The 278,096-nt window shown below is 38.9% G+C and overlaps 3 protein-coding genes across 4 annotated transcripts; 2 read left to right on the forward strand and 1 right to left on the reverse strand.

Annotated features, from left to right (window-relative positions):
* Window positions 1-23,289: 23,289 nt before the first annotated feature.
* Window positions 23,290-240,232, forward strand: LOC103025118 (cell migration inducing hyaluronidase 1). Of its 2 annotated transcripts, none has more exons than XM_022669508.2 (29): window positions 23,290-23,470; window positions 123,878-123,982; window positions 136,459-136,596; window positions 137,755-137,893; window positions 138,054-138,290; window positions 138,735-138,914; window positions 146,953-147,023; window positions 148,582-148,677; window positions 151,094-151,215; window positions 153,895-154,042; window positions 165,490-165,681; window positions 189,246-189,415; window positions 196,293-196,502; window positions 203,804-204,009; window positions 210,651-210,720; window positions 212,258-212,386; window positions 214,080-214,165; window positions 215,705-215,836; window positions 216,997-217,032; window positions 218,338-218,493; window positions 219,260-219,440; window positions 220,416-220,631; window positions 221,889-222,100; window positions 226,473-226,658; window positions 230,333-230,537; window positions 230,874-230,963; window positions 232,081-232,238; window positions 232,989-233,089; window positions 237,128-240,232. In XM_022669508.2, the coding sequence occupies exons 2-29, from the start codon at window positions 123,925-123,927 to the stop codon at window positions 237,253-237,255; spliced, it is 4,053 nt and encodes a 1,350-aa protein (XP_022525229.1). In that variant the 5' UTR covers window positions 23,290-23,470; window positions 123,878-123,924; the 3' UTR covers window positions 237,256-240,232. The 2 variants fall into 2 exon arrangements, with proteins under 2 accessions (XP_022525229.1, XP_022525230.1); XM_022669509.2 differs by having other exon boundaries at window positions 123,881-123,982.
* A 6,777-nt stretch (window positions 240,233-247,009) lies between these two features.
* Window positions 247,010-249,517, reverse strand: mesd (mesoderm development LRP chaperone). Its single transcript, XM_007258149.3, has 3 exons — window positions 249,271-249,517; window positions 248,076-248,308; window positions 247,010-247,753 (listed from the first exon to the last, which is right to left on the reverse strand). The coding sequence occupies exons 1-3, from the start codon at window positions 249,442-249,444 to the stop codon at window positions 247,519-247,521; spliced, it is 642 nt and encodes a 213-aa protein (XP_007258211.2). The 5' UTR covers window positions 249,445-249,517; the 3' UTR covers window positions 247,010-247,518.
* Window positions 249,518-252,812: 3,295 nt separating this feature from the next.
* On the forward strand, window positions 252,813-256,247 carry tlnrd1 (talin rod domain containing 1). Its single transcript, XM_007258148.4, has 2 exons — window positions 252,813-253,119; window positions 253,276-256,247. Exon 2 carries the CDS (start codon window positions 254,587-254,589, stop codon window positions 255,649-255,651), a length of 1,065 nt encoding a protein of 354 aa, XP_007258210.2. The 5' UTR covers window positions 252,813-253,119; window positions 253,276-254,586; the 3' UTR covers window positions 255,652-256,247.
* The last annotated feature ends 21,849 nt before the right edge of the window (window positions 256,248-278,096 follow it).

Here is a 278,096-nt window from a genome sequence, read left to right on the forward strand (position 1 = left end):
TCCGGCATCCAGCCAAAATCCTGCTTTATATGTGTGAGGCCTCCACGGCCGACAGCAGGCCTCCTACTTTCACTGGATTAACCCTGCTGCACCCAAACACCCCCAAAAACCACCATTCTTTACATATCTCACTTATACAGCGTATATAACCATTTTTAGTTAGGTAAACTTTTTCTGAACGTTTTCTGAGTTAATATTCTTAGAACATTCTGTATGTTACGTTTTCTGGAAGTTTCAGAATGTTCTTATTTATTTTTAGACATTCTGGTAGCGTTGCCATAGGGTAAGCTCTGTCTTCTGTGTTTCATTTTTACGTAGTATTGAAAATTAAAATTAAGAAAACCTCTGGAATATAATCCAGAGGAAGATAGATGATCACAAACCATCAAATCAAGCTGAACTGCTTGATTTTTTTTGCACCAGGAGTGACATAAAGTTATCCAAAAGCAGTGTGTAAGACTGGTGGAGGAGAACATGCCAAGATGCATGAAAACTGTGATTGAAAACCACAATCAGTTATTCCACCAAATATTAGAATTTTATGAATATGAACTTGTTTTATTTGCATTATTTGAGGTCTGAAAGCTCTGCATCTTTTTTTTTTTGTTTGTTTGTTTTTGTTATTTTAGCCATTTCTCATTTTCTGCAAATAAATGCTCTAAATGACAATATTTTTATTTGGAATTTGGGAGAAATGTTGTCTGTAGTTTATAGAATAAAACAACAATGCTCATTTTACTCAAACATAAACCTATAAATAGCAAAATCAGCATTTTCAAAGCTGTATAACATGTTTATTTATGTTTTGATTAGGTTTTCAGATTATCAAACAAACTTTAATTTCAGACAAATATAATCAGAGTAAATATAAAAAGCACTTTATAAACGATGACTTCATTTATTACGTTTTTGCATAGATTTCAATTTCACTACTAACCACAACCAGGCCTGATACAAACCTGTCTGACAACATGAAGCAGATAAAAGATCTCCAAAAGCAACACATTATGCTGCGATCTAAAGAAATTTAAAAACAGACGAGAAAACAGATGAGAAAGTCATTGATCATCTATCAGTCTGGAAAAGGATAGAAAAGTCATTTCTAAAGCTTTAGGACTCCAGTGAACCACAGTAAGAGCTACAGTGTTATTCACAAATGTAAAAAACAACAACACTGGAACACTGATGAACCTTCCCAGGAGTGACAGGCCGAATAAAAAAAAGGGCATGGAGAACTCATCCAGGAGGTCACAAAAGAACTCAGATCAACATTTAAAAATTGCAGGTCTCACTTAAGGCCTCAGTTAAGGTCAGTGTTAATGATTCAATAATAAAAAAGAAACTGGGTGAAAAAACAATGCTGAACAAAACCAACACAACAGCCCATCTCACATTTACCAACAAACATATTGATGATCCTCAGAACTTTGGGTAAATATTCTTTGGACTGACATGACAAAAGTGGAACTTTTTGGAAGGTATGTGTCCTGTTACATCTGGCGTAAAACTATAGATTCACATAATTTCAGAAAACGATCATCATACTGAATGTAAAACATGGTGGTGGTAGTGTGATGATCTGGAGCTGCTTTGCTGCTTCAGGGTCTGGAAAACTTGCTGTAATAGATCAACCAGATGAACCAGGAATTCTGCTGTTTACCAGACAATCCTGAAGGAGAATATCCGGCCATCTGTTTGTGACCTCAAGCTCAGGTGTACTTGAGTTCTGCAGCAGGACAATGACCCAAAGGTCTGGACAATTTGCTGTAATAGATGGAACCATAAAATATGTGGAAACCATAAGAAATATTATACAGAGCAACATTATTACAAGAACACAGTTCCACTGCTCCACAGCTTAATGTCGAGATGATTTATATGCTTTTTAACATGTTTTGCTGTAATTATAACAAAAAAAAAAAGCAATTGCCAGAGTAGTTTCTAGGGTGTTGCTGAGTGGCTGATAGGGTGTAAGAGAGCAATTATTATCAGCCACTTTGCAACACCCTAGTAGAAACTAGGAACAAGGAATTGCATTTTTCTAGTTATGATTACAGTAAAGCATTTGCACTTTTTTGTTAACACAGTTCCATAGAAATGCATTGTTATTCATGTAAAGTAACTGTATGGCGAAAAGACATTAAACTAGACGTTTTGATTGCAGCCACAAAACACAGGCGTGAGCAGCAGTTTCATCTATCACTGCTAAAGAAAAGCCTCATTTATAAAATGGTCATGCATAAATCTCGCATACGGTGAAGTCCTCACAGAGGCACTGATGTGTAAATTCTGAACGTGATGTGAAACTGTGCTTTGCTGTGTGTGTGTGCGAAAAGGAGGCTGTCAGTTTTACTAGAATTTCTATTTTAAATTGCCCAATGATAACCGACATGTAAAGTGGCGTAAAAACGGTATTTTACCCCCTACAGATTTCTTTTGTTTTTGCTTTTCTGTTTTGTCATACTGATATTTTTCACGCTATCAAACAAACTTTATTATACCACAGTTAGTTCCGACCCTGCAGTGTGATTGGCTAAGAGGCGTTTTATGAGTGACATTATCAGCTGGTAATGCACTGTAACCGAAGCTCTCTGTGTATAACCCACACTCCCCCACATACAGGTAACCTAGCAAGGATGCAGCGCTAACAAACCAAATACAAACCAAATGCGATTATACTGTCATTATACTGTACATCCAAAAAAATGAATAGAAAAGCTTCTACAGTCCAACTCATCCCAAATGTGTTCAGTAAAGCCTGATCTCTCCGATTTATTCAAAAGATGTTTATCTTAATCTGTCCAACTCATCCCAAATGTGTACATAAAAGCTTCATCACTCCAACTCATCATCAAAATGATGTTCAGTTGAACCTTATCACTTCAACTCATCCCAAAAGATGTTCAGTGAAGCTTGATCACTCAACCTTATCCCAAAGATAATAAGAAAAGCTTCTACAGTCCAACTTATCCCAAATGTGTTCAGTAAAGCCTAATCTCTCTGATTTATTCAAAAGATGTTCATCTTAATCTCTCCAACTCATCCCAAATCTAAACATAAAAGCTTCATCACTCAAAAACATCCAGAAAATGTTCAGTGGAGCCTGATCTCTTTAACTTATCCCAACAAATCCAGCGATTCCATATTCATCACTCTGATCCCAGTGATGTTCAGTAGACCTTTATCACTTTTACTCATCCCGAAGATGTTCAGTAGAACCTCATCACACCAACTCACCTTAATGATGATTAGGAGAGCTTCATCGCTCCGACTCATCACAAAGATGTTCAGTAGAACCTCATCACACCAACTCATCCCAAAGATGTTCAGTGGAGCAACATTACTCCATCTCTTTAGAAAAATGTTTAGTTAAGTTACATAAATCCATTTGATTCCAAAAATGTTCAGTGGAGCTTTGTCACTCCAACTCATCCCAAATGTGTCTATAAAAGCTTCATCACTCAAAATCATCCTTAAGATGTTTAGTGGAGCCTGATATCTTTAACTTATCCCAACAAATCCATCGATTCCATATTCATCACTCTGATCCCAGAGATGATCAGTAGAGCTTCATCGCTCCAGCTCATCACAAAGATGTTCAGTAGAACCTCATCACACTAACTTATCAAAATTATGTTCAGTTAAACATCATCTCACTAACTCATCACACCAATGCATCACAGAGATGTTTAGTGGCGTGTCATCACTCCAACTCATCCCAAAAAATATTTAGTTAAGTTACATAGCTCCAGTTGATTCCAAAAATGCTCAATAGAGCTTCATCTCTCCAACTCATCCCAAAAGTGTCCATAAAAGCTTCATCACTCAAAACCATCCCTAAGATGTTCAGTGGAGCCTGATCTCTTCAACTTATCCCAACAAATCCAGTGATTCCATATTTATCACTCTGATCCCAAAGACATTCAGTAGATCCTCATCACACCAACTCACCTTAATGATGTTCAGTTGAACCTCATCTCACCAACTTATCACACCAACTCATCACACCAATGCATCACAGAGATGTTTAGTGGAGTGTCATCACTCCAACTCATCCCAAAAAATATTCAGTTAAGTTACATAGCTCCAGTTGATTCCAAAAATGTTCAGTAGAGCTTCTTCTTCCCGATAAAAGCTTCATCACTCAAAAACATCCCTAAGATGTTCAGTGGAGCCTGATCTCTTCAACTTATCCCAACGAATCCTGCAATTCCATATTCATCACTCTGATCCCAGAGATGTTCAGTGGACCTTCATCATTTTAACTCATCCCAAAGATATTCAGTAGAACCTTATCACACCAACTCATCTTAATGATGTTCAGTAGAACCTTATCACACCAACTCATCTTAATGATGTTCAGTTGAACCTCATCACACCAACTCATCACACCAATGCATCACAGAGATGTTTAGTGGAGTGTCATCAACATAAAAGCTTCATCACTCAAAAACATTTCTTAGATGTTCAGTGGAGCCTGATCTCTTCAACTATCTATCCTAACTACTCCAACTCAAATTCATCCAAGACGTTGAGATACTGAGCTCTTCCAGGTTCTTCCACTTTTCCACTCTGTTCTCAACAAACAATTACTGTATGGATCTCAACTTTTGCAAGCATCTTCCTTGAACTTTTACCACAAAGATTATGTCACATTGGTTTTGACTTTCCTGGAAATCTAACCTTAATAAAAAACACAGACCATTATTCTTTGTCCAGGGTTCCTCTGGTATTCCCAAACATGTCTGGTTGGCACACAGTGTGAGGTAATTAATTACCCCAAAGAACACATTTACACTGTCCACACAAAGGTCCAGTGGCACTGAGTGGCTTTACCACCGTAGTTGATGCTCTGGATTGTGTTTGGTGACCTGAGGCCTGTCTGTGTGTGGCTGCCCAGCCCTGGAAACCAATGTTTAAAGCTTCAGACAAACACTTTTGTTGCAGATTTTACTTCTAAAATGTTTCTTTTGTCCTTTTTCACTCTGCGGTTCTTGTCCTGAGAGCTCACGGATGAGTTGCTGCTACTCACAGACATTTTCCCTTCACACTCACATCCCTTTTTAAGTTGACCAGAGCAGATTGTGACAGGCTGGCTGGAAAGGTGGCATCCCATAATGGTGTCGCATTGTGGTTCACGGCCATTGCACAGCCACTGCTTCTGCACTGAATTTGTCACAAATAGAAGGGATGTACTTTTTGACTGAATGAAAAAATAAAAAATAACACCGCAGTGTCACCGAATTTCCAGTAAAAAAAAAAAAAAGTTAGATTCAAATCAGTTCAAGTGTTTTTATTTGTCGCTTTTCATAATAATGAAAATAAGGTTCTCTCAGAGGATATTTACAAAGATCTGGGTTTATATCTTGAAAGAAACCAAGATTTAAAGGGGGAACCCATCCTCCTTTGGTTGACACTGGGTAGCAAAACAACGAAACAGTCGTAGAATAACTGGTCAGTTAGTCCCTGTATACAACTGGTCCCTTCAAGCATCTTAAGTATTCAGGTTATATCTGGATCAGGCCAAGCTACTTAAAAATGCATGTGTAAACACTCTCAAAATGCATTTGAAGTGGATACAAATTCAATAGTTCAAACCACTTCCACACGGTTTACATCTGATCACATCATGTCGCTTGAGTAATAGGATTATATCTGGACCAGGCAAGCCACGTAAAAATGTAAGTGTAAACACTCTCAAAATGCATTTGAAGTGGATACAAATTCACTTCACTTAGCTCAAACCACTTCCACACCGTTTACACCTGGTCAACTTTATGACTTCAGAGGATCAGGATCTGGATGAGGTCAAGCCTTATAAAAATACAAGTGTAAACTCAACCAAGGTGCATTTAAAAACTGATACAATCCGACTAATTAAACTTAAGATCCTCATCAACAGATCTAGATAAGGCAAGACCACATAAAAATGCAAGTGTACGCAAATCACATCGAAAACGGGTACAAATCTGATCCCTCAAATCACTTCAACCTCGTTTACACCCGTTGCCGATTATATAAGGATTATATCTGTATCAGATCAAGTCACTGAAAATTACAAATACAATACACATTTAAAACAGATATAATTCTAATCTTTCAAACCACTTCTACTAAGTTTACACCTAGTCACTTCATGAGAGTTTTTTAAGGGATTATGCGAAGGGGAAATAACAGGGGCACCCCACCAAACCTGAGTACTGGACCAACAACTTTGTCGTAAATGGCCCAGCGCTCTATACACTGATTTGGGTTGTGGTGAGCGTAGATGAATTTACACACTGGGAGAAACTGGTCCAGAGGGCAGGCAAGCAGCAGCAGCCAATTACAACCGCTTACAACAGAACAAGAAAGTTCAGTACATGGGAAAGAGTAAAGATTAGTGAAAAAGGTAAAAATAGTATTTTTAGCCTTCAAATGAAAGCTGGTGTGAAGAGGTGTGAAGTTTTCAATATGGATTTCTGTATTTCTGTATCAGAGTTCTGAACAGTCGTGAAAAAATACAGAAAAGCACTGAAATGCATTGTTTTGTTTTTTGTTGCTTTCTTGTTAATTAGCTTGCAGTAGCGACAGTACCTCTCAAAAAGAATTTAATGAGGACCAGGAACCTTGGCTGTCTCTGCCTGCCTGGAAGGCATGTTTGGGGGACTAGTAAAGTGTGATGAATTTGGATCAGAATGACTGAAGCATGGACACAGACCTTGGAGAAGTGGAGCCTGCCTCTTTATCCGCTGTCCCAATTCTCAGTGGGACTAAATGCAGTTCACACACTCCACTGCACACCCTGCCACCCTACACACACACACACATATAAAAAAACACACCACCAGCCAAAATTCCCAATAAACTCAATACCGCAGCAAGACAGTTCTTTTGCCGTTTCCATTTCCGTACGTTCTTGTACATCTACTGCTAAGAGCTTAGATTCTTTGCCCGGACCCGACCTGATCCGAAGCTCGATCCGAACTCGGGTTTGCTGATGGGGGTGCCAAAATAACTAAAACTTTCATTCTTAAAAAAACAAAAAAACATTTTCTTTTACAGTCAAATAATCCTAGCAACAATGCAGCGCTTACAGTGCAGCTACAAACAGAGCAGCAATGGAACTATTTTAACTCGAGGAATGTTTATTGTTTATACCCAAACAGATTGTATTTTCTCATCCTCTTTAAATCAAAATCTTTTAATAAACAGCAGTAATATAACTGTGGTATAATTAAGCAATAATACATTTGAGGTTCGTGCTATAAGGTGTAATATTGGCACTGCCGTGCTGATCTACAGCCTACGACAGCATCACAGCAGTGCCAATATTACACCTTATAGCACTCCCTCTCGTGTATAATTGCACAATAATTGGACAATATGAGACCATGCATTTTAATTTGTATACTTCACATATACACTTCCAATATTTTCTGATTCAGGCTTATAAAAGACAACAACAGCATCATGTGTCATTTGGCCAAGGGCACCCAAACTTTCTCAGCTGTTTACAGTTATCTCACTTCAGTTTCCGAGCTGTAATTTTTTTCTGGAGCTTTTCGCTAAGTTCCGCGTTAGCTTCCTCGGGGTTGCTGCTATGATAACCTGCGCCTGTCTCCTGTCGTACAGACATATTTTTCACCACTGCTCCCGGAGCCGCTGAATTTGGTAATAAGCTCCAGGCTACTGATCCGTGCTGTGTTTCTATTTTTCAGTCTGATAGCCCACTTTCTCTTCTTTTTCATCTCATCCCTTTTGATTGGAAGCTCCTACTACAGTTCAGCAATACTAACAGTCATTTCTTTTTTTCAGGCCTTTTTCACTTTTCTACTGTTTTCTTTCATCCGTGTGAGAAAACTTCAAAACTTTAGATGTCTGTAATGTTAGCGTTTTGACTATGAAAGGTAAATCAAGGTTAATATTACAACTTTGATATTATTAACATCTTACTTTTTAACATTCAATAAACTACAGATTATATATATTTTTTTCACAGTGCAGCTGGAGCTTTTAAAAACACTGTGTCCATTCACTGTCCGCTCTATAAAACACAAATTTAATTATACAGGTGCATCTCAAAAAAGTTGATTATCATTGAAAATGTGAAACTTATATACTATATACAGTAGATGTATCACACACAGAGTGATCTATTTTAAGTGTTTATTTCTTTTATTGTTGATGAATATGTCTTACAGCCAATAAAACATTTGGGTCTCAGAAAATTAGAACATTTATATTAGACCAATTGGTATTTTTAGCAGTGTGGGAAGTGCGCCAAGTCCTGCTGGAAAATGAAATCCGCATCTCTATAAAAGTTGTCAGTAGCAGAGGGAAGCATGAAGTGCTGTAAGATTTTCTGGGAAATCACTGCACTGACTTTAGACTTTGGACTTGATAGAACACAGTGGATCAACACTAGCAGATGTCATGTCTCTCCAAACCATCACTGATTGGTGGAAACTTCACACTAGAACTCAAGCAGTTTGGACTGTGTGTCTCTCCACTCTTCCTCCAGACTCTGATTCCTTGATTTACAAATGAAATGTAAAATTTACTGATTATCAGTGATGGTTTGTAGAGACATGTCATCTGCTGGTGTTGATCCACTTTGTTATATCAAGTCCAAAGTCAGTGCAGTATCTTAAAGAGGTGGGCAGTCAATAATTCAGAGGAGGGAATTAGTTTTGAGTAGATTTATGTAGAACAGAAACTATGCAACATTATCAGAGTGTGGCTTATGAAAACAAAACGTTTTGGGCAGATTATTTCAGAGTGGGGTTTTATTCTGCAGAATTCCTCTGGTTTGATTCCCTGTCATGCAGCTTGCAGTCATCAGCAGCTGGAGTCAGAGCGAGCACAATTGACAATGGCAATGGGTACAGTGCACTCTCTCACCTTATCACTCCCAACAGCACAGGCATGTTTTAGCTGATGTATCAAAGCTGGCAGCTCGGTATTGACTTCACATCTATCGGAGGAGGCTCGCACTAGTCTTCACCCTCCTGATGTTGGGGCATCACTAGTGATAGGGGTTGAGTTCCTGATTTCTGTGCTTCTTGTGGTAAAGCCTTGCTCATTTCTGCTCTTTTTCATCCCTCGTTTTTCTTTTCCTCTGTCCGATAGTCCCCAGTGTTTTCTCCGGTCCACTCCTGAAGTTTTCGAGCACACAGTTGCCAACTCATTGTAGTCCCAATTTTTCAAAGCCATTGTGTTGGTGACCTACAGTAAGTGATTCAGTGATTCAGTAAAGGAGGACACTTCCTCCACTCTATCATTTGCGGTACGCTTCTGTGCGGCTCTCCTGTTCCGTGATCTTTCTGCAGGATGAATAAGCAGAAGAGAAGGACAATAGAGCAGTGAAAGTCCATTCATTTGGTCTGAGCAGTTGGGGAGACTGGATTTTTTTTTTTTTTTTTTAGAAATGACTGAATTCCACTAGTTTTTTTTTTTCTCCTTTTTAATAGGCTCTTGTCTCTTTTATCCTTGTGCAGAAGTCCGCAGAGGTGGGCCGAGAAGCCTCAACCTATCCTCAAGTTAAAGGATTCTTACTTCATTGACATTCAAAGACTTAAGTAGAAGTAAAAGTCTGACAATAGGATGTGTGCAATGCTGAGGACTGGAAGTGTGTTAGATTTTGACCAGTTGGTGCAAAAAAATCTCAACCCTAAACCCTAACCCTAACTCTAACTTACATCTAAAACTTCTAAAACATCTTACCCTAAACCTGAATTAAAAACTTACGATTAGCTGTAGAATTACATTAAATAGAGAATGCTTTAGATGTAAGTTAGAATTCAGTTGCATTTAATAAACATTTAGTTGAATAAACATTTAGCTAGTTGAGCATCCATGGGGAATCCACAATGGACCATTCCAAAACAAATGTTTTCCATATTTTATTTGCGATAGAGGATAGAACACATATCGGATGTTTTGTCACAAACATGAACTCAACTGAGACTTTAGATATCCCCCATCTACACTTCCTAATATCATCAAAAGATTCTGAGAATCTGGAGAAATCTTTGTGCTCAAGGAACAAGACTAAGACTTATGGTAAGTTTTGGATGCTGGTGATCTTCTGGCCCTCAGGCAGCACTGCATTAATAACAGGCTGTACTGATTCTGTACTAGAAATCACTGCATGGGTTCAGAAAAAAAAATTCCACTCATAATAATATGAGTGTAAAAGGAAGATAATGAAACCATACGTGTTCATAGTTCCATATACAGGAATTTCACCTGGGATACTCTTTAAAAATAGTTGGCAAAGTTCCCTTTAGAGTGACAACGATAATAATAATAATAATAATAATAATAATAATAATAATAATAATAATAAATCAATTTTATATAGCGCTTTTCTTGGTACTCAAAGACGCTTTACAGAAAAATTCACATACACACGTACAATATGCACATGTGTCAATGTTCATATGCAAACTTGAAAAGGTGGGTTTTGAGATGACGTTTGAAGGAGTGCAGGGACTCAGAGTTTCGAATGGTAAGGGGGAGGGAGTTCCATAGGGTGGGGGCAGCGACGGCAAAAGCCCTGTCCCCACGGGTCCGGTATTTGGTGGAGGTAGTTTGGGTGAGGAGGTTAGCATCAGCAGAGCGAAGTTGACGGGCGGGGGAGTGGCGGTGAAGGAGGTCAGACAGGTATGGGGGGGCGAGGTTGTTAAGGGCTTTGTAGGTGATAAGGAGGATCTTGAAATGTATGCGTTGTTTTATGGGAAGCCAATGGAGTTGACGGAGGACAGGGGTAATGTGCTGTCTGATGGGGGTGCGGGTGAGCAATCGAGCAGCAGAGTTCTGGACATATTGGAGTTTTTGAAGAGCAGTAGAGGGGAGACCATACAGGATGCTATTGCAGTAGTCGAGTCTGGAGGTGATAAAGGCATGAATTAATGTCTCTGCAGCAGGAGTGGGAAGAGTGGGTCGCAGGCGTGCAATATTACGTAAGTGAAAGAAGGATGTTTTAACTATGTGGTTGATGTGTGATTTGAAGGAAAGTGTAGGGTCCAAATAGATTCCAAGGTTTCTGACAAGTGGGGAAGGAGTGACAGAGTGACCGTCAATACAGAGAGTGAAATTTTGACAGGTGGAGAGGCTGGATTTTGGACCAAAGATAATAATCTCCGTTTTATTACTGTTTAGTTTGAGAAAATTATGGTTCATCCAGTCTTTGATATCCATGAGGCAGCAAGTGAGGGTGGAGAGGATGGCAGGGGAGATGGTTTTAGTGGTGATGTAAAGCTGGATATCATCAGCGTAACAGTGGAATTTTAGCCCATGGCGGCGGATGATATGTCCAAGAGGAAGCATGTACAGAATGAAGAGAATGGGGCCCAGAACTGAACCTTGAGGAACACCGTGTAGAACAGGGGTAGTGTGGGATTTGTGTTGATTGATGGTGATGTAATGGAATCTGTCAGACAGATAGGATTTGAACCAGGAGAGGGCGATGTTGGTGATGCCAATGGATTCTAGACGGTTTAGAAGAATGGAGTGATTTACCGTATCGAAGGCAGCACTGAGGTCAAGGAGGAGGAGGATGGTGAAAGAACCAGAATCAGAGGAAAGCAGGAGATCATTCGTAACTTTGAGTAGGGCCGTTTCAGTGCTGTGGTGGGTGTGAAAACCAGATTGGAAAGTTTCATACAGGTTATTTGAGAGAAGGTGGATCTTAAGTTGATTTGCAACGGCTCTTTCCAGTAGTTTTGACAGAAAAGTGAGGTTTGAGATAGGTCGGTAGTTGTTCGGATCCTCGGGGTCAAGACCAGGTTTTTTGAGGAGAGGAGTGATGGCTGCAAGTTTGAGAGGTAACGGGACTATCCCAGAGGTGAGGGAGGAGTTTATAATGTCAATAATGAGTGGAGCAAGGGGGGTGAGGCAGTCTTTGATAAGCTGAGATGGCATGGGGTCCAGGGGAGAAGTAGAGGATTTCATAGTGGAAAGTATTTTGGAAAGGTCGACAGAGGTTATGGGTGAAAAAGTTGATAGCCGAGTGTCAGATGGAGAAGAAAAAAGCGTGGGCTCATGGTGTGGGGTAGTGGAGGTGGAGGATGCAAGCAGATGGTGGATGGTTTCTACTTTTGAATTGAAAAATGTCAAAAGCGTATCACATTTCTCTGGGGTGATTGATGATGAAGTGTTGTCATGGGGTTTAAAGAGCTTGTTTATGGTAGAGAACAGGGAGCGTGGATTTGAGGAACCAGAGTGAATAATGTTAGAGTAGTGAGTTGAGCGGGCTTTGTTTAGGACTAATTTGTAACGATAGATGAAATGCCCCAGAAACGGGCTGATTAAAACCAGGACAACAGTCAACAGTCAACCGTGCACCTATGTCTGTATTACCGTGCGCACTGCCACATACCATCATTTCTTTACCACAGCAAAAAACACCAGCAGGAGTCCCAAAAGGTGGGCACCTTTTGCAATGCGAGGGTATAGGGTTCTCTTACAGGTGTAAGTGCTCGTCTAATAAGGAAGCATCCGTTCTGTTGATTAAATTAGAGGTAATAATAACCCAATAGGTGTTTTTTTTTTCATAGCAATAAACTGTATGAGTTGATGATAAAAGGCTCAGTAAATTGTAAATTGTATTAAATGTGCATTTTATTCAGTCCAAACCGCCACTTATCACTGAAATAACTTCAGGGCCAGAGCACTCAGATTTCTATATCTGACCGACTCCACCCCAACCATTTAGCTCAGACTCTAGGTTCGGTCAAAGCTGCGGGTTCTGGATGGAGTGTACTCAGGTGTTCTGCTGCGTGGAGAGAAGCAAAGTGGGGAAAGCACCTACTTACCTTAGCAAAGCAGAGCGAGGTCCAGCCAGCGTCTCTGCTGGAGTAATCTCCTTCCAGGAAAAACAATGTGCATTCCAAATTTCAACACTTTCTTTAATGAGCCCCGGGGTTACATTTCTGTCTGGGATCAGAGGCTGCAGGCTGCAGGCCGTCGCATACTTCTAATTATGCAGTTTCAGACACGACTCTGTGGTGAAAAAATGCTAAACGATATTTAAAAAATTACAGCTTTAATAATTGAAATGAAAAATAGCTTACTTTTAAAATGATAATTTTAGCACAAATGCACTCAAAACCTCACAGAACAGAAGACTGACTGTTCACTCTACAGTACCAATCAAAAGTTGGAACAGACCTTCTCATCCAATTACAATGTTAATTGTAAATGAATACTGAAGTCATCAAGAATGTAAAGGAACACATAAGGAATCTGTAGTAAACTCCAGGTATTGCTTTCTTGAGGTGGCCCTGATGAGTGCCAGTTTCATCATAACGTTTTTGATGCTCTTTGTGACTGCATGTCAGGAGCAGGCAGGAAGACGAGGAGGCGGACGTAAATGCAGGTAATGAAAAATAATTTATCAAATAAATAACAAACAAATAAACAAAGAACAAAGAAACAAACAAAAAAACGAAACGAGGGAACATATATTGTGGTGTTAGTTTGGGGTGAAATAGATGTTTTAGGGTTGTTGTTTTGCATTTTTTTGTGTTTTTTGGTCATTTTGAGCAGTCACCATGAGGAAGTAAAATGCGGTGGGACCGTGCCTTAAAAGACCCCCGTCTCCCAGCCTCTAATGGGACACTGGGACAGTTGTGGTTGTATAAAATATATAACGTCAAAAATACAAGGAAAATCTAATGCGAAAAACTGGTAATTTATGGGAAAAAAGATTAATTTTCAATATATTTTACAAAACTTTACTTATGTAACAATATCCACCCTATTTTCCATCACATCTTTGTCATGAGCTCTTAATGAGTTAATTTAGTTGTTTTGTGGCACTGGCTTTGTTCCTATTTTATATATATATATATATATATATATATATATATAAAGGTACACAGTAAATAAACCCACACAAACAAGGACCAAATGAGAAATAATAAAGATAAACAAAGAGGGAGGCTAACAAACGAATAAATAAAAAAAGACAATAAACTAACAGGGCTAGAAAATAAACAAACAAGATGGCAACCGAAAGGAAATAAACTAATAATAAAAACTAGATAAACAAAACAAAACAGAACAGAACAAGAATTAAACAAGAAGATATAAACTAGAAAAAAAACAAGAAATAAACAAGAAGATAAACACTGAACTAGGATAAGGGCTATGAAAAACGATGGAAACGCGGACAGACAAAGCAACAGCGGTTAGTGCATAGACCGAGGAGGACAAAGTGACACAGGAGTACTATATATACAAACAGGAAACACAAACTAAACACAAACACCTGGGATAAGGGCGGAGCTACAAATGGGAGACACGTGATGGAAAATTACTGGGGAAGAAACACAGAGGAGCACGGGTCACGTGGGGAAATTACACAGAGACATGAGAACAGACAAGAAACAGGACCAGGACGTGACACTGCACTTGAGGATACTTCCAAACTTCTTGAATTTTAGTAGCTCTTGCCATAATATGTATTACAACATTATTCAAATATAGCTATTCACTTTACAACTGATGCTCTCAAACACATTAAGTCATTAACTCTGGACAAGTTCAGCGCAGCTGTTAACTGAAAGCCTGAATTCCTGTAAGGTGACACTACCTGTTTATTTGAACACTTTTTTGTTTACTAAATGATTCCATAGCGTTGCTGTCCAATAAAAAAACAAATATCTCCAAAATAGCAACTTTACAGGAGAGAGAGACAGAGATAAAAAACGTGTAAGCTTTTAATGTAGGTCAATGTAAAAAGAGTTCATTTCAGGTCAGGTCATTTTTGAAGTATTTCTATTGGTCCATTCATCAAGACATTTTGCCAAAGTGTAAGGGACAGGTATGTAGTAAACTACAAATAGACAAAATTGAAACCAACAGAGATGGTTCATGCTTTATATCTGTATTTGCTTATGTTATATTTTCTCTTTTTTGTGTTAAATTGTAAATTCTATACTTTATTTAAAAATATAGATTTTTTTTATTGGACAGTGATGAAACATTGGTAACACATTATGATGAATGAACTTTCATTAATATATTTTTTACCTAATGATCAGTAGATGTGAACAAAGCAGTAGTTGGTCAGATTTTGATTATTAACAATTTATCAGCATGGATATTCATATAAATTTTTTTTAGCAAATCATTAGCTCATCAGAATTTGAACATAATTTGAATAAATCACTAGTAAACACGGATTTTAAACCGGGGAAATGTTTATCAATTGCAGTTCATGTTGCCAATGCCTTTATTAGTATTTACAAATGTGAAAAATAACAGTTATTAATCATTAGTTAATGGTATATTAATGAAAGTTAATGAAATTAATATAAGTGTTACCGAAACATTTTTCTTCATAGTAAAATAATGAATATTTTTTTTGTTTTATTTTTATCCAAATTTTTTACTCCTACTGTAAATAAACTAAATAAAAATAAAATGTTTCAAGTGATTGACTCCAAATAATGGTGACAACGGTGAACCAGGGTTAACACATGTTTTTTTTTTTTTATCTTTATGCGAAGCGACGTTTTGGCACGCATGGCATTTCTCATCGTTAATCAACTTATCGCATGCCATTGTTCCCCCCCGTCCTCGTTTATTAAGTAAACGCGGGCCAGCTGCTTAACTCCCGTGATAATTTCTGAGGCGCAGACTTCAGCTGGGTGATAAAGTGCTAATGCTGGAGTCAGCGCCGCTCCTCTGGTGGGCTCGTCTGAGCGAGGGGCCAGTTTTTCCCATTTCCAGGCTCGGAGGGGGGGTCTGCTGCGCTGCGGAGCATTTGTATCAGTTTCTGTATCAGCTGGACTGTGATAAGCGTAGTGTCTGATCCTGTGTGGAAGGAAAGCGGTGGCTCGATACTGTTTTAATTGTTTTAACTGTCCTCTGATGCATTTTTATAATGGTAGGGATGGTAGGGTGGACGTGTCCCAATAACGTACATATACCCTACACCCTGTCAATGTTCTACTTTCACGCCTTGTGCCCTCACCATTAAAATAGCGTCAGAGTTTATGAAGTCAAAGTGGTTTTTATTGTCATTTCAGCTATATACAGAGTACACAGTGAAACGAAACAACGTTCCTCCAGGGACCATGGTGCACATAAACACAGTGTAGACAGAACAATAGTGCAACAGTACAAAAGTGAAGTCAAAGTGGTTTTTATTGTCATTTCAGCTATATACAGAGTACACAGTGAAACGAAACAACGTTCCTCCAGGGACCATGGTGCACATAAACACAGTGTAGACAGAACAATAGTGCAACAGTACAAAAGTGCAGACAGACAATACAACACAATACAGACAAAGAATAATAAATAACAAGACAGTGTGCAAATTTTGCAGTGTGCAAAAAAGACCAGTGAGGTAGTAATTACCTCTATTACACAGTGTACAATAGAGTCCAGTGAGGTAGTAGGGTTTTTAGTGCTTCCATTTTCTGGGGTAAGTGGGGTAAGAGTGTGTGTGCATGTACAGAAAATGCCCATCAATTTGTCCACACTGATGGGCATGGTGGTCTGGAAGTGAGGAGAGTTCAGGTAAATATAATATCTGGCGTGTTTCTATCTTGGCGACAGGATATACTGGTGCGCCACTGACTGATTAAAACCCTTACAACAGTCAACAGCTTGTTACACACACATATGGACACAAATCCAGCTTTTACCTCAACAACAAATAAACAGAATAAGGAATAAACAAGCATTTCTGTTCTCTTGAATTACCTGCCGGAGTACCTTCACAGTGTGAAAGTGCAGGTCAGTATCGTCTGCTGAGACACACAAAGTGCTGCACTGTTAAGATATCAATGTGCCAAAGTCAGAGCGCACCTGGCTTCTTAAAGATAATGACAAGTGACGTACTGATTGGTTTATTTACCCATTACACCCAAAACACACCCATGATTAATTAAGAGAAGTAGTTTGTGGATGTTGCACATATTGGCTATGTTCAAATTACAATCCACATTGCTAAAATCTAATTTTTTGTTTAGATTTCAGGATTTGCATATCTTGGCTAGTTTGGATTTTGCTATTTGGCTATCTTGCAGTGTCATGGCTTAATTGAACATCTAAATTGATGTTTAATGAACTCAGAAGTCTACAGAAACATTTTGTCTGTCAATCTGAAGAAAGATGAAACCAAACTGATTGGGAGATCATTCTTCATGATGCAGCTACATAATGACCCAAAATTCACTGCAGCCTGGAAAAGCATCACAGAAGAAGAAGAATGCAGAAGTTTAGTGATGTCAGTGGGTCACAGACATGATGCAGTTACTGCAAGCGAAGGATTTGCAACTAAATATTAAGTCTAATTCATTTTAATCTATTTTAGATGTATCTGTTCCAATACTTTTGCTCTTAAGAAAAACGGATGGGTTCGGGTAGAAGGTGCCTTATCTGAATCTGAACTGTGTATCAGATCCAGATGTAAATATCTGGAAATATAAGCTGAAATGTTGATATTTTGTCTCATATTCATCTTTTAATTTATTAAACCCAAATGTTTTCAGTCTACAGTAGAAGTAAAGTGTTTGGCCTCAAGGTTTCAATACTTTTGGAGGGAACTGTATCATAGAAGGCATTACCACCCCAGTAGACAGTGCAGTGGGTGGTAATGATTATGACTGGCGGCTTCTGGTTAGAATTGTCCAAGCAAAGAGACATGCGACTCAGTTGTCAGAAGTCCTGGGATGCATTACTACTTTTCTCCCCAACAACTTTGACATTTCAATCTAGTATGCAATTTAAAAAGCTCTTAATTTTTCTTTCTTTTGTAATTGAATAATTGCCATTTTTTACATTCCAAATGTTCTAATGGACCGATGGAAATGCCACAAAATGACTTGCTGCACTGACTTCCATTGAAAGTTTTGGAGAAATGCCATAACCATTAACCATAATCATACATTGATCAACACTTTGAAGCATCTTTTTTTTTTATTTTCAGTCGGAGAGCCAACAACAGTGACTCAGACTGAACTACAAGGCAATGTGATGCAGTGTGATGGAATGTGTTGGAGTAGACAAAGGAGAAGATCAGGTGGTGTCATGGCAACAGAGTCACCAGCACCACCACTAAAACAACACCACACAAGAATAAAAAAACCCAACCTCTTTTAGAAGGTGTTGATAACCTTACCATGCAGTTAATGTGTGTAAACTGATTCCAGGTGTGGTCTGATTAGAAACTGGGTCTTGGGATCACAAGAGGACATACAATTGGTTTTCCCGCTGCCATAGAAAAAGGAAGCTCTGAGAGGCGACTTTTGGGTGGTGTACCTCTTGGAGAGAGATGCTAGACATGTCTCTAACAAAGCAATTAAAGACATTTTGCCCATTCAAAAGACTTTGAGAGAAACAGGATAGATATTTCAACAAAAATCAACATCAGCCAGGCAATCATTCATCAATCCAGTGCAATTATTTGCTTTGGAAATCATTTAATCAGTTAATAGAGTTCAGCTCTGTGTAATGAGAGCACTGGTCAGAGAAGCAGCCAAACAGAGGCCCATGGTCACTCTGGAGGAGCTGCAGAAATCCAAAGAAATCCAGGACAACTATAAGTCATGCACTCTACAAATCTGGCCTTTATGGAAGAGTGTCAAAAAAAGAAAACCATTGTGTGGCATGAATAAGTAACACTGCTCATCATCCTGAACCAAACACACCACCCCCAACTGTGAAACATGGTGGTGGCAGCATCATGCTGTTGAGATGCTTGTCGTCAGCTGGGACAGAGAGGCATGAGTTTATAGAAAGTTTATAGAAAGATAGATTGAGCTAAATACAGAGCAATCCTGAAAGAAAACTTGTTGGAGGCTTCAAAAGACTTGGAAGATTCTTCTAGACCTTCCAGCAAGACAATGACCCTAAACATACAGTCAGAACTACAGTGGAATGATTTAGATCAAAGAATATTTATGTGTTTCAATAGCCCAGTCAAAGTTCTGACCTAAATCACATTGAGCATCTGTGGGAAGACATGAAAATTGCTGTTCACAGAAGCTCTCCATTCAATCTGGCTGAGCTGGAGCTTTTTTAAAAATAAAAAAATCTCAATTTCTAGATGTACAAAGCTTGGAGAGATAGGTGACTCTACGTATTCTATATATACGTCCTCTAAGTAATAACATATACATTAAAACCAGAGGTGGAAAGTAACAAATTACATTTACTCACATTACTGTAATTGATTAGATTTTATTAATATTTTGTAATTTTTGTAAAGTTTTTAAAATAGGTAATTTTACTTTTACTCAGGTACATTTTGACACAAGTAATTTACCTTGCTACATTGGAAAACTCCCCATTACTGAGTAAAAAATTAAATGCTGGGGGAAAAAAACTAATTGTCTGAATAAAAAAAAATAGAGTTTTGTTCTCCATGGCAGCGCAGCTGAACTTTTCCCAGCAGTGTTTATTACGGTTAGCGGGAGAGACGCTGTGTGAATCAGCTGGGGTCTGTGTGCGCGGCTTGGAGGAACCGGTGTTCTGTCGACTTATACTACCCATCGATATGTGCTTCTTTACAGCAATGCGCATGCGCCGACCAACAGTTTTTTGTATTTTTTCATGTTTTTCATGATAAGTTCTTAAGTTTTTATTGGGAACATTAAACAATCTGCTTGGATGTTAAAAAACATGTAAATAGCAGTTAACACATAGCAATAGCAAGTTATATACCAATGAATTGTAAAACTATAAAAATACGATTTATAGTCACCTATATGACCATACATTTTTAACTTTTTAACAGTAAAATGTTTTATGGGGTGATCTGAACAAATACTGCCTGAAAGGTCCAAATTATTAATAATAATGAGAATAATTCATTTATGATTTGTAATTTTTTTTTACATCAAATAATTAAAAGTAACTGTGTAACTTTTACTCAAAGTAAATTTTAAATTGAGTACTTTTTTACTTTTACTCGAGTAGATTTTTAGATTGGTACTTTTACTTTTACTTGAGTAGCATTTTAGCAAAGTAAAGGTACTTTTACCTAATTACAATTTTTCAGTACTTTTTCCCACCTCTGATTAAAACACTTATTTTACTTATAAGTGTTATTAAGGAGGTATAATTGACAAGTTCTTCTCAGGTTCAGGTGTGATAGAACAGTGAGAACACTGCAATGTCCAGAGCAGGGGTACAGGAATGGATACAAATTAGCCAATCCTGTAACATTTTGTACTTTGTGTTACTAATGGAGCTTCCAGTTCATCACATCATACTCAGGCTTCCTGTTTGTCTTCTCTGACACAGCATGAAAGCTTCCTGAGAACCGGGTACCAAGATCAGTTACAGTAGCGATAACAGCGACCTCTGCAGGCGGCCAGAGGACAAAGGATGGGATGTTATTGTGTGAAAGTGCTCCTCAAGTGCAGCCAATATGATTGAGGCGCATTGCTCTGGACAGTCTGTCACACTGCAACTGTCAATCCATAATAGAGTGAGTGAAAGGTTGAGAGAGAGAGAGAGAGAGAGAGAGAGAGAGAGAGAGCGAACAGGTGGCATTCTTCTAAAACAGAAGGGCTGAGTGCTCTCCAGGGTGCAGGAGCAGAGTGGAAGGAAAGGAGAAGAAATAGAAGAAATAGAGAAAATAAGGCCTTCATAAAACAAGGAAATGCTTTAGTCATTTCCTCGAGACCCCCATTGGTTAGCGTTTTACTGAGTGAACCCTTCAGAACACTTCTAGACCTTTCAGAAAATGTTGCAGAGCAAGAAAGCACTAAAAAAATCTAATGGCAGAGCTATTATTACTGGACACTTTATTAGAAACACCTACATGGTCAGTTTCAGAATAGAGCTGCTGTATATATATATATATACAGGGATTGGACAGGTGAAAATGAAACACCTGTCATTTTAGTGGGGAGGTTTCATCATGGCTAAATTGGAGCAGCCTGGTGGCCAATCTTCATTAATTGCACATTATTGCACCAGTAAGAGCAGTAGGAGGGTGAAGGTTCAATTAACAGGGTAAGAGCACAGTTTTGCTCAAAATATTGCAATGCACACAGCATTATGGGTGACATACCAGAGTTCAAAAAAGGACAAATTGTCAGTGCACGTCTTGCTGGCGCATCTGTGACCAAGACAGCAAGTCTTCGTGATGTATCAAGAGCCACGGTATCCAGGGTAATGTCAGCATACCACCAAGAAGGACCAACCACATCCAACAGGATTAACTGTGGACGCTGTAAGAGGAAGCTGTCTGAAAGGGATGTTCGGGTGCTAACCCGGATTGTATAAAAAAAAACATAAAACCACGGCTGCCCAAATCACGGCAAAATTATTATGGTCTAAAACCCAGTGTTTCAGTTTCATTGTCCAACCCCTGTGTATATATATATATATATATATATATATATATATATATATATATATATATATATATATGTATATATACAACTGTATTGCAATCTTGGAAAAAAAAGACTCTCAGAGCCAACTGGGTAGTGTACCTCCTGGTGAGAAACCATTGACTACTAGACTTGCCTCTACAATGCAATCAAAGATGTTTTGTCAAATCAACAAAGTTTAATATTGGGGTCATCATTCAATAGATAGCAACAGAATGTTCATTTTGATGAATTGGCTGCCTGCCATCTAGGACATCTCTCAACCAGTCACTGTGATCTTTTATTTAAGTGGCATCATAAATGAGAAACCTGGACTGATACGAACTGGAACTGTTTAGTCTTTAGTCATTTTGTTTGGGATCTGGATGGTGGAGATCCACTTAACCACACTTAAGCCACATTAGCATTAGCAACACTGCCATGCTGAGGATGGTCCACCACCCAAATATATATATAAATATATCTGTGGGCTGTGTATAGATGTTGTATGGGTGATGCAGGTGCGGTTGTTGCTAAGAAGGTTGTTGAACATGCTCTGTAGCTATGAATTCAAACCAAATCCAAACAGAAAAACTGGACAGTAAAAAAAATAAGGGGGAAAAAAAGAAGGGTTTCTAATAAAGTGGCCACCCAATACATTATCACAGAATATTCTCATCCACATGATTTACATTATTCCCATTCAATAAAGAATAAGGACTGACTAAGGGATGGGACCCACTCAGCTTGTGCTTCCACTGATTGGCCACTTTATTAGAAACACCTACAGTAGTGCTTGCTCCCACTCACTGGCCTCTTTTTTGTGAAATAATTTACAGTATCATTAGCTTCCACTTATTGGTCATTAAAATAAGCACAGCATAGGTGTTTCCAGTTACTGGCCACTTTATCAGAAACACCAGCTTTGTGCTTCAACCCAACTGATCAACAGCTGAGTGTTCAATGAAAGTGTTTCTAATAAAGTGGCCAGTGCGTGAAAAAAAGCACAAGGTAATGCAGTAATAGGTGTTTCTAATGTGGCCAGTAAGTAAAAGAAGCACATGGTACTGTAGATATAGATGTTTCTAATAAAGTGGCCAGTGAGTGAAAGAAGCACAAGATAGTACTGTAGAAGTAGGTGTTTCTCATAAAGTGGCCAGTGAGCGAAAGAAGCACAAAGTTCTGTAGTAGTAGGTGTTTCTAATAAAGTGGCCAGTGAGTAAAATAAGCCTAAGAAAGTACTGTAGTTGTAAGTGTTTCCAATAAAGTGTCCAGTGAGTGAAGGAACCACAAGAAAGTACTGTAGTAGTTGTAGTAGTAGGTGTTTCTAATAAAGTGGCCAGTGAGTGAAGGAACCACAAGAAAGTACTGTAGTAGTAGTAGGTGTTTCTAATAAAGTGGCCAGTGAGTAAAATAAGCCTAAGAAAGTACTGTAGTTGTAAGTATTTCTAATAAAGTGGCCAGTGAGTGAAACAAGCACAAGAAAGTACTGTAGTAGTAGTTGGTGTTTCAAATAAATTGACCAGTGAGTAAAAGAAGCACAAGGTACTGCTGATATAGATGTTTCTAATAAAGTGACCAGTGAGTGGAAAAGCACGAGGATGGTGCATTGGCCATTTCTCTAGAACCAGCGTCATTCATCATTCCGTTGCACAACTTTGTACTTCACCATCTATTAGTATTCGCGAGAGTAATTTTAGTCTCTTTACTGTAAATTAAATCCAAATGAAACGCAAAAATATGCATGAATGCAACCTATTAGCTCGCGATGGGCGTGGTCAAAGGATTTTCCCATCCCACTCCAACCCAGACGCAGCTTTGGTAGTTCAGAGAGCCAGTCAGCGTCTAATGGGCGTGGCCAAGGCAGTCGAGCCTCCGCCCCTCACCCCTCCACCCCTCCCACCTTTCCAGCACGCTGTAAACAGCGCTCGAGCGCTCACTATAAATACCGGCTCGTGCAGAAGCTGTGTTTGGATTTCTCTTGCTTTTTTTTTCTTGGTGCTACAGGTTGGCGCGTGCCTCTGGACTTTGTATGCCTTACTGGTGGAGGTGGGAAAACATCACGCAGACGTCCGTCCATCCGTCCATCAGTCCATCCATCCATCCACCCGTACACGACTAGACGCGTGCACCAGACGCAGGTGAGTGTTTCTTATTGGAGAGAAGCAGAACGAGCCTTTTTTTGGGGCACGCTTAGGTTATATCTACTGGGCTCGTGCAGATGGTGAATGCATGTGTGCACTGGTTGCACTGAGGGTAACTGTAACTGAGTTGCATGGCTTCAAAGGCAAAGGCGTCTCTGCGCGCGCACTACAGTGTGTGCCTCTCGAGCGCGTGAGAGGAGCTTGCATAGTATCCAGTGTGCATCCAGGATGCGCTCAGCTGCAATGCCTACGTTGAGTCCGCGAGAGGGGCTTGGTTGCACCGGTAATAACGTTATTACGCGCAAAGGCGAGCCGTCACGCGCATTTTACGCACGGACGCGCGAGCTTCAGGTTTGAAGTGGGGAAGCAGATATCCCCCTCTGACCCCCAACCTGCACCAGCAGGGGGCAAGAACAGGTAACCCATCACCTGCACCGTGCGCCGGGTTGCTGGGTAATGCTGTCACCTCCACTCGCACACCTCGCGTTTCTAAATCCTCCTGAAATGAAAGATACTGAGGAACATCTTTATCTGTTGCTGCGTCTTTCATCATGAAGCCCACTGGTAAGATTATTCATTTCTCGCTTTGCTGACACGATAAAGCATTAATTGTGACTTTTGAATCTACTCTCAGTGGCCACTTTATTGAAAACACCTACAGTAATTTGTGGTTTGACTTATTGACCAATTTAATGGAAACACCTTTATATCTTCGGAACAGGTGTTTATAATAAAGTGGCCAGTGAGAAGAACTATCCTACAAATGTGTGTTTCTAATAAAGTGGCCAGTGAGTGTAATTAGACTGTAATGCAGGTGTTTCTAATGAAATGGCAAATGAGAAGTAGCCTATATCATAAGTGTTTCTAATAAAGCGGCCAGTGAGTTGTAGTATCCTATAAATCAGGTGTTTCTAATTAAGTGACCAGTGATCACAATTGCAAGTTATGTGTTTCTAATAAAGTGACTAGTGAATATAATTAGCCTGGAATGTAGTTGTTTCTAATAAAGTGTCCAGTGAGTTGCAGCAGCCTTCATAGCAGCTGTTCCTTATAAAGTGAACAATGAGAGGTATCCCATAATGTAACTATTTCTAATAAAGTGGACAGTGAGAAGAGCCTATAATGTAAGTGTTTCTTATAAAGTGGCCAGTGAGTTGTAGTGGTCTATGAAACAAGTGTTTCTATTAAAGTGGCCACAATAGGAAGTAGCCTATAATGTAGGTGTTTCTAATAAAGTAACCAGTGAGTGTAATTAGCCTGGAATGCAGGTGTTTCTAATAAAGTGGTCAGTAAAGTGCAGTAGCCTAAAAAGCAGGTGTTTCTTATAAAGTGTCCTAAAACTCAATAGCCAATTTATTACAAACACATACATTAAAAAGTAGCCTATAATGTATGTGTTTGTAATAAATTGGCTATTGAGATTTAGTTGTCTATAAAGCAGGTGTTTCTAATAAAGTGGCCACAATGAGAAGTAGCCTATAATGTACATGTTTCTAATAAAGTGGCCAGTAATTTAAATTGCATGTCAGGTGTGACCAATGAGTGTAATTACCCTGTAATGTAGGTGTTTTTAATAAAGTGGCCACAATGAGAAGTAGCCTATAAAGCAGGTGTTTCTAATAAAGTTGCCAATGAGAAGTAGACCACAAAATAAGTGTTTCTAATAAAGTGGCCACAATGAGAAGTAGCCTATAATGTAGGCGTTTCTAATAAATTGGCCACAATGAGACGTAGCCTACAAAGCTGCTGTCCCTAATATAGTTTTCAGTGAGACATAGCCTATAATGTATGTGTTTCTAATAAAGTGGCCAGAAAAATGCAGTAGCTTATAAAGCCGGTGTTTCTAATAAAGTGGCCACAATGGGAAGTAGCCTACAAAATAAGTGTTTCTAATAAAGTGGACACAATGAGAAGTAGCCTACAAAGCTGTTGTTCCTAATAAAGTGCCAGTGGAAAGTAGCCTATAATGTAGGTGTTTCTAATAAAGTGGCCAGTAAAATGCAGTAGCTTATAAAGCAGGTGCTTCTAATAAAGTTGCCTATGAGAAGTAGCCTACGAAATAAGTGTTTCTAATAAAGTGGCCACAATGAGAAGAAGCCTACAAAGCAGGTGTTTCTAATAAAGTGTCCACAATGAGAAGTAGCCTATAATGTAGGAGTTTCTAATAAAGTGGCTAGTAAATTGCAGTAGCAAATAAAGCCGGTGTTTCTAATAAATTGGCCAGTGAGTTTTAGGAGCCTACAAAGCAGTTGCTCATAAGGTGGCCAATGAGTAGAAGCTTACAAATCAGGTGTCTCTAATAAAGTGGGCATTGAGTTTTAGTAGGCTATAAAGCAGGTGTTTCTAATAAAGTGTCCACTTTATTAACACCAGTTTTGTAGCACATGCTTATTGGCTGGCGCTGGATGCTCTTAGATAAGCTTATGGTGCTCTGTTGAGCTTCTCGTGAGTGTGGTGGCATCGCCGGCCCTGGTTGGCAGCTGCCACTCCCCACAGTGTGATCTTATGATATGCTGTGCGTTCACTGGTTACAGCTCTAATCCTGCAGCTGGTCCGTAACACTGACCTCCAGCTACTGACAGTCTTGGCAGCAGGCGCTGCATATGTGAGTGTGTCTATGTGTGTGTGTGTGTGTGTGTGTGTGTGAGTGTGTGAGCTGCGGGCTGATTTGGCGCACGCAAGTTTCACATAGAAAAGAATGCACTTGAACTAGCCTGTTGCGTTTGGATCTGCAAGCTTTTCCGTAATCATCACACGGCTGGCGGCATGCCAGCAGCCCTCAGCTGTTTAGATCCCTCTGTACCAGCCTGTTTCTCCTCTTACTTAAGTATGGGAATGTGCCAGCAGTGCCAGTGGCACACTGGTGTCATCGTGCCAGTGCAGTTAATCAATCAGATGCGTTTCGGGAGTTGCTCGCAAGTATGCTGCTTTAGTTTTGCACTGCTGATGTAGATCACAAGAAAATTAGAGGTGTTTCAGCTGCTTCTTGAGCTTGAGCTCAGAGAAGAACCACTTTTGATTTTATAAAGAGCCATTTGTAGTTGTTTCTGCTTGAGATATCTAATATTCTGTATTATAAACACGATTCTTTATGGTCATTCTATATGGTTATGGCCCATATCTTCAAATCTGGACCTTCAATCAATTTTCCAATATTTAGAGTTAAGGGAACAGTTAATCTAACTGGCCACGTAGCGTCACACCTACCAAAGATTACAAAGTCCAGGACTCAAAACTGACAGGATTCAAGGTCCACATTTGCTCAAGAACTATTGAATTTTCTCTGTTTTAAACAGTTTGAGCTTATTGTGCAAACTGCATGTTTATGAAATATCAAATTACCATAATTCATCATGACCTCAGACACAGTTGATCAGTCAAGACATGTTTGGTATCTGAAGAAGTGTGCTTTTTTTGTGTATAACAGAACATGCTAGGCTAATATCGCTAACAAACATTCAATTCAGACTGATATTAATTTATTTTCTATTCATTTATGATCGAAATCTTAATTAATTTGCTTAAAAATGTATAAAAAAAACTGTGTGGAAGTTTATTTTTGTGTCCATTTACTGAAGTAACACAGTTACACAGTGTTCTATATCTATTCTATACCCTAGTGAAAATAAATATATACTTAATTGTATTCAGAAATGTTTAAGTATGCTGTAAATATACTAACCGATTTATTTTATGTATAATTTAAAATAACTTTTATCATACTTTTTAAAAAAGTACTATATAGTGTATTTTAAATAAATAGACTACTATGAAGTACACTTTTAGTTTAATGTAATTCAATATACTTCTAAAATACTTATTTCCAAATATACTTTTTTTAGCAAAGTGTGTTAAAAACAACAGTGTTACAGTAATTCAATGTGCAATGTATCATGTAACATTTAAAATAAATTAAATAAACTACTTATTAAGTTATTAAGTAACTAAGTAAAAATTAAGTAACTAAGTAAATTAAATTACACTCAGGGTTCCTCAGTGTAGCGCTGTTGGGTGGCAGTTACTAGCGCTAGCGGCTAGCTGCTAATGTGATGTGGATATCTAAGCTTACTTTAAATAATCGGAAGCACTTCACTCACCCAAATAAACAGTTTTCAGGACAGAAATCTGTGTAGATTTACATCCAGCATGTGTTTGACTTTGAAAGAAAAAGTTTTGTTTGCTTAGCTTAGTTTTTTATTTTAGAATAAAATAAAAAAAATTAGAATATTATATTACTAGCCCAATTGGTATTTTTGGCAGTGTGGGCAGTGTGCCAAATCCTGCTGGAAAATGAAATCCGCTTCTCTATATAAAAGTTGTCAGTAGCAGAGGGAAACATGAAGTGCTGTAAGATTTTGTGGGAAAACATTTCACTGCACTGACTTTAGACTTGATAATAAAACACAGTGGATCAACACCAGCAGATGACATGTCTCTTTATCCAAACCATCACTGATTGTAGAAACTTCACACTAGACCTCAATCAGCATGGACTGTGTGTGGCTTTCATTTTCCAGCAGGAATTCTAATTTTTTGAGACACTGATTTTTGGATTTTCATTGTCTGTAAACCATAATAATCAATAATAAAATCAACAATATAAGAAATAAAGGCTTTAAATTGACCACATTTTGAAATGAATTACTGAAATAAAGTAACTTTTCAATGATAGACAATTTTTTTTTAGATGCACCTGTACTTCCTGTATCACACTTTCTGTACTGTATACGAGTTTTGCTGAGCTTTTCCTTTAAGTATGATAGAAAGACTCGGCTCAGACTTGCTGGAGTGTTTTCAGACGCTATAAATACAGACACTGCATGGCTAAAAACAGCAGCAGCCACCCTGAAACTATTATACAGAACTTCCACACACCGCATACTGTACATAACAGCAGTGGCGGCGGCGGTGGTGGTGGTGGTAGTAAAGCATATGGCAGCTACATTGGCACTGAGTTGCTGTTGTTGTTGTTGTTCTTCTTCTTTTCGTTGCCTTTTTTTTAAGTTTCGTCACTCTGTTTTCGTATATAATAGTCCCACGAACAAGTTGCTCTTTATTCCTCTCCGTCAGACACCAAATGGCGTGTGAAATCACAGCGAGCAGCCGCTCTCGCGCTCTCCTCTTTCTCGATGCTGGCGCCTGGAGACTCCCCCTGACCCACCGCTCTTAAAGCTGTTAATTAACGGCGGAGAATCTGCGAGGCGTCTTTGTTTTTTTAGAACAAGGGAATTAATGAAGTAATGACAGTGTGCGCTCTCTGTCTGACTTTGGTTAACTTGTGTGTTTTAATAAGTGGCATAAACCTTAACTGTCTTCTAATGCGGCGTTAAATGGCTAAAAGATCCAGAAGGAAACTTGCAGGCCTTCAAAAAGCCTTTAGAGAAGGTCTCATCAGTTCATTGTAGTTACATAGTTATATAATTTAAAGTGGTGAAATCTCACGATATAGATATTTGTCCCTTTATTTAATACATTTTAAGTCTATTTTTGACACTTGTGTGGGTTTATGTAGCAGCGATAATTAGGGCTGTAAGATAAGTGGTACTTTTATCGTTAACGTGAAAGTTTTCATGGTAAACTCGTACAGCTCTGGAAAAAATTAAGAGACTACTTCAGTTTCTGAATCAGTTTCTCTGATTTTGCTATTTATAGGTATATGTTCGAGTAAAATGAACATTGTTTTTTATTCTACAAACTACAGACAACATTTCTCCCAAATTCCTATTAATAATTATTGTCATTTAGAGCATTTTTTGCAGGAAAATATGCAGAGCTTTCAGACTTTACATAATGCAAAGAAAACAAAAAGTTCATATTCATAAAGTTTTAAGAGTTCAGAAATCAAAATTTAGTGGAACAACCCTGGTTTTCAATCATAGTTTTCATGCACCTTGGAGAACCATGTGCTCCTCCACCAGTCTTACACACTGATTTTGAACTGCTTTTTTGCTTTTTAAACTTTAGGCCATTACTTGTTCAAAAATTCAAGCAGTTCTGCTTGGTTGATGGCTTGTGATCATCCTTCTTCCTTTTGATTATATTCTAGAGGTTTTCAATTTGGTAAAATCAAAGAAACCCATCACTTTTAAGTGGTTTCATATTTTTTTCCAGAGCTGTGTGATAATATCATGAATAAATATATTAAATCATTAACACTGACCCTAACTGAGGCACCTAACTAAGACCTGCAGTTCTTTAAATGTTGTTCTGGGTTCTTTTGTGACCTCCTGGATGAGTTGTCCATGCCCTTTTGGAGTAATTTCGGTAGGCCAGCCACTCCTGGGAAGGTTCACCAGTGTTTCGTGTTTTTTTTCTTTTCCATTTGTGAATAATAGCTCTTATTGTGGTTCACTGGAGTCCCAAAGCTTTAGAAATGAATTTGTAATTTTTTTTAAAGACGTCTGTTTGATAATCTGAAAAATGTAAGTACTATAAAGCGGTGGAACAGTAGATTTTGGGATGATACAGGTTCTTTTTTTCTGAAAAAAACTTTACTATTGTAAGTCTGGAGATGCCACCGTGGCTGAGACTGAGTCAGATGGAGGTGGAGCTCGAGGCCGGTTGTAATTGGTTTATTGTAGGGTGGAGGGAACGTGAGCGCTGGGGTATAATCCTGCTCCTCCTGACTGCAGGTTATTTTGGGCTGTACATTAAACACCTCTGAGCCTAAATGGCGGAATTCTGCCTGACCTACTTACAGACAGGTGGAGGCTGACAGATGTCCTGTTACAGCACCCACCACCACCATCCAACACCCCCCCCAAAACACCGCTCTGCTCATAATGTCCCTCCCTCACATCCTCGCTCTCTCTCTCTCTTTTACTTTATCTCAGTCTGTTTCTATGCTATTTTCTCTCTCTCTTTCTCTCTGTTGCTCTGAGAGGAAGAAGCTGAAATGTTGATGTCTGATGTCTCAGGAGACGTATTTGTGATTCTCACTCAGAGGTTTTATTTAGAGGTCGACTTCCTCACAGAAACAACGTGTGAAATGTTCGTACAATTTCACCTACTAAATCTTTAATGTGCTTCAAACCTCCACTGAATCACATGCCTGATAAATACTAATCTAATCTAACTGTAGCAAATATTTTAGAATGCAATATCCAATATTTAAACAACAGTCAGTTCTGACCTCACAATCTGATTGGTTGAGAAGTGTTCTAGCCGTGATGATATTTGTGATGACAGCACGGCCTTCTCACACTAAACCTGTATCACTCCGCCGAAGCGTTGCCGAGTAACGGCTTATATACACAGGACAGCTTAGAATCATCAATGGCATCAGCGGCAGCGTTAGCTTAGCACAGGCTAGCGCTAAACAATGACACGCTCGCCCGTAGCGCTGGCTGTTTTTTGTGGAAAAAAGGTAAAGAAAATTGCTCGGCTAATGCTGTCTGACAGCCAGAACGCTAACCAGCCAGGCTAGGCTAAGTTAATGCTGAGCTAAAGCAAGCTACGCTAACCTAACCACAGTCCAACCGCCTAGCTAAAACCAACATGACCCAGCAAAACAGGCAGAAATGCTCTAAAAATGTGCAGCGTTCACCTGAAGACGACTCCACGGAGCAGGAGAGGAGAGTATCAGCGCCATTTCAGGGCCCTAGCGTTAACATCTTCGCTTATTCCCAATTTTAATTTCAAGCTAACTTTCATGGTGTTAGTCTGTATAAACCATACACCGTTTTGTAGTTAAGTTTCAGTTCTGTTACAATTGTGGTGGAACTACTTTTTTGGAGGAAGGCACAGTCCATATTAAAGCATATTCATTCTTAATTTCTTAAAGTTCTTCGATTTTTTTCTTCATTCATTTTGTAAAAAAGAAACTGTTGTATAAAAGAAATAGAGCACTCGAGGTCGTATGTTATCACGAAAAACATCACGGCTGTGATCTACGACCAAATCACAGCCGTGATGTTATTGGTGATAACACACTCCCTCTCGTGTTCTATTGCTTAATTAGCATCTAAGCTAAATCTAAAAGCCTCTCAGCTTCTAGATGCAGAAACAGTTGAGTTCATAGTGAGACTCCTGTGTTATTTAGGCTATTATTGTGGCAAATGCAAATGAGCACAATGTGAGACATCAGACTCCATATGAGATCTATACTAAACCTCAAAAAAGACACATCCATGTGAGATTACTGAGCTCTTTTCTCAGAAGGTACCGTTCATATTGAGACTCCTGTCTTCTTTCTTTTTCTGTCACTTTCTCATTGTTTTTTTTTTCTTTTTTACCACTCTTGTTCTCTCTCTGTATTTCTCTGTTTCTTCCTGCATTCTCGCTTTCTCTTCCACATCATCCTCTTCTCTTCCTCTCCTTTTTCATTTCCTCTCGCTCTAACTTTCTTTTGCTCTTTGTCTTACTCTCACTCTTTCTGCCTTTTATGTTCCTCTTTTTCTTTCTCTGTCTTTTTTCTTTCATTATTTTACTCTATTTATTTTGTCCTTGTCTCTTGTTTTCTCTCTCTCTCTCTCTCCCTCTCTCTTCTTGCTTTCTCTTCCATGTCTTTATCTTCTTCTCTTCCTCTCTTTTTTTATTTCCTCTCGCTCTAACTTTCTGTCTTTACCTCTCTCTCTCTCTCTCTCTCTCTCTTTCTCTCTCACACTCCTTTTTCCCTTTATTCTGTCCATTTCTCTCTATTTCTTTGTATGTGTATTTTCACTTTCTTATTCTCCCTCTATCTCATTGATTTGATCTCTTCTGCTCTCCATCTCTCTCTCTCTCTCTCTCTCTCTCTCTCTCTCTCTCTCTTTTCCTCACTCTCTTATTGCATGCTTTGTCTTTCTTGTCTGTCTCCAAATTTTCTTCTTCTTTCTCTAGATTTAATATGTTTTTCTCTATTGTTGTTTATTCTTTGTCTCTCTTTCCTCTTTGTTTCACTCTCTGGTGGAACTGAGGGGTTCTGAGTGTATGTGTGAGAGCGTGTGAGTGTGTGAGAGAGAGAGAGAAAGAGAGAGAGATAGGAAGGTAATAAATGTGAGTACTGTTAGTTTTACAGTATGAACTCCACCTGTTGGTCAGGTGAGCTGGGTGACTCAGGAGGTTAGCATGCTCTTCTTTCCAGATCACCTCAGATAACGAGTGACTCATCCCTGATCAAACAGGTTCTCATGGTTCCTAAACAAACCACAGAAACACCACCACATTACAACCAGCCTGTACTTGTGGGAGAAGACCTCAGTACAAGCAAAACAGTGATTAGGACCAATCACAGTCAAGGGGAAGTCTCAAAACAAAAGAGGCATTGGTTAGGACCAATCACTGACAGGGGGAAGGTATTAGGACAAGGTGAGACCTCAAAACATTAAGGTAGTGATTAGTAGCGGGGGGAGGGGGGAGGTCTCAAAACAAAAAGAGGCATTACCAGAGACCAATCATAATCTAATAGAGGTCTCAAAACAAAAGTCTTAAAAACAAGAGTCTCAGAGCAAACATGGCACTGATAAGAACCAATCACGATCAAGGGGGGGGTCTTAAAACAAAAGGGGCATTGGTCATGACAGAAAAGGGAATATCTTAGGACATGGGGTTTGTCATTAGGGCCAATAACAATCAAGGGGACGTCTCAAAAAAGACAGTGATTAAGAGCAGTAATACTCTTAATACAAGGGTAATGGACCAATCACAGGTCAGTGCAGGTCTTAGAACAAACTTCATACTGATTAGGACCAATCACAGTTCAGTGCAGGTATTGAAACTAACTTTGTATTGATTAGGACCAATCACAGATCAGTGCAGGTTTTGGGACAAACTTCATACTGATTAGGACCAATCTAGTCAGGGGAGGTCTCAAAACTAAAGGCAGTCATTTGGGCCGATCACAATCAAGAGGGAAGGTATCAAAACAAGGCAGTGTTTAGGAACAATTATAGTCAGGCAGAATTGGTCCAAGGAGGTCCCAAAACTACAAGGCAATCAAAGTAAGTAAAAGGTTTCAAAACAAAGAAGATGGTGATTAGAACCAATTACAGTCAAGGGGAGGTCTTAAAACAAAAGAATCAGGGATTAGAGCCAATTAAAGTTAGGGAGAGGTCTCAATGCAAAAAGACAGTGATTAAAACCAATCACAGTCAGGTATGAGGTATCGGAACAAGCAAAGCACTTTAGGACCAGTTACAATTATGGGACGTTATCAAAACAAATAAAACAATTATTAAAACCAATCACAGTCAGAGAAAAGCAGTTATTAGAACCAATCAGAGTCAGAAAGAAGTTTCAGATCATACACACCTGTTATTAGGACTGAATACTCAAATTTGTAATTAGAACCAATCACAGTCTGGAGTAGATTTAAGACCAATCAAATGTGTAAGTAGGACCAATCACAGTCAGGGGGAGGTCTCAATATAAAAAAGACAGTGATTAGAACCAATCCCAGTCGGACAGGAGGTATCAGAACAAGCACGTATTAAAACCAATCACAGTCAAGGGAAGGTCTCAAATCAAAAGAACAATTCATCAGGACACAGTTGGGGAAAGGGGGTCTCAGAATAAGTGAAGCAATGAAAAAGTTTCAGAACAAACAAATCTGTTATTAGGACCAATCACAAACAAGGGAAGGTCTTAAAACCACCAAGGCACAGATTTCAACCAATTACAGCCAGAAAAGTGGTCTTGGACTAAACAAAGTAGTGACTAAGGCCAATCACAGTCAAGGGGAGGTCTTGTAACAAAAGAACCAGTTATTAGGACCAATCAAAATTGTGGGGAGGTCTCTGAATACTCAAATTTGTAATTAGAACCAATCACAGTCTGGAGTAGATTTAAGACCAATCAAATGTGTAAGTAGGACAAATCACAGTCAGGGGGAGGTCTCAATATAAAAAAGACAGTGATTAGAACCAATCCCAGTCAGACAGGAGGTATCAGAACAAGCACGTATTAAAACCAATCACAGTCAAGGGAAGATCTCACAACAAAGTGAAGCAGTGATTAGGACCAATCACAATTAGGGGAAAGTATCAGAACAAACAAATCAGTTATTAGGGCCAATCAAAATCAAGGAAAGATCTTTAACAATTGAGGCAGTGATTTCAACCAATTACAGCCAGAGAGGAGGTCTTGGACAGAAAATAAAGTATTGATTAGGACCAATCACAGTCAAAAGGTGTTTTTTTTTTTGTTTTTTTACATCAAGGCAATGTTTTCAAAGAATCTTAGACAGTGGGAGGTTCCTGAATGCATCTGAGGATAGATCTCAGTGTGGACACTCTTCACCCTGAAATCAGATTTTAACATTTCTTTAGAAATCTGATTTAAACTTCCAGAGCATCTAGACTGACATTTATCTACATAAATTTGGATTTGCAAAAAACGAAAAGTGAGGCAGTTATTTATATATTTTATAATTTTTTAATTTTAATTTCCACCCAATTTAGCTAGACCAATTGTTGTATATCCTGTATATACAAGCTGTATATCCCAATCAATAGTGATACCACAACACAAGGAGGGTGAAGACTAGCACATGCCTCCTCTGATACATGTGAAATCAGACTCCGTCTCTTTTTTCGAACTGCTGCTGATGCAGCATTGCTGAGTAGCATCACAGCGCACTCGGAGGAAAGTGCACCGACTCGGTTCCAATACATCAGCTCACAGATGTCTTGTGCTGATCAACATCACCCTAGGAATGATGAGGGGAAAGAGCATCATCTACCCACCCAGAGAGAGCAAGACCAATTGTGCTCTCTCGTGGCTCCTGATGGCAAGCTGCATGATCGGGATTCGAATCAACAATCTCCCAGTCATAGTGGCAGTGCTTTAGAATGCTTGAGTCTCAGTCCAAGCTGTGGTCTCAGTATGGAGGAGGTTTTTCTATTCCAGTCCACGCTCCGCAGAGTGACTTGCCTTCATCCACAAAGTGTCACGACACTCACCGTTCCCCACCTCGGCTCATTTCCATGCAAATGAATACGTATGTGGGTCCAGGAATATTGGCATGAATATTGAAAACAGGGCAGAAAATCATGAGTGAATGTGGTGATTAATATCCGCGGGGGACCGCCTTCGTTTGTCGACTGGTTAGGCTTCATTTGAGGACTTAAATGATTTTTTTTCCTCGTTTTTTTGCAGTGTGTAAAAATGTTATTAATGTAATTCTCAGCTGGAAATAAAATATTAAAGGAGCGAAAAAAGCGAGCTGATAATGATCCTCTTTAGAAGATTCCAGAAGCTTTGTAGGGTCATCAGCAGTAGAGTGATTTGCTACGTTTTCCTGCCAGATTCTCAGTTTAATTAATGCTTTGCATCAGTAAAACAGTGAGATGTCAAGTTCCTGAAATGTGGTTTAATCACAAATCAAATGAACAAATGAACACCTTTTCCCCCTTTCCACAAATGTAATTGTTCATGGCACCCTAGGGTGCGTCTTTAACACACTTTAATACATCGGACCAATCAAAGTCAGGGAAGGTCTCAGAACAAACAATGTTGTAAAATGAACACGGAAGTGTGAAGATCCAATCATAGTCAAGTGGAAGGTCTCAGAACCAATAAGACATTGAGAAGAACCAATCAAAGTCAAGGAAGACGTCTCAAAACAAACCAGGACATAATTACAACCAATCACAGTCAAAGAGGATGTTCAGACCGAACTAAAACACTGACTAGAAGCTGTCAAAGTTCAAGGTGGTGCTTAAGACCAAATTAAACAGTAATTAGGGTCAATCAAAGTCAGGGGGTGGTCCCAAAACAATCCAATTTAGGGAATGGAAGAGGTGGTAGAAGATCAATCGACAAGAGGATTAGCACCAACCACAGTCAAGGGAGAGGCTTGTTGTGTGGTCAAAGTTCAAAAGTTGGCGGTGGACGCATCGCTTTGCACACTGCTCTGCGGCAGCGGCACACCGCTCTACCGCTGGAGAAACAATTGAATCCAATGCTGGTCAATGTACCATGGTGCCCATCGCGTACAGATAGCATAAGCTATCTTGTCTTGTCATGTTTTACATAACAGTGAGTCAGTAAAGTAAAAGTCTTTGGCACAGGTCCTGGTTGGTCCTCATTGGTCCTGGTATTGTAACATCTGGACCCTCGCAGATCCTACAAAGCAGGGAATGGAACTAAATGCCTTGGCAAGTGAATGGACTGGCAACTGGATAGAAGGAAAAGATGAAATATCAGCATCTGAAAGCAGCAAAGCAGTTCTTTTAAAGAGATCTTTTAAAAACAGGTAGTTTTACAGATTGATGATTGGTTGAGGTCAGTGGACTATAGCATTAGAGTTTCCTGGTAGACCTTTCCCTGGAGCTATCATTAATAGTCAGGGGGGAAATGTAAGTCAGGGCTTACGTATGGGGAGCAGAAGTTGTGTCGGGAGCTGTGCAGTCGCCGCTGTTTTCCGAGAGCGTTGAGACATTTGACAGAGCTATCTGCACACGTCTGGCCGTGTTATTAAATGCAGCGGCAGACCAAACACGCCCCGGAGAAGACATGTAGAGACTTTGCACTTCCAGATTGGCAATACGGAGAGATATTTATTAGGGAATTGGAAATGACTGCGTTTTGGCGGCAGGCAACATACATAATAAATGGCTCCATTTCTCGTGGTTGTTCTCCCTGCAGCAACAGAGGCATTCCTTCAGAGTGTAAGACAAATCACTGGCCCTTCAGGAACATATGACCTGGCATCTCTCTCCAGCGTCTGACCCTGGCATTCTCTTCAGACGCTGGCCACCACTAGAAACAGGCCTGCTCCCTCCAATTACAGCGACCACATGATAGGCCTGCCTTGACCCCCTTTTCCTAATTGTGAGGTATTCCAGAAGGACCTTGAGTTCAGGGAGAAGTCCCCGCTGTTTGTTTAGACTTTGCTCCAACGTGCCAAGATATGTGTTATGACAGGCGTGGCTCATTATCTGTGTATGAAAGGCGTGGATGCCGTTAAAGGGATGATACAGACTGGCAGCAAGGCTTAGGGCCGGTGGAGAAAAGGGGAAAGGGAGCATTGCTAGCTTTGCTTGAAGCCGCTATCAGGCTTCAGGCGTCCTGAATGCCGCCGTCTAGATAGGTCATCTAGGTCCAAAAGCGTGTATTTAAAGTTTAAATTGTGTATTTCTTTTAGACTATTTTCATTTCTTATAAAAGCAGTTTAAAAGTTTAAAAGAAATGTTCACAAATTATTCATATGCGACATTTAGATACAATGACAAATGAAGAATGCCAATGCCGAAAATCATGTAAAGAACAGGGAATATCTGGGAAAAAAATTAGAGACCACCAAAAAATGATGTGTTTCTTTGATTTTACCAATTTGAAAAGCTCTGGAATATAATCAAGAGGAATATAGATAATCCCAAGCCATCAAACCAAGCTGAACTGCTTAAATTTTTGCACCAGGAGTAAAGGCGTTATAAAGTTATTCAAAAGCAGTGTGTAAGACTGGTGGAGGAGAACATGCAAAGATCCAAGAAAACTGTGATTAAAAACCAGGGTTATTACACCAAATATTGAGTATTTCTGAACTCTTAATACTTCATGAATATGAACTTGTTTTCTTTGCATTATTTGAGGTCTGAAAGCTCTTTTTTGCATCTTTTTTGTTATTTCAGCCATTTCTCATTTTCTGCAAAGAAATTCTCTAAATGGGAATATTTTAATAAATAGCAAAATCAGAGAAACTGATTCAGAAACTGAAGTGGTCTCTTATTTTTTTTCCAGAGCTGCATTAACGTGTCCCATTATTTTGCCATATTACATGGAAGTTAAACAACACTGCGCTGTCTACTGTGGGTTGTAATGCCTTCTACGTATATAATGTATTCCTGGTACACATGTGACACTGTGGATCAATACAATTGCTAAAGAATGCTCAAACAATTTTAGAAGAGGAATGGAATCAGGCTTCGCTCATACTCACACCCCGTCACACAAATCAAAACTATCTTTCTTTCTTTCTATACTTTGCATTAATCAGCATTTAACACATCCCCATTTTCCTTGGTGGAGCTTCATGAGGATCCACCTGGGATGCTTTTCCCACCACTTCAGAGGAACATAAATATGTGCAGAGAAGTAACTGTCCAAAGCCATTAGCAATGGGCCGAGTAATTGCAGTACTCAAGGATTCATTATTCAGGCATTCATTACGTTGGTTCGATCTTCAGGTTAGACCTTTAGATAGAACATCTCTCCATTTATCTCTCCGAACATCCATCTTCTTATCTTCTTCTTCCTGGCCGCAATTTTTGCAGTGTATTTTTAGCATTATCCAACCATCATTACAGAGAACACAATCTCCAATCATTACATCTCCAATTTACTAAAAAAAATGTACATTTGAACATAACCTCAATTTTTTTTTTTGCTTACCTCAGTTTTACCCACTGTTTGCTTAGTAAGGAAATCCTATTAAAATCAATTAGCTGCAAGTTCAAGTTTTAAAACAGTGGTTTATATTATTTCTGCTTTTTAAATGTAGGGAAGGTTAATAGTGCTTGTTTGGACAGTGGATTCAGTGTTTTTTTTGGCACCGAGTGGTCCAGTGGTCTACAAGGTTACGAGATCGCAGGTTTGAATCCTGGTCATGCAGCTTGCCCTCAGCTGCCAGAGCACTGATAACACTTTTCCACCAAAAGAACTCTGGTTCTAGAACCATTTCCGATAGGGCTCATAAGAACCATGGTGCTATTCAGTGAACCAGCCCACGTTTCCACCAGTGTTTTTTGTGGAGCCATCAAAACGTTACATCATAAGTCATCAACAGAGGGCATTGCACATCGGCAGCCCTAAGTTGTCTACACGGTTCACACTGAAGAACCTAGTATTCTTCAGTTCCTGCTACAAACAAACGTTCCTGGTTCTGAAACCTACTTTTATTGGTGGAAATTGGCAAACTGGTTTAAAATTAGGGTTGCAAACCAGAACGGTGCCGATTCCACGTCAGTGGAAAAGCTCTATGAGCTCTACGCTGAAACTGGCTCTCATCAGGCCCAGAGATACAGCTTTAGTTGTAAAGATATAACACTGACCTTAAGCTTAACGTCAGACTCTCAGTAAGGCAAGAAATGTTATCAATGACACCTAACATCTCTCTGATTAACTTGTATTTCTGAGGATTTTCTTTTATTACCTACTGCAGACAAGGGAGGCTGAGGAAGAGTTTCATATGCAGCATAAATATACAACTCAGATATATACAGACATATAGTTTTTTACAAAGGACAAGAAAAAGTGTATTTTAGGGGAAGGAGACTTTTAAAGGGCCATGTAGCCCTAAAAATCCCCCCCTACCCCACCAGTCTAGATAGAATCGAGGCACCCTACCTCAAGGTTAGTGGTTGTCCATGTGGTTCCCTCTGTTACCTCAAAAAACGCAAGTATTGTTTATCTTAATTGTTTCTGTGGCAATATATCGTTCAGTAAAAAAAAATGGTTTTCAGGACATGCCTATGGGTCAGTTTTTAGAGCAATATTCTTTAAAATAAAAGAAAACCTATCCTCAGTCATGTTCTCAGCTCGAACTGATAGTCCTGTCACATATATGTGTGAATATGTTTGTGCGTCTGCATACATGCATGCGTTTAGTGTTACATGACTGTTGCAAACCGCCCCTATGGAATTCCTCCGGTAATAAAACGAGCCCTGCGGCTCGGCTAGCGCACGTGTCTGTCCATCACTTACAAGCAAAGCGCGAGAAACACGGCTCCACAGGCCCCGAGGTTATGAATTTGCAGGTGGATGCTGACAGAGCCATCTCTCTCCGTCTGCGTAATCCCTCAGCCTGCAAACAGCAGCTCCGTCAGGCCCCGCATCCGTCACAGCCCGGGTAATTCATCCACTGTCAGGCTGCAGCCAAAGACTAGCGCTCTATCAGATGTTCCTGATGAAAACCTGAAGGTTGCAGTGGCTCATGGTGGATCGCTCAGTTGAGGTGCTAAAGAGATATTCTGGCTAAAAGAATAACCCCTCAGTGTAGCCGATGAGCCAAGACTCGCAAAAAAGACACCTTGCGTAGTTCGTAACGTGCAAAAGGCATGTATTAATTCTCTTAATTAATTATGGCTGTGTTTTGGGCGTAACAGGAAATATACCAATCAGTGTGCCAGATGCCATTCCCTTTAAGAGGCAGGTGAGCTCTGACTTTGGCACGTTTGCATCTTAACAGTGCAGTGCTTTTGTTCATCTCAGCAGAGGATACTGACCAGCACACACAGTTCACGCTGTAAAGAAACACCAGCAGCTCATTTAAGGCAACAGTAATGTTATTTTATTCTTTATTCTGTTTATTGTTGAGTTAAAAGTCGTGTTTGGACTCTTAAGTCTTTTGCAGACTCCAGCAGGTTTTCCTCCAAGATTGTCCTGTATTTAGCTCCATCCATCTTCCATTCATCAAGTCTAACCTACTTCCCTGTCCCTGCTGAAGAGAAGCAGCCCCAGAGCATGATGCTACCACCACCATGTTTCACAGTGGGCATGGTGTAGTCAGAGTGATGTGCAGTGTTAATTTTCCTCCACCTAATAGCGTTTTGCATTTGCATCAAAACTGCCTGCAGTCTGAACACAGCCTATGTCCTGGCTGATCAGCTACATACAGCTCTGGAAAAAAATAAGAGACCACTGTAGTTTCTGAATCAGTTTCTCTGATTTTGCTGTTTATAGGTATATGTTTGAGTAAAATGAACATTGCTGTTTTATTCTATAAACTACAGACAACATTTCTCCCAAATTCCAAATTAAAATTTTGCATTTATTAGAGAATTTATTTGTAAAAAATGAGAAATGGCTGAAAAAACAAAAAAGTTGCAAAGCTTTCAGACCTCAAATAGTGCAAAGAAAACAAGTTCAGAAATCAATATTTGGTGGAATAACCCTGGTTTTTAATCACAGTTTTCATGCATCTTGGCATGTTCTCCTCCACCAGTCTTACACACTGCTTTTGGTAAACTTTATGCCTTTACTCCTGGTGCAAAAATTGGTTTGATGGCTTGTGATCATCCATCTTCCTATTGATTATATTCCAGAGGTTTTTTTAATATGTTAAAATGAAAGAAACTGTATAGTGTAGGACAATGAATGTAAATGTGGCTTTTTGACATACTATTGATTTACTAGCCTATTTACTTGTAGAAAACATGCATGGAGAAAGTTGTAAAAAAAAAAAACCCAAAAACATTCATTTGTATGAGTGTACAGACAAGACGTGTACAGAGCTGGAGTGATTGATGATCTGAAGTTCCAGTACACACCTGTTTTGGGCCTGAGGAGAGCCTGGTTACAGTGGAAGCCTGTAATAATTGAAGTATGCTGTAGCTCCTCAGGGTGCTTAATAACAGTCCTGTGCTGAATACTTGACGATCATTGAAAGACAGGTATCATCCCTTAGTAACTACATGTCACTGTACTATTTAAATATAACTACTGGCCATCTGTCCAATCTAAGTTGGTTTACATTGGAAGACTTTACTCAGTTTAACTAGTAACACAATCAGAGGAGCCTTTTGCAAGTTGTGAGGTTTGAACACTGGCCAGCGTGCTCATGGCAAAGCAATGTGAATTTTGGCATTCTAAGCAATGCATCAGAGGCATTACCCCCACAGTGGACAGTGCAGTGGGTGGTAGTGATTGTGACTGGTGATGTCTGGCTAGAATTGTCCTGGCACAAATCAATCTCATTGGCATTCAATGACATTCAAGGACCCACACTCATATCCTATAGGTCAATGTAGCATTGTTTAGCATCCATAAGACATAAGGCAGAAATCATGGGACATAATATCTAGTTTCTGTCCTATTTTCCCACTTTTATCATTTCTCTGGTTTAATAAAATTAATAAATCTATTAATTTTATATATGTCCAAACAGGGCACTAGAGGCAATATACCATGGAGACCATTTTTGACCAGTCTCTTTCTTATTATTTAATCATTAACTCTGACCTTAACTGAGGCAAGTGAGACCTGCAGTTCTTTAAATCTTGTTCTGGCTTCTTTTTTGACCTCCTGGATGAGTTGTCCATGCCCTTTTGGAATGATTTCGGTTGCCAGGCCACTCCTGTGAAAGTTCGCCAGTGTTCCATGTTTTCTCTAATTGTGAATATTAGCTCTCACTGTGGTTCTCTGGAGTCCCAAAGCTTTAGAAATTACTTTGTAACCTTTTGCACATTGATATATGCAATGCTGTTTTTGAATCTCTTCAGATCGTGGCATAATGTGTTGCTTTTTGAGATCTTTTAGATGCTTCATGTTGACAGACAGGTTCTGTTTTATATTTTAAGTGATTTCTTGATTCTACAAGTCAGACAGTAATCAGGTCTGGTTGTGGTTAGTGATATTTGACTCAGTTTACCAAAAAAAATTGGGTAATCACTCTGAATTCATGTTTTTTTTTCTTAAATAAATGAAATTATTATTTATAGGGGTAAAACTATTTTTCACAGCACTGTATCTATGGGTATCGTACTGACCAGGTCAGTGTGTGCAGTAATGTCTGTCCTGTTCGTTTTATATTTAATAAACTATACAGCGCTGTTGTGAAATACATTTCGGTCACAACTGTAACTGGTTAGATGGTTCGATATGTTTTGCCCCACCTCAGTCAGTCCACTCCTCTGTTTGTCATTCCTAGAGGAACCGATCCGATGTGGAAACGCAAGCAAAAGCCGCCGCAAATGAAGAGTCTGACCATACAAATTACATTAGATCACTTCTGACATTAAAATCTAAACAATCAGTTTAAAAAATCACATTTAACCAAAACATCTGATCTGACCTGCAGCGTGAGGAGCGCCCGCGGGGGAGTCCTGCCCTGAGGAGCGTGGGCTGTGCTGGGCTGTGCTGGGCTGTGCTGGGCTGGTGACTGCCCAACAGGAAAACACTGTAATGGGTCAGAGCACACTTATCTCTCTGCTCATCTCTGGAAAAGACTGGAGCTGGGCCACCTGCTGTCAGCCAGAAATGAAGCCATATGTCTCAGACACACACTGAATGCTCATAAAACACATACACACACACACACACACACAACCTGTTCCTGTTATATCATAGTAGAATGCTACAGTGTGTTTTTAGCAAACGAGGAGTTTGAAAAAAAAAAAAAAAGATCACTGCAGATCAAGCCTGAAGTTTAGAATAGTTAGGATATGGTGATGAAGTGATACATAATCAAATTATTATTATTTTTTTTAACCATTAGAACCTCATTGAACCTCAATGTGATTGGCTGAGAGGTGTTTTATAAGTGACATTATCAGCCGGTAATGCACTGTAACCAAAGCTCTACACGTATTACTTCGCCATATACAGGTAACCTAGCAACAATGCAGCTCTTACAAACCAAATACAAACCAAATGCGATGTGATTATACACCACTGGAAGCCGCTGGATCCCACAGAGGCACAGTTTCAAGTTAATATATGGTATTTTAAGCTGAATTAAAGGTGGCTGAAAATAGGAGACCCTTGTAATTCTGCAGGTCTTGCCGCTGGGGGCGCCAAATTGAACAAAACTTTTATTCTTTAAAAAAAAAAATTCTGTCAAAGTCAAACGAGCGCTGGACTTTAATCTACATCTAAATTCTACGATTTTACAACAATGCAGCGTTTACAGCGCAGCTACAAACAGAGCAGCAATTAATAAACATTAATAATTATTCTATCAATATTTAGTGCAAAGGTGTTTATTACCTATAATAGGTAATGGTTCAATTAGGATAATTCACTCGTTTTTTTCAAACTTTTTTTTTAAATGTTTCAATACTTTATTACTTTAGAATAACCAACATATAAAACACAACAGTTTTACATAACATTGTAACATAACATTGAAATGTAGTTTTAGTTTTTGTTTTTGCAGGGGGTGGTTATAAAAATGTGAGAAAATGTGTAAAACCATGTTCGAATTATATGTTAATTACACTAATTAAGGCAAGAAGAAGTTTCAAACTGAAAAAAAAATACTTTTAACCATTTTTGCTAGATCTTTAAACCTTTAAAACAGGTCAATTTGACCCGTAAAACATTACAGGAGGGTTACAAAATCCATATAATGTGTTTAAGTTTGTGTTTTTAAGATTTTTTTTTTATATTCTTTTTGTTTTGCAAACCACTGTGTATGGTTTCTGCTACTGTACAGTATATTTATGTACTGTAAGCAATCAAACAGCATGCTGTACATGCTGCTAAATACAGCGGTAAAAGCTAAGATAATGTTTTTCACTGATAAAAGAAGTACTTTATACAATTCCCACATGAAAGATGCTCTGTAAGCCTGCTTAGATGTTCACACCCACAGTCCCACAAGCACACACACTATCTCACACACTCTTTCACACACACACATAAAACAAGTGAGGGAAGTCATGTTTCTGCTTCATTCCACAAATGTGTGTGTGTGTGTATGTTTGGTGTGGTGGTTTGCTGATGCCGTGGTACGCTTCAATTATTAATGAGAGGAAGAGAGAAAACAACATCCGTTGTGAAATTTATAGAATGCGAGACGCCACTCAGGACGTTCCTCATGCGGATCGGCTCGCTGCGATCGTCTACTCTCGGCTGTTCTGCTGTTCTGAGTTCAGTGCAGGAAGAATATTTGATCTATAATCTGGATTCGTACGCTCGATCAACACGCGAGCAGCGGGCGGGCGCCGTGATTGAATAGCATCGCAGCGGCGCTAACGGCAGCGGGGCTGATAAAATGCAAATCAGCATTGATTGGAAGCAGAATGTTTAGAGATATTTTACACATCTATTTTTCACACCTGTAGTTCGTTTCTCTGGTCTGAATCGGTTGATGAGTTTGTTTAGTTTTAGCGTTTTTTCCCCTTTAGTTTGGTTTGGTTTCACACAGGCACAAATCTAAATGCACCAGAATGCGAACCAATAAACCACGTGAGCAGGCTGTCTCCTCTGATTGGTCAGAGCTGTCTGGCATGGGAGTAAATATATAAACATACGAAAAAAGATAGATAGATAGATAGATAGATAGATAGATAGATAGATAGATAGATAGATAGATAGATAGATAGATAGATAGATGTAAACAGACGTAACCAGTAGATGAATGAACTAGTGAATGAACTACTAGTGCAAAATAGGGTAGAACTATAAAAATAGTGTTATAGGCATCAGCAAGTCTGAGAGTGTGTCCATAGCTGAGGGTGTGTCCATGGTGTGGCCAGAGTTGCCGGAATGGAAAAGTGTCACAGAGTCTTCAGTTTGCTGTGCTGAGAGGAGTTGAACAGTCTTATGGCCTGAGGGACAAAAGACTTTCGGAGTCTGTCTGTGGAGCAATATAGTGAGAAGATTCTGTGTACCAGCGGGTAGTCAAGTCAAAAAGTCAAGTAGTTTTATTGTAAATATTCACTCGTATGCACAGGACATACAGAGAATTAAAATTACATTACTCTCCTTCCCAAAAATTACAGCAAGTACAGAAAATAGATTTATAATATAAAGTAATGGGAGACACTATGTTTACAATACAACAAGGACACAGGAGACATATGTGAGACAGAAGACAGTAATGCAATAGTGATGTGGGGTGATAATAAGATATATAATATAAAGAATGGGAGTCACTATATTTAAAATACAACAAGGACACAGATAGACATACGTGAGACAAGAGACACAAAACAATAGTGCAATAGTGATGGGGGGTGCAAATATTATATAATAGCTTAAGATAGTGAGCTATGGTGAAGTGAATGAGTGCGTAAAGTTCCTAAAGCTCACCGTTTCATGGGGAGTTAAAGTGTGTAATGCAGTGGAAGTATAGCAGCAGTGCAGGTATGGGGTATGAGGTGGGGGGGGGGAAGTGTGCCTTAACACTGAACGCTGAAACACTGCGCTTTCAAACGCAGATATATACATAGTAAATGGAGTCACGCAGCTGTGAGTTGTGAACGCAGCACAGAGCACACGTGCATGGACACAGCGCTTGTTCGTAGCTGTGGTAATTAGCGTTATCTGGCTAATAGATCAGTTTAAACTACGCCTTATCAGCAGTTTAGCTCAAATAAATGGACTATATTAAATAGCTGGGTCGAATCGAGAACGGATTACGTTACGTACCACAAGCGAACTGCTCCAGAGTTCGTTTGGGACCTCCTCCAGGTGGTCTCGGCCCGGTTCCTTTGATCTGCACCCGAGTGCGATTACTGTTGCGACACACCTGCTCTATCGAACCTCACTTAAGTTACAAATTGAGCAGAGTTCGTTTTAACCAAAACAAATAGTGCTGGTGTGAAAACACCCTTCGTTTTATTTAAGGCGTTTTCACACCTGTAGTTCGTTTCTCTGGTCCAAATCACTTGATGGGTTTGTCTGACTCTCGTGCTCTGCTTGTTTCCGAGGTTTCCCCGTGGGGAGCTCGGGGCAAGCCCTGGTTATTATTCGCTTTATGGGATGTATGTAACTCAAGCCTATGAAAACAAGCAGCGTTCTTTGCTTACCAGAGCCGCACCTTGTTGTAGCAGCAAGTTCTCCTGTGCTTTTCTTAGAAAGGTGCTTTATTTGAACCCTCACGCTTGCAGCCACCTCCCTATGGTGCACCGAGGGTTCTGGTCAGTGGTGCAAAGGGGTGACTTCTTGACCCTTAGGCCTTGTTTTTTTTTTTTTTACGGACTTCCCTCATATTGGGTTACAGACAGGTCTAAATATACAGTAAATGCTAAACATCTGTCATCCCTGCTTGGTGGTGGCCATTTTATTGGAAACCCCTCTTTTGCAGCTCCACCTTGCTGGTGTACAGATGGAGAGCCAGTTAAAGACTATATCCACACTCAAGCCCTTCATCAGTGGTCAGTTTCTGACCACAGAGCTGCTTCCTGATGGATATTTTTGGACAGAAAAAGTACAAGAATGAAGGGTTTCTAATAAAGTGGCCATTGAGTGAAAGAAAAAAAAGAAGTACAAGGTACTGTAGTAGTAGTAGTAGTAGTAGGTGTTTCTAATAATGTGGCCAGAGAGTGAAAGGTAAAAAAGATGCACAAGGTACTGTAGTAGTAGTAGTAGGTGTTTCTAATAAAGTGGCCAGTGAGTGAAAGAAAGAAAAAAAGCACAAGGTACTGTAGTAATAGTTGTAGGTGTTTCTAATAATGTGGCCAGTGAGTGTAAGAAAAGAAGCACAAGGTACTGTAGTAGTAGTAGGTGTTTCTAATAAAGTGGCCAGTGAGTGAAAGAAAGAAAAAAATCACAAGGTACTGTAGTAGTAGTAGTAGGTGTTTCAATTAAAGTGGCCAGTTAAACAAAAAAAAAATCACAAGGTATTGTAGTTGTAGTAGTAGGTGTTTCTAATAAAGTGGCCAGTGAGTGAAAGAAAGAAAAGACATACAAGGTACTGTAGTAGTAGTAGGTGTTTCTAATAAAGTGGCCAGTGAGTAAAAGAAAAGAAACACACTGTAGTAGTAGTTGTAGTAGTAGTAGTAGTAGGTGTTTCTAATAAAGTGACCAGTGAGTAGAAGAAGCACATTGTATTGTAGTAGTAAGTGTTTCTAATAAAGTGGCCAGTAAGTGGAAAAACACAAGTATTATTTATTTATTCAGTTCAGTACACAGTAATCTATTAAACACACTTAACACTGCACGCTCTGCAGCATGATGAATACAGTTCATTATCCAGCATATGGTGTCGTCTATCTGTCATCACCCAAAGTGGGCTTTAACAACACGCAGAGGTCTTGGAGGAGTCTGATGAGACAGTGCTGAAGTTATGAAAGACTTGGAATGACTGAAGTGCATTCCATGCCTTCCCCATTCCTCTGTCCCCAGCTTCAATCATCGTTAAGAAAAGCTGTACGATGGAACTATGCGGATTCGATAGCCCGTCTGAGGGTTTCCAAGCTATTGCTAACGGCAGTAATTAGACATTTACATGTTTAAGCGCTTTTCTTTGTGACTTAACGTCAGCATCATGCGCCGCACTGGGAGGTAACTGTCTCTCAGCGGGGGCCGCTGCGTTTGTTTTCCATTAACAGCTGATAAAATCTCAAGGATGTCTGCTTTTCAATGTTTATCGCCTTGTTTGATGTGTGCGGTCAAAATTAAATCCGAATTACGTCACAATTAGAGCTTTGACAAGTGGAGAAAACACTCCGATAAACTCTAATAAAGAGAATTGGGATATTTAAGGTGGACTCATTACTTCACGGACTCAAGGAGACTTGAGGTGGAACGAAATTGTATCCACAATCCGGTTACACCCAAACGAGCAATTGTTAAATTAAGATAACTAGAACATTACTGTGACATTCTATGCTTTATAGTCAGTTGCTTTGGCAATGTAAAATACGATACTTCGGAAAAGCTTCTAGGAACAGTGGTGTCCAATTCTGCTCTTGGAGAGCTACTTTCCATCTACTCAGTCCCACTTGAACTTTTTCCCAATTGCTGCTCTAGAAAATGGTTTAATTTGTTGAATGTGGTGAGTGGGTTATATTTACGGTTGAAGTTAAAATCTGCAAGAAGGTAGACCTTCAGTAGGACGATTGGAAATTGGACCATTCTTGAGTTTTTCTGACTGAATTGAGTCCAGACTAGTACATTGTTGTAGTATCTAGTCAGTTGGGGTAGACCAGTTCAGGTCATGAGAATGGGTTGGGTTATGAAGGGTTATGAAGGGTTGGATCAAAGGGTTATGAAGTGCCAGCATTACGTAGTGAGACACCCTGAAGAAATAACTAGAAAAGCGGTGTCCGGTTCTTCTCTTGGAGAGCTACTTTCCATCTACTCAGTCCCACTTGAACTTTTTCCCAATTGATGCTTTAGAAAATGGTTTAATTGTTTGAATGTGGTGAGTTGGTTATATTTAGTTAAAGTTAAAGTTGAAACCTGCAAGACGGTAGACCTTCACTAGGAGGACGATTCGAAATTGGACCACTGTTGAGGTTTTCTTACTGAATTGACTCCAGACTAGTACAGGTCATGGGTATGGGTTGGGTTCATGCTTCAGTTTCATGCCTCTGAAGACCTCCAGAAATAACTCATGAACCTAAGACCAAAGTGTTATGAAGCCACAGCATCACATGGTGGAACACCCTAAAGAAATGACTAGATCAGTGGTGTCAGGTTCTGCCCTTGGAGAGCTCATTTTCCCCTCCTCAATCCATGTGATCCAACTAATTGCTTCCTTTGGAAGTGCTTGATTGTCTGAATGGGGTGTGTTATATTTGGGGTGGAGTTGAAACCTGGAAGAAGGTAGATCTTCCAAAGGAGTGTTGAAGAACACTGTTGAGGTTTTCTGACTGAATTGACCGAAACTGTCCAGTTTAGCACACTATCGTAGTGCATATGGTCAGTTGGGTTTTGGTCAGTTCAGGTCATGGCTATTGGGTTTGTGGTGAGGCTTCAGTTTATGCCAATACATGAGTCTGAGGCCAACATGCCAACAGGAATAACTATTTCAGTATCTGGTCAGTTGGGTCAGACCAGTTCAGGTCAGTTTCATGCCTCTAAAGACCTCCAGAAGGAACACATGAACCTAAGACCAAAGGGTTATGAAGACCCAGCATTACGTTGTGAGACACCCTGAAGAAATAACTAGATCAGTGCTGTCCAGTTCTGCCCTTGGAGAGTTCATTTTCCTCTACTCAATCCATGTGATCCAACTAATTGCTTCCTTTGGAAGTGCATGATTGTCTGCATGGGGTGGGTTATAATTGGAATGGACTTGAAATCTATGGACTTGTAGATCTTCCGTTGAAGGGTTGGATATAACTTGAGGTTTTTCTGTCTGACCTAAATTTACTATAGTAGTACCTGGTCAGTTGGGCCAGGTGAGTTTAGGTCATAGGTATGGAGTGGGTTCAGGCTTCATTTCCATGCTTCTGCACACCTCCAGCATTACAGAGAAGCCTTGGCAATAGAATATGATACTCTGGAGAAGCTTTTGGACCAGTGGTATGCAGTTCTGCTCTTGGAGAGCTATTTTTCCCCTAACTAATTGCTTCCTTTGGACTTGCTCAGTTGCCTGAATGGGGTGTGCTATATTAGCTGAAAGATGGTAGATCTTCTGTAAAGGATTGGGTGCCACTCTTGAGGTTTTCTGCCTAACCCAAGTCCTGTATAGCCCACTACTTAAGAACTTATTGTGCTTGTTCAGTTCTGTTCACTGATTTTAGTTTGGTTTTGGCTTTAGTTTGATGCCTTTGCAGACCTCCAGCATCATAGATTAGCCTTGACAAAAGACTATGGCACTCTGGAGAAGTTTCTAGACCAGTGGTCAGCGGTTCTGCCCTCGAAAAGCTATTTCTTACCTACTCGAAACCCCATCTGATTCAATTAATTGCTTCATTTGGAAGTTCTTAATTGAAAATTAAGGATTGGATACCACTTTTAAGGTTTTCTCTTTGAGCTGGGTTCAATATAGCCCACTATTCTAACACCTGGTCAGTTGGGCCTGTTCAGTTCGGGTCATGAATATTGATTTGGCTTCAGGCTTATTCAAAACCCTCTGGAACCTCTGGAGAGGCTACTAGAAGAGTGTTGTACAGATTGGCTCTTAGAGCGCTAATTTTTCCATAGTTGACCCCTGCATTTCAAATTGCCTGATTGTCTAAATGGCTTAAAAGTTAGACATTTAGTTGGAGTTGGGTTGGAGACCACTGTTAAGAATACTACCCACTACTGTAATACCAATTTGTCATGGTTTAGGCCATGGGTTATGGGTTCAGACTCCACATTTATGCCTTTCCAGACCTCCAGCAGCAACACATGAGCTCATGGTCACCGATGCTAGTGTCAGGCTTGATGTCTAGACGGGTAAAAAGCCCCAGCATTAAGCTGTGAAGCAGTGGATCTCCATCTCTGGGGTAATAGAGCTCCATCCAGGACCTTTGGGAGGAGTTGGAATGGTAGAACTAATCAGCTGCCATCAGTGCTGACCTTAGTAATGCGCTCGATGCCGTCAATGAATGAAATCAAATTCCAACGGTGATGTTCCAACGGCTTATGTAAAACCCTCCCAGAGGACCCGAGGCTCTTACTGCATCAAATTGGGACAAACTGCCGGTTAATATTAGATCTACATTCTTCATTAAGTGAACTTAAAAGCCTTCTGGACATCAGATTACGATTTCTTCTGTTTAAGCAACACTAAGTGAGCCAGCTTAGCTGTCTGGTGCGTAGTGGCATCTTATCCACTTGTGGATGATTGGATTGGATTGGACAGATTTGTTCAGCCAATTACCTCCAATTACCCATATTACAAAAGGATGATCTGATTCATAAGGAGAAGTACACATGTACTACTGCCTGAATTGCATCAGTGTGCACCATGGGAATTGAGTGAAATATTCCCGCAATGGAAAAAAGCCCAGCCTTGTTTGAAATACTAAACCAGGCAAGAAGTCAGGACGCCTAAAACGATCGACCTGAAAGATGTCTGGTCACCCTATTCATAGCAGTGACCCCCGAAACCCCCCAGGGACCTGTTATGTGCTACTGTATGTGACAACCTCACCCTAGCCCTAGAGTTTCTCAAGCCCATTCCTCCGCGGAGTCCAGAGAGAGCGTCTGCTCCTCGTGGATGTTATTACAGACGGGGCTAAAGGCCACCTGCTTTGTGTCTGCTCAGAGATTTCTGGCGTGGAAACCCATCGCTGCGGTCTGATAGCCCGCCAGAACAATGAATGCTAAAGATTGGGCAAAGGAGATGATGTCACCATTGAAGGCCGTGGGTGAAGTCTTCTCTTTGCTTTCTCAGCGTTAGTACTGCGGATCCTGTTCTTTTATCATTTAGTTGCAATTTTTATCATTTTATCTTATTAGAAGTGTAGATGTTTGGATTTATTTAAGGGCTTTAACCCTTACAACCCTACAGACAGATTTTCCGTCCAAAATTGCATATTGTGTTCTCAGCTTGATTACACAGGAATCCCTGCACACATCAACAAAATCCATACATGGTTAGAAAGGGCAAACTTACTCTTTCTAGTGCAGTAAAGCTAAATCTACAAGAAACCCATTGGTTGGTCCCCAACCAATATTTTTTACCTTAACCCAAACATATTTATATGATGTTTCAATCAAACCAAACAATATCAGTAAATGACTCAAAAGTGTCTCCAGAAAAAGTGTGAAACTACCTGCTTTACTCAAACTAAAGCTAGGTATGGTGTGCGCACTACTTTATATAGTTTTTATTTTAGTGCACATTTTTACTAAGTAGTCATTTTGCACTAAACATTTTTTTTTATTTAGACTAAAAAGTTTACATTTTTGTATATAGTTTTCTTTGTGTGTCCTGATTAAAATACTGTAAGGCACAGGCTGCAGGCACAGTGTCTTTTGTGGTTTTTAGTAATCTTTTAGTAATCTACATGAATCCTAGAGGTGTGATTATCAAGAAAAATAAGAAAATAACTCCGCCTGATGCTCTCTCTCCATGTATTTTGTCAAAGTAACAATTAATAAGCCATGTAATGAACTCAAATCATCAATATTCTTATGCTTTTAACTCATATACACTCTAGTCTAACCATTTTTGAAAATGTATCTTAGTTGTGAATTTATTTAAAGTCTATACGTTTAAAAATAAGTAAAAAAAAAACAGGCGATTGATAAATTTTGACCAAAACATGATCAGTTACAGGAAAATATAATAATTCTGCTTCCTTTTACATTTTAAATGATTCGATTTTTGAGCAGCCGTATGGCTTCTGTAGTCAAAGAGCTCATAGCATGTGTCTGTCTGATATAATTACTGTGATATAAGACCTGAAAAAGGAACTGGCAAAAACAAAAAAAAAACACACCAAAACAGCCTAGGGTTCAAAGGGTTAACAACAAAATTGACTTAACCGTTTAAAAGCTATAGTATTTTTTTTAGTCCATTCTCTCAACAGTCACACCATTAGTAAACACCAGTAGCACAGTTTCACTGGCAGCCTTACAGTACATTCCTTTGCCCTAAAGTCATGCTTGAGACATAATGTACTGTATGTAGTATTGCTTCAGATCATAAACCCTTTCTTTCCTTTTCCATACCATTGGTTCAATCTCTCCACAGAATCCACTTGAGCCTTCCATGGTTTTCCATGGATTCCATGTTTATACAGCTCTAGAAAAAAATTAAAGACCACTTAAAATGATGAGTTTTAATCTAAAGGAAAATGGATGACCACAAGCCATCAAACCAAGCTGAACTGCTTAAATTTTTGTACCAGGAGTAAAGACATAAAGTTATCCAAAAGCAGTGTGTAAGACTGGTGGAGGAGAAGATGCATAAAAAACGTGATAAAAAATTTGGGTTATTCCACTAAATATTGTACTTTGCAAATTAGTTAATAAACAGATGTGATTGTGAATTTGTGAATAGGTGATAATGATGAATGGAAAGTCAGTTGTTTGATCGGTTCTTTGACATTTGACCATAATAACAAAATAACGAACAGGTGCATTGTGGGAAGTGTATATTGAGGAGTTGTTGGAGACAGTGAGAGAAGCCTGAAGCGTAACATACAAATTAAATCTATTAAATGCCAATTTAACTTTGAACAACCTTTTATCTTTCTAATTTGTCATGAATAATGAGATAACTGGTCACAAGTGACCATAAAATTGCCTTTAACTTAATTGTCCATTTACTTTTCTGTGATTGAATGTATATTACTCATAACCCATAACTTGAGTCCGAAGTCTGGAGGTGATGAGCTGCTCTCCAGTATCAACAACACAACTTAAAGGTGTGATCATGTGACCTTATTTACAGAATGTGCTGGGTTTAGAGCTTGAGATTAAATTGACGTTTAAAGGCCCAAAATGTCCTAAATTCTTGCTGAACTCTTTTTTTTTAATTGTACACCTCAGTCACTTCAGTTGATCTTGATATCTTCATTTCCAATTCTTTGGGGTGGTGTACAGATGGGATTAAGAGGAATTGCATCATTTTGCTGGGCAAATACTTCTGGGCCTGATTGTATTTCATAAGACTAACTATGATAATGATGGCAGAGCTCCAGTCTCATTAAGAGTCTCAAGGTTGCACGGTTGAAGTGTTCCTATGTGGCTCACCAAACAGCAGGGAGTTAAAGGAAGCAGAGTCGAGTCAAGCTGTGGTGCTCAGAGGGAGCTGATGAGTTGATCTATGACTTTAATTCGCTCAGTCTGGCTTGGAGTGTGAAATTTGGGCCTGATTTCAGACACTTGTTTAGTTGGGGATGAGTATGTTGTGTTTAACCCTGAAGAGCCCATTAAAAAGTCCTTTTTAACATGTGAACAGAAAGTTACTTACAGAACTTTGTCCTTTAGGCATGAAGTCCTTTACTAAGAGACATATACTGACCATACATAAACAATATGCTGTATGAGTGCATCATCATTGGACATTGTGTGAGTGTGTGATCATGTGATCTTATTGTGGAATAAGTATATAAAAGCCATGGTCACAAGGACACAAGTTCGCATAACAGCCTGTATACTACCAATAACTTTTCTGGAGGTGATGAGCTGCTCTCCAGTATCAACAACACTTTGAGGTGTGATCATGTGAAATTAACTCTTTTCAAAAGTGTGTGTGTTTTTTGTTTTTTTTGCTTCGAAAGGTTCTTTTCTGTTCCAAAAAAAAAAAAAATACCATAACTGCACAAATATAAAAATAAAATAAAATACATAAATACCTGCATTTAACTATAGTTCTGACACAATTTTAACAAGATCTACAACAAAATGTTGAGGATCAGGATTTTATGTATATATAAGTCATCTGCCCTCTTTATCCCAATAAGAAAAAAAAACATGAATTAGCTGTTCCATTATTAAAATATTATCTATATATTATCTATAAGTTTAAAGGATTGACTGAAGTTCAGTTCACTTATTTACTCTATGTAACATTAAAGTCTTGAAACCGAGTTGAAGTTACTTAAATTAACATGAAATTAAATTTACGTAAAAAAAAGAAAATGCAGAAAGTTACGAAACTTTTTTAAAGTAAATTTTACGCATCATTTTTTTCAGTGTAACACAGCCAGTGTATTAACCCTTTCAGATCCTGCTGGAGTCAATTACAAAAGCCACGTTATGTATTTTCTTTTTTTTTTCTTTTTTAGTTTATTTGCACATAAAACTAATTGAGATTTGAATAGACCATGAACTATCCAATGAAAAAAGTTTACAAGCAAATGAAACAGTAAATTAGCTTGTTACCTACACTGAAAAAAAAAGCGTTAAATTTACTTTAAAATAGTTTTGCAACTTTCTTTGTTTGCTTTGTTTTTAATAAATTTCATTTCAGATAAATTTAAGTAACTTCAACTCGGTTTCAAGACTTAAATGTTACACAGAGTAAATAAGTGAACTGAACATGATGTGTCTATTGTAATTGACTCCAGCAGGATCTGAAAGGGTTAATACACTGGCTGCGTTATGTAACACGGGAAGCACAGAAATGGCGGCTTGTATTTCACTTTCCTGACCCTTAAATCTCCTTTAGACCTGGTTGTAGAACGAGAATGAGAAAAAAAGAGAGGAAAGAGAGGATTTGTGACTTTAAATGAATGTTAAATCCGTTTTCTACACGACGCGGCTTTAGGACCGCCTCACAAAAGCCTGACATATTTCCTGAGATGAAATGAGAATCCGCAAATTTCCGGCGGTAGGTCTCGGCCTCGCCGGATACTGAACTGAACTGGAAGGTTTTTCTGACCACCTTGAGAAGCCGAAGCAGACCTGTCCATTAGAGTAATGGAGAGTCATTCCTGGAATTACTAAACGAGCGTCAAATTAAACAGCGCTTCCACCTACAGAGTGATTAAAGCGTGAGGGAAAAGAGCTTAAATGGGAACGCGAGCGAGAGGGTCACCGCAGATCCTCGGGGAAAATTCCCTCATTAGCAAATCATTAGCGTGCTTTAATTGTATTTTCCCTCCCTGTGTTAGATAATACTTCATTTACTGCTTCCTCTATTTACACCGGCCCAGACTCTCAGGTTTCTTAATAAGATTCGCCTATAGATCGTTAGCCGCGTCCTCGGCGGCGCCACAGGTTACTCACCCAAGGGCTTAGACGGGAAGGACAATGGCATTGTCTTTAAATAGATAAGAAGGATGTGGCGAATTTCAGACATTGCTGCGTTATTAATTAAGCTCAGTTCAGACTTGAATAGATGTCCGTCTTGTGTACGCTCTGTTCTCAGAACTTTGCTTCTTTTCATTCCAGAAGTTCAAGAAGGTACAAATGAAGAAAATGTCATTCGAAGTTTTTCTTTTATATATTTTGGCTTTTCTTTTCATAATTTTAGAGGTTTTCAGACTCTACAAACGAAAGAAATGTCACAAAATGGGACACAAATAAAGAGCAAGCTCTTGTTTAATTAGTTCCTGAGTTCCTTGTCCATGTTTTTAGCAGTTAAAACGGCTCTTTGTTAAGGTGGTCAGAGTTGCTATTTGATGTATTAAAAGTAGGGTTTTCAACGTTAAATCCTTATGGCATTATAATTTTTTTATTGCGCCACTAATTTTGACCCCAGATTCTGCTGTAATGCCCAGATTTCTATATGAAACAGTTCACTTCTGGTGAGAACGTGATCTGGTCTAGATTTGACTCAAATGATATCAAATATACTTTTCTTTTTTAATTGAGCTGATAAACTGCTGATAAGGTACAGTGTAATCTGATATATTAGCCAAAAAATATGCTGCTAAGACAAAAAAAAAAACACTGTCTCTGCTGCTCCATGCCGTCTACACACTAACAGTGCGGTACTGTGCAGCGTTCACTGCTCGCAGCCGCAAGACTTGAGACATTTTTGTCGATTTTTAGTTTACTACATAATTTGAACAGACAAACTGTCCCTTACACTGTGCCAAAATTTCTTGATGAACGGACCAATAGAAACTCTTCAAAATGACCTGAAATAAACTCTTTTTACATTGACTTCCATTGAAAGTTTACAAGGTTTTTTCTCTCTCCTGTAAAGTTGCTGTTGTGGACAAAAGTGTTGGACAGCGACGATATGCGGTTTCTTGTTTCTATGAACTAAACTTTTGTTATACAACAATTTTGTAAAATAATGTACATTTCCTTCTTTCTCTTTCTATGATTTACCTCTCTATCCCTCTATTTCCCTTCGGCCTCATTAAGGCCCTGCCTGAAAATGTTTTTTGATTGATAATATACATCATTATTTGTAAGTTGCTGCAGATTAAAGCGTCTGCTGAATGCAATGTAATGTAATGCAATATAAAAACTATGCCAAAGTAGATACAGTTCATTTTAATATATAAAAAATGACTGTATTTGATTATCTTTGTAGAGCTAACTTCATGGAATGAAAGCGAAAGCGCTTCTCAGTGTTTTGTGGGTGTTTGCCATCCTACATTGGCTCTAAGCCTTTGGGAATCCTCTGATTTAATGCTGAGGTTTGTTTAACACTGTGAGTCATACAACCACTGACATGCAGGCTTTGAGTGTGTTGAGTTCTCTCTCTCTCTCTCTCTCTCTCTCTCTCTCGTACACTTCCCCCTGTTTGGGTTCATCTGTCACATCTTGTTGCTTAGTCAGAAGCTACTGCATAATGAAATGTTTGGCAGTTAGTTATGGTAGATTAGCCAGGTGCCCTAGCATCGACATTTGACCTCCGAGTCAGGTCAGTTCTACTCATATACAACTCTGGAAAAAACAAAATTATATCAAATGGATTTTACCAAATTAAAAACCTCTGGAATATAATCAAGAGGAAGATGGATGATCACAAGCCATCAAACCAAGCTGAACTGCTTGAATTTTTACACCAGGAGTAAAGGCATAAAGTTATCCAAAAGCAGTGTGTAAGACTGGTGGAGGAGAACATGATGCCAAGATGCATAAAAACTGTGATTAAAAACCAGGGTTATTCCACCAAATATTGATTTCTGAACTCTTAAAACTTCATGAATACGAACTGAAAAAATTAAGAGACCACTTTAGTCTCTGAATCAGTTTCTCTGATTTTGCTATTTATAGCTATATGTTTGAGTAAAATGAACATTGTTGTTTTATTCTATAAACTACAGACATCATTTCTCCCAAATTCCAAATAAAAATATTGTCATTTAGAGCATTTATTTGCAGAAAATGAGAAATGGCTGAAATAACAAAAATTAACCTCAATTAATGCAAAGAAAACAAGTTCATATTCATATAGTTTTCAGAGTGCAGAAATCAATATTTGGTGGAATAACACTGGTTTTTAATCACATGGCATGTTCTCCTCCACCAGTCTTACACACTGCTTTTGGATAATTTATGCCACTCCTGATGCAAAAATTCAAGCAGTTCAGTTTGATTTGATGGCTTGTGATCATCTTTCTTCCTCTTGATTGTATTCCAGAGGTTTTCAATTTGTTAAAATCAAAGAAACTCATCATTTTTAATCTAGGTAGATAAAGTGACCAGGTTTAAATGGGGTTACACCTAAGATCATGATCTGAAATCATTGAAAAGTGAAGCTCAGAGACAAGTAAACCAATAAAAGAGCACTTTTTTCAACTTTTTGTTAAATGACAATAAATACTTCCCAGAAATCAATACTTTACTTTCAATAATTCAATAATGTCAATAATATCCTTAAAGCTAACCTATAATGTTTGCAAAGATGAAACCGAAACTTTATGTGAAGCACTGCTTCTCAGTTTAGGTGATTGAACTGTTGGATTTTAAAATATAGAGTGAAACATTCTATAAAAAAGACATCGGATTTGGTGAGAAATGCAGATTTGGGACAATTATACCTGCTGTGGGGACCTAGCCATCAAGAAATCCTACAAATAAATGCGATGCAGCGGATTTTCCCCAGTTAATTCCTGCTGACCTTCCTAAAGCACATGCAGATAGTGAATGATGGAAAGCCCACTATAATACAGATGCTGGGAAACAGCAGGAGAGATTTAAAGGACAACCGCTGGTGGTGTGAAATATGAATAAATGGAGACCCAAAGAGAAACCTCCGTAATCGTCCTGTCCTTGTCGCTGTCATTGTCATGTGCTATCTCTCTTTTGTTTCTCGCCCTCCTTCCCTCCCTCCCTCTCTCTTTCTTTTCTTTCCCCCATATTTAAATGCAGTTGATGCATTGTCTCAGCTGGTGAGGCGACCCTTCGTGAGCTGCTGTAAATCTGTGCTTGGGTCCCGGCCCCGTTGCCAGAGGACTGTGTGAATGTTGCGTGTAGGGAATTTATTTATGAAGAAGCGAGAGCTGCTGTCCACCTGCGGAATTGCCTTTCACTTTCTGTACGGGGAGCTTTAGCAGGAGAACGCTTGCAGTTGCCCAATATCAAATGACCTCTGAAATTGCAGCCCTATCTTGAGGTCACTGCTGTGTGAAGTTTGTTACACGGCAGGGGTGCGGCCTTACAGCACTCTGTCAGCTATTGGTCAAACTATTTTTTGTGGTTGTTTCCGTGCCGGGACTGTAGATTTAGCAGGTTCTTGGAGTGCTTTTGGGATTTTGACCTTTCTGGTTGTGGCAGGCGTTATTGATTACCTTTAGACCAAGGGAGGAACTGTTATTGTTTCTATGTACAATAATCTACTGATTATTATTTGACTAAAATAAGTTTGTGCAGGGATGAATTTGCTTTTGCATGGCGCGATAGAAAAACAGAAGCTATATAACACTCTAGTGCAGGGGTCAGCAATTTAGTTTGGCCGCAGGCCCGATATTTCCCAAGCTACAGACTAGTAGCTCTCCAGCCCAGAGGGTTGTTGAACCCAATTGCAAAACAGTTGATCTCAAAGCAGGTAAACCCGAGAAGAAAGGAAAAAATAAACAAATAAACACACCGCTCCTCACGCAGGATCGAACCCGTGTCGTCAGGGTCGTGGTCCGATACACTATCGCTGCCCCGGCGAGTGAATTAGGACGCAGCTGGGAAAAAAACACCCTTTTAAGAAGATAGGGAGCCCAAGAATGGGCAGAAAAACTAGTAGGGTTGGAAGCTAGAAATCAATAAAAGACCAGGTTTTACCATGCTGGTTGACCAAAATCAGGCAATAAACCCACCCACTCACTATAACACCTACACATGCTGTTACAAGTCAGTTACCATGTATTTTCAATCCATATATCAATAATTAGAAGAGTCTGTAGATGATGAGCTGCTCTTTAGTATCAACAACACCATATTCAGTTTTACGGTTTTAGCATGGGTGGAAAACTTTCTGTAGTTGGTTGGATTAATGTATAGATTGTAAGTCTAACAGTGATGTAACAGTATGGTGGATTTGGAACTGGCAACTTTTTACACACTTTGAGCACTTTTTCACTGAAATAAGTCTGGTTCTTGAAACAGTTCTGTTTGAGCTTATAAGAATCGTGCTTTTCAGCGAACCAGTTTTAGTGGAACCATCAAAACGTCACATCATACGTCATGAACAGAAGTGGTCATGGTTCAGGCTGAAGAACTGAAGTGATGGTCATGGTCCAGGCTGGTCATGGTCCAGGCTGAAGTGTTCCAAGAAAAGACAACCAGAGAACTAGGAACAGGGTCAAGAGTGCCCAGAACTCACTTACTTCTTTTCCACCAACAAAGTGGAACCGGCCCGTGTTTCTTAGCTGAAAATGGCTGTAAGGTTTCTAAACAACTTTGAGACGGTGATGCTTGAATGGCCCGTCCTTTGGCTGTGAATATCACAGGTTCGCTGGTTCCAGACCAATTTTGGAATTGCCAGAATGGCACCGACTTTTCTGGCTAAGAACCTGTGATTTTGCAGTGGAAAAAGAACAGAACTGTTTAAGAACTTGACACCAGCACCGTGGAAATGCACCCACTGACTCTCGTGAAGGCTCCACCTCACAACTTACAACTTAAACAGGATTTAAAGGATTAGCTGCTAGCAAGAGTCTTGGTGCCAGATACCTTCAGGACACCTTTAAAGGTCTGTGGACTTCATGCCTCGACAGGTCAGAGTTCTTTTACCAGTACACTTGGGATCAACAGCAGTTTAAACCCAATAATTTGCGTCATCTGAAGTTATAAGGAGTGTTGACAGACTGGATGGTCCATTAGACCAGCCCCTAGTCAGCCATAACACTGATCAGCCATAAGATGAAGACCTTTGAAAATGAACAAGTAAAATGAAAGTGAAGGGAACAGCATTGATATGGTGGATATATTTTGGTCAGTAAGTTCTTGAAGTTTTGAAGCAAAAAAATATACAAGAAGAAGAACCTGAGACATTTTGACAAGAACAAAACTAACGGCAAGAGTTCTGACGAGGTCAGAACATCCCCAAAACATTAGGCAGGTCTTCACAGTTGGGAGTTCTTTGCCAAAGGATCGGCAACATGGTCACAAACACCCAAGGTCCGTTGAGGTTGGTGCTGTATGCCAGATTCCACCGAAAGCTTTTAGAGGTCCGTGGAGGTCACGCTTCAGTGGATCAGAGTTGTTCTGGCATCACGAGGGGTTATTTACTAATGTCAGTGACTAATCAGATCATCACAGCTTTCAGAACTTCAGACAAAGCGTGATGAGCGCTGGGAACGAGCGTAATAAATGTCGAGAAATGTTGAGCGCAGTAGAGATCGCGATGGGCTCGTAACCCGGGCTGCCGCTGATGGGTGATGGCTGTGGGTCTGGCGTGGTTGTGGTAATTATTGCGAGTGATTTGCCTTGATCATTGCGCCTTTTCCGGAGTCGTGCCGCCGCTGCTCCAGCTCATAATTAGGAGCCTACAGGTGCAACAATAGCAGCAGTGGACTGCTGGGGGAAATGAGTGACACTAATGAATTTGGCACAATGGGTGAATGTGCACATGTGTGTGGCAGTGCTTTGTGTGTGTGTGTGTGTGTGTGTGTGTGTGTCTGCTGTCCCTGAGCTCTTTTATTTACTGTGAATTCTTTCTGTCCACTGGGACAATATCTCTCCATCAGTGCCAGCCAGCATCCCTTTCTCCTGTTTCTGCCTTTCGCTCTCCTCACATTTTACATTCTATACGTTTATTAAATAAACTTTATTCAGGGACTTCTCTTCTCTCTTTGTTTTTCATCTCTATTCATTTGCTCTCCTTTCTTCTCTTCTCTTCATCTCGTATTGTCTTGTTTCATCTTCCCTTTTCTTGTTCTCCGCTCTTCTTTTCTGTTTGTTTTCTATCTCTATTTATCTGTTCTTCTTTCTTCTGCTTTCTTCTTTTTTTTCCTTTATCCTTTTCTCTTCTTATATCATTTTGCCTCTTCTCTTCTCTTCTCTCTTTGTTTTACATCTCTATTCATTGGCTCTTCTTTTTTCTCTTCTCTTTGCCTCATATTATCTTGGTTCATCTTCTCTTTTCTTGTTCTCCTCTCTTCTTTTCTTCTTTTCTAGTGTTTTATCTGTTCTTCCTTCTCCTTTCTTGTTTATCTTTCTTCTTTTTCATCATCCTTTTCTCTTCCTATATCTTTCTTCTTCTTCCTTCTTTCTCTTCTCTTCTGGTATCACTTTGTCTAATCTTGTCTCTTCTCTTTTCTTCTCTTCTCTCATCTTCTTTTTTCTTTGTTTTCTGTCTCTTGTCTATGTATTTCTTCTTTTTTCTTCTCCACATCACTTTTTCTTTATCCTCCTCCCTTTCCTCTATCACTTTGTCTTATCTTGTCATCTTGTTATCTCATCTCTTCTCTTTATAATTGTTTTCCTTTCTTCTGTTCTGTTCTGTTCTCTTCGTTTTCTGTCACTTATCTATGCATCTGTTCTTCTTTCTTCACCTCTTTTCCTTTATCCTCTTCTCTTCTCATATCACTTTGTCTCATCTTTTCTTTTCTCATCTCTTCCCTTCTTCTCTTCTTAATTCTTCTCTTTTCTTTTCTTCTCTTTTCTTCTTTTATCTTTTATTCTCATTTCACTTCCCCACATATATTGTCATATATTCTCACAATCACTTCTTTTTTCTTCTCTTTTCTTCTCTTCTCTTCTCTTCTCTTCTATCTTCGCTTTGTCTCACCTCATCTCTTCCCTTCTTAATTGATCTCCTTTCTTCTCTTCTCCTCTTTTCTTGTAATTTCTCTAAATCAATTGTCTTGTCATTTGCACTTCTTTCTTCTCATCATCACTTTTTCCATTCTTGTCTCTACTTTTCTCTATTTGTATCACCTTGCTTCATATTGTCTCTTGTCTTTTCTTACTTGTTCTACTTTCTTTTATTCCCTTCTTTTTCTGTCTTCTATTTTCTTCTTATAAGTTTTTGTCTCTTGTCTACTCATTTGCTGTCCTTTCTTCTTTGTTTTTTGTTTTCACTTGTCCTCTTTTCCCCTTTTATTCATTCTTTGCGTGCTGTGCCTCGTCTACTGGGAGACGAAATGTGACAGTCTGTGTGTGTGTGTGTGTGTGTGTGTGTGTGGGTTCAGGATGATATTCATCTCTGCTTCTTCAGCAGGGGGCTGGGTTGTGGGTTGTGGGTTGTGGGTTGTGGTGATCCAGGGTCGGGCTTTAAAGCAGCAGATAAGCAGGTGAACAGCAGAGTGAAGGAGTGAAGACCCTCCTCTGGGCTGCTGATGTTATTATTATCACAGCCGCTGATTCCTCCTCCCTCTGTAATAACATTAGAGCTGAGCGCACTGAGGGCAGTTTGTTTGAGTTGTGATTATCTGAGTTTAGTTGAGTTTGCAGTCGGTGACCCGGCTTCTCGCTCTGGTCTCGGGTAGAGTCTCGTTCCTCCGGGGAGAACTCTGCAGTCCTGCAGTCCTGAACTCTGCGGCTGCTGAAGAGTCTAAATCCGGCTCCTCTGCTTTTCTTTTAAAGCTCTCAAAACCAAACTGAGCTGGACGTTTTCTGTGTTTGCTAAACCACCTGTCAAAAGTTTGGGCGTGCCTTGGATTTCCTCACTGTTTCTCACTGCAGAGATTTAGTGATAATAAAGCAGTTTAAAGAGCGGTTTTGCCTTTATAATGTTTGGACGGTTTGAGTGGTTTGAGTGTTGACCGCAAAAAACTAAGGGATACACAACAGGTAGGGGTACAAGGGAAAAAAATTGGATTGGACCTAAGTGGTAGTTTCCCAAGCCTAGTTGGTATCGCTAATAACTGTGTAATAACACATTAACAATCCGAAAAGAAAGAATTGGGTTGTAACAACAGTGTAACTAACGTTAAAGTACAAATCAGTACAGATTAATTATAGTTATACAGGTTTTGTCATTAGACAAGTGTATAAAGATCAATTAGACATAATACATATCTTGTTGATAGTATTTACCCCTAACACTCCCCCCCCCCCCCTACCCCTCCAGCCTAAAAAAGAATCTGGACACTCTACCCTTAGGGGTAAACTCGCAAACCAGAGGGGTTAGTTAGGGTTAAAGGGAAGGGTCAATTGGTGAAATGGGATTGGTCCATAGTGTAATGTTGCATATTACTTATTAGTGCTACAACTAATGATTATTTTGGTAGTCGACTAATCTGGTTCTAAAAAAATCTCTGAAAACAACAGAAAAACAGCTAAATATGAGATTTAAAAGGCATTTAAATGTCTGCATGTTGTTTAAAGGTGGAAAGTTCTGATATTTAGTGAATAAATTAATTTTTAAGACACTTTTGGAGTTTCTTCTGTCCCCAGCACTTTTTGTAATGTGGTACTGTTACAAATGAACAATTAGTCAACAATGAAATTTGTAAATAATCGACACTGTCGATTATGTTGACTAATCGCTGCAGCCCTAATACTTATACAAGTCAAAAGTTGGTTCCGGAAACTCAAAAAACAGTCAAGATTTGGTAACCTCCTTCCAGGAATGGACTTACAAAGCTGTCAGCACACTTTAATCATCCTAATTTATCGTATCTGCATGCACATTTCCATCTAATTACACTGGATAGGGCAGCGTGATCTGCGATGTTGTGTTATCACGAGCTTGGCAGGAGTTTCGCACCAAAAACAAAACCCGGCATTGTAGCGCTTTCATCAGCCGCGCCGTTCCTCCTCACCCACACTTCAGGGAGGCTTTAATAACTATTATCACTGTTGTCACATACTTCAGAATTACACGCTGCAGCGTAGGCCTGTGTGTGGAAGAGGCTATTGTCTTCTCGCTCTGCGTTGGAGGTGCCGTTTTTTAGAGGGCACTGCTGCGGCCGCTTTGTTCCGGTGGTGGCAGAAACGCTGTGATCTCTGGGGCCTGGCGTGTTTGTGTGTGTTTGTGTGTGTGTTTTGCGCTCCGCACATTGGTGGCGTCCCACACGTTTGTGTGTGTGTTTGTGCGTAACACAGCTGGGCGGCGCGAGAAGAGAAGCCAGGAAGGAGCAGCGGCTCTATTGTGGAGGCTTGTTTTTGTTTGTGGCATCGTGGGAGTTGCATATTGTTTAGTGGCGCCTCTCTCTGGTGTGCTTCTGTGGAGGGAGGGGGTGTTGGTTAAGTAGCACTGAAAGGAGTGCTGGTGCATGGTGTGTGTGTGTCTTTTGGTGGTCGCTGTGTTGTTTCTATGTGAAATACATGCATACAGGCCTGTAACAACTAGGAAAAAACTTAAAAGTGCTTTTAAAATGATATGTACAGTAAGAGACACCCTTTAACACCCTTTAATAACTTGCCTTTTGTTTGTTAACTAAAAGACTGTCTGCCTTTTCCTTTTTGCATGTGAAGTTCACTTACATGTAACTCGAGTAGCACTAGTGAGGTACATTTCTGACTAAAATTGCACTGCGTCCGTAAATGTGTGACTAGAAAAGCACTGCTGAGGTAAATCTATGACTAAAATTGCAGTGCTTCTCTAGTCGTGTCTCTACACATTCACAGAAGCACTGCAATTTTAGGCATAGATTTACCTCAGCAGTGCTTCTCTAGTCACACATTTACAGAAGAACTGCAATTTCAGTCATAGATTCACCTTAGCAGTGCTTCGCTATCTATGTCTAATATATGTCTAAAATTGCAGTGCTTCTGTAAATGTGTGACTAGAGAAGCACTGCTGAGGTAAATCTATGACTGAAATTGCAATACTGAGGTACATTTCTGACTAAAATTGCACTGCTTCTGTAAATATGTGACTAGAGAAGCACTGCTAAGGTAAACCTATGACAGAAATTGCAATACTGGGCCAATGTCTGACAAACATTGCACCGCTTCTGTAAGTGTGTGACTAGAGAAGCACTGCTGAGGTACATCTATGACTAACATTACACTGTGTCTGTAAATGTGTGACTAGAGAGCTACTGCTGAGGTAAATATATGACAGAAATTGCAATACTGAGGTACATTTCTGACTAAAATTGCAACACTTTGGTAAATGTGTCACTAGAGACGCAATGCTGAGGTAAATCTATAACTGGAATTGCAATACTGATGCAAATGTCTGTGCACTGCTGTGGTAAATGTGTCTACCATTGTGATGATTAAACCCCCCCCCCCCCAACCAGACCAAGTAGTCATCCGTCAGACCTCACATAAGCTGATACAGTAATGAATCGTCCCTCAGTAAGAACATAATAAAAATTCTATTGAAGTTTACTAGGCATAGTATTCCCACTATTTCAAAGCAAACTACACTGCTGTCGCGGATTTGTGTGTATTTGTGTGTGTGTGTTTTTGTGTGTGTGTGTGTGTGTGTGTGTGTGTGACAGTTCTGCATGATAAATCGCTGTGAGGAAGCTAGGGTGAAGGTTGGCATGCGACTGGTCTCAGGAGACACTGAGAGGGTGGCACTGCGGAGATAAACCCTCAGAGACTGACAGAGTCTGGGAAAGGAGGGATGGGTGGAGGAGGGTGAGGAGCGAGAGGAAGGATGGGAGGAACGGCTGGGTGTGGAGAGAAGGAGGATGGAGGGAAAGAACCGTGTGAGTGTGTGTGAATGTGTTATAACAGACCTCTTTATGCTCCACTTTACGTGACAGGAATCAAAATTTGTAGTTCTACAAGACTGAAGCAGCTAATTAGGGTGGCACTCATTAATTAACGAAGTCACTGAAGTCAGTGTAATTATGCAAAACTGGTAACACACTGACAGAATGTTAAAATACTCTGTAAAAAAGTGCTCTCAAATGTTAATATGATAAAAAAGTTATTTGACAGACAGTAATACACTACAGGAAGCATAGGGGGTGCTCTATAATGTTCTATAGTGTCCACACACTCGTTCTGACAGACTGTAATACACTACAGGAAGCATAGGTGGTGCTCTATGATGCTCTATAGTGTCCACACACTCATTCTGACAGACTATAATACACTACAGGGAGTGTAGGGGTGCTCTATAATGCTCTATAGTGTCCACACACTCATTCTGACAGACTGTAATACACTGCAGGAAGCATAGGGGGAGCTCTATAATGCTCTATAGTATCCATACACTTATTCTGACAGACTGTAATACACTACAGGAAGTGTAGGGGGTGCTCTATAATGTTCTATAGTGTCCATGCGCCCATTCTGATAGACTGTAATACACCCAATGAAGGGTAGGGGGAGCACATACTCATTCTGACACACTGTAATATAAAATATGAAGAGTAGGGGCACTCTGTAAGGATAAACAATGTTCTTATGGTCCACACAGTCATTCTGACAAATTGTAATACACTGCATGAAGGGTAGGGGGCGCTCTGTATAATGTTCTAATGTTCTTATGATCCACACACTCATTCTGATAGACTGTAATGTAGGGCTGTCACAATAATATCCAATATTGATTTATTGTACAATACATTAATATGACCTCAATTATTTTTGATAATCGTGATATCGTCTATTGTGCTTACATCTATATTTGTTCACATATATAACAGTGAGCAATATTTTAGCCAGTCATACTTCAATACCTGTGACTCCATACACACAGTGTGGACTTAAAAAAGTTAAGTAATGGGTAAAGAAAACGTAAGTTAGCATAACTTAGAACATCAAGTTATTACAACTAAAGAGAACGTTGATTTAACTTTTTTATTTTTGTTATATTATAAAACTGGATACGTTTTTTTTTTTAATAATGGGGAATGAAAACTTGAGTTAGCATAAATTAAAACATCAAGTTATTACAACTAAAGGGGAAGTTGATTTATTTCTAAGGTAGCCCAGGGGGAATCACTACACACTGATGGTGAGTGTCTGGTTAGTCAGAAACAGTTGGACACACCCAGTATGCAAATAGATTGTGACAGAAGCCAATGGAAAAGAAGCTGCCAATGGCAACAGAATAAACTCAGTTATTATAACTCAAAGGTTCAACTAACTCAAAATAGTTGAGTATTGTTTAGAAATATCCAATTTTATGTAAAACAGACTTTCAAAAATCGTTTGAGTTCAAACTATGTATGGGTGTTGACAGTGTAGCTGAGATTGATTGACAGATTGTAATACGATATATAATGTTATGGCTGTAGATATAAAGGCTGTATATTGTATATAATGCTGTGTAATGTTTCTACGAGATATATGGAAGCACACAGCGGGTAAAATGGCTTATATTTCTATGATACTTCGTTTCATCATAAAGGAGGAAATGTTGTTTGCCAGTTGGAGGCGTGCAGCAGAAGACATAATGGTCTGAATAGAGGATGAGTTGTATATTCTGTGAATGAATCATTTATAGAGACAATATTCGCAGTCCTATCTGCAGTCGCAGTGTATACCGACATTGGGATGACCCCAGATTTGGGCTCTCTGATAGCGTGGACGTGCTGAAAATGAAGTGCGGGTTTTTGTACCGGAGGTGGTAAGGCGCTAGGGGCAACATGAGGAGAGCATCGGAGATGCAAATGATTTTCTGGAACAGACAAATCGATGATCATGAAAGTCTAATGCCACGGCAATGGCCGTGATGCGATCGGGATCGATAGTGGCCGCCATGCAGAAAATAGCGGCCCTTTGAACTTAGCACTTAGCATGACCGGTGGGATGCGGCCGGGTGACGTAGAAGAACCTAAACAGAGGCCTTTTTCTGGAGGTTATGCATTAATATGGCTCCGCAATTTGAAATCAATCCTCCTTCTGTTCAGTAATGCATCCCGGGAACATCAATACTCAGGATGCGCAGGGTTTTCAAGGTCCTGAGAAGCTGGCAGTAATGTTTAAACAATTTAGAAAGGAACTAAGGTCAGCCGACTTTAGAATCCTAAGCATAGAAAGTCCATTTCTTTAAAGAAGAAGTCCTTAAAAAATATTTAAAATTAAAATCAGTAAGTGTGGAGAGAAGAGAATATTATAATAAATAGCGGTAACGTGCTTCTGCTACCTTTTCTGGAAAGCCACATAAATTCATTACAATACAGAGGGGTTTGGTAAATCTGGTAGGTAGTTTTTTTCTGGCTATAACAGCTTTTGCTGGGTACCTTAGCAACCATAGTGCTGCTAATGATGCTGATACAAGAGCTACTGCGAACACTGAAATAGCAATATTCATATTCTCATGTACTTATCATGAAACAAAATGTACGGACTCCCACTTTAAATAGCATTATTTAATAAGGTATTTTCTCAGCAACATACAGAAACCAATGGTCTTTACACTTTAGTTTGATAGAGATGTGTTCAGGACTCAGCTCAGTTTAGGAAAGGCCAGTCTAAAAGCTCCCTGTTGGAAAAAAAGGATTGTTTGCCGTTATGTTGAAGAATTCTGAGAAAACCCTTATTTTCTCATTCCATTCCTATTGTACAAAATACAAAAAGATCCCCAGAGCTCAATACTCCCACCACCATGTTTAACAGTTGGCACAGTGTGCTTCTGATTGAATGCTGTATCTGTATTCTTCTAAACATTAGGTCTTATCTGATCATACATCTATCTTCCAATTAGATTAGTTAGTTTTGTAAATGTTTAACAATTTAGAAAGGAACTAAGGTAAGCCAACTTTAAAATCCAAAGCATTAGAAGGTCCATTTCTTCACAGCAGAAATTCCCCAGAGCTCAATACTCCCACCATCATGTTTAACAGTTGACACAGCGTGCTTCTGATTAAATGCTGCAACTGTATTCCTCTAAACATTAGGTCTTATCTGATCATACATCTTTCTTCCAATTAGATTAGTTAGTTTTGTAATTGTTTAACAATTTAGAAAGGAACTAAGGTCAGCCAAATTTAGACTCCAAATATTTCGAAGGTCCATTTCTTTAAAGCAGAAGTTCCCCAGAGTTCAATACTCCCACCACCATGTTTAACAGTTGACACAGCGTGCTTCTGATTGAATGTATTTTTTTTCCAATGAGATAGTTTTGTCTTCATCAGAGTGGTTTAACTACAGATTTTGGTCATGTTTGGATTGGTTGATTTTGATGCAAAGGCTTGATTGTAGACATTGACAGTGGACTGGTGTTCCAGCAGCTTTCAGTTCATGGCCATTGGAGCCAGTCGCCTCTCTTCTTCCAGACTAGAGATAAGTTGAGAGTTAAGATTGTTTAGAAACGACTCCAAGAGACATTCCAGGCTTTATAGTGCCCTAGTTACTGATGGCTTGGGTTTGGTATTCCTGTTATGAAATTGACACTTTGTCCAACATGTTGAAATCCTGAACACATTGTTTGTGGGCCGGAATAACGCGAAGGCTTCTTTTGTGGTGTGAGCCATGTAGGCCGTGTTAAATAAAGTCTGGATGTTTTTTTTTATTTAGAGCTCTGCATTCTGCTGTCGGAAATGATATTGACTTGGTCCCCATTGTTACGGCCTTTCTGTCAATTGTAAGTAACCAATTGTCACCTGCTTATAAAATGCAGAGCTGTTCTTGTTCCCATTCTGCCTCCATTTAGATAAGGTAAATGTGATCTCCTTATTTCCTCTCCTCCTTCCTCTTGGAGAGCCACTCTAAAGCGGGACTTGCAGGCAGAGAAGGCCCAGTAGGAACAAATCAAAGTGTTTATTTTGATGTGCGCTCCCATCAGATGGAAACGCTGGCTGCTGTTTTTTTTTTCTCGCCTGTTTTTCTCGATTCATCTGAATAAAAAAAAGAAGCCATGTTTGGGGCCCGTCTCGCCACGTTCCTTCCCTGGAGATGATTAATTACGTAATGTGTTTTGCAGAGGGGAAGTGTGGCACTTGCAGACGGAGGGCTGTACCCCTGCACGGTTCGAGAAAGCTCCGCTGCGAGTGTGAACACGCACGAGGAATAAGGTAGTGATGGGAAAATATGACAGCAATGCGAAGTGCAAAGTGTAGAACACAATCGCTTAGTTTACTCAGCGTGTTTACCGTGTATTTGCTCAGCTGCTCGTATCGCGGAAAAAAGTACAGTTAGAGTTTCTCGCTAGTCTGAAATACACATTTTGCAGAGTGGTCCAACGGTTTTAAGCGCTGGTACTATGATCTGGAGAACGTTTGTTTGAATCCCGCTCATGCAGCTTACCTCCATCAGCTGCCGGAGCCCTAAGAGGATATAATTTCTCCCAAATTTATTGAGATATTAAGATTTGAGAAATGAGAAATACCAAAAAAAACCACAAATAATGCAAAGAAAACAAGTTCATATTTATAAAGTTTTAAGAGTCATAAAGAACAAAGTTCAAAACTCTATTATATTTGGTGGTATAACCTGTTTTTTTTATCACAGTTTTCATACATCTTGGCATCATGTTCTCCTCCACCAGTCTTACACACTGCTTTTGGATAACTTTATGCCTGCACTCCTGGTGCAAAAATTCAAGCAGTTCAGCTTGGTGGTTTGATGGCTTGTGATCTACCTCTTGATTATATTCCAGAGGTTTTCAATTGGTAAAATCTTGTATCTCTGAAAGGTACATTTTTATGTGCGTTGTTGATCATATTGTTTCATTTTAACTTTTTAAGGTCATTGTCCTGTTTTTCTGGCATGGTTCAGAGAGTGTTTTTTTTTTTTGTTCTGTCTGGAATTTTTAATTGGTGTGATGGAACATCAAAACCAGGAGAACCCCTCCCCTCCTCCCATATTCATAAGCACACTTTTCAGCTTCACTGCCCTACATCTTCTCCTTTACTTATATTTCATAATTAGTTCACGTAGGTCGGCGCTTAATTGGCCTTCAGGCAGCGAGCCCTCCATTGAAATCCATAGCAGAGCATGAACGCACCACCTGCTCTGAGCCCGAGTGTCGACCTAATTACACACATTTCCCAGTAAATGAGTCTGTAGTAACACATACAGTTTCAGTGGTCCGCTATAATTTAAAATGCTGCTCTTTACAGATTCCCATGGCGCTGGGTTGGGAATAGATTACAGATGGTGCAATACCACTGTTTCTTTTTTAATACTGAAACAGATTATGAAAAATTACGACTAGGAGTGCCCACACTCTAAGTTTACGTTGTGAGGTGTTATCTTGTGAGTGGTTTTCATTGCTAATAACAACATACCAGAACGTAGTAAGCCAGAAGCAGGGTCGGTACACAGGTAAACAATCAGGAGTAAAGGAAACAAAGCAAGAGAGGAGTCAGAGAGAAAAGCAAGGTCAGTAACTAAAGATCAACAGCAGAACTATAGGGCTAGGCAAGAGAGTAAACTAAGAGCATAAAAGGGTCGAAACAATACGACAGGAAATCAAGGAAAACAAGTTTTAACAGAGCTAGAAAACTAGATAATACTCTGCAGAGAACCAAGAAAACAAAGGGCTACTTATACAAACACAAACAGGTGTGGGAAATGAGCAATCAGAAAGAGGGAGAGGCTGAACGCTGTTCAGCAGAGTCACGTGTTCAGCTGAGTCATTGAAGTTCATGGACTGAGAATGCTGGGAAATGGAGTCTTTAGGCGAACAATTGTCCTGAATCTGCAGACTGACAGCGAAATGAACTTAAATAAAAAAAAAAACACTAAAAGAAAAAAAGTAAATACAATTTGTGCTTTCTTTTTCAGAAACATGTAAAAATATTATGACAGAGTTAAAAACAAAATTAAATCACTTTTTTCTCTCATTTGCAATTTTATTTTTCACTTGAAAACAGGTCATATGTGACAAAAAAATATAGATTTTCATTACCATACGAATATTTTACTGTCAAATCTAAAATGTCAAAGTTGTAATTGTAAAAAGAAAATTAAAAGCTTCACTTTGAGTGTTGTATCACTGTAAATTTTGAATCATTTCTTGTTGCTGGTTCTCTTTATCTTCCTCTTGAATAGCATTGGATTCTGACACTTCATAGCATTGGATTCTGTATTTTTGCAGCTACTTCTTTGATGATGAGTGTTTTTTTCCGCAGGTCACTCTGACCGTTTTGCTTCTCTTATAAGGGAATAAGGGTCTATATGGGAGAGGAAGGGGTTAAATCCATCTCACTCGTTTTGACCAGAGGCCAAACTGACCGTACCACTCTATACCCTATACTGTATAACCATTATTCCATTGTTGTTGTTATGAGCCCACTGTGCGAGTGTGTGTTGCTTCCCAGGGACCTGGACAGCTCATATAAATCAAAGTGAGCAGCTAAACCCTTAAAAGGCAAATAAAGAAAGATAGATGAGTGAGAGCCGTTTCCTCTCAGTGGTTGCTTTCTTATTTGGGTCACAATGCCGACCGCCTCCGACCCCGTTTCAGACGGATACTGGAAGCTTCTGAGAGACGGGCGCACTCATTTGCTGAGGAAAAAGCACAGCAAGAGGAGTTAGAGCAGTCCGGGCAAAACACAAACCATTAGGCTTTCTAAGAGCGACTGTTTGGGTGCATCATTAAGACAAATGCTACCGCTGATGAGCTGCAGAGCAGAGAGTCTATTGGCAGGCCTGAGGGAGACCACTGTAGCACATTACTGATGAGTACTGGCTGAAAGGACACCAACTAAATTGAGCTCATCAGTTCAAAAAAGTCTTGTGGACAGATTCGAAACATTGATGTATAAGTACAGCATTTTTTTTTTGTTCTTCTGTGAAACATGGTGGAGGGAGTATCGATGCATATGTACTGTATGTACTGTATGTATATAATCAAGAGGAAGATTGATGATCACAAGCCATCAAACCAAGCTGAACTGCTGAACTGAATTTTTGCACCAAGAGTAAAGGCATAAAGTTATCCAAAAGCAGTGTGTAAGACTGGTGGAGGAGAAAATACCAAGAACATGCATTAAAACTGTGGTGAAAATAAAATGGTAATTCCAAATATTGATTTCTAAACTCTTAAAACTTTATGAATATGAACTTGTTTTCTTTGCATTATTTAAGGTCTGAAAGCTCTAAAATGTTTTTGTTGTTTCAGCCATTTCTCATTTTCTGCAAATAAATGCTTTAAATAATAATAATAATAATAATAATAATAATAATAAACTTTATTTATATAGCACATATCATACATAAAAATGCAGCTCAAAGTGCGTCACAAAAAAATTAAATAAATCAGCAAAATGTAAAAGTAATATAAAACAAATAAAAATAAAATAAAATATAAAATAGATTTAAACAAAAATGATAAAATAAGGATAAGAACAGCACAAACATAAAAAAAATATTATAAAAATATTAAAAATATTTTTGGGGGGACTTGGAAGAAATGTTGTCTGTAGTTTATAGAATAAAACAACAATGTTCATTTTACTCAAACATATATCTATAAATAGCAAAATTAGAGAAACTGATTCAGAAACGGTATATTTGCCTTGCATTTCAGAGAAAAGGCTTTTACAAAACTACATTTATATTTCATACAGTTACATATAACATTTATGTATTTCTTGCACATTGAATATTTTCATCATTCCAGCAGATATATACTAAGCAGAATATGAACTAATACATTAAATTAGTTATGATTCTCTATAAATGATTTGGTTTTTTTCATTTATTCCCCTGAAAACTGCAGGGGAATTTTCTGGTTACGAATTATTCAGTGCACGGCTAGTCTCTATCACCCTCATCGCTGCCCTTATTAGTGTTTATAGGGGTAGCCGAGACCCAAGCGGAAAAAAACAAAAGCATGCACCACCCCTCTCCCATCTGGACACAAAACTTAACATAAAAATGATTTGACGTACTTACGTACTTATCTCCCTCATCTGCTCCCTTCCTCAGACGATGCCCAATGCTGATAAAATAGTCCTCTGTTTTGAAGGGCCATGTAGCCCTAACACTTCCCCTACTCTTCCAGCCTAACAAGAATCTGGACACAAATCTTAAATAAAACATTATTTGAAAGTACGTACTTATCTCCCTCATCTGCTGACTTGCTATGGATAGTAGGTATAGATCCCTTCCTCAGACGATGCCCGATGCTGATAAAATAAACCTCTGTTTTGATCAGCCCTACCCTTCCAGCCTAACAAGAATCTGGACACCAAATTTAAAATAAAAATAATTTGAAAGTACTTACTTATCGTGCTTATCTGCTGACTTGCTATGGATTGTAAGTATAGATCCCTTCCTCGGACGATGCCTGATGCTGGTAAATCAGTCCTAACACTTCCCCTACCCTTCCAACCTAACAAGAATCTGGGCACCCTACCCCTAGATGTGCACATGAAAAAAAAAACAATAGAGTGAAATGGGATTGGGCCTTAATTTATGTCTGGGATTAAACATTTTGTATGTGTTGTGGCCATATTGTTAGTAGCATCTCCTTATCATCTCCAAATAACCTTTTAAAGAATTCAGATTTCTCCTGATTTCTGATTACTACTATCAGATTCAGCACAAAAAAGCTCAACTCAAATACTGACCAAAACACAGTCTGTCTTGTCTGGCTGCAGATGAAGGTTTCAGGGCAAACAACAGGGAAAAAGTTCTTGACTGGCCGAGTCAATCATCTGATCCAAATCCAATTGAGCATGAGCTTCACATGCTGAGGCGAAACTGGATTGTAACACATTCCTGAAACTGTTAGTGCAGGCCTGGTGGAGCTTCAGCAGGGGGCAGATCAATAATAAAGTACGACTGAACTTTCAGACCGGGAACCGTTTAGAAACGCTACATATATACAGTATTTATTTTTTTTATTGTTTTTTTTTGGTGGAAACTCGAGCGTACTCTGCAGGTGCAGCACAGGCGAATGAGCTTAGTGTGATCAGAGTCGAACACAGATGGTATCAAACTCGTGTTCAAAACGCACATCTGGGATGTGCTGTAAACAACTTCATAGACAAACAACGAGCCAAACTGGTGTAACAGAGAAGAAAAAGAAATCTAGGCCAATTTTCAGAGGAAATCGTCCTCATATTTCACAATCGCGTGTCGGGATTTGGGATGTTCTGCCTAATTTAGCTGAAAAATTGGTCAGACTTGCTTCAAACTGGCTTTTTCCCAGCAACAGTTGCCTATTATTTTTTAGCTGGGGTCCTAAGGGGGTGAGTCAGACACACTTCAGATGTGTGATGTCTGATTTTAGGACTCCAGATTGATTCCTTTAAAGGTTTTCCGTTTTTCAAGCTAAAGAATCAGAGGATTTCCGTCATTTCTAAATCAGTTTCTTTGGTTTTGCTATTTATAGGTATATGTTTGAGTAAAATGAACATTTTTGTTTTATTCTATAAACTACAGAAACAATTTCTCCCGAAATCCAAATAGAAATATTATCATTTAGAGCATTTATTTGCAGAAAATGAGAAATGGCTGAAATAACAAAAAAAAAAGTGCAGCGCCTTCAGACCTCAAATAATGCAAAGAAAAAACAACAAGTTCATATTTATAAAGTTTTAAGAGTTCAGAAATCAGTATTTTTATGCATCTTGGCATGTTCTCCTCCACCAGTCTTGCACACTGCTTTTGTATAACTTTATAAAGAATCTTATGCCATGTGCAGCTGCATTGCCAGACCCAGTGGTTGTGGTGCTCTAGAATAGATAAAAAAAATAAACCATTAAAGCCATGTATTACATGTTGTGACATGATGTAATTATATAAATGATGACCTGCTCGCACTAAAACACTATTTAAAACCTAAAGCCAGGCAGGTTATAGCTACACAGATGAGTGCAAAGCCTGTATCTGTGAGCATGTGATCAGTAGTGCAGCATATGGAGGCTGTCAGTTTGAAGCGAAGGTAATTACAGGGTATATAGGGAGGAAAATGTCCTATATGTCACCTTGCTTTATGCTTCAGGAATATTAATGTCCGGCAGATTATCAGCAGAGTTTATAAGCACTTTTAATGACTTTCTACCTTTAGAATAAAGCAGTGAAAGTTAAGGTAAGGAGATACAAGGATATGAACTTATCAAATGTTTCTATGCATTTTATACAAATTTAAGGGCTCTACTTTAGCAATCTTAAGGCAAGTCCTGAAGCCTGCATCATGCAACTTGATTTAAGGAGGGTCAGTGTGTCTTTGCTATCATAACGACAAGAAAAGTACACCTTGTGCTAAAAGGTCATTTAAGATATGTTCTAATCCTGGTTATGGCAAGAACTACTCAACTAACTACAGATCAAATTTCAAGAAGCAATCAAGTACAAACGCAAAGACCACCAAAAATTTCATGATGAAACTGGCTCTGAGGACTGAGGACTGAGCCCAGCAAAGTAAGACCAAGTGTTACCTCTGTTGCATCGAATCAATTTATGGACAGAACAAGAGATCTTTGAAATTATCCTCAAGTTTAGTCGCTAAGACCATCAAAATAGTAAAATGTTATGCTCTCACCAGGACTGAGCCCAGCAAAGGAAGACCACATGCCAACTCATGTCCATAATTGACATTGCCTTGTGCACTCACAAGATAACACCTCAAAACTTACAGAAGTGTTGGGGTTCCAAAGCTGCCACCTTGTCCTTCCTATTCTGGGGCGGTCCTGATGAGTGCCAGTTTCACCATAACGTTTTAACGGTCTTTGTGACTGCACTTGAGGACACTTTTAAAGTTCTTGAAATTTTTCAGATTGACTGACCTTCATAACTATTTCTTAAAGTATTTTTTTCTTAACTTAGTTGAGTAGTTCTTTCCCATAATATGGATTAGAACATTATTCAAATAGAGCTATTCACTGTATACCTGTAACTCTACCTCTTCACAACTTTACAAATGATGCTCTCAAACACATTAAGAGGCAAGAAATTCAAGTTCAGCACAGCTGTTAACTGAAAGCCTGACATTCCAGGTGACTCTACCTCATGAAGCTGTCTGAGAAAATCCTGTCTTTTAAGCAAGAAGTGCTTCTTTGAAGAATCTAAAATATATAAAACATATTCTGGTTTGTTTAACACTCTTTTTTTGTTTTCTAAATAATATTATATGTTTTTTCTTCATAGTCTTAATAATCTTAAATGCAGAAAATGTTAAACTAATGAAAAAACACTGAATTTAAGGTTCCTGCAGGTTTTCTTTCCTTCTCTACTCTCTCAGATCAACACAGAAGGCCGCTCACTGTCTGACTGTCTGGAGCTTATTGAAATACCTTGGCTTTAGACGTGAATTTTGGAATATTAGAAAAGACTATAATGTGCACAGGCAGGAATTAGTAACAGGTGCTTGGCAGAAAGAGAGACAGAAGGGAAAATAGACCCAAGGTGTTTTATTCAAAACAGGTCTTCAGCTAAGTTTTTTTTTTGTTCATATATTAATTTAATCAGATTTGGTTGCATAACGAAGGTTTTAACCAAACACGTTAAAATAATTCACAATATGTGTTTTTCTTTCTTTGTGTTTTCTGTGGCTCGGCGAAATGGCAGGTCTTCCAGCGGCCTCGCACTTTGCTGCTCCGGTTCACGCAGTTTGACAGCGATGAAAGGGAACGCTGGCCAGGGCTCTTTGCTCGTGTGTCTTCTTAACGTCCATAACCATTCCTGTCAGAGCTAAAAAAAAAAAAAAAACAACCCAGAGGGAAAAAGGGAAAGAAAAAAACGTAAAAAGAAAAAAAAAAAAACACCACCAACGACCCCTTAAAAAAAACATTAGCTGTCCTTTGCCTCGGCGTGACACTGGCTTTTATTCCACTCAAATGAAAAGTGCGTTCTGTCTCGGAGGCATTAATAACGGGTCCAGGGGATGCGCAAATAAGTAATTAAGCTTTTGTGTCGCAGCGTGAGCCTCAATGTGAAAGGGACACAAATAGCGCTGTCTAGGAAAGTTGGCATCAGAGGATGTGTATTCTATGCAAATAATCAGAGAATGAATATTCTATGCAAATTGCATCCACGGGCGGGAGCTGTGCCAAAGTAGGGCTGTCATATACCACCGCTGTGTGTGTGTGTGTGTGTGTGTGTATGTATGCGGGGGTGTTTGTGGGTGTGAAAGTGTCCTTTTGAAAGAATTAAAGAATCGAGCTACAATAATGAAGCAAATGTAGAAACAATCAAATCCTAGATTTCTTTGTGATTGTGTGTGTGTGTGTGTCATTATATGTGTGTGTGTGTGTGTGTGTGACATGTGAAAATCAATTTAAATAACATGTAAAGAAGGGCTGTTCGCAGTAGGGCTGCAAATAATGACTATTTTAGATTGAAGATTACTTTAGATTATATTAGTCGATTAGTTGTTATTATTTTCTTTAATCACATTACTGTGAAGGACACATATAAGTACTCAAAGGTTCTATATTTTTAGTTTATTCATTAGTTTTTACTTCTTTCAGTAATGATACTTCCCTTTGCATTGCACTCTTGTGTTATCTCTGTAAAGTTTTGAGTTGCCAGGTTTGTGGTTTTCCTGCCAAACTGTGCTTATTTGGGCTATGTTTACTACTTTCCACGACCACCAAAAACCCTTAGACATTGGTCTAGATTATTCTACTGACAGGTTGGTTTGTTTGTGTGACATAAGCGGGGGCATACACACGCTGCATGGCTAAGATATGATTGGGAGGCTGACTGTGGACTGTTGTTAGGGTTTTATTCAGTCAGTTGCGCACTTGTTGTTACCCAACACTAAGACCACTCACTTCCAGACCACTACGTCCATTAATGTAGATATATTCCTAAACTTTGATGCTATTTTAACATGAAAGTAGGCTGTTGATGGGGTGTAAGATAGCAACGAGCATAGCGACACGTCTTGTGCAGGGCCTTTGTTTTTACTTGAATGATTCTCTCAGTGGCTTTGACAACTTATGATTCTCTATATTTTTAAAAGTATTTTGAATAATATCTGAATTAGTTTGGATGGTAGTGGTATGGTAGTTTCACACACTGTTACTGTGACTAAGAATAAACAATTAGTTCAGTTTGTTGTTTGTTTGGGATTGATATTTGATGCAGTACTTTGTGTAGACACAGCTCATCAAAAGCTTATAAAGCAACATATCATTGAATAAAAATATTGAATAACCATGTGTTGCATTGATTTACCATTGAACTTTGAACCATTGAACAATGGCAGATGTAATCCAGGGTGAATGGAGGATAATGTTCTGCTTCCATCAATAAAAAAAAACAAGTAAATTGAAGATAGTGGTCCTATACAGATTCATAGAACTCAAAGAAGCATTTGGCTGCAGAAAAGGTCTTTAATGGGTTTCTGTATAAAACCTTTCTAACAAGCAAGAGTTCAAAAACTATAACAAGTGAAATATCCCTAGTTTGATATGGGCAATATTAATTAAGCTACACATTTAGTAGTGAATACAGGCAAGGTCAACACCAGTAAACAGCAGCAAAAGGAATAAAACATACCAGAATCAAGAAGGGTAGGCAAAAATAATACAAAAAACGAGAGAGCTAACACAGGCAATGGGATAACGCTTTGTATAAGGAAAAATCGGTCAATACTCGGCTGGGAGTAGGTGAAGTGAGCATGTGTATATATAGTGCGTTTAACAGGTGAAATCAATATTCAGGTGATATACTTCCAGGTAGTGCCTGAAGAACTCATGATTGAACAACTCATGATTCCCTATATTTTTAAAAACGATTTAGTTTTTATCTGCATTTTGACTAAGAATAAAAAAATAAATAAAAATGTTCAGTTTGTTGGGATTAATATTTGATGCAGTACTTTATTTGGACACAGCTCATCAAAAGCTTATAAAGCAACATATCATTAAACAATGGGAGATTTAATCCAGGGTGAATGGAGGATAATGTTCTGCTTCCATCAATATAAAAACCCAAGTACATTGAAGATAATGGTCCTTTAGTGATCCATAGAACCCAAAGAAGCATTTGGCTGAAGAAAAGGTCTTTAATGGGTTTCTGTATAAAACCTTTTTAACAAGCAGGAGTTCAACAACTGTTACAAGTGAAATATCCCTTGTTTAGAACCATAAACAGCCCAGAACTGCAGTAATAGGTGTAGCCTTCCAGGAGTTAATGTGTTTGAGAGTTATTGACCCCGCAAACAGGGTGTGAGAGAACGATCCGGAAAAAAAAAAACAGCTAATGAGTCTGCTCCCGTCATGCCCACTGCCCTGGGAATACCACTGCGTACGTAGCCAAAAGTGCAAGGGCCAGGTTGCCCAACCTCTCCTGGTGATAGAAAGACACGGATAGAGTGACAGTGCCGGTCAGAGAGAGAGAGAATAAAAAAAAGAGACTCTCAGAGAGGATGGGTTGTTGTTTTTTTTTTTTTCCTTCCTCAGCGATTAACTGAATTGACTGTCACTTGAGCAATTAGTGCTCAGTAGGTCAGCTCTCGAGAGTGGTCAATAACACACCAGCTGAATAACTGAGGGTTTTAACGTCAACACAGAGCTCCCGCTAATCAATTAGACAAAACAAATCCCTTTTTAATCAATTACACACACCCGCCATGCCAATACCTCGCTTCTTCAACTGATTGCATGCTGAGAGAATGGACTAGAGAGCCAAGAGAATCCATGGAAACCCTTCAGAGTGTTCTTGGAGTTGACTCGAATGATAAAAAACACAGTCTGGCATTGAATTAAATGTTTTATTTCTGGAATGGAGTACGATTTGTATGAACCAAGAAGTGAGGGATTCTTAAAATTTAAATTTTTATACACAAATTTCGGTTTTTAATACACTTATGCACCCAGAAGTGTCAGATTGTAGTGATATTCAGACGGAAGATACAGTCAGCGACCTTACGAGAAGCAAATTATGGATTCAAAATGTAGATTCTAGATTGATATGGGCAATATTAATTAAGCTACACATTCAGTAGTCAAAACGGGCAACAGCAGCAAGAGGGAATAAACCTACCAGAATCGAGAAGGGTAGGCAAAAATAATACACAAAGAGAGAGCTAACACAGGCAATAGGATAAAGTTTTTATATGAGTGAGCATGTAGTGCGTGTGACAGGTGAAATCAATATTCAGGTGATATTCAGGTACTTCCAAGTCAAGTGATCATGAACAGAAGCGACATTGGTGTGTGATGCATTCTGGGAATTGTAGTCTTCAGACTAGAGATCACAGGTAATGGTGAAAGTGGGAGAGACAGGAGCACCTTCAGCACCAGGCGTGACAAGCAAAAGTGGTGTGCAACACATATTTAACCTTAGAACGCTAATGCCGGGTGATTTTCACCCATACCTTTTTTTTAAATGTGATTTTCATTGTGTTGCTGCTGTCTGAGTTGCATAGGACTTTGGGTATCTTCATGGCTCCTTGATGTCATTAATGTTATGGTTGATTTCCTCCTCCCATCTATCTTTTTTTCAAGAGTCATGCGTTCAGGTGATTTTCATCTGATGCTAGTGATACTGAGTAATGTATTTTATGGGTGTAATTTACCTGATGTATGTTAGTGTTTGTGTGTTTAAAATAAGGCGCTAACGTGTCCCAGGAATGGATGCACCAAAGACCACAGCACAGCAAGTTTCCAGTGCCATTTTTTTTAAGGACATTACCTGTTAATGATTACCTGATTTTCCAATATTTTTTCAGCTTTTTTATAGGGTCATCCCTGGTACCTTTTTATTTTATGTGATGTTAGTTATGATGTACGCTAGTGTTCTAGGGTTAATGTAACCCAGCGTGGGGCTGTAGAGGTTCCTAAAGGAGTCCTGCGATAATGCAGCATCCCACACATTCATGATTAGGGTCTGGGATAAGTCTGGTGATACTGCATAGTATATGTGGAATAGCGTTTGTGTCGTCAAGGCAAGCTTTTGAAATGGTAGCAGTTTGTGGACAAGTGTTATATATGTGTTATATATGCTATATTCCATCTGATTGTGACCTGATTTCAAGAACAAAATTTTAAATGTCAAATATATCCAGTCGTTTACTTATATTACACGATTTGTGAATAAATGGTTAATTTTTTATAAGTTTGTAGTTAATAATTCAAGGGAAATTATGAAAAAGCATTTAAATTTACACCCTTTACGTTTTAGTCGACTAAATTGATGGTAGTTTTAGTTGACGATATTATTATGATATTTAGTCGACTAAAACTAGACTAAAACTAAAAACATTACAGTCGACTAAATTATGACTAAAACTAAATGCCATTTTCGTCACAAGACTAAAAGACTAAGACTAAATTAAAAAAACAGCAACTTTACAGGAGAGAGAAAAAACCTTGTAACTTTTAATGGAAGTCAATGTAAAAAGAGTTTATTTCAGGTCATTTTGAAGAGTTTCTTTTTTATATAGAGTTTTCCCCATTTTCTCCCAATTTGGTTAACCAATTGTCCCACCCCTCTGTGCGTCCCCATCACCGGTGGCACCTGCGACTCTTGGAGGATGCGGATGAGCACACACCTTCTCCGACACGTGTGAAGTCAATCACCCCTTTTTTTGAGCTGCTGCGGATGAATCATTGCCTGAGCAGCTAATGCACTCGGAGAAAAGCACAGCGGCTAGGTTCCGATTCATCAGCTCACAGACGCCTTGTGCCCCCAGGCGCCACCTTTAAGCGTGATGGGGAGAGAGCGCCATCTACCCACCCGGAGGGAGCAAGGCCAATTTTGCTCCCTCAGAGCACCAGCAGCTGATGGCAAAGCTGCATGAGGGGGGGGGGGGTTCGAACCTGCGACACTTTGTCTGTTGAAATTATGTAGTAAACAAAAAATCGACAAAAAATGGAAATAGGCGTTTTTCATTGGACAGTGACGTTATATGCCTGCTATCTCCGTTAATCCAGTCCGGCTCAGGCTTCTCACTTCGATTTAATGCCGTTCACGTCATTTGTAGCTACTCAAGTCCCTCAGCCGTCGTTCAAGATCCAGCCGGAAAAAGCAAAACGAGGTTAACTGAAATCGGTCTCGATTTTACAGTACATAAATCCACCCACTTGCCCTCTCAGGGACATGCGACATCCCGGGAACTCCTAGCAGTGGCCGCAAATGAAGTGCTCCATTTGAGAAAATGCCACATTCTTGGCTAAATTAAAGATGGAGTGGAAATATATTGCGTCCCCAAATTGAATCCTACGGCCAACTCCCTGAGTCCACTGGCCGGGCCTTCGTTTCATAAAGGAACCTTTCAGGTCGTGCAAGGGGGAAAAAAAAGCTGATTTCATTCCCATAGGCAGCCATGATAAATACAGAGTCTTCTGTGAGAGACTGCAGTGCCTCAGGTTTTTTTTTTTTTTCTAATCACATTTCCACAGGCAGAACCTTGTCCTTGAATGCGAGGGGGAAAAAAAACTAAAAAAAAACACCAGCTCTCTGTCTTGGTGAATCTGATATAATACGGAGTTGAACAGATGTACCAGGCTATAATGGGGGCCCATTTAGCAGCTTTTGTGTGGACGTGGGGGACAGTTACGTTACCTTAATGACAGACTGATTGACTCCTGAAAGGAGTCTGATTAGGGGTTGAAAAGAAATTCTCTGATTATTCGTCTCGTCCTTTTTCTCTTTCTCTTTGTCATTGTGGGGCCTGAATGAATGGGAATCTGTGGTTGGAGAGAGCCTGGCCTGAGTTTTGGTGGTATTTTTACAGATAGAAGTCAGAAGCTAGTGCTAAAAGCATCAGATGCTTTATTATAATGGGGAAAAGCCGTGATACAGTGTGTAGTCATGAAACAGCCTGTACCTAAACATCGGAGTAAAAATGTGAACAGAAGAATGTAAAACCGGAGCCAGAAATAGAGAGTCCAAACAAGAGTAGTAAAAAGAGCATATTTAAAGGGGAAATTCTGTGTAAAATGGACTTGGGCTATAGTGAAACATGATAACGAGTGCAAACCTTTGTCAAATAGCCCAGAATTTCAAAATAAAGCACTTTCAGCCCATCCTCCCAACAGGCTTACAATGCTTGTAATGGGGGCATAGAGTTCCCCATGCAAAGAAATCACTATTTTTACACCATTAACAAGCTCAAAGTAGCTCCACCCTCCACTCATATAATCCAGTGTTCAGTATCTTCCAAACATGCCAAAAGTGTCTCCAAGGAAAGAACTTTAACTTAAGGATGATTTTCAAACATATTGGTACCAGATACCACACAATACCTTAGATACCTGTTTTAGTGGTCTAAAGGAACAATCAGTTACAAGAGTTTTCTTCCCCACCCACTCCTCCCCAGAAGCAAGCAGTGACGAGTCGTACTCTATAACTAATCAGTATATATATTTAGCTCTGTAAAAAAAAAATAAGAGACTACTTAAAAGTATGAGTTTCTTTGATTTTACCAAATTGAAATCCTCTGGAATATAATCAAGAGGAAGATGGATGATCACAAGCCATCAAACCAAACTGAACTGCTTGAACTTTTGCACCAGGAGTAAAGGCATAAATTTATCCAAAAGCAGTGTGTAAGACTGGTGGAGGAGAACATGCCAAGATGCATGAAAACTGTGATTAAAAAAAAACAGGGTTATTCAACCAAGTATTGGTTTCTAAACTCTTAAAATTTAATGAATTTGAACTTTTGTTTACTTTGCATTATTTGAGGTCTGAAAGCTCTTCAGCCGTTTCTCATTTTCTACAAATAAATGCTCTAAATGACAATATTTTTATTTGGAATTTTGGGAGAAATGTTGTCTGTAGTTTATAGAATAAAACAACAATGTTCACTTTACTCAAACATATAGCTATAAATAGCAAAATCAGAGAAACTGATTCAGAAATTTAAAAAAGGCGTCTCTTACTTTTTTCCCAGAGCTGTATATCCACCTCTACTACGTTAAGTGGTGATGTTCAATTACCAAACTATAATTAGCAACCTTACTGAGGCACAGTGATTACCTGTTCAGCAGAAAAAACTGACAGCTGACAACGTTTCCATGACTGCAGCACACTATTTGCGTGCTGTTGTCTTTAGCTGGCAACCTGAGGTGTGGAAATGGGACTGGGCGATTGGCTTTAGGCTGGTTTGGAGGCAAAATCCCACACAGATTACCTTGCCGTGCTGCACAGTTCAAATAAGAAAAATAAGAAAATACTGCATATGATGATTCATACTGACATCCTTAACATGTTATAAGTTACTACAAAAAATATAACCGTTCAAATCCTGATCATGTAGCTTGCCATCAGCTACTGCAGCCCTGAGAGAGCACAATTGGCCTTGCTCTCTCTGTGGGTGGGTAGATGGCACACTCTCCCAACATCACTCCAATGGGTGATGTCGATCAGCACGAGGCATCTGTGAGCTGATGTATCAGAACCGAGTTCCTGCGCTTTCCTCCAAACGTGCTGTGATGCTACTCAGCAATGCTGCATCAGCAGCAGTTGGAAAAGAGGCGATGTCTGACTTCACATGTATCGGAGGTGGCATGTCCTAGTCTTTACCCTCCTGGTTTAGTGATGGGGGATTCCTAATGAGTTGGTTGGGTAATAGGCTGTGTAAAATTGGAAGAAAAAATAGAAATAATAATAAAAAAAAGAAAATATAATCCTTACTGTTGCTTTAAAGCACATGATATTTCTTATTTTTAGAAGTGACACCTTTTGAAAGTGCTCACCCCTCTCATCCTGGAGTCATTACTGTCACCTTCGTTCTCAAGGACAAGAGTTAACTTAACATGAGTCGCCATTAGATTCTTGGCATTTCAAGCCCAAATCGAACAGCCCTTGCAGAGGCAATTACAGACTATTAAAGATAAGCACTCCTGTCAGGCTTTTCATGTCTTCCCACTGTCATCCCAAAACATGAGCTCAACGATTTTACATGCATCTGCTGCCCAGTAATGTGCTGCAGTGCTTTGGAGGAACATTTGACAATTTTTTCGCTGGGAAATGGCTCTACAGTAGAGCAGAGAGGGGAGTGCATAGGCCTTGTTTAAAGAATTAACCTTCAAACTCCTGCCAGCCCTCAGCTTTTCCCATGCTTTTAAGCGGCCCTCATTAACGAGAGAACAAGCCAAATGACCAAGGACGAGCACGGAGAGGTGGCTGTAATGAGGAGGAGCATGTGGATGCCTGTCGCTGCTCCCCTCCACTCAGGGTGTCCGCACTACGGCTCGAGAAAGCTGAATGGTGTGGACACGAGGGCTGTGCTTGACGGAAATTGTGCAAGCACCCTGAGCTTCAGCTTCAGTATACCATATCAAACACCTTCAGCTGTAGACCGAGATGACAGAAAAGCACAGGTGTTCTTAGAGACCCATCCTAAGAATCCTGTATTCGTAATGGATTATATAGCTCACATAACACTGTACTTTATAATGACTGTCAGAAGCTTATAATAGCGTAAAATAACTCACACATGTTGGGATCAGCAATTTCAGTTAAATTATGTAGACCATATAGCAGATAAACACAAAGTTTATAGGATTTACAGAAAGTGTGCAATAATTCTTAAAAAAAACAGATCAGTGTTTGATATTCTGAACAGTGATTGGTTTCTGAATGTCCAGACTATAAAAAAATCAATCTGGATCCAATATAGAGCCAAAAAAAAAGCCAAAATAAACCATTTTGGACCACTCTTCTTTTGCAAACTGCTCTAGACCTCTCATATTTGAAGGATGCCTTCTTTCAACAGCAAGTTTAGGATCTCTCCACTGGTGTTTAGTGGGATTTAGATCCAGATTCATTACTAGCCACTTATACTTTTATCTCTGGGTGCTTTTTAAAGTATGTTTGGGGTCATTGTCTTGCTGGAAGACCCATGAACTAGGATGCCAACCCAGCTTTCTGACAATGGGCCCTAGTACTGTATAGAGTGACTCCAAATCGTTTGGTAATCTTCATATTTCATGATGCCTTCCATATTTGACTGTAGGAACTTAGTTTTTTTTCTTTGTAAGCCATTTGTGATTCCATTTTCAGTAAACAGTAGAATGATGTGCTTTACCAAGAAGCTCTATCTTGGTCTCAAACTAAACTTTTTTGGGGGAAATACTTAATTTTCTGGAAAAAACCCAAGGGTGACCACCCCCAAAGATGGTTTGGCATGGGTGACTGGATCACCATCCACTGGTTAAAGGTGTGAACTGGTCCTCAGGGCCAAGAGTTCCCCTACTTCTCTTTAGTTTAGCACCTCTGTTTCCAGATCTCCTTAAGGCATGTTTTTCCCCATTTGCAGATGTGGATCATAGTTCTTTCAGCCTCTCAGGCATCGGACCAGTCTCACTGTTGACAGATCAATTATGACAGATGCTTGCAAACATGAACGTGAAGTGTCAAAACAGAAAAATCCGAGCTGTGCTGAACATCAAAACTGAGTAGTGAAGAAAGAAAGTTCTTTGGGTTTCTTCTTTTATTGAACTTTGGGTTTACGATGGACCATCAAAGTTACACTGTCTGGTCTTATCAGAGGACGGTATTGGCTGCTATTGGGGGTGTTTTTGAAGAGCTGTGTGGCTTCCTCTCTCCTCTCTCGCTTTTTCTGCGTCTTCGTATCATCTCTCCTCAGCCCTTCCTGTTCTCTGGAGCGAGGCCTGGGGGTAATTCTTATTTTATCACCTAACTTTGAGCATCTGTTTCTTTGAGGCGGCAGCCTGCTCCAGCTTTGATTCTCCTGATGGTGGGAAGGCGCTGGTGGAAGGCGTGCTTTGAAAGGGGATTCTTAAAATAAATAATATGTCAGTCTTTTCTCTTAGCGGGTGATTTATCCTTGGCGCTGCAGACCCGTCCCCACCCGTTCCGATACAGCACACTCCCGACGTCAGCCGGCAAGCCGGAGTATTCAAAGGAATGACAAATGAAGCCTTAATTTTTTGTGCGCGCTGGAAAACGAGATGTTGATCTAGCGAATCGCGGAAAATGTTTTTTTTTTTTGTCCTCCTATCTTGCATATTTCATGCGATACCTGCTATCTCCATCATCTGACTGGCTGGCTCGGTGGGTGATTAAACGCAGGGACAGATTGTCTTGGCTGAAATTAAGGGAAAGAAAGAATTCTCAGCAGGGAGGCGAGAAGCTCAGACTGAGGTAGGGAATGTAGGAATCTATCTACTCAAGCTTTGGCAGAGTTGACAATCCCAGCATGAGGAGTCAAGAGTAAACAGAGTGTTCAGCATGTCCCCCTCCCTTGTAGCAAGCATACAAAAGAAAACTTAATTTTAGATGGAATACAGAATCAGCCATTTGATAGGAAACAATATTTCCAAGCTCCTGAACGTATGTTCTAAAGTGTTAGCACTGTTATAAAGTTCTCATATACCAGAAATAAAATAAAATCTCACCACTTACACCATTGTAATTGCCTTTCAAATCATATCCAAATGTCAGACAAAATCTGATTTCTGGCTACCGATATGATATCATATCTAGCTTGGATCCAGATCAATTTTGATAGTCTGAACAGTGACTGAGATTTTGATCCATTTAGATTCATTGCTGGCCATTGCAGAACTCTCCATCGCTTTGTTTCCATTCATCTCTGGGTGCTTTTTAAAGTATGTTTAGGGTCATTGTCCTGCTGGAAGACCCATGACCTAGCAAGCAAACATAACTTTCTTGCAGCTGTATGTAGTTCTATGTTGTTGAAGGTGTGGAGCACTGTTATTAGGTCTTAATGCACCAGTCTATATGAAATGAAATCTCACACACCAACAGCATGAGGGCCCACTTATGCTCAGTGTTAAAGACAGATATGAATACAGACAGGGACTTTTGTCCATACTCTGAGTTCATTTGGGCTGTATTTTGCCCGTATTTTTCTAAAAAAAGTATGATTCTGAAAATCTGAATGGAATAAAGCAGGTAAAAGCTGGTAAATATGGCAGAACTGCAGCTGATATTTCCAGTGAAACATGACATGAACAAAACAGAGAATGCTTGTAGGTAGAGGTCTTTTAAAGGCAGATAAAAGCTGGCGATTGGTCAAGGTAAAGGTGATAATGTAGCGTTAGAGTCTCCTAGTAGAACTTTCGCTGGATTTTGAAATTCTACTGAAAATATTAAACATACTTGTAACTTGACATCTTAGACAAAGGCTGAATCAAAGTCAGCCCAGTTTATTAATCAAGGATGAGGGCCAGGAGGTAACATAGACACAGAGTCACCCAAAAACCATGGCATCCACCCACTTTGCCACAATTCCTTGTCCAAGCACCCTTGATGGGCATCCTTTATCCTTTAATTACCAAAATCTACATTAAACAAATACATTTTCAGGAAGGGATTCCAAAGTTGTGGGTCTTTATAAGATTAAGCTCTCCCCCCTGTAGAACTCTGAATTTTGGGAAAACTAAATTTTGGGAAAACAAGCCTACCCCCTGGGCAACTGGGTGGGACTAAAGCTTTCATTTCCACCTATACCTATAGAGACAGAGATTGTAGCTCATCTCTTGGTTTGAATGCTGTGTTTGCAATTCTCTTTACCACTGGTCAGTTTTTGACCATAGAGCCACTACTCTTTGTCACTAAATGTAACCTCCTAGCCAACATTCTAGGTAGGTAGGGTTCTAGGTAGGTTCTAGGTAGATTTGGGCTTTGAGTGGTTTCCTACATGTGTTGTTATTAAGACCTAGTTGAGTTTTTCTAAATGAGCCCGATCATTATTATTATTAAACCACCTTATTTCCACATGGTTCCCATCTACTGTAGCCCCTTTACAATATAAGGGCATGCTATATGGGAACATATCTAGAACTGAACGCACACAAGGCTCTAGATTAGTGTGTATATGTAGAATACAGCGTCTCTCTCAGCTAAACTGCCTGAGATTGAGCATCACAGAGAAAAAAAATCGAGCCTGGAGAGAACAGGCAGGCAGAGGGTGCGACTGTCTTCAATCAGAGTGCACACTTCAGCTCTTTTAGAGCCCGAAGTTCCGTACCCCCCATTGTTGAACTGCCTCTCTGCCTGTCTCTCTCTGTCTCTCGCCACTTTCATGTCTGCCTGGGGAAGCGTCTCCATCCTCAGCTGTGCGCTTCTGGAAACCCTGCTGCTGATGGTTGCTCAATCCGAGCTTCTGTAAACTCAGTGGGAGACTGAGGGATGAAGCTGGGCACGTACCATTGGCTGGGGACTCACAATGCAATAATTACACAGCATGGAAATGTCAAATTATGCTTTTAGATACGATCTTACTTTGTCAGAAGGAGCAGAAGTTTCAGTTCTGGAAGGAAAAGTTAGACAGAAAATCAAATTACCCATCAGCTCATCAGCTAAGACATGTCCTTACTGAGAAAGAACAGCCTGAGCAGCTAAATCCGGCCATGGTTGTTGACCACTTAGTTCTTAACCAACACATCGTCGCTGTCCAATGAAAAAACACTCCATTTTTGTCGATTTTTAGTTTACTACATAATTTGATTAGACAAACCGTCCTTTACACTGTGCCAAAATTTCTTGATGAACGGACCAATAGAAATACTTCAAAATGACCTGAAATAAACTCTTCCATTCAAAGTTTACAAGGTTTTTTTCCTCCTCCTGTAAAGTTGCTGTTTTAGAGATAAGTGTTTTTCATTGGACAGCAACGATATGGTATGTTTGAAGTTCAGAGTTTAAATTGGATGGACCAAGCCTGACTCAGCTAGTCAAAAATTGTGGGCACTCTGCGCAAGTGAGCATCTCAGTGCTCATTGCCCTCTTACACCCCGTAAATCTACACAGATGGGCATGGTGGTCAGGAAGTGAGGTGCGCCACTGACTGATTAAAACCCTGACAACAGTCAACAGTCAGCTCACGCACATCCTCACTCGTTACACACACACAAATAAACACATTGCACCGTGCAAATCCAGGTGTTAAATGAGCTGCTGATGTACCTTCACAGCTTGAACGTGCAGGTCAGTATCCTCTGCTGAGACGCACAAAGGCACTGCATTGTTAAGATATGAACATGCCAAAGTCAGAGCTCACCTGGTTCTTAAAGGGAATGACGACTGGCACACTAATTGGTTTATTTCACATTACGCCCAAAACACTCCCATGATTAATTAGGAGAATTAGTACATGCCCTCACAATATCAAAGACACACAGACACGCCCTAAATCGGTGAGCTATAGATCGCTAAAGTAGGGCCCAAAACTAATAGTCAACTAGCTTTTCTAAACTAGTCAATCAACGTGACCAACTTTACAAACCAGCTTGAACCCTGTTCTTCAAATGGTCAGGACCCAATGGTTACAGGTTCTATTTTGACCTCTTGGATGAGTTGTTCATGCCCATTTGGAGTACTTTTGTTTGGCCAGTCACTCTTGGGAAGGTTCACCAATGGTCCATGTTTTCTCTATTTGTGAATACTAGCTCTTAGTGTGGTTTACTGAAGTCCCAAAGCTTTAGAAATTATATTGTAAACTTTTCCAGATTTTGCTTTCTCATCTGTTCTTTGATTTAATTTCTTTAGATTGGGGAATAATGTGTTGCTTTCGAGATCTTTCATCTGCTTCATGTTGTCAGATAGCTTCTATTTAAGTGATTTCTTGATTTTAAAGCCCGGGCAGTAATCAGGCCTGGTTGTGGCTAAGGAAATAGAACTTAGCTTCCCAAAAATATGATAAATCAGTTAATTCCACAGGGCCAGTTGGGTTTGGATGGATTTTTTTTTTTTTATGTACTCAGGTTATTCTTTTTTTATGGCATTTTGTGTCTTTGTGGTAGTCTAACTTTTTAGCATTTTTATTTTGTTTTTCAATTTCACCTACTTAAAATCATTGTTCCCAAAGTGCTAGACTTTCCATCAATCATTTTGGACTGGTTGATTACTCAAGTGCCGAGGTAAAATAATTTGCTAAATGAAATTTTCACCCAAACTAGCACTTATATTGTAGTGTTGGTAGGACTTTTCCTTCTTGTAAGCCTCTGTTTAAACTCTGAAGATACGAACATAGAGCTCAGATTAGAAGTCTGATCATAACGGCTCCGGAGAGCTTTGCCTGCCAAAGCTTGTCAGTATCTGACCCGGCTCGGCACGCCTGCTGGGAACGAGGAGAATCCTTTTAACATTGAACTTTCAAAATCTGTTAAATATCACTCACTCATTTTCACCCTGCCTTCGCTGATGCATCTAGACATCCGTCCAGCGTAGCCCAACCTCAAGCATGTCCTTGTAGGTGCCTTCGCTTCTTCTTTATCGCATTATACCACCTTCGACGTGCTCCGCTGTCTGGATAGATAATACATCATGCATGCCTGCTCTCCGTGCCTTGCTGCATTTCCAAGCTTACAGATCAGCGGGCTTGTCAGTGCTGAGCGCTCCGGTATTAGATTAATGGGAAAAGCGTCCAATTTCCATCTTTGGCGTGCGTCGCGACGGAGAGCTAACCAACCGTTTAATGCTTTGCATCGGATTTGCAAACGGGAGACGTTTCAGAGGTTTGGAGAAGAGGCCTTCAGCACAAGGCCTGTCTTCACGTGGAAATGAGGTGGGCTCGTTAGAATGGCCGAGTTCGCCTGAAAAGTTATCAGCGCCTCAGATCAGCTTCCGCCGGCGTGATTGTCAGGAGCAATTCGTCAGGCGCTCGCCTGAGTTATTCGTTCGCTTGTCACACCAAATTTGAAGCATGTGGAGCCACGAGTTCGACACTGAGTGTTTCTGCAAACTGGATAAAAATGTGTCTGAAACATCCCTGACTGTTTTGACCTCTTGGGCTTTGCAAAGCCTCGCGTAACTTTTTTACATTGTACTTTCAGAAATTGCTAAACAAAAAGAAATAAGAGGTTCTATTTTAGCAATCTGTAGGTGAGCCAACCGTGCACTGTGCCAATTTATTTAGGGCATGTTAGCATGTCTTTGCTATCGTAACAACAGGTAAAGTACACCTTGACATGTGGAAAAGGCATGTACTAATTCTCTAATCAATCATCGTGTCACTTGCTATTCATTCCCTCTAAGAGCCAGGTGTGCTCTGACTTTGGCAGATTGGTATTTTAACAGCGCAGTGTTTCTGCGCTTCTCAGCAAAGGAAACTGACCTACACATTCATTAACGCTGTGAAGGTGAGCAAGTATGTAATTTATGTTTATTGTTGATGTAAATGTTATGTTGGGTCTGTGCCTGCATCACCAAGATAGCAATGAACGTCTGATGGTCGACTGTTGTCAGGATTTAAAACAGTCAGAGGGGCACCGGTGTGTTTTTTTACTGCCAAGATAGCAATACACCAGAGAAGAAGCCTTCAGCACAAGGCCTGTCTTCACGTGGAAATGAGGTGGGCTCGTTAGAATGGCCAAATTCGCCTGAAAAGTTATCAGTGCCTCAGATCAGCTTCCAGATCAGAGTTATTCGTTCGCTTGTCACGCCGAATTTGAAGCATGTGGAGCAACGAGTTCGACACTCGAGTTCACACAAAGCTATGCGTAAATTTTTTACATTGTACTGTTACAAATTGCTGAACAAAATGAAATAAAAGGCCCTATTTTAGAGATCTGTGCCGCACAAGGTTTACTTGTCCCGTCGTTACGATAGCAAAGACACGCTGACACACCCTAAATGAAGCTTTGCAGTGCTCAGTAAAAAATAAGAGATCACTTAAAATTATGAGTTTCTTTTACCAAATTTACCAAAATTGAAAACCTCTGGAACGTAATCATGAAGACGATGGATGATCACAAGCCATCAAACCAAGCTGAACTGCTTGAATTTTTGCACCAGAATAAAGGCATAAAGTTATCCAAAAGCAGTGTGTAAGACTGGTGGAGGAGAACATGCCAAGATGCATAAAAAACTATGATTAAAAACCAGGGTTATTGCAACAAATATTGATTTCTGAACTCTTAAATTTTATGAACATAAACTTGTTTTTTTTTTTGCGTTATTTGAGGTCTGAAAGCTCTGCATCTTTATTATTTTTTATTTCAGACATTTCTCATTTTCTGAAAATAAATGCTCTAAATGACAATATTTCCATTTGGAATTTGGGAGCAATGTTGTCCGTAGTTTATAGAATAAAACTGCAATGTTTATTTTACTTAAACATACACCTATAAATAGCATGTGGAGCCACAGCATTTAGCATTTCGTGCTTCTGCAAACTGGATAAAAAATGTGTCGGAAACATTCCCACCTGTTTTGACCTCTCGGGCTTTGCAAGGCCTCGCGTAACTTTTCCCCCACTTCCTGTTTTATGCATGACCAGATCCAGTTATGATATGTGAATATTCAGCAATGGCTTAATCAGGAACTGACGAGTTCCACTCTCCAGCTCGGTCGAAGCCCAGATGAATAAAGGACACGAGTTGGGTGGTTGCGCCGTGCATCTGCTGGCACTGTGAATGTGGGCCAGCCTTTAATTTGATTGCAGGCAGTCGTGGTGGTGGTGGTGGTGGAAGCGGTGGTGGGCTGCTGTCTGATTGCGATGGGCCTGACTTCTTTATGTGTGTAGGTGTGTGTGTGTTGGTGTGTGTATGTGGTAGAAAGTGTGAACACTCACTTTGAATGCAGTACATTCTTTGCATTCTTAACTCTTTAATCCCTGAGGGTCTGTCTGTATGTGGGCCCACATTCACTCCCTAATTCCAGTAACCCCAGAAGCTGTACATTAGTTTCAGAGCAGGAATAATTCATAGGGGTGATAAGGGATGTGAGTCTGAACTCATTCTGTCATGTGATTCCATGCATTAAAAGTTTTTATTTTTAATAAATAATAACTAAGTTGGAATAAATGTACCTCTTTTCTTTGCTAAATTAAAAAAAGTTTGAAGGTTTTTTAAAAATGTAAAACAATTGACCTTAACCCATAAGAGCCCAGACCTGGGTTCTATTGAACCAGTAATAAGGTAGCCAGGCAGCCGAGGGTTAAACAGAGTAAATCCAAACCAGTTTAACCAAAATTTGGACAAGGTGAATAAACAAAATAGAGTGGGTAACAAAGCTATCTATCAATAGAGCAGGCAAGGCAAAGGGGTAGTCAGAAACAAAAAGGGTCGGTAATGGTATGCAAAACAAGGAAATTCATTGTACAAGAACTAAAAAATTAGGACAGGGAGGAAGTAAGAGGTGTTTATACACAGGATAACAGGTGTGAGTAATCAGTAGCTGGGTGAGCGGGAATACCATAGCATCATATGATCAGCAGTATGTGAGCAGTATGTGAGGACTGACAAGCTCATTAATTATTGTTTCTAATTGTGGACACATTAGATTGACTATAAATATAATAAGGTAAAAAAATCCTAATGAAATATAACATTTACATTTATATTTAAGGTATTTAGCAGACGCCCTTATCCAGAGGGACTTTACTTTAATATATCTATAGCTAGTTTGTAGAGACTAGGATCAAGAGATACATACAACTTTGATAATGTTTACAACAGGAGGATTTTTTTTAAAGATTAGTTTAGGAACTCTTTGAAAAGATGAGTCTTCAATCGATGTTTAAAGACCGCAAGTTACTATGCACTTAGTTCTCTACACCCAGTGGAGGTTAGTTCCACCACCTTGGTCCTATAGGACAGAGAAGAGTGAGGATGTTTGTTTTCTGTGGGTTTTGAGGGATGGTGGTTCGATCTGAGCAGTACTTGAATCTCTAAGAGCGACTGAGTTTTGCGATTTGCAACATGTCTCGAGAACAGTAACTGATCGTCCATTACTACCCCAAGGCTGGCTAAGCACTGCCACTATGTTTAGGAGATTTCTGGTTCAAATCCTGTTTATGTAGCTTGCCATCGGCTACCGGAGCCCTGAGAGAGCACAATTGGCTTTGCTCTTTCTGGGTGGGTAGACAGGGTGGCTCACTCTCCCAACATCACTCCAAAGGGTGATGTCGATCAGTACGAACCATCTGTGAGCTGATGTATCAGAACCGCTTCGCTGCGCTTTCCTCCAAGAGCACTGTGGTGCCACTCACCAATGCTTCACATGTATTGGAGAAGGCATGTGCTGGTCTTCACTCTCCTGGTGTTGGGGCATCACTACTGATAGGGGAAGTCCTAATAAGTGGGTTAAGTAATTGGCCGTGCAAATTGGGCAGAAAATGGGAAAAAATTACTCCAAGGCCAAGGCTTAGTGACAGGACAAAAACTTACTAACTATTATTAATATTTTATTCTAGAAATCAGGTGAGAACTACAGGGGTTGGACAATGAAAGTGAAACACCTGTCATTTTAGTGTGGGAGGTTTCATGGCTAAATTGGAGCAGCCTGGTGGCCAATCTTCATTAATTGCACATTATTGCACCAGTAATAGCAGAGTGTGAAGGTTCAATTAGCAGAGTAAGAGCACAGTTTTACTCAAAATATTGCAATGCACACAACATTATGGGTGACATACCAGAGTACAAAAGAGGACAAATTGTTGGTGCACGTCTTGCTGGCGCATCTGTGACCAAGACAGCAAGTCTTTGTAATGCATCAAGAGCCACGGTATCCAGGGTAATGTCAGCATATCACCAAGAAGGACCAACCACATCCAACAGGATTAACTGTGGACACTGTAAGAGGAAGCTGTCTGAAAGGGATGTTTGGGTGCTAAGAATTCAATCTGCACCTCAACTCTCCTGTTCCCACCAGAACTGTCCGTCACCACAATAAATTATTGTGGTCTAAAACCAGGTGTTTCAGTTTCATTGTCCAACCCCTGTAGATCTGTGGAATGTAAAACATTCATTTATGTGTGTGAATGGTTAAATGGTAGGAACATCTGTGTTAAATCTAATTCTGTGCGAATCCATCATACATTTTCCATCGACATCCTGCAGTAAAATGACGTTACTCCACCTCCCCACGTCCAGCTAATCCTATTGGAACAGGGCTTAAGCCTGCAGTTAAAGCAGTGCAGTGTGTGCGAGAGGGAACAGGAGGGGGGTGAACAGGTTTCTGATGGGAGGAGATTTGGGAAAAAGGGGTTGAAGGTGTGCGTTAACACTCACTCGCTCAGACAGCTATTCCCCAGCCAGCGCAGATTGCTCTCCTCCGTCCTTTATCCTGCCGACTTCAGAGCAAATAATTACCCTGACGTCTCCCACCTCCGGGAGAGGAGCCCTCAGCACCTGTTGAGTGAATGAGCTCTCACAAAGCTCTGCCGTCACTTGTAGTAAAGCTCAGCTAAGTGGCAGGTGTCAGTCCGCATGATGAGAGCGGGGAAGACGGAGGAGTGGCTGCAGTGACGGAGAGCTAACTCTACAGATTAAGTTCGATTACACAAATGCCGGTGTTGTCAATGCGCTGCTGATGCTGTCTGTTGTTGCCCTTCATTAGTGGTTTTTGGCGATCTATAGTGCATCGGTCAATTGCACATCGCTCAGATAGATTTAGGGTGTGCCCGTATGCTTGTGGTATTGTGAGGACGTAAATAAATACGTAGTAAATACGTAGTAGGCAAATACTTATTCTCTTAATCAATCATAGATGTGTTTTGGGTGTAATTTAAGGGTGAAATAAACCAATCAGCATTCTAGTTTTTATTCTCTGTAAGAACCAGGTGAGCTCTGACTTTGGCAAGTTCGTATCTTAACAGGACGGTGCTTTTGTGCATTTTGTGGAAAATTAAGGTAAAAGCAATGTTATTTTGTTCTTTATTCTGTTTATTGTTGATGTAAAAGCAGGATGTAACTGCAGTACTCAACACTCCCACAACGCAACTGCATGGCTAAAATTGGATTGGACAGCTGACTGTTGGTTGTTGTCAGGGTTTTCCTCAGTTAGTGGCGCACCTGTATTTCCCACCACCAAGATAGAAACACCCTCTGAGAACTCTGTAACTGTTTTAAAAGTTTAAAATTTTTTAAAGTACAGATAAAGCAAGAGAGCAGTGATTACAATTTCCCACACCTTCAAAAGACAGGAGAAACTGGTACAGGAAGATGTTCACGTCTGGCTGAACCAAGATGAGATTATACAAATTAGATAAATACAATTCTGGAAAAAAAAAAAAGAAATACGAGACCACTTAAAAATTTAAATTGAAAACCACTGGAATATAATCAAGAGGAAGATGGATGATCACATGCCATCAAACCAAGCTGAACTGTTTGAATGTTTGCACCAGGAGTAAAGGCATAAAGTTATCCAAAAGCAGTGTGTAAGACTGGTGGAGGAGAACATGACAAGATGAAAGATGAAAACTGTAATTAAAAACAAGAGTTAAATATTAATTTCTAAACTCTTAAAACTTTATGAATATGAACATTTTTTCTTTCGTTATTTGAGGTCTGAAAGCTTTGCATCTTTTTTTGTTGTTTCAGCCATTTATCATTTTCTGCAAATAAATGCTCTAAATGACAATATTTGTATATATATTTTTCCAGTGCTATATTTCTTTCATGTTAAATGGCTCTCTCGAGTTATGCAGACAAGTATATGTGCCATACATTTCAGTGGAATGGTTAGTTTACATTAAGTGATTCCTTATGAAAAGGTCCTGAAGTGAGACCTGATGAACTGTGAGTCAGTGTCACGAGTCTAAAATTGTACCTTGATCCATTTAAAGACTTTTATTTTGGCCCTAAAAACTTCCCAGGCTAAGAACCCATGGCGTAGGCCTGCTCTTTGAAAGCCAATGGGATTCATGTGGTTGGATGTTATGGCTGGATGATCTCATGTGCTCTGAATGTGTCGAAAGCGTAATTATTCATGAAATATGTCCTTGTCAAATTTAGATGGTTTAAGAAGCATTTAGCCATAAAATCAGCTGAGTGCTCTTAAAGCGAGAAAATCAGGTTAGGCTCAAATGTTCTGGCCGAGATTTCTTCGCGTTTTTCCACTTTATCACCTCAAGGCGTTCACATGTCTGAGACTAAAGCAGAAGCTAATCTGAAACTTCTGGAGACATTTCTCCTGTCTCTTTCCTGATAATGATAAGTGTCTAATTCCACAGTACATGTGTAATCCTTAGTCGTGGGGATTAACCCAATAGTTTTCAAACTATGCAAACTGCTGGTCAACCGAAAGAGAAATTAGAGTTCAAATCAGAAAAAAGAAACATTTCATCATCATCTTTATTGAGGACAGATCAGAACCGGTGCCCTCTTTTTCCATGCTGTTTTGCATCATCTTGTTGAAAAATGCATGGGTGTCCCTGAATAGACATAGAAGTTGTCTTGAAGCCAGCATGTGTTCTATGGGTCATTGTCCTGATGCAGAACCCAAGTACGCTTGAGCTTAAGGTCCAAATCTGAAGGCAGGACATTCTCCTTCAGGATTTTTTAGTAGAAAGCAAAATTCCTCCTTTCCATCTATTAGAGCAACTTGTCCAGATCCTGAAGCAGCAAAGCCCAGACCATCACACTACCACCACCATGTTTATGTTTAGTATGATGTTCTTTTTATGCACATTACTAAACATTTAATTGTAACATCAGGGTCTTAATAGTTATGTTCTACTCTTTTTAATATTCTTTACACTTTTTTTATTGAGGACAGCTCAGGACTGCAGGCAAGACAGTCCAGAACCGGTACCTTCTTCTTCTTTTCTTCTTCTTCTTCTTCTTCTTCTTCTTCTTCTTCTTCTTCTTCAGGCATACCTCTGTAATGTGGATGCAGCATGTGGTTTTGCATCATCTTGTTGAAGAATGCATGGGCGTCTCTGGAATAGATGTTGTCTTAAAGGCCGCATGTGTTCTATGCTCTAAGAGCTCAATGTTCTTTTCTGCATCACAGAAGTGTACTGACAAAATCCCACACCATGGCAGATCCTGGCTTTTGGACTTTCTCTTCTTTGGTGCAGAGCACACAATATCTCTGGAATACTGATCTCATCATTCATCTGAACAAAATATATATTTCCACTGTATGATGGTGGTCCATCCCAAAAGCTTCGAAAAGAAGCCCAAAGAAGTTGATGCCACTTCTGGAGATGGTTAATATAAGGAGGTTTGCCTAAGCAATCACATGCCCATTGAGTGTATTAGCTATTGATAAATAATGGTTCTTGTTCTGTGTTCTCCTGATGGTGGACTTATAGACTTTAACATTAGCCAATGTGAGAAAGGCCTTCAGTTGCTTAGAAGTTACCTTGGGTTTTCTTTGTGAAAATCAAACAAACAGAAAATTTTATCCTTATGATCTTAAATGTTCACTTACTTTTGCCAATCACATATTTGTTATATTTGATCACTTTTTTGATTAATAAATGACAGAATGTAATATTGTGTCATTGTGTGAAAGTCTCTTCAAATACAAGTAGAAATACAAGCATTAAATCCCCACTGTATATTTAAAGGTTAGCTCACGTGTTGATCATTGCTTATAGGCATAGGGTTCAGAGTGAGTGTGTGTGTGTGTGTAATGGTTGGCTGCACGTAGTAAATGTACCTGTATCCGTGGCTGCAGGCTAAGCATGGACAGTATGTATAGTATTTGTGTGTGAAAATGTTTATTTTTACTCAGCGTTTCTCATTCAGTGTAATCCGATTTTTTTTTTTTTCATTAAAAAGTTACTAAAAGTCTTTTTACTCTCATAATGTGACATGATACTACTGCAAATACAGCTCTGGAAAAATAAGAAACCATCTAAAAATGATGAGTTTCTTTGATTTAACCAAATTAAAAACCTCTGGTATATAATTAAGAGGAAGATGGATGATCACAAGCCATCAAACCAAGCTGAACTGCTTGAATTTTCGCACCAGGAGTAAAGTCATCAAGTTATCCAAAAGCAGTGTGTAAGACTGGTGGAGGGGAACATGCCAAGATGCATAAAAACTGTAATTAAAAACCAGGGTTATCCAACAAATTTTGATTTCTGAACTCTTAAAATTTTATGAATATGAACTTGTTTTCTTTGCGTTATTTGAGGTCTGAAAGCTCTGCATCTTTTTTGTTATTTCAAGCCATTTATTATTTTCTGCAAATAAATGCTCTAAATGACAATATTTTTACTTGGAATTTGGGAGAAATGTTGTCTGTAGTTTATATAAAGATACACTAACTTCAGGTACATACAGCTCTGGAAAATTCATTTAGAGAATTTTTTTGGCAGAAAATGAGAAATACAAGATATACTTTCAGTCCTCAAATAATTAAAAGCAAACAAGTTTATATTCAGAGTTGAGTTAAGAATGGAAAAATTTATTTTAAATCAGCTGCATTTGAGTTAAATTATCTCTTAAGTGGAGAAATGGATTAACTGAATCATTTGGCTAAAGCAGGAAGAGCGATTTGGTTTGTAATTTCGCAGAATTTGAGACAACTTGTCAAAATGAATCCATCAGAGCCTCTTAAGCCGTGTTAACAGAATCCTCCTCAATTACATGCACTCCTCACTTTCATTAGCCTGCTGGTTAGCGTTCATTAGCTATGCAGTTGTTATGCAAATGCAGGAACCCCATTCTAGGCGGGTGAATTAATATGTTTTTCTATTTTTTATTTATTTATTTTTTTCCCGCGCGTTCCGACGCCGACACGTTCTCTCGATTTTGAACCTCGTGAGATTTCGTCATCGCCCCTCTTTTGAGGTTTCATCATTTTTTAATTTCTCTTCTTTCTTCCTCGGCTTTGAGACAGAACTTTCGTAGCTTCGGGGACTCTCAGGGTTTTATTTTTTTCCTCCTGTATTTCATAATGAGAGCGTTTTTGTGTCAGTTTTCTCGCTGCGCTTGGCTTTCTCGCTGTCTGTCTGTCGGTTTCATCACTGTGAGAGATTAAAGAAAGGAAAAGGTGGATTCTTTCCTTCCTCTCCCAGATAAACTGATAGCCTCTTTATTCCGCGTCTTATCTACAAAGAGAGAGAGCTTTTTCACCACGTTCTCGACAGTGGCAGAAATAAAAGAGGCTGCCTTCAGCTCGGGCTGACAGGTGGAAGCCTTTGCACTTCTGCAGAAATATCTCACTCCAACACACACACGCACACACACACACACACACACACACGTACCTCTGTGTGTGTTAGGATGAGTGTGTCTTTTTGTCACTAGAGAAGAAAAGGCTAAATGTCAGAAAGATAGCGATTCATTAAGATTTTCTTAGAAAATATGTATATATATATATATGTACAGCTCTAGACAAAAATAAGGGACCAGTTCAGTTTCTGAATTCTTGTTTAAGTAAAATGAACATTGTTGTTTTATTCTATAAACTACGGACATTTAAAAAAAAATAATATATATATATATATATATATATATATATATATATATATATATATATATATATATATATATATATATATATATATATATATATTGTCATTTAGAGCATTTATTTGCAGAAAATGAGAAAAGGCTGAAATAACAAAAAAGTTCATATTCATAAAGTTTTAAGAGTTCAGAAATCAATATTTGGTGGAATAACCCTGGTTTTTTAATCACAGTTTTCATGCATCTTGGCGTGTTCTCCTCCACCAGTCTTACACACTGCTTTTGGATAACGTTATGCCTTTACTCCTGGTGTAAAAATTCAAGCAGTTCAGTTTATTTTGATGGCTTGTGATCATCCATCTTCCTCTTGATTATATTCCAGGCATTTTCAATTTGGTAAAATCAAAGAAACTCATCATTTTTAAGTGGTCTCTTATTTTTCTAGATTTTCACAGTCCTAAAAGTTGAAAAATCACTGCCATGTTTCTCCTGACTTGCTCTAAACACTTTAAACTAAAAACTTGGTTGAATTTTGTTCCAGTAGACTTTAGGCTTGTCCATGTTGTCTTTAGCAAACTTATAAATATTAACATTAGCCAATGTGAGAAAGGCCTTCAGTTGCTTAGAAGTTACCTTGGGATTCCTTTGTGACCTTGCCGACTATTTCATGTCAAATCAATCAAACAAACAAACAAACAGAAAACTTAGAATCCTAAAGGTTAACTTACTTTTGCCACTCACAGAAATGTAATATTTGAACACTTTTCTCAATAAGTAAAAAAGTAAATGACAGAGTGTAATACAGTGGCGTTAAAAAAAAAAGTATTTGCCCCCTTACAGATTTCTTGTGTTCTTGCATTATCGTAATATATAATATAATATGTTTTTAAACATAAAAAGTGCTTTTTTAAATGATGATTTTGTTTATTTTATTTATTTATTTTATCCAAACCAATCTAGCCCTTTGTGAAAAGGTGTTTGCCCCCTTAAAAAATTAACTGTGTTTAATCACACTTTTTGGAAAGCTGAGTTCAATGTTACTAACCAAAACCAGACCTGCAGAATCAAGAAATCACTTAAATAGAACCTGTCTGACAACATAAAGCAGATAAAATATCTCAAAAAGCAACAAATTATGCCCCGATCTGAAGAAATTCAAAAACAGATGAGAAAATCAGTTTAGAAAAGATTACAAAGTAATAGTTGTAATAGCTTTGGGACTCCAGTGGACCACAGTGAAAGGTCACAAAAGAAACCAGAACAACATTTAAAGAAATAAAAAAAAAAATCTAAAGAGTTTACAAGCCTTGAATCTCCACTTTATATTTAAAGGTTAGCTCACATGTTGATAATCACTAGCGTAATCATTAGCATTCAGACTGTGTGTGTGTAATGGTTGGCTGCATGTAGTAAATGTACCTGTATCAGTGGCTGCAGGCTAGGTGTGGGCAGTGTGTGTAGTATTTAAGTGTGAAAATGTTTATTTTTACTCAGCGTTTCTCATTCAGTCAATCAGTCAGACTGGAAAACATATATATATATTTTTTTTTTCGCTCATTTTTTTGTTCATTACTGCAAATATATCAAAAGGACAGATAGGGCCTTAGGCACCTCATCAGCGCGTGATGGATTTTCACAGTCATCTGAATGAAAGTATATATTAGAGTTCTTTGCAATTACTGCTCATTGGAGTTTATTTAATTGCGTTCTCTGGGGTGCTTTGGCGGAGTGTGAAATGTATTTAAAATCATTTGTATGAAAGTCAGCAGTAGTTTTTGTGGGGTTTTGTCAGACACGTCTCTTCAGTGATCAAACTTCTGAGTGAGTGAGATTCTAGTGGGTTGTGTTTTTTTATTAAGCCCAGATGTTTGCATTACATATAATGGTCAAATAAATGATAGTCAGTTAGAGTAATGCGTTATAGTTGCTGCTGCTGCTGTTGTAATAACCACTTTGCTAGTGTGGACCACGCCTGGAATGTAATGGGAGGGCGGACTGGATGTTTTGGCTTGGAGTCTGGGTTGGCTTTACCCCAGATAAAATGCCCTACTGGGAATCGAAGGGTTTTGTCCACTGGTTTTATTTCGGCCCAATATACAGTGTGAATTTCAGTGATGAGCCCCATCAAGGTCAGTAATGAAACTAGCAGGGCTTAAAAATGGCCCCATCTGGGCTGTAACGATTTTGGAATACCATTTGGGTTGCAGTAACAACACATTTACATAACCACTCAGAGCCCATGCCCACCTGGAACCCACCAAACCCATGTTCCACCCATGTGAGCCTCTATTAGCCATTATTTTTGAATACGCTTGATCACAAGGTTGTTGGTCCAATACCCAGGTCTGGATAGCTGCCACTGTTGGGCATAAGAGATAGAAAAGACTTTTGCCCTTATTGGATGAGCTTAATTACAAGGTTGTGGGTTCAATACCCAGGTCTACATGGCTGCCAATGCTGGGCAATTGCTGTTAGAAACAATCATAAGACTTAAGTTTTTAACGAATGCACTTGATCAGAAGGTTGTGGGTCGATGGCCAGGTCTGCTTGGCTTCTACTTCTGGGCAATTGCTGCATAAAAGATGAACAACGCTATTGGTCTTATAAGATGGGTGGGCCATTGTTTACTTACTTACTTACTTACTGCCTTTTGCATGCAGACTCTGGGAGAAAATTGTAACTACACCCAGATAGGGACTTGAACCCAAGGCTCTGTTGCTGGAAGGCAAAATGCTAATCACTAACAAACTGTCCCACCCTTAAGCCACCTTTGCTCTTGTTGGATGTGGTTAATCAGAAGGTTGTGGTTCAATGCCTAGGTTTGCTTGGCTGCCACTGTTGGGGCCAATGTTGTATAAAAGATGGCCATGGCTTTTACTCATATTTGATATGCGTGATCAACAGATTATGGGTTCAGTACCCACGTCTGATTGCTGGCAGAAAGACTGGTAAGACTTTAGTTTTTATTGAATACATCTGATCAGAAGGTTGAGGGTTTATTACCTTATTCTGCTTGGATGCCACTATTGGGCATTTGCTGGATAAAAGATGGACAAGACTTTTGCTCCTATAAAATGCGTTTTATCAGAAGGTTGTGTGTTCAGTACCCAAGTCCGCGTGACTGTCACTGTTGTCACTGCAGAAAGATTATTAAGACTTTAGTTCTTAACAAATGCACTTGATCAGAAGGTTGTGGGTTTGATACTCAGGTATGCTTGGCTGCCATTCTCTGACCATTGCTCTTATTACATGTGTTTGATCAGAAGGTTGTGTGTTCAATACCCAGATCTGCTTGGCTGTCACTATTGGACAATTGCTGCATAAAATATCGACATCGATTTTGGATTTTATCAGAAGGTTGTGGCTTCAATACCCATGTTTGCTTGACTGTCACTGCTGGGCCATTGCTGTCAGAAAGATTGATAAGACTTTAGTTTTTTTTATTGAATGCACTTGATCAGAAGGTTGTGGGTTTAATACTCCAGTTTGCTTGGCTTTCACTATGGGCATTTGCTGCATGGACAAGATGGACAAGACTTTTGCTTTTTTTAAATGTGTTTCTTCAGAAGGTTGTGGGTTCGATGGCCAGGTCTGCTTAGCTGCCACTCTTGGGCAATAGCTGTATAACAGAAGTACAAGGCTATTGCTCTTATAAAATATGTTTCATCAGAAGGTTGTGGGTTTAAAAACACAGGTCTGAATGATAAAACTTTTATTTTTTTGTTTTTATTGAATACATTTGGGATCAGGAGGGTGTGGGTTCGATACTCAGGTCTGCTTGGCTGCCACTCTTTTTAGACCATTGCTACGTAAAAGATTGACAAGGCTTTTGTGTGTGTGAGTATTTTTTTTAGAAGGTTATTGGTTCAATACCCAAGTCTGCTTGGCTGCCACTGAACTGCCACTGTTGGGATCTTGTACCTGTCTTTCTAATGTACTTTTTTTTTTTTTTTTATAATTTTATTTCTAATTTTTTCCCATTTTCTCCCCAATTTACACGGCCAATTACCCAACCCATTCATTAGGACTCCCCCTATCACTAGTGATACCTCAACACACCAGGAGGGTGAAGACTAGCACATGCTTCCTCCGATACATGAGAAGTCAGCCACCGCTTTTTTTCGAGCTGCTGCTGATGCAACATTGCCGAGCAGCCAGCGCGCTTGGAGGAAAGCACAGCGGCTCGGCTCCAGTACATCAGCTCACAGACGCCCTGTGCTGCAGACATCCCCGTAGGAGTGATGTGGGGAGAGAGCGCCATCTACCCACCCAGAGGGAGCAGGGCCAATTTTGCTCCCTCTGACGCCGGCAGCTTGATGGCAAAGCTGCATGAGCTGGGGTTCGAACCGGCGACCTCCTGCTCATAGTGGCAGCGCTTTAGACCGCTGGACCACTCGGCGCCCCTTAATGTACTTTTTTAAGGTATTATTTTACGTCACATTCGGTAGAACTGTAGAAAGTGGTTCTGTTGTTTCTGTGGATCCAAGAGCTCTGGAATGTGCGGGTGGTCTTAGACTCTCACACCCGGCAGAAGAACTGAACTGTGTGCTGACTGACAAGCCACTTAAGAACCTTCACTGAGTAACATAAACCTGAATAAGCCTCAGCTTTTGAACTGCTTTCCTCCTTTTACTTAATTAAACAGCCGATAACGAAGGTTCTCGATGCGTGGCTGGATTTACACAGTGGGCTTAAAGGATTTATTGCTGTTCTGTGGGGAAAAAAAGTGTTTTATGATAAACAAAACCCTGGCAGGTAAATGCTCGGTTCAAAAAAAGCAGAAGCTTATGATGCTGTGCTGAGGTTTTATTTTATTATTATTTTTTTGTTGTTTTTGATATCAGTGTCCTCAAAGAACTTGAAAGTTGTAACATTTTAGAATTTGTGTTGCACGTTGCTGGCCTGAAAGCTAGCTCATCTTTAATCCACTAACACTGGCTGGTATCCATATCTTTGCAAGCGCCACCTGTTGCTTTTGGGATAAAAAATTAATTTTCTTGGCAGGCCTGCTGCTCGGTATTAGTTCGTAGATGAGCTGATGCAGCGTGAGCGGAATTTTAAACGCCTCGCTCCTTCACTCCGCTCCTCGCAGACGCTCTCGTTGCATAAAGCGCGAGAGAAAAGGCCAGAAGGCCAGAATTCTTCCAAGCGACCGGTGGCGTCTACGCTGGTCTCGTTTGTGTGGGTTAGACAGCTGGAAATCTATAGAGGCACGCTGATCTGTCGGGGTGTTGAGCTTCGTCTATCTCTGTGCGAAACACTGGAAAACCACACACACACATATACACAATCTGCACTTTCTCAACAGTTCTTATCTCCAATCAGAACCTTCCAGAAGACCTGTCAAAGTCCTGTCTGTGTTATTCATGCTTGATTGAAGAGGTATCTGAAGTATTTTGCACCTGGCTGACAGGCATGTTTAGAATATTTACCCTCATGACATTGACCTGTACCTGCACACTCTTGTGTTGGACTTGTACGGTCATTTTAAGGAAATAAACATGGTTTGTTTCCAAAAAACCTTTGAAATACCTTTATTTAAAGGTGTTACACTATTTTTAGAGTGTGGGACATGTACCGGTACCTGTAGAGTCTTGTTGTTGGACTGAATTAGTTTTTTTTTCATAAAGAGACAAGGCTGGTAGAGATATGTTAGTTTAAAGAACCTTTGAATTATTAAATAACCTTGATTTCAGACTTGTCAACATAGTTTATTAGGCTTTTTGTAATAAAACTGGTTCTTTTTGAAACACCTTCTATTGTTAAAGGTGTTACTTTATTTTATGAAGTGTGGGACATTAACATTAACTACCTGTATAGTATTGTGTTGGATTGGTCATTTTATGGAACTAAACATGGTTTTATTGGCTTTTTTGTACTAAAACTGGTTCTTTTTGAGGTGCCTTTTATTTTTAAAGGTGTTCCTCTATTTTTAGAGTGTGGGACATTGACATCAACTACCTGCATAGTCGTGTGTTGGACTCACTTTTTGATTTTTGATCAAAGGATTTAATTTCATTACTGCATGCATTCTTAAAAATTAAGGTGCTACAGTGCTAAAAATGGTTATTTGAGCAATGCCATAGAAGAAACAGTTTTGTAGCAGGCTTGTAGAGATATGTTAGTTTTAAGAACCTTTGAATTATTAAATAACCTTGATAACCTCAAGCAAAGTGACCTTTAAAAAGTTATTTAGATTCATATTTCTCACATTTACAGATCTGTACTTGTAAACATGGTTTTATGGTTTTTTTTTAATAACTAAAAAGGTTTTTTTTGTTTTTAGGAATGTGGGGCTTTTTAAAACTCCAATGTCAGTACATAAATAGATAAATAAATATATAAACTTTATTTATGTGTAACTATGTTGCACAGTAGAATAGTGCAACCTGTAGAATCAACCAGCATTTTCCATGAGTTACCACTACAACTTTTACTGCTGTATAAACGCAGATGGAGACTTTTGTTCTTGTTGGATTTTGTTGGATGCACTATGTTTTTTTTTTTTAAAGTGCTGTGCTGTTAAGATACGAACACGTCAAAGTCAGAGCTCATCTGACTCTTAAAGGAAATGACGACTGGCTCACTGATTGGTTTATTTCACACTATGCCCAAAAGCACACCCATGATTGATTAATTAAAAGAATTAGACATGCCTTTAACGCATTTTGAGTGATACCGACACGTCCTAAATCCAGCTGTGTGATCCGCAATTAACTGGTGTGCTATAGATTGCTAAAATAGGGCCCTATATCTACTGTAGTTCACCAACTGTATAAGTTATGGGTTTATAATAAAGTGGCTTTAATTTAATTGCAGCATTATAGAGTCCATATTCAATCAAAACTAAAGTAGTTAATGGTGTTTTAGAAATCTACAATATTTTTCCTCAATTTCTCAGAAGTAAATGGAAGCTTTCTGGGCTTTCTGTCTCTCTCTCTCCCGCTGACCTCTGTGGATGTTTGAGGTTGAAGGTGATGTGCTGTGTTAGCAGAGTGTTAGCGGCGTGTTAGCAGTGTTAGCTTTCTCTGGCTGCCTCAGTCAGCACTCTGCTGGGCTCCACTCTTGACCGGATTAGCTCTGTCTGCAGGGAGCTGCAAAAATAGCTGTTTCAACACCGGCACTGTCCGAAAAGCTCCGGTTCCTCTGCGGCCTCCGGAGAGCAGGTCTCACTTTTCTTTCCCAAAACACACACACACACACACCAACACACACTGCCACTACAGTATCTCTCCAATGAATAATCATGGCCTTACGGATAGGGCTCTCGAGGGCATAAACGTGGCGCCACACACACACACAGTACAGTTCTCTGTGTCACTGAGTTTTGAACAGAAGGATGGAGAAGAGGTTAGAGGTCACAGTCTGGCATTTCTCCAGCTGACACTGCCAGTGTTTGTGTCAGCATGTGTGTGTGTGTGTGTGTGTGTGTGTGTCACAGAATCACCTGGACGAGGTGATTAAAGTGATAGGTCACCTACAGAAGTGACCTTTCAACCTGGACATGTTTGGGGTCTCTAAGGTTTGCTTGTTATTTATTTTATATCACGGCTAACATAGCTAACAAGTAATGAATGAGAATTGAATGCTAATTAGCAATGCGCTAATTCCATGCCTCTTCCTGATCTCTTTAAAGACAAATAAATGCTCATAGAGGGTTCACATGGGTGGTGATAGGTGGGCTTATTGGCTTTGAGTGGGTTTGTCCATTTGTTGCAATTGGAACCCAGTAGGAAGTTCCCAAATGGGCTCCATCAGTACAGCCCACCTTAATCTCATATGGGGTCCCATCACTAACCCAGATGGAGCCCATCACTGACATCCATCCATATATGTAGGGGTAAACTTGATAATTGAGCCCAAAACTTTCTGGTTCCCACTTGGGTAACCAAAGCAAGTCCATGTCGATGTTGCTGGTTCACTGGTTTTCCTTTTTTTTTTGGTAGTTAATGGCTATTCCACACTGGGAACACTCCACAAGACCTGCCTTTTGTTTGTTTTAGAGGTGTTTTGACCCAGTCCTCCATCTAGTCATTGCAATTTGGCCCTGTTCCATTTCTCTTTTGTACCCTTACCCCTTATTTTCGAGTGTAACCCTTGAAACAATGTTACAAGGGGAAGGGGCCAAATCCTCCCCCTAAGAATTGGGACAACCCTTTAAGCTACTGATACAGATACAGATATAGCTATAGCAGTAGAGCACTGAAGCTTCAAGCTAACAATCTAGCTGCAAGGAAAGGAAAATACTCAAATTTCTGGGTTTATTGAACCTCTCAAGAGAATTTTATCCAAGTGTGTGATGATTGAGACCTAAAACGCACAAACTATAAGCATCCAACGCTTATTAGCTCCATTGCAAGACAGCAAACATGTCTTGTTAGTCTGATTCAGGGTGGAAAACTCTCCAGCTCTGACTTTTTGCTGAGCTGTTGCTTCAGGAGAAGCTCTGCCGCATCAGCAGCATTGCTCCTCAGCAGCTTTCATTTCTCAGCGTACGGAACTTTCCAGAGGCTTCAGCTTTTCTTCCTCTGGGCCGTCATGCGCCGCAGACCCACGCCCCTGTGCTGGACGCTCTCTGGGTCCTCTGAGGGAAGTGGGTTAGAATATGTTGAGCTATTCATCAGCCTTGCTCTTTTATAAGCTTTCAATAATGACATGGTGCAAAAGGCCCGCTCTTTATTTATACATTAATAGAGCTTTTTCTGTCAGCGCGGCTTCAGGTTTCCGAGTCTCCTGCTCCCGACACCGTCACGGCCGCCGCAGTCAGACCGAGGTCAGGCCCGGGAACCCATTACTGTTAAACTGTTTCTGTGGAGGCAAATAAAACCAGTAAAAAGTAGAAAAAGTTTTTCTCTCTCTCTTTGAAATGCAGTTTCGCTCGCTCTCTCAAGGAAGTGTGGAGGCTTCCTCGGCTTTTACGGGTCTGCTGAGCTCGTAAAGACGCTCGTAACTGTGGGCCGAGGTCACTCTTACTCTTGTAAAAAACACAAGCGCTCGTGCTCAAAACATAGAGCTCCAGTGTAAATGAGCTGAAGATGAGAATGAGATGAATTTACATTCGGAAGTTTTTTTTTTATTTATTCCTAGAAAACACAGAGAAGAACCTTGAAAATGAACACAGACAGTAATGTATTATGAGTACTACTCATAATAAAATAATTTATCATTTAAAGTCATTTATAGTGTGTTTTTTTTATTTATTTATTCACAGTAATGGTGAATGGACTGCAACATTAATACAGACATTTCATTTACCGTATTTTTTACACTAGAAAGCAAACTTTTTTTTTTGGCCCACCACCACCCCCCCTCTTTCGGAGGACTATTTAAGACTTTATTTTTATTGTTTATTCATTGAGGAAGGATAGGGAGATAAGTAAACATGTGATTCACAAAAGATAAGGAAGAAATAAAAAAAAAAGGAGTAGGGAAAAAAATTATGAAGAGGGAGATAATGGGAATGGGTAAAAAAAATAAATAAATAAATAAATAAATAAATAAATAAAACCGAAATGGGTAGGAATACAGAAAATAAGCTTAAATGTTGGTAGAGAGTGATTTAGTAATTAATGGGACCGTAAAAAATAAACATTAATGGGGAAAAAAAATAACTTCCAAAATAATTCCAAGTGTTGCAAAAAAAGTATTTAAAGCAAACTTAAAATCGCCAGTGCGCCTTATAATCCAATGCGTCTTATATATAAATTTTACCAGTCAGGTTGTAAAGAGCAGTAAATCCACTCTACTGAAGTACAGTGTTATACAGGAGTCTCAGTAAAGTTTCTCCAGCACCAATGCTGGAGCAGTATTAGCATTAGCCGCTAACCGCGCTAAGTGCTAGCTCTTTCGACGTTTAGAGATGAGTATTATTTATAAATAAGTTTATTAATGGTTATTAATTAGTTTGCAAATACTTTAAAACATATTAATAAACAGTAGAAATGGCAACAGTGAGCTGATATATACTGTCAAACCTAATCTTTTTTAGATACTGATTTTACTTTGTGTTTTCCATTAATCAGCATTATATCTGTCATATTAATATATTTCTAAGTATGTTTAACTATTTACCATAAATTAAATGACTAAATTGCTACTGTTGCTTGTTTAATTGATGTGTTTTAACTGCTTATCATTGGTTTTAAGGCATTTACAACCTAATCAATATAAAGTAATAATCTAATTTATAAACCATTTATAAACACTTTATAAAGGTAGTCTTATTTTAAAGTGGGACCCAAATTTATTTAGGTACTCTTTTATATCTTATGAGAAAATCTTATGTGGAAACTTTGGGAAAAATGAGATAAATTCCATGGTCCGTGATATGGAACCTTAAGTCTTTTTTTTTTCTTCAGTTTGAGGGGTCTCTGCTTGTTCTTTCACTGACATTGCTCGGGTGGGCAGATAGACTGGGGTCAGCTTCAATAGAGGATGTGGAAATGGGGCTATCAGGTTGGATAGAGTAAAGCGGCGAAGGTCAGGGGTTTTTCTGAGAAGATGAGCAGCCGTCCTGGAGACACTTAAGTGAAAGTGAGATAGCATAGCCTAGCTGAGGCAAATCCCCAGAGTCTGGGGTTTTATCACACTTCTGCTGCTCGCAGGGTGATGTAATGCTGTGGGAGAATCTTTCAGGCTTGTTTGCATCTCTGACAGGACAGCTCCAGCGATGCGTCCGCTCGGCTGTCTGGAATGAGGGAATGTGGGGAGAGAGGGAGAGAGAGAGAGAGAGAGTGAGTGAGGGAGGGATGTGTAGCATTAAGATATGTGCAAAATCAACACGCACTTACTCACCGTATCTGCTTTTTCATGTCCGTTATCACATTAAAAACTTTCGCCTGTCAAAGTTGATGCATTAGTAGCACTAAATGAGTTTCCATCAAAGGTCTTACAGTATTCAGCAGCTTTATACACTATCCAGCCACTACAGTACCTTTTGCTTCTTTCAATCACTGGCCACTTTATTTGAAACACCAACTATTACTACTACAGTACATTGTGCTTATTTTACCTACTGGCCACTTTATTAGAAACACCTACACCTACAGTACTATCTTGTGCTTCTTATACTCACTGGCCACTTTATTAGAAACACCTACTACTACAGTAGCTTCTGCTTCTTTTATGCACTTGCCACTTTATTAGAAACACCTACTACTACTACAGTACCTTGTGCTTCTTTCACTCACTGGCCACTTTAATAGAAACACTTACTACTACAGTACCGTGTGCTTATTTCACTCACTGGCCACTTTATTAGAAACACCTATTACTACAGAACCATGTGCTTATTTTACTAACTGGCCACTTTATTAGAAACACCTACTACTACTACTGTACCTTGTGCTTCTTTCACGCACTGGCCACTTTATTAGAAACTCCTACTACTACTACAGTGCTATCTTGTGCTACTTTCACTCACTGGCCACTTTATTAGAAACACCTACTACTACTGTAGTACCTTGTGCTTCTTTCACTTACTGGTCACTTTATTAGAAACACCTACTACTACTACTACTACTACTACTAATACTGCTACTACTACTACTACTACTACTACTACTACTAATACTGCTACTACTACTACTACAGTTCCTTGTGCTTATTTTACTTATTGGCCACTTTATTAGGAACATCTACCTTGTCCTTAAAGAAAAAGGCCGTTTTAAGGCAACAATTGTATGTGAATGGTGTGTGTGTGTGTGAGTGTTTGTATGGTGTGGGTGTGTATGGTGTGTGTGTGTGTGTGTGTATGGTGTGTGTGTGGCTGTGCTTTTCAGACATTCTGTGGTATTTGACCCCGGGGAAATCTCGCCTCTGCGTTAGTAAAACCCAACAGGGGAATTTTCATCCAATTTTCCCAGAATTCCTTTGCGCTATTCTGCTGAAGCTCAGTGAGGACCGAGCTCTCCCGATGGGCTTTTTTTACACTTGAACAGGAATATAGAGTGAATGACAGAGAAAGAGAGAGAGAGAGAGAATGAGGTCTATTAGCATTATTTTCACCATTCTCGCACGCCCATCTCACGTTGGCGTGCATCATCAGAGTACCTGTGGAACAGCAGGCCTGATTTACTGCCTCTGCTGCGAGAGGAAATGTGTTTTTGCGGCTTGTTGATTTGTTTTCTCTCCTTCTGTCTGCATGCCTGGTCAGAGATGATGTGTGTGTGTGTGTGTGTGTGTGTGTGTGTGTGTGTGTGTGTGTGTGTTCTCCGACCTGCACAGTCAGAGCTTTGCTGTGCAATCTAGACAACATGTGATGTGATTCACATGGTTTCAGCATGATGTGTGTGGGAGAGAGAGAGAGCGAGAGAGAGACAGACAGAGAGAGAGAGAGAAAGAGAGAGAAAGAGAGAGAAAGAGAGAGAGAAAGAGCAAGAGAGTGAAATGCACATCTGTGTCAGCAATGGGTGCAGCTTAAACTAGCTGAATTCTGCATTTATTACACCAGATTTCCACAAAAACAGTGTGTGTTTATACTTATCAAGCATTATATTATGACCACCTCCTTGTTTCTACACCCTTTGTCCATTTTTTTACTTTTACTGAGCATATTAATCAAATCAAATAAATAAAAACAATTATAGAACACATTTTTCAACTGGTTTTGTAACAAAGCAGCTTTACAGAAAAATGGTATCAGGACAACATAGAACCCCCAGTGAGCAACAGAGGCAAGGAAAAACTCCCTCAGATAGATACCACCACAGATACCATAGCAACACCTTAGCAACCACCTAGCAACCGCTTAGCAACATCTTCGCAACCACCATGGACACCGTAGCAAGTGCCAAGCTACCAATTAGCAGCACCATAGTGAACAGTGGGAACAATTTTAGCTGCACAACCATCCTGCATTTTCTTAGTACTGAAACTACAGGAACTGTAGTCCTGTTTCTGTTTCTCAGCATATTTATTTGCCTCCACAGATCAGGTATTATTTGGTAGTTGGTGTCACGCCTGGCCCTGTTTCCTGTCTGTCCTCGTGCCTGTGTTGTACCACGTGACCCGTGCCCCTGTGTTCTGCCTGTGATTTTCCATTACCTCATGTCTCATTTGTAGCTCCACCCCTTCCCCAGGTGTTTCCACTCCCAGTGTGTTTCCTGTTTAGTTATATAGACTTCCTCTGTTACTTGTCCTCTGTCGGTCTTTGCACTGTCCCCCGTTGTCTGTCCCTCTGCGTTTCTCTGTTTTCAGTGTTTTCATAGCCTTAGCCCGAGTCCCTTGTTCTTTGTTTGTAATATATATTTATCTTCCTGTTTATTTCTGTTATTTTCTAGTTCCCTGTGTTTTCCCTAGTTTATTCCCTTGCCCTGTTTTAGTTTATCCTGCCTAGTTTTATAGTCTTCCCGTTTGTTTATCTTTAGTATCTCGTTTGTTTGTTAGTTTTAGCTCGCCTCTGTTTCTTGTTTTCTTTGTTTCTTGTTTACTTGTCTCTTTGTTTATTAAATTCTCACCTTACCTGCACATACGTCCGCCTCCTCGTCTCTCTGCCTGGGTCAACCCTGACAGTTGGTAGTTCTCAGCACTGCAGTCACAGTGGCATGGTGCTGGTGTGTTAGCAGTGTGTGTTTAGCTGGTATTCAGATGCAGTCTGAAGCAGCAGAGCTGTAAAAATGGATAATGAGTGTAAAAACAAGGAGATGGTCACAATACTCTGACTTGACTGTATTGCTGTACAGCTTGTCTAGTCCCTGTAGAGAAATACTGCCAGTAGAATAGGAGATAAACATGATTAATCTGCCGGCACTGTGCCTAATGTAAGGTGTGGGTATAAAAGCCCACCAGCACCATAAATATGGGTCATTTTCTGTGAATACGTGATGACTCTATAGGATTCCTATAGTTGCCTATGTGCTGTTTGTTGATTTGTTTCCTCTGCTATCTATCCTGCAGGACAGCAACTCCAGACAGATGATATGGTAGCTCTGAGGAATTTGTGTGTGTGTGTGTGTGTTTGTATCAGTTCTGAGGACAGAGGTTGCTTTCTGACCCCAACAGATGTGTCTACACTTGATTTTTCCCAACATGGCAACATACTATGTGTTATATGTGTTTGTACATGATTTATTGGTGGACTGCATTGCAAATAAATAATCCATTCGTCCATTCGGTCATCTCAGCCATCAGTGTTTACTTACCTACATGTTCTACCATACTGAATAATTCACAGTGGATACCAAATACAGCAATTCATATTAATCGTATTATACACTCAATAGTTCAAGGTTGTTACTGAATAATTCATAGCAGATACTGAATCAGCCACATTAGACACTAAAGACATCATGGCAGATACTGCGCAGTTCATCGTAGATTCTACATCATTCATAGTGAATACTGGATAATTTGTAGTTTATAAAGAACAATTCATAGTAATGCTGATTAATTACTATGCTGAATAATGTTTAGTTGGTTTAGTTGGGGTGAACAGGTGTAATCAATATTCTGGTGATGAGCTTCCAGGTAGTGCCGTGTGCAGTGTCATAATCGAAATCGTGAACAAGAGGGATGTCAGATGTGTGTGAGGTGCATTTTGGGAAACGTAGTCCATAGGCTGGAGATTGCAAGTAGAGCTGAGTATGGGAGAGAACAGAACGCTTTCAATGCAAGGTGTGACAAACACTCATTATGCATTATGTACAGGACATCATGTGGCCACATGTTGTGTTGCCTCTCACTGGCCTATTTTTCAAAATTTGTATCAATATATGCTTTTTTTAAACACACTATTAAAAGAGAAGAGCAAATGAAAATGCGGGTGTTTTTTTTTTATTTACCTCAGTATTAAATAATTAAAAGAGTCAGCCCCAAAGAGAAAGCAAAGCACATAAAGAAAGTGTAAAACTGGCCATGGGTGCGCAGGTTTTCAAACAGAATTATATTAAGCCGTGCTGAAGCACACACTGCAAACGTTTACACTTTGCTTATATTAGGGCCTGCTTAAAGACCAAATAATTCATTGTGGATACTAAATAATCCAAAGTAAAGACCAAATAATTCATAGTGGATACTGAATCATCCATAGTATAGACCAAATAATTAATAGTAGGCACTGAACAGTTTAAAATAGATCATGATTATTTTTTAGTAGATGCTGAATAATGTTTAGTGGGTTTAGTTGGGGTGAACAGGTGTAATCAATATTCCGGTGATGAGCTTCCTGGTTGTGCCGTGTGCTGTGTCATGATCATGAACAGGAGTGATATCAGGTGTGTATGAGGTGCATTCTGGGAAATGTAGTCAGGAGGCTGGAGATCGCAGGTAGAGCTGAGTGTGGGAGAGAGAAGAGCAGATAAAAATGCAGATGTTTTATTTTTTATTTGCTTCAGTATTAAAGAATTAAAAGAGTCAGCCCCACAGCGAAGAGAGCAGAGAAAGAAAAGAGCATAATGAAAGTGTAAAACTGTCTATAGGTGCTCAGGTTTTCAAACAGAATTATATTAAACCGCGCTGAAGCACACTGCATAAGTTAACATTTCGCTTATATTAGGGTCTGCTTAAAGGCCGTGTAAGAGGGCACCTCATGCTAGCATGTTTTTTTTTTTTTTTTTTTGATCAGTGGCTCCAATATCTTCACTGAAATCAGAACGAGGGCCGAGGGACAGCGCGAGGAAATTACAGGTGGAGAAGTCAGAAAGGCCTTCATTTCGCCGGCTGCTGCTGCTGCAGAGGGCAAATTAAAAAGCGGGGGAAGGCTGGAGAGAGCAGCAGGTGGCAATTAGGTAAAAAAAATCTGCAGCACTGTAAAGTAGCGTAGCCGTGCAAAGACAAGCTAAGGGCTTTTAAAGCTCTTTCTTAAACAGTCTGGGTTAGTATTCTACTGCTCAGAACCCGCTTCCTTCCAGCTCCAGCGACTGTTTTCACTTTTCAGCCTTTGGAATGTGATATTTTCCAAAAATACTGCTGTGCTGTGAAGTATTGGTCTGCTGTGCATGACGGCCCTCGGCTAGTTGGACTGTGTGACCGGACAGCTTTTGCTGTATTGTGTCCTGTCCAATCTCTCGATTCCTTTCTGCCACGCTGGAAGTCTTTGATGTACTCCAGACTGTCCACCTCTACCATTTAAGGCCCGTTCATCAGACTGTCCAGCGTCGGCTACCATTTAAGGGCTGCTTATTACACTGAAAAAGAGGATAAATGGCTCTTGTTACACTGAAAAAAATTGCTATTATTTGTTACAACTAAATATATTCTTTTTTTTTTCAACTTATATTTATGGATTAGTTAGAATCTAACGTTTTGACTTACAGTCAATCAGTATATCATTTAACCCTTTGAACCATAGGCTGTTTTGGTGTGTTTTTTTCTCCGTTTTTGTCAATTCCTCTTTCAGGTCTTATAACACAGTAATTATATCAGACAGACACATGCCCTGATCTCTTTTACTCCAAAAGACACATGACTGCTCTCTTTAAAATTTAATCATTTAAAATGTGAAAGGAAGCAGAATTGTTATATTATTATATGGAACTGGCCGTGTTTTGATCAAAATTTTACCAAGCGCCAGTTTTACTTTTTTTTTTTTTTTTTTTTTTACTTATTTTTGAATGTATAGACTTTAAATATATTCACACCTAAGATATCTTTTCAAAAATGTTTAGAGTATAGTTTATATGAGTTAAAAGCTCAAGAATATTGATGATACTGAGTTCATTACATGGCTTATTAATTATTTAATGAATTTAAACATTATATAAAGCTTTCCTCAGCAGCTAAGGGAAGATACCATGAGGGGAACAACTTCACTATGAATTATTTCTTCATTTTTTCCTTTCTTCTTTGGTTTACCTGCTTTGAGATCAACTGTTCTGCAATCGGGTTCAACAACCCTCTGGGCTGGAGAGCTACTAGTTTGTAGCACTACATCACATTACACTTTCTTTTTTTTTTAGTTTGTAATGGCTTGGAAAATATCTGGCTTACGGCCAAACTTATGTGGCCAACCCCTGCAATATAGTTTGTTGCATGTGTGGAATGTAATTGGTACTGGAGAGTTAACAACTTGTCCAAGGCTGGTCATAAATTGGTCAGGGAGCAGCTGATCTGTGGTGGGTGACGAGAAGGACTTTTTGAGATCTCCTTATTTGTCCCTTTTTCTCTTTTCTCTGTTTGCTACAGTATTTGTACCAGTCACCCCTCTACAAAGGTGCGACAGAGAACTAAGGAGTACTGTTGGGGATTCTGGGACTTTATGAGATTTTTTGCCCAGATCCACCAGTTTTTCCACTGCAATGTTCAGGCCCTCTCCTGGTGGTTGGCTGTACATGCCACATTCTTACTTGGCGTGTTCTCCTCCACCAGTCTTGCACACTGCTTTTGGATAACTTTATGCCTTTGCTCCTGGTGCAAAAATTCAAACAGTTCAGCTTGGTTTGATGACTTGTGATCATCAATCTTCCTCTTGATTATATTCTGGAGGATTTCAATTTGGTAAAATCAAGAAAAAACATCATTTTTAAGTGGTCTCTTGTTTTTTTTTCCACAGCTATATATCTATTATAAATAGTTTTGTATCTACTATAATTTATTTGGTCTCTACTATGGATTATTCACTATCCACTATGTATCATTCAGTATTAACTATGGATTACTCAGTCCAATGTCATCAGTCATTGGTCTCTCACCAAGAGGTACACTACCCAATAGACGACTCTGAGAGTTTTATCAATAGCGCAGATTTAAATTGAATTTAAAATTGACAAATACAAATATGAATACGAATACAATGCATTAGGTAGGACAGAGTAAACCACAGCCAGTGGCCTACTGAGGTATGGTTTACTTTGGCCTTCTCTATGTATCTTACATAAGTTCTTTACATAACCATATTTAAACAAGTGCACTATTATTAGCGTGGTCTCCTCTCCCCTCCTCCCTGTCGAATTCTTTGATCCTTTTAGGATGTTCAGACTCATACTGGCTGGCAGAGCTCCTGCAGTCTCTTTGAAGATCTGCATATACCTCGCCGTCCCTCTGAGTCTAAAAAAAAAAAAGAAGTTTCAAGGAAATGAGTGAAAACTCTGCTGAATTCAGAGGGGATTTGATGAGTTTGCGCTTCAATATTACAGCCTGACTTCTATCCACCTATTGCTTAGATACAATCAGCTGATGCTAAAGTTCCATAGTAGTAGTGTAGTAGTGTCAGTGTCAATCCTACTATTAACACTGATGATTAGTAAATTGGAATTAGCTGTTTTTTACCATTACACTGCATTTACACTGTGCCAGCACATTAATGGACAAAGAAATCCCCCTTTCAGCTGGTCATATGTATGCATTAACAATGGTGTTCCCTTCTTTGTTCATTTAACCCTTGTGTGGTGTTCAGGTCTGTGGGACCCATTTTTCATCAAATGATACTAAAAAAATATTTTTTCTAACTCAAACTCATTGGCATTGGCTCATTTTTTTTATAAACACACACTGTACACCCCCCCCCACACACACACATTTATATTACATACAGTATGTTTGGCCAAGGGCTAATACACATTGCTTCATTTGTAAATTTGAAACTAAACAAATTTTCTACTCATATCTTGAGTTAAATTCATTTTCTTTTACATTTTATTAAAAAACTAATAAAAAAAAGAGTAGCACTTTTTGAAAGAAATGTAACATAAGAAAGGTAAAGGGCAAATATTAACCATGTAAGCTGTTTATATTGCTTGCAATTTAGGTGAAGCGAGCATGTGTAAAGCATTTTAATGTAAAATTGCTTAATTTTGCTGAATTAAATACAAGTAACAAAGTAAACGAGTAACAAAAATATGAACACCACACAAGAGTTAAACACATATAAACAGTTGTGTACAAGCTATATTTTCTATTAACTGTAGTCTATAAATGTTTGATTGAGCTTCATAACACGATGTAGTGAGCAGCTTATTGGAATAACAAAAGCAACATTTGGAAACACCTTAAACTCAGTGTTCTACAATGTTCTGCATTGTAGATTAATATTAAGCCATCCATAGTTCATCCATCAATTGCATATTATACAGATTAATTTAGGGTGCATCGGTGTGTCTTTGGTATAGTGAGGGCGAAAAAATACACCTTGCACCGCTCAAAACGTGCAAAAGGCTTGTACTTGTTCGTATCCTAACAGCGCTATGCTTTTGCACATCTCAGTAGAGACAGATACTGACCTGCGCATTTACAATGTTACCAGCAGCTCATTTAAGGGAATGGGAATATTATTTTATTCTTTATTTTGTTTATTGTTGGGGTCTAAACTCTATTTTTATGGCATGGGTGCAAGGTTTGAAAATAGACTGTTGATGTGGTGTAACATAGCAATGAGCATCGCAACACACCTTGCACAAGGTGTGCGAAAGAGCCCAAAAAGCGTTAAACAAACCACAACATGTTTTACATTTTAGATTCTTCAAAGTAGGCACCTCTTTGCACATCTTGGATAGATTTTCTCAGTCAGCTTTATGAGGTAGAGTCCTCTGGAATGTTTAGCTTTCAGTTAACAGCTGTGCTGAACTTATCAAGAGTTTATCAAAAGATTGAGAGCATCAGTTGTAAAGACATGAAGAGCTAGAGTTGGTATACCCTTTATGGAAATACAGAGAAAGTATATTTAAAGGAGAACTCCGGTGTAAAATGGACTTTTGGTGCAGTAAAACATGATTAAAAAAAAGTACTTACCTTTGATGATTAGCACACCTCCGTTCTCCCATAGTGTTCCGAGATACAGGAATTTTAAAGGTTTGCCAAAAAACCCTTCAGACTTGGTGACACGGGGCATAATTTGCCTCGATAAATCGCCTTTTCCACCGTTATCCAGGCTCAAAGTAGCTCCACACCTCCTTGCTAGAATCCGGAGAGCCCTGACAATTAAAACGAGGCATTAATAACTTAATAAGTGCACAAGAAGCACTGTTTACATCCCATAATGCTAGCTTCAGCTCTGAGAACCACTGAACTGAAAATAACATAGACATATATATACATAGACTTTGCATAGCCTTTTTAAAACTTTTTATCATGTTTTACTACACCAAAATTCCATTTTACACCTGGGTTCTCCTTTTGTGTATTTTCATAAAGTACGTTAAATTAAAGAAATGCCTTTACCTAATTTGAACGTACTTTTAATGCTCTTAAATATATTTACTTTTTCACAAGGGTAAATAAAGGAAAAAAAATACTTTAAGAAATGAAGATCCATCAGTCTGAAATATTTCTAGAACTATATTAAAAATATCCTCAAGTTTTCCTGCAGTCGCAAAGACAATCAAAAAAACTTTATGATGAAACTGGCCCTCATCAGGGATGACCCAGGAAAGGAAGAGCAAGAGTTACCTCTGTAGCACAGGATAAGTTCATCAGAGTTACCAGCCTCAGAAACCGCAAATTAACATCCTCTCAGACTGTGATGAAAGCCTATGGGTTTAAACACAGCCCACAATCCTCATACCCACACACACACACACACACACACACACACACACACACGCACACACACAGCAGAATCCAGTGCCGAGGTGACTGTGTGTATCTGCTGCTCGTTCACAGAATTTACTGATGTTTCTTTCAGCAGGTGCCTAAAAAACTCTGGCTGAAATCAACCCACAGCGGTGAAACATGAGGACCGGAGTTACACTTCTCACAGCCGCTCTCCTGCTGCCCGTCATTCAGGCTGGTGAGTCTCTGTTCTTAACACTCGATCTGTCTCTCTCTCTCATTTTGTCTCTCTCTCTCTGTTTCTGTCTCTCTCTCTGTCTCTGTTTTAGTGTTTTTTGGTGTGATTGATGCTTTATTTGTAATTATCCAGTAATTACAAGCATTTACATTAGCGGCGTCAATCAAGTTAAAAATAATAATAACAATCTGATTAATCACAACAATTAATGTTTCTCATTAATTATGATTTTAATGACACTCAGACTTTTGTTTGGAGTGCATTTTTAATTTATCCTAGCTATTTTTGGATTAGTAGGACCTAACAAGTATAAGAACTATATAAGAAGTGTATAAAAAAAAAACAAAAAAAAAACAATGTCCTCATATGGGGACAGTAGTTTATTTTAATAACCTCAGGCAATGAATGCAACGACAAACTGTGTGAGAGGCCGTTTCAATTCTGTGACGGTCACTGCAGGAAAGTCCAACAACACTGTTATCAGAATCCACCTAAAGGAGGCCCCTCCCACTAGTTACTGACAGTAGAATATAACCAGACTGGAACATGTTCAGCAGTATCAATGCAGACCAGCTTTAAAGCTTGTTTCTGTCTCTCTTTCTCTCTCTCTCTCTCTCTCTCTCTCTCTCTCTCTCTCTATCTTTCTGTCTCTGTTTCAGTGTTTAGTTCTGGTTAATGGGCTTTGGTGTGATTGATGCTTTATTTGTTATTATCTGGTAATTACAAGCCTTTACATTAGCAGCGTCAATTAAGTCAAAACTAATAATAATAACAATCTGATTAATCACAACAATTAATGTTTCTCATTAATTATGATTTTAATGAGACTTTTGTTTGGAGTGCATTTTTAATTTCTCCTAGCTATTTTTGGATTAGTAGGACCTAACAAGTATAAGAACTATATAAGAAGTGTATAAAAAGTATAAGAACTTTGTTGTTTTTGCAAAAACACCAACAAAAAAACAATGTCCTCATATAGGGACAGTAGTTTATTTTAATAACCTCAGGCAATAAATGCAACGACAAACTGTGTGAGAGATCGTTTAAATTCTGAGACGGTCACTGCAGGAAAGTCCAACAACACTGTTATCAGGATCCCCCTTCAGTAGGCCCCTCCCACTACAGTATTTACTTACAGTAGAATATAACCAGACTGGAACATGTTCAGCAGTATCCATGCACATCAGCGTTAAAGCTACTGACTAACTGACATTAGTTTTACCGTCAAATTATGGAAACAATAAAAATCTAAATGCTAAAGTTTGCTTATGCTACGGTTAGCCTTTCATTAGTTTCATTCCTGTATGTTGTTTTCTTCTGGAAACGAGTATTTATTTTATGGTGAGTGTATAATATATCATCTTTGACCAGTTTATCAGAAACACCTACCACACAGGTGCAGTCGGTTTGTTTACAGTCTCGGAATGCGGCCCACCTGTTACCACACTATTTATCACCCTCTCTACCTCATTCCTCACTGAAAAATAGAGCACTATAGGTTTTACGTGGGTGGCATTGGGTATTGCTGGGGTTTACTTTTGTTTTTAATGGCCACTTTATTAGAAACCCCACTATTTTAGCTTCATCTTGGTGGAGCACTTTTCATCAGAGGTCAGTTTCGCCTAGAGATGTTCTTAAATAGATATTTTGGGATGTTTTTCCTACTTTTTTTATTTTCTCCTATTTTCTTACAATTTTAGCTATAAGCTAATTGTCCCACCTATTTTAGCTGCTAATCAGCTGCTACTCCGCTGTATATACCCAATCACTAGTGATGCAACAACACAAGGAGGGTGAAGACTTGCACATGCCTCCTCTGATACATGTGAAATCAGCCACCACCTCTTTTTGATCTGCTGCTGCTGATGTAGCATTGCTGAGTAGCATGACAGTGCAGGAAAACGCAGCGACTCGGTTCCGATACATCAGCTCACAGGCACCTTGTGCTGATCGACATCACCCTTTGGAGTGATGAGTGGAAAGAAAGTGCCATCTACCCACCACGAGAGAGCAAGGTCAATTGTGCAGTTGATGACAAGCTGCATGACCGGGATTCGAATCAGCAAATTCCCGATCATAGTGGCAGTGCTTTAGACTGCTAGACCTCCAACATCACACACACACACACACACACACACACACACACACTACAATAAACAACATTTTTATTTTTTACCATAAATACACTCCATCAGGTGAACCTCAATAGCATGTGTTTCTTATTAAATGGCCAGGGCCGATAATTTTTGTTTACTATCTGTGTATCTCTCTCTCTTTCTCTCTCTCTCTCTCTCTCTCTATTACTCCCTCTCTCTCTTTCTTTCTCTCTCAGTTCAGCGCTGGCTGTTTTTTTGGCACAACAAATGATAATATGTTTGTGCTGCCAAGTCTGAATTACAGAGTTTGGGAATATTGCAGAATCATAAATTAGGAAGTGAGCATTTGTGGAGTCTATTAAACAGCAGAAATAAAACAGATAAGACTGAACATTAAACACTGCTCTCTCTCTCTTTCTCTCTCTTTCTCTTTTTCTCTCTCTCATTCTCTCTCTTATCTCTTCTCTGAGAGTAGCATATGGTGGACTGCTAATTTGCACTGCAGCAATATACAACCCCAAAAATCAGTAAATAGAAAAAAATAAAATAAAATGATAAAGTGCAGTGTTTCCTACATTTGCTTTGAACTGTATTTGATTGCAGACAGAAAACCCAATGATACACTCACCTGACACTTTATTAGGTACACCTGTCCAACTGCCCATTAACGCAAATGTCGAAGCAGCCAATCACATGGCAGCAACTCCAAGACGATTTACTGCAGTTCAAACCGAGCATCAGAATTGGGAAGGCAGGTGATTTAAAGGAGAACTCTGGTGTAAAATTAACTTTTGTTGTAGTAAAACATGATAAAAAGTACATCCCGTTCTCCGACAGCGTTCCGAGGTATGATATTTTTAACAGTTTGTCCAAACACCCTTTAGACTGGGTGACACGGGGCATAATTTGCGCCTAAAAATCGCCTTTTCCACCGTTATCCAGCTCAATGTAGCTCCACATCTCCTTGCTAGAGTCAGGGCAAGAGCCGTGACATTTAAAACAAGGCATTAATAACTTAAAAAGTGCACAAGAAGCTTAGTAAAACCACAGTTTTCATCCTGTAACTCTAGCTTCAGCTCTGTGCGCCTCCAACATTGTACTGATAATGACAGACATTCAGGGGTTGGACAATTAAACTGAAACATCTGGTTTCAGACCACAATAATTTACTGTACAGACAGACAGTTCTGGTGGAAACAGGAGAGTTGAGGTGCACATTGAATTCTGCTGTGATTTGGGCAGCCGTGGTTTTATGTTTTTTGGATACAATCCTAGTTAGCACCCAAACATCCCTTTCAGACAGCTTCCTCTTACAGCGTCCACAGTTAATCCTGTTGGATGTGGTTAGTGCTTCTTGGTGGTATGCTGACATTACCCTGGATACTGTGGCTCTTGATACATCACAAAGACTTGCTGTCTTGGTTAAATATGCGCCAGCAAGACGTGCACCAACAATTTGAACTCTTTTGAACTCTGGTATGTCACCCATAATGTTGTGTACATTGCAATATTTTGAGCAAAACTGTGCTCTTACCCTGCTAATTGAACCTTCACACTCTTACTGCTCTTACTGGTGCAATGTGCAATTAATGAAGATTGGCCACCAGGCTGCTCCAATTTAGCCATGGATCCTCCCACACTAAAATGACAGGTGTTAAAGTTTCATTGTTCAACCCCTGTATATACATAGATACTCCATGTGGAGCTGTTTTCGGAGGTTTTAATGTTTTAGCTGACTTGTCTTCGTCCTCAGGGGTTAAAATACCAGTCATGATCTTCCGTGGAAACAAATCGACCTAAGGTCATATGATGATTTGCACAGTTCAAACATCAATGTTTACACGCTTTCCCAGCTATTTGCTGAAAATTGGAGCTATTGGAGAAAAGCTATATTAGTAACAGTAGGCTGGAGACCATTCAGAGCCACATAACGTTCAGCTACTCTTCAGATCTTCAGAAGAAGTTGGAGCTCGCAGCTTCTCTGCTTTAGCCAGGGCACACCTCCAGCTCTTGCGTGTTTATCCCCTCTTGTTTCGCTGTGGTCCGGGTTGTTGTGACGGTTCCAGCACCGGAGAGGGCCCAGTGGCACTATTTTTTATCTTTTATAGTGGAACAAATATAGTCTTCTTCTCAACCCAAGTCAATTTATTGTAATTGCAAACAGAAGTCATTTGTTCTCTCGCAATAATTACAAACATGAGCGCTTTCTTTTTGCCCACGGAGAAGCGATTCTCCATCCCAGTTCAACGGGACAGACGGAGAAAAACATTCAGTAGTGTCATCGGTTCTTCATTTTCACGCTCACTTCCCTGTGAATAACAAAGATGGTGGGAATTTATGTAACGTCCTTTTTTATAGCAAGCGAGCAGAAATAGCCATTGTGTAATTAGGAGTAGTTCTAGTCTGCTATTATGGGAGAGATGGGAAGTGCCTTCACGGTAATCGCCTGTGCATTAAGATCTTTTAGAGGTTTTAGAACTTGAAAAAAGAGCTCAGTGAAGCTTTTTTGCATTAAAGCTACATCACAGAAATGTACATGCCATGAGAGACCCTGGCTTTTGTTCCTGTGGCTGATAACAACCTGGATGGTCCTTTTAATCTTTGGCTTGGAGTGAAATCCGTCCATTTTTTGAGAAAAGGAAAGATCAGGAAGACTGATTCTTCTGACCACAGTACATGTTTTATTTGTGTGATGGTCCATCCTAGAAGCCTCAGAGTGAAAAAAGACAATAATGCCTCGTCTGGACATGGTTAACATAAGGCTTCTGTTCTGCACAGTAAAGTTGTTAATGTAACTCGAAGGTTTGTCTGAGTAATTCCTTGCCAGTGTGGTTCTATCAGCTATTGATAACTGAATTACAGTGTTGGGAGTAACGGCGTTAAAACTACTACTTTTTTCAGTAACGAGTAATCTAACTAATTACTCTGACTGTAACTATAACGCCGTTACCATTTCCGACACCCCGTTACTGCACGTTACTTTAGCAGCTCTATGAACTTTTTTTTTTTATTTCGCTTTGCCCTGGTTAACCCCTCCTCTGTCCGGTGAACTTGAGCTTCTGGCCGCTGTGCCTGTGGTTTGGCGTGGTGAAGTGAGGCACAATTGTGACGATTTGCGTGCTCTAATCAATTCAGTAATTGCCGTGGACAGCCCAAGTTCCGAATTAAGGACGTTAAGCTCTTTTTAGCTGCTCCGGTTTTTGTGGTGCTGCTGCTATTGCTGCTATTTTAGAGCTTAGATTCTCTGCCCGAATCCCACCTGACCTGAGGACCGACCCGAAATCAGGCTCCTATTTTTATTTTATATAAAGCTCTGGTGTGATAATCACAATGTTGCTAAGTAACCAATTATTATTGTTCACTAAAGCGAACGAAATAGCGAAAATTGAAAGTGAAAAACATTTGTGTTAACCGAATCTAATAAAAACGGTAATTAAAAGGAAAAAACATAACTATCTCGAACTGTATTTTGTGTTTATAAAACTAACTAAAACGAACTGAAATTACTGATAGAATACCCTCATTTTTGTGTTTAATTTATTTATAAGCGCTGTTGTACAGCGCAGTTGTACAGCGGGAGTTGTTGTGCCGAGCGCGCGGCACTCGTGGTCCGTTAGTTCTTGTGTAAAGCGCTCGCGCTAGCAAGCCCACCCTAAAATGAACAGAAAAAATAAAAACAAAATAAAATTAAACTATAATAAAAATAAAAAATGTAATCACGTAGCTCTGGGCGCACGTGAACGCCTCCGCGTTTGACTTGCAGCATTGTGTGTAGCTGTTCTTAAAAATCATTTAAATTAAATAATAGTTCTATGCTTCTATGTTACAGTGTTAATTAACATAATTCTGATTATATTTCGCTCATTCAATTAGCCCGAAAACAGACAGTTTATGGGGCGGATCGGGTCGGGCTCATAATGACAGTTTATGGTTCGGGCTTGGGCAGAATGTGCACAGGCTCCGGCTGGGTCGGATTTTTTGGGCACGATCTAAGCTCTATTCTCTTTTGGTGAAGCTGTTATATTAATACCATTTTAACGGGCATTAAATTGTTGTTTTTGTCCATTATTTTGTTTTATATATACATATTTCTTTTGAGTGTGGCTTGGTTTGTTAAATTTCATCCCCAGACGCGTTTTTCCGCTTTTTTCAGTATTACAAGTTTTAGTAATTTTCTTTGGTTGTGTGGAGAATTTCGTTTTATTTTTTTGAAATTCGTTAGATTATATTTTTGTCAACATTTTGGGTTTATTTTCGTTTGTTATTTTTTGTTATTTTTCTAATAATAATAGTAAATGCATAATTGATTTCCTTTTTTTGACGGGCGAATAATAAAAAGTAACGCGATAGTTACTTTTACTGGTAACTAATTACTTTTATAGTGGAGTAACTCCGTTAGTAACTCAGTTACCTTTTTGGAGAAGTAACCAGTAACTATAACTAATTACTTTTTCAAAGTAACGTGCCCAACACTGCTGAATTATAGTTCTTCACGGCAAAAAAATGAAATCATAGCAAGTCATTTTTATTTATTTTAAGGCAATAAATCTTATTTTGTTCTCTGATGAAAGAATCTTTTTGTCTTACTAAGCATTGTAAATGTTAGATTACTTTGCTTATTTTAGGAATAATTGTCTTAATCAGTCTTTACTTATAATTTTCACCCTATTTTAAAATACTAAATATACTAGAAAATAAGCGCAAAGCACAAAAAGTCAGCAATCAATGTATGTTGATTCTTGTGTCCAAATTTTAGGCAAAAAATGCTTGATTTACATCTTACTTTACTCATTTTAAGACTTTGCAATTTCTTTTTTTAAGGAATCTTGCTAAAAAAAATGCTTACACCATTGGCACATTTTTTTTTTTGCTTAATATAAGCATGTGTGTCTTAATTTACATATATTTTGTCATATAAAGCTCTGGAAATAAAATTAGAGACTTAAGTTTCTGAATCAGTTTCTCTGATTTTGCTGTTTATAGATACAGTTTATGTTTGAGTAAAATGAACATTGTTGTTTAATTCTATAAACTACGGACAACATTTCTCCCAAATTCTAAATAAAAAAAATATTGTCATTTAGAGCATTTATTTGCAAAAAAACAAAAATGAGAAATGGCTGAAATAACAAAAAAGATGCAGAGCTTTCAGACCTCAAATAATGCAAAGTTTATATTCATAAAGTATTAAGTGTTCAGAAATCAATATTTGGTGGAATAACCCTGGTTTTCATGCATCTTGGCATGTTCTCCTCCACCAGTCTTACACACTGCTTTTTGATAACTTTATGCCTGCACTCCTGGTGCAAACATTCAAGCAGTTCAGTTTGGTTTGATGGCTTGTGATCATCCATCTTCCTCTTGATTATATTCCAAAAGTGTTTTTAATTTGGTAAAAGAAAGCATGGGCTAGTTATACTAGGAAACACAGGTGTGAGCAATCTTAGAAGCACAGTGATGTCCGGGAGGTCGAGCACAGGTGCATCTTGGGAAGTGGAGTTTTATTGAGAGCACTGCGCCTTGCACAGGGTATAATATAGAGCCCCGTGAGTGATCATCTTACTTAAGCTTGCACTGATTTTTTTTTTTCCTTATTCAAAGCACAGTCAGAGAAAAAGTATTCAGTGATGCAGCCAGTTCTTCAGTTTCACCCTCGCTCACTTTTCTGTGAATAACAGAAATGTTGGATTTTGAACAATGTTGTTTTTTAGCAAGTGAGCATAAAAAGCCATTCTGTAATTTAGAGAAAAGCAGTTCTCACATGCTTTTACTGCTTTTACTGCTTTTACTGGAGAAATGGCTCTTGGAGGAGGTGGCTGTGCATTAACATCTTTTAGAGGTTTTTGATCTTAATGGGTTTGTAGAGTTTTGCTTTTTGTTGCGACGCTTCTCCTGCAAATGAGCTCATGCCGCGCCTCAGAACTGCCTGTGGTCAGCTGGGGTGTTTTGATATTCTGCTTTAGTCACTGTGGCGGTTAGCGAAGCGCGAAACTGGCACAGAAGTGTGTGTTTTTTCTTTCTCTCTTTGTGTTGCTGATTCTCTCTCCTCTGCTGAACTGACGGATGGATGGAAGGGTGATGAATGATTCAATAAAGCACGTTTAATCCAAAGACTTTTCTTTTTTTTTTTTAAAAAGTCTGTATTTCTGGTCTTTTCATGACAGTAAAGGACAGTTCAGCTTTTCCCTGAGTGCACCCTGAAGGGGGGGGGGGGGGGGGGGCGTCTGCACTTAGACTTACTGTTCAAGGGATAGCACTTATACTTACATTGTGTGTGTGTGTGTGTGTGCGAGTACTGTTTCATGACATACTGGGGCTGAGGTTGTGAGGTGTACTTAACTTTTTGTAAAACTTTTAGAGTCTAAAGCTCTATCTGGATGGGATTAGTTTTTCAGGGGGTCATTTTCTCTTTTATGGGGGGTCATCTGTGATTTTATTACCGTCCGGAACGACCATGTATTGTACGTGTTTTTCTCAGACGTCCTCTGAGAAAATTACAGGCTGAATTATCTACTGTTTTTCGCTGAACTCCGTGGTCCTCCGGTAATTTTAGTCCCGTTCGGATCCACATCTCTGAGTTTCATCACCTTGCGTTTAATAAAATAGCTATTTGTCCACTGCCACACACCATAATTACACTTTGGGTGCGCGTTTCCATGGAGATCCATGTTAAAACAACAGCAGGTGGAAATGGAGGAGCCAAAAAAAAACTCACTGGTTCTCCTGTTTTTTCAACTGAGTTTTATCACTGAGTAGAAGTGTGAAATTTTTTTCACAGATGTTCCCCTGAGAAACTAATCCCATCCAGATAGGGCTTAAGTATTGGGACACCAGCATCCGCGATAACAGCATTAATGAGGTCAGAATATTGGATGATCATCATTATCATCATCATCATCATCATCATCATTATCATCATCATCTGTAGTGTATCTGTTCCAGAGTGTCCTATTCTTTTTTCTGCTTTTCTTCTGTTTTTCTCCCAATTTAGTTAGGCCAATTGTCCCACCCAATCAGCTACTCAGCTGTATATCCCCAATCACTAATGATGTCTCAACACCAGGCGGGTGAAGACTAGCACATGCCTCCTCTGATACATTTGAATTAAGCCGCCGCCTCTTTTCTGAGTAGCCATTGTGTTTGGAGGAAAGCGCAGCGACTCGGTTCCGATACATCAGCTCACAGGCGCCTTGTGCTGATTGACATCACCCTAAGAGTAAAAAGGGGAAAGAGCGCCATCTACCCACCCAGAGAGAGCAAGACCAATTTAACTCTATCAGGGCTCCGTCATCTGATGGAAAGGATTTGAGCCAGCGATCTGCTACCGATCATTGTAGCAGCGCTTTAGACTGCTGGATCACCTGGAGCTCCCAGAGGGTCCTATTCTATTGGCAATACTTCTCTACAGGGACTAGACAAGCTGTGTGTCCATGCATATATTAGAAAGACCATATATATATATAATATAATCTAAATGTGAAAGTTGTTCTACACATCAAACAGCAAACAGTCAGTCGTACTTTCTCCATAGAAATTAATGGGATGCAAAAGTTTAGGCAACCAATTCAAGAAAGGATGTGACCTTCTCTAGGCTTGGATGATACGTCCGGGATGGAGAGTTCAATGTGGATAAATAAATCATTATTCCAGAATGTTTTATTTTTTGTTGTTGTTGAAGAAATTATCTTTGTGTGCTCTGGACCACCAAAGATGAATGGGACCATCCAGACTGTTATCAGCAACAACAAGTCCAAAATCAGTGGCTATCGTGGTATGAGGTTATGTCAGAGCTTGGGCTGTTACCCTGTGTTACCACATGATTCATTTGGAATTATTAACGCATTATTATTGTTGTTTTAATGTTAATTAGTTACACCACCAAGTTTGACCTCAACTTCCGCCACAATCTGAAGTTATTTGGCCTCATTCCAAACAAACTCTGGAGTGGTTCGCTTGTGGTCAGAATGTATTCAGGTCTCAATCTGGCCTCAGCTATCAAATATGCTAATAAGGTGCAGTTTAATCTGATATATTAGCCAGATAATATTCTGCTATGAACAAATACTGTCTTTTCTACTGCTGCATGCTGTTAACACGTGTGTTATGTGCAGCGTTCACTGTCTGTCGCATTGAAAACAGTATGTTTAAAAGTGCAACGAAACATTCGTCCTGTTACAAAAGCATACCTATGGAAAGAAGAGCCTATGGATATTGGTCTGGCCTGCCTGGAGTCCTGAATTTAATGCCAGAATGTCCAAAATATGTTTGAAGTGTTGTGAGAAGGACATGGCAAATAAATGCAGTACAGTCCCAACTTAGTTTTGGGAATGTGTTGCAAATACATGAAGAAAGAAAGAGATTGAGAGAGCTTTGAAAGATATGTCTGTGAGAATTTCAGTTTGGAATACAGGAATGTGAATAACTATGCTGGCTAGACACTGTAGTATATCAATATGTTCTTTCGTTCTCTGTATGTGTGTGTGTTCGTGTGTATACCCACCCTCCCAAGGGTCCTCCACCCAGCTTGGTTTAGGTCACCATTCCAGAGAAAGGTCTACCAAAAGCCTCATTGCTCAAATAGCTAGAATGCCTGTCGCTTATGAGTTTAATAGCTGTAATAACTCTGATCTTAATCGCTTATTAATTAAAATCATTTCCTCGTCTAGTCCGGCACCACAGGCCGTGTATCCCTGACCTCAGAGGCGGAGCTGGACATAGCAAAATTAGACCAATAAATATCTCTTTTAACACAAAACGAAAAAATATATAAAAGGGTTCTTACATGTGCTGAGGAAGATAAGCGGCGCTGTGTGTTTTTGTTTTGGCTGGAGTGTGTTAAAGCACTCACAGAATACTTATGCAGTGACTAATTGGTATGTTTCTGTGTGTGTGTGTGTGTGTGTGTGTGTGTGTGTATACTCATAATTGGGTACATTAGCTGACTCAGGCTGTAAGTGAATCATTTGCAGTTGCATTTTGCACTAAACTGTAGTTTTGCACTTGTATCTGGATTCTACTTAAAGGTGTGTTTGTGTATGTGTGTGTGTGTGTGTGTGTATGTGTGTGTGTGTGTTGGCAAGCATTCACGCAGAATAAAATAACATTGCTGTTCCCGTAAATGAGCCTCTGGTGTATCTTCACAGCGTGAATGCTCAGGTCAGTATCAAACAAAAGCGCCACACTGTTAAGATACGAACACGCCAAAGTCAGAGCTCATCTGGCTCTTAAAGAAAATGACAACTGGCACACTGATTTGTTTATTTCACGTTAAGCCAAAAACACACCCATGATTAATTAAGAGAATTAGTATATGCATTTTGAATGTTTCGAGCCAATCAAGGCATAATTTACTCCCTAATTTGCATAAATTACTCCCTCACGGTACCAAACACACTGACACGCCCTAAATCAGGCTGTGCAATCCAAAATTAACTGGTGCACTCACTGTAGATCGCTAAACTAGGACCCTCAGTGGCTTATTTTCAGCAGTGATTTTTGCTTTGGAACTCTCCCATGGAGACCATTTTTGACTAGTCCATTTCTTATTATTGAATCATTAACACTGACCTTAACTGAGGCAAGTGAGACCTGCAGTTCTTTAAATGTTGTTCTGGGTTCTTTTGTGACCTCCTGGATGAGTTGTCCATGCCCTTTTGGAAGGTTCCCCAGTGTTCCATGTTTTCTACATTTGTGAATAATAGCTCTAACTCTGGTCCACTGGAGTCCCAAAAATTTATAAATGACAATTTATAACCTTTTCTAGTCTCATAGATGATCAGTTACTTTGTTGTCTCATCTGTTTTTGATTTACTTTAGATTGTGGTATAATGTGGTGATTTTTTAGATCTTTTATCTGCTTCATGTTGTCAGACAGGTTCTATGTAAGTGTGTTTTGTAATCAGTCACCAGGCCTGGTTGTGGTTAGTGGGGAAATTGAACTGAATTGAGCTTTTCAAAAAGTGTGATTAATCACAGTAAATGTATGGGGCTAGATTGGATTGGATTCCCTTAATATACTAAATTAATAATAATAAATATAAAAAATGTTTAACAATAAGTTTAATAGTAAAAAAGTTTGTTTGATAATCTGAAAAATGTTAGTATGACAAAAATGCAAAAACAAAAGATCAAAAATCTGTAATGGGGCAATTACATTTTCATGCCCCTGTATTATTATCATTATATTCAAATATATAAAGTTCAATTCTATTCCACCAACTTCTCCAAGTTCTCGTTGGTGTGCTATTTTTTGTCAATCGATGTCAATAACTCATATTGTATCTTACTGTATTTTAAATGAACTAATTCATTTCGCATGTCCAGCTATTTACGGTATATTTATATCTTCTCTGTGTTTCTTTCTTTGTGTTGTGAATGTAGTTTGCCCGGATAAGGTTCCTGGCCTGCAGCCCTGGATGCCTGGCTTTAGTGAAGCCCACCACGTTACCATTGGTTTTGGCCGCAAAGTGCTCCTGACCTCCTCAGCCACCGTCCACTCCATCGAAATCCTGAACGGAGGTACAGTAACACCAGCCAGCACTCTGCGTAATCCATCCGTGAAGATTTACAGTGCAGATAAACTCAGTCTGACAGTAATGAGACACATGCTTAAATCTTCCAGACCTTCAGGCATCGATCAGTGAGCTGGTGAGGGGATTCCCTGTGTACCTCCCCCTTCGGTACAGAGAGTTAAAGAGTGTTTGGGGTAATGCTGTAGCCTCAGGGCACTAAAATAAAAGCTCCTCGTTTCTTTGATTTTTCTGGTGAACACTCTCGTAGCTTTATATGGCCCAAAAAGGACAAATATACTGTACCAGTCAAAAGTTCTCATTCATTTTCTACATTGTAGAATATTATACCACAGTTAGTTCCGACCCTGCAATGTGATTGGCTGAGAGGCGTTTTAAAAGTGACATTATCAGCCTGTAATGCACTGGAACCGAAGCTCTCCATGTATTACTCCACCACATACAGGTAACCTATCAACGATGCAGCTCTTACAAACCAAATACAAACCAAATGCGATGTCATTATACACCACCGGGAGCCACTCTATGGATCCCATAGAGACACAGTGCAGAAACGCCATGTCTCCAATAGGCGGCACAGGCAAAGACGCGGTCCCACACAAATAAATAAACTCAACGATTCGAAAATACACATTACTACACACATTATCAGCTACCAATATCAGGTTAAGAGCATTAAGACTTTGAAAAACGTGCACTGGACTTTAATCTCCTGAAAACTGTTTATTAGGGTACGTTTATTTACAGTGTGCTTACAGCGCAGCTACAAGCAGAGCAGCTATGGAACTTTTGTAACTCGGGGAGTGTTTATAACCAAACAGATCGTATTTTTTGCATCCTCTTTAACTCAAAATCTTTTAATAAACAGCGATATTAATGGAACTCTGGTATAATCACAATAATAATGCACTCAAGGTTCGTGCTATATCGTGTAATATTGGCACTGCTGTGCTGCTCTACAGTACTCGTGTCTGCAACCGCAGCTCTATTGCTCTATATGCTCTATTGCGCAGCAATGCTTACTTTAGCAGTAAAACATTGGACTAGTGTTTCTCAAAACATTATCCAATCATTAAAATTCACATACTAAATACCTAATATTTTGGATAATTTTAAAGTATTGCATATATGTTTTTCCTCTCTGTAGGGAAGCTTGTGATCGCTGATACAAACCAGCCCATATTCCTGAGAGCCAAACACATTCTGATTGGCAATAAAGGCGAGCTCCACATCGGCAGTCCAGACTGTCCATATAAGGGAAACCTCACCATCGGCCTCTACGGCAGGTAAGTACAGTAATTACGTCTATTTTCTGCTCTATTTTCATACATAAGGGGCACTTAAAAAGATTTAGATTTAGATTAGTTTAGGTAAAAGAACTTTAACAGTTAATGCTTGCAATTTCATGAGATTCAACATTCTGATTTTGTGAACCCCAAAAAACAGGTCTGACGACAGCGATGAGGGACACACCTACTTTGGGCGAAAGTACCTTGGCGTGGGAACCGGAGGAACTCTGGAAGTTCACGGCGAGAAGAAGCTCTCGTGGACGTTCCTGAACAAAACCCTGCACCCTGGAGAAGGCAACGAGAACAGCTACCAGTTTGAGCGAAGCTGGGGTAACAGGGGCATCATCGTCCACGTGGTCGAGCCGAAGACCGGAGAGGTTCTTCACTCTGATAGGTCGGTGTGATTCATTGCGTTTCCAGAACGAGGCTGAGAACTTTTTTTGTCATTAAACTTGTACTGTTTGTTTGGCCTTGATTTTTAGTGGATGTGGTTTTGCTTTATGGCGGATTCGAGTTAATCATCTCCACATTTCCAATTTATCTTAAAAGTATTTAATGATTTAATTTGTGCTTGGAATTAAAACAGGAAACAGAAGTTGTGACAGGGACTGTCAAAACAAAGACGCGCCGCAAATCATTGATCTGAAATTATTTTCATGAGAGGGAAAAGAATGACCTGACCTTTCTGTGTCCTTCAAACCATTTTTTACGCTCAGATTCACCCGGAATGTTTGGTAGCTTCCAGACGTTACTGAGGCCAGATGATGATTTATCTCTCTGACCCACTTGTGTGTGTTTGTGTGTGTGTATTTTTGTGTGTGTGTGTGTGTGTTTCTAGGTTTGACACGTACCGCAGTAAAGACGAGAGCAGGAGGCTGGCGCAGTACGTGGAGGCAGTGGAGAACGGGCAGATCTTGGCCATGGTGGTGAACGACGAAGGCTCCAACAACCTGGAGGACACAGCCAGGAAGGCTCTGGTGAAGCTCGGCAGCCGTCACTTCCACCGGCTCGGTTTCAGGTAAGCCATTTCCACAATAACAGACTGCACAATAACAAAACCACAGTGTTCTTAAGCTCTGCTAAAGCTGGATCGCATTTCCCTGATGAAGAAGAAGAAGAAGAAGAAGAAGAAGAAGAAGAAGAAGAAGAAGAAAAAGTGGTTTAACATAATTTGTTAGCATTTGATTAGCTGATCGGTTCAAGATAGGCCACATCTTGTCAGTGTTGAACCACACGACACACCCAATAACAATAAAAGCATTTAGATTCATACTGGATGGAGTAAAATTGCTCCACAGAGATAAATGTCTAACTGTAGTAAAACTACACATCACACTCTACAGATATCCAGAATACTGCATAAAACCACAGCACAGCATTATTGCTTTCAGATTGTAATGGCAGATTCATACTGGATTAAAATCACAGTGGATTAAAAGCAAATAAACAAAAATGCAGATTTACACTAAATAAACCTCCCTGTTAATATAGGAAACACAAAAAAACGAAGATTCATACTGGATTACAATCACAGCAGATTAGAAGAAATTAAAAAACAAATGCAGATTCACACTGAACAAAAACAACCCTACGATAGATTCTGTCTCAATAAAGGAAACAGGAAATCAGCACATAGTTGCAATTATTATCCAATTATTGTTGCATAAGTGGAACTATACACATTGCAGATTCATTTTGGATTAAATTCACAGAACGATAACTGCTTTCAGGCAGTAAAAAAATGTCACACACTGCAGATTCATACTGGATAATTGCAATTATTATCCAATTATTGTTGCATTAGTGAAACTATACACAGTTCAGACTCGTTCTGAATTAAATTCACAGAATGATAACTGCTTTCAGGCAGTAAAAAAAATCATGCACTCCAGATTCATACTGGATTAAAATCAGCCCATAGTTGCAATTGTTGTTGCATTGGTGGAATTATACGCAAATTCATATTGTTTTATTTCAGACTGTAAAAAAAAACCCACACACTCTACAATTGTTTCTGTCTTAATATAGAAAAAACAAAAACTGATGATTCATACTGGATTAAAATCAGTCCATAGATGCAATTATTATCCAATTATTGTTTCATTTGTGGAGCTATACACAGTGCAGATTCATACTGGATTAAATTCACAGAATGATTTCTGCTTTAAGACTGTAAAAACAAAATCACACACATATTGGATTATAATCATTCAACAATTACTATTATCACACTGGAAAAATTACACCCAGTGTAGATTAATACTGGATTAAAATCTCTCCAAAATGAATACTGTCAGACTCTGCAGAACCGCAAAAACAATATAGATTCATACTGGAGTAAAATTAACCCACCATGATCACTGTCAGACTATATAAGTCTACACTCACTATAGATTCATGCTGGATTCAAATTGAAGATTGGGTATTGCTTTTAGACTGTAAAAGAAAAAAATACTGCAGATTCACACTGAAAAAAAAATACGCATAATAAAAGTTCACACTGGATTAAAGTCAGCCTACAATGATTACAGAGAATTATTATCTGTGAGAACTGCAAAATAATATGGATTCATACTGGAGTAAAATGAACCCACAATGGTTACTGTCAGACTGTATAGGTCTACACACTATAGATTCATACTGGATTCAGATCAAATCCGGTATTGCATACAGAATTAAACACAAATGCACCAAAATTACAAAATTACCATTTACAGTGAATTAAAGACACCCTACAATTATTACTGCATGAATGTGGGAACCAAAAGGATTCATACTGGATTAAAATGATAGAAAATATATTCTGCCCGACTAAAAGAACTAAAAACACTGCAAATTCACACTAAAATTCACATGTTAAACTCTTATATTAAACAATTATTACGGTCAGAATGTAAAAATAACCTGATGAAAATTCATACTGAAATAAAATCCCTCCACAATGTTTACTGTCACACTGTAACAATGACAAACAATATAAATTCATACTGGATTTAAACAATAGCACCCTTATTATTGTCTGAATGTAAGAGCTTATAATACTGAAGATTCGTATCACAGATTCGTCTCAAACTGTTGGCAAATTACTGGTCAGGACAAATCTTAATCTCAAATCTCATTAGTGCTTAATTAATGATTATTTGTAGAACCGGCGTCTGTCATACTTGTTTAGGACAAGAGTCAATCAACGGAGTAATTTAATTAGCAAACTCATTAAAATCTCTCAAATGCTTAAAGGGGACACTTTTTGCGTGCTTTTGTATTTCCTCTTGGTCCTCGGCTGCAGCTGTAAAAATCCATCCATCTACTTTCTGTGAATCTGTAGAAAGAGTTTTGTGTCTGGAATTATTTGCTTTTGTAAGCTGTTTGAATTGCTTCCTTATTGTGATGTCACAATTGTGAAACCTGCACAGAACCACACTGGAGTCACCCCTCATCCATCAACCCCCACTAGAGCACCACCCAATAGATCAGTTGAAGAAATGTCATTTCGGTTATTTGTGTTGAAAACTTTGGACAGTACAGAGAAGGATTAACCAGCAGACTTCTTCTGACTGGGGGATCTGTATCCACTGTCTGTGGCAATTTTACAAATAGAGAGTTATCAGCTTCTATCACAGATAGGTGATAAGCTGGTGAGATCTGTTTATGTGAGAACTTCATGAACAGCCCATAGACCTAATCTAACTTGTGTAAAAAGAGATACAGTGAGGAAAATAAGTATTTGAACACCGTGCGACTTTGCAAGTTCTCACACTTAGAAATCTTGAAGTGGTCTGAAATTTTCGTCGAGACATAATCTATTTCTATTTCCATAATCTTTTTGAACACCTGTTAGTCCACCTCTAAAAAGTCCACTCCACTTATTATTCTAAATTAGAAGCACCTTTTTGAGGTCGTTAGCTGCATGAAGACACCTGTCCACCCCACACAATCCGTAAGACTCCAACAACTACCATTAGTAAGACCAAAGAGCTGTCCAAAGACACCAGAGACAAAATTGTAGACCCCCATAATATGTCCCTTTTAATATAATATTTGATACTACACCCCCTACCTTAGCAATTGTACTGCATCCTTCTCTTATATATGTTATAAAGTTTTATTCAGAGTAACAAGTAATGGAAGCAGATAGAAACCAATTAGCATTGCGCTAAATGAGCCTGAGAATGTCTTCGTTCTGGACCGGCCTCAGTTCCCGAGTAGATCAAATGTTGGCAGAATTTAATGCAGTTTATCTCGCCTTGTTTTGGTTAAAATGTTGAACGTTAGCATTTGGCTGGAGTCGGCCTCTCCTGCCAGAAACCGAAGATGTTTTTTTCTGGAATTCTTCTTGACGGCTTCCAAGAGGCTCCTCCTTTAACAGGTGTTGCAAGAAGTCCCCTATAACTGTTGATTTGAAAACGACTCTCCAGTCCCTCCAATAATTACTAATGCCGTGATTGGCCTCGGAGAAGACGTTCCAAGTCCGGCATCGGAAATCGCACGGCAGCTGCTCCTCAATCAGCAACAAATCCGCGATTTACATGCGAGCGTTTTCCCGAAATTGGAGCAGATGGTTTTTTGCGCTCATCCAGGCTGATCTGGGGCCTCCACTTCCCCACTAGAGAAGCACTAGACCTCATTTATCTCATGCTGAAAGACGCTTTTGCGCTTGCTCTCGCTCTCGCTCTCACTAGCGTCTCTGCCAGAAATCCCCCCTCTCTTGATTTGCACGACGTTGAATTTTGACAGAGCAAATCCGAGCGTGTTTTCGTAGTTCCGTCACCGGCAACAGCCTCTCAAAAGCTGAGGAAACAAAGCTGGCAGAGCAAGAACTCTGCTATCGAGTAATTTCAGGAACGATGGAGTGGCGTGACAGTAAGACGGAAACAGGGCAGATACACCTCGGCCTGGCAGACTGAAAACTGACTGTTCAGAGTCACTCTGAGAACTTTGAGAACTCCAGCCTCCAGAACCTCTTGAACATTGTCAGTTGAAAATCAGTGTTCTGCTGATATCTCGATGCTCTACCAGGTCAAAACAGAAGCAGCTGCTTATATAACCACACCGGCTGGTAGTGGAGTAACGGCGCATCTTTGACGGGTGCAGTTCACCACCTTAATGAAACGCCAGGCTGTAGATCACAGGTGGAGCCGTGTGTTTTAAGGCTAACTGCTATGTGAGATTAGGAGCTGGCATACTTTCTGCAGGTTCATTTGCCTTTAGTTTCCTATGCTCCCAACCAATGACAGGTGTTGTTCAAGAGTCGCCTATGCTCCCAACCAATGACAGGTGTTGTTCAAGAGTCGCCTATGCTCCCAACCAATGACAGGTGTTGTTTTACAGTCGCCTATGCTCTTAACCAATGACAAGTGTTGTTTTACATTCGCCTATGCTCCCAACCAATGATAGGTGTTGTCCCACAGTCGCCTATACTACCAACCAATGACAGGTGTTGTCTTACAGTCGCCTATACTACCAACCAATGACAGATGTTGTCTCACAGTCGCCTATACTACCAACAGATGACAGGTGTTGTCCCAGAGTCGTCTATGCTCCCAAAAAAATGACAGGTGTTGTCCCACAGTCGCCTATGCTCCCAACCAATGACATATGTTGTCTCACAGTCGCCTATGCTCCCAATCAATGGCAGGTGTTGTAATGCTGGTTTACCAGTTTGGTCATGTTGGTCAAATAAGTTGGTCTTGCTGCTGATTGACGAGCTCAGTCCTTCTAGTCATGGTGCTTGCAGAGGGTTGACCAGCATGACCAGTATCAACAAGCTCAATTTACAATTTACAAAGTCTTCCACCACATTGCCACCACACTTCTGCCACACTTTCACCATAATTCCACCATGCTGCCACAACACTTCTACCATGCTGCCACCACACTGCCACCACACTTCCAATGTGCTGCCACAACACTTCCACCATGCTGTCACCATACTTTCAGCACACTTCCACCATACTTAAACCATACTTTCACCACACCTCCACCATGCTGCCCCCACACTTCCACCATGCTGCCGCCACACTGCCACCACACTTCCACCATGTTGCCACCACATTTCCACCATGCTGCCGCCACACTGCCACCATAAAGCCACCTCCCTGCTGCTGCTGTCACCGCTGTGATTGGATGAGGATGGAGCATTATTTGTGGTGTACGAGGGCGAACGCTGTAATATGCAATAATTCTGCACTAACAAAAAATACTGCTTGCTCTTCTGCAATCCAATTCCAAGAACCAATTTACATCTGTTTACCAGAGCCTTTCAATATAGCTTCCCTCACATGAGCAGGTCATGTGTTACTGGAGCACTGGCCTTCTGTTCTCTTTATGTATTATCTCTCTCTCTCTCTCTTTCTCTCTCTCTCTTTCTCTCTCTCACACACACATTTAATATCTCTGTTCTTATGTCTGTATTTCTTTTTTACTTGGTTTCTTTCTTTCCACCCCTCATCTCTTTTTTTCTGTTTTCTATCTTTCTTTTTCTGCATCTTTCCCCTTTAGTGTCCAACTATCTTCTGACTTATCCTTCTCTTGTTCTATCCAGCTCCTTCTTTCTTTATGTCCATCACTCTCACTTTCCTTCATTCCTGTCCATCTTTTTCTCTCTATCTGTCTCTTTCTTTCTCTCTCTTTTTCTTTATTTTTGTCAGTCTCTCCATTTCAAGCCATTGTCCTTTTTCTTTCTCTCCACTGTATTTCTCATTGCCATCTCTTTTTCTACCTTCTATATCTTTCATTCTTGTATCCATATTTCTCTCACTGTTCTCTAGCTTTCTATCCATATTAGTATCTTTCTTTGTTTATTTGTTTGTTTCTTTCTTTCTTTCTTTCTTTCTTTCTTTCAGTTCTTCTCTTTTTATCGATTGTTTTCTCTTTTTTTATTTCTCATCCCTTTATCTCTTTGTATCATCCCTCTCTTCCTGTATTTTGTCCTGTCCACCTGTCTTTCTCTCTATCTTTTTCTCTATATATATCTATCTTTCTTTCTAATTGACTTTCTCCTTCTATCTTTTTCATTATCAATCTTTCCTTTCTGTTTTTTTTTTTCTCTCTCATCTTTCCCCCTCTTTTTTCCCTCCTTTTTTTGTTGATTTTTCTCTTGGTCACTTTTTATCCTCCGTTTCCCTCCATTGCCCTCTCCTCTCTCTTTCTGTCTCTTTTCTTCTATCGATTTTTCCTTTTCTTTATCTCTCTCACTGTGCTGGGGGTCTTGCACTGGTGGTAGTGGGGGGGGATGTTCTGGTTCTGGTTCTGGCTTGGCTGATGCCGGCGTGGTCCTGTCTGTCTCTCTGAGGACGAGTGTTGATGGAAACTGTCCGACTGTAATTACCCCGTCTCTCCGTCCTGAGAGGACTGCGGACCGCCTGTCACGTCTTATGTCAACATCGATTACAGAGCAGCGCGTCAGGATGTTTGTCTAGACGAGACATCTCACTCACGGCTCTTCTTCCTGTCCGTCCGTCTCGGCCTGTCTCTGCTTCTCCTCAGTCGGCCCTCGTCCCTCTGCTCTGACCTCACTTTATTTTTTATTAAAGGAAAGACAATCGTTTACTTGACTTACGGTTAAAATACAGCAGAGACTACCTTAACTGACCACCAGTAAAATTGTATATAATATTTACGGTTTGGAAGCTCTGGTCTGTGACAAAAAAGCTGGTATAAAAAAACAGTAAAATCAAGTCACTAAGTCGCATAAACACACTGGTTGATCAGCATCCAGAAGCTTAGTATTAAACATAGGATTTAGACTAGTTGAAGCTACAGTATAAGAGAGTTTCTACAGCTCTGGAAAAATTAAGAGACTTAATTTACATCAGTTTCTGAATCAATTTCTCCGATTTTGCTATTTATAGGTATATTTTTAAGTAAAATGAACATTGTTGTTTTATTCTATAAACTACAGACAACATTTCTCTTAAATTCCAAATAAAAATATCGTAATTTAGAGCATTTATTTGCAAAAAATGACAAATGTCTGAAATAGCAAAAAACATGCAGAGCTTTCAGACCTCAAATAATGCAAAGAAAACAAGTTCATATTCATAAAGTTTTAAGAGTTCAGAAATCAATATTTGAAGTTTTCTTGCATCTTGTCATGTTCTCCTCCACCAGTCTTACACACTACTTTTGGATAACTTTATGCCACTCCTGGTGCATGGACTGGTCTTTCAGAACAAACTACTACCCAGGGACTCCATTACCCAGAGTGCAACAGACTCTGATCACTTGCACACACATAATCACATGACACTACTTCGTTCCGCATCACCTGATGTTTTCACCTGTTCACAGCCATATATATATATATACTGTATATACACCTTATTCACACTGCATCCCATAACAGTGATGTTACCAGAATGTTCAAAAACATAAAACAAATAAAATAAATAAATAAAACATAAATAAAAACCTTTAGAAAGAACATCCAGAAAACTTGACAGAACATTGTAATAATGTTAATTGTAACATTCAGAAAACTAACAAAAATTGTTAGATGGAATGGCTTTCATTTTTTCTGTAATCAACAATAACAGACACTGCCTTGGTGGTTAGGTTATCTGCTGTGGAGAATGAATGCATTGCATACATCGTTATCTGATTATAGAAATCTTTTCTCACAGATGTCAATCATTTTTCCTGCACCTCAGATTATGTATTGACATAAAAGTTGCTTAGATTCCAATCTGACTGATATGGTGGATGTGTATTAAATTTCAAAATCACAAAAGTGGTCCAATAAAGATTTAAATTAAGTGATTTTTTTTTTTTTTTGCTGTTCACACTTTCACACATGTGTCACACATCTGCGTCACATACGATGAAATAGATCAGATTTGAGCCACATTTATCTGCTGTGTGAATGCAGCCCAAGTTGCTTACAAACTTTATTTACAGTATCCAGAAAACAAAGCTTCAGTTAGGCTTTAATGATGACCAAGGGCAAAAAAAGATGAGTGGTTCTTTGCATCATTGACTCTTTGTCTCTAGTTATTCATCTGTCTCTTCTCTTCTCCTCCCACCCTCCTCTCTTTCTCTCTCTGTCTGTCTGCCTGCAGGCATCCGTGGAGTTTTATTACAGTGAAAGGAGACGCATCCTCAGCCGTGGAGGATCACGCCATTTATCAAGGTGAAGCTCTAAAAGCAGAACACAACAAAACTGCAAGAATTTTCTAACCACGGGCCACTTTATTAGAAACACCTACTACATTCTGCTTTTACCCACTGGCCACTTTATTAGAAACACTTACAGTAACTTGGGCTACAACTCACTGGCCACTTTAATAGAAACACTAACCTTGCTTTCAGTTAATGGCCACTTTATTTGAAACACCTACTAATTAACTTTTACTCACTGGCCATTTTAAAACACCTATTTGGCACTATCAATTAGTGGCCAATTTACTAGAAACAACTAGCCTGTACTTTATGTCACTGGCCACGTTAAAACACTTACCTTGTAATTTTAATTACTGACCATTTTATTAGAAACACTGATCTTGCTTTCAATTAATGGCCAATTTATTGGAAACACCTACTACTGTACCTTGTGCTTCCACACACTGGCCACTTTATTAGAAACACCTACTACATTCTGCTTCTACTCACTGGCCACTTTATTAGAAACACCTAAAATTAATTTCCACTCATTGGCCACTTTATTAAAAACATCTACTACATTCTGTTTTTACTCACTGGCCACTTTATTGGAAACACCTACAAATAAACTTCCACTCATTGGCCACTTTATTAGAAACACCTACTAATTAGCTTCCACTCACTGGACACTTTATTAGAAACACCTACTAATTAGTTTCCACTCACTGGCCACTTTATTAGAAACACTTACAAATTAACTTCCACTCACTAGCTGGCCACTTTATTAGAAACACCTACTAATTAACTTCTTCTTACTGGCCACTTCATTAGAAACACCTATTAATTAGTTTCCACTCACTGGCCACTTTATTAGAAACACCTACAAATTAACTTCCACTCACTAGCTGGCCACTTTATTAGAAACACCTACTAATTAATTTCTTCTTACTGGCCACTTTATCAGAAACATCTACTTGGCACTATCAATTAGTGGACAATTTACTGGAAACACCTTGTAGTTTCTCTCTGGCCACTTCATGAGGAACACTTACCCTATACTTTTAATTACTGGCCATTTTATTAGAAACACTAATTAATTCATTTCCACTCACCTACCTTGTGCTTCCAATAACTAGCAACTTTATTAGAAACACCTACAGCCACAGTACACTGTGCCTCCACTCACTGGCCATTTTATTAGAAACACCTACTACTACAATACCCTGTGCTTCTTTTACTCACTGGCTGCTTTATTAAAATCACCTACCATGTGCTTTCAATAACTGGCCATTTTATTAGAAACATTTACTACAGTACCCTGTGCTTCCACTCACTGGCCACTTTATTAGAAACACCTACCTTGCGCTTTCAATTAATGACCACTTCATTAGGAACACTTACCTTGTATTTTAATTATTGGACACTTTACTAGAAACACCTTTTTATGTATCTACTCTATATCACCTAGGTCTTTCTAATAAAGTGGCCAAACCAAAGCATAAAAAAGATATCAGATATGTAAGAGAAAAAAAATAGTGTTTAATGTGTGTGTATTTGTGTGTGTTTGTGTGTGTGTGTGTGTAACGCAGGAACCAAGGCATCATCAGAGGCCAGAAGTGTGCGATCATTCCGCTCCGGCTACGGAGAGCATTTCACCATCACCACTCTCAGCCAATGGGTTCAGGGTAAAAGCAAAGCTTTGTATTTTCCTTCAGCACACACACACTACCACTCCACCCCTCCGTCTTCCATCATCTCTCCAGCACATCTTCCCTTTCTTCTATCCTCCACCATCACCTCATCACATCTATCGGCCAGCCCTGCGGCCCACTTTGCCCTCCAGAAGCGTTTGATGCTGCCAGCCTGTATGATAATTACTGGTGTATACAGCATCGCCTTCCTTGTTCTTTTTCATCTTAGATGTAGCTGAATAATTAACAGACTTCCGTGTAATTAAAGGCAGCAGTTAAAGAGAAAAGAAAAGGCACAGCTGAGACTCGTTTTTAAGACTGAATGCTCTCAGTCTGCGAGGAAGATGAGGTTTATTCACCTGAGGATACGACCATGTGATCTCTATTTAACTCTGTATAGTGGCGGCAGTGACAGAACATTCAGGAGTTTTCTATAGATCCAGTTCACAGGTCATTTATTAAATGCCTGTTAATCTTATCCTCTGGATGTGGCTGCATTTAATTCATCTGTAATGAAAAAGAAAATGTGTCAGAAGCTCTCATTTTGAACTAGAAACCCATGGCTAGTTTATAAAGTAAGTCATATACATTGTTCGTGTGAATTTGAACTGTGCTCTAAAAGAGCGTACTCTTTAACTAAGGGGAAAAAACATAGTGCATCCAACAAGAGTGCTTGATCTTTTATACAGCAGATTCCCATTTCTTAATCTGCATTCCACCTTAACACAATTAGCATATTGTGTTACACATAAAACTGTGCTTTAACTTGAATTAAACAACACCAACATGTCAATAAACATTTCATTGATTGAATTAACCACTTGTGTTTTGGAATTAGAACATATAATGCAGTTTATGAGCACATGATTACGAAGCTGCATCATCACATACCTTATCTTAAGATGGCCTTTTCCAGATTTGGGAAGGCAGCTTACTTTTTCCTTCACTCACGAAGGAGCCGCAAAGACTCCACCCACATGGACATATTTTTATTAAATTAAACTTTATTTATTGATTATATTTATCTTTATTAATGATTTTCTATAGATAATTGGACTAAGAAAATAAATACATTTACAGAAATTTATAACAAAAAAAGTATGTAAAAAAACAACTTGACTGACTCAAACCACTGCCTCTGCATCTGTGCTGGAAAGCCACTACCAGTTAAAAACTGAACATGAAGTATCATGACACATGACACAGATACTTATTATAAAGACTTATATACAGCTCTGAAAAAAAATAAGAGACCACTTAAAAATAGTTAAGTTTCTTTGATTTTACCAAATTGAAAACCTCTGGAATATAATCAAGAAGAAGATCAAAAAGCCATCAAACCAAACTGAACTGCTTGAATTCTTGCACCAGGAGTGGCATAAAGTTACAGTATCCAAAAATAGTGTGTAAGACTGGTGGAGGAGGACATGCCGAGATGCATGAAAACTGTGATTAAAAAAACAGGGTTATTCCACCAAATGTTGATTTGTGTACTCTTAAACTTTATGAATGTGAACTTATTTTCTGTGCATTATTTATATAAGGTCTGAAAGCTCTGCATCTTGTTTGTTATTTCAGTCCTTTATCATATTCTGCAAATAAATGCTCTAAATGACTTTATATATATTTTTACTTGGAATTTGGGAGAAATGTCTGTAGATTTAAAAAAAAAAAATAAAACTACAATGTTAATTTTACACAAAAAATAAGGATTCCTATAAATAGCAAAATCAGAGATTTAAACTGAAGCAGTATTTACATGAATTATTGGCTTTGTTCAATCAAAATCTTTATAAACCCGATAACAAAAGCAACAGCAACCCTGATAAATCTTATTATTAATGAAAAACAGCAGATTAAACAGCAGAATTGGTCTTTTTTTGTTTTGTTTTTTTGTATGTGTGTTTCTGACTTAAAGGGGTTAGTCCAGGCAAACACTTTTATCCTCCATGAAGCGTCTGAAGACAAACACTCGAGTGCACTGGAGCGTCCTTTTTCTCATATTTGCCAAAACCTATAATCATAATCAAGTGTCTCATCCTCCCCGTATAAAGAGGCGCTCTGGGTTATTGGCCAGATCAGAGGGGAGTTAAGGAGATTGTGTTTTGATTGAGCAGCTGCTTGTGCCGATGCTGTTTTATTGTGTAGGACCTGAATGAATGCGCTGTGATAGAGGCAGGCAGAATTCCCTGTTGGTGTGTGTGTACCGCGTACGGACTGTAATACACTCAGGGAGCCCTTCAATTATCCTCAGGCTAACGCTATCAGACAGGCAGAATGGCAGAGCAGGGAGATTGCAGATGTAAATGAGACTAATATCTACACACACCTTGCCGGTTAGTCTAGCTGAGAGGGGCGAGGGCGTGTGGATCCTTGGCTTAGACTGTGTGTGTGTGTGTGTGGCTTTCAGAGGCTGAGTGGACTGAGTGGTTTGACCGAGATGATGAGAGAGGATCAGGGGACTGGGAGAAGCTATCTGACCTCCATAAGGCTTTTCCAGAGAGACTCTGCAGCAATCCGCTGGATATTGAGGTACATGCACAAACACAGTTCAACACACCTGTGATTTTGAACACACACACACAGATACAGGGGTTGGACAATGAAACTGAAACACCTGTCATTTTAGTGTGGGAGGATTCATGGCTAAATTGGAGCAGCCTGGTGGCCAATCTTCATTAATTGCACATTATTGCACCAGTAAGAGCAGAGTGTGAAAGTTCAATTAGCAGAGTAAGAGCACAGTTTTACTTAAAATATTGCAATGCACACAACATTATGGGTGACATAGAAGAGTTTAAAAGATGACAAATTGATGGTGCACGTCTTGCTGCCGCATCTGTGACCAAGACAGCAAGTCTTTGTGATGTATCAAGAGCCACAATATCCAGGGTAATGTCAGCATATCACCAAGAAGGAGGAACCACATCCAACAGGATTAACTGTGGATGCTGTAAGAGGAAGCTGTCTGAAAGGGATGTTCGGGTGCTAACCCGAATTGTATCCAAAAAACATAAAACCACGGCTGCCCAACTCACGGCAGAATTCAATGTGCACCTCAACTCTCCTGTTTCCACCAGAACTGTCCATCACCACAATAAATTATTGTGGTCTAAAACCAGGTGTTTTAGTTTCATTGTCCAACCCCTGTAGAGTATGTCTTATCTGTATGTGCTACGGTATTTGTGGCTGCCTATTTACGTATATTACATTATATAAATAGGGGCACTAACTGGTTTCGCTGATTCGAACCTGGTCGTGCAGCTTGCCTTCAGCTACCAGAGCCCTGAGAGAGCACAATTGGCATTGCTCTCTCTGGGTGGGTAGATAACACTTACCTTTCCCCCATCACTCCTAAAGTGATGTCGATCAGTACAAGGCATCTGTGAGCTGATGTATCGGAACCGAGTCTAATGAAAATTGGAAATAAATATTTAGAAACATTATATAAATATACAGTGGCTTGCAAAAGTATTCATACCCCTTGAATTTTTCCACATTTTGTCACCTTACACCCACAAACTCCAATGTATTTTATAGAGATTTTAAGTGATAAACCAACACAAAGTAGCACATAATTGTCAAGTGAAATTAAAATGATACATCGTTTTTAATTTTTTTTTTAATCAAATATAAATCTGAAAAGTGTGACGTGCAAAAGTATTTTAGTTTACTCTAAAACCCCTGAATCAAATCCAGTGCAATCAATTACCTTTAGAAGTCACTGTGTAAGTTAATAGAGTCCAGCTGTGTGTAATTTTATTTATAGTTTCAGTATAAATATAAACACCTGTTCTGGATCGACCTCAGTGGTTTGTTAGAGAACGCTAGTGAACAAACAGCATCATGAAGACCAAGGAACTCACCAGACAGGTCAGAGATAAAGTTACGGAGAAGACAATTAAAGCAGGGTTAGGTTATAAAAACATATCCCAAGCTTTGAGCATCCCAATGAGCACTGTTTAATCCATTATCCAAAAATAGAAAAAATATCTACACCAGAAAACCTACAAAGACATGGCTGTCCATCCAGACTGACAGATCGAGCTAGGAAAGCACTGGTCAGAGAAGCAGCCAAGAGGCCCATGGTCACTCTGGAGGAGCTGCAGAAATCCACAGCTTAGGTGTGAGAATCTGTCGAGAGGATAACTATAAGTCATGCACTCCACAAATCTGATCTTTATGGAAGAGTGGCAAGAAGAAAGTCACTATTGAAAAAAAGACATACTAAGTTCTGTTTGTACAACAAACATGTGGAAGCAAAGCACTTTGTTTGGCAGAAAAAAAACCCTGCTCATCATCCTGAACACACCATCCCCACTGTAAAACATGGTGTTGGCAGCATCATGCTGTGAGGATGTTTTCCTTCAGCAGGGACAGGCAAGTTGGTCAGAGATGATGAAAAGGTGGATGTGCCTGGATACAGGGCAATCCTGGAAGAAAACCTGGTGGAGGCTGCAAAAGACTTTAGACTGGGACGGAGATTCAACACAATGAGTCTAAACTTACAGCCAGAACTACAGTGAAATGATTTAAAACAAAGCATATTCACGTATTAGAATGGCCCAGTCAAAGTCCAGACCTAAACTCAATCGAGAACTTGTGGCTTGAGCTGTTTTTTTTTTTTTTAAAGAAGAATGGGCAAAAATAATTCAGTCACTAGATGCGTAAAGCTGGTGGAGACAAACCCTAAAAGACTTGCAGCTGTGATTGCAGCGAATGGAGGTTCCACAAAAGTATTGACTCAGGGGGCTGAATACTTTTGCACACTGCACTTTTCAGTTTTTATTTGGTAAAAAATGTTTTAAATCATGCGTAACTTTCTTTTCACTTCACAATTGTTGTATAACACATTGTGTTGGTCTTTCACATAAAATTCCAATGAAATATACTATATTTTAGTTTGTGGTTGTAATGTGACAAAATATGGAAAAGTTCAAGAGGTATGAATACTTTTGCAAGCCGCTGTACCTTAATTGACCTCCAGATTTACCTGTATCATAATATTCTCATCCTTTGAGCCTATTTACACATACTTGGATAAACACACCCACACACATATTAAGACCTTCTCAGTCTCCCACTCTTTTGTCTCCATTCGTCTAGATATGTCTGGTTATCAGTTATCAGAATGGTGCCTGGTGTCTCATTTTAAACCCATAAATCTGAAGATCCTGATTCTCATGTATCAAATTCTTCTTCCGACCTCAGGCTGAAACCCTGGATGGCATCCCTGCCAACATGACGGGCGAGGTGTTCTCCAAATTCGACAAGAACTACGGCTTTGTGTGTCTCAACAAGGACCAGGCGGAAGGAATCTGCCACAACTACCGCGTCCGCTTTCTCTGTGGCAAACTCGGTATGTGAGGAATGCATTGTACCTTTTAGTTCAGGGGCTGGATCCCAGTACAGGCACCTTCCAGCATGTTCAAAACTTCCAAGCATGTGTTGTGTGGATGCGTGTGTATAATTAAAGTGATGTTAATTGCTGTTTTGTAAGCTTCCATGCTCGTTACATTCAGCGCAAAGCTAACGAAGCATCCAGCGCGTCTTCCCGGCTGATGGACTGCATCGCTCCGAGGTTGGGAAAGTTGGCTCAGCTCTGCTATGTTTGGGCCGGCCGGCTCGTGTTGCTCTGTGGCGCTCTACGGCGCTCTGCAGCACGTTGTCTCTGGCAAACAAAGTACACAGGGCTCTGGGAGTTGTTGGCACGCACAGAAGGTGAGGAGTTCAGGGCTACCCGTGCGACTGGATCGCATCAAGCGCGTTGATACGGTGCCCAGCGCTGCCGAGATTAGGAGATAAGAGTACCTGGAGTCTCGGGTGTAGCTTTCGGAAGAAGGAGGCTGAGAAGGAATAGGCTGTGAGTCACGGGATTTGCAACAATGAAGCTTTCATGAGATGATCAGGTGGTTCTATTTGGTACATTTGGTACCCAACTCCTGGTACAAGCAGTCGTCATCTCACACCTCGACTACTGCAATGCCAACCAAAACGGGCACATGTCACCCCGCTGCTCATTGAGCTCCACTGGCTACCAGTTGATGCTCGCATCAAATTCAAAACTCTTACAATCGCCTACAAGGTGATGTCAGAACAGGCTCCTTCCTACCTGCACTCACTCCTGAAGGCTTACGCTACCTCCCGGCCGCTGCGCTCCTCCAATGAACGTCGCCTCGCTTTGCCAAACATTCACACAAAGCAATCCAGACTGTTCTCATACAGAGTTCCCCAATGGTGGAACAAACTACCTTCCACTACCAGATCAGGAGAATCTCTCGCTATCTTTAAGAGACTCCTGAAGACAGAGCTCTTCAAAGAGCACTTACTCTCTTAACACCTCTAACACACTAACTACTTCTAACCTCATTTCCTTCTTCCCCTCCTTCACTTCTCTATCCCTTTATTTCCCTTCGACCTCCTTTAAGCCCTTTTAAAAATGGGTTATCTAAATTCCTATTACTTTTGTACTTCATTATTGTAAGTCGCTTTGGACAAAAGCGTCTGCCAAATGAAATGTAATGTAATGTAATGTAATGTAACATTAAAAAATGGTTGCACCCATAAGGAATCAGCTAACAGTTGTCCCAGACAGTCATGGTGTGACTCAGAATGGCAGCAGGTCGTCTTTAGTGATCTTCAGAGATGAGTCCGGCTTTTGTCTTGGTGAAAATAATCCACGAAACCATGCGCGTAGGCCCTGTGACCGACACCAGGACATTACATTACATTTAAGGCATTTAGCTGACACTTTTATCCAGAGTGACTTACAAGGTTATTCCTATTACACTACTTTTTCTCCTCCAATTCAGTTCGTTTTAATTAGTTTTTAGAGTGGGTTTGCTTGTTTTTATTATTTTTTATTAGTGCTTAGTTTTAGATGGTTATTATTAATGCTAGTATTAGTATTAGTCAAAAAGCTGTTATGTAATAAAACTCAACAAAATAAACCATTTAAAAAAATATTTAGTTACTGTGAATCAACCAACTGTCCACAAAAACTGTAACAGTCCAAAAGCTAGTAGGCTTAAGTGTAAGATATATGTAATCTTAATCTGAGAAACATGTAAACAAACTCAGAAACCCAATGAACTCAACAGGTTTCACTAATTTTTAGAAATTTCACAAAGTATCAATATTAATTATTAAAAAAAGTAGTAAATGGACACCCAGCACTAGATACAGATATAACGTTTTACCATATCAGAACTAACTATACTATACCTCACATATATAACTTCAGAAAGTGAACATAGCTGTCTGAAATACACTTCTTTTAGAGTGTGTGTGTGTGAGAGAGAGAGATTTATCAGTTTATCCTCCCGCTTGAGGTGTTCTGGTGTATGAGCTACTCACAGTCAGTTAGCGGTCTTATGCTGCTTCTCAAATGGACCATTCACCCAACCAAACTGACAGATCAAGCAAGGAGATCACTGGTCAGAAAAGAAGACAAGAGGCTCATGGTCACTCTGGAGGAGCTGCAGAAACCCACAGCTCAGGTGGGCGAATCTGTATACAGGACAACTATCATAAGTCATGCGCTCCACAAATATGGCCTTTATGGAAGAGTGGAAGAAGTAATCCATTGTTAAAAGAAACATATGAAGTGCTGTTTGCTGTTGAAGCAAACATGTGGTAGAATGGTAGAATAGATCAGATCAATGTTGAACTTTCTGGCCTCAATGCAAAGCGCTATATGAGGAGGAAACCTAACACCACTCATCACCCTGAACTGACCATGCCCACTGTGAAACATGGTGGTGGCAGCATCATGCTGTAGAGATGCTTTTCTTCAGCAGGGACAGAGAAGCTGGTCAGAGTAAATGGGAAGATGGATAACAAGAAAACCTGTTAAAGGCTGCAAAAGACTTGAGACTGGGAAGAAGATTCACCTTCCAGCAAGACGATGACCCTAAAGATACAGCCAGAGCTACAGTGGAATGGTTTAGATCAGGGAATATTCATGTGTTAGAATATTAGAATGGTCCAGTCTTAAATCGCATTGAGCTTCTGTGGCAAGACATGAAAATTGCTGTTCACAGATGCTCTCCATCCATCTTGTCTGATCAACAAATTTCTATGACATTTCCATGACTTATTCATACCTTCAAGGCAAATGTTTATGACAATATGATTGTTAAAATATCAGTGCAGACATGGACAATAAAACAAAAAACTAAATCAACTAAAAGTATAAACAAAATTGATTACAGTAGGCCTAAAATTAATAGTATATATATAAAAAACATTTCTTTAAGCAATGTTGACACAATCTTCAATAATAATAAAATGTGTCAAATTTTGAGAGCTTCATCAAGTAGGGCTAAATTACTGAACAAACACTGAGCTGATGTATTTGGTAGCTCAAAATAGCTTTTCTCTGTCGGAAAAAAAAGGATTTGTAGATTGCAAATTTCCATGAGTTTTTTTCAAAACTTTCTGTGTATTTTTATTTTTCCAAAACTTATCCAGGCCTGGAAATTGCCATTTTGAAATTCCATGACTTTTCCAGGTTTTTCATGACCGTATGAACCCTGTAAAGAAGAATGAGCAAAAATCTCAGTCTCTAGATGCGTAAAGCTGGTAGAGACAAACCCCAAAGCACTCACAGTTGTAACTGCAGCGAATGGTGGCTCTACTAAGTATTGATATAGGAGGGCTTAATACTTTTTTTTTCATTTTCATTTTAACATTCAAAAGGCAAAATTCTTGATTCCCCATAATGCTTTATAATGACAGAAGCGTGCTAACGCTTAACTGCCTCTAAACAGTGTCTGACATTTGGCTACAGCAGAGTGTGCCTGGGGCAAAGAGAGAGAAATCATATTAACCAGTAATATCACAGCATGTTTTCCCACCAGGCCCATCTATCATCCAGCGAAAGCACCAGTCGTTACCTCTGTTTGCGGAGATCTGTTCTCCTGGTACAAACTTCTCCTCTCTCTTCTCTTCTAGTAGTATTTTGCCTCCCAAGTACAGTGTGGGTGCTGGTGAAGCTGTTATAAAAAAACTAATTATCCTCAGTTCTTGACTAAAGACTTGTGCCTGGCTGCTTTTTAAAATCCAGATAAAATCCCAGTGGATCTGGACCTGGAATGATCGTGTTCCAGGCGTCTTTTAGTCAACTGGGTACCAGATAGTTATAATATTATTCCAGTAGTGCAGTGATCAGAGCACCATCTGGTATTCTCAAGGCCCGTTAATAAATAGACATTACTGCCCAGGCATCAGACAAGTCTGAGGAGATTTCTCAGAAGGTAAATGAAAGAGTTTAGTGTGCAGAGTCTGCGGTGTTAAACTCTCTTTACCATAATAATACAAGCACACACTCATTTTATAAAACTCCAAAGAGGCTTGCAAAGAATCAGTTGAGAGATGTAGATACAGTATCCAACAGCCAATCAAAAAATAGCATTGTTTTATACACAGTGGTGTAAAAAAAATGTTTGGATTTTCTTTAGTTTTGCTTGTTTTTTACTCTTAAATGTTTTTAGATCATCGAATAAATTTAAATAGTAGTCAAAGACAACACAAGTTATGGTAACACAAATTCTTAAATTAAGGTTTTTATTATTAAGCGAGAAAAAAAATTCAAACCTACGTGGTCCTGTGTGAAAAAGTGTTCAGTTTCTCTAGCCACACCCAGACCTGATTACTGTCACACCTGTTCTCAATCGGGAAATCATTTAAATAGGACCTGCCTGCCAAAGCAAAGTAGACTAAAATGTACTCAAAAGCTAGACATCATGTCAATAATGCAAAGAAAACAAGTTTTAAGTGTTCAGAAATCAATATTTGGTGGAATAACCTTCTTTGTTAATCACAGTTTTCATGCTTCTTGCCATGTTCTCCTCCACCAGTCTTACACACTGTTTTTGCATAACTTTATGCCACTTTTGGTGCAAAGATTGAAGCAGTTCAGTTTGGTTTGATGGCTTGTGATCATCCATCTTCCTCTGGATTATATTCTAGAGGTTTTTAATCTAACCGCTTTAATCTTGAGTCCTTGCTAATTTCAGTAGATTTTTTTTATTTCACCAATCATAACACTCCACCCATTTTTGGAGTCACTCTGAACTGACTTCAAAACTGGAGATCCCTTCAGCTGGCCTGTCTGGCTGTACTCAGGAGCTACGTGGCTAATGTAGCTACCAAATATAAGCCAGCAGGTTAGCACTGTGGAACATTGTGTTTAGCATTGCTCATCTGTGACTTTTGGCTGAACTTCTCGTTTAAAACAGTGCACAAGAGGGTCTTTTCAACTTCTAATTACATGTGTGAGCTTTGTAGTTTACAGACTTTCCAACCTGCTACAGACTTTGGCTCTTTTAGCAAGTTTCCAGTTTGTTGCTACGTTTCCAATTTGTACTGACCTTCTGTGTTTCCATAGATGTTTTTAGTGGCAAGTGGTTTTAACTTCTGTCTAGGTCACATACATTAGCTTTCATCTGCTGCCTCTGCTGGTGGGTACATTATGTCTGTTTGTGCCTAATTCAACAAATAGATCAGGTCAGCCGTATAGCTGCATTATTAGCATGTTTCAAATGTTAGCATGTTAGGAGATGTTTCATCTCCTGTAGCCCTGTCAACATTTGCAGCAGGAAAAGCACAGTTTAAATGAGATTTTCCTTATGAACTATAATTCCAATTGCACATAAAGGCAGCACAAGTTTGGTGACCTCTGCTGCAGAGTGTATCTCCCGAGATCAGGTCAAACCGTGCTGAAGGAGCCGAGTACAAGCTGACACGGCACTCTCTCTTCTCGCAATAATGATCTATAGCCTGCGTTCTCTCATCGTTATGAAATGACTGAGTCATGATCTTGCTGTGGTTTCTGGGCTAGGGAGGGAATTGAAAATCATAAAGCTGGCAGTGTATCATTCGCCTTGTTTTGTTGCTGATTGAAGCTGCAACTGACCGCTGGAATCTTTGTTTCAAAGCGCTCGCGGGCTGTCGAGCTGACGGTACATTTTCACTCAAATGAAACTGTAGTCAGAGGTCAGGAAAGCTCGGTGGAGTCAGTGAAGTAAAAGCTCTTTCACCAACCTTAGCTGATTTCCATGAACAGGGAAGGAATGCAAGGTCAGCCCTGACGGATGTTTAAAGAGCTCCAGCAGCTCCAGCGCTTAGCCGCATTGTCTTTTTAGTCAATTTAGACTCCATTAAAAATGGATGTGAGCCATTGTTTTGAACGAAATCCCTAAAATGTACTGTATAAACACGAATGTAGACTCCCGAAAAAACATAGATTAGGCAAAAGAGGAGTCAAAATACATAAAGGCAAAAAGAAGAAAACATTACTACAAAACAGGTTGGTAAAAAAAGGCAAAAACAGTTGAATGCGCCATAGGAGAGCTAGAAAAATAGACTCAATACTCAGCAAGGTATAGACCAAACTGAGGGCTATATATACACAGGGGAATCAGGTGACAACAATCAATAGATGGAATCAGGGAGCAGACTGACAGCGTCAGGACTGACATTTATATATATTATACAATTTTTTATTTCTAATTTTCTCCTGTTTGTCTCTCTTTTTTCTTTGTGGCCAATTATCCCACCCATTCAGCTGTTACTCAGCTATATATCCCCCCTGACAGGTGATGCCTCAATACAAGGAGGGTGAGGTTTAAGAAGTCTCTTTCAACCTCCTCTTAATTTTCTTAGTTATTCAGCCTGGAGTGGGCATGACAAAAAAACACATTTTCTCTATTTCAGTCAGTCTACCATCAACAGGATTCTGAAGCTGATAATTAAGCTACAAGTGATACAGTAAATAATGTTGAACTTAGTGCTGCGGCTTTATTTCAATTTCTTCTCTTATATTATTTCAAGAATTTCCCCCCGGGGATCAATAAAGTATCTATCTATCTATCTATCTATCTATTTGAACACTGGGGACTTCTAATGAGTAATAAGCATATTTTTAAAGCCAGCATTAGCTGCACTTAGCAGCAACTTCAAATGCGCGCACACACACACACATACACACACACACACACACAGTTACAATGGCTAATTGGTCACACTGTGTGCGAATGATACTTGATACCCGATTGTCTGAAGAAAGGAGAGCACGGCTGGATGTAGATTTTCTGCTTTTTGATAGACAGATTAGCCGCATAAAAGGCTAATTTACTGGCTACCCCCGGAGAAACACTGACCAGCCTTGGCCTGCAAGAATTGTTACTTTCTATGAACGTTCTAAAGAATATTATCACCTATTATGAAAAAAATCCATATTCAATGCCGAGCTGTCGGCTTGAGAGCAGGAATATCAGAAAGCCTCAGTATAAAACTGTTAGGATCGCTTTTCCTCACAGTAAGAATACTGATCTTTAGTTGAGTGTTAAAGCCTATTCACAATAAACCATCCAAATACAATTTGTTTGGATGGAAAAACAAATGTTATTCTCAATGTAGTGCAACCTTTACACCATGTTTGCTGTGTTTTTTTGTTTTTTTTTGCCTTCTGTACCTTCTTCGAGATGGATAGATGGATAGATGAATAGATAGATAGTTCAGCCGGTAACAGTTACACAACACAACACAGTGAAAACAAACAACAATAATAGGGGAGGTACAGTAAGAAATACAAAACTATAGAAGGACTTGAATTTGAAATATTAACTTTACTTTCATAAGCTGAAACTGTGAGGGCGCTGCAGAGGCAGAAGTGACCAAAATAAAAGAGTTTATAAAAAGTTCATTAAATGTTAAGCAGGGACACATTTCAGCTATTAATAAAAAATATATATGGTTTAGGGTTAAATGGTGCAAAAACGCTACTGTGAACTTCTATACAAAGTTGAAATATAAAAAAAATATATATATAAAATATATAAAATATATATATATATATATATATATTTAACCCTTTCATGCATAGAGGTCACTACAGTGTACAGCTGTTTAATTTTTTTTTTTCTTTAAATATGCTTGCAATTTTGGGCACTGCTGCATATAGTCCACTGTAGTGGAAGCTATTGCATCATCCTATACAAAAAAATCCCATTGGTTGGTCATTGTAATGGGAAAAAGAAGTCAATGAAATCAAGATGGCCGGCAGACAGGGAAAACCACCAAACACCTTGGCTATTTTTGTTTCTACCTTTTATAAAATTATATCACTGCAGGTAAAAAAAAATATAATTACATCAAGTAACATCTAAGGTGACATATTATGTAAAGATTTTCGAAATTTTGATTTTATATTTGAGGGAATTGTAGATTAATCATCTGTCCACTTAATTGTACATCATGCATCATTAGCTATTTTTCAACTTTTATGCAATGTCAATTACTTCCAGTGTTGTTTTTAAAATAATTCATATTGTTTAATGTTTTGGCTGTAAATCAACTTCTTTAATTGAGGAATGTCTGCCAGTACAGACAGTTGCAAGCAGAGAAGTAGGGTCAAGCAGTGATAGTGAAGGTGAGTCTGGAAATGTTACTGAGGGAGTTGAGGCTGAGGAACGGAGATGAAGGAGATGAGGCTGTTGAAACTAAGGGCACCCCAATATCCAGTATGCCCCTGGAAACCACTGGCCCCAGCTCAAGAAAGTATAAAATGCCAGCACACGAAGAACCAAGTACATCTGCATGCAGTGTCTTGTAGCTTTGTGCCCTGTATGCTTTGGCAACCATCATAGAAAATAGTCTCAGAAATTAGCAACAAGCATGATTTGACAGGAAATATGATACATGCTATAAAATACTATAAGAGAATATGCTCACTTAACAGTTCAGAGACTTGACAAGAATACAGTATGATAATACCAGTCACAATCAAGATTCTATAAGGTTCTACGGTTCAGAGACATTTTCTTGTGTCACAATATCCTCCTCAGTTCCACTATTCCAACAGAATACCATATTACAACTGTATAACTGAATTACATTTGTGTTTTTTTTACAACAAAAAATGCATGAAGTACACTTGAGTGGACAGATAAATATTTCTTTATCGAATAAAGATAGAATATATATTTTTTTCAAACCTTGTTTTACATCCCTAAGGATGTATGAAAACACTTAGAAAAAAAATCCTGACTGAGTTTATTATAATTCATGCATGAGAGGGTTAATATATATTTAATAATATATTAAATATATATATATATATATATATATATATATATATATATATATATATATAAATATATATATATTTAAGTTGGCTTGTGTGACTTCAGAATTATAATTGATATTTAATTGTAAAGCTTTTTAAATTTAATTTAGACTACAACTAGGCTTAATCCCTGTCTGTAAAAAACAATGCATTGTGTCTTCTCTTATTTTATGAATTATCTAGAAAACAAAAAACACATTACGTAAAAATTAAAGTTTATTTAAGAAAAAGTTTAAACCTAGAACAATGGGCTTCCATTCAAAAAGCCATCATCATACATCATCATACAGTGATGTTAATTTGGATATCTGTGTCCATTTGCATGAAAGTTCCTAGATAACAATGCAATAAATTAGCCAAATTATCCATGCCCACTAGTGCAACGTGTTGATTGGCTGTTTTACCTGGTAAAACAACTGCTGTCAGAATAGTTAGCTTTCGTCTACCACAAGGGAAGAGGTCAAAATGGTATTATAATCCATAAAACTGCAATTGTCTCAAAAGTTTCTACTTGTCATTTTAAGCCAAAAGGTCAATGGAAATTATGTGGGGAGTTCTGCATGTACAAAACTTTATGAATGACCTTCATGTGCTGAATTGCTCTGCAGAGTTGGGCATCGCTTTTCTTTGTGACTAAACATAATAACTGATCACAGTGAGCTTGAACGACAGCATGTGGGACGTGTGGAGAAAGGAGAGGACGGCAGGATGTAGATTTCAGAATTTTCGAATGAATAAGACCCTCAAACAAAAGCTGAAATAATGACTGCGTCTGGAGAGGGAAGGGCAGTAATTATAGCAGGAAACCGCTTACTCACCTCGGAGAAAATTTGACCTAAACCATCTGTGTATTATAGTCTGTGTATAATATGTATAATCTGTCAGATTCAATATAATACCACATATAACTAAGAGCAAGTTTTAAAGTATATGAACTAAAGTATTTATGTGATACATGTAAAATGTACATACAGCTTTGGAAAAAAAATAAGAGGCCACTTAAAAATTATGAGTTTATTTGATTTTTCCAAATTGAAAACCTCTGGAATATAATCAAGAGGAAGTCAGAGGATCACAAGCCATCAAACCAAACTGAACTGCTTGAATTTTTGCAACAGGAGTGGCATAAAGTTATCCAAAAGCAGTGTGCAAGACTGGTGGAGGAGAATATGCCAAGATGCATTAAAAAACTGTGATAAAAAAAAAATCACAGTTTCCACCAAATATTGATTTCTGAACTTTTAAAACTTTATGAATATGAACTTGTTTTCTTTGCATTATTTGAGGTCTGATAGCTCTGCATCTTTTTTTGTTATTTCAGCCATTTCTCATTTTCTGCAAATAAATGCTCTAAATGGGAATATTTTTTTATCAGTGGGTAGCATAACTACCCAATAATAATTTACTATTTTATCACAATCTATCTGTTTTCCAGCTAAAAGGTACATGCTGTAGATAAAGGACTAGGACTTTTACTTTTGCAAATCTAATTAACCTAACTTAGCTTTAGCTTTTGTGTTTCGACCAAAAGACTGAATGGTTTTCTCTGGTACATCCCATTTTAGAAAACTAAAATAGCTAGCTAAAATAAGTTAGCTAACCTAACCTAAGCTAGCTAAAATAAGTTAGCTAACCTACATATGACTTGGGTAGTACTGCTGAATTGTCACTGCTTAGCTAACCAGCTAACCTAAAGTAAATGTATCATTAGAATGGTATTGCTGGGCTAAATCTGTGATGAAAATACATTGCTAAGGTAAACTAGTTATCTAGCTATTTAGTTTAGCTAAGTATCTAGATGAACTACATAGGTTAGGTTAACTAACTAGCTTAGCTAGCTAACTAGCTAGCTAGCTTAGTGTGTGAGTTAATAAGCTAACTAGCTAGCCTAGCTAAGTTAAATTACCTAACCTAGCTAACCTACATATGACTTGGATACCACTGCTGAGGCAAATGTATGACTAAAATGTCACTGCTTAGTTAGCTAAAGTAAATTTATCTCTAGAATGGCATTTCTGGGCTAATAACTTTCATTGCTGAGGTAACCTAGTTAAATAATTAGGTTAGCTGGCTAGCAAAGTATCTAGGTTAACTAGCTATCTAGGTTAACTAGCTTAGCTAGCTAAGTTAGCTCAATCAATGAATGTGATGTGAAATCTATCCTTTAATCACACTTTTAATATGTTTTTAATGTTTGGTTAGACAGATGTACTTAAACTAATTATTATTAAATACCATTTAGTATACTAGTGCACACAGTATAAATTTAATGCAGATTAGTAATTTTATCATTTTAATTTTAACAAACAAGTAAGTAATTAAGTACAAATTAGTGGCTCCACAGTAACATAATTACATAAGTACAGACGTAATTCTGCATAATTTTAGTTTACTTTTTAATTAAAAGTGTTCAATAAATATGTTTTTTTAATATTAATTAATAAATATTAATTGTACTTTTGTAATTGCTTTTTGTTTACAAAGCAATACATGAATTTGGAGCTAAGAAAAATTATTTCAGTGCATAAATTAAGCATTTTTTCTTGCTTGCCTGTGTAACCTTTATTTCTCATTATTTTACAGTTATAAATTATGATATGGTCATCCTGTGTGACATGACATTGTCAATATAATGAGTTATTAATTATGATCATATTGTGTTTCTGTGTGTGTAGTCCGTCCACAGGCCTCCATCTCCATAGACATCGTCTCCAACTGCACCATCCTGGAACTAGCAGACGAAGCTCAGGGCTGGCGGCCGGGCGACAGGCTGGTGGTGGCCAGCACCGACTATTCAATGCACCAGGCTGAAGAATTCAGCGTCCTGCCCTGTCCCACCTGCTCCAGCAACCAGGTCAAAGTAGAAGGTCAGTCTCATTTATTATCATTTTTTCGATTGTGTTCAGGTTGGAGTGAATCTGTTCAATAATTTACTTCATAATTTAAATACAAGTTCAAAAGGGCATATTCCGATTGTTTTGTATTTATTTCTTCCAGAAGTCCACTTATGTTATTTCTGTGCATCCTACATTTAAACAGGCTGTTTTTGTTGCTGTGCTTTAAGATGGACTCTCTGTTGGCTGCACTGTATTGAGCCTCATTTTAAAATGCAAGATTCAGTGTGAATGGGCAGAGCTAAAGTGGTATTTGCTGCTTTTTAAAACAAAGACAGTTTTTTTTGTTTTTTTTTTACAGCTTAGTGTCCATAAACTGATGCTGCCGATAGTATTCTCTTACACTTACCCAATCAACTGCCTTTTAAGGCTTGCCGTGAGCTCAGTGTTCAGAGCTCTAAATTATTGATCATAAGGTTGTAGGTTTAAAATTCTGTCACAGTTGGGCCCTTAAGAAAGATGTTGCATCTGTGTTTTATCACGTCAAAAGTCAGTGCAGTGTTTTCTTAGAAAATCTTACAGCACTTCATGCTTCCTTCTTGCTGACACCTTTTATAGAGATGTGGATTTCATTTTCCAGCAGGACTTGGCACACTGCCCACACAGCCAAAAGTACCAATTGCTCTTATATAATATAAACATTTTCTGAGACACTGATTTTTGGGTGTTCATTGGCTGTAAGCCATAATCATCAGCAATAAAAGAAATAAATATGTCAAATAGATCACTCTGTGTTTAACACATCTATATAATATATGACTAAAATTTAGTAATTTTTCAGTGATATTAATATTTAATAATTTTTCGAGATGCACCTGTCGTGTTTCTAGTAAAGTGATTAGTTAGTGAAAGCGCAAAGTAGATGTTTCCAATAGTGCCTACTAGTTTGTTTAACCATATGATATTAGTGTTTCTAATAGTGGCCAATTTATTATTATTTTTTTAAACTACCACCATCCCTCAAGTGCACACACACACACGTCACTGCATTGCTTGCTGGGTTTGAGCTGTGCTACAGTAAATACGTCATCAGATGTGCTCACTCTAGACTGACCTTTTGTAGGTGTGGCCTAAACGTAAGCAGAGTAAAGAGTAGAGTAAAGGAAATGATTTAATAGGCTGCATTCAATGGATTTGAATGGAATAAGTATCATTAGAACTGCTGTATGTTTCTGCTCTTTGCCTTTCGCACCCTCTCCGTCACTGAGATCACCCAGAGGGACTGGGCGGGAAGCGTGGTCGCAGTCACATGGAGAAAATGATGATCACAGTAATTATATCTAATAAAATTCCAATATTTTGACCTAAATATTGGGTTTGTCTCGGTCTCTCAGACTGAGAGCTGCGAGTCACGCCGGGTCCTGTGTGTGGAGTCTCCCCCTTTCTGACCCTGGAAGGGAAAGTTATGTTCTGTTATGGAATGTCGTTTATCAGATAAGGGGGAGAACAGAGTGTTTATGAGAAGTTTAACAGAGTGGCAGCTTTCTGAACTGACCCCAAGGCCGAGGGGTCGCACCACTGTGTGAAGTTCTCCCACTTGTATCCTGGCTTTTGGACGTTGTCTTTCATACTGGCTGAGTTGAACTAGAATTGGACACTGTAGTCGCGCTGTGGTGCCAAAACCCTTTCAGCACTTTTGTGTAATTTCAGATTTTGAAGAAGATGGACACAGTTATGTGTCTGAGGAATCTGCTCTCTTGCATATTTTGGAAACGTTCCGCCGTGACCCCCCGTTCACTCTCCAGAGGGGGCGAGAGAATGTGGGAAAGTTTTCCACTTGTTGCATAAAAAGCAACAGATGAGTAATATGTGACCTTTCTGTAAGTGTAGACTATTCAGGCCAGTTTATAAGAAACATCTACCTTGTGTTTCCATTCACTGGCCAATTTATTAGAAACACTAGAAATGGGACTGTACACCAGTGGTCGGCAATAGGCCCGCAACCATGAAACATCTGGCCTGTGTTCTTTGAACTATAATGAACGAAAATGAAAAAAAAAAAACAAATAAAAAAATGCTTCTCTGGCAAGCTTTTGTTTAAATTCCTTCCCTTTCTCTCTGTTGCGCTCGGCGTGACTTTAGTTTCCAACCCGTTCTTATTTTTGGGCTGTTCCTGGGCTCCCTATCTCCTTATAAGGGCGTTTTTTTCCCGGCCATGTCCCAATTTACTAGCCATTTGATCCCGCGTGAGGAGCAGTGTGTTTTATTTTTTTTTTTTTTCCTTTTTTCTTGAGTTTACCTGCTTTTGAATTTAACTGTTCTGCAATTGGGTTCAACAGCCCTCTGGGCTAGAGAGCTACTAGTTTTGTTACTAGTTTTAGTTTTCCATTTTTAAGCACAAGGTCGTGTCTCTAATTAAATGGCCAGTGAGTGAATTTGTGCAGTAGATGTTTCTAATAAAGTGTCCAGTGAGTGAAAGAACAGTACAAGTGTTTGAAAGCACATAGGTATATGTTTCTAATAAAACGGCCAGTTTATTTAGGTACAAAGAAAAATGTTTCTTGTAACTCTTTACAATAAGGACACATTAATTAACAGTACTTACGACAAAATGTCTTAACTAATTATTAATTGATGCTAAATAAGACAGTGTAAGGCAGGTGTTTCTATTAAAGAGGCCAGCTTTCTTACGCCCAAAGGTTTCTAATAAAGTGGCTAATGAGTCTAAAGCCCTATCTGGATGGTATTAGATTACCAGGGGGTCCTGGGGTAAGTTTCTTTTTTATGAGGGGTCCTCTTTGATTTTATTCCGATCTGGAACGACCATGAATGTGTTTTTCTCACACGTCCTCTAAGAAAATTACAGGCTGAAATATTTTTTGAATTATTATACTAAAATTTATACTAAAGTTTCATCAACTTGCGATTAATAAAATAGCTATTTGTTCACTGCCACACACCGTAAATACATTTTGGGTGAGCAGCAAGTGGAAATGGAGGAGCTACTGAACGCGATGTCGTGACTGAGAAAGCCAAAAAACTCACTGGTCCTCCTGTTTTTTTTTATTTCAGTCTGGATGCAAGAGTTTTAAACAGTGAGTAGAAGTGTGAAATATTTGAGAAGCTAATCCCATCTAGATACGGCTTAAGTGTAACTTATGGTTCTTTAATAAAGTGGCCAGTCAATGGATGCACAATGTAGGTCACTTTTCTAATAAAGTGACCAATTATTGGAAGCATTTGATAGGGTTTCTAATTAAATGGCCAGTGAAAAAATATTGTTTAGTACATATCTGCTTATGCCTTTTTGAGATTTGTTGATTGACAGCTTTGACCTGTGAATCAAAGAATGTGGTGTAAGATTAGACCCCACCTAAAGCTATTAGCCCCCCCACCTACTATTACAGTATATCATTATATAATGAAATTCTGGCTACATCCATCAATGATGTGTGTGAATGTCAAGCCTTTTATCACATAACATACAGGCACAGTTTGATTGTGGTGATGTTGTCTGATTGAACAAGATGCATAAAAAACCCACACAAACACAAACACACACAAACACATACACATGTGCACACACACACACACACACACAAATGCTTTATAACTTTATATTTATATGTGCATTTGATTGGATTGTGGCAAACTGCTTGACTGATTAGACTGAAAGACTGAAAGTACACACACACACACACACACACACCTACACAAACACACACACACACACACACATTGATTGAAGTCTTTCTGTTTGCTCCCGATAGTTTTCCAGCACAAGTCGCCCACACTGCCGTGAGCGCTGCTCTTTTTGTGTGAGTGTTTTTTGTCGTCTAAGAGGATTAGAATTCCTCGGATTTCAAAAGGTTAAAGAAGCACTGAAAACAAACACGCGCCCGCTGTCATCAGCCTGCAGATCGGCTGTCGGACCGAGCCGTTTGGAAAACTGACGCCCATAATTGCCGTTCCCTCCAGGCGCCTCAGTCAAAAACACAGCTCTCGCTTTACCTGCCTTTCATTAGCACGCAAATCCTCACTAGCGTGGCTTCAACGCCTTCCCACAAACCACAAACTCCCCCCGCTGCCATCTTTCCCTCAGCCCAAGATGAACTGAGATCGTCTTTCATAACACACATTGTTTTTCTGCATTCTAGCAGACTAGAATTCTGCAGACCAGGGGCTGTTTCGCTGATATACAGTAATAAATCACAGGGCATTCAGTTCCCAAGGAGTGATGCTATAGACATTATAATCAAAGCTAGCATTCCCAGCTGCTCCCATAAATGTTTAATTGTCAATAAATCTGGCAAACCAACAGGCTGAGGAATTGTTGCATCTGGTAGAGACATTCCTGCTGTATGTGGGTGAGCATTATCCTGCTGAAAAATGTGGAAGCCCTGCTATGAGAGACAACATACAGCTCTGGAAACAAATGAGACCACTTTAAAATGATGTTTCTTAGATTTTACCAAATTGAAAACCTCTGGAATATAATCAAGAGGAAGATGGATGATCACAAGCCATTAAACCAAACTGAACTGCTTGAATTTTTGTACCAGGAGTAAAGGCAGAAAGTTATCCAAAAGCAGTGTGTAAGACTGGTGGAGATGCATGAAAACTGTGACTAAAAACAGGGTTATTCCACCAAACATTGATTTCTGAACTTTTAAAACTTTGTGAAAATTAACTTGTTTTCTTTGCATTATTTGAGGTCTAAAAGCTCTGCATCTTTTTTGTTAGTTCAGCCATTTCTCATTTTCTGCAAATAAATGCTCTAAATGCTCTAAATGTGGTTGCTTAGGTGTTGCTAAGTGGTTGCTAAGGTGTTGCTATGGTATCCATTGTGGTTGCTAGGTGGTTGCTAACGTGTTGCTAGGTAGTTGCTAAGGTGTTGCTGTGGTATCCATTGTGGATGCTAGGTGGTTGCTAAGGTGTTGCTAAGTGGTTACTATGGTATTCATGGTGGTTGCTTAGGTGTTGCTAGGTGGTTGCTAAGGTGTTGCTAGGTGGTTGCTTTGGTGTCTGTAGTGATTGCTATTGTGTTGCTAAGCTGTTGCTAGGTGGTTGCTAAGGTGTTTCTAATTTGTAAAGCACTTTAAATTACCATTGTGTATAAAAGGTGCTATATAAATAAACTTGCTTTGTTATTTTCTACCTGTTATGAGTTTAACAGGCAATTAGGATACATTATTATGTCTTTAGCCCTAGTCTACATCTGGCTTAAAGTTAAGTGGAAAGTTTTGTAAAGTAGATTTTTCACTAAACCGTTCCTTTAAAAGCAGAAAACAATATTTGCGAAGTTTAGCAACACAGAAAAACTGCAGTACTGCTATTTTGACCATTTTCTTCAGTCCTAATCCGAACGCTGGGCCTTCCAAACTATGTTTTTCCTCCTTTGCTTATCTTCTTGCAAGTCTGTACACACGCACACTGACTCAGAGCAGCTGACAAAACCCATCAGCACAAAGCTGGCGTCCCCATCAGTCCTAACAAGTTTTCTGGCATTCATTACTTTCCCTCCTGCATTTTTATTGCTGCAAGGCTGCCTTTGAATATGAGCCTCAATTTCTTTTCCCCAGGACAGTGTGCTGAGTAATTGTCTGAGTGAATGGGAGCTGGAAATCGGGGCATCAAGGCATGGTTACCTTCTGCTGCCTTTTTCGTAGAGCCCAGAAACACACAGCTTTTCTGCCATACAAATTGGTTCCTGTTCAGTATCAACAGCCAATATATTACCACAGCTCAAAGGTTCCACACCTGTCTCATTATCATGTATTGTTATTCAATAATAATGTATTCGGTGCTGACTGAAACATTATAAACTAGTCATTCGAAGGTGCGTTTTGATGTTTTATTCAACATTTTAAGCTTTTTTTGTGAAGCTAATCCAGAAGAAAAAGTAATAATCAATGTATTTCTCATTTCTTGAGACCTGCTGTGATGTTTGAAGACCACTTTGAATATGAATATGAAGCATTTCAAATATTAATGTTAGTATAAAACAATGCTTACAAATAGTTTTTATTGGAAACTATTTGTAATTCGAGAATCAGTAACATCTCTGTTCAGTCTGTTAGACTATACAAACATACTCATGACATATTATAATGCATTTATAAAGCAATATGGCTATAAATATATATATATATATATATATATATATATATATATATATATATATATATATATATATATATATATATATATATATATATTTTATGTATAACACATTTAAACCATGTTTATTATGCATTCTGAGTTATATAAGACATATAAGATGTTATTTACTGTCTTCACAAAACATGTTGTAATTATTTTTAAACACTTATTATTATACTTATATTAAATATTATAATAAACTTATATTCATTTTTATGTATTATAATATGTAGTTGTTGCATTCTAAGGAAAGTGAGAGATATCATCTTGGTAACATATATTATTAATAGTGACTGAAACATGATATTTTAACCCTGATGTATAACATAATAAAAGCATAGCTTATGATGCATTATAATCACAATTCATAATGTATAATAAACATGCTTATAACATTAACATACATTTTTATTAGTATGTAAAATCATGTTTATAATACCTTATGAATGCATTATAATGTGTTATGAGTATGTTTATATAGTCTAATAAACACAACATTCATAGAAAGTATTATCAATATCTTTACTGCTTTACTGCTTATTTACTACAAATCATACAAAATATATGCTGTAGTATAATCATTATTCTATAAACTATGTACATCGTTTCTCCCAAAATTCCAAATAAAAAATATTGTCATTTAGAGCATTTATTTGCAGAAAGTAAGAAATGGCTGAAATAACAAAAAAAGATGCAGAGCTTTCAAATAATGCATAGAAAACAAGTTCATATTTGTAAAGTTTCAAAGACACACTGCTTTTGGATAACCTTATTCCTTTACTCCTGGTGCAAAAATTCAAGCAGTTCTGCTTAGTTTGATGGCTTGTGAGCATCCATCTTCCTCTTGATTATATTCCAGAGGTTTTCAATTTAACTGGCCTCTTATATTTCTTAATGCAGTCCTCCATGTGGATGGTTGTTTCTGGTTGAGAGTATGCTGTGCGTGATTGGCTGCTGCTTCTTACCAGTGTGTGTGAGGCATCTTTGGGTGTCTAGAAAGGCGCTATATAAGTGTAACTTATTTTATTTATTTAGTATGACACCTCTCTTTAAAAAAGTCACTATATAATGTATTATCTCGCCATAAGTACATAAGTACAGTAATTATACAGGCTTATGGTCGTCATTATAAGGTATTATGCATGCTATAAAATGCATTATAAATGCCTCCAGTGCATTAATAATACAAGATTCATAGGAAAATTTAACCAATATCTTTTTGCATTGACTCTCACTGAATGTTAAAAAGATTGATTGTGATCTCAGTTGATCTTTTTCGAGTGTTTGTGAATCTTTTCAAGAAGAATTCTTCGTATCACAGAGTGAACCTGCAGCCGCCTCTGATCTCAAACCCACATCCACATCAAACCTTTCACGCCTTTAGCTTTTCACAGCCGTAATTGCTTATTTTGACCCCTGGGGTGTGTTTTGGTTCACACAACTGCGTGAAAATCCCCCAAAAAGAGAAATTGGAGAACATTGTGTTTTGTGAAAACAACAACAAAAAATTAATCTCAGCTTAGTTCAGAGAGAGAGAGAAAGAAAGAGCAGTTAGAAGGTAAACCGATTAGAAAGTGACCGTAGCTTCCTTTAAATGTCTTTAATCTGACTGAGAGGTTCACACACACACACACACACACACACACACACACACACACACAGAGGCAGGATATTACTGCTGAGTCTCATTTATGTGTAGATTCAGCAGTGAGGATTCAATTCCAATAGATAGTGGATCTGGTTTGCAGTTTAGGAGATATGCTGTTTCATTATTTATCATATCACTGAGAAATTGCTAGTTATAGGCCCATCAATACAGAGATTCGTGCTCAAACTTATTAAACAATTACACCAAGACACTAGAATCAGAATTTAGAATCAGCTTTTAATAATATCAAGCTAATTAAACAGAAGAATGTATAATAATTCAAAATACTGTATTTTTTGCAGTATAAGGCACACTTAAAATAATTTAATTTCCTCAAAAATCATCAGTGCACCTTATAATTCGATGTACCTTATGTATAAATTCTACCAATCAGGTTGTAAAGAGCAGTAAAGCCACTGTGCTGAAGTCCAGCATTATACAGGAGTTTTATAGTTACGTTTCTCCAGCACTGTGGCTGAGTGCAGCGACATAGCATTAGCCGCTAACCGCAGCACTAGCTCTTTCGCCGTTCAGAGGCTAGTATATTGGACTTTAGCCTGTGTGTTTACTGTGTTAAAACAAGCTACATGGGATGAATCGCTAGATAATAGTGCCTTGGATTACCAGAACACTCAGGGTTCCTCAGTGTACCGCTGTCGGACTGCAATTACCAGCGCTAAGCACTGCTAACTGCAGCTAGCGCTGCTGTTAACCACGACTAGTGCTGCTGCTAACCACAGCTTGGTTGCTGCTTATCGTGCTGCTAACAGCGTTAAAATACTGGAAATCTAAGGAGAGAAATCAGTGTAAATTAACATCCAGCGCTCTTTTGACTTTAAAAGAAAATGTAAAAAATATATGTAAAAAAAAACACCCTTGTTCCTTACTATTGCCGCTTAAAATGTGCCTTATAATTTGGTGCGCTGTTAAATATGGTACGAATCAGAGACAAATTATGTTTTTTAGTTTTCATTTACACTGTAAACCTATTCGTTGTTTGACCTCAAATGATTTAAGTCTGTTTTACATAAAATTGGATATTTCTAAACAATACTCAACTATTTTGAGTTGAGTTGAACATTTGTGGGCACATATACTGAACATTCAAACTGAGATCTTTGAGTTGAACCAACTTATAATAACTGAGTTTAGTCTGTTGTCATTAACAGCTTATTTTCTATTGGCTTCTGTCACAATCTATTTGCATACTGGGTGTGTCCAACAGTTTCTGGCAGAAACTCACCATCAGTGTGTAGTGATTCCCCCTGGGCTACATTAGAAATAAGTTTCCCTTTAGTTGTAATAACTTGATGTTTTAATTTATGCTAACTCAAGTTTTTATTCCCCATTACTTAAAAAAATTGAGCAAACAGGCTGCCTTAAACTCAACTTATTTGGTCTTAGAGTATAACAGAAATAAAGAAGTTAAATCAACTTTGCCATTAGTTGTAGTAACTTGATGTTTTAATTTATGCTAACTTAAGGTTTCATTACCCATTACCTAATGTTTTTGAGGCAACTGGTTTCCTCATATTTTTGAAGTAAACTCAACTTATCCGGTCTTACAATATAACAAAAATAAAGAAGTTAAATCAACTTCCCCTTTAGTCGTAATAACTTGATGTATTAAGTTATGCTAACTTAAGTTTTCTTTACCTATTACTTAACTTTTTTTAAGGCAACCGGTTTCCTAAATTTTTTTTAAGTAAATTTAACTAATCCAGGCTAACAGTATACATCATTGCCAAAAATAAATAAAAAAAGAACCATCCAGACTGTTATTAGAACAAGTCTAAAATCCAGGGTCTGTGATGTTATAGGGGTGTGTTAATACACTTATGTTATGCACCATTAATGCAGAAAAGTATGCTAAGATTTCTTCCAGGGTTGTCAATGCATTTTTCCACAAGACAACGCAAACACACATGCTGCACATATTACAAAAAAGCATGGCTCAAAAACAAAAGGAAAGCTCTGTATTAAAACAAGCTGTGTGTGTGTGTGTGTTTGTTAAAGTGGAAGGAATTCGGGGTTATCATTAGAAGGTAATGTGATTAGAAAGTGCCTGCAGTCTCATGTGGTGTCTGAGTGCTTTTGGGCCTGGGGGATTGTGTGCAACTTACTTCGTGAAAAAACCCCATCCAGAACTTTTGTCTCGAGGAAAGGGTAGGAGAAGAGTGAGTGCTTTGAGGCCGAGGGGTGAGAATGCTCTTGCTGCGTTTCTCAGAGAACTTCCCTGCGTAGTTCCACCTGTAGGGGAGGCGGCAGTCCGTCCAGCTGGCTCCTGCTGCACTAAAAGCACTCTCCAGTCCTGTTTCCGTGGGAGAGGCTTTCAGAGTTAATGTGAACGCTTGCCTGGGGAGGCTGACCTTGGGTGAAACCTGTGCTGTTTTTCACCCTGACTGTCACTCAAAGCTCAGCTTGTTGTTTTTTCCCTTTTTTATCTTTAACTTTTATAACTATAAGTATGTTTATTAAGTAGAAGTTTTTGTCTACAATGCAACAAAAATTGCCTATTAGGAACTTTATCTAACTTTAACTAACTTACTGACTAACTTACTGACTAACTGTTTTTTTCTTTTTTCTTTTGTTTTTGCTTGCCTGATTTTTACTGATGTTTTTCTGATTATCAAACAAACTTTAATATCAGACAAAGATAACCTGAGTAAGTATATAAAGAGCACTTTTTAAATAAATGTTTTTAAATAAAAAACTATCCAAACTAATCTAGCCCTGTGTGAAAAAGTATTTGCCTCTAAACTTAATAACTTGGTTGTGCCACCCTTGGCAGCAACAACTGCAATCAGGCGTTTCTGATAACTGCCAATGAGCAGCCCCAGACCATCACACTACCACCACCATGTTTTACGTTAAGCATGATTTTCTTTTTCTGAAATTATGTGTTAGTTTTACACCAAATATAAAGGCACACACACCTTCAAAAAAAATACACGTCACATTTTTTCACTTCAGTCCAAAGAAGATTTTTCCAAAGTTTTGGGGATCATTAAGGTGTTTTTTGGCAAATGTAAGACCTGTTATTTTTGCTCAGCAGCGTTTTTCGCATTTGAGCCATTTTTTCCCATGGATACCATTTTCGAACAGTGTCTTTCTTATTATTAAATTATGAACACTGACTTTAACTGAGACAAGTGGGACCTGCAGTTCCTTAAATGTTATTCTGCGTTTTTTGTGACCTCCTGGATGAGTTGTCCATGCCCTTTGTCCTTTTGGGGGCAAACACTTTTTCACAAAGGGCTAGGTTGGTTTGGATAGTTATTTTTCCCTTAGTAAATAAAATCATCATTTAAAAAGGTTATATTTGTCTGATTTTACAGTTTGTTTGATAATCTGAAAAATATAAGTATAACAAAATGTCTAGCGACCCTCCAAATAATATAATAACTAAATAATAATAATAACTAAATGACTAGTAAGCTGTCTGTCTGTCTAGGTACCCACCAAATAACTAACTACTGAACTGTCTGTCTGTCTACCTACCCACCAAATAACTAACTAACTACTAAACTGTCTGTCTGTCTGCCTGTCTAGCTACTCATCACAGTACCCAACTAACTAGTAAGCTGTCTGTCTGTCTGTCTGTCTAGCTACTCATCACAATAAGCAACTAATTAGCAAGCTGTTTATCTGTCTGACTGTCTAGCTACCCAAATAAATAATTAACTAGTAAGCTGTCCGTTTGTCTGCCTGTCTGTCTAGATACCCACCAAATAACTAACTAGTAAGCTGTCTGTCTAGCTACCCACCAAATAACTAATTAAGCAGTAAATTAAACTATTAAGCTATCTGTCTGTTTGCCTGTCTAGCTACCCACCAAATAACTAACTAAATATTAAGCTCTCTGTCTAGCTACCCACCAAATAACTAACTAAATATTAAGCTCTCTGTCTAGCTACCCACCAAATAACTAACTATTAAGCTATCTGTCTGTCTGTCTTTCTGTCTAGCAACCCACTAAATAACTAACTAAATAGTAAGATGTCTGTATAGCTACCTATCTCAATAACCAACTAAATACTAAGCTGTCTGTCTGTTTGTCTGTCTAGCTACCCACCAAATAACTAACTACTAAGCTGTCTGTCTGTCTGTCTGCCTGTCTAGCAATTCCACCAAATAACTAAACCTACTTAATAACTATCAAAACTGTTCTCTTTTTGTTCTCCCCTTGGAGTAATCTCCTCAACCCCTTCCCCCTCTGTCTCTCTCCTCCTCCATGTTGTCAACATTTCCAATATAAAAAATTACCAGTCTCATCCCCAAACTCCCCAGACTACCCAGTAACTCTGTATGACATCCCTCCACTCTGCCTGTCGTGTGGATAACTATTTTGAGCTGAGACGGCCTCCTCCTCCAGATCTCCTCTACAGTGATTCACCACTTCTAAACAACGCACGCACACACACACACACACACACACACACACACACACACACACGCTCAAGCTGTTGATTATTAAAAGCTAATCATGTCTATTCCTGGCTCTGAAGAGCACTCTAATTAGGAACACTTGTTGTCCTTGGCTGTGCCAGGCTGTTTGCAGGTGAGCGGAGGTGGGCTTTGATTAGTTGCGGAGTGTGTGCTGTCTAATGCCAGCTTGTTTGTGCTCCGTCTCCTTTAGACGTCTTCAGTTTTGGAGTTGGGTTTTAGGCTTGTTTCGCTGCATAATCATCTCGGTGAAATTGCTGCAGGCTAGCTTTCAGTGGCGTTATTAGCGCAGTGCCAGTCAGGAGATCAGACACGCCTACTCACAGAGGATTTATTTATAAATATACTCTACTTCCCATTTATTAGGGTAACTGTGAAGACATGCAAACTATCAAAAGAAAAAGAAATTATATTAATCAGAGCTATTGGCCTCGTCAGTGCAGTAATGCAGGCAAAAGAGCCTCTGAATAAGCGAGGGGGTGATTAGGAGTTCTGTTTAGACATGGTCAGCTCACACATTGCCTTAGAAACCAAAGCACTGCAATTTCGTGTTGCTTTATAAGTGCAAATTGGTGCATAATTGTTTCTAGATGATTAGGCATAGTAAAAAAAGTACATTTAACTATTTATTTGTAAACTACTTATATATTGGCTTTATTTTTATAGTTGTTTTCAAATGTTAAAACACAATTTTCTAAACAAAGTTGGTTTTATCAAAAGAACACGCCAACCAAAGCTACATATACCATCATCAACACCAAACTTTTGCACCAAAATACACACATTTCATTCATATTATTGCTGAAATAAAAAAATATATACAGAGCTTTCAGACCTCAAATAATTCAAAGACAACAACTTCAAATTTATGATCAAGTTTTAAGAGTTCAGAAATCAATATTTTGTGGAATAACCCTGGTTTTTAATTACAGTTTTCATGCATCTTGGCATATTGTTCTCCTCCACCAGTCTTACACACTGCTTTTGGATAACTTTATGCCACTCCTGGTGCAAAATTCAAGCAGTTCAGCTTGGTTTGTTGGCTTGTGGTCGAAATCAAAATCAAAGAAACTCATAATTTTTAGGTGTTTTTTTTTTCAGATCTGTATGCTTATGAACTTGAGTTCTAAAGCTCAGAAAATTGATGTGGCACCAAATGTTACAAAAAATTTATTGTTCAGTGTAAAATATTTGAACGAATAGCAAAACAATTTTAGACTAGTGGACAACAAATAAAAACAATTAGACAGTATGCTTAACAATACTGAACTGAATTGTTATGGTGTATATTTACATGTATCTATTATTACTAAAGTTGGAAAACATATGCTTTTTTTTTCTTTGGTTGACGTTGGTAAATTGACAGATTTCTCATGGAATTCATTAGGCTGTCAGTTGAAAAAAAATTGCAGCTACTTTTTCATTTGTGCACAAATTGGGATTCTTATACCATCTGTGTATTTCTGTCACTCTGGGATACATCTGTCACAACACAACAACTTCTTCTTCATCTTCAGCAATTAAACACCAGTGCATTTCATTATGTAAAATAAAATAAAATACAATTCTACAACTTCCTTGATACGATCAAAAACATGCTCTGCCCAGAGGCAGATTATATATTACCATAATTTCATTGAATTTACTCTGTTCTGATCTGTAATGACTGAGACTTGGAGGCAGGGAGCAAATGCAAGGTAGTTTTTTATAGATGCCATATAGAACAGTAGAAAAGTAACAAACACTAAGGCTACATAAATAAAAAAAAGAAGTTAATAAAACAGTGTATAAGTAGAGCTGGGGAAACAAGGAACACCTGGGGAAGATAACGAGGGAACTGGGTAACAAACTAGGTGTGAACAAGTGTTTAAGAGGGTGGGACTTGGGCAGAGAAAATGCAACAGCAAAACAGAGCCATAGGAAGAAAATAAAGACAGATGAGGGCTAAGGTGTGATACTTAGAAACAAATGACCATTGGACTATTGACTTGGTAAAAAGTACTACACAGGAAATTTGGCAGTGTTGAATCAACACTGTTAGTGTTAAATCATCGCTTATTAGTGTTAAACTTTACACTCTCAGTGTTAATTTAACACCAACAGTGTTGATTTAACACTGCCAAAATTCCTGTGTATATTTTTCATATCATAGTATATAAGGCAGAAAAATAAAATATTATAATGTTAATTGTATCTCTGAAACAACGTACTGAAGAGTAAAACAAATAAACCTTCATTACCCTTCACTCTTATTCCATACCTAACTATATACAAATGCATCTAAAAATTTGATGATCATTGAAAAGTTGCTTCATTTCAGTAATTCAGTTCAAAATGTGAAACTCATATATTATTATATAGATGTTTTGCACACATAGAGTGATCTATTTTAAGCGTTTATTTCTTTAATTGTTGTTGATTATGACTTACAGCCAATGAAAACCCAAAAATCAGTGTCTCAGAAATTAAGAATATTATATGATACCAATTGGTACTTTTGTCAGTGTGGGCAGTGTGCCAAGTCCTGCTGGAAAATGAAATCTGCATCTCCATAAATGTTTTGTGGGAAAACACTGAACTGACTTTATACTTGATAATAAAACACAGTGGATCAACACCAGCAGATGACATGTATCTCCAAACCATCACTTATCACCAGTAAATTTTACATTTCATTTGTAAATAAAGGAAGCAGAGTTTGGAGAAAGAGAGGAGAGACACACAGTCCAAACTGCTTGAGTTCTAGTGTGAAGTTTCCACCAATCAGTGCAGTGTTTTGCCAGAAAATCTTACAGCACTTTATGCTTCTTCCCTCTGCTGACAACTTTTATGGAGATGTGCATTTAAATTTCCAGCAGGATTTGGCACACTGCCCACACTGCCAAAAGTACCATTGGTCTAATATAAATGTTTTAATTTTCTGAGATACTGATTTTTTGGTTTTCATTGGCTGTAAGCCAAAATCATCAGTAATAAAATAAATAAACACTTAAATAGATCACTCTGTGTAATACATCTATATAATATATGAGTATCACATTTTGATCTGAATTACTGAAATAAAGCAACTTTTCAATGATATTCTGTATTGTATTTTTGAGATGCACTAGTATAAATATAAAGCTTATAATATAAATAAAATACATTTAACCCCTTTTCCACCAAAACTTAATGCTGTACAGCTGCAACTATAATACTTATAGATTTCCAAAGCAAATAGGATTTTCTGGAATATAACTACATAATTACAGATTGCATTTTTAGTTTTAGAAATCAGCTGTGTTTCCCACTGGTTTGTGTTTTTGCTGTTAAAACTTTTTATTTGTTTAATAGTTATGCTATTAAAAAATGTCTTTCTAATACATTTTGCAAAAAAAATGTAATAAATGGACCAATAGAAATTGTCCAAAAGTGAATAGAATTCTTAGAATTAGTAAAAGGTTTCCCTGACAAGTTATTGCTGCAGAAATAGGAGTGCTTTATTGGGACTCATATAAAATACATATTTAATGCTGAATTGATCTCACTGTAGTAAAAGTCTATATTAATTTGAAAGTCAGGGTTTTAACATAACCCACACACACACACACACACACACACAAACATCGTAACTCACACCATATATTTCATACACAGACACTCCTACACAAGTTGGCCTGTACTGTGAAATGATGAAATACACAAATAGCGGTTACCACTCATTCAGCTGATGCCTGTGTGTGGGTGTATGTGTGGGGGGGAGGGAATCATCATCACCTTAACCTGTAGAGTTTACAGAATTAAAACCATGAGGGTCACGGTCTCACCACCCACACACACACACACACACACACACACACACACACACCTGCACTGTCACACCTACTCATTAAACATGAGCAGGTTCACTCTGAATTGGTACACTTATCACGTATACACAGCTAGCACCCATGGATGTGTTGTCCTCCTGCTCCAATGTGTGTGTGTGTGTGTGTGTGTGTACAGCCCTTGATGCACGCAGCCCATGTCATTAGGGCTTTTCAAACTAAAAAATGTCTCGGACTCCTGACATCATTAGAGGAAACACTCACGTACCTGTGTGTGTCTACGTGCATATCTGAGTGTGTACCTCTGCCATGATGCCTTTTCTCTGAAGCAGAGGTCAAAGGTCACTATCTCATTACCTGTGAGCTGTAATTTGTTTGGACTTGTTTGCAGACCAGGGCACATCTCACTGTCGTGCTCAGGAAACAGCCTGGAGATAAACATTACACAAATACCCCAAACTCTGTCTAAAATCAAGTGTGTGTTCACACAGTACTGTGTTCACACTGGGAAGTGAGTGTGCTGTGTGTGCTGTTAGTAGTTTCTTGCTATACACTCTGTAGAAACTTCTTGCAGTTCTTGGATTTTTGTATGTTTCCACGGCCCCGCGGATTATAAAATAGAAAGAAAAAAGAAGTTCGGCCACTTGCAGTACCTCTGAGGCCCACTGGGGCATGATTTAAAGCCTGACGTGTGTCTTTGTTATCATGGCGACACAAAGGCTACATTCACATTACAAGCCACATGGTTCAAATCTGATTATTTTTACTCAGATCAGATTTGACGGATCACATTCACAAAGTGTGTACGAATCTGTCACTGAAACGCTGCCTCACATGCTCACATTGATACATGTATAAACGTTGCCTTCTTCACCAACACCAGCTCGTAGCTTCATAAAGGGAATTGGATGTGTTAGCAGCTCATATGTGGAGCATCTTTGGCTGGAGTGGAGAAACAGTGAACAGCTGGTCTGAAGAACATGCTCAGGTCAAGGCGGTTTGCTTTTGCTGTTTTTGCAGCTATAGCTGCACAGCTACACCAACAGATGTGTTGGTGGGTACAAGAGAGAAGCACGTAGCGCTAATGCCAATGTGTAAAAGCAAAAACATGCATGAATTCCGATTTGACCGTTCACATTCATGTCGCATATGAAAGTGACTCAAATCTGATTTGAAAACATCGGATTTGGCACGTTCACACAGCCATGAAAAGAGTCAGATCTGAGTCACATTCAGCGAAAAAATCTGATTTGAATCACTTCAGCCTGGTAATGTGAACGTAGCCAAAAATGCGCCTTGCATGGCTCAAAATGCACAAAAGTCATGAACTAATTCTCTTAATGAATCATGGGTGTGTTTTGGGCGAAACATGCAATAAACCAATCAGCATTTCACCTGCCATTCCCTTTGAGAGCCTGTGTGTAGTGTGCAGTGTATAGTATAAAAGTGTAGTGTATAGTGTAGTGTGTAATGTAAAATGTATGAGTGTAGTGTATAGTGTAACCACAATAATATGGGATGTTAAAAGTTTGTGTGTCATAGTATTACAGTGTAATATAGTGTAATAGTCTAATGCACTATGTAAGAGTGTAGTGTGTAATGTAGAGTGTATAGCTGTGATGAGCGATAATGAAAAAAAAAAAAAAATATATATATATATATATATATATATATTTTTATAATGCTCCCCTGTCTCTCTTTCGCGCTCAGTGAGACTTTGGTTTCTGTCCATTCTTGTTTTTCCGCCCGTTCTTGGGCTCCCTATCTCCATATAAGGACTTTTTTCCCGGCCATGTCCCAATTCACTAGCTTGGGGCAATGATAGTGTATTGGACTGCGACCCAGATGACAAGGGTTTGATTCCACGTGAGGAGCTGTGTTTATTAATTAATTTTTTCCTTTTTCTTAGGTTTATCTGCTTTGAGATCAACTGTTCTGCAATCGGGTTCAACAATCCTCTGGGCTGGAGAGCTACTAGTCTGTAGCACTCCATTTCATTACACTTCATTTTCCAAAACAGAAACTTTTTTTTTGTGGCTCACCATGTAATGGCTTGGAAAATATCTAGGCTGTGGCCAAACTTAATTGCCAACCCCTGGTATATAATATAAAAGTTTAGTGTAGAGTGTAAAAGTGTGGTGTGTAGTGTATAGGCTAGGAGTGTAGTGTGTAATGTAAAATGTACGAGTGTAGTGTATGGCGTATGACATATGACGTAGTACTGTATAAAGTGTTAGAGTAAGGTGTAAATGTGTAGTATGTAATACTAAATGGCATGTATAGTGCAAGAGTGTAGTGTATATTGTCAGAATATATTGTACAGTGTAAAAGTGGTATGCACTCTATGATTGTGTATTGTGTAATGTGAGAGTGTAGTGAATAGTATATAGTTTATGAATGTAGTAGTGCATTCTGTGAGAGCGTAATGAATAGTTTAAGAGTATAGTGTCTTACTTCACTACTACTTCACTTCACTGCAGTAAACAGTATGGTGTATAGTGTTAGAGTGTAGTGTATAGTATATGAACGTAGTGCTCAGTGACTGAATGGAGACATAGGGCTGCTGTTGATTATCATCTTGCTCGGCTTTATCCAAAAAGGTGTGTATCAGTCTGTGTCTGTGTGTGTGTGTGGTGCAGATACTATCCTGCTGAGGATTTATGCTGTCTGTCTGTGGTGGGGGCTGGTATCTGGATGACAGTGGTGTGTTCTGTGTCACGTTCCAGAGAATCGTGCTGCTGCTGTCCTTTGTCGTTATTTTTTCGTTATCTTTTTGTCTCATTAAAACAGTGCGGTTTTAATGTGAGTCATTAGATGTTTTTACACGAGCCTGAAGCAACTCATTTTACACTCGCTCTTCCAAGATGGCACAAACAACAGCAACATCTGTCTCTCTGAGACACACACACACATACACACACATTCTAACCACAGTAACATTAGAAACACAGTCCTTGGGAGTATCATTCTGTATCTACTGGGAGTTGATGTGAGGTGATGATAGGACATCATTCAAAAGTGTGTGTGTGTCTGTAAAAGTTTTAGGCAGTCCTAGGCAATACTTTTAACTACGGCCGAAAGTAATGTTATCAATGTCGCAACCCTCAATCCCCAAGTGGTGTTCTGTCGAGTTGTGCTACCTTGTCAAACTGTGCTTCCCTAGGGTATATTTCAGGTCTCAGCAAAATGCAAAATCAACTGGAGATCCAATTTAAACTTATAGTTACTTACACAAGATAGCTAACGTTAACTAGCTGGTGTAGACAGCTTGGCTTCAGCTCTGTCTGTGGGCGGTCCCGAGCCGAGGTGGGCGAGGCGATGAACTCACGAGTTGGCGTGGTACTTTTCCTACTCAACTCGTTTTTTTTGTAAGTATTTGCTTACAATTAAGTATATAGGGATTGTTGAGTTCTAATGGGTCTGTATAGCGATATCATTGCTATATATGTAGAGTAAAAACTCTTAAATAACCATTTTTAAGTGTACACAAACAAATTGAATTAAAACGACCGAATAAATAATAATAGTTACTTCAGAGTGCATTCTGCCTCACTGTGATATGTGTATGTGTGTATGTGTGTGTGTACCAGCTCCAAGCACAAGCTCCGACATTAGCACAACAGACGTCAAACACAGTAAGAGCTTCTGTCTGCTGACCCCGGTCTGTCAGGTCGCCATTCAAACACACACACACACACCAGCACACCAGCACACACACCGACACAGCCCTGCCAAAACACCTGTTTGCCACCCAGCCATCAGCTAATTTGGCAGAGGCACAGCCATTGCTGTGAGATTGAGAGCAGAACTGGGCGAAGCTAATCTGTTAGCGCTAAATCACGGCAATCAGTCTAATCACACTCCATTAGCACCAGCCAACAGATTCTATATGACTCTTTACGTCCAGTAGTTTGTGGAAATCCGCTTGATATTACAAGCCAAAAAGTTTCCTCTTTAGGGATAGCTTTACAGTAGATGTTGGAACATTGTTGTAAGGAGAATTTGATTGCATCCAGCCCCACAAGAGAGCATCAGACTGCATGCCTAAACAGTATATTTCTCTATCTATCCATCAGCATGATAAAGTTTAGTTACAGTTATATTTTATCACATTTTTCATCATCTACAGTATACCAATTTTTTTGTAAATATGTTATTAAATCTTTTCACTGGACAACACTGAAGATATGACTGTTTGATACACTGTAAAGTAGTCAATGTAAAGCATTAGAACTTAGATCGGGCACAAAAAAAAATCCAACCCGACCCGAGCCCGAGCACGTTCTTCCCGAGCCAGACCTGCCCCGCCCCATAAACTGTTTTGTGAGCCCAAGCCCGATTTAAACAAGACATTATTTTAGTTACTAAAGCGTTAAAACTGAGCTTTTTAAAAACCTTTTTGGGCTGTTTAAATGAGCAAAATCTGTTCAGAATGAATATTTGCTTTGCTCTCAAAATAACTCAACACACAGCCATTGATGTCTAAACCACTGGCATCAAAACTGTGTACGCCCCTGTGAAAAATAGGCAGATTTTTCCCAATTAGCCATTTTTTTCCCCAGTGTCATGAGACATGTTGGGAGTTACAAGGTTTAAAGGCCCAAGGTCCAAATTTGGTTCTTTTGGTACAATTTTCTCTTACTGGCCACTGAACATTCAACATGTCACTTCATGGCAAGAAGACTCTCTGAGGATGTGCGAATAGATGCCCTCCTCAAAGATGGTCTAGGCTTTAAGAACTTTGCTATCACCCTAAAACTGAGGTACATCGTTAAACATCAGTTTTCCAGGTTCCACTTTAAACAGTCCTCTCCAGGGTTGACCCAAGAAGTTGAGTACTCTCACTTATGTGAGGTATTGTATATGGAGAACATGGCATTATCTTTTTAGTTAACTTTAGTTACAGTAACAGTGTGTAATACTACCTCCACCATGTTTTAAAATGGCTAGCTCTTCTTGTTACTGTTTCCTAAAGTCTCAAACTGTTTTCCAAAGTCCCCGCGGCACAGTGGTAGAAAAACACTGCGTAGCCCACGCATTACCGCATACCCTAGACCAAAGCCTATGCCATAGCTCAACGCGCACCTCTGTGGAAATATACAATTTAAGCCCAATTTATATATATATTCTACACATATCCAGCGAGAGTGGGCTACGTAGGAGAGCGCGTTTATACTTCTACGTGCGTGTATCAGTGGCTCTGCAGTTTAAACCACCAAGGTGGCAATGTGTGAGTGGATATTTGAAGCCTAACTGTTTATATGTACTCCTAACAGTACATTAGGTCACATACTTATATTAAAATATATATATATATATCACCCCTAGTAATTAAGTGGTAAGTCATTTTAAAGCGGCATCGCAAATGACAGAGCCGAGGCACAATCGTGCACATTTTTATACACAGCCATTGTTTATTTACTAGATTTCACACACTACAAATGTGTATACGGGTTTTGGAATATTTCTGATGTTTTATTATTTTTCCAGTCAGTTTAATTCAACACGTACATGGACACTGTGTGAATGTGCTGAAAGGACCAGACAGCTGTGTGTGATTATTAAAGCCAGAACAGAGTCTTCTGCCCTGCAACTGGGTCAGAGCAGTGGACATCTCTCTCTCTCTCTCTCTCTCTCTCATATTTCTTTCTCTCTTAGCTCGTTCTTTGTCTATTTCTCTCTCATGCTGTCCCTTTTTATTTATTCTTTCTCTTCTAATTTTGTCTCTGTCATTCTCTCTATACCATCTCTCTCTCTCTCTGTGTTGTACATGTCTCTTAGGCTTATTCTGTCCCTTCTTATTTACACTGACATAAAAATCGGTATCATATCCCATGACTTTTGCCATGTAGGGACCTGCGAGATATGTAATTGAAAACTTCTGAAATATAATCAAGAGGAAGATGGATGATCACAAGCCATCAAACCAAGCTGAACTGCTTACATTTTTGAACCGAACCAGGAGTGCAGGCATAAAGTTATCCAAAAGCAGTGTGTAAGACTGGTGGAGGAGAACATGCCAAGATGCATGAAAACTGTGATTAAAACCAAGGTTATTCCACCAAGTATTGATTTCTGAACTCTTTAAACATATTAAAACATTATTTGAGGTCTGAAAGCTCTGCATCTATTTTATTATTCAGCCATTTCTCATTGTCTGCAAATAAATGCTCTAAATGACAATATTTTTATTTGAAATTTGGGAGAAATGTTTTCCGTAGTTTATAAAATAAAACAACAATGTTAATTTTACTCACACATAAACCTATAGATAGCAAAATCAGAGAAACTGATTCAGAAACTGAAGTGGCCTCTTAATTGTTTTCCAGAGCTGTATATGTGTTGCAGTCAGTCATGATCATTAATTCGATCAAATCAAATTAAATCAAATCCAACTCATTTTACTGTCTTCTTTTTTTTTTGCAGCATTTTTCTTACTATTTCTACTGCTCTTTCTTCTTTCTTTTTCTCTTTCTACCTCTTTCTCTCTCCCCCTCCCTTCCTCTCTCTTTTTCTCTCTACCTTTCCTTGCTCTCCCTTTCTTTCTCTCTCTCTCTCTCTCTCTCTCTCTCTCTCTCTCTCTCCCTTTCTCTCTTTTTCTCTCTTTCTTGCCCTCTCTCTCAATTTCTGTCTCCCTCTCTCTCTGTTTCCCTCTCCATCTCTCTTTCCCGCTCTCGTTCCCTCTCTCTCTCTCTCTCTCTCTCTCTCTCTTTCTCTCCCTCCTATCTATCTTATTGTATCTCTGTCTCCTTCTCTCCTTCTCTCTTTTTCAGGGTGAACAAGTCTTATTTGCGTCTGTTTTCTAATAAAAGCTGCAGTTTCAGTTTCAAGCATAAGGAGTAATCAGGTGTCAGAACACTCCTCACACACACACACACACACACACACACTGCCTAAGCCTAAGAGTTTATGTTGTCAGGATGTGTTGCTGTGCAAGGAGATGCTGAGTGGCAGCAGGTGTCATGTGTACACTGGGCGTGCGTGTGTGTGTGTGTGTGTGTGTGTGTGTGTGTGTGTGTGTGTGTGTGTGTGTGTGTGTGTGTTAGAAAGTTTTAATGGTTACGAGATGTCAGTTGCTTCCCTCACTTTCTGATGGCTGGATGACAGCAGTCGGCAGCTTCGGTGGATGATTGATTATACTGTATATCAGTGTGTGTGTGTGTGTGAATGCAGAGGGGATGCATGTATTGTGTGTATCTGTGTGTACGCGTGTGTGTGTGTGTGTGTGTGTGTGTGTGTGCAGGATTACAGATTATTAGTGAACTAGCTGTAATGCTGTAGGCCATAAACAGTTCTGGAGTTTCAGTAGAGTCACACTCTGCGGCAGCATCATATTTTGGTTAGCTTATAGCTTAGCGCAACATAACAGCGTGAGAAATGTATTTTCAGTTCTGTGAACAGATAAGAACACCTGGTGTGAAACAGTGGCGGTGTGCACCTGCTTTACACCAGCTAAATGTGATTAATGGGTGTTATACATGGAAACAGGTGTGAAATAGCTGTGTGTGTGTGTGTGTGTGTGTGTGTGTGTGTAGGTAAGCCTGCCTTCCTGCACATGGGTGAGCTGGTGGATGGAGTAGACATGCGGGCGGAGGTCGGGCTCCTGAGCCGGAACATCCTGATCCGTGGAGAGATGGAGGCCGGTTGCTATGGCAGCGAGTCCTGCAAGTTCTTCAGCTTCGACACATTCGGGGGGCACCTGAAGGTACGGCACTCATCACTGTCCTCAGCTCACCCTTACATCAGCGAGTGTAACACTAACAGCTCAGAGGAATTACTGTACACTGAGCAACATCTCTCAGAAGCGAAGCCGCCTCAGGTCTAGCGCCTCTGCTGGCTGGTTGCAGTATGACATGTATTTCCACCCAGTGTCATACTGTGTAATGCCTCCTAATGCCCAAACTTAAAGAAACCTATTCCCCTAAAATTAATTAAAAAACAATCCAGCACATTTTTTATTATTAAGTAAACTGCTATCTCATTATTTTGAGATACTAAGTCATTATTTTGAGATACTAAGTCATTATTTTGGGATAGCAAGTCATTAGTTCGAGAAAGCAAGTCATTATTTTGAGATACTAAGTCATTATTTTGGGATACTAAGTCATTATTTTAAGATAGCAAGTCATTAGTTTGAGAAAGCAAGTCATTATTTTGAGATAGCAAGTCATTATTTTGAGATACTAAGTAATTATTTTCAGATAGGAAGTCATTATTTTCAGATAGGAAGTCATTATTTTGAGATACTATTTCATCATTTTGAGATACTATCTCATTATTTTGAGATACTATGTCATTATTTTGGGATACTAAGTCATTATTTTAAGATAGCAAGTCATTTGTTTGAGAAAGCAAGTCATCATTTTGAGATACTAAGTAATTATTTTCAGATAGGAAGTCATTATTTTCAGATAGGAAGTCATTATTTTCAGATAGGAAGTCATTATTTTGAGATACTACGTCATTATTTTTGAGATGGTGAGAAAGAAAAAAGTTTTGGGTTTTTTTACTATCACAAAATCATGAGGTAGTGATAAATAAGTGAAAATTATGACATACTATTTCAAAATAATGAGTTAATATCTCAAAATAATGAGAAATTATCTCAGTTTACATAATAATCTGTCTATCCTGTCTATCCTTAAGTAAGTTAACAAAGTATTATCGGCCTGTAGCCTGCTCCTAACCCCGGCTAGCACAGCTGGAGTACCATTAGCATTACCCGCTAACTGTGGTCGATATTTCCCCATAAAGAGGTGAGTATTATTGGCCTACAGATAGCTGCTAACCTTTGCTAGCACTGCTGGAGCTGTTAGCCGCTAATGCTAACTCTCCAGCCTTAGTGCTGGAGAAATTCGGTAATCTAAGCTTGCTGTAAAAAAATTAAAGCGCTTTACTTACCCTAATAAACAGTTTTAAGGAGGAAAATCTGTGTAGATTTACATCCAGCGCTCATTTGACTTTAAAAGAAAGTCTTTTTTATTACAGTTTTTATTACTTAGCTTAGCTTTACTTAACTTAGTTAAGCTACCCCCCTACCACCACCCAGTGTTGAGAGTTGCTGAATTAGAAGTTCCTTATAGTGTCTCTTAAAATGTGCCTTACAATACAGTGTGCCTTATAGTACGAAAAATGTGATAATCGTTCTTACAGAGCTATTTGTTAGATTGAAAGAACAGCATATTGAGTGAAAGTGGGCTGAAGCATTTTTTGAACAGGATTTGGACAGCAGATCAGATTCTAGACAGCAAAAACCAAAGAACTGAGCAGCTTCTGGTCCACACTCTCAACTTGTCTTGTTTGAAAGCCGAGAGAAAGACCTTGCTTCACTCAGCGGACAAAAGAGACGAGAGAGAATGCGCTCCAGAGCTGACACTGTTTCAGATGGAGGTCTATTGAAGGTGGCTCCTCCAGCTCAGTGGCAGCTTGCCGTCACGCACGCCAACCAGTACAACAGCGGGTCCTTCTTCATCCAAACTGGGGCTGCTTGGAGAGTCTGACAGCACGTGTGTGTGTGTGTGTGTGTGTGTAGGGGTCACACAGGCAGCTGACTTCCTCAGTAATTGCTCCATATCTCGCCGCTCTTGTTCCCTCCTCACCTTAGCTGTCACGGGGAAGGTTGGCTTGCTTCTCCTCGTGGAGAGAAAATAAAAAAGCCCACCACCGTGCCGTGCACCATAACTAGGCCACGCCACCTTCTGATGACCCACAGGTAACAAAGCCTGATGAAAGTAGGTTAGTTAAAAAGGAGTGGTTATTGGGGAAGCTAATTTACACAGTTTGTGTTTTTCAAATTCTGCTGCCCCACGGTTCAATGAACCCCTAATTTAAACCATCAAGATTAAAGAAAAACATTCCCTCTCTGGTTAAGCTAAGCTACCGTATTTTTCGGACTATAAGGCGTGCCTAAAATCCTTTAATTTTCCCAAAAATTGTCAGTGTGCCTTATGTATGAATTCTACCGGTCAGGTTATAAGGAGCAGTAAAGCTACTCCGATGAAAAACAGAGTATAAGGGGGTAAGTGCTGGTAACCGTGGCTGGGTAACACTGCTAACCATGTCTGGCTATGCTGCTAACTGCAGCTGGCTAACCGGGGCTGGCTAGCACTGCTAATCGGGGCTGGCTATGCTGCTAACTTGGGCTGGGTAGCATTGCTAACCAGGGCTGACTACCCTGCTAACTGGGGCTGTCTAACACTGCTATCCAGAGCTGGGTAGCATTGCTAACCAGGGCTGGCTACCCTGCTAACTGGGGCTTGCTAGCACTGCTAACTGGAGCTGGGTAGCCTGGTTAACATTGGCTAGCACTGCTAGCACTGCTAACTTGGGCTGGGTAGCCTGGTTAACATTGGCTATTACTGCTAACTGGGGCTGGCTAGCACTGCTAACCAGGACTGGCTATGCTGGCTAGCACTGCTAACCAGGGCTGGCTATGCTGCTAACTTGGGCTGGGTACCATTGCTAACCAGTGCTGGCTTGCCCTGCTAACTGGGGCTGGCTAGCACTGCTAACCAGAGCTGGGTAGCCTGGTTAACATTGATTAGCACTGCTAGCACTGCTAACTGGGGCTGGGTAGCCTTGTTAACATTGACTAGCACTGCTAGCACTGCTAACTGGGGCTGGGTAGCCTGGTTAACATTGGCTAGCACTGCTAGCACTGCTAACCGGAGCTGGGTAGCCTGGTTAACATTGGCTAGCACTGCTAGCACTGCTAACTGGGGCTGGGTAGCCTGGTTAACATTGGCTAGCACTGCTAGCACTGCTAACTGGGGCTGGGTAGCCTGGTTAACATTGGCTAGCACTGCTAGCACTGCTAACTGGGGCTGGGTAGCCTGGTTAACATTGGCTAGCACTGCTAACTGGGGCTGGCTATGCAGCTAACCGCAGCTAGCGTTCACCCTTACTGGAATTCTAAGCTTCTTGTAAATAAACAGAAGCACCTTACTTACATAATAAACATTAATTATGTATGAAAATATGCATAATATTTATTTATTTATTTATTTATTACATATAAAAATGGACCAGAAAATAGATGTTCGTTAATAGTGCATCTTACAATCCGGTGTACCCTATAGTCAGAAAAATACAGTAAGCTGCAGCCGTTTGATATATCTTTTTAAAAAATGGTTCTTAATTAAACCAAATCTGGTTCATCTATGGTATTCCTCAAAGATCCGTAGAAAAGCACCTTTATGATTTTACATTTGTAAATATGCTTCCAAAATAATCTTTTTATGAATATCAACAACAGTTATCCCTTTATAGAGAGCACTCGGCCACTCGGGCCAGAGTAAACAGCTACAAATTGGACAATTAGACCATAATCGCTTTTGGATGTGGATTTTATTTGCGCTCATTGCTACAGAATGTTCATCTGTGCTTGTCAGCTGAAATTTGTTCAGCGAGATAAAATATGACTGTAATACACTGTAGACACACACAGACACACAGACACACACACACACTGAGGGCCTGGCACACTAACCCTGTTCTGAACAGCTGACCAGATGATGGGCTGGTTCACAGGGCCATTGTTATGGATGAGCGCAACCGTAGGTTTCGGAAGAGAGGCTGAGGATTGTCTCAGCCATTAGTGAAGCTATCTTACCCCGCGCCGCCGTCGCCTGTCGTGCTTTATTTAATGAAGCGGCAGTGAAACAATTACAGAAACACCAGATCTGGGTCAGACCGGAGCCTTGGAGAGCTGTGGAGAGAAAGACAGACGGTGAGAGAGAGAGAGAGAGAGAGAGAGAGAGAGAGAGAGAGAGATAGAGAGAAAGAGTAGGGAGGATCTATTCTTTTTTCCTTTGGGAAACATCAGGACATCTAATGCATTCTGATTTTCTGTCCTGCAAAGAGACATGATGATAACTCTCACCTGCATCCCCTATATAGGACAGCTTGGAGACAGCTGGACTATATATATATATATATATATATATATATATATATATCAAAGATTGTGCACATCCCCTCTAAATAAAAAAAATAACTCATAAAAATTTGGTCTTTTTATACAATAATTAAAGCATAAGCTGTACAATGTAATGAACAAAAATGTAAATGTACTACACCCTATTTCCTAATTGCTGCTAATTCCCCTTTCGGCTGAAATAACCTCAATTAGACGTTCCTTTTATTACCATCTACCAGTCTGGCATCTAGAGAAAGAATGTTTTTCCCACTCCTCCATGCAGAATTCTTTCAACTGGATTATATTTGAGGGATTTCTTGCATGCACAGACCATTTTAAATCACCCCACGGCATCTAAGTAGGATTAAGTGTAGTGTTAGCATATTTACATTTACATTTACATTTACATTTATGGTATTTAGCAGACGCCCTTATCCAGAGCGACTTACAACAGTGCTTCAAAGTTACTTAAGATATCCAAAGCTAGTTTGTAGACTAGGATCAAGAGATACATAGAGCTTAATCATGTTAAGAACCCTAGGAACCTTTTTTTTTTTATTATTTTTTTTTTTTATTATTAGTTTAGGAACTCTTTGAAAAGATGTGTCTTCAGTCGACGTTTGAAGACCGTGAGTGACTCTGCTGTTCTGACATCCAGTGGAAGTTCATTCCACCACCTTGGTGCCAGCACAGAGAAGAGTCTGGATGTCTGTTTTCTGTGTGTTTTGAGTGATGGAGGTTCGAGCCGAGCCGTACTGGAAGCTCTAAGAGCTCTTGGTGCAGATCTGGTTTTGACCATCGCCATCAGGTATGAAGGTGCTGGTCCGTTTTTTGCCTTGTAGGCCAGCGTCAGGGTTTTGAATCGGATGCGGGCGGCAACAGGAAGCCAGTGGAGGGAACGCAGCAAAGGAGTCACATGACTGAGCTTCGTAAGATTGAAGACGAGTCGTGCTGCCGCGTTCTGAACTAACTGTAGTGGTTTGGTGGCTCGCAGTGGAAGACCAGCCAGTAGAGAGTTGCAGTAGTCAAGTCTTGAGATGACAAGAGACTGCACAAGCACCTGGGTGGCATCCTGAGACAGGAACGGTCGAATTCTTCGGATGTTGTACAGGAGAAATCTGCATGACCGAGTCAGATTTGCAATATGGCTCGAGAACGATAACTGGTCATCCATTACTACACTGAGGCTTCTTGCTTCTGCCGATGGAGTGACCAGTGAGTTCTCGAAAGAGATGGAGAGATTGTTGTGAGGGCTTGTAGTTCCTGGGATGAACAGAAGGTCAGTCTTGCTGGGGTTGAGTTTTAGGTGATGAGAACTCATCCACATCGAGACATCATTGAGACATGCTGAGATGCGGGATGAAACCTGAGTGTCGGAAGGAGGAAATGAAAGGATTAGTTGGGTGTCATCAGCATAGCAGAGGTATGAGAATCCATGAGAAGATATTATTTCACCCAGAGAGCGAGTATAGAGTGAGAAAAGAAGAGGACCAAGCACCGAGCCTTGTGGAACCCCAGTGGAGAGTCTGCATGGAGCAGATGTTGCCCCTTGCCAAGTTACCTGGTAGGAACGGTCCTCCAGGTACGATGCAAACCACTGCCATGCAGAGCCAGTGATTCCAAGGCTGGTGAGGATGGAAAGGAGAATGCTGTGGTTGACCGTGTCGAAAGCAGCAGAGAGATCAAGCAGAATCAGAACAGATGACAGGTTAGTAGCTTTTGCTGCATGAAGCTTCTCTGTAACTGCAATGAGGGCAGTTTCAGTAGAATGTGCAGGTTTGAAGCCAGACTGGTTTGGATCCTGAAGATTGTTCTGAGTGAGAAAGAGAGAAAGTTGGTTGTAGACAGCACGCTCAAGGACTTTGGAAAGGAAAGAGAGGAGAGAAACTGGCCTGTAGTTGCCAACGTCCAAGCTGTCTAGAGTTGGTTTCTTCAAGATAGGAACCACTCTGGCAGTCTTAAAAGTTGATGGAACATGACCAGATGATAGAGAGGTGTTAATGATGTGAGTGATGAACGGAAGAAGGTCAGGAGCAATTGTCTGAAAGAGGGAAGATGGTAAAGGGTCAAGTGGGCAAGTGGTTGGATTGTTAGAATGTAGAAGATGAAGGATTTCATCTGTGGATGAATATTTAGTGTATATTGTTAATCCTGTATGCATTATATTGCAAATAGAATAGGACTCTAATTGCAGGCCTATTTTAGCAGAAATGGTAAAAAAAAAAAAAAAAAGCTCCCAGCATTGAGACCACAGTGGGTTGGAATTGTTCGTCATGACCTTGCTAAGACTCTTTTGTTGCTGAATGCAAAATCAAATCCTCACAGCAAGGCTCCAGAGTTTTTTAGAAAGTTTTTTCCTAGTTAGGAGATACAGTTACTCCAACAAAAGCAGGATAAACTATTTATAATATTGTTTATTTTGGTTAAAAATGAATCTAATCTTAATACGTATGCATCGTTTTTCTAGGATTTTTGATCATAGACTCAATTATCTTGTTATTCTATGTCCATCCACACTGATAAAACAATAACCGTCTGTCCATTATGTCTGTCCATTATGTCCATCTGTGGTGTTGGATGACGTGCAAGTTTGTTTGTTTGTACATTAATATGATTACTTTTAAACTGTGAATTCTCTCTCTCTTTCTCTCTCTCTCTCTCTCAGGTGGAACGAGGTTTCAAAGCAGTTCATGTCCAGGGTGTTGAGCTCATGCACATGGGTCAGCAGTCTATGGGTCACTACCCCGTCCACTTTCACATGAACCTAGATGTAGACCAGAGGGGGGGCTACGACCCGCCCACCTACGTGAAGGATCTGTCCATCCACCACTCCTTCTCACGCTGCGTTACCATCCACGGCTCCAACGGCCTGCTGGTGAGTGAATATAATAAACTAAAAAGCCAATAACTTAAAAAGCTTATCAACAAGATATATATATATATATATATATATATATATATATATATATATATATATATATATATATATATATATATATATATATATATATATATATACTGGTAGACTTGTTTGGTCAAGATGATCCACCAATTTTCTCAAGCTAGTCATACCCATGAACTAGTTTGGTCAAGGTGGTTGACCAGTGTTGCACTACTTTGGTTAAGGTCTTTGACCAGTATGGTTAATATTAGAGATGGGACGATCGATCGGTATCGGCTGATTCCTCTGATTTTAGCCATCTGATTCAGGAGTTTCGGGTTAAGCGGTTAATCAGAGCTGTGGGTGGATTACTGGTGAAACTGCACGCTTACAAGAAGCTGCAGTTCCTCATCCAACCACTAGTTGGAGCTGCAGCAGCAGCACAAGCCCCACTCTCTTCACTCAGTCAGTGCTACAGCCCAGCCACGGGCTACAGAGGCAGCCCAGCCTCTGTTCACCAATTTGATCAGGAGGATTGGCTCATTTAGGCAAGCTAGAAATTCTGGTTGACTAGTTTGGTAAGGGTGGGTGACCAATGGTGCACTGGTAAGGAAAAAGTTGTCATCCAGTTTGGGAAAGCTAAACATACTGGTGCACTGGTTGGATGAAGGTGATTAATGCAATTTTGGAAAGCTAATCATACTGGTGGGGTCAAGGTGGTCAACAAATTTGGGCAAGCTAATCATACTGGTGCACGGGTTGGATTAAGGTGGTCAAAACCAATTTAGGCAAGCCAATCATACTGGTGCAAAGGTTGGACAAGGTGGAATCATATAGTGAAGCTAGACATACTTGGTTGACTAGCTTGATGAAGGTGGTTGACCAGTGATGCACTATTTTTACCAGATCTTTGACCAGTGTGGTTAATACAGATTCATACTGATGGACTATGGTGGAAAAGGTGGTGAACCAGTGATGCTCTACTTTGCTCACTTCGATGTAGGCATCCTTACTAGTGTCGCTTAATGCGCCTTATAATCCGGTGCACCTTATAGTTTAAAAATATGGTACTTTTCTGCACAGTTTAGTGTTCACGCTCCTGATTAAAGCAATCAGTTGATTAAAAGGACCTTCTTGAGAAGCTTAGGATTGATGGAGCAGCAGAGGAATGAAGTGCTTTGCAGACCACTGGAGGTTTAAAGAGGTTCCTAATCACCTGACACTTTCCAAACTCTCCAGCCAAAGCTAACAGCCAGCTGTCGCTGTGTCGAGCACCTGTATCAGCAAACGATTGTGAGCAGACGAACTCAGAAGCCAAGGAGGGATAAAGAATCGGAAAGAGAGCGTAACAGTGAGCGTGAACTTCTGCGCCGGGGGAATCTTGGCCTTTTTTTATCATCCCGAGTCTTCTCACCCAGTCAGAGTTGAAGAGTTCACAGAGTTCCTCAGATGTTTTTCTGAAAGCTGGGTTTTACTGTGGCTCGGTTAAAGTAGCGTTTTGTGGCTCGCTGCTTCGTCACTTTATTGCACAATCGCACCGCCATCTGTCGCCTCCCAGCTGCCTCCCTAACGAGCCGCCGCCCAGCCGCTGGAGTGCCTAGCGCACACGTACACACACACACACACACACGCACAGCGTTTACTTACCGGCGACATCACTCTGCAAACCTCTTGTCTCAGTGTGACCCTGAGGAATAGACCAGAGCTGGCTAATATCTTAGCTTTCTAATATCTTAGCTTTCTAATATCTTAGCTTGGACATTGAACACCACACAGCTGGTCAAAAAGGCTCAACAGCGGCTGTACTTCCTGAGGAGGCTGAGGAAGTTCAGGATGTCTCCCAAGATACTCTGCAACTTCTACAGCTGTGTTATTGAGAGCCTCTTGACCAACTGTATCACCGTGTGGTACGGCAACACTACTGCGACGGACCGTACACGCCTGCAGAGAGTGGTAAAGACTGCGGAGAAGATCATCAGAACTCCACTGCCCTCTCTGCAGAGCATCTACCACCAGAGAGTCCTCAGGAGAGCTGCCTCCATCCTCAAAGACTCTACCCACCCCCAGCATGGACTGTTCACTCTTCTGCCTTCAGGCCGGAGGTACAGAAGTGTGAAATGCAAAACCACCAGGCTAAAGAACTCATTCTTCCCCACTGCTACCAGACTCTTGAACCTACCTCAGAAATAACCATTCACATTACTCTCTACACGTTTACATGTCAAGGACATTTCTCAGAGACACATGCTTACTTTACTTTGCAAAATTTTATAATTGCACTACTGAACCTTTTGCACTTTTTTCATATTCCACTGCTGTAGATAACATGTACTTACTTGTAAATAATATCCATACCCCATTACTGCTTTCATGTATATATTTCCATCATGGATGTAAAGTTAACACTAATTAATATTTATATTTTGTTTTTTATTCTTTCTTTATTGTATATTTTCTATTTTTATCTTTATGCGGCATACTTGGCGAGGGGCAAAGAAAGAATTTCATTGTACGAGGAAACTTGTTTCTTACTGTGCACATGACAATAAACTCTTTGAACTTCAACCTGCTCTTAAAGTGTGTGTCTGCCATGGGCCACAGTAAAAAGGGAGGTTGGGGGGTTTGGGGAGGGCTTGCAGGTCATAGCCAAGCCTGTGTGTGTTTGTTGTTCCAGGCTTTGAAAACCTTTTATGTGTTATACTGTAACCTATGGTAGCATAATTGGTTATACCTTTGGGAAACACCAGCTGTTAGTGTGAGAATGGCAAACTGTGTACAAATAAAATAACATGCATACCTTCATATCTCAGGTAACACCGGTAATTTATGTTACCTTGCCATGAGCACACCGGCCAGAGCTCAGCATCTCTTACTTAAGATAACACCTCACAACTTATACAGGTGTGGCCATTTTCAGTCTGTCCCCAAAATCAGTTTACATACTGCTAAAATATGGCTGGCATTCAACACTAATTAATGGAATATGTCATAGAAGGCATTACTACCAAAAGTGGACAGCACAGTTGCTGGTAACGATTGTGACCAGTGGCAACTGGCTTGAATCGTCCGTGCAAACAGACGTGCAAAATGACTTTGTCAGGAATTCATACGTATCCAATGCAAGAGGCCCCACCCACAAACTGTAACTTCCACAGGACATAGCATATCTTGAATTCACAATACTGAGACATAAATAGGGGTGTGACAAAACTCTCACAAGAAGAGACAAGACACGATATTTTGTTCACATAGTGAGAACAAGATTTTAAGAATAAAGGGGCCATTCCACAGAATCGTTGCCAGAATCATTTCTGTCCCCAGAAAATTACATGCATAAATGTGCACACAAAATAACTTAAAAAAAATATTTTATTATTAAGCATAGTGTCTTGTACTTTGAGCTAATTGCAAAAGCAATATATGTACAAAAAAAAATAATAAAAACTACTAAAACGCTGAAAAAATAGCTTTTGTAAGCTGTCTGTTGTTGCTTCTAAACATGCTTTTTAAACATCACGAGTTTCTTCGGCTTAGAAACCTTGTAAAAAGTAAAAGTAAAAGTAAAGCAGCCTGAGTTTGACCAGTACATGTATTAAATAGTTAAATACATGTGTTATTAGATTATTAGAGTTGAAAAAGATAAAAGTAATGGCACCCATATCTTACATATTTTGCAAGTAATCATCTTGTACTGGATATCAATTATGAATGTAAGATTTCTCGTATGCAGTAAAATACAGAATAATATGCAAGTAATGTGCAACTTCTCTCCTGTATGATCTCACATGCGTCTTTTCAGACCTTAGAACTATTGTCAGCATCCTCCTAGTGATGGATCTGTATTTAACAGAATTGGCAACCTATGACCGAATCAGCGGTTTTGCGTCGATCTGCAGTTTAAACCACAAAACGACGTGGATGGAATGTGTGGGTGGAAACACAAGGTTTGATGAGATTAGTGGAGATTAATAAAGGTTAACGGAACACAGAACAACGTGTTGAAGTTAGCAGATACAGTGCGGCAGAGGGGCTCAGTCAAGAAAACCAGTGTTGTTGTTTTGCCCCCCTTACCTGTGCATAAGTCTCACAAGATCATTTAAAACCTGACAAGAAATATCCTGCTGTTATAATATTACGAAATCTTACTGTATGTCATATGAGATCTCCCATGTCACTCCCCTAGACATCAACATTCCCCTAATTGCAGATTCAGATAAGCATAATGAAATGCAGGGGCGTAAAGTTCTTTGCAGCACCATTAAATCGAAGTACAGCATGATTGCAAGTCTTACTAAAGTTAAAGTCACACTGTGTGTATTAAGAACACAATTAGTGGGCACAGTTCCGCCATCCAGGCCAGTGTTTGGGCATTATGAGGAGAGCTTTGTGTTAGCCGCAGGTGTCTTTGACTGCGGTCCACCTTTCTGACGGGAATAGTTCCGTGACGAGGCCTCCCTGTAATGCGCCTAACAAGGCTAAGTATTCTTCTGCTCGGCGGTTGTTGTATCATACACAGAGTTAGTGCAGCGCTCACCTACTTTCTTAAAAGGCTTAATGGAATCGCTGTCAGCCCAAACAATCAGGTCTCAGCGTGCCAGCTCACTCCGGGCAGATAATAGCCTGGCCGGCTTTGTGTGCGGAGCCGAGAGAGTGGGCCGAGAGCTCCGAAGCTGCAGCCTCCGCTGCGGCTTAGCAGAATGTGCAGTACTGTGTTTTAACCACAGAAAGCTCACTCAGTGGAATGGAAAATGAGGCCTATGGCGTTCATGAAATGCTGCCCACGAAGTAGATCTGCTGATAAACTGGGCTTACAGGAATGAGATGACCAGTGTTTGGAATTGATGGAGATTGAGCGAAGTGTAGTTGTCTGCAGCTGAGCAGCATTTGTAATGTGTTTCGTTAAAGCAGCATTATGTAGTGTTTTACCAATGTATTCACTCCCTATACTCAGCAGATAAATATCAATAGCGGATCGCAGAATGCTTCTGTATGGATTGCAAACATGGAGAGCCGATAAACACCAGGTTCAGCTCATCTTTATGCTCTGCTCACATCACTTATCTTGCTTGTAGGGCTTAGATCGGGCCCAAAAAATTAAGTCCATCCTGGCCTGAGCCCGTGCACCTTAAGCCCGAACCAGAGCCTGATTTAAACCCAACATTTTTTTTTAATAAGTAAGTACAGCATTAAAACTGAGTTTTTTTTTTAAATGTCGGATTCTTCGCATGAGCAAAATCCATTCAGAATGATATTAATTAACATTGCAACACTGAAGAAGCATAGACCTGTTGTTAAATAAAAGTGTTTTTCAATAACTGATGCAGTCTTTTTTAATATAATTAAGAATTTGGTAACACTTTCTATGAATGTCATCTCTATAAGAATCTATAAACATTACTTATAGCACATTATAATGCATTCATAAGGCACTATAAACATGGCTATACATATTTATAAAAACAGATAATCCACCATAGCCATGTTTATTATGCATCATAAATTGTGACCATAATGCATTAATAGCTGTGTTTATAACATGTTATACATCAATACCAAGAAACTCGGTCCCAGCTTGCAGAATTATGCATTAAGACTAAAAAAACTTTTAACGTTTAAACACAACTTGTATAATGCTTTAAATATATTTTTAACCACTCACGAAATATACTTATCTAAAATATAATATTAGTTTTAGTTCATTATAATGTACTATAACAGGTCTTTGTGCTCCATGTAAAGTGACACACTTTCATTGTGGGACTAGATTATTAATGATAGATATATACTAATGTATTTTAACATATATATTATAAGCACAGCGTATAATGTATTATAAACATGTCAATGCCATAATGTCATAATGCTTAATAAACATGGCTATAATCGGTTATGCATTTTTATAAATATTTTTAGCCATGTTTATAATGCCTTATTGAATGCATTATAATATGTTATGGATGTGTTTATAGAGTCTAATAGAGATGACATTCATAGAAAGTGTTACCAAATTTTTTTTAAAACATATAGCACAAAAACATAAAACACAACACAACACTGCACCTTTATTAAACCAAAATAGACCAAGAACAATAACATAATTTATAATTCATTTTATCTACTCTAATATAATTAACAATGTTTAGGAATATAAAACACTTTCTGAACAAACTTTTTTTTTTTTTTTAAGCATATAGCGCAAAACACTTGGATAGTAATATTAGCGGTTGTTTGGCTTTCTGTCATTCTCTGTGTAAAGTTTAAGTCACATGTGATCTTCTATGGCTTTCTGTGGTCTCCATATGGTTTTAATATAATGTAAGGTATTAAACAGTCAGTGGATGAATCCCTGCTGAGCCGCAGGTTTTGTGATACATTGTAAATGTTCTTTGCATCTGTGTAAACTGCCTAATTTTAAACACTGTCTAGTTTAATCTACCTTTTTTATTTTCTCTTCTCTCCCAGTCTTCCTTGTGACTCTGCCTTTCTCCCTCCTTTCAAATTAAAAGCCTTCTGCAGAGTTCTGTAATTGGGATTTCATGACATGTCATAAAAGTCAGAAGCAATGGCAGCTATAATGTTGCTGCAGCAGTTGTCTCTATAAAATATATGAAGCAGAAACACTGCTTTACTGAGCAAATGGTGGCTAAAGAATGTTTTTTTTTTTTTCCAAAGACAAAACTTATCTAAAAAACAACCCCAAAAATTCACAGTTGGCAAAAGAAGCTAAATATGAAAAATCCACCCAGGTAGGAACTTGAACTAGAGCTTAGCTCTGGCGCAAAATATCCAGCCCGACCCGGCCTGAGTCCGTGCAAGTTCTGCCCGAGCCCGACCCGCCCCGGCACATAAACTGTCATTTTGAGCCAGAGCCTGAATTAAACCTGACATTTTTTGAGTAAGTAGAGCTTTTAAAAAGCATTTTCGGGATGTTTAATTGAGCGAAATCCATTCAGAACTCCACCCAGATAAGGACTTTAACCCAAGAGGCCAGTGCTTGGAGGCAAGCATGCTAACAACTAATTGATTTCAACTTTTGTTGCAATTGATTCTCTACCAAGTCTTTAAAATTAAGGGGATGCCAAAAACCTTTGTCTAATCCATTTCTGGCATTCTGTGTGAAATAAAATCATATACAGTGCAAACAAATTAGTCAAGCAACAATGAGAAGTTTTTTTTCTGAAAGAAATGCAGAGGTTCCAAATTATTATTTTTTTTTGCATGACTGTACCTGCAGACCACTGATTAAACCTAATCACCACACTATAATGCTGAGATGTTGTTGTTCTCTGCTGCAGGTGAAGGACGTGGTGGGCTACGATGTTCTAGGCCACTGTTTCTTCACAGAGGACGGCCCCGAGGAGAGGAACACGTTCGAGCACTGCCTCGGCCTGAAGGTAAAGGCCGGCACTCTGCTGCCCTCAGACCGTGACAGCAAGATGTGTCGGGACATCACAGACGGAGCTTTTCCCGGCTACATCGCCAAACCACGACAGGACTGCAGGTGAGGGCTTACAGTTGCAGTGATGTGGATGGTTATGTTGGACATTTGAAGAACCTATAGGTTCTTGTTTATCTGCTCCAGAGAGTCATGTTCTGTTGGCACAGTTTATAGGATTTACAGAAAGTGTGCGATAAGTATTAAACTAAATTAGGCAGGCGCATAAATGATGATGAGAGTCTGAGTTCTGGTTGAAGGTATTTTGAATCATTCTTCTTTATAAAACATCACAAAATTCCAGTTCAGTCAGGTTTGATTCAGGTTTCTGAGCATGAACAGCCCGCTTTTAAAAAATCACAGCACAGATTTTCAATAATATTCAGGTCTGAGGACTGAGATGATCATTCCAGAACGTTGTACTTGTTCCTCTCTATGAATGATTTAGTAGATGTTGAGCAGTGTTTAGTGTTTAGGGTCGTTGTCTTGTTGAAGTATCCAGCCCCGACGCTTCAACTTTAACTTCAACTTTCTCACTAATTCTTCAACATTGTTTTAATACCACTGAATGTCTGATCTTACAGGATCTTAAAAAGGCGGTAATTTTGTTTATTATAATTATTTTTGGACAATATGTCATCTAAACATATGAAGTGAAAGGCCTAATCCCCAGAATGGGCACAATTTGTCCCCTCCATGTGTTGGCTACTATCACATTAAATGAGTTACTTGTAAAATACTCTAAATTAGCAATTGTAAAATATATACTGTATAAATCCATCGGCCTCATTCACATACTGTGTGTGAATGTGTGTGTGTGTGTGTGTGTGTGTGTGTGTGTGTGTGTGTGTGTTCATACCATCCAGACCGCTCATACAGCAAAATGCTATTATTAAAGATTTTCCCACAATGAGACTCTCTCAGCCTGGACGTTTAAGCAGCAACAGACTAATTAAAATATGTCCGTCAAGTTTTTAAAATTAAACTGTAATTCTTGAGCCGATGTGTTCTGCGTATCACGAGTCATTACACTAATCAAACCTATTAGCTACGGTCTCGCTTTACATGCCATTAAACAGCCTCTCCACCCAGGCACAGCACAGCAAGTCATGTTACCCGACTCTCTGTCATGCCAATATTACTCGGTAATGATTTTTATTCCCGAATGAATCTTAGCTATTTATGTTTTAACCATGTGTGACCTGAGTTAACCTTCTCTAATTAAATATTCAGAATACCAGACAGGATACACACAAGGGCCTGCTGCTTCTAGGCAGTCATAAAAGAGCACTGAGCTATAGCATCTACATATTACCACTACTTACTGTATCAACCACCTAGCATTGTTATAGCAAACGTTTAACACCATAGCAGCCACCCGAGAAAACCATAGCAATCACCAAGTAACACAGTAGAAATCTTATACCAACGAGTAGCCACTTAGCAACACCATACCAACAATTACTGACAACATATTAACCACCTGGCATTGTCATAGCAAACGTTTAACACCATAGAAGCCGCCCAAGAAACCATAGCAATCACCAAGCAACATCTTAACAACCTCCTAGTAACCACCTACCAACATCACAGCAATCACCCAGCTACACCAAATAGTAACAACCACCTAATACCCACTTAGCAATACCATACCTACAATTTTGTGACAACATAGCAACCACCTAGGAATCAATCACTAAGCAACACCTTAGCATCCTTCTGGTAACCACTTAAAAACATCAAATAAAGCAAGAAATTGAATGACCCATTCATCTGGCACCCACTATCTGGACTCACTCAAACTCCCATAATCTATTTCTTTTTGCAATGAGCACACTGTCCAATGTTTAACCTCACTCACAAGATAGCACCTCACAACTTATACAGGTGTGGGTATTGCCATGCTTCCCAATTTTTTACATACTTCTATCCTATGACTTTTGTCATGTCAGTGTATGATGCTTATAATTATACTTACAGTATATTATGATTATATACAAGATAAACACCATGTGTACTGCACACACCTTGGCAACCACTAAGCAACAACATAACAATTTAATAGCAATCACCTTGCAGCACCATAGCAACCAACTAGGTAACACTACAGCAACTTGGATACCATGTCAACAACGTAGCAACCATTTAGCAACTTCAGAGCAACCTAATAGAAAGCAAACATTTTTAGAAACATAGCAACCACTTAGCAACACCATAGACATTTATTAACAATATAGCAACCACATATCAACTACTATTTTTAACAACATTGCAACCCTTTAGCAACCTCCTAGCTGCCACTTGGCAACACCATAGCAACCACCTAGTAACCAGTTATTACAATGATACAATTGTACATATGAGTACAATTCTAATATGTACAGTAGCATCATAGCAATGTCATAGCAACCACCAATTAATCAATTATTAACCACATGGCAACACCTTAGTAACCACCTAACAACTAACAGTACAGAGTAATTATTATTATTATATAGTTTTTTGAATGATTGAATAATATATCTAAATAAAGTTCCGTGTTAAATCCTTCAGCCTCTGTTCTTCTGGGAAAACTTTGCACAACATTTTGAATCATTACTGTAAAGATGGTTTGATTGCATCCAGCTCCATAAGAGCTTCAGTTAGGTCAAATACTGATGTAGATAATAAGTTCTGTCACTCCAACTCATCCCAAAGGTTTTGGATGGCAGCAGATATAATTCCACAGTTCCACTGCTCCAACTAGATAGGCTGACCTTAGGACAATGTGTTCATGACTGCTCCAGAGCTCCCAATGTATTGGTTTGGGCTTTCTAAGGAGATTTAGCAAGATATACAGGTGCATCTAAAAACAAAAAAATAAGAATATCATTGAGAAGTTACTTTAATGTAAAATGCATATGTTATATAGATGTATTACACACAGAGTGATCTATTTTAAGTGTATATTTCTTTTATTGTTGATAATTATGGCTTACAGTCAATAAAGAGAAATTGGTACTTTTAGCAGTGTGGGCAGTGTGCCAAATCCTTCGGGAAAATGAAATCCACATCTCAATAAAAGTTGTCAGCAGAGGGAAGCATGAAGTGCTGGAAAACAAAACTGCACTGACTTTAGACTTGATATTTGATATAAAACACATTGGATCAACACCAGCAGATGACATGTCTCTCCAAACCATCACTGATCATCAGGAAACTTTGCATTTTATTTGTAAATCAAGGGAGCAGAGTTTGGAGGAAGAGTAGAGAGAAACACAATCCAAGCTGCTTGAGGTCTAGTGTGAAGTTTCCACCAATCAGTGATGGTTTGGAGAGACATGTCATCTGCTGGTGTTGAGCCACTGTGTTTTATTATCAAGTCTAAAGTCAGTGCAGTGAAATGCTTTCCCACAAAATCTTACAGCACTTCATGCTTTCCTTTGCCGACAACTTTTATGGAGATGTGGATTTCATTTTCCAGCAGGATTTTAGCAGGTTTAATTGGCTGTAAGCCATTATCAACAATAAAATGAATGAACGCCTAAAATAGATCACTCTGTGTGTAATACATCTATATAGTATATGAGCTTCACATTTTAAACTGAATTACTGAAATAAAGTAACTTTTATATACATATATATATATATATATATATATATATATATATATATATATATATATATGTATATAACTGCTAGTGCAATAGATGCACCTTACAGTAGATAACAGTTTTCTTCAACGTTTTATTCAGGTTGTGCATCAAAAAGACAGTAATAACTGTAGATATCTCAGGGTTAAACTGTGTGAATGTAAGGAATCTGGTCAGGGTTGTGATTAGACAGTGTAGCAGCAGCACAGCTGCCCCTTATACACTTTGATAAGCCCAGAAACCGAGTTAGTATCGACTCTGTACGCTTTAGCGGGGCTTGTTTATTATGTTTGCCGCTGAAGATGACCTGAGTGATGAATGACCGTAGGCTGCACAGATCGATCATCTGAGCTACCGAAGCCCTGGAGAGGCACAGCAACGCTTGCCTGATATGCTTGATGCGCAACATTTGTTAAAAAAATAAATAAACAAACATCCACCTGAAGTCATAAAAAAAGTGCATTTTATAGGAATATTTTCATGAGAAATCGCATTTTCGAGCACAATCCCAAAAGTAATTGATAAGCCTGTCTAAAGTTTGCCTCTCTAGTTTTATGCTGGAGCTCTGGGGCCAATACAGCTATCTATCAAGCAACGTGAGCTTATAGGGTACCTCACCAGTTAGCATGGTGATAAAAGCACATTCTTATTCTCAAACCCAAGCCATGTGGAGGTGTTCAGTAATAATATTAATAATAATTAATCTAATATAATATACTTATTATTGTGATTCAGGGAACTAAGTCAGTCATCTACGTATAATATGGACTAAGGTGTTTATGCTAATTCTGTTTCGTAAAGCCATTCTCTTGCTAATCAAACCGGTTTATTATGTAAAGCCATAAAAAATGTCTGACCTATTTTTTTTTGTTTTTCTTCTGTGATTTGTAAACAGGACCAAAAACTCCATAGTTTCTCTAAAATTCCACTCTTTCTGTTTCTCTGCTCTCTATCTGCTGTCTTTAAATTCTACTCATTAGTGCTTATTAGTGAGGGAAGCAATAGTATGCATTTTTTGTGGTCATTCATATTGCCTTTAATTTCCACATTTTTATTATAAAACATAATTGTTGTTGATCTATGACACAGATTTTAATGTTCTGTTGCTTGATTACCTTGATGCTCAGTTGTTTGGTCTGAATTCATGACAGTGGCGCTCTCATTATAAATAAACTAGTGGTGTCAATCGATTAAAAACGTTAACCTGATTATTCACAACAAAATTCTGGGATTAAGTTCAGTTGTTTTTATAGTGGATATTTAAATGTGAATAAAAGAATGAATATAAGAAATGTAAAATGCAATTACATTTATATTTAGTTTTGTCAATTAAAATACTAATATTTACATACTTGTATGTTTTATAATGTTTAATATAAGTATCATTCATGAGCGGTTGGTAGAAATTATTATATCATGACTGTTAGTCTTATAAACACAGTTGATGATGGATTAGGACGGATTAGGATGTATTGTGTCGGTGGGGGGAGGGGGGCACATCACAAACCAGTCATTTATATAGAATGGACCAATAGAAATGCTCCAAAATAATTTTGATTAAAAATGTTTTAGCTTTTTGGCTTCTTCTGAAAGTTAAGTTTTTTTTTTTTTTTTTTTACTTCACTTGTAAAAGTAGGGAAGTACATTCCATAAAGAAATTGCATTATTTTGCGATAGTAAGTCACTATTTTGAGATACTATTGATAGTAAGTCATTATTTTTTATTATTTTTTTATTGATTTTTTTTTCCCCAATTTACATTACCCAACCCACTCATTAGGACTCCCCCTATCATTAGTGATGCACCAACACCAGAAGGGTAAAGACTAGCACATGCCTCCTTTGATGCATGTGAAGTCAGACTCCGCCTCTTTTGTAACTGCTGCTGATGCAGCATTGCAAAGTAGCATCACAACGCGCTTGAAAGAAAAGCGCAGCGACTCGGTTCTGATAGATCAGCTCACAGACAACTTGTGCTGATCAACATCACCCTTTGGAGTGATGAGGGGGAAAAGCGCCATCTACTGTACCCACCCAGAGAGAGCAAGGCCAATTGTGCTCTTTCAGGGTTCCGGTACTTGATGGCGAGCTACATGAACAGGATTCAAATCGGAGATCTCCTGATCATAGTGGCAGTGCTTAGTCCGCTGGACCACTCGGAGCCCCGTAAGTCATTATTTTGAGGTACTATCTCATTATTTTGAGATACCATCTCATGATTTTGTGATAGTAAGTAATTTTTTAGAAAGATTTTTTTTTTCCAAAAGCAAACACACTTGCTATCTCAGAATAAAGACTTAGTATCTCAAAATAATGACTTGCTATCTCAAAATAATGACTTACTATCTCAAAATAATAAGATATCAGTTTACTTAATAATAAGAAAAAAATGTTCTGGATTTTTTTTTCATTTTAGGTGGCTGGAATGGGCTTCCATGTAAAAGTGTTGTTTTTTCTTGGACAGTGATGATATTTGGCAACATGTTATATCTCTATATGGAACGGAAGTGGAATTATAAATTGAATGTTTTTATATTAATAAACTACTGTTTTGAAAGGACGGTGCAGCACAAGCTGAGATATGCTGTTAGGCTATAGATGTGTGTGGTGTGTGATTAGCAAGTGCTAAACTGCTGTGTAGAGCTGAGATAAACAGGAAGAGTCACAGAGTCACAACTGTGTGTGTGTGTGTGTGTGTTAGTGAAGAGTGTATGTGTGTTGTTTTCAGAGCTGTAATTAATTTGACTATCACACACTTAAAAAAAAAACTAAACTAAAAAACTAATGCCGTACATACTGCAACAAACAAATACAGCAGTGGTTCTGCATTCATTTGCATTAATTAATCTGTGTGACCTTTGTAAGCTCACTATCTGCCTGAGCCTGTGTTTACGATGAAAAAGCAGGGTGTATTCATCGTTTTAAATACAGTTAAAATAAAGTTGTAAGAAAAGGCTGTTGGAATCGGTTCAGTGGGTTCAGCTCTGCTGTGCACAAAGGTATGATAGGAAAGAAGTGGTCAGAGGCTGTGGAATTAAATCTCTCTCTTTTTCTCTCTTTCTCTCTCTCTTTCAGTGCCACCTCCACCTTCTGGATAGCTAACCCCAATAACAACCTGATTGACTGTGCGGCTGCTGGCTCAGAGGTGAGTACTGTTACCATGCTGATCAGTGTCTTCAGTGAGTCTGAAGGGATCAGACTTGGAGCAGCTCCTGGTTGTTATCTAAACACCAATTGCATTTTCTTGTTTTTGTTTCTTTTTTTTTACGCTTTTCTCACAATTCGATTGTGTCCAGTTCCCGATTGCTGGCAAGAAGTTCATATCAGACAGTGCTATCATTACTGGGAGGGGAAAACGCTTGAGAAAAGTGAAGTTCCAGCATTACTAGCCAGAACCAGTTCTGATTACAGGGTTCCTGCGGTTCCTTAAAAAGTCATAAAATCGTAAAAATTTAAATCCAGGTAGTTAAGATCCTAAATTTACTGTGAATTTGCTGTAGGTATAAAATTTTCAGACGGTGTGTTTAATGCCAGTGGGAAAGCACAAACTTTAGTGGCGGGTTAGCTTACGTTACTGGGAGAGAACTTAGGTTAGCAAAGAGCTAGCTAACATTAGCAGCGAGCTAGCAAGCATACTAGCGTTAATGGTAGGCTAGCGAACATACTAACATAATAACGTTAGCAGCGAGTTAGCTACATTACAGGGGAGACAACTAAGGTTAGTGCCATAACAAATGGGAAATGTTAAGGTTTTGATTTCCAATACAATAAATTATTTTCTACAAAATACATTTTTGGGTCTTAAATTGTATTTATTGAGGTCATAAAAAGGCCTTAAAAAGCATTAGAACCTGTTTGACAACATGAAGCATCTAAAAGATCTCAAAAAGCAACACATTATGCTGCGAACAGAAAAAATAAAAAAAACAGTTTAGAAAACATTGAGTCATTAATCATCTATCAGTTCCATCTGGAAAATATTACAAGATCAGTTCTAAAGCTTTGAGATTCCAGCAAACCAAAGTGAGAGCTATTATTCACAAATATAGAAAACATGAAACAGTGGTGAACCTTCCCAGGAGTGACCAGCAAACCAAAATGAACGCATAATTTCAGAAAAAGAACATCATACTGAATGTAAAACATGGTGGTGGTAGTATGATGGTCTGGAGCTGCTTTGCTACTTCAGGGTCTGGACAACTTGCTGTAAAACCAGGAATTCTGCTGTTTACCAGACAATCCTGAAGAAAAAATATGCGACCATCTGTTCATGAATATATATATATATATATATATATATATATATATATATATATATATATATATATATATAAAATATGCAGTTATATCACACTAGTGCCTGGTGCCTGAACACTCATGGCAGTAGATGTTTGGTAGAAAAAGGAACATTTCGAGGGTCTGTAAGAAAAGAAATGTGTGTCAGACAGAAAATAAGAATTTTAAGGGGCATATTTGTCTGGAAAAAGTAAGAGAAGTAGAGTGTGTGTGTGAAGTGTGTGTGTGTGTGTGTGTGTGTGTGTGGTTAGCCCTGGGCATATTTTTGCCCACTGCTGTGAGTGTTCTCTCTCTCTCTGTGTCTTTGGTGTCATTATGTGTTGCCATTAGTGACTCACATGTCACACTGTGTGTGTGTGTGTGTGTGTGTGTGTGTATTCCCCTAGGAGACGGGATTTTGGTTCCTATTCCATAACGTCCCCACGGGTCCATCAGAGGGCATGTATTCTCCTGGCACGACTGAACACACTCCTATGGGGCGCTTCATTAACAACCGAGCACACTCCAACTACAGGGTGAGAATGTGTGTATTAGTGTGTGTGTGTGTGTGTGTATGTTAATGAAAATCAGTATATCAGAATATTACATATTCTGAAGATTATCACATGTAAGTCCTTAAAGTTAGGACACTTAGGAAATTAGGACACACCTTTTCATTCACTGGTTTAATATTCTCATTCAATACTGTATTTCCTACATCGTAAATTAATACTGAATCATCCAGACTATGAAGGAACACATAAGGAATTAAAAGTTAAAAAAAAAAAAAAACCCACAAAAAACTTGCAATTTCAGAGGCTGGTAACTCTGCATCACGCAGCTTGATTTAGATTGGTCTTTCTTTCCTGGGGTGGTCCTGATGAGTGCCAACTTCATCATGATGATTTCGATGGTCTTTGTGACTGCACTTGAGGATACTAATTGATACAGATTCTTAAAATTCTTCAGGCTGACTGACCTTGATTGCTAAATAGTACTTTTTTTCTTTACTTAGTTGAGTAGTTCTTGCCATAATATGGATTAAAACATTACTAAAACACATTAAGAGGGCAAGAAATTTGAGTAAATAACTCTTTACAAGTTCAGCACAGCTGTTAACTGAACAGCCACTACCAGGCGATACTTTGAAGAATCTAAAATGTAAGTAATCGAATAAAACATATTTGCTTGCTCCGGGTGTCTTCAGCAGAGATGGTGCAGCATTGAAGATGTGCTGTGGTGGTCACGCTGCACTGAACACATGTCACAGCATAGTTCTTGCTGTTGAGCCTAAAATGCTCCATTATTATTGCCTTTTTTTCTTTTAAATTGTTGCTCTTTTTGCCCCTTTTTCCTCTTTCCCCTCACCGCTTCTATATTCCCGCGTCATAACTGAAAGCCTCCGCCTCCTCCTCCTTGTTTCTTTGCATGCGTGACGTAACGCTAAGCTTGCTGTGCCACAATAAAAGTAGTAGTTTTAAAATTAAGTAAACGATTCCCTGAGTCACAGAAAATTACTCGATCACCCTTATTGAACACTTTTTTGATTACTAATTAATTCTATATGTTTGGATGACTTTAGTATTAATCTACAATGCACAACATTTTAAATAATGAAAAAAAAAACACTTAATTTAAGGTGTGCCAAACTTTTGAATAGTATTTCATATAACACAATATTATTAGTGCACATAATATATGTCTATACTATACACTCATTGTAAAAAAAAAAACAGTTGCACCCTGAAGGAATTATCTGACAGGACTAAAACTTGACTAAAAACGGCAGTGGGTCATCTTCATTTTAAGATAACTACATTTCTGAAGGGAGAACTTCTACTTTTAATATTTTGTAATATTGTTCCTTGGGTATCTCTAGTCTTTAACTACAGGAACTACTGTATATGGTTAGTGAACGTCTTCCGCTGCTGTCTGCTTTAAATCATACCCTCCCTGGGTTGCTGTGCAAGTGATTATTTAGTCACTAGTTCAACTTCACTTTATGTTGTCTGTCTGTGCATTAGTAAGACAATTCTTTATACTTTATAATTAAATTTCAAATGTGAGGAAGGTTTTGGATAACCAAGCAGCCTTGAGGATTAGCTTTAGCTGATTGTGTGTGGACAGCTCTTTTAATCTAAAGCAAATGAATATTTCAAACAAAAGTTAAGCCGTGTTTTTCTGAGGACGAGGGCATTTACAGATATTCTTTCTGTGGGTTTCCGACAGGCAGGGATGATCCTTGACAACGGGGTGAAAACCACTCAGGCTAATGCCAAGGACAAGAGGCCATACCTCTCCCTCGTAGGGGCCAGGTTAGTCTCAAACACTCACACAACACAACACAGGAAAAACACAAAAAACACTAATCCTTTTAATGTGATTATAAGAGTTGAACTTTACCTGTGGCAGTTAGAGCACTACTTTAATACAGATTTGTATTGCTTATTAAAAAGGCTTGTATATTGTATAAATATTGACCTAGTTGCATTAATTTGCTGTAAGAAACCTATTGTTATCTTTTTTTTTTTTTTTCTGGGGGTAGCAACACAGTCAGAACCATTGCAAAAGGACAGGCAAACCAAGCAATTGCTGGTGTGGGGCCCCTGATTACGAATTGAATGCAACAACAAACTGTGACATCAATGCAGAAAAATACTATAAAACTGTTATCAGAATTACCCTTAAAGTGGGCCCTTCACACTAGTTGCTGATAGTAGAATATAACCAGACTGGAACATGTTCAGCAGTATTCATGCACACCAGCTTTACCTCACTGTCTTTAACACTAGAAAGGATAAAGCTACTGACTAACTGACATTAGTCGTAGTTGTAAACAATATGCAAAACTTAAAAACTCAAAAAATTTGTTTAACTTTACATGTCCTTACTCCAGGGGCCCGCAGGTCCTTCAAAAGTGTAATAAATTTACTATAAATTAGCTGTAGGTATTACATTTTAAAAGGTGCGTTTAATGCCATTGGGAAAGCACATGCTAACTTGAGCGGTGGGGTAACTACGTTACCTGGGAGAGAACTAAGGTTAGTGGCGAGCTAGCTAACATTAGCGGCAAGCTAGCTAACATACTTATGTTAACAGCTAATCATTTAGCTACATTACTGGGGAAAGAACTAAGGTTAGCTGGAAGCTAGCTAACATTAGCGGCGAACTCGCTAACATACTAATGTTAACAGGGAATCATTTAGCTACATTTCTGGGGAGAGAACTAAGGTTAGCGGAGAGCTAGCTAACATTAGCAGCAAACTAGCTAACATAGGAACGTTAGTGTCGAGTTATGTTACTATGTTACCGAGCTTAGAGACAAGCTAGATAACATAGTAACGTTAACGTGAGTTAGCTAGGTTTTGATTTCCAATACAACGAATTATTTTCTACCAAAGAAAATATGACTACATTTTGGGTCTTAAATTATATTTATTGCGATCTAAAAAAAGTCTTACAAAGCATTAAATTTGACTTTTAAAATGGTGCAAGAACCCTGTCCTCACCTTAAGTTTGATTAACTGAACTGAGTTTATATGGTTATATTTGTATCCATGCTCTGTCTAAAAGTTTGAGGCGCAGCATATTTTGCCTCCATCTTATTCAAACAACAATATAACAATTCAGTGGTGGTTATAGTGTGTTTTATATACCATTGCTTCGCTGTTTGAACTACACTTGTGTTGGGGTCCATTTTGCTTGGGGCCCTCAAATTCCTTAAACCAGCCCTGCACACAGTAAGTGATGTAAGAACTAGTAGCTTTTCTGCAAAGCTGGATCTGCATTGTTGTCTAACACTGCTTACCAGTGCTTTCCACCTGTTAATTGTGTGATTTTGTGATGTTTCACAGGTACGGCCCACACCAGGACTCTGACCCCTTCAAGCCAAGAGTACCCGCCCTCATTCACCACTTTGTGGCATATAAGAACCAGGACCATGGAGCCTGGCTCAGGGGAGGAGACGTCTGGCTGGACGACTGCCAGTGAGTTTATTCTGATGGCCCTGTAATGCTGTTCTGAATCCCAAAGGCAGTTCATTATTGTAGCTCTCAAAAACACCTTAACTGAGGCAGTTGAGACCTGCAGTTCTTTAAATGTTGTTCTGGTTTCTTTTGTGACCTCCTGGATGAGTTGTCCATGCCCTTTTGAAATAATTTCTGTCAGCCATGTTTTTTTTTGTTCATTTGTGAATAATAATAGCTCTCACTGTGCTCCCAAAGCTTTAGACATGACTTAATAACCTTTTTTCAGACTGGTACATAATCAATGACTTACAGTGGCTTGCAAAAGTATTCAGACCCCTTGAACGTTTTGACATTTTGTTACCTTACAACCACAAACTTAAATGTATTTTTTGTACAGATTTCAAGTGATAAACCAACACAAAGTAGCACATAATGGTGAAGTGAAATGAAAATGATACATTGTTTTCTAAATGTTTATAATAATTTTACACATTATAGCACTCCCTCTTGTGTATTATTGCATAAGTATGTGTGTGTAAGGGCAGTATTAATACTCTCCTAAAGCTAAGCGTACACACCACTCAAAAATGCCATTGCTGTTTAAAGAAATAAACATCACACATCCTCCCTCCTTAAGTATCGGCACCCTTTACTCTACGTCCAGTTTCACCCTGCAAACAAACTGGATATAAAGGTTGCCAGTGCTTTGAATGGTACTGTGTATCAGTGTATTTAAGTGTGGCATCAACACTCACACACTCACCTAAAGCTAAATCCACTCATAGCATGGATTCAATAAAGAAATAGAAATAAATATATAATAAAGTGCATTACATTCTGTCATCTCATTCAGAGCTGTTTCAGACTCTTCTATTGGTTTATTCTTTAAGCGCTGTTCACACACACTTTAAAATGCAGTTTGAATCAAATGTAGCTGCAGAGTTTTCTTATATAAGCGTCAGTACACAGCAGCTATGTGTAAACTACAACAGAGCTATAGCTCTCATAGGCCTCCACTTTCACCCTGCCTGACCTTGGAAAATGCAGAAGCCATTTACCTCTGTTTGCCTAAAGTTTCCCACAATCACTCCATCATATCCATCATATCGATTGTATACAGTATACAGTGTGGGCATCACGCAGGCCCCGGTTGACTCGCGTGTCTCTATCATTCGCAGGTTTGCTGATAATGGAATTGGCCTCACGCTCGCCAGGTAAGGCTGCTAATCACCCTCTCTCTTTTTTTTTTCACTCGCACACATTTCTCAGTCTGGAAAAAAAATGTGTTTATGTTTGCAGAATGCATTATAGGCCCCTATGCCGGGGCCGTAATTGGAAAACACCATATATGGGAGGCTTCTTGAGATGCACTGGGGAAATCAGGGTGCTTTGAGAGAGTGTGAAAGTAATTCAGCGGTGTGAGAAGGTAGCTGCACTGGGGGCTAATGTGTATGCACGACGGGGTCCGCCCGCGTTTAGCCTGGCGTTTCTCTCAATCTGTATCTTGGACTGTGTGTGTGTGTGTGTGTGTGAGTCTGTGTTTGTATGCTTTCAGAGAAAAAAATATATATATATATATATATTCTGACTTTGTAGCAAAAGCAGTAAAAAAAAAAAAAAGAGTAAACCTAGGTAAACCTACAGAAGCAACAAGCAAGAGTGATCCTGACTTTTTAAAGTAGATTTTTTTTTTAAGAAAAAAAACTAAATCCATGCTTATTTTTTCTTTTATATTAAAAAAGGCGGTACCACTTAAAATAAGACTACCCTTATAAATATAGGGTTTATAAATTATTTATAAATTAGATTATTAAGAAGTGCTGGGCGAAATTTTGGAAAAATCATATATCATGATATGGAATTTTTAAATCAAGTTAACGATATATATCATGATATACCACATTTGAGTATGTTTTCAGTTATACATGAAATATTCAACTCTGTCAAAGAACTCCCAACAATGAACACCATTTAAATCTAAACGTTGAGAGTAAAGTAAACTCTCAGCTGATAAACTTTTTTTGTGAAAAAAAATTATTTAGTGAACAAAAAAGTGTTAAACAAACCATAATATGACTTATATTTTAAATTCTTTAAAGTAGCACCAATTTGAGTAGTGTGTGCAAATCTTTCGAGCAATGGAGAGTTTTTTGGGCTTTCAATGGATTTAAATATGTTTTAAAGCTAATGCAAGAATTGCTCAATTAAGTAATGAAAAAATTGCTTTAAGAAATAAAAGGTCAGACATTGTGAGGAAACTGGCACTCATCAGGACCGCCCCAGGAAAGGAAGACCTTGTACCCTATCTTACATCGTGCACAGGGCTCATTGCTTATTGCTATCTTAGTCTTTTTTCACACCACTGACTGATGTAAACCTTGACAACAGTCAACTGTCAGACGTTCGTTGCTATGTTGGCGATGCAGACGCACCGCACGCTCTGCACTCGTACACCCCTGTTTGTAATTTCTGGCCCTGTATTAAAACAAGTGATGTTGATTTGTGTTGTGTTTGTTTAGTGGAGGGACCTTCCCAGATGACGACGGCTCCAGGCAGGAAGTGAAGAACTCTCTCTTTGTGGGAGAGAGTGAGAACAGAGGGATGGTGGTGCCGGATAGCCGGATCTGGGGGCCTGGGGGTTTAGACCACAGTGGCCGGACCCTCCCCAGAGGAGTGTAAGCAACACTAACACCTTTAATTCATTAGACCATTATGTTTTTTTTTCTATACAAATTAGCAATTTTATTTTTAGTTATTTAATTTGTTTAAATTTTGTTGTACCGTTTGAGCATGTCATTGATAACAGTTTTGTTGGATGGTATATTGTCTCAGAAGTTGTTTTCATTTTTCAACCATTTTATGCCAGTGATATTAATATTTCAGTTGCTTGCAAAAGTATTCATACCCCTTGAACTTCTTCACATTTTTTCACCCTTACAATCACAAACTTTAATGTCTTTTATTGAGATTTTAAGTGATAAACCAACACGAAGTATTGCATAAGGGGGAAGTGAAATGAAAATGATACATGTTTTTCCAAATTTTTCATCAAATAAAAATCTGAAAAATGAAGTTGTGCAAAAGTATTCAGCTCCCAAAAACCCCTAAATAAAATCCAGTGCAATCAACTGTCTACAGAAGTCACTTAATGAGTTAATAGAGTGCAGCTGTGTGTCATTTAGTCTCAGCATAAATACAGCTGTTCTGTATCGAACTCAGTGGTTTGTTAGAGAACTCTAGTGAACAAACAGCATCATTAAGACCAAGGAACTCACCAGACAGGTCAGAGATAAAGTTGTGGAGAAGACTTTTAAAGCAGGTTTGGCAACACCTTAAAACTTATACAGGTTGTGGCATGTCAGTTTACAGAAAGTAGCTACAATATTAAATAGCTTTAAGTAACTACAATATTAATTAACGCCACCTCTCTGTGTATTGCAGGGATTTCCCCATTCGCGGCATGCAGATCTACGACGGCCCAATCAACGTTCAGAACTGCACCTTCCGTAAATACGTCGCTCTGGATGGACGCCACACCAGTGCTTTCGCTTTCCGCCTCAACAACTCGTGGCAGAGCTGTCCTAACAACAACGTGACGGACATCACCTTCGACAGCGTTCCGGTGAGATCCGGACAGAGCTTTTTACACCTCGGTTCTGCTCCGGCATGTGAGAAATGTGTGGCAACGTTTAATGTGTTGTTTAAAACTAATGGACAGGGTTAGTGGCTTCGAGCGGCGAGGAAATGGTGTGATTGATTCAGTCGGGGGTATGTCACGAAAGATTATGATCAAATGGAGGAAAACTCCCGGAGCTGGAGCTGACCGAGGTGTGAGAGAAAGATACTCTTACACTGCCTGGCAAAAGTTTTGGGATGATGTCTTTTGTGAAAAAAAAAGAAAAGAAAGAATATCCATCAGTCACCTTGGCGGCAGTCTGATAGCCAGAACAGTAACCAGCCAGTCTAGACTAAGCTAATGCTGAACTAAACAAGCTATGCTAACCTTACCACAGTCCTGCAGGCACAGCTAGCTCGCAATCTCGCAGCTTTCACATGAAGATGACTCAGCGGAGCAGTAGAGAAGAGTTTCAGCGTTATTTTACAGTCCTAGCATTTAGCAATCCCCTTAACTTTCAGTATTCTTCGATCATTTCTCTTATTCCTAATGTTGATTTCAAGTTAACTTTCGTGGCATTAGCCTGTATAAACCATACGCCGTTTTGTAGTTACAGTTTTGTTACAGTTCCTTTGTTGGGGAACTACTTTTTGGTGGAAGGCACAGTCCGTATTAATGCATATTCATTATGAATTTATTTTCTTTATTCATTTTAAAATAAATAAAAAAAACTTGTATACAAGCAATAGAAGGCTACAATGAATTGGTATGAATTGGTAGTGTTTCATGGTGATGGCGCAAATGAAATAAAATCAGCTGCTAAAAGACGTGTAATAATGTATAATGTTTAATGTGTAAATGCTTTTAGAATAAGCATCGATTCATTTACATATCTGAGATGATTCATCGAATCTCTCCTGCCTCCATACAATAATAAACCTCAATCTGTTGTTCTTCTCCCGTCTCTGATTTGTGATTCAGATCACGTCTCGCGTGTTTTTCGGAGAGCCAGGTCCATGGTTCAGCGAGATGCAGATGGACGGTGACAAGACCACCGTTTTCCACGATGTCGATGGCTCGGTCAGCGAGTACCCCGGCGCGTTTCTGGTCAAGGAGGACAACTGGCTCCTACGCCACCCAGACTGCATCGACGTCCCTGACTGGAGGGCAGCCATCTGCAGCGGGCGATTTGCCCAGGTAAGTGCCACCCTCAGGCTGCCAAAAAAGCACCAACGCCCACACACACACACACAAACACACACTCCTGCGGCTACAAACATGCCTTTCTTTGGTGCCAGGCAAGGTTTGTTTAGGAACACACTTTCCCTGCTTGAGCTAAAACACACACACACGCTGTCCTCATCCAAAACACAACCTTGTTTGGCAGAGTTGAGCGTGCCATGATCTTTAATTTACTCGTGCTGAGCCACAAGACACCTGCCTGCTTCCTGTCTCCAAAAAAATCTGTTTGTGAAAGGCAATCCAGACAGTTCTCAAAACTTAATTTCAATTAATGTTAGAATAAAAATGTAAAACTATATATATACTGTATATGCTACTAGAATAAACCCAATAACCATAATTATATCTACCTGTAAAAATATAAAGCTCTGAAAAATATAAGAGCCCATTTAAAAATAATTCGTTTCTTTGATTTTACTAAATTGAAAACCTCTGGAATGTAATCAAGAAGAAGATGGATGATCACAAGCCATCAAACCAAGCTGAACTGCTTGAATTTTTGCACCAGGAGTGCAGGCATAAAGTTATCCAAAAGCAGTGTGTAAGACTGGCGGAGGAGAACATGCCAGGATGCATGAGAACTTCCAACAAATATTGATTTCTGAACTGCATCTTTTTAGTTATTTCAGCCATTTCTAATTTTCTGCAAATAAATGCTCTAAATGGCAATTTTATGTTTTTTTTAATCATACTTACACTTTTCCCATCAACAAACAAACTTTCGTATCAGACAAATATAACCTGAGTAAATATAAGAAGCAGTTTTTAAATGATAATTTTATTTATTAAATAAAGAAAAAAATTATTGAGCCATTTAGAGATGGTCTTGCTAGTGTGCTTCAGGTCATTGTCCTGCTGCAGAACCCACGTACGCCTGAGCTTAAGGTCACAATATGATGGCTGGATATTCTCCTTCAGGATTGTTTGGTAGAGAGCAGAATTCATGATACCATCAATTACAGCAAGTTGTCAAGGTCCTAAAAACGCAACCCAAAGCAGCCGAAATATTTTACACTACCACCACCATGTTTTACATTCAGTATGATGTTCTTTTTCTGAAGTTCTGTGTTAGTTTTACACCAGATGTAAAAGGACACACACCTTCCAAGCAGTGTATTGGTCAGTGAGTGTATTTACCTGTAATAAACTCTATATAACATTAAAATAAATAATAATATAATTCATCATATGTTTTTTTTCATCTTGCTGCAGATTTACATCCAGGCACGCAATCCGGCCAACCTGAACATGACGATGGTGAAGGATGAGTATCCGGAGCATCCTCTGGAGCTGGTGGGAGCACTGGGGAAGAGGAACCACTACCAGCAGTACCAGCCTGTGGTCACACTGGGCAAGAGCTACACTGTGCACTGGGACAAAGCAGCACCCGCCAATCTGACTGTCTGGCTCATCAACTTCAACAGGTCAGTAACACTGTATACATTACCTTATACAGGGTTATATCCACTGGCCACTTTATTAGAAACACCTACTACTACAGAACCTTGTGTTTCTTTTATCAACTGGCCACTTTATTAGAAACTCCTACTATTAAAGTACCTTGTGCTTTTTACACTCACTGGCCACTTTATTAGAAACACCTACTACTACTAATATACTATCTTGTGCTTCTTTCACTCTCTGGCCACTTTATTAGAAACACCCTTCTTGTAAAGAATCGTGTGCTTCTTTCACTCACTGGCCACTTTATTAGAAACACCTACTACTACTACTGTACTATCTTGTGTTTTTTTTTGCTCACTGGCCACTTTATTAGAAACACCTACTACTACTACAGAACCTTGTGCTTCTTTCACTCACTGGCCACTTTATTAGAAACACCTACTACTACTACAGAACCTTGTGCTTCTTTCACTCACTGGTCACTTTATTAGAAACACCTACTTCTAAAGTACCTTCTGCTTCTTTCACTTACTGGCCAATTTATTAGAAACACCTACTACTACTGTATCTTGTGTTTCCTTCACTCACTGCCCACTTTATTAGAAACACCTACTTGTAAAGAACCTTGTGCTTATTTCACTCACTGGCCACTTTATTAGAAACACCTACATACTACTACTACAGTACCTTGTGCTTCTTTCACTTACTGGCCACTTTATTAGAAACACCTATTACAATAGTACTTTGTTCTTTAATACACATAATGGCCACTTTATTAGAAACACCTATTACAATAGTACTTTGTTCTTTAATACACATAATGGCCAATTTATTAGAAACACCTACTATTAAAGCACCTTGTGCTTCTTTCACTAACTGGCCACTTTATTAGAAACACCTATTATTAAAGTACCTTGTGCTTATTTCACTCACTGGCCACTTTATAAGAAACACTTACTATTAAAATACATTGTGCTTATTTCACTCACTGGCCACTTTATCAGAAACACGACCTAGAAGTTGTGCATCAGCAGTTTCTCTCATAACTATGAGGTTTGTAATAGTGTGTTGAGTGTGTATATAAACTCACAATGAGTAATATACAGTGTTTTCCTGCTGCGATGCTTTTATGTGTGATGCAAATTGCTGTGGTGGAGACACATCTAAACCGCAGTTACTGTTGTGGTGAACTTTATTTGTCAGTATCTCACTTGTGGTAAGATATAAAACATTTCACAACCTAACAGTGAATGAACAATAACTGCAGTAATTTCACAGCATTTCTTCACACTCCAGATTCATTACAGAGAGTGTCTGTAAGGATCGGAAGTGCTTGTCATATTAACTGTCTAAATAATAATTGTTTATCTTTTAAAACCAGATTAACACTAAGCTTCATTAATCTTGTGCATTTACACACAGGATCCTGTAATACTATATGTGACAAAAAAAACAGGTCTCTTCCACCACCTAGTGTTCATGGTGGGCTACTGCGCTGAATGTTGACAGAGGTGGCTGAAGTGAATACAGCTCTGGAAAAAAATAAGAGAACAATTTTTTATTCTAAAAAACTACAGAGAACATTTCTCCCAAATCCCCCCCCCCCCCCCCCCCCCCAAAAAAAAAATTATTGTCATTTAGAACATTTTTTGCAGAAAATGAGAAATGGCTAAAATAACAAAAAAGATACAGAGCTTTCAGATCTCAAATAATGCAAAGAAAACAAATTCATATTCATAAACTTTTAGAAGTTCAGAAATCAATATTTGGTGGAATAACCCTGGTTTTAATCACAGTTTTCATGCATCTTGGCATGTTCTCCTCCACCAGTCTTACACACTGCTTTTGGATAACTTTATGCCTGCACTCCTGGTGCAAAAATTCAAGCAGTTCAGGTGGTTTGGTGGCTTGTGATCATCCATCTTCCTCTTGATTATATTCCAGAGGTTTTCAATTTGGTAAATCATAATTTTTAAATGGTCTCTTAATTATTTCCAGCTGTGTATTACAGCAAGCAGCGACACAGAGATGCAGACTCTATTCTGAGTTTGTATAAGCTAAAGAAAAAGTCATGTTGAGGCGGCACTAACTTAAAATGAACTTGAAAAGAGTAACTTAAAAGTAACTGAGTTACTTTTAAAATCAAGTAATTTATAAAGTAAATTACTTTTTAAAGGGATAATCAGAAATCAGATTACTTTTTCAGCCTTAATATTGAATATTAATCTACAATGTAGAAAATAAATTAACTAAAAAAATTAAAACACTGAATAAGGAGGTGTGTCCAAATAGTTTTAGTTTATATATCTGATTGATTGTGTGTTGTATCAGTTGATTTGCACAATAATTCTGCTTTGAATTTTATAGTTAAGTGAATGAATAATTTATTTAGCTAGGTAGATACATTTGGGGTGACTACACACTGACAATTGAGAGAGAGAGAGAGAGAGAGAGAGAGAGAGAGAGAGAGAGAGAGAGATAGAGGGATAGAGAGAGAGCGAGAGAGAAAGAAAGAAAGAAAGAAAGAAAGAAAGAAAGAAAGAAAGAAAGAACGAAAGAAAGAAAGAAAATGTTCACCACAGTCAGTGCTTTTTTTCCAATCAGATATGGACACTGAGAAATCCAGCAGTCCTCCCTCACAGGATTAACTGATTGCTAATCATAGTAGTTTTACTGGGCTGTCAGATTTAGCGAAATTATTAATGTGGAATGGAACTGCTGTATGAATAATCATTTAATTTATCTCCTCAGTGTGTCTGACAGAGGAGCCTTGGATACATCAGTGACTCTATTACTTTGGATTGAATTGGACAGTAATCTGGGCTACATAAAGATAGAGTCTGTTAAAATATAGTTATTATGATAATTAATTATGTCAACAATTTTAACACTGTGTTCTGCCATAATCGGCTCCACCCGAAGTGCAGTTTTGCTTGTGGTGAAAAGGTGATCTGTTGTGGATCTGATGCAGCTATTAAATATACTTCCTTTTAATTGAGCTAAACTGCTGATAAAGCGCAGTTTAATCTGTTTAATATATTAGCCAGATAATGCACTGCTATGAACAAACACAGCCGCACAACTCTGCACTGTACATCCCATTGAAAATACTGTGTTTAAAAGCGCATTCTGTAGCTTCACACTGCACAGATATACAGCTCTGACCAATCAGAGGAGACAATGTGATGGTGTGGTTTATTGGTGGGTGTTTTGATGCGTTAAGGTTTATGCCTGTGTGAAACCAAACCAAACCAAACAGAGGAAGAAACACTCCAAGTAAACAAACTCATCAACTGATCCAGACCATAGAAACTTTTACAACTTTTACAATTTATACTATTTAGCAAATTAAACTCAAATTCAGAAATCCTTACAACCAAGCTGAGAACATCGCTAATAGCTAATACAAATATAATTACATTTTACATTTCTTACATTCACTTTTTTTATTCACATTTAAATATCCACTAATAAAACTAATAAAAAAAAGAAGTGTGATTTATTGCAGTTGATCACAGAATATTGTTGTTATTAATTAGATACATTTTTTTAATTGATTGACACCACTAGTAATTGCAGAACTAAATCTTAGCTCTTGTTTGTTTTCCACACAACAAACAATAATAAAAACAATACAATTAATTAAACTATTATAAGTTAATGCAATTTTAAAGTAATGGGGCATTTCTGAAAATATAGTGAGTTAAAAATAAAATTACACTTTTTTGAGGGCGCTTTCACACCTACCATGTTTGGTCCAGACATTCAGACTTTTTTAGTTTGGGTCTGAACCAAAGTATCAGGTGTGGAAGGGGCTGCAAACCACAATCCAGACCAACAGACCAGAGTTTGGTCAGAATAAAAGAGGTGGTCTGAATCTGGATCTTCTGAATCATGGTCCGGTTTGTCTGCAGTGTGAATGAAAGCTCTTTTCTAAATGGTTTGGACTTTCGGATCAATTACAGGAAGTTGAATTGGTTGAATTGGACTCCTCTTGGTGAGCAGGTGTATCACGCAGCATATTGTATTTTCTCGTCCTCTTTAACTCAAAACCTTTTAATAAACAGCAAAAATGGAACTATAGTATAATCCCAATAATACACTCGAGGTTCGTGCTATAACGTATAATATTGGCACTGCTGTGCTGATCTACATCCGCAACACAGCAGTGCCAATATTACACGTTATAGCACTTCCTCTTGTGTATTATTGTTTAAGTACAGAGAGACTCCGCACACGTAACTGATGATAACAGGATGTAGTAAACTTCTTTAGTCCGCTCACTAAACTGCAGCGTGAAACCAAAACTATCCAGATCAAATAATGTACACAATCAAACAAACACATGAAACTTGGTATCTAATCACTGAACTGGTCTGTTTTCCTGGAAAGAAATGACTGGATTACCGTGGGCTTCTGCTACCCGAAAGGCACCAACTTCACCATCATCTCAGACATTCACAACCGCCTCACCAAGCAGACGAGGAAGACCGGCGTGTTCATGAGGACGACCCAGAGAGAGAAGATGGGCCACACGCACCAGACACGAGGCTATTACTACTGGGACGAGGACACTGGGTAAGGGCCAGTGCTGCAGAGAGATTAATGATTGCCGGTCTGTCAGTGCTGCACCGAGGTATCAGTTAATAAATCATAATTAGAGTCTGCCTGCGACGCTAAACTGCAAAATAAAGCAGCCATAAATAATGTACAGATTCATACACTACCAGCTAAAAGTCTGGGTTCAACTGATTTAACATTTAAATTTCAACCAGAAGTATTCCTCAGAAGGGAAAATTTGGAAATAAATATCATCAGTGTGTTTCTGCTACCATCACTGTGAAGCCACATAATATTCATTATATCACAGTTAGTTCCGACCCTGCAATGTGATTGGCTGAGAGGCCTATTATGAGTGACATTACCTGTAAGGTGCAGGTAACCTAGCAACGATGCAGCGCTTACAAACCAAACAGCGCAGCTACAAACAGAGCAGCAATGGAACTATTTTAACTCGCAGAGTTTGTATAACCAAACAGATCCTATTTTCTCGTCCTCTTCAACTCAAAATATTTTAACAAACAGTGAAAGTGGAACTGTGGTATAATAATATGTCAGTAATACAATTGAGGTTCGTGCTATAATGAGTAATATTCATCCTTCGACCCCGTGCCTAGCACGCCGTCTTGTGTATATTGCTTAATTCTAAAAAAAAAATAGGTCTGGGAGTTTTTTAGGCTAAGCCACGTGTAGTTCTGTGTAGTAGACTTTCAATACAATACCTGCCTTAATATCCAATACCAATAACAATACAATACCTAAAACAAAAATAAATAGAATAATGAAAGATTAAACATGGAACTAAAGTTTTTTTTTATGTTTTTTAGTTTTAGCCCCGGTACTAAATAAATGGGCGATTTTAATGAGGAAGTAATGTGTTTTATTTTCTTCTTTTTTTGATATATGTATATCATACAAAACTAGTAACATGTCTTTCAAACAGCTGTAGCTGGTACCTTGAGCTACCACGTTGCTGCTAATGGCAAGGACATAAGAGCTACTGTGAACATGAATATATCCCATTCTTTATAGACTAATTCACACACCGTTAATAAAAAAAACACATAATTAGAGCTTAAGAGAACTGGCCATGTTAAAAAAAGAATCCTCACTAAAATTACCAGGTTTATCTGTTCTAAGCAGAGACTGCAACACAATGCCCTTTTCTTTTTTGAATGTTTGGTGCTGTCACACCTTAGCCTGTTTCTGTCCTGTGTTTTTTTCCCCTTTTTTCGCTTTATGTGCTTCTGCCCTCTGTTTTTCTGTCTTGTGTTTCCAATCATGTGCTCTTTTTTTAGCACATGGCGTTGTTTTATTATTATTCTGTTTCTGCCCTAGCCATTAGTGTTGTCACCTTGTGTCTTGTTTGTAACCCCGCCTCCTTGTTTCCGTTCCCAGGAGTCTTTTGTGTGCCTTATATGCTGTGGTTTGTTTTTGTATTCTTTGTGTTCTCCTAGTCAGGTTTGTGTGTTTTTTTGTGCTCAGTCTGGTCTTCAAGTTGTTTTTTTTATAGTTTTGTCATATTATTATATTATATTATATTATATTTATTATGCTATAGGTTACTGTTTTTTTTAATTATAGTTATAACTTCATTTATGTCCGTCCCTTGTGCCTCAGTCCGTGGCAGGTGCAATTACACATTCTCCACAGAGGTGTCTCTAAATCCCCAAATCATAAAGATGGTTATTTTAAAATGTACCAATCATTTCTCAGTCCATCTATGGAACCAAATAGATAGCACAGTAGACTACACACACATATAGTGTACAGGTACCCACACAATATTTACTTACTAGCTGCAGAACTCTAATATACCTATAGATATAATATATCTATAAAAACTCTTATATACTTTACAATGTGCAATACAGACATGTTCATTACGTCATTTTTCATGTGCAGTTGAGGAAAACATTCTCCATATTATTATATTTTTGATTATTCGCTTTTTTTTTTACTTTTTATAATAGTTTATGTTGTTAATACTTTTCTCTGCTTCTTTGTGTGTGCTTTGCTATCACTTTGCTGCAGTAACACTGTGAATTTCCCTGCTGTGGGACTAATAAAGGATTATCTTATCTTATCTCTTAAGCAGCAACAGCAGGCTATTTTGTATTCTGTGTTTTTTTTTCATGTGATGCCACAAAAAAACACAGTTAATTTACATGCACTGCTTTTTTTCAGCTCTGAGTACTTTTAGAAAAAGACACTATAGCAACCAGAGCAACTAAATGAGTTAGAAGACAGCCACATGCTAATATTTTTCTTTATACCAGAAGATTGACCATTGAGCTGCTCAAAAATGTAATCACTTGAGATGTAAATGCTTTCAGAATTTGTAAATTTTAATGGAATTTATCATGTTTTGTTTAAAATCTTTACTTATTCTTGAATGTACAGACTTCAAATCAATCCACACAAGAGTTTTATCTTCAGTAATAGTTCAGTAAAGTCTATATTAGTTGAAAGCAGAGACTGTAAAAAAAGATGGATGCCGTGTCGCCGTTCACATTCATTAAATGAAAATGAAGCCAAAATCTTCCTCCATGTTGGCGATCCTGAAACCCGAGTCTGCGCAGTAGAGACCAGAGGAGAGAGAGAGACTGTGGAGAGACAGCCTACTCATTTACATAAACCCTGCCTCCACAGAGCTCATACAGTCATTGGTCCCACCCCGGCTAGGTTTAACCCAGCCCTTTTACAATAACCACACCTTTTTTGAATAGAGCTGAATAACGTTTTAAAAAATTAATTCTATGGGGATATAAAAAATTGAACAATATAAGCAGAGGTTACACTAGCTGCTGCATTTAAATAATGGAGGTAGAATTACAGTATATTAGAAAAAAACGTGATTGAAAGTTGTCTGTTTTGCCACTGAAACCTATGGGGATGGGTGGAGTTACACAGCTTTCTGCAACCGAACAGCAGGGGGTGCCCGACCTGTGGTGGCTTCACTTTTGAGAGACGATGCTCTGTCCAGATATACACAGTCTATGGTTAAAAGTATAAGGATTTTGATTATAGTTCATTACATGGCTTATAACTGTGACAGAATACATGGCGGATTTATTTTTCTGGATATTCCCGCCTCTAGGATGCAGATTGCTAAGGCCTTGACAGTCATAGATGCTTAAAATAACAATAACTATTATAATAAAGAGTTCTTCATCAAAATGATCAGACAAATACTGTTTTATTATAATTCACACAAAATTAAAAACCATATACAAATACAGTATACATACAAAATAGAAAAAGCAGTAATCCTTCTCACTCAGATGTGTTTTTTTGTCACTGCCCATCCCCAACTGAAGCCTGTGAGCGCTGACTCTCTCAGAGCGCACCTGAAAGCTGCGTGCACACCGTGTATTTCACAATATATAAAAAGTGCTTCAGTTCAGCATGAGGTCCTCGCTATTTTTAGAAAACAATAGAGTTGACTGTTTGCTGTCACAATTTATGAATCATGTTGATGCGTTGATGCATTCCTAAGTAATTAAGCTGTATATACAATGCACGATTTGTGATGCAAATTGCGTCAACAGGGTTCTAAGGGTTTAAATAATAAGCAATTTATATAATTGTGAAAATAATTTAATGAGATGCATGAGTTCATCTTCAAAGCTGGTGATTTGTCTCTGCAGTTTCTTGTCTCTTGTGTCTGATATCTGGTTTTGTTCCTTTAGGCTGCTCTTCCTCAAGGTCCATGCTCACAACGATAAGGACGACTTTGCCTTCTGCTCAGTGAAGGGCTGTGAGAGGGTGAAGATTCAGGCCAAAATCCCGAAAGGCAGCGGTCCCAGCGACTGCATGGAGAGGGCTTACCCCAAGTACGCTGAAATGCCCGTAGTGGACGTGCCAATGCCCAAGAAACTGCCCCGCTCCAGACTGGTGAGATGGATTTGAATTGCTGCCATAGTTACAATATGTAATGTAATTGGTGTTGTAATAATATGGTGTTGTAAAGAGTGAACCAATCAGAACATAACTTATAGTTCTAGTAGGGAGAGTAGGGAATAACAGTAGATAGAAGTTAAAAAATTAAATACAATGTTTTTACTGTTATTACTCTCCATTATTCTCCATTTTCCATTTTCTCATTTTGCTCTTCACTTATAGTTATATTCATACTTTTAATGTTGATTGTACTTTAAGAATTAATGCTGAAATAGGTTTCATTAGGCAAACATCAATAAAGTTCTGAATCCTTTCTCACGTTCTTCACAGCCTCAAGCATCAGAGCACTTTCTGGAAGTCAAGCTGGAGTCCTACAACACTCGCTTCTTCCACATCAAAGAGGACTTCGCCTACACAGAGGTATTTTGCACCTGTATTAGAATTATTTATATTATACCCATTTTATTAAGCAAATGGTTCTGGGTCTAAAATCTGATTGGCTAAACCACATTTGAAGCGCCTGTAAAATATGAATAGAATAACTAATGTAAATTATTTTTTTAATGCATCTTTGCCTTTTTGACCATCATGTTGCAAGGCAGCCATGGCATTTTGCAATGCATTGCCTGTCAGAAGACTTATTTATTATTAATTAATATGTGCAGCTCTGGAAAAACAATAAGATACCACTTTAGTTTCTGAATCAGTTTCTCTGATTTTGCTATTTAAAGATATATGTTTGAGTAAAATGATCATTGTTGTTTTATTCTATAAACTACAGACAACAATTCTCCCAAATTCCAAATACAAATATTGTCATTTAGAAAATGTATTTGCAGAAAATGAGAAAAAAATAAATAAATAAATAAATATTTAGAGCTTTCAGACCTCAAATAAAGCAAAGAAAACAAGTTCATATTCATAAAGTTTTAAGAGTTCAGAAATCAATATTTGGTGGAATAACCCTGTTTTTTAATCACAGTTTTCATGCATCTTGGCATGTTCTCCTCCACCAGTCTTACACACTGCTTTTGGATAACTTTATGCCTGCACTCCTTTTGAAAAATTCAAGCAGTTCAGCTTGGTTTGATGGCTTCCTCTTGATTATATTCCAGAGGTTTTCAATTTGGTAAAATCAAAGAAACTAAGAAAAATTTAAGTAGTCTCTTATTTTTTTCCAGAGCTTTATTTTAAGGAGGTTTTAGATAATCTCCCTTCAGTTCAAAACTCTTCTTATTCATGGTAAAATCGCTGACTGCAATTATTATTCCAAACCATTAATGACTGATAATTAGCTTATTCATTCCACTGGTGTCATTTTTGATTGCCTAAGCATAATCAATATCCTGCATCAATAAACAGTGCAATTTTCACAGCTATTCAGAAGCATTATCATGTATGAATAAATATTGACTCTGGGTTTTGTGATTGTGCTGACCTTGACACAAACACAGTGCATGCAGTATTCAACATTTACTGATTTTCAATAATCACAGATTCTAATAAAAATATGCTTATGTTTTGATTGTGGTTTCAGGTCAATGGTAAGAAGATCTACCAATCAGAGAACGGCGTGCATTTGACTGTGCTGGACAGCCACTCCGGCAAAGTGTTGGACACAAAAGGCTTCAGGAACGACATTCTGATGGGAATCCCAGCTCAGATTGAGAATTACATCAGCAGCCTTAAAGACGAGTGAGCACTGGAATTAGTCTTTAATATACAGCTCTGAAAAAAATTAAGAGACCACTTCAGTTTCTGAATCAGTTTCTCTGATTTTGCTATTTATAGGTTTATGTGTGAGTAAAATGAACATTGCTGTTTTATTCTATAAACTACAGACATTTATCTCAAATTCCAAATAAAAATATTGTAATTTAGAGCATTTATTTGCAGAAAATGCAGAGCGTTCAGACCTCGAATAATGCAAAGAAAACAAGTTCATATTCATAAAATTTTAAAAGTGCATAAATCAATATTTGGTGGAATAATCCTGTTTTTTAATTACATTTTTATGCTCCTCCACCATTCTTACACACTGCTTTTTTATAGGTCCAAATGTTTGTGGACACCCCTCCTTATAAATGCAGAAATCTGCTACTTTCATTTACCAGCAGGACTTGGCACACTGCACACACTGCCACTTTATTATATCATATTCTAATTTTCTAATTTTGAGACACTGTTTTTTTTTGTTTTTTTTACTGCTGTAAGTCATAATCATCAACAATAAAATAAATAAACACTTAAAATAGATCCCTCTGTCTGTAATACATATATAATATATGAGTTTCACATTTTGAACTGAATTCCTGAAATAAAGTAACTTTTCAGTGATATTCTATATTTTTTAGATGCACTTGTATTTGCTAAAAATATAATAATAGGTGCTACAGTTAAATAAAATATAACATTTGTCTTCTACTCCTTCTTTGAAACTTTCAGGTCCATAGTGATGATCACTTCTAAGGGCAAGTTGGTCACCAAGGGGCCGTGGACCAAAATACTTGAAAAGCTGGGCGCAGAGCAGAATGTGAAATTGAAAGGTAATTGTTCTGATTGTTTAGAGTGTTTTTGTTTTTGTCTGTAGTGATTGAATCTGCTGAAAGTTGGTGATCTCTGCGCACTGTGCTTCTCAGCATCCACTGACCCCTTCTCTGTCATTTTACGCTGAGAGTGCGAGTTACTTTCATTCCCAGTCGCATCCACTTGTTTTATCCACTGACAGTTGGCTGTGGAATATTCAGTAGTGAGTAAATTTCACAACTGGATTTGTTGCACAGGGTCTGCATCCTATCACAGTACAAGTGAATTCACTTCGTTCACTAATGTTTGTAGAAGCAATCTGCATGCCTAAGTGCTTGGGTTTAGACACCTGTGGCCATAGAAGTGATTGGAACCTGAGGTAAGTGAGTACAGTACAGGTTTATCAACGGAAAAAATTATCAGAAAGAAAAATATATGTCTTTGTGCTGATTCCAATCCTGTTCATGTACTTTGCCATCAGCTGCCGGCTCCCAGAGGGAGCACAATTGGCCTTGCTCCCTCCGGGTGGGTAGATGGCGCTCTCTCCCCATGACGCTCAAATGTGGCGCTGGGCGGCACGAGGCGTCTGTGAGCAGATGTATCGGGACCGAGTCGCTGCGCTTTCCTCCAAACGCTCTAGCTGCTCAGGCAATGATGCATCGGCAGCAGCTCGAAAAAAGGGGTGAATGACTTCACATGTGTCGGAGGAGGCGTGTGCTCATCCGCATCCTCCTAGTGTCACCACTGGTTGGACAAAAGGGTTGGACAAGTGGATAGCCAAATTGGGAGAAAAAATGGAAATAAAATCTGAAATAAATTTCAAAAAAATAAATAAATAAATAAAAATATGTCCTTGTAATGTTATGTTCTGCATATGTGTGACTTGCTGTTATAGACAATAGGGGGCAGTGATGCTTTACTTTTAATGTGTTCATTTGTGTTTCTGGAGTTGATTAAAACCCATATTCAAGTGAACATCTTTTGTTCTTTAGTGAAATAATGCCTTAAGCATGCCTTAAGTAAAAGTACCTAATAAAACTTCCTGGATAGTCCATACCCAATTAAAATTACTGGATAATCCGTAGTTTATTGTATTATAGTGCAGGAATCTTCAGTACTGCTTGAGGGGAGCTACCTTCTAACAGACTTACGTCCAACCACTAATCACTAATTATTGTAAACTGTAGTGAATTATATTGTATTATAGTACACAATGTAGCGTAATAGTGTAACCAATCTGGATTCAAAAAAGGACACTCTACCGAGACGACTCTGTTGTCTGTGACTGAAGCGTTGAAAACTGCTAGAGCTGCAGGCCAGTCCTCAGTGCTCATTCTGCTGGGCCTCTCGGCCGCCTTCGACACGGTCAACCACGACTTCCTCCTAACTATACTTTCAAACATGGGGATCTCAGACAATGTGCTGTCATGGTTCAGATCATACCTCACTGGGCGCTCGTTCAAGGTGTCGTGGCAAGGACAGCTGTCCTCAGCCCGCTCCTTATCCACTGGGGTTCCCCAAGGTTCGGTACTGGGACCCCTTCTCTTCTCAATATACACTGCCTCTCTTGGTCAGGTTATCCACTCACATGGCTTTTCCTACCATTGCTTTGCTGATGACACCCAGCTATACCTGTCATTCTCACCTGAAGATCACTCAATCTCTGCACGGATATCGTCGTGTCTCTCTGACATATCCTCTTGGATGAAGGAGCATCACCTTCAATTAAATCTCTCAAAGACTGAACTTCTGGTCATACCAGCAAAACCACACAACCTCTCTATAAGCATCGACTCTCTCTCTCTCTCACCGACAAAGGTTGCTAGGAACCTGGGTGTTATGGTTGATGACCAGCTCTCCTTCACGCACCATGTGGCCTCGGTTGCTCGATCCTGCCGCTTAGCGCTTTATAACATCAGGAAAATTAGACAGTTTCTGACGCAACAGACCACCCAACTCCTGGTACAAGCAGTCGTCATCTCACGCCTCGACTACTGCAATGCCCTGCTAACTGGCCTCCCGGCCTGCGTAGTAAAACCACTATAAATAAATCCAGAATGCAGCAGCACGTCTGGTCTTCAACCAACCAAAACGGGCACATGTCACCCCGCTGCTCATTGAGCTCCACTGGCTACCAGTTGATGCTCGCATCAAATTCAAAACTCTTACAATCGCCTACAAGGTGATGACAGAACAGGCTCCTTCCTACCTGCACTCACTCCTGAAGGCTTACGCTACCTCCCGGCCGCTGCGCTCCTCCAATGAACGTCGCCTCGCTTTGCCAAACACTCACACAAAGCAATCCAGACTGTTCTCATACAGAGTTCCCCAATGGTGGAACAAACTACCTTCCACTACCAGATCAGGAGAATCTCTCACTATCTTTAAGAGACTCCTGAAGACAGAGCTCTTCAAAGAGCACTTACTCTCCTAACACCTCTAACACACTAACTACTTCTAACCCAATTTCCTTCTTCCCCTCCTTCACTTCTCTATCCCTTTATTTCCCTTCGACCTCCTTTAAGCCCTATCTAAAAAGGGGTTATCTAAATTCCTATTACTTTTGTACTTCATTATTGTAAGTCGCTTTGGACAAAAGCGTCTGCCAAATGTAATGTAATGTAATGTAATATAGTTTGTAGTGTAGTATAATGCATTACAATGCAGAGTTTATTGTTATCTTATAAAATAGTGCATAGAGCAGGGGTCGGCAGTAGGCAGGTGAGGTTGTTTGAACTATAATGAAAAAAATAAATAAATAAAATGCTTCTCTGAAGAGCATGTATTCAAATGCATAGTGTAATTATAATGCATGGTGTAAAATTAGTGTATACAGCTAAAAAATTAAGGAAAAAATTAAGAGACCAGTTCTTTTTCAAAATCAGTTTCTATGATTTTGCTATGTAGAGCATTTATTTGCAGAAAATGAGAAATGTCTGAAATAACAAATAATATGCAGAGCTTTCAAATTTCAAATAACGCATAACTAGTGCATAGTGTAATATAGTGTATTAAAGTGCTTATTGGAATAACGTAGACAGTGTATTGTACTGTATAGTGTGTTGTAACACATGCTACAGTAAATACTTTATAAAGTGATTTACAAATAGGTTGTTTTCGAGAAAAGCTGAAATAAGTTAACATAATAAATTCTCAGATTCTTCAGCTGAACACCCAGCGTGTGAAAGAAACATGCCGCACATATGTGTGAAGGAGTGGAATGCACACACACACACACACACACGCATGCCAGAGCAGCGGGGTCCTTCCTCCTGCCCCTCCCTTCACATACTACTTTCACATACTACTCTGAATCCCCTCGGACAGAGCTTCTCTACTTTACAGAGCCCAATCTCTCTCTTCTCTCACTTTACTGGGGTAGTTATAGATTTGTTTTTTTTTTCTTTCTACATTAATGACTTGTACACTGAATGTATATTAGAGAGAGTCAGACTACAGAGTATTACACTTTTAAAAGCAATATTAATTGTTTTAATTGTGTGTTTTTGTGTAACTTTGTGTTTTTTTCTGGGACTGTTTCTCTTAAATCCTACCCAGATGGGATTAGTTTCTCAGAGGGACATCTGTAAAAAATATTTCATACTTCTACTCAGTGATAAAACTCTTGCATCCAGACTGAAATTTAAAAAACAAAAGGGTCAGTGAGTTTTTAGGCTTTCTCGGTCACATGACCTCACGTTCAGTAGCTCCTCCATTTCCTATCGCTGTTGAGTTTTTACGTGGATCTCCATGGAAATGAGCACCCAAAGTGTAATCACGGTGCTTGGCAGGGGACAAATAGCTATTTTACTAAACGCAAGGTGACGAAACAGAAGGTGAAAACAGTAGGTAATTCGGCCTGTAATATTTTTTTTTTAGAGGACGTCTGTGAAAAACACATATATGGTAGTTCTGGACAGGAATAAAATCACAGAGGACCCCCCATAAAAGAGAAAATGACCCCAGAATCATGTGATTATGATATATATTTAATTTTGTCACAGATTTACACTTGCACGCCTTCTCACTGCGAACTATCTCTGCATTTCTTGTTCCAGACAAACTGGCCTTCGTGGGCTTCAAGGGCTCTTTCCGACCTGACTGGGTGCGGCTGTCTGTGGACGAAGAGCGAGCCAAGATTCACCAGGTGCTGCCTGTGCCCATAGTGAGGATGATGAAGCTCTGAGAGAGAGAGGAAGAAGCTCCTCTCAGGACTCTCTCGCGGACTCTCGCTAAAGCACCACTGCCGGAGCGGAGGCGCTCGGGCCCCGGCCGCGCCTGCATAGCTTCCGCACAGCAAAATCTACAGCGTTAAATTAATGCCTACGATGTCTGTTTAAGGGAACGTTCTGAGCGAATGAGTTTTTCAGCCTCATGTCCGTCTGTCACATTAATCGTTTACACATGTTTAACTAAATTTCAAGGAGTTCAGAGTCTAATTAAGTCTAATTATTAAAAGCACAACTAACATTAGAGGCTAGTATTGCAGTTGCTAAATAAATATATATTTACTAATCGTTCAAAAAAACAAGTGCAGCCAGATGAATTAATCAAAAGGAATGAGCTTTTTTTGTCTTGGTGGAGAAAACCAACAAATCTGTGTGTGGAGGCACCATTATCAGCTTGAAGATCAGTTTCTAAGCACACATCTAGAAGGCCTGGTGTCATGGTGTGAGGTTGGAGGTGTGAATTTTGTATAGTGCCAGTTCACATTTGTTCTTCATTACAGGCTTTTTGGCCAGATCCCATTTCATCCCTTGGCCCTACCACTTAGTCTTAACCCTCTGTTTTGTGCGTGCATGCCTAGGGGTAGGGTGTCCTGATTTTTGTTAGGCTGGAGGGGTAGTGTTAGTGGAAGTGTTAGGGCACACTCAAAATATAGGACTGAGAATCACTGGCAAGACAGCAACACAAGCAGCCAAAGAAAACCACAGATTTAAAAATTAAAATAACCACTTTATTACCATATTTAAATATGTATTTCAAAGTTTTATGGACATTTTTTCATATAACAAGCATTAATAAAATGTTAGTAGTTCATCTCAGTAGCCTTATGCTAAGCAACATCACCCTAGGTGTGATGTGGGGAGAGAGCACTATCTACCCACCCCAAAGGAAAACAAGGCAAATTGTGCTCCCTCAGAGCTCCGGCAGCCTATGGCAAGCTACATGAACGGGATTCGAACCGATCTTCCGATCATAGTGGCAGTGCTTTGCTCACTGGTCTACTCGGAGCCCATCATGGATTTGGTGTTTTGGGGAAATGTAAAATAAAACAAGCAGTGTCCAGTTGGTAACTTTTATCTTCCTTCTGAATAGCATCACAATCGTATGTTTCCTTCTGGGTGCAACTATCTTTGCAGCAATTTCTTGTTGCATATTTCTACATGGGATGAAATTCACATTATACAGCTCTGGAAAAAATTTAGAGACCACGTCAGTTTCTGAATTAGTTTCTCTGATTTTGCTATTTATAGGTATATGTTTGAGTAAAATGAACGTTGTTGTTTTATTCTATAAACTACAGACAACATTTTTTCCAAATTGCACATAAAAATATTGTCATTTAGAGCATTTATTTGCAGAAAATGAGAAATGGGTAAAATAACAAACAAAGATGCAGAGCTTTCAGACCTCAAATAATGCCAATAAAACAAGTTCATATTCATAAAGTTTTAAGATTTCAGAAATCAATACTTGGTGGAATAACCTTGGTTTTTAATCACAGTTTTCATGCATCTTGGCATCTTCGCATGTTCTCCTCCACCAGTCTTACACACTGCTTTTGGATAACTTTATGCCTGCACTCCTGGTGTAAAAATTCAAGCAGTTCAGCTTGGTTTGATGGCTTGTGATCATCCATCTTCCTCTTGATTATATTCCAGGTTTTCAATTTGGTAAAATCAAAGAAACTCATCATTTTATGTGGTCTCTTATTTTTTTCCAGAGCTGTATATTCACAAAACTCAGCAACTGCACATTGACTTCTATTACGAATGAAATCCGGCTTTCTAGTTTGTTGTCTCCAACAGGAAAAAACACATTTTTTTTTTCTGTGGTAATTAGAACAGATGTGGCAGACAGAGGTTAGGCTGATCCATTCTGAAGACCTCCTTTAAGTTCAGCCTGACTCAAATGACCTCTATTAGAGTTAATTCAATGCTGGGGGTTTTGCTGTGTAAGGACTACTGAACTCCAACCTGCCGACTCAAACCGACGCATGCATTCATGTCGCCTTTCCTCCTCCAGCTCTTCAGCTCCCTCTCCCACCAGATCGATGTACGATGTCAATGTACGTGATAATGTGGACGTTACGTAATTTTTTCTTTTCTTTTTTCCTTATTTTTTTTGTGTCGTCAGTGTATTTTGGAGAGAAAAAAAACAAAACAAAAATTAACCAACATTCCTCATTTTCTACGCCCTCCCTGTGGTGTTCTCCTCCATGTCATTCCAGAAAGATCTATCTTTTTTTTCTATCCTGTAAAAAAAAAAAAAAGAGTTTGTAAGATTGTAAATGTTGTGCGGTTTTCGCCATTTAATTATCGCATATCGGAGTTTGTGGTCAGTTTGTTTGTGTTGTAGCATACAAAAGAGCCAGCAGGGGAAGAAACGAAAAAAAAAATACAAATTTAAAAAGCCTTCAGATGTAAAACCAACAGCTACAGAGAAAGTTAATGCAACCCCAGTGCCCCCAGAAACACCACAAAAAAAAAAAACAGCTACAGAAAAGATGGGTTCAAACCTGTGAAAGGATCTGGCAACCTGTATTCCATCTAGCAAGAAGCGTGAAAATGCCGAAATAGCTGGTCTTTTTTCGGAGATTTCATTTGTAATTTGTTAGTGATTTGTATGTTTTATGTGTTTCTAAAATTCCTCAGATTGATAACAGAGATATATTTTATACTTATTTATTGTACAGGCACTATTGAAACAGATCTAGAAGGGACGTCCTTTTCAGTTGTAATGTATTTCTGTCCTCTCTGTATAAAATTAACCTGTTCAACATTTTTTTACGTTCCAGCTTTTCTCGTATCATTCAGAAATGACATGCATTAACCCTGAGTTGTACATTGATGTGATGTAAATGTGACGGATTTTAAAGTAATGGAACGTATTGCTTTGGATCAAAACCTTTTGTAAATAAATGATGAAGATACACTTTCTCTTTCTGCTTCATGTTTTGTTTTTTGTTTAAATTTTGTATATTTTGCTGTATTACAAATGTTTGCACTAAGATGCCAATTTTCATGGGAAAGGAACTACTGTAGTTTCCTATCCCATGAATTTCGCCACATGCCATGCAGTTTTAATTTTGACAGATGATTTAGTTTTATTCAAATGATTAGTATTTTGACTAAAATGTAGTCAAATTACAAGTATGTATTATTTATTTTTATGGTTTTACTAGTTTAGATTTGTTTCATTATTTCTGATTATTTATTGCTAATGTTTATTAGAACAAATAGCCTTTAAGTTTTGTTACATTTATCATTTTTTTATTCATTTTATTACATTCATTTTTTTGTGCAAAAAAAATGCTCCGGTGATCCGGTAAAACACTGCTTTAGTCTGGTCTAGGAGTGGGTGGGGAAAAACGATAGGATCACGGCTCTTGCATATGAATATTCATACATGCAAACACAATGCCTCTGATTGGAGGCAGGCAGCGAGACCAACAACAATTAGAAACATTTTAAAATAAAGACATTTTACACTAATAACAGTCTTTGCAATGCAATATGTTACATTATAACATGTGCAATGCCCTGATAAGTGCAGTTCAGTACTTTTGACAGACAGATAGATAGATACACAGACAGACAGATAAAAAGACATATAGACGGACGGATTGGCAGACAGACCGTCAGATCTGTTAAGTACGATGCAGGAGTTTAGATGGGGTTCAGTAAGCTGGCCGTTTCTGGTTCTGTGCTGTGGATGTGGGTGGGGTTCCTCGGCCCGTTAGAAATCATTGTGGAATGTTGTACTCCCTCACACAAGCAGCGGAAGCGAGTCTGAAAAAAAGAAAAGTGTGAAGCAGACCGTTGCAATTTTGGATTCAGTGCCAAAGACTGACAGTGCTGAGAGTGTGAAACTGTGACTAATGCTTATTATGAGCGTTACAGTTATAAAGCAACTGAAAGTGAAGCTTTCTAAGCATTTTAATTGATAAATAGACAGTTTACTTTCATTTAGCTTTCATTTAGTTTTCTATGAGGTCCCTTTATGATGTTTGTACTACAGTATATACTGTGTAGACTGAAAGCTGTTTTGAGTTACACTACAAACAGTACATGCTGATTTACATTGACATGCCAACATTTATGGGATAGCAGCATGTGAATTGATAATGAAGTGTTAGGTCAGAGGACGGCTTGAAAACTTCCTCACCTGTAGGTCAGAACGCTGGCTAGCGATGAACATTCCTTGACTTACAGTTAAGTAATGTTACTTGTGTACTGGGAATACGTCATACGAGGCATTACTACCCAGAGTGGACAGTGCAGTGGGTAGTAATGAACATGACTGGCAGCATCTGGCTAAAATCCGTGTCTGCGTGAACAGACAAGTGATATACAGAATACAGTTCTGTTTCTGTTTCTCTGCATACTTTTACCTTCCTTTCACTCTGTTCTTCAGTGAGTGTGTGTGTGTTTCAGGTTGGGGTGGGGACATGATGGATGTTTTCACTTTAGCAGATGGTGAGGAAACACGAGGGTCATGGAGGCTTCACCAGGGTGGATCCTACAGTCAGATCACACACATGCACACGCATTATCATCAGTAGCACTACCCTTTTTGCTCAGCAGAGCATGGAGGCAGCTCAAGTGATGATGAGGGTCTTGGAGTAGAGCAGTACAGGTTGGGGGGTCCTTAAAGCAACAGTTTGGTGTTTTGGTGTTTTGAATAAAGAATCGGCCTGAGCTTGGCTGATAAATGGCAGTATCGTCCATGAGAAATGGGCAACTGGGGTGTTGGCACAAGCGGACTGGGCCAATTCCCATATTATGTTTGGCAACCGGGGGTTTAGACACAAGTGGCTCAGGAATATTCCCATTCTATACTCGGCAGTTGGAGTGTTGACTAATGTGGCTGGGACCAATTCTCATACTATTCTCAGGACAACTACCATGCTATACTTGACAACTGAAATGTTGAGACAAGCGTCTCAGGCCAATTCCTATACTATACTCAGTAACTGGGGGTTTTGGCACAAGTGGCTCAGACCTATTATCAAACTATACTCTGGAATGTACTTGAATCCTTGTTAGCTAATGTAGCTGGGACCTCTTCCTATACTATTATAATTACAACTACCATACTATACTCTGCAACTGAAGTGTCAACACAAGCATTTCAGGATGGTTCCCATACTATACTCAGCAACCAGGGAGATGGCACAAGTGGCTTGGCCTGATTTCCATACTATACTCAGCAACTGGGATGTTGCCACATGCAGTTCAGGCCAATCATCTTACTATATTAAACTCCACAACCAGAGTGTTGGCATCAGCAGCTCAGGCCAATTCACATGAAAATGAATGTATTTTACTACAATGCAAATATATTAAAAAAGCTTAGTTGGGACATATCGAGATCTCAAGTTCTCTTGAGAGTCTGCTATGGATCATCTTCATATTAGGCTACATACGTCTGCTATGCTCTTGTGGAGTGTGGGCGTGACGTGCGCAGGTGTGACGGACCAGTATAAACCATAGGGTGTTGGAATGGTATGTGTTTATACTTTTATCCAACCAGAACTAAATTCACTTTTTCTGGATGGAGAGATTTATCTGGATAGGGTTTTTTCTTCAAACGCTTTTTTTAAAACAGTAGCTCATTCACAAAACCAAAGAAACGAAGGAGTGAAGATTCTGACTGAGCGCTCTCTTTTTCTCTCTCTCTCTGACTGAACATAACCTGGAATCGGATTCATCCGCTCTAAAAGGAGGCCGCATCACACCCGCATCATCCAGTTTAAAATTATTCTTCCGCACACTGGGTGCAATTACCCATTCTGACCAGAGAGGGACCGAAATCCCAAAACTTACAGACATCAGCTTTAATGATTGTGCACTGTATAGCCGTATTGCTGTTTTTTTTGTGTTTTTGCACTAAGGCTATAAGCTCAATGTAAAAATATTCTTAAACCATGTTAACTATATTAGATTAGAGGAAAGTCATTCAGACATCATTCTTGTAGCTTAACTTGCCGATGTTTAGGCCAATTGATCATTGTTCGCATTGTTTGTGTTTTAATCTTTTGGGAGATCTGTCCTTAATAAACATTGTTCATAAATAATAGGTCTATGCTTCTTTATAGCTGCAATGTTAATTAACATCATTCAGATTTCACTCATTTAAACAGCCTTAAAATGTTTTTAAAAAGCTTAGTTTAACGCTACTTACAAAAAAAAATTAAATCAGGTTCAAGCTCATCATGACAGTTTGAAACATCAGGCCCATCAGATAGTTTGAACTATAATGAACGATGAAGAAAAAAAATGCTTGTATGGCGAGCTTTTGTTTACCTTCCTCCCCTCTCTCTCTGTCGCTCTCGGCGTGACTTTAGTTTCCACTCGTTCTCATTTTTCCGCCCGTTCTTGGGCTCTCTATCTCCTTATATTTTTCCTGGACATTTCCCAATTCACTAGCCGGACCAGTGGTAGTGTATTGGACCAAAACCCTGACCACACGGGTTCGATCCCGGGTGAGGAGCGGTGTGTTAATTTTTCTTCTTTTTTTCTTTTTCTTTTTAGGTTTACCTGCTTTGAGATCAACTGTTCTGCAATTGGGTTCAACAACCCTCTGGGCTGGAGAGCTACTAGTCTGTAGCACTCCATCCCAATACACTTCATTTTCCAAAACAGATTTTTTTTTTTTGTGGCCGCCATGTAATGGCTTGGAAAATATCTGGCTCGCGGCCAAACTAAATTGCTGACCCCTGGTTTATGAGATGGGTTAGGTCGGGCTGGATTTTTCCAGCATTAAGCTAAAGAAGCAAATATGTCTTTGCTGATCAACTACAGTTAATAAAAGGTGGTAATCATGTGAATCTGATCGTTTTGATGAACTATTGTTTTCACAGGCTAGAGAAAGTCAAATTGTAAAATGTGATGAAATAAATCCTTTTTAGTTTGTTGTGACAGGGTTCTCTGTGTTCTTCTGAGCTCATTCCTCTAAAGCCTCCAGGTGGACTTCAGCCACATTTGTAATGTTTGGGTTTCACCTCGTTCAGCTTCTATTCCAAGTCTTAAACAAGCTTCTTCACTTGAAAAACATTGTTTAAGCAAAGGCTCCATGTTTCATTCTGACCTTCACGTCTTTCCTGATCCCACAAGCTCGGCTGCATCGAAAAACATCTCGGAATGACTCTTCTGCTGGAGATTACACGTGCTAACAGCGCACGCTAACGTCAATCCAGACAAAATATCGCTGCCTTTTCATAAACACACCACTGTAGGTATCAGATAACTGTTATTGTTCCTAAACTCTGAGCTAAAACACTCCACACTCCAGGTATTCTTATAAGAGGAGGATAGAGGAAGATAAAAAACAAGAACAAGAAACTAGTGGGGGAAAATAGAGATACAAATACAGTATTTTTTGGACTATAAGGTGGACTTAAATCCCTTTAAATTTCCCCCCCAAAAAAACATCAGTGCGCCTTATGTATGAACTCTACCAGTCATGTATTAAGGAGCAGTAAAGCCACTCTGCTGAAGTACAGCGTTATACAGGAGTTTCAGTAAAGTTTCTCCAGAACTGAGGCTGAAGCAGCATTAGCATTAGCCGCTAACTGCAGTGCTAGCTCTTACACTGTTCAGAGGCGAGTATACTGGACTGTAGTCTGCGTGTTTACCATGTTAAAACAAGCTACGTGAGACAAATTGCTAGCTGATAGTGCCCTGGCTTACCAGAACCCTCAAGGTTCCATAATGTAGCGGTATTGGGCGGCATTTACTAGCACTAAGCGCTGCTAACTGGGGCTAGCGCTGCTGCTACTAACCGTGCTGTTGAAAATATTGGAAATCTAAGCTCACTGTAAATAAACGTAAGCGATTTACACTCCAAAAAAACAGGACAGTTTTCAGGAGAGAAACCTGTGTAGATTGGTGCTTAAAATGTGCCTTATACTGTAATTTGGTGCACATTATGCATTTTTTTTTTTTTTTGCATTTTTGTCATACTCACATTTTTCCAATTACCAAACAAACTTTAATACCAAACAACTTCAAAACCAGAACATGAGAGGGTGTGTGTTATCATGCCTAACATCACAACTGTGATAACCTATGGCATTAGCCTTTGGCTTGTGCCTACGACCAAATCACAGCCTTGATGTTATTTGCGTTATTCAAGTTCTTTTGCTTATATATGCTGGGGGAGGTGGCATGTCTATGAGTGTCTAATCGCCATGTACTTCTGAAACTGTGAACAAAAGCAAAATTCAATATTAGAACACTTGAATCCAATAATATTTTTAGCTCTTTTAAGTGAAAAAAATTATTACAATTATCGCAGTATTCCTAAGGTCAGTCCTTCCCTGCCAGGAGGTTCATCACACTTATTCCAAATGGTAAAACACTAGTTCCTGTTCTAAAACATGTGGCATTTTAGTGTATAATATCAAGTGGAAATGTGGAAAATTGCAAGTACATAGGCCTAATCTATCTTCATCCACATTAATCAAGTCATTAATCTCAGTCCCAAAGAGAAACGGCACCAAATCACAGAGACAGAAAACGTCCAGACTAACTGCAAGCTAATCACCGAGCTGCTGATCCACAAAATTAACTCAAAACGAAATGCCAATAAAACAGGAAAGTGGCCTTTAGCTTGTACTCTGGCGGGAGGATCTGAAGCGGATTCCGGCGGTTACTGTAATATCCGCAGGCCCTTTGAAAACGTGGAGAACTCACTCAACCATGTAATTGGTGGCTGATGGCTAAATGTTCCTCAGCTGCAGTTTTCACTGTTTGGAAAAATGCCACCAGCTATACCTGAACAGGAGGGATGTTTACGCCATCGCAGAGCCTGGTGTACCCACTGGGAAATGCTAAAAGTCATTCCGTTCAAAGTGATGGATACTTGAAATATCTAATGCTGGAAAAGAGTATCTGTTCTCTTATAGAATAGAATGAACCTAGGTTAAGCAATAATTCACTCAAGGTTTGTGCTATAACATTGCTATAATATTGGCACTGCTGTGCTGCAGTTGTAGACACGAGGCCGAGGCCGCAGAATTATACCACAGTTCAATTATGGCTGTTACTTAAAAAAAGTTTGAGTTAATGAGGACGAGAAAACACGATCTGTTTGGTTATAAAAACTCTGCAAGTAAAAATATTTCCATTGCTGCTCTATGTGTAGCTGTGCTGTTTCGCTGCATCGTTGCCAGGTTACCTGTATGTGGTGGAGTAATAGAGGGAGAGCTCGGTTGCAGTGCATTACCGGCTGATAATGGCACTCATAGAACAACTCTCATCCAATCACATTGCAGGGTTGGAACTAACTGTGGTATAATATTAGTTATATATTAGAAAATTTTACTTTAATCCAAATGTATTATGGTAGGTCTAAAATTAATCAGATAAAATGTTGACACACAATCTTAAATAATAAAATGTGTCAGATCCTGAGAGCTCCATTGTGTAGGCTAAATTACTGAATCAACTCTGAGCTGATGTTCGTTAGCTCAAAATTAACTTTCTTCATCGATAAAAGGAAACACAAAGATTGTAGACCCAATTTCCCTGAGTTTTCCAAAACCTTCTGGGACAACAAAAAAAATATGTGTGTTCTAAAACACCCCTTTTGACCGGTAGTGCATATCAGTGATAATTTTCTTCACATTGGGCAAACTCTGCATGTTATTATCTAAACAGGTTAATTTGAATTTGAGTTACACACATAACTATAGACACATGCCATATGAATTAATTATAAAATTGGTTTATTTTAATTTCAAAAGGCAACACTGTGAAGATATTCATTGATTTACAGCTGTGAAATATTAAATATTTCATGTGATAAACAAAACACGATTTGAGAAAAGTTTTAGTAATTTCAATAATCATGATTGACGAAGTACAATTTATCTAAATAAATGGTCAATTACATTTTTATTTAATGGAAAATACTGCTTTTTAAAAGAACATAGTGGACTTAAGAAGACAAATTGGCAATTAGTTGTGGACAAAAACTGTAAGTGTAACTTGTTCCAAGTTCTAAGTACCTTTCAGAACTGAAGTAAAGCACTCGCGTTGCAGCACCCAGGTATCAGTGGCTCATGTTACTCACAAAATGAGACCCTAAACTTCTGATCATTCGGTCACACTTGTGAAAAACCTGGCTGGACGCTTTCCTCTCCCTGTAGTCTTTGAATAGGGCGTCTGCCTGTCTCTCTCCAGCTGCTGCTGCAGTAAGTTCAGTACATTCGGGCGTATCAGAGCTCCTGTTTGCTTTTGTTCGCTCGATTGGCCGCGTTCTTGTCCTTTTTCTTCTTGGTGTCGTTTTGTTCTTTCCCCTTGCTGTCCTTCTTGCCTGCTTTGCCAGGAAACACCTGTCCCTCCACAGTGACGTCCTCACAGCGCTCCTGGTTGATCAGGAAATCTTTAATCTCCCACGCGTAGCTGCCATCCCGCAGCATGAAGATGACGCGGTTGGAGCCCACCACAAACCTGCAGGGAAGGAGAAATAAAAAGATAAGGACCAACTAAACCCAGACATGTCCAGGTGTGTGCAATTCTGTATCATACACATTACTATCATCACGACAAAGCAATATTGTCATTTTCAAAAATCTACACTGTTATAATGGTTATATTCTGTTGGGCTGCAACTAATAAGACATTTTTTAATTAATCGATTTTTCCTGCCATGCACTCCAACTCTGTTTCCTGTGGGTACGGCTCCTGTTCTCTATCCTTCTCTATAATCCAAGATCAGCCATCTCAAAACTAATAACCTAAAGCTCCACTGAACATGAGAAACATTCATTACCTCTGAACATCAAAGTTGGCGTTGAAGAGGCTTCCCTGCCACAGGCTGGTGATCTCCTCAGTCTCTTTCTCTGTAGGATTTCCAGACACAGATGCAAATATCATCAGGGTCTTCCCCTTCTTGGACATCTTCAGGAGTTCTTCAGGTTTGCCTGGGTCCACTTTTGAGAAGTCGATGGGTGGAGGGGATCTTCTGTGCTCTGGTAAATCGCCCTCTTCAATGTCATCATCTTTCTGTGAATGGAAAGAGAGGAAAAAACTGATGAAACTCCATTTCTTCTTTATTATTTTAAATAGGATAGAAATATTCCATTACTTTTCCAATATATACATCTTTGAAAAAAAATTAAGAGACCACTTCAGTTTCTGAATCAGTTTCTCTGATTCTGCTACTTATAAATTATATGTGTAAGTAAAATTAGCAGTATTGTTTTATTTTATAAACTACGGACAACATTTCTCCCAAATTTCAAATAAAAATATTGTTATTTAGATAGATAGATAGATAGATAGATAGATAGATAGATAGATAGATAGATAGATAGAGAAAGTGAAAGATGACAGAGATAGAGACAGACAGAGAGACAGACAGAGAGACAGATGACAGATAGAGAGAGAGGGATTTAAAGTTTAATCCCAACTCTTTAAATAATTACAACTAATAACACTGCTATTGATATTGAGCTAAATTATTTACTTTTATATGAAAGGAATGTTAAAGTATATTTTTTATATTTATTGTTATATTTTACCCTTTGTATATTATGTATTGTTTCATTGCTTTGACAAAAGTTGTTTATTGTAATTCATGCCAATAAAGCTATTTTAAATTTAAATTGAATTGAAAAATTGACAGAGAGAGATGGAGAGACAGAAAGAGAGAGTGAGAGAGAAAGAGAAACAGAAAGACAGACAGACAGACAGACAGAGATAAACAAGGGAAATGTAGCTGTGTGTAAAATAATCAGATATAAACACACGCAGCTTATATTAAACAGTATTGAGCAGTAAAATATAACGTTAACTGGGAAAGCACAAAAAGCCCAAAGAGCAGCTCTGAGCTCTATAATAGAGTACAGTGGTTCCAGTTTTTAACAGGTTTTAACAGAATTTAACAGGGTTTAACAGGTTTTATCAGCACTAATACTGAATCAGTTAGCTTTAGCGGTTAGCTTTTACTGGGGTTATCTACACACCTCCCACTCCTCCAGCAGTCTGGCCATATCCGCATCATTATAGTCCCGGATGTCCTTCTTCTTCCTGGGCTTGGGCTCGGTGCAGTCCGCCGCCGCTATTAACAGCGAAACAACACAAACCGAGACCCAGAAACAGCCCGCCGCTCTCATACAGCCTCCGCCAGCCGCCATCATTCTACCCGGAGCTCTCTGATTGGCCCAGGGTTTACCACGTCAGCGCAACGTGCAAACACGCGCAACGTCACCACGCACACACTGCTCACGGTTCCTTTTATTAAATCTGGATTACATATTCATATAAGTTGCTTTTTTTCATATACTGATCCAGACGTGGAGTATATATTATAAATATTATGATTTTATCGAGTAAATACTTTACATACAAATGTAAATTTTCACTTCAATAGCAAGGTTTGATATGTTTCTAATGGACTGTGCCTCACTATTGAAGTGTTTCAGAAACTGTAAGAAATTCTTATAATATTGTGAATATATATATATATATATATATATATATATATATGTTCATTTTTTAAAAATCCTTATTTATTTATTTATTTAAAATTTTATTTTTTTATTTTTTTTATTGTGTAAATTCTATCAACTGTTATCGACTGATTATTAACTATACATGGTTTTCTTTCTTCTGATAAACAAATATTACAATATATATATAGAATTTGTTTTTAGAATTAATTGATTAATTGTAATATTATATATATTTTATTTTTTTTATATAATAAAAAATAACTTGGTCTGGGTTTTTCCCGGTCTTGGTCTTGACTCGGACTCAACTACTAAAAGTCTTGGTCTTGACTCGGACTTGACAAGTCCTGGTCTTGGTCTTGACTCTAGCAGTCTTGACTACGACACGGCTCCTTATCAGCTGTAAGCTGTTAACCAATTAACTGTTTGCTAAAAATAACATAAATAATACGTTTTAAATATTTTTTTTTACAATATAATTTTACAATGTGCATTTCTTTTACAATACTAAAATGACTCTTTTCAGATTTTAGTTATTATAATTATAATTTAATTCGAATAATATATCTGTAAAATAATATTGTGTAATCTATTAATATTGTGTTTCTATTAAGTTAACTATTATTAAATTAAAAGTGCGTCAACCAACAATTAAACAAGACATTTTTAGCTGTTTATTTTATGCTGTTTATATTATTAAATTGTTGTAATATACTAATATTAATAAACGTGTGGTTATATGAACACAAATATAAAAGTATACAATATAATTATCATCATTGATATGCAAAAACCTGTAGTAGGAACTTTGATTTTCAGTGGAAGTCAATGTAAAAAGTTTTAATCCAATTTATTTTAGATAATTTATTTTGGTCTGTTTGTTATGAAATCTGCCAGATTCATATCATGACAAAAAGTGAAAAGTTTCAAAATTACTGGAGATTTTCTGGAGAAATTGTGTCTAATAAGAAGCTTTCCTAGTCCTGTATTTCCCCCTGCATGGCTGTAAACTGTGTTATTTTGCAGAATGTGAACAGATCTCAGGTTTGGTTCTCAGACTGCAGGTCTACCCCAGGACTGATTCTGTTCCACCTGACCCCCGACCGCGTCCTCACGGCCTGCTGAATTATTTTTGTCTCTGTCGGCTTCAGTTCAGTGACCGCCCCCTCCCTTCCCTTCCAGTGTGTCTCTGCATGGGAAGCGTACGAAGTGTGAGGCTCATTCAACAGAATCTGAACTGTTTCCTCTCAGGACACTCCACCCAAATGGCACTGCGCCCTGCACAGCTGTACAACTGACAAAGCAGAACTTGTGGCCCCGCCGTGAGCTTCAGAATCCAGCACCCCTTACATTTTCCCCATTACATTACTTTTACATTTTACATAAGTTCATACTTTAACTTCTACAGAAGTACTAGTGCATGTCATTAAAATCGTAAAAAGTTACTTTATTTCAGTAATTCAATTCAAAATGTGAAAATCATATATTATGCAAATTTATTAGTGATCTATTCTCAGTCAATGCAGTGTTTTCCTGGAGAATCTTACAGAATATCATGCTTCCCTCTGCTGACAACTTTTATGGAGATTTCATTTTCCAGCAGGACCTGGCACACTGCCCACACTGCCAAAAGTACCAATTTGTCTTATATAATATAATATTCAAATTTTCTGAGATACTGATTTTTGGGTTTTCATTTTCTGTAAGCCATAATCATCAACAACTATATAAATAAACACTTAAAATAAATCACCTGGTGTGTAATACATCTATATAATATAATAGTTTCACATTTTAAACTAAAATAAAGTATATTTTCAATGCTTTTTTATATATTTTTCTAACGTTTGATTTTAAAATATTTTGTGTTGATAATCTCTAAACAGTGTACAATCAGTTAAAGGGAAACTAATGAACAGCAGGAGCAGAGTAACTCTAAAAGGAGGAATGAGATGACCGTTTATAACGTATAAGGTATAAGGTAGGGGGTTTCTAATACAGTGAACAGTGAGCGTATGTACCACTATGTTTTATTTGGCCACGCCCTACTGCTTCTGGATTGGCCCTCGCAGCGTTGTGAACATTTCTTTTTGTCCAATGAGAAGTGCGCTAAAGCACGACGTCACCCTTTTCCCCTCAGCGCTCGGAGAGTCCGATTTCAGCAGCCGGGAGTAAATACTCTGGTTTTAAGACGCGTGTTGATTTTTCTGTGTGAGCGGTAGGGCGAAGGAAACAAGCGCAATTGAATGGGAAAGGTATAAGGCGAAGAGAAGATGCTCAAAGGTATATATATACAGCTCTGGAAAAAATAAGAGACCAGTTAAAAATGATGAGTTTCTTTGATTTTACCTAAATGAAAACCTCTGGAAAGTATTTAAGAAGAAGATGGATGATGACAAGCTGTCAAACCAAGCTGAACTGCTTGAATTTTTGCACCAGGAGTGTCATAAAGTTCTCTGAAAGCAGTGTGTAAGGCTGGTGGAGGAGAACATGCTAAGATGCAAAACTGTGATTAAAACAGTTTATAGAATAAAACAACAATGTTTGTTTTACTCAAACATATACCTTTAAAAAAATAATTTTCAAGATGATCATGATATTACACATGTACTTGCTAGCTGGTAGTGTAAAATATAGGAAATTAGCATACATTACAAATACAATAAATATATAAGCCTAAATTAAACTGTAAATGTATATACCCGTTTTTTCCTACAAATAATAATGCTTGTACACACTTCGCTATGACCATCCTGTTTCTTTGTATTTAGCTATTCTACAATATTTAGTCGTGTACTTTAAATTCGGCTTATATTTTTATATTATTTATAATTATAATGAAATTTAAATGTCTTTTGCTTATATTTCTACATTTATTTTTACAAACCCTAAAAAGGGAGACATAGGCATTTTATAACGCACGGATTCCCTGAAATATTCCTGAGAAATGAAATGTAAACCCCTGTTTTATATGTTTGTATTCTCTTTCCTGTGTGTTTCTGTTCCCTCTCAGTTATGAAAACGTTGGACGGAAATTCAGTGCGGGCGGGCGCCGGAAACAGAGCATTAGCGATAGCCTCGGCTAGGCTAGCTAAACTGGAGATTTATCAGCCTGTGAACCGGATCATAGTGAAAGTAGAAGGCAGAGGCGAGGCGAAAAACATGTCGGCGGGGCTGAAAAGGGAATAAACGGGCCGGCGGAGGACGGAGGGGGGCGAGAGGCGGCTGTTTGGACGTGTTTTCGGCTGGACTTCGCTCTCTTACCGGCTGCAGCCGCCTCCCATAGCCGAGGCCTGTGTGTGGAAGCGGTGGGTTTGAGGAGGGTGAAGCAACTTTTACTGTGAGGATTAATTCAGTTTTCAGGTGAGTGTGTGTGAAAGAAAGGTGGATACTTGTTGGAAGTGGATTATTCGTTTTCTGTGAACTGTTCACACTGTGTAAAGTGAATTTATTGTGAGTAAAAGTTGTTTTTTATAGAGTAAAAACCTCCCTCATGCCTTTCTGTTTCCCTCCATGCAGAGTGAAGCAGCCACACCCTCCAGAGCTTCCTGATACCAAGATGTTCTACTAGGTTAAAAAGCTGGGATATAAAAAGCCCAGGCTGTCTGCAGGTACACCACAGAGGTTCCTCTACTGGAGCAGAGCTCAGAGAGCAGAGGAAGAAATGTCCAGCACGAGCAAAGCCTCTTCCTGCTTTCTGCTCTGGGCGAGGATGGTGGTGTTCCCTGCTTCTGGCTGAGGACGGCCTATGGGACGGTAGATATGCCTAGTAAGGAACTGAGCCTTCACAAGCGGCTGGTCTACATCACGGGTTCGTGTGCGAAGAAGAAGAAGAGGTTGAAGAAGGTTGAAGTCGAGGGAGGTGAGGAAGGGAGGTGCGGCCGGTAGCTGGAGCTCTTTCCCAGTCTCGTCTTTTGGAGCTCTCATGGGATGATGGTGCTGAAGCAGGCGAGACATACCATGCAGGCTGATCCAAACTGCCCCTGGAGCTTCTTCTGCAATAAAACAGGAATGACACTCGCCCCTGCTTCGGACGGGTGGGTTACACTGGACGGGTCGTTTGAGCTCAGTTGTATATCGGATCTACATCCTGCAACCACCACAAGAAGGGCGGCAGGAACTTCAAGCGGCACCTGGTTCTTCAAGCTTGGCACGGTTTAAGTTCCACTTAACAATGGACGCTAGAGTGTAATTGGATGTGTGTTATCATCTTGCACTTTGCACCCTTGATTCTGGGCTCTTCTCTGGCACTGCAGCAAGTGGTTTTGTTTTAAACGGAGCATATTGTCTTATTATGTTTGATTTTTTTTATGTCATTGTTGGACCAAGATTGACCAACCTGTGAAACTGTCTAGGTTTAGGTTTAGATTTAACCTGATCCACATGACCATGACCATGTGATTTCGTGTTAGTGCACCTGTACAGTACAGTACAGTACAGTTCAGTTCACGTTAAGATACTGAGCAACTCAGAGTAATTTAATTTACTGAAGGGATTTTGTTATTTTTTTCATTTTGACCTCAAAAATTTGTTAAAACTTTTTATTTAGCGTTTACTAAAAGAAATCCATGTTGTGTACCTTCCCCAAAGTGAAATCCCACAGTGGACATTATATTATATTTTCTGAAGGATTGATTATACAGAAGACTTTCTTTCAAGGCCAGTTTCGAGTTGTTTTTCTCACAGAAGGTGTGGAATTATTTCTCGCTGAAGAAAAAATACCCTCGTGTAAACCTTGTGTAAGTTATGAGTTTATACTATGGAACGTGTGGCGTGATCTATATTTTATACGACAAAGAAAATTCGAGACTGTAGCTCGACCACCCTACTATGGCTAGTAGTGGCTCGGGGAAGTCAGATACTGAGGTTTCCTCCAACATCCTGAGTGGCAGCTTGCAGCAAAGGAAAAGACTCTCCTCCATTTGTGACTCGTGCAAGGCCAAGATGCAGCTGGTGGCCGACCTGCTTCTTCTGTCCAGCGAGACCCGGCCGGTGGTGACCGCCGACGGCCAGCAGGTAGCAGAGACTTTTGACAAGTGCCGGGACACTGTGATCGCCAGGACGAAGGAGCTGTCCATCATCACTCACGACATCCAGAGCCAACTCAACATGGGCAAGTTCGTAGAGGTCGGAGACCGGCTGGTGGAGATGGGCGATCTGGTGGTGTCTCTGACCGAGTTCTCAGCCCATGCAGCGTACCTGGCAGCTGTGGATACCTCTGGCTCGCAGTCGGCGGTGCCTGGCCTGGTAGACCGCTATAAAGTGACCCGCTGCCGGCACGAGGTGGAGCAGACTTGCAGCGTCCTCCGGCTGACGCCGCTGGCTGACCTGACCCCGCAGCTTCTCCTGGAGGTGTCTCAGAACATCCTGAGGAACCTCACCACCCTCACGGATGCTTCTTCTCTGGCCAGTGAAAAATCCAAGGACCGATTTGCCAAGGAGCAGTTTAAAGCCAGCGTTAAGTGCATGAGCACCAGCGCAACGGCCTTGCTAGCCTGCGTGAGAGAGGTAAAGACCTGCCCAAGCGAGCTGTCGCGGAACCGCTGCGTCCTTTTCAGTGGGCCGCTGGTGCAGGCAGTCCACGCGCTGGTGGGATTTGCGACGGAGCCGCAGTTCCTGGGCAAGCCGGCCACCCTCAGCCCGGAAGGCAAGGCCGTGCAGACAGCTGTGCTGGGGGGCGCCATGAGCGTAGTCTCGGCCTGCGTCCTCCTCACTCAAGGCCTCAGGGATATATCCCAGCACCCCGAAAACAGTGCCCAAATGCCGGGGTACCGGGAGCGCCTACGGAACTCGGCCTGCGCCGTCTCGGATGGCTGCACGCTGCTTTCGCAAGCGCTAAGGGAACGGTCCTCACCTAGAACTCTACCGCCAGTCAACTCTCATTCTGTGAATTAATGGATAGTAGCCCTTTTTATTGTTATTATTTTTTTAACATACCAAAGAGACTAATCAGGTTTAATCAGTACACCCGTATTGTGTGATCCTTTCGAGTGAATGTAGGGGGGATATGTTTGAAATTAGCCTGTCATTAGCCTGTCTCTAAGAGTTAGGCTGTCTTTTTTTTTTTTGTATTTCAACTGAGTTTGCGAGGAGATGGCAGGTTTTTCTTGCGCTGGAAGTAATAAAAACCCTAGCCTGAAACTGACAGACACCATTTCTCAAACTCGTGTTCGTAAAATAATGTAAAATTATTACAGAAAAGAAAAAAGAGAATCCCCCAGAATTAACGACAACTAGCAGAAAAGTTTACCTCAGTCTTTGGTTTGTTTAGGCGTATGAAAGCAGCAGATGGAGTGATGATGGTTGTAGCTTTTGACGCGTGTGATGGATGTCAGTGTGAATTTTTTTTCTGATGGGTTAAAGCTGCTGTGAGTGCGTGCCATAGGTTTTACACTATTTACCAGACTTACAATAGCATTTTATTGTTTTTCTTTTGATCATGCATGTACTGGAGTATTTATTTCAACTTATTAAAAGTGTTGTTTCTCATATGTGAGAGTTGTAACCTTTCTCTCCCTTATTAGTTTAACATTCAGACTGTAGAAATGGCTGTGCAAAGGTTAAGATTATCAGATTATATGACAAACAACTCTCCAACTGTACAATGGAACAGAAAAAAAGATTGTTATTATTATATGCCATTTTTGAGCATTTCCATTGGTCTGTTCATCGTAAATGTTTGCTACAATGTAAAGAATAACTTGCAGAGTTATGTAGTTTGCTACATTCAAAAGCCTAGGCTACAGTTATGGTAGGATGGGTCCTTGGTAAGACTGTCCTGTGAAGACAATGAAGGCAATATACAGTACCTCAAACAATGATGCGATTTGAACAATCTAAAAATGCTTTGCAGCGATGTCACAAAAAAGGCCCCATCTCTTCCTATTTTTGTATTAAAAGTATTTCTTTATGAAAAGAATCATAACTATAAAAAATATTAAAAGTATATTTTAAAAATCTATTTACAAAGGCAGCTGAAGGAGAATTGACATGCAGTACCAGTCAAAAGTTTAAACAAACCTTCTCATTCAATGTTTTTATTGTCTATTTTTTTTCTACATTGTAAATGAATGACTGAGGTCATCCAGACTATGAACGAACACATAAGGAATCATATAGTAACTATAGTATCCAAAATACTCTGTGGAGAATTTAGATGCTCTTACCTGGGGTGCTGTTAACTTGCGGTTTCTGAGGCTGGTAACTCTGATGAATTTATCCTGTGCTCTTTCCTTCCTGGGGTGACCCTGATGAGAGCCAGTTTCATCATATTGTTTTTGATATTCATTGTGACTGCACTTGAGGATACTTATGGATTGACTTATCTTAATTTCTTAAAGGTTTTTTTTTTACTTAGTTGAGTAGATCTTGTCATAATCTGGATTAGAACATTACTCAAATAGAGCTGTTCACTGTATACCAACTCTACCTCTTCACAAATTTACAACTGTACAGTTGATGAGTTCAGCACAGCTGTTAACTAAAAGCCTGAAATTCTAGGTGTCTCTACCTCATAAAGTTGACTGAGAAAATCCAGCCAAGATGTGTAAAGATGTAATCTAAGCAAGAGGTGCTACTTTAAAGAATCTAAAATATATTCTGATATGTTTAACACATTTTTTGGAAACTGAATAATTTCTTCAATGCAGAACATTTTTAAATAATGAAAAAACACTGAATTTAAAGTGTGTCCAAACTTATGACTGTTACTGTACAATTCTGCACATTTTAATTCTGGCATATTAGCTTAATCTAACAAAAACAGGTTCAAAAGATATGGCACCATGGAATGGTGATGATATATTATTTTTCTACGTGCTGCAGAGGATACGTATACTTATCATCAATCAGAAGATCAACACATCATTCTTCCTTACTTTTTTATTCTTGCATAGAAAAACATTACAATACAGATGAGAATGTAGAAGCAGGTCTTTAGCTAGAATGTTGGCCAGGGCCTCAAAAACACTTTCCCAAATGATTTCTGTTGGTTCTTTTGTTGAAATGTCTTATCACATTAAAAATTTGAAGAATTTGTGAAGGTTTTGATATGACAGGATAATCAAATAAGGTTAATGTTCCCCCCAAAAAAGATTTTTTTTCTTGGCTGTATTACTTTTATTTGTCAGGTGAGAGATATGTCAACAGAATATAATACATTTTATGGAGTTAATTCAATTGAACATTTCTCTTTTAGTGCTCAATCTTATAAATCCAATTATGTCATTTGTATTCATGTATTGATTATTACACCAATTTGAGGCAGCTGATATTTACACTGTGTGGAAACTTCATAAGAAATTCACAGAGAATGACTGGAAATGTTTTAGAATTACTTGGCATGAAGTCTTAAGTTTAAGAACACCATAACAAACAACAGGGTTTGATAAAGAATTTTAGCTGGTTGTTTAGCTCATAAAAACAAACACTTTTTAGTGGTTTACACTCATCTACACATGGAAAAAAAAGATAAGTAAACTGATACTGAAGCTTCTTAGTGGATAAGAATATTGTTCACCTAATAATCATACATTGCAGTTTGTTAATTTGTTTTGTTAGCAGTAATTATAAATATACATGCATTTTATTAGCAAGAAAAAAAGGATGTTAAAGGTAAAACAGTTATTTTGTAGATTTAAAATGGTTGTGTGTCAAAAGTTTTGAAGTTTTGAACCTTAAATTCAGTGTGTTTTTTATTATTTTAAATAGTTCTACATAGTTAAATGGTTAAATAAATAATTTTAAATAGTTCTCTAGATTAACTCTAAAATCATCCAAATTTTGAAGAACATATTGAATTATTTCGTAAATAAAAAAGTGATAAACCAGAATATGTTTTATATTTTGATTTTTCAAAGTAGGTACCTCTTGCTTAGATACAGTGAAAAAGTAAGTATCCTCAAGTGCAGTTGCAAAAAAAAAAACATCAAAAAGAGTATGATGAAACTGACTCTCATCAGGTCCGCCCCAAGAAAAGAAGACCAAGAGTTTCCTCTGTTTCACAGGATAAGTTCATCAGGGTTACCAGCCTCAGAAACCGCAATTGTTATTTATGTAGTCGTGTAAAATGCAAACTTCAGTTTCTTAGATTTTTTTAATGTCTGACTCTCATGTAATTGTTTTCCACTAATTACCTGAGTTTATGTAATTGAGCTGATTGATCAGTTTACTGACAACCTCTACACTGTAAAAAAAAAAAAAAAATAATAATAATTTAAAAACCTTTAAAATATATATATTTTTAGCTGATAATAATATACAATTTTGGTCCAATTAAAGAAAATAAGTTGAGTCTAAAAAATATTATCTATGAACCTAAGTTGATCCAACTACAAATTTTGCATTGTGTCAGCTACATTTGTTTAGTTTTATGTAATTATCACGCACAGTATTTTTCACACGATAAGGCGCACTATCAATAAATGTTCATTTTCTGGTCTGTTTTTATACACAAGGCACTGGATTATAAAGCGCATTTTAAAAGAGACACTATAAGGAGCTTCTAATTCAGCAGGGCTCGCCGCTGGGTGGTGGTGGTTAGCGGTAGCTAACTAAGTTATGTAAAGCTAAACTAAGTAAACAAAGCTGTAATAAAAAAAAATACTTTCTTTTAAAATCAAACCAGCACTGGATGTAAATCCACACAGATATCTCTCCTGAAAACTGTTTGTTTGGGTGAGTAAAGCACTTCTGTTTATTTACAGTAAGCTTTAATTACCAAATTTCTCCAGCAGGCTGGAGCATTAGCATTAGCGGCTAACCGCTCCAGCAGTGCTAGCTGGGGTTAGGAGCAGGCTACAGGCTGATAACACTCCCCTCTGAACAGGGAAACAGCGGTTAGCGGCTAATGCTGGTCCAGCCCTGGTGCTGGAGAACTAAACTGAAACTCCTGAATAACTCTGTAATTTGGTGAAGTGGCTTTTACTGCTCCTTATAACCAAACTAGTAAAATTCATACATAAAACGCACTGGATTAAAAGTCTTACTGGATGACAAGGCTCAGACATTTTTTGGGAAAATTTAAGAATTCTAAATGTACACCTTATAGTGTAAAAATATGGTAAATGTAAAATGTATCAAAGATGTAATTGAAGGAAATATCATTAAAAACATCAGATTTTTATAGTTAACAGTGATAAAACATCAGTAGTCAGATTATTAAGTGCATTTAAACACAAACTGATTATATACATTTTATTCTTGTCCAAAATTCTGTTTAGTAGTAATAACTGTAAGAACTGTTACTACTGTAACTGTAACTCACAGTAAGAACTGAGAGACAGACTGTGAATATATTAACAGTGTGCCGTCTACAAAATGTTACTGTCAGTTTTAAAAGGCTATTTGTAATATGCCCCTTAAATTCTTTTGTTTTTATTTCAACATAAATACAGCTCTGGAAAAAATTAAGAGACCACTTCAGTTTCTCTAATGTTGCTATTTATAGGTACATGTTTGAGTAAAATGAACATTGTTGTTTTATTGTATAAACCACGGACAACAATTCATATTCATATTCATAAAGTTTTAAGAGTTCAGAAATCAATATTTGATGAAATAACCCTGGTTTTTAATCACAGTTTTCTTGGCATGTTTTCCTCCACCAGTCTTACGCACTGCTTTTGGATAAGTTTACGCCACTGTTGCAAAAATCCAAGCAGTTCAGCTTGATTTGTGGCTTGTGATCATCCATCTTATTCTTGATTATATTCCAGAGATTTCCAATTTGGTCTCTTATTTTTTGTTTGAGAGCTGTAGTGGTCCAAAACTGTCCAGTCACTGCTTTTTGCACCGTGACCTGAATGGTTAAAAGTAAATCCAGATATTCTGGCTTTGTTTAAGTGGATATTTGAATTGTTCTCTCTTTTCTCACAGCGGGAAAGAAAGCCACTTTTTCCAAGAGGGCATATGAGGGTATATTATCAGTTTTTCATGAGGTGTGGATCAGCACGGTTAACCCCAATAATGTGTAGGCCTTTGAAGAGCGCTGGAGCACATATCCTACTTAAAGCGGGCCCTGATATGTTCCATTTGTTATCACAGGCAGCGATAAGCCCCCTTCTTCGCTCAGCTCTAGCCCAGGCCTGTGTTTGAAGTCTGGAACACTTATCTGCACTGCGTTCAGTTCACCACACACATGGAACAGCATCCCTTACACATGGGGGCTGAGTGCCTCTCACGCAAGCCCGTGGTGGTAGTGATTTTTTTCACTAGTTGAATTTTTTTAAAATAATATTGTGCTTTATTTACTTATGTATTAAAGAAACAGCAACATTTACAGCGTGATTGTTTAAATGCCCTAAAAAACAAAGATTTCTGCAATTATCTGATTATTCAAGCAGTAGATAAATATCAAAATAACATGCATTTTCTGTCGCAGAATAGTTGTTTATATTACCGCTAGCTGATACTGGTTTACTGTAACACTCAATGGTTCCTCAGTCTAGCGTTATCGGGTGGCATTTACTTCCCGCTAGCATGCTGCAGTTAGCAGCTAATGCTAATGGTGCTGCACGCAGCCTTAGTGCTGGAGAAACTTCACTGAAAACTCACCCTATATATTGGAAATCTAAGCTTACTGTAAATAAACAGAAGCACTTTGCTCCCCCAAATAAACAGTTTTTAGAAGAGAAATCTGTGTAGATTAACATCCAGTGCTTGTTTGACTTTTTTAAGAATTACACTTTTGTTTACTTTGGCGCTTCTCCCCCCAGCTTCCCCATTAGAAGGAAAACATGGCGACATTTCACTTAATGCGTCTTATAATCTGAAATAGACCAGAAAATAAAGGTGTTGGACAATGAAACTGAAACACCTGTCATTTTAGTGTGGGAGGTTCCATGGCTAAATTGGACCAGCCTGGCGAACCACATCCAACAGGATCAACTGTGGATGCAAGAGAAAGCTGTCTGAAAGAGATGTTCGGGTGCTAAACCATAGCAGAATTCTACATGCACCTCAACTCTCCTGTTTCCACCAGAACTGTCCGTCGGGACAATAAATAATTGTGGTCTAAAACCAGGTGTTTTAGTTTCATTGTCCAACTCCTGTAGATGTTTATTGATAGGGCTTTGAGGTAAAAGAAAAAAAAAATAACTTGCTCTTATGGTCTAGAACCCTCTGGTCAGAGGAAAGAAAATTAGGGAAAATTGTTTGGGAGGGGCACTGGGTGATGTATGGGTTTAGAGTCAGGGCAGGAGGGGGAGATGATTGACTAAGCTGCAGCGGCAGCATTGTGCCTCTGATAGCGGTGAGACACAGATGGTTGGATGTCAGTCAGCAGGGGGGTGGTATTATTGATTGACTGATTGATTTGCATATTCTGATGTGTCTGCATACCAAAGTACACAGAAACATCATCCTGGCCTCTAGCACAGTTAAATCTGAGAGGGCGCTGCAGAGGTGGAAAGTTTAGGTAAGGTTAATTTTGTTAGCAGGATTTATTATTATATTTCAAAATATAGTTCAAAGCAACACATTTTAGCTAATAATGAAAAAGAAATATGGTTTAAGGTTTAGTAGTCTCCTTAATATTATAATTTATAGTACAGTTGTACTGTAGTAATAGGGTCTTCCACTTTCTATTTCCCACCAATCAGACACTATACCCTGAAATGCTTTCTGAACCTGCATCTGACTGCCTCCCTCACTTTGACTCACTCAACAATGAGCCAGGATCCTTTTGTCCTCTTCCTCCCCACATGGTGAAAACCAAAACTGCACAACAGGAAACCAAACAGCCTCTGCTATCAGGAGGCGCTTCCTTCACAGCGCAAAATGTCGGAGTAATAATTTCAACCAGGGTTTCGCCCATTTCCTGCCAGAAAAGAGGGACGTTAAGAGCCCGTCCCTGACCAACAATGCTGCTGGTTACCATCCTGCTGTGTGGTATGGGGAAAACATATAAAGCATTGATCATAAACTTTCTTTATGATGTTCTCATTCTGATCTAAGATCTGATTGCAGTTTATTTTATAGTTAAAATAAAATAAAGCTGCTGAAGTTGGATTTGCTAAAAAAAAAAAAAAAAATAGTTTACATGTTTTTTCATTGCAGGGGCAAGAAATAAACATTACAGTGGAAAAATTTTAAAACATTCATAAAGCATTGACTTTAGGCTGGTTATTAAACTGCACTTGGTTTTAATATGTTTTCTTTTTAAAAAAATATAATCAATTATAAATATACTTGAATATATTTGGGTATAAGATAAATTCTTAGGGCCCTATGGTAAACCCTGCTTAATGCACGTCGCAATGCGCATTGCTATCTTACACCCCGTCAACAGTCCATTTTGTTCACGCCCTGCACCCGCGTCATTAAAGTAGTGGCAGAGTTTAGTAATTTATCTACGCTGATGGGTGTGGAGGTTTGGGAGAGAGGTGTGTTCAGGTAAATATCTGCTGTTTTTCTGTATTGGCAACGGGAAATACAGGTGCACCACTGACTGATTAAAACCCAGACAACAGTCAACAGTCAGCCACCCAATCCTATCTTAGCCATGCAGGAGCGCCGTGCATGTTGCATGTGCTCAGCACATGTACAACCGTGCTCGTTACAAACACATATGGACGCAAATCCAGCTTTTACATCAACAATAAACAGAATAAAGAATAAAATAACATTGCTGTTTCTATAAATGAGCTTCTGGTGTACCTTAACAGCATGAACGCGCAGGTCAGTTGTATTTGCTGGGACGTGTAAAAAGTGCTGCGCTGTTAAGATACGAATGCGACAAAGTCAGAGCTCACCTGGCTTTTAAAGGGCATAAATGGCAAGTGACACACTGATTTGTTTATTTCACAATATGCCCAAAACACACCTATGATAAATCAAAAGTCTCCTTCTGCTAAAATCCACTTTTTCTTGTTCTTTGTGAAATACTATAATGTCTCTCTGAGTTGTATATGCATGCAGCATATGATTGCCTGGGTCTCTGCTGTGGCTCAGCCAACCCAGAGGTGGATTTTTACCTTCTGGTCATGGACTAACCACCTTTGTGTGTTTACATAGGATCTCCGGTGGATTTTGCATTTTACAGAGACTCTTAGACTAGGTCAGTGGCTGAAGTGCACTTAGCAGGGAATTGCACATGCTGTAAAGTAAAATATGACATTTTTGCTTTTCAAGTCACACAAGACGGATTTTTTGTGCCCTGTTAGGCTGTTGTCACCCATTAAACAATAAAAGAAGAAAAAGAAGCAGTCTTGTACCAAAATACGACTCCCAGTCAGGTGCAAGTGCACAACAACAGCCATATAGTCACAAATGCTTATGCTGGTGACTTCTATATCTACTGTAACTGTAGAATAATTATTATTTACAAATAGACATAAAAGGAACTCCACAGATCTACAAACCAATCAGTGTCAAGTATAGGGAGACTCAGTTGATACAGGTGATGATGACAGGATGTAGTAAAGTAATTTAGTCCACTCATTAAACAGCAGTGTGATCAATTGTATACAATGTACCAAACACATGAACATTGGTTCAGACTATGGTGTGAAATCATTCCCAATGTTGTTATGACATCTGGGGCAAATGGAATGCGGCCTAACCTCAGTTATTTCTGCTCTAACTAGTCCAGTGATGGAGTCCAGGAGGTACACTACCCAAAGTAACCTCTTGGGGCCTTTTTACAGTGCAGTGAGTGAAGCAGTTATACACTCTATTGTGGCAAAACTTTTGCAGAAACTAGCAAATTGTTTAGTCAGTGAGTTGTATGATGTACAACTCTCCACTTCTCTCTTATTCTGGATTGGTGAGGTTTGTTTTGGTCTCTTGGTCTCTAGGTCACGGGCCAACAAAGTGTTCTACATCCTGGTATTTGTCTTTCTCACCATATGCCAGCAACTGTCACTCATTCCAGAGGTAACAAGACACTGGAGTGAAGAATAAGACAACACTGCAGTCATTATTTATAAGCTAACCTGATCGAATAACAGGGAGGAGCACCGGCTGCGTGTTACCCGAGGTTGCATTGCGGATGACGCTCCTAAAATGAAAGGTTCCTTAATAGTTCTTGGGCTTGACATATGTTCCTAGGAAACAGCTAGGTATAGAACTTTGTGAGGAAAAAAAGGTCATCATGAGAATTATGTGCCTTTTGGGCCTTTAGTTCCACATTACACTTTAATTCACATTTAATTCACAGTAATTTACAGTGGTTGCTGTTGTGCAGTGGTGTGGTGCAGTGGATAACACCACCACCTGCCAGTGAGTTGCAATTCGGGAGACTGGGGTTCAATTCCAGATCTGGGTGACTATGGTGTACTACACTAATGAGTCCTTGGCCAAGACTCCTACCACATCATTGGCCCACTTCTAAAATAGTAATAACCTTTTATGTCACCCTGGCTAAGATTTTTTGTTCCTAGCCTTATCAATTTTTAATTTCCTGTTTTTCATATGTCCACCCTGTTATGGCAAGCTGTATGACAGGATTGACAATTTTAGCAAAAATAGACGTTTGATGATGTATTGTTTACGATTACCTTGTTCTGTTTCAAAGATGCATTTTGATTTGATTTTCTAAAATGATTTTAATTACCATGATATTTTGCCATGAACGGTTGCAGATAATTGTGGAGGCAATATGAGAAATATTAAGTTAAATTAAAAATTAATAATTGATTAACCGAACATACATTCGAATGTCTTTAGACCGTTAAAAACAAAACCGTATGAAGATTGCAATGTCACAGATGTCAAAGGTAAGGGTGATGTCAAATATTGAGTTCAGAAATCAATATTTGGTGAAATAACCCTGGTTTTAAATCACAGTTCTCATGCATTTTTGCATGTTCTCCTCCACCAGTCTTACACACTGCTTTTGGATAACTTTATGTCAATCCTGGTGCAAAAATTCAAGCAGTTCAGCTTGGTTTGATGGCTTGTGATCATCCATCTTCCTCTTGATTATATTCCAGAGGTTTTCAATTCAAATCAAATCAAGGCAAGTCAAAGAAACTCATCATTTTAAGTGGTCTATAAGCTGTATATTAAAAAAAAAGTTACTTGACCACAAATTATTCAACTTAACCAGGCGGAACTATGGACATTTGCAAAAAAACAAGCCAACCTTAAAGAAAACTGTATAAAATATAAAATATTTTAACGTGAAGTTTATTATTTCAGCATGTTAGGAGTGCAACACGTGCTAAAGAGTTTGGTCAATAAAGCATTTACCATTATTCCTCTCACAACATTAAAGGATGTTTTGGCACTGAGGATACAAGCGTGTGTTTCGGATGTTTATTTGTTCTTCAAACATCCTCTAAAGATGTGCACAAATATGTGGTCAACATTGCAAAAATGGGTGGGTTCAGACAGAAGGTGCTGAATCTTCTGAACTGTGTATCAGATCCAGATGTAGAAACTGTAAATAAAAGCTGAAATATTGATATTTTGTCTCACGTTCATCTTTTAATGTCCAATTCAAATGTTTTTAGTCTACTGCAGAAATGAAGGTATCAGCCTCACTGTTCCAATACTTTTGGAGGGGACTGTATACTGCGACACAAAATACATATTATATGGATATCAACCCTAAAAAGATCTATACACTCATATATTCCATTTACAACAATATTGTCTTTTAAGGAGCTAAAATTGGTACTTTTATGGCACTACTCCAACATAACCCAGTTACTATGAACAGGGTACATGCTGACAGCTGTTTTTATTAAATAACTTGAATTTAAAAAAGAGAAACCTGAACTCTTTAACAGAACCTGTTGAACCTTTTTTGATCTAAAGTTTCTGGAACTGATGTAGATCATTGTAGAGGCACGACTTGTCCAGGACATATGGTGTGATGAGTGAAAGAACAGCCGGCCTCTAGGAGGACCCATGGTAACCCTGGCAGTATCCAGGGATGAATATCAGTCTGGTGAGATTTGATACCTAAAGCCTGTCAGTTCTGCAGTGTTCTGTTCTTATAGCTTCCACACCCAGACCAGTGTGTGCTTATGTTTAGTACTCTGTTTCTGCTGCAGCTAAAATAAAATAAAACTGACTGAATTAAATAGTTGTTGTGAAGGCTTTATTTACCATACTTTTCAAACTAAAAGGCGCACTGTATTATAAGGCTCACTATCAATAAAGGGTGTAACACGTATTTAACGAAACACTAGTAAGGAACAGGGGTGTTGCCATGTTTCTCTTCAAATTTAGCAAAGTCAAATGAGTGCTGTATGTTAATCTACACAGATTTCTCTCCTGAAAACTGCTTATTTGGGTGAGTAAATCACTTCTGATTTTTTACAGTAAGCTTATATGTCCAATATTTAGCGCTTAGCGCTAGTAAACGCCGTCTGTCAGAGCTACACTTAGGAACCCTGAGTGTTCTGTTAAGCTAGGGCACTATCAACTAGCGGCTCGTCCCACGTAGCTTGTTTTAACACGGTAAACATGCAGGCTACAGTCCGATATACTCACCTCTGAACGGTGAATGAGCTAGCACTTAGCATGGTTAGTTGCTAATGCTAATACTGCTCCAGCTTTGGTGCTGGAGAACTTCACTGAAACTCCTGTATAACGCTGTACTTTAGCAGAGTGGCTTTACTGCTCCTTACAACAATTGGATTGTAAGGCATACAGTTGGAGTGCAAAGCATACAAATTAAAGGATTTTAAGTGCACCTTATAAAGCGAAAAATATTGTAACTTTATCATTAAGTTTGTAAAGTCTTCATGTTCAGAGTTATTTGTAAAGGTAAATTGACAGATTATGTTTTTTGGCTCAATCACTGTAGAACCAAAATATTCAAGGCATTTTCAATAAAAAGGATATATCAGTCCACAATACTGTGAACTATGTACCTTAAAAATAAATATTTATATTGCTGTATAGTGATTACCGGAGGTAATGCTGCATAAGGTGAAAAAAAAAAACTGTGTCAGGTTAGCCAGCTGAATAATTAGCACAGTGCAATTTCACTATTACTTAGTTAAATAGCTGTTAATTTACCTGTTGAACACTTCACCATAACACCATATCATCATAACTTTTGCCCCCATGAGAGATTTGTCTGGAGCTGCCACTGTATGCATATGCTAACTGATTGGGTTTTGTGACATCACAAAAACAGCTCATTTAAAATAGGCTGTTTTAGCTGTATTCAGCATGTGTCTGCACCCCGGTTGCAGAGTATAATATGGGAATCGGACTGAGCCACTTTTGCTAACTCTCTGGTTGCCAAGTTTAAAAGACATTTGGCCCAATTTCACATGGCTAATGCTAGTGCCAACGCAGCCGTAACATACATTAACTGGGCATGATTCTCTTATGCTATCTGGGTATGACCAGGGAATGGTATGCAGTGAATGGTACAAAACTTGCTGACTGGCCCAAACTTCTTACTTTTCTATGGCACAGGCTCTTTTTTGGGAAAAAAAAGTGTTTTTAGGTCAGCTGCAGGCAGGATGCACGCTCCTGTGCCAGTTGTCGGCCTTGACATCTGTCCGGTATATTCATGTCCGATCAGCCGTGATTCCTCCCAGGAAAGCTGGCAGTGGTTCAAACTGGGCTGAAATTCCTCGTCCCTCTCCTTTGGCCCGCGGCGGGTTTGCCCTCCTGCACCTCTTGCGCCATATCTGGCTCCATCCAGGGCTATTCTTATTTCTCAATACGGGCTCCTCTGGCACACGCTCTACTGTAGCCTCTCCGAGTGGCTCACACCCAACAGCCCTGAAAGCTTCAGAATCGACCATGTGGTCTCATGTTTGGAGAGAAAGCTCGGTGGAATAGTGAGCCAGGCCCTTTTCCCACCCCACCCAGCGTCCGGCTCCTTCTGCAGAAACCCATCTCTGCACTGGGTGGACCCCTCTCTCTGAGTGCTTTCTATTGTCTCTGTCGGCCCCGGGGACGGCCCGGGGTCAAGTGGGACACGCTGCGTCAATGTTGGATCCATTGTTTTCTCAAATTTAAACTTGTAAAAAAAGAAAAAAAGCTCCACAGGTGGAGATGACGGGACCAGATAGCACTGTCCAAGTGTGTTGCCGTCATTTAAACAAGCCTGGGAACAGGAGGAGTTTCTCATGACTATTAAAAAAACTGAATTGATTTGACTCAACTGACCACTGAAATAGTAATGTAGTAAATGTAATATACCGTATTTTTTGCATCATAATTTAGAAATCAAAAGTGCAGAGTCTGGAAGAAGAGTGGAGATACACATACCAAGCTGCTTTAGGTCTAGTGTAAAGCACAATCAGTGAGTGTCAAACCAGTCACACTGTCTTGCAAAATAAATATGGAAATGTTTTACACTAATGATAAAGTGTGCATTCTGTTGTGATTAATTCATTTTTTTTTGTTCATTGACACCACTTCTGTTAATACAAAAAGTGTATTATCCAATATTGTTATTATATTGCTATTTTTTTAGGAAAATATGTTATGGTTGAATATACCGCTCTGGAAAAAAATATGAGACCACTTCAGTTTCTAAATTTAGTTTCTCTGATTTTGCTATTTTGCGTATATGTTTCAGTAAAATGAACATTGCTGTTTTATTCTATAAACTACAGGCAACATTTTTCCCTAATTCCAAATAAAAATATTGTCATTACTTTCAGTACTCAAATAATGCAAAGAAAACAAGTTCACATTCATAAAGTTTTAAGAGTTCAGAAATCGATATTTGGTGATATAATCCTGTTTTTTAATCACAGTTTTCATCCATCTTGGTATGTTCTCCTCCACCAGTCTTACACACTGCTTTTGGATAACTTTATGCAACTACTGGAGCAAAAATTCAAGCAGTTCAGTTTGGTTTGATGGCTTGTGATCATCCATCTTCCTCTTGATTATATTCCAGAGGTTTTCAATTTGGTAAAATCAAAGAAACTCATCATCTTTAAGTGGTCTCTTTTTTTTCCATAGCTGTATTTTCAAATATTGTGTTTTTGTGTGTGGATTAACAAAAAAGTTTGCATTGGCTAAAAATAGCTAGATAAAGCTTCCTTGCCACCACTGGGCTAAGTTGCAGGACTAACCATCTAACATCAGTGTATGACCCCACTGTTGGTCTAATGTGGCTGAACGCAGGTAATTCCTCCTCACAATAATGTTCCAACAAATAGTGTAAAGGCTTCTAAAACAGTTAGAAACTCTTCCACTGCAGTAAAGGGTGTCAAACTTCCAATAAACCCCTTTAGTTCATTAGAAACACCGTCCACACACTCACTCAGTGTGTGTTTCCCTGCATGATGTTTTTAGTGATGGGGTCATGCAGGCAGGCAGGCGGTGGGCTGCCAAACGTAGACTCATTACAAGGTGTGTTCAGTTGGAGCTTTATTGTCTGGGAGAGAGAAACACGATCCAAGAAGCAGCTTTGTGAAAGCAGAGGCCTCTGTCGGCAACCCAATCTGAGAGGATCAGCCCTTCCTGACCGTGGTGAAGCAGCAGGTTCACTCATTAATGAGCTGAAGCTCAGAGGAACATGAGCCTGGTTAACCCTTAATATTCCAGAGTGGTGCTGGCCATAGGCTTCCAAAGCCCTGAGCAAAATTTTACTATAGATTGTGGCGTGAAAATGTATTTTCCCACATACAGATTTATTTTGTTTTTGCTTTTTTGGCATACTGATATTTATATATCCAGTTATTAAACAAACTTTAATATCAGACAAAGATAACTCTGAGTAAATATAAAAAGCATTTTTATTGATTAAATTCTAGCCCTGTGTGAAAAGTGTTTGTCCCTTAAAAACTTGGTTTTGCCATCCTTGGTAGCAACAACTGCAATCAAGCTTTACCGATATCTGGCGGCAATGAGGAATTTGGCTCCACTCTTCTTTACAGAATTGTTGTAATTCAGCCATATTGGAGGATTTTCCAGCATAAACAGCCTGTTTAAGATCATCCACAGCATCTTAATCAGACTTTAACTAGGACACTCCAAAACCTTCATTTAGTTTTTTAAGTCATTCAGAGGTGGACTTGTTTGTATGCTTTGGGTCATTGTCCTGCTCCAGAACCCAAGTACACCTGAGCTTGAGGTCACGAACAGATGGCCAGGCATTCTCCTTCAGAATTTCTGGTTTTATCTATTACAGCAAGTTGTCCAGATCCTGAAGCAGCAAAGCAGCCCCAGACCATCACACTACCACCACCATGTTTTACATTCAGTATGATGTTCTTTTTCTGAAATTATGTATTATGTGTTTTCTACTAGATGAAACTGGACAACACCTTCCAAAAAGTTCCATTTTTGTCACGTCAGTCCAAAGAATATTAAGCCAAAGTCCTGGAGATCATCAAGATGTTATTGGCAAATGTGAGATGGGCGTTTTGTTGTTTTTGGTCAGCAGTGTTTTTTGCCTTGAAATTCTCCTATGGAGACCATTTCTAACCAGTCTCTTTCTTATCATTAAATCATTAACACTGACTTTAACTGAGGCAAATCAGACATGCAGTTTTTTAAATGTTGTCCTGGGTTTTTTTGTGACCTCTTGGATGAGATGTTCATGCCCTTTTGGAATCATTTTGGTCGGCCGGTCATACTGCAGTTTAGTGACTGAGCACACTAAAAAAAACATTGCTAAATCCTGTTTACTTCAGGTGTTATGCAGAATTCTGCCTTCCTCCAAGAATCTGACTTTCTGTAAGCAAATGCCTGTCAAAGAGCAGAATAAGCGTAATATATTTCGCTTGGATTGCTTTAGACATATCTATGAATATACAGCTTTGGAAATAAATGGAGTGGCGTAAAGTTATCCAAAAGCAGTGTGTAAGACTGGTGGAGGAGAACATGCCAAGATGCATGAAATTGTAATAAAAACAGGGTTATTTCACCAAATATTGATTTTGAACTCTTAAACCTTTATGAATATGAATCATTTGCATTATTTGAGGTCTAAAAGTTCTGCATCTTTTTTTTTTACACCTTTCACACCTACCTATTTTGATCTGGACCAAACACAGTAGGTACTAAAGCACCCTGGGTCACCATAGACCCCTTAGTGAGGTTTGCTGTTAATGTTGGATGATGTTTTTAGTTGTATGGCAGAGAATGTAGTTCTGTTGCTCTACAGTAAACAGTGTCAGGGGCCTTTATCCTACCTCTATCCTGCAATGAGCATCGGACCCAGTTACCTTAGACCTTTCTATAGAAATTACACACAAGATGGGTGTAAATTCACTGGAAAACAGTGTCCAAATACTTGTTGCATGTACTACATGTTTTTCCACATATTTACAAGATATCAGCAGCTGCATCAATGTTGCCGCTCCTTTCTTGTACCTTGACATCCGCTGGGCAGTTAATGAGAACCAGCATACAGTCTCTCCTATGGGAGCATTCTCCATGGATGATGTCATAAACCCTCCTTCCTTTTCTTTTTTTCTCAAACAAACATAAAGCATTTACATGCAATCATATGTGTTAGCCTGGGAACAAAGGAGTACATTCTAAAAAGACAAAGCAAATCAATCAATCAATCAATCAATCAATCAATCAACGAATCAACCTTTATTTTCACTCAGGAATACATTGAGGGTGACCCTCATTTACAATTTTGCACAGCATTTACAGTATAAAAGGGATTAAAAACATTTGATAATAAATTATTAATAAGGAACAAAATGGTAAAAAAAAAAATACATAAAAGAAATACTCATTTTAAATCAACATTTAATATAAATGAATAAAATATATATGTAAAAAAAAGACCATAAAAACATTTTGGCACATAAAAATTAAGAAATGTATAATATATAAAACAAAGAAAAAAATAATAATAGTAAAAGTAAAGTAAAATAATAAGAATGATGAGAAATGATAAAATTAATAATAATTATGAGAAATTAGAAGTTTAAAATGGTTCAGTGATCTCAGCGAGCTGAGCTTCATCATTTCCTGTATTGAATTCCAGCTCGCTGGTGCACTGATACATAAACTTCCCTTTACACCTCTAAATAATGGTTTGAATTTAATTTATCATCATTTTCTTTTTTAGACCATTTTACCAAACCCAGCTGCAGTTCTAAAGTAAATTCTCTTGGCAGAGTTTTAATAGAGTTTTTTTGAATTGTTCAATAACCCTACACGATTCTTAGTATTTTGTAATATATTATTTAAGCCATTGGGATCATTCTATTGTATTGTAAACCTTAAATATGGCATAAAGTGTAACGCATTTCTACAGTGGATTAGTGGTCTGTTTGAAAAGAGAACTGCTAGATGTGATTTTAACCAGCAGAGGGCAGCACACCATTACATCACAACAGTGCTGTCACTGACTGACTCCAATATTGCAGTACAACCATACATTAAAACAATTATTTTACACCAATCAGCCATAACATTAAAACCACTTAACATAACTGTTAAATGTCGTCACATTCCTAAAATAATTTTTTGGCAAAATTAACCTTTTGCCTAAATCATCTCCTCGTAATGCTGCATGACCACATATGGTAAAATGGCCTACACCCTCAGATGATCAGATTATTTGGTTCTACCACTTTAGGATAATGGCCTGTGTCAAGAGTGTGAATTGAGCTCATTTGTTATACTTTAATCAAAATAATAAATGTGATTCAGGCAGTTTTAGTAGCTTCCTTAGATGGAGCTTCCCTTACTGAACTAATCTCCACGATTCCTCCCCAATTGGAAAGATGTTTACTGTAATATAAATGTTTATTTCTTATTAATAAAGGCTACAGGCTATACATTTTGCATGAGTGTCTACCATATACTAGAATATAAGGCGCACCGTCGATTTTAAGGAAAATTAAAGGATTTTAAGGGTCTTTACACACCTGCCTCGTTTGGTCCGGACTTGGTCTGGACTTTCGGGGCTGCGAACCATGGTCCGGACCAAATTTTGGTCTGACCAAGAGAGGTGGTCTAGGTCCGGATCTTCTGAACAATGGTCCGGTTTGCCTGCAGTGTGAAAGCGCTTTTCTAGATGGTTTGAACTTTCGGACTAATTACAGGAAGCTGAGCAGGCGTTCCTCAACAACGACAGCAGATAAAGAAAAATAACCAACTACTACTGACTGCAGCCTGCGGGAAGTCCAGCGCGTCCAATGCCACGCCTTGTCTCACAAGCTTGTAGTGTATACACAGTATTTAAGCCGGACGACGCGGCACATTATATTTAAAGGCCCTGTCCCACTGCGATTGCGTCTAAATATCCACTAAAGTACGTCCAAATTTATCAGAAAACACTGCGTCCACTGAGTGAACGCGCTGCGTCCAAAATAAAGTCCAAATTACGTCCATATTCCGTCTAAATTGAAGTTGGACGCCGACTTCCAAATTTGTACGTCGACTTCCACTCTTTGGACATCGACTTCCACTTTTTGGACGTCGACTTCCAACTATATATGGTTGTTTTTTCTAGTGAATCATCATTTCTTCTTGAGCTACAAGAGAGAGCACATCTATTCTCTTCTACACAACCATGGACCACAGATTCCTTGCAGTGATGGTGCAGCAGCAGAACATACTCCTCCATGTGCTGGACCAGACCGGGAGGAGGAGGAGGCGGCAAAAAATATTTTTATGGACGTCGACGGCCACCTGTACGTGCCGTCCAAATATCCAGTAAAATACGTCCGTACTGCGTCTAAATATCCACTAAATTACGTCCATATTAGTCGCCGTCTATTCCGAAAATTTTGGGAGGTACCAAAACCACTTTTTCACGTCTAAAGTGGACGGCAACGTCTAAGCTACGTCCACTTGGACGGTGCCATCCAAATATCCACTAAACTACGTCCATATTGCGTCTAAATATCCAAATAAATTTGGACGTACTTTAGTGGATATTTAGACGCAATCGCAGTGGGACAGGGCCTTAAAGTCCACTAACTGCCCTGTACATTGTTTACTTCTGTTCAGAGGCGGAGCTAAGACATGATGCTGACAAAGTGGGCGGGACTGAACGGCATGACGCTAACAAAGTGGGCGGGGCTGGATGGACTGGACGTCCAACTCCGCCTTCCTGCAGGCTGCAGTCAGTACCCCCTCAAAATAACCAGAAGCAAGCACGTTTGTTTGGCGAATTTGAACTAACCTAGAGTACTGTGCCTGAAGTTACTGCTACTGGCATAAAAACACAATAGCAGCACTACTATGGAGACGAAATGAATCTGTTCATTCATTTTATCCTTATCCTGGAAAGGCTTTCCACCAAATGAACCACCCGCTGAATTGTCAACACGCCAACGTCAGACGCATGTCCTTCTAAAACCAATCAGCGTCTAGTTAAAGAAAACACTTTGATACGTAAGTGATGATTAAAGGATGTAGGAGTATCACACCAAGGTCTTTGGTGCGCTCCCTAAACTGCAGTGTGAAAACAAAAATAAGCGGACCAAATATATACAATGTAGCAACACATGAACCTTGCTTCGGACCACGGTCCGGACTTTTAGGTGTGAAAGCATCCTAAATGCGCCTTATATTGCAAAAATATGGTAGTCTGATTATTGAGTTGTTTTTTTTTTTTTTTTTGTCTGCATTTTTAGTTAGCCCATAGTCCATAAATGTTTCAATTACGATTGTTGCTGGTTGGTTCTACTGCTCGATAACTACTGCTGTATGATAAACTCTCCTACTCTCCACTGCTTATTTTTAAATAAACATAACTCTCATATATTTTTTGTTTTTGTTTTCATGCATCTTGTCATGTTCTCCTTCACCAGTTTTACACACTGCTTTTGAATAACTTTATGCCACTCCTGGTGCAAAAATTCAAGCAGTTCAGTTTGGTTTGATGGCTTGTGATCATCCATATTCCTCTTGATTATATTCCAGAAGTTTTTAATTTGGTAAAATCAAAGAAACGTATAATTCTAAGTGGTCTCTTATTTTTTTCTAGAGCTGTATACTGGACTTGGCTTGCCATGATAACAGATTCCAAATGACGTCAAGGCCCGGCAAGACTGAGGCTGCAGACTCTTGCAAGAATAGGTAAAATGGCATAAACCATGCTCCATTTTTCTCTACTGTACTATAACTTACTTATTCTGGTCTGCCTTTCAGTGACAGGTCTCCATGTCAGCTTGTCCAAAAAAACGTGTCCTTTGGCAGTGGCTAAAAGTGTGAATTACACTTTCTGACTGTATGGGGGCCCAGGTGCAAGACACACTTATTTTCCATAGAACTGTTGTAAAGAATCTGCTGCTAAAGTCTTGGTTCCAGACACCACAGGCCAGAGAGAGAGGTCTTGTGAAGTCCATGCCTTGATGTTGCAGAGTGGTGGGGGGTGGTTAATAAAATGGCTGATTGGTGTATAAACACCATAGTAGCTACATCTACAAGGTTTTTCAGTCTGAAGAACTCTTAAACTACACAAAGAGCCATTTAAGCATCCACATGGTCCTTTGAGCTGCCATGGCTGTATTTAGAGCCGTTGCCTTTTCCGAAGAACCCTTAAAGAACCCAAACTAGTCCAAAAAGGGTTTTACGATGCTTAAAATAGATGCTAATAACAAAGTTTGGGCTTATTTTTTCTTCAGTAAGATTTTCATGCCCTTTACAGTATATGTCACTGTGCTGTAGTGTTGTGTGTGTGTGTGTGTGTATGGTTGAGTCTCACATCCATGGTGTGTTTATTTAGAGATTCCTGTCTGCCTAGTGATTCATGCACGCAGAGTTGTCTACAGTGGCTGCTTTCAGAGGAAGAGTGTGGTGTGTGTGTGTGTGTGTCTGCGCATGCGTTTTAAAAGGGTTCCTGTGCCCACAGTGCTGAGGTTAATCAGGGGAGAAATTTTCTTCCAGCCGCCATAATCCCACGTCCACTCTAACATAAACACACACACACACACACACACACACACACACCGCCACAGAGTCAGTGGACACACAGATGGCCTTTATACACAGCACCAGGCTATGGAACAGTGTGCGGCTAACTGTGTCACATGCATTTATTTAATTAGGTGCACCTTCGTCACTTTTCAGCATCAGGAAAGAGGCAGAAACGACCCAGAATCAATATAAATAAAAAAAAATTACAACTCAGCACTCTCCATTCACAAATACATTATAATTAGCAACACCGGGAAATAATGACAAAACATTGATCTATAAAATTTGAGTTGATTTGGTGCATTAACAGTGGCAGTCTGTGAGCAGGGGCCAAGGTTTAAACAGCAGTAGAATCCATATGCTTCCATTAGAGCTGTCTGACAAACTAAACAAACAAATCGACTCTGTTTCCAGTCCTTTAGGTTGCACTGTACACTTAATGAAGGCTACTGTGCAGAATCTGGATGTAAATTCAACATCATGGTGCACAATGACTTGACTTTATTTCTATAGAAAGGAAGGGAATGGAACCAGGCTATATGATGCAATATAGTGTCCGTGTGCCACCAATCCAGGTGTGACCCATCAAAGAATGGACCAAGACATTAGTAGCAGATCCTTTGGCCACTATGATTTTCCAGGAGACTTGAGCTTGTATGACCCTGATGCCAGTTAAATGCCTGTTAAATGGTTATCTGTCCATTTTAGGTAGGTGCTGACTGGTGCATAAGAGAAACATCTTAAACGACTTGTGTATTGTTTGTTTAGTTGTTGCATTTCCTAGAGACCCTTATTCACCCTTCAGATGTTGTGGTGGAGAGTGAATAAGGGTCTCTGCCAGTAAGCCATCATTTAATTAGAAAACCATTTTATAAAATGCTTATTCAAGGTCATTCACACTCTCTTCTGTTCTAAAAATGGCCTGACCTCTGACCTCGTTACTCCACCCCCGGTGATGCTACATTATTCACCTTTTGACAGGTGCCACTAGAACCCGATGCCCAATATTGTTCACTTCACCTGTCAGTGGTTTTAATGTTTTGGGAAGGCCAGTTAATATGATTATTATTTGTGGATCTTTAACAAGTGAAAGTGGTGTCCCGCTACATTCTCTGAAACTCCTCACCCTGCCGTCTGCTGCCAGGATGGAGTGTGTGGAGTTTGGAATGACTGGAATGGCGGTAGGGCTGCTGCAGCAGTAGCTCTAAGCGCACTGAAAGTGTAGTAATTGCACATATTGTACATTTTAGTGGGGTGCGGCCTGGGCCTGGAAGCTCAGCTGCATGAATCTCAGTAGTGAAAACTGGACTGCTGGTTACGACCTCTTCCGTCTGGGGCTTTTTTTTTTAAATAGTTGTGGACAGAAGAGCCCACAACCTTCTCACAAGCTGCACTATATTGTAAAGGCCATTCTAAACATGCTGTAAACCAGGCTTAAAAAATAAAACGCAGGAAAAGGAGAATCTCACCCCAGACTAAATTTTCCTAATATCTTTGGGAGTATTTTGATCAGTAGAATTTTTTTTAAGACCAAGACCAGGACACATCGAGTCAAGAACAAGACAGGG

Source organism: Astyanax mexicanus, chromosome 16 (genome assembly GCF_023375975.1).
Source record: "Astyanax mexicanus isolate ESR-SI-001 chromosome 16, AstMex3_surface, whole genome shotgun sequence".
NCBI classification, from domain to species: Eukaryota; Metazoa; Chordata; class Actinopteri; order Characiformes; family Acestrorhamphidae; genus Astyanax; species Astyanax mexicanus.

Excerpts from the sequence above, each read along its gene's own strand:
- LOC103025118 (XM_022669508.2), top strand. The coding sequence starts at position 123,925 with ATGAGGACCGGAGTTACACTTCTCACAGCCGCTCTCCTGCTGCCCGTC. Across the intron at positions 230,538-230,873 it reads AACTGCCCCGCTCCAGACTG|CCTCAAGCATCAGAGCACTT; the intron begins GTGAGATGGATT and ends CGTTCTTCACAG. Across the intron at positions 232,239-232,988 it reads ATCAGCAGCCTTAAAGACGA|GTCCATAGTGATGATCACTT; the intron begins GTGAGCACTGGA and ends TGAAACTTTCAG.
- tlnrd1 (XM_007258148.4), top strand. The coding sequence starts at position 254,587 with ATGGCTAGTAGTGGCTCGGGGAAGTCAGATACTGAGGTTTCCTCCAAC.
- mesd (XM_007258149.3), bottom strand. The coding sequence starts at position 249,444 with ATGATGGCGGCTGGCGGAGGCTGTATGAGAGCGGCGGGCTGTTTCTGG. Across the intron at positions 248,309-249,270 it reads GACTGCTGGAGGAGTGGGAG|AAAGATGATGACATTGAAGA; the intron begins GTGTGTAGATAA and ends TTCCATTCACAG. Across the intron at positions 247,754-248,075 it reads GCCAACTTTGATGTTCAGAG|GTTTGTGGTGGGCTCCAACC; the intron begins GTAATGAATGTT and ends CCTTCCCTGCAG.